Raw genomic sequence first — 243,793 nt, forward strand, 5'->3', positions numbered from 1 at the left:
ATGGGATAAAAATGAATGTGACTTTGAGAAAGGTATATGTATTTTACAGAATGTATGATTCAGTATGTGTTTATGGTCAAAATTTATAATATGCCTCACTTGCATAATTTGCAAATAATTGGAAAAGATTTCCTGACAACTTTTGAAGTTTTTGATATAAATACAAAATGTTAAGAAGTGTCCAGAACCTGCTAAATTTCACTCACTTGCATAACTTTAATCCAACCTAAGGCTTTTGTTTTTGGATATTTTGACGTGCGACACAGAAAAGCCAAATTGTTCAGTTCCCCTCTTCCTTTGGCAACTTTACAAATTGCATCTGTATTTTTGAACCAAAATCTAAAGAACTTGGAAATGAGTTTGAGAATATGCACATTTGGAAATGTTTCCTCCAGTATGTGTGTGCAAGAGATGACAGTAAAGCACCTCTTTTAGTCTCAAGAAGTGGCTGCATCATATCCAGGGAATACAAATATGAAAGTGGTCTTCAGCGAATAATGGTAAACAGAATAGCTTCTGAGAAGTTCTTTAAAGAGGAGCCACAAAACTTTCTAACTGCTAAGGTTAGAAATGAGAGAAACGGATTCAGACAAACCATTTAAACTCAACCTCAAACTGTAAATGACTCTTTTTTTGATGTTTCAAAAAAGTTGAGATTAATGTTTGTTGCTTAGTTCATTTGTTTTGTTTTTGTTTATATTTTTAAGTTTCTGAGTGGAAACAGAAATACCAAAACATCAGCTAGGAAAGCTCTGCCTACATCTTTTATCTTGTTCCTTCATTTGCACCCTGCACTTCCCATGCAACTCAAGCTGCTCGCATGTGCTTCTGTGCTCTTATCTCTGTGCCTGCTACAATGGAGTCTGCTATGCCTGGAATTCTCCACCTGACCTGATCTATTGTGCTTCCACTAATTTTTCTTTCAAGTCCCTTCTTGAAACACTCTTCTACCATGAAATCTATTAACCATACTCCTCCCATCAACTCTGTCAAAGAAGTGTTGAGAAAAATCAAACAATCCCCTACAGACCTAAGACATGGACAGGTGCCAGCCACGACTGCTCAGTCACTTTCCCTTTTCTAGCTTTCTTCAACCAACCTTTGACTGTGTTTATGTAATTAGAAGTAAGATCCCCAAAGTAAGGTACTTATTTCAATTCCTGATACTTGTGAAGTATTAGGCATCCTTTTGTCATAACAGTAATAAATATTAATATTCTCTAACCAATCATCCAATAGCAAGAAGTACTGAAAAATCTCACAAAGTTATATTTTTAGAGTAAAGATATTTAGACAAATATCTGGACTTATGGATGCTTCTTGACAGAAAGAATCGGATTCAGCAGTACTGAAAGCAACCATAAACCCAGTTTTATGGTTAGTTGAATAGATTCACAGCTGTTTTGCCTTTCCAGAATAATGCAAAGCAGCCAGCACATATGGGTGGATCTGTCCACAAATCTTCTGAGGTTTAGCAGTCATTAGACCTAACTTGGACATCTGCACTTAGACAAATGCAGATTTAAATCTATTTTGTAAGTCTGCAGAGACTCAGCCAGGGTTTATGTGAGATGTGGTGCACAGGCTCTATGCTGGCCGTCTGCATAGGGCAAATTTCACCCTATGTGAACTGAAGAGTTGGCTCTCACATGCATATCCATTTGGATTGAAAGCATGATGCTGTGCTCTTATTTGAAGCAGGATTTTAATTTATGGTTTGTGAGATGCTTTGTGTCTCCTGAATTTGAAGCCATTCAATTTGCTTATAGCTATATATCACAGTTTTAAAACTATGATTTGTTTATTGCTATGAGAATCATAGAAAAAGAGTCATGAGTTACAATGAAGAGAAAACCTAAAGGGTGAAAAAAAATAGCTGAAAATAAGCATTTTTTTTTTGTTTTGACTTCTGAAATCATACTGTCACTAATATGTTCTATTTCATAAAATGAGTTAAAAGTAGTTTCAAATTACACCTGCCCCTAATCCCTCTGACAATATTTGTGGGACTAAAAGCATGCTTTCCTATTTTAGAAGTATTTTGCTCTTTGTTGGTGTGTGAAAGACCCACACAAATGCAATAGGAAACTAAACAACTAAATATGCAGGAAAAACAATGAAATTGGTCATATACAAAATGTTGTTAAATTTACAACGGGAGCAAACTTTTTTTTTTTTTTTTTACTATTTTCGTTTATAGTACTCCAGGTACTAGTTGTAACAATAGTAGGTACAATATTTTCAGACAAAAGTGTGATTTTAAGTCCATGGTGTCCCTTTAATTCGATGCTAAATTATGTATTTCACTGCCTGTTAACAATTACAGTATTTTTTTTCTTCTTTTAAGGATTCAGAAGGAGCTAGTGTGCCAAGTTTTCAGTCTGATCCTATGGCAAACACCCTGTTGCAATATGAATCTGATTTTTCTTCAGGGTTTCCAGCTCTCCTGTGGTTGGAATTCAATTATCTGTACATGTGACTCTCAAAAGGATTGTGGTTTAAGTTCATCTTGAATAAACAGTTAAATGTTCTAGGGCCTGATCACGCTCTTAGTTGCATACGTGCAGCCATCATCAAATCAAATGACATAGTTAAAGCCACCTGACTAGGGAATAACAGGAACCCCCCTCCCCATCCTTTTACTAGCCTGGAAGTGTCAATGTGGCTGCAGTACTGACACTTTCTTATTCCTAGCCCCTCCATGCCTCTGTTTGGTTGCACCATTCTTCACAGGGTGATCATAAATGATGGGTGATCAGGTCCCAGATGCTTAATTAAATCTGATCCAGTCACTCAAGTCCTCTGGAATCTTGGGGTGGGGGGTTCCTAATGATTGCCTCACTTCCTGTTCCTGCTCATGAAAGAGAGCCCTTCCTTAGAGGTTTTGAACATTGCTAGCTGCACCCAGGAAATTAAGACATTAAATACAAATATTCAAAAATTGTTATTTTTCATCTCCAGAAAAGATTGATTTGGGGAGAAGATTCAGATCAGTCTCCATTTTCTCTGTGACCAGTTTGCTCAAACATACTCAGTCTTTATTCTTCATTAGGATTTGCTTCATTCAGTTTCAGTCTTTTCCTTGCAGACACATAGGTGATGCCCTAAACTGAATGTGCCCAAATTACTGAGAGGTCTCAGAGAACCATCACATAACTATACAAAACCTGAGGTAAGGTGAAATGAAAGTCAACAAGATCATACTCTCCTGCATAAGTGTCCTATTCATGCTCTACTGCTGATTGTTGGCCAAATATATGCCAGTAAAATTTTGACATTAGACAGAAGGCTGAGTTCCTTGTATAACTGAGTAATTGGTCTGCCCACCCTGATAATTGTCACTCTGTCACATCTATCTTTAGAAGCTGATGAATTTATATGGTAATTCAAGATACAAGTTTTAAGGGAGAGGTTGTTTACCATTATGGGCCAACTGTTTCATCCAGCTGACTAGTCAATCTGCAGAGTGTCACTGGCAAACTGAACTGACATTGTGTGCTCTTTGTAAAGATAGATTTCAAAGGAATTTACTCACTGAGAAGGTGCCAGCAGCAAAGAAATAGGTGTACTAAACATATTGTACAACTATCCTATTTGTCCACATACCATAAAGTTAAAGACTGACATTTTATTACAATACTGTGTGCAAAGAAAAACATAGGTTCTAGCTAATCTCTTTTACCTCTCACATTCTTTTTTTTAATTACATTTGCATGCTGAGCCTCTTTCTCTAATCTTCTTGGGTTCCATTTCCATATAAAAAAAGTGCTTTTTAAAGCACCTATTAAAAACATGGTTAAAATTTGTTTATACACAAATTCTGCTCTTCATTATAGGCACCTCCATTGTCCTCACTGAGTTTTCAGTTGCTTAACTGAAAGGAAAATTCAACACAAAAGATTGTCTCTGGCTGTTGTGTATGTCTGTTGGGGGTGGGCTGGAGTGTTCTATAGTGGGGATAATGGATTTCGATTTGTGCATGTGTGTACGAACACACACACACACACACACACACACACACACACACACACACACACACTGTAATCACAGATCTTGCATGCTGAGATAGAGCAGAAACAACCATTGGACTCATCTGGCTTTACAGCAGCCCATCACTGCACTATTGAGCCCGGAGTAATTATTTTTCAGTTCATCCTGCAAATTGGCCATGGAATGATACTGAAGCTTTCAGAATCCAGCTCAATGAAAATTCCTACCTTGCCATAGTAGAGGGCAACCTAGCGCTTTCTCTGTGTTTTGTATTTAGTGAATATTGTGCATTTTTCATGGAATTTTTTGTTCTTTTCAGCCAAGGGAGAGTGCTTTGCAGCTCTATCCCTGGGCAAGTTTGGTAGCATAAACCCCTTTTCATTGCCAGGCAGGTCTGTCTTCCTAGTACAGCAAAAGAGTAGCGATCCTGATTAGCTGAAAATCTAATAAAGATAGCTATAGACCAGCTGCTGCAGCTTTCTAAGCCTACAGCACCTGCTCAACTATGGAAAAATCCAAGTTTTTTTATTATTATTATTTTTTATATTCTACACCATTGCCTTCTGTGCGTCTCACAGGGTTGCCTCATTTAATTAGCCCTCCTGGTACCTCTTTCACAATTGTATTCAAGCATGTATTGAAATTGTGTCATATTGAAACATGTTTTTCTAATGAATAGGAGGAGCCAGAATAACAATAAAATAACAAATAATAGAAATGGGAATAACTTAACTCCTATGGTTATGAAGCTTCATTTATGTAACATTAAGTTTCCTTTAATTGTTTGACTTTCAGGAATCTGTTGAGGGAAAGGGCATATTTTTTACAACTTTTTTTCATCTCTCTGAAAACATACTGTGAACGTCCACTTTTATATCTGGATAGGAGTGTGCAGAATGCATTGAGACAATCAGCTATTTACTCTACCTTTCAATTACATTTTTCACCTATGTGTTTTCCAGTTTCCTTCTTTCTAGAGCATCCCTACAAACTGCAATTACGCCACCAACTGATAGGAAGTTATTCCAGATTTACACTGGTGTAACAGAAACCAGAATCTGCCTGTGTTGTTTTGCTTTACCTGTTCTTTTCTGTTCCTTGTTAGGCCCAATTTTTGCTAATTGCCACTCCCCTACAAAATGCAGTTTTACCGGAGCAGAGAGAGCTTTGGGAGATATAGCTCCTCTCAGTTCCCTTTTACACAATTTAGGAAGAAGAAGCTTGTGCTTCCCTTCACAACTATACACCTTTGATGGCCAGCAAAAGGGGAAGGGCCATGGAATAAACGTGAAATTAAAGTGTGCAACAGACTAGAGGTCTGCAGATGAGAGACCAATCTTTATTTTCCAGTCTCAGCCTTACATCATGGGTTAGGATTACAAAAGATTATGCCCAAATTCCATGGCAAGTTTCAGTAGCCACTGGATGCAGCAATTACTCTTAAATCCTACCGCCTCCTTGCATCTTTTGAGAAACACAGAGACTGCAACTGTGACAAGATCTTTTGCCAGGATTCTGTTCTAGAAGAGAAAACTTTGTGAACATTTCCTTCTCTTACATGCCCCTTCAGGGGCCAGCCATGATCCTATCTTTGATGTTTAGAAACACGTGTAATTTAAAACTATGGCTGAGGGCAGCATCATTAATCAGACTGAGTATAATATTGTGTGTTTATTGACCAAGATACCATGCCTGTCCATGGGGAAAAATATAGAACATACTTTTTTATTTATTTACATTTTATTGTGTTAGTACCTAGAATTCCTAGGGTACTAGGGACGGAATGTGCCTGGCAATAAGTACACATTTTTTTAAAAAACAGTCCTAGCTTCAAAGAGCTTACTGTCTATGAAGACAAACAGCAGCTGGAGATAAATGGGGAGGAGAGAGACAGGTAACAGTGATGTGATCATATTTGGTATAATAAACAGTAGTAATTTATCCCTCTGTGCTATGTATAAATTCAAAAGGGACAGGGACAGACTTTCTAAAGGGTGGCCTTCCTTTTTGCAGATGTAATTCATGTTTGCAGTTTGCAGCAGTGCTTGAATTCTTGAGGAAAATGACGGTTTGCACCTGTAATTGTCTGACCAGGGTCCTAGAGACATAATTCAGTCTTTGGAAACATGGGCATTCAACCGTTGCACCTGAAAACATGATGTTTCTGCCCCAGCATAATTGATTATGTTAGTCAACTTTGCATTTTGTATATAGATCATCTCAGCACAGAAACAACAGACACTTCAGCTTCTTCATATGGCTCTTTAGAAGATACGGTAATATGTTTTTAAAGACAATGCAAAACCCATTAGTAGATTAAATCTGCACTGTGGTCTTTTAAAGTAGCCTGGGCTACCACCAACTTGCTTTCCCTCTTGGAGTGGAGGAGATGCTTAGATTGCCTAAGAAAATGTTTAGTAATGTTAATTTACTATAAAGTGGGTTCTGTTTTATTCATCTTCTAATTAGGATGGATAAATTTAGTCATCTTTATTCTACATACTCATATTACAAATAATTAGGACCTGGTACTCCACTCAGTTTTACTCTGCTATCACACCACTGAATTTAAGAGTCCTCCTGATTTATATTGGTGAAAAGAAGAGGAGAAAAGGGCCCTTAATGTGTGTATAGAGAATCTGACACTGACACTGAATTAGATCCTTTGCTCTAGCTCAGGACCTGATGTGAATATAAGAACAACCATACTGGGTCACACTCAGGCCTGCCAACAGGAGGGCAAAGGGGGCAACTATCCTGAGGCCTGGCAATTCAAAAGGGCTTGGGACTCTTGGCTGCGACCACCTCTACTGTGGCAACAGTGGTGGCCAGAACCCCAGACTCTTAAATTGCCACTGGAACATTGTGCAGCTTGCTCTGGGTGGCTCTGAGGTCTGCAACACGGTGAGTTCCAAGGGGTGCTGAGGTCTGGCAAATTTGTGATTGCCTAATCCTTTCCGTTGTAAGACCTTGTTTTCAGTTGCTTATAGCTATGCCAAAGTTAAACCATAAACTATTTCAGCTTTCTACCTCAGGTTGAATGTTTTGGGAAAGTTTCAGCTAAAATGATCCAATCATTTCTGAGGGTATGTCTACACTACCCCACTAGTTCGAACTAGCGGGGTAATGTAGGCATACCGCACTTGCTAATGAAGCCCGGGATTTGAATTTCCCGGGCTTCATTAGCATAAGCAGGGAGCCGCCATTTTTAAATCCCCGCTGTTTCACGAGGAGTAATGGTAGTTCGGAATAGGACCCTAGTCCGAACTACCTAGTTCGAGCCCCGTGTAGCCGCGCTACACGGGGTTCGAAGCAGCGGGGATTTAAAAATGGCGGCTCCCCGCTTATGCTAATGAAGCCCGGGAAATTCAAATCCTGGGCTTCATTAGCAAGTGCGGTATGCCTACATTACCCCGCTAGTTCGAACTAGCGGGGTAGTGTAGACATACCCTGAGTGATTAAGGAAAAATATATTGTTTTGCCCATATTAAAAATATTAATTGAGAAACTCTAGTGCTTCCATGCTTTGGAGCAGAGATTTATATTTGGCAGGATTGTTGCTCTACTATCAGGGATATGCCATTCATGGTTACTATGGAAAACTTGAAAATGTATAAGCCTTTGAAAAATCTGTTTGCACATGCTCAGTCAGTTGAGGCTCGTTAAGAGACTGGAAGCTACATCTTCTAAAGATTTCAGCTGCATTGCGGATGCTCCATCTCCTTATGGCTGCTACTTGCTGACAACATTGCACATATATAGAGACCAACAACATTCACTGTCAATTCTCATAAATTTCATGTTCACAGCAATTAAAACATTTTTAATTTCATGGTTTCCTATATTAAATCTTGAATGTTATGGTGTTGCAACAAAACATGGACTTGTATTTAAAAGTGGCAAAATATAAACATGTAAATCCTTTAACTCTCAGTGTTTCTCAAACTGGGATCCTGGACCAAAAAGGAGTCACAAAGTTATTGAGGGGAGTCATAGCATTGCCACTCTTATTTTTATGCTACCTTCAGAGCTGGGTGGCTGGAGAGCTGTGGCTGCTGGCTGGGTGCTTAGCACTGAAGGTAATGCAGCCACCAGCAGTAGCACAGAAATATGACAATCATGTGACCCCCCTACATGAAATAGGAGCTATGGGCATATGGGAGGATAGAAGCAAGGAGGGAAATTGTAAATGTGGGGTATATTGATTTTTGTAGGAATTTTGATACTGTCTCATGTGACCTTCTCAAACAAACTAGGGAAACAAAATCTAGAGGGAGCAAAGATGAGATGAATGTAAAACAAGTTCTTGGTGCAACATTTCAGAAATGATGTGGACAAATCAGAAAAAGTCTAGAGAGGAGCAACACATCATTAAAGTTGTAGAAAACATGACCTATGAGGGAAGACTTAAAAAACTGGGTTTGTTTAATTTGGGGAAGAAAAAACAGAGGGACATTCTTTAAGAATTTCTTCATACATCAAAAAGAAGCAGAAAAGAGAAGAGCCCAATCCCATTTTTTGGAGGGGTCTCCTTTCTGTTATTTTTAACCCTACTCTTTTATAATGACTCATCTAGAATGTTAAAATCTGTGTTCTTATCTGCTCTTTTTACTCAAGACAAAACATGCATGCTGAGGGTTGCCCTTAGCTGTTATGTTTTTGAGGTGAAGGAGAGTTGGAAGTTAGGGGAAATACATCACTGAAACATTTGTTACAAATTAGATGGACCGAAAATGACCAAATAACTCAACATTTTGGCCTCCCAACCTTTCCTGTGATCTTGGTAAATGCTATTGTAAGACCTGAGATGTGTTCATGTGCGATTGCAAACTGCATTACATAGTAATCTACACACATTACAATTCACAACTAAACTATAGAGTTGTCCCTCTGTGTGTGGGGTACAATTCTAAATTGGAGGAGCCATAACCCTGCAGCTCCTATTCAGCTAACATGCTAAAGCGGCACAACCGTTGTGAAGGGATAGCAGCCCCATGTACATTACTAATATACTAGAGGGTAAGTACTTATATATTAGAGGGTAAGTAGCCGGTCCTTTCTGCTGCTCATACTGTGACGGGGTGACGCAACTCCGCCACTATCCCCAGCAAGCGGGTCAGGTTGGTGCCGGGGTGTGTGAGTGGCTGACCCGGGCGGCGGGGGAACCGGCGCCACCAGACGCTCGCAGAGAAGGGGCGAACCAGCATGGCGCGGAAACGCAGCAGCCGGGCATTATCAGGGGAGCAGGAGAGCACCCGCGGCCGGTGGCATTGCATGACGTCACTAGAGCGATGGACGGGGAGGGGAGGGTGACGTCACACGCTGAGCAGGAGAGCGGGGAAAGGATAAAAACGGGAGGGGGAACATAGGTGGGGAGAACAGTGGGGGAATGGAGGAAGGTATGGGGGCCAGAAATCGGGGAGGGACGAGAGGGGAGGATAACCCTGACAGGGGTTCTGGTGGTAGGGTCGATAGAGGCCCAGGGTAGGGTCGTAGAGCCAGAGAGTGGGTGCATTTAGGGTCAAACCCCCGCCTGCTACCACTGGGGGACGAGATTCCCAGTGTTAGGGCCCTGGGCCGGGGCCTGGGAGCGTGGGTGGGCCCAGACCCTCTTCCCTGCCAATGGAAATTGAACGGCACACCACACTCCGAGGCAGAAGTTTGGCCCTGCTACGGCCACATGACTGTGGGGGATGTGGGTAGTATGGGTAACCCGGGGTAATCGGGACATGATACGTGTAAAATAATGGGACCCAGGACCCAAATAAACATTGATTTGTGACACATACAACTCTCCTTTTAGCATGCTAACCTGATCAAAATTAGCCCCAGTATATTAAGAGCAGCTCCCACTGGAGGTCAGCACATCAGCATGTCATTTTTGTCAGTTGTTCCACTCTGAGACCTACCTTGATAGGCTTGTCATTTGACTTGAAGCTGACTTCTGTGCTCTTGAAGGTGCTCTTTGTTTTTGTGGTGATATCACTCTCTCTGCAGTGCTGGTGGGCTTCATCAGGATTCCCATCTTCCTTGTGGAAAAGGCCATACCTGCAGAATAAACAAGACCAAACTCACTTAGTAGCAGCTGCAGGCCTATGACTCAGCATTCACCCATGGGGTAGCAAGAGGAACACATTTTCACCTGGGATAAACTAACCCCAGTGAAGCCACATTGATTTACAGCATCTGAGAATTCCAGCCCAAAATCTTCCTGCTCCAGTTTAATCCCAAACTTTGTCACTTATGGGGGATTGTGTTGATGTGAAGATGGTACAAATTGTTTCTCTAATTACTTGAGTGTAATTTTGCACCCTGGAATTCCAGTACCCCATTCCAGATTGGAACAATTTCAGTGACATGTGTATTGTATGACAGTGGTTTCTTAGATCAGGATGGAGATTTAGTGAGCTCCTCTTGAGAGAGTAGCCATTTTACTTAGCAGACATCACAATCTGATTGTGGAGAGGTGGTAGCATTTTCTCACCATCCCTGTTAGATTCTTTTCCTCAGTGCATTTTCCCTAAAGGCTAAATCATGTTGGTCTTAGAAGGAGTCCACCCTGGAAGCCAGGCACCCCCTCTCATATGCTGTGCTGGTATAGAGATTGTTTTGTCTGCTCTAGATAACTGCCCTACAATTATATAAAGAAGGCACTCATCACTTCTCAGGAACATCCATTTGGACAACCTATTAGTGATTGCTATGAGTTTTCTGGGGATGTAATTATTTATAAAATTTTAGATGGATTCATTAGGACTGACTAGGATAGAAGAGTCTACTCTGTTTGCACACTGTGGTGTGTAGCAGAAGGGGAAAAGAATTTGGCCACATATTCTCTGCTTCTGATTTCCCAACAGAAATAGAGTCAACATATCAAACTCTTTCAGCACCTGCCTACAGCCCTGGTAACATAGGATGTCAGAGAAAGACAACTGGGAGGGTGGCTTGAACTTGCTGCATTTCATCTATTTCCAGGTGGTGGATTTGCCATAAGGGACTATTGCCAGCTGCTGAAATTTAGAGCTGCCTTCCCTGAGGATATAATCTAAACATTGTTTTAATAACTGTCCTTTTCATACCTATGATCTGCCTCTATTCCCAGTGGTTTTAGTCCTCTCCTCCTCCAATGCTAGCATGTTACTGATGGTTAACAAACATTTCCAACCCAAACCGAAGAAGGGGGACAGAATGGGGAGAAATAGGTATGCAGTAGTGCAGAGGATTTTCTTTAGCATTGGTAAAAGGAGCCAGTTCATGAGATAGATGTTCTATGTTCGTCTATAGTATATGTCAGTGTTTCTCAAACTTTTTTTATAAAGTACCCCCTTTTTCAAAAAAAAGTAGTAAGTACCCCTAGGCCCCCACTCTAACCCAATGAATCCACCCCTTCCCGCAGAGGCAGGCACCCCCAGCCCCCTGCTTTACCCAATGCCCCTCCCCTCCCCCAGAGCCAGGCACCAGACGTATGGTAACTCTACCACGGCGGCTTGTCTGCAGAGAGCAAGTGGCCCGCCAGCGCTGGGCTCGCTACATGGGGCTGTGTGCTCCCACTTCAGCCCGGCGACCCCCTAGCATGGTGCCCTGGGACAACAGGCCCCCCCTCACTTCACCACTGCTACAGGCACAGTCTTTAGGAGCAAAGCTTATTGTGCCACTTCACCACCTTTTAGCTCCTCTCCGCAAAGCTATGGGGAAGGGATGATGGGGATGTATTGTACTAAGCTGCTGGTGGGGGTGGAAGTAATGCGTGTCTTCAGATTTAGCCACCCTCCCTGCTGGAGCACCGCCAGGGAGGCTGCTGCAGAAGAAATGAACGAGGAGAGGTGGCTGTGGAAGTGATTTTTTTTCTCCTTGCCCAAACCTACAACCCAGCTTGGAACTGCCCTCACCGGAGCCACCGCAGCCACATGATTTTCCCACCAATGCTGGAGCACGTGCGCAGAGCGGCTGTTAATGTCTGGGCTGTTAACATCCAAACATTCAACTTGACAGGCATGTGCCATCACTCTATCCCCTAACCCCTTTGCAGGGCAAAATCCCAGACATTTTTTGCCAAATTTTACTTGTGTTGATGTACCTTTTAGACTTCTCTTGCGTACCCCTAAGGGTACACGTACCATAGATTAAGAAACAATGGTATATGTAATACACTGGCCAGAGCAATGCAGACTAAACTTTCCCCAACATGCTTCAGGTCTATATTATAATACCGAACCAGACTTGACCTGTTTTTAGCTCTAAATACCATAATCATTGCCACAAGCAGTAAAATTATGGCCCTTGATTATAATGTGATGTATCACTCATGTAATCCCGTCTCCTTTTCTTAAAGACAGTTTAGATGAAAGGGCTTAATAATTTTATGAACAATACCAGTATTTTAAATTATGAATGTTAATATAAAGGTAATCAAATCTCACATTTTAAGAGAATGGGATCTAACTAACCAGATGATGGCTTCAGGTTTCAAGAGAAAAAAATATTTCCCACCTCTGTACCATTGCACGATTCACTGGTGTCCTGAGGGGTTGTAGCAGCTTTTCTCTAAAGTATCGAGGGCCTTTACTTTGTGTGGTCATTTACCCCTGAGCAAAGTAGGTATGGAATGCTCTCAAGTCAGAATTCTCCACCCACTTTTTCCAGTACTGAGAGGGGTAGCCATGTTAGTCGATGACTTTAAAAATGAGTAGTCCTGTGGCACTTTAGAAATTAACAAAAATATAGATAGTATCACAAGCTTTCGTGGGCAAAACCCACTTCTTCAGATGAACGTGAGTGGAGAAAAAGGGGAAACTCTTAGAATTTATAACAGAAAAAGAAGGGAAAGTACCTGTCAACTGTAGTGCTGGTGCTAAAGCGGCTAATTGAGTGGGCTGGAAGTGTCCCATACTTAGTTTTTAATGCTTTAGAGGGGTAGCCAAGTTAGTCTGTAACAGGAAAAACTAAAAAAACAATGAATAGTCTGGCAGCACTTTCAAGACTAACAAGACATGTAGATGGTATCATGAGCTTTTGTGGGCACAACCCACTTTTTCAGATGTCTGCAGTGTCGGAAATCCAGATCCAACAATAAATAAGAAAAGTGTGTGGGGGGGAGGGGGAGCGGAGGGAAAAAGACAGCGAGTAGATAAGCCGAGTAAGTCTGTAACAGGAAAAACTTTAAAAACAAACAGTCTAGTAGCATCTCAAAGATTAAATAGTTAAAAGAGGCGGATAAGAACTATTAGTTAGCACTTGGAAATGAAGATGACCAACACCAGATTCTGCACAGACATCAAGAACCATTAGCACCCTCATTGTTTGTTTGGTTGATAATGTGCAAGCCATCCGATATCACGATTCAAACCATTAGTATAAGAATTAAACTTATGAATGAAGGTATGCTCCAATCCTTCTCTGTGTGTTTGGCTTGTGGAATTGGTCTGAAACAAAACTTGGAGATCCATTAATGAGTGTCCAGGAAGATTAAAGTGTTCTCCAACAGGTTTTTGTGTGTTGCCTTTTCAGATATCTGATTTGTGTCCATTAATTCTTTCCCATAGAAACTGTCCAATTTGGCCAATATACATGGCAGAGGGGCATTGCTGGCATTTGATGGCCTAGATCATATTAGTGGATGTGCAGTTAAATGATCCTCTAATTTGGTGATTGATGTGGTTGGGTCCAGTGATGAAAATGCTTGTGTAGATGTACGGGCAGAGTTATGGCTGATTGCAAGGGTGGGTTCCTGGATGCTTATGATGTAGCTGTGCTGCGTGGTTACCATAAAGAATTCATTTCAGGTCAGGGGGTTGTCTGTAAATGAGAATTGACCTTTCCCCGAAAGGCCTCTGAGAGTGAGGGGTCATTTTCCAGGATAGGTTGTAGATTTTTGATAATGCATTGGAGGGGTTTAAGTTGTGGACTGTAGGTGATGACAAGTGGAATTCTGCTGTTTTCTCTTTGGGGCCTGTCTTGAAGGAGTTCATGTCTGGGTACTTTTTTGGCTCTATCAATCTGGTTTTTCACTTTCCACCACCATATACCAGAAACCCACCAACTGCTACACTTTCCTTCATGCCTCTAGCTTCCATTCCAGACACATTTCTCAATCTATTGTTTACAGCCAAGCCCTAAGATACAACCGGATTTGCTTCAATCCCACAGAGACAAAAACCTACATGATCTATATAGAGCATTCTTAAAACTGAAATACCCACCTGAAGAAGTGAATAAACAGATTGACAGAGCCATCTGAGGAGAGTCAACATAACCAGATAATCCTGCTGTAAGTGTGCCAATGCCTGAGATGCTGGGCCGTCCGGGATTTTTCAGGTTTGTGGATCTTTGGTAGGAGATAAACTACTCTTGATCAGGGACTTGTGGATGAGTTTGTATAAATTTGGTCTTGACTTGTAGCAGAGAATTTCATGAGCAGATGGTATATTTTGGTATTCTTCAGTGAGATCAGATGAAAGAAGCCTGTAGAATGTGGTGTTGGTGAGTTGTCTGGCAGCCTCCTGCTTGGCCAGCTGGCATTTACATTGACTCAGACAGGTCTAAATAATCACACAAGGTGCAAAGCAGTAGAAACTCAGGCCACCTATATTTTCCATCTTTTGGGACAGTTCACTAGAGCGGATAGGTTTATTTGCCAGTCTGTCATCTTCCTTGTTATCTTCCCCAAATCAAAGTGTCAATTACTTGCTATCAAACTCTTTTAATGGAGTAGCATAGCAAGTCCTATTTTTTTCTTGCCACGGTTATTAAATGGCTGTCCTCAACTATGGCAAGCTGCTGCTTAGTGCACTTGAAGACAAATGGAGAAATGTCATTCTAAGCCATTCTGCTACTTCCCCAATTCTTCCTCTAAATTATGACAGATGCAACCAGCTGCTACACTAGCCAAGGTTATGACAGAACACTCTGCACTGTGCCCTACTCCATTCGCCGTTTTTCTTCCCCAATATGCTCTTCACAGGGAGAGCAGAGATGGGTGGATCAGAGTTGGCTGTGTTGGCTTTATGCCACCAAAGATTCCCCTGTATCAAAGGGAATCATTTGTTGCCCTAAAGAGCCTCCCCTTTCAGATGTTTTGCACTTACTCAGTAGCTTAAAATAGCTTGACCAGGACTGCCGGATAGAGACCCAAACTTTTACAGTTTTCAGGAAGACAATATAGGTAATATAAGATCACAGGAACACTACATATATGCATGTAAGTAAATACTTTAGAACTCTTATTTGCTTTTCATTCAGCAGCAGCGTATCTCTAAGGTCCCTGTCTTGCAAACATCTAAGGTGCAATCTAGAAACATATGTAGGTGCCTAAATCCTGTTTTTGATACTACTGCAGGCCATAAATCTTTCACATGTCTGCTGCCTAGCTGCACACAGCTCTTCTACACTGCAACCTCACTCTACCTCCTAAGCCTCACAGTAATGCACAAACCAAGAAAGATAGGAATTTGGTCACAAAAAGTCACATGGAGGGCCCAATCCAGTAGGAATGCTCAAAGGCTGCATACTGGATCAGACTCCTCGAGTGAGTTTATGCAAAGCAACTGGCCATGGTCTATGGGATGTGGGAGATCTTGGTTCAAGTTGCTATCTCTTAACCACTATGCTATAGAACATTCTGATGTGGGTCTCCCTCAGTCTCCTCTACTGAAGTTGTTCCACTTTAATTAAATAATTGAATTGGGCAAATGACAAGATTGGAATGCCTACTGGTAAGCACACTCACTTAACGGGTGGTAGTTGAACTGGTGTTCTCCCTCATCCTGGGTGAGTATCCTATTCTTTAGGCTAAAGTTTGAGAGAGCTGCTCCCCCCTCCCTAAGCTGTGCTTTGAGCCCTGTCCTAACCTCATGTCCTGTCTTTGTGGATCAGTCTATGGTGCTTCTCTCTCTCTCTGCAACACAGAATCATAAAGTGGAAGGGACCTCAAGAGGACTTCAAGTCCAGTCCCTTGCACTCATGGTAGGACCAAGCAACAACTAGACTATCCCTGACAAATGTTTGTCTAGCCTGCTCTTTAACATCTCTAACGACAGAGATTCCACAACTTCTGTAAGTAATTTATTCCAGTGTTTAACCACCAATATTTAGGAAGTTTTTCCAAATGTCTAACCTAAACTTCCCTTGCTGAAATATAAGACCATTTCTTCTTATACTATCATCAGGAGTTAAGAAGAATAATTGTACTTCCTCCTCCTTTTAGCAACTCTTTAGACACTTGAAAGCTGTTATATCTCCTCTTCTCTATTCCAGATTAAATAAACCCAATTATTTTAATATTCCCTTATAGAACATGTTTTCTAGACCTTTAATCATTTTTGTTGCTCTTCTCTGGATTTATCTCAGTTTGTCCACATCTTTCCTGAAATGTGGCATTCAGAACTGGATTCAGTACTTCAGTGGAGGCCTAATCAGCACAGGTTAGAGTGGAAGAATTACTTCTTGTGTCTTGCTAACAACACTCCTGTTTATAATGATTTTTTGTTGTTGTTTTTTGGCCACAGTGTCACACTGTTGACTCATATTTAGCTTGTGGTCCACTGCGATACTCCTTCCTAGGCAGTCATTTTTCCATTTTGTATAGTGCATCTGATTGTTTCTTCCTTAACAGTGTACTTTTCATTTGTCCTTCTTGAATTTCATCCTGTTTATCTCAGACCATTTCTCCAATTTGTCCAGATCATTTTGAATTTTCATCCCATCCTTCAAACACTTTCAACCTCTCCCAGCTTGCAAACTTTATAAGTGTTCTCTCTATGTCATTATCTAAATCATTGATGAAGATAATGAACAGAACTGATCCTAAAACTGATCCCTGAAGGACCCCCCTTGTTATGCCCTTTCAGCATGACTATAAATACCCTCTAGGGGCATGTCTACACTAGGAAATTATTTTGACATAACTAAATTCAAAATAACTCCTCAAATAACAAAATCAAAATAGCTTGTCCCACTATGGGAGAGCCTCAAAATTAGTGTAAGGAAGGCTCCATTATTGTGCCTGTGCTACCTCAACTTAGAGCCCAGGAAGCACTGGGGAAGTAATTACTTCACATTATTCTGTGGAGTAGTTATTTCAAAATAGCAGCTGCAGAGCCTCCACACTAAGGCTATTTTGAAATAATAATTTCAAAAAAAGCATTATTCCCCAAGAAAAGCTGCAGTACAGATTTTGAAATAACCAACCCATTATTTTGAAATAATGGGATTGGCAGTGTGGATGCTCCACTTATTTTTTTTTTAATTAGGGGGATTATTTCAAAATAACTCCCTTGTGCAGACCAGGGCCTAGAATGGTTGTCCAACCAGACATTCACCCACCTTATAGTAGCTTCATCTAGGTTGTATTTCTATAGTTTGTTAATAAGAAAGTTATGCAAGACTTTATCAAATGCCTTGCAAAAGTCTAGGTATACCACAGCTACCACTTCACCCTCATCCACAAGGCTTGTTATCAAAGAAAGCTATCAGGTTGATTTGACATGATTTGTTCTTGACAAATCTATGCTGACTGTTACTTATCACCTTATTATCTTCTAGATGATTGTAAATTGATTCCTTAATTATTTGGCCCATTATCTTTCCTGGTATAAAAGTTAAATCAATTGGTCCATAATTCCCTGGATTGTCTTTATTTCCCTTTTTATAGAAGAGCACTATGTGTTTATCTACACTGCAGTGTTTTTCCAGAAAAAATATACTTACGTCAACACTGCTATTGTGTTCTTTTGAGAGAAAGTCAGAAGAATGGAGGGGGTTTTCTGACAGAGGTAAACCTCTTTCTATGAGGAAGAAGTCTTTTTACAAAAAAGCTTTTTTGGAAAAAGGTGTGTGTGGACACAGAAGAGGGAGTTCTTTTGAAAGAAGAGGCCTCCAGGAAATAACATAGATGCTCTGGGGGCTACTCCATCTATACTAATCACAATTTAAATGTGAGATAGCATCCAATGAATGTGGATGCTATCTTTCGAAAAAACAGATCGCTTTTTCCTTGTGCTTTTGCTGCGTGAACACTCTCTTTCTGAATAAGCTTTTCCGGAAGATCTCTTCTGGAGAAGCGTCTTCCGAAAGAAGCTTGCAGTCCAGACATAGCCTATATTTGTCCTTTTCCAGTCTTCCAGAATCAATGGCTCAGATATGTCCTCTGTCAGCTCCTTGAATATTCTAGAGTGCATTTAATCAGACCCTAGTGACTTGAAGACACCTAACTCATCTAAGTAATTTTTAACTTGTTCTTCCCTATTTTAGCTTCTGAACTTACCCCATTTTCACTGGCATTCATTTCAGAGTCGAGGTGCTCAACTTAGGCTAAGTGTGGACTTAGGGACTACAGCAGTATGGTTACAGCACCGTAGTTATACCGGTATAAACCTCTAGGCTATGTCTAGACTGGCCCCAAATTCCGGAAAAGGGATGCAAAGCAGGTAAGTCAGCATAGGGAAATCCGCGGGGGATTTAAATATCCCCCGCGGATTTAAATAAACATGTCCGCCGCTTTTTTTCCGGCTTGGAGAAAAAAAGCGTCTAGACTGGCGCAATCCTCTGGAATAAAGCCCTTTTCCGGATGATCTCTAATTCCTACCTGAAGGAAATTCCTGAAGTTAGGAATAAGAGATCCTCCGGAAAAGGGCTTTATTCCGGAGGATCGCGCCAGTCTAGACGCTTTTTTCTGGCTTTTCCCCAAACCGGAAAAAAAGTGGTGGACATGTTTATTTAAATCCGTGGGGGATATTTAAATCCCCCGCGGATTTCCCTATGCTGACTTACCTGCTTTGCATCCCTTTTCCGGAATTTGGGGCCAGTGTAGACGTAGCCCTAGTGTATACACAGAGTTAAGAGTAAAAAGAGTAAAAAGTAAGCCAAGCTTTTTGTGTTACTATAAGAACACCACCTCTGAGTGATGGTAGAAGTTAACAGAAGCATTCTTCTGCTGACTGAGCTGCATCTAGCGTAGGGCTTAGAATGACATAACTATTATCAGTGGTGTGGATTTTTCACACTTTTGAGCACAGTTTCTAAGTTTTCAGTGTTGACTGGGTTGCAGGCTTTCTGGGTCAAATATTGTTTCTGTGGTTTTCTAGGTGCCTTCAATATTCCAGTACCAAGTCCCCTTTGTGGATTTGAAACATGCAGACCCATTGCAGTAAGAAGTTGCAGGATCAGGGTCCAAGATAGGTCAGAGTCTTTAATGTTTGATGAAGAGAAACAAAATATGACTAAGCAATTACTCTTGAGCATAGATAGCTCCTTGTGGACAGGAATTATGTTTCCTCCTTGACTTGAAACTGAATTATGAAAAAATAGTGCTCTCCAACATTGAGAGCAACACTATGTTTCCATACAGTTCCTTTGAGACAAGAAGCAATTTGTACATATTAAATACAAGTTTAGCTCATGTTAATGAATTCTCAACATTCCAAACCACTCTCTACATACTAGATCTGAAAAGGCAAAATACAAAACATTAATATATTTTTAGTAAAACTATAACAAGAATCTTGCAAATCATTATCTAATTGAACATAATAGTTTTAAGAGTTTCACAAAGATGCTTGTAACAATATTTTCTAGAAATTTAAATTTTAATTATTTTTGCATACTTTTTCAAGACAAAGCCTGATGCTTTGCAATCTTGTACCTTGTATACACCTTAGCAGTTGTGCAATATAGGGGCTAAGACAATGTAAAATGCTACACCTGTAAAATATACCACTAAATCAGAAAGTGATTCCATAAGGTGCAGTGCATTGGTGAATCAGGCCATGAAGAATTATTTCAGAAATAATTACTAACCCAAAACAGTAGTTAGTAAATTAAATAGTTGTTCTAACAGCCTAATTTCAGCTGATGCTCATCTGCTCATCTACAAGTAAATAATCAATTTTACTTGTAACTTCAAAACCTCGTCATTTGCAGTAAGTCCTCATCATCTCTCCATTAGAGCATCTGAAAATAAAAAGACACAGTTCAGCTGTGGGGTTATTTCAAGGTGCATTTATTCTGATTTGGAAAACATTTCAGATAAACACATTGCTTTTTCAAAAACAAAATAAAAACCCTGACTATAAAGATACATAGCTTGACCCTATTTGCTAGGGCCCAGAGTCAGTCAGGGTACATCTACACTGCATCCCTAGTTCGAACTAGGGATGCAAATGGAGACAACCGAAGTAGTTAATGAAGCGGGGATTTAAATATCCCGTGCTCCATTAACATGATGAGGAGTAACATTAGTTCGGACTAAGGGCTTTAGTCCGAACTAACGCGTCCCGGCGCGCACTTCCTGGTTCGAATCAGCTGTGATTCGAACTAGCGCGCCGGCGAGATCATGTTAATGGAGCGCGGGATATTTAAATCCCCGCTTCATTAACTACTTCAGTTGTCTCCATTTGCATCCCTAGTTCGAACTAGGGATGTAGTTTAGACGTACCCTCAGGGATTTAGGCATGGCAGTGCTGAGTGTCCTGGCTCTTACTTTTAGGTCCCTAGAAAAGAAATCACAGGAACAGCACAGAGAACTGTGAGACAATCAGGAGTGGTTGCAAAACTCTTGCATGCATAAGGCTACTTTCATGGAAGTTTGTGAATTGCTTCACTCCACCCTGAAGTGCAAGAATACTAGGATGAGACCTGCTCTGATGGTGGTAAAGCACGTGGCATTTACTCTATGGAAGCCTGCAACACCAGACAGTTACCAGTCAGTTGGGAATCAATTCAGAGTGGGGAAATCTACAGTGGGGTCAGTTGTGATCGAAGTAGTTAAGACAATCATTAACTTTCTGGTATGGAGGGTAGTTACTCTGGGAAACATGCAAGACATAGTGGAGGGCTTTTCTGCAAAGGGGTTCCCTGTGGTGGGGCAATAGACAAAACACACATCCTTATCTTGACAGCTAACCACCTTGCCAGAGAGTACATAAACTGCAAGGGGTACTTCTCCATGGCTGTGTCTAGACTGCAGGGTTTTTTCGAAAAAAGTAGTCTTTTTTCAAAAAAACTTCACTTGCGTCTAGACTACAGCCATGTTCTTTTGAAATTAAATCGAAAGAATGTGGCTTTTCTTTCGATGGCGGTACTCCTCATTTTATGAGGAATAACGCCTTTTTTCGAAAGTGCTCTTTCAAAAAAAGGCACTATGTAATGCAAACTGTGCTTTTTCGAAAGAGAGCATCCAAACTGCCTGGATGCTCTCTTTCGAAAAAGAGGCTTGCTTTTTCGAAAGTACTGGTTGCAGTCTAGACGCTCTTTTTCGAAAGAGGCTTGCAGTCTAGACATAGCCCATGGTGCTGCAGGTGCTGGTAGATCACTAGGGCTGTTTCACCAACATCCATGTGTAATGGCTGGCCTGTGACTGGGGTACCCAACTAAGGAGGCAGGAGATCCAAGGTCCAGTTTCCCTGCTCCAATCATGCTTTTATTTATCCAAGGTACAATAGCTTCAGTAAAGGATCCTAGAAAGCCCCCCACCTCAAAATGTCCTATAGCTCATGTAGGAGAAACTATTTAAATACTTTCTCTTTCTCTGGCAAAGAGGTAGTAATTGAACCTGAGTCTCCCACTTCCCAAATTAAAAGGCGGCACCAGCTTCTGAATGGTACCCTATCTAATTGGCAGCCTCTGAGCATACCTGCTGGAGTGGGACCTGCATACAGCTGGCAGCTGAACACCTATCTTCCTCCAGTTTGTGGATCACTTTGGGGCTTGGGTGTAAAAAGGACCATCTGGGCACTTAGGGCACGTCTACATAATGTTTTTATTTGAAAGAAGATATGTAAACTTGGTGCAAATTTGCATATCTTCTTCCAATCACATTTTCGAAAGTGATCACAAGAAGATATGCAAATTCACACTGAATTTGCATATCTTCTTTCAAAAGAAAGATCTTCTTTTAAAGAAAAACCCATAGTCTAGACATGCCCTCAGAGAGAATCATTAGTGTGCATGCTCAAAGATAGAAACAGGTACCTATAGAACTTTTATACTGAAAACATAGGTGCTGAATACATTTGGGCACCTATAGGTTTTTGCAGGGTTTTTGTAGTTTACTGTGGAATATAAAACTGATACTTAGAGGCTGAAGTTGTAAGTGTTAGTTTCCTAAGTGCCTTTATGGATTGGGACCTAAGAAACTTCATCACTATCGTGTATGAAAACTCTATATTAGCCCTGAAGCTAATCAAGCAAAAGAAGGTGATAAGGCTCACATTTTAAATGAATAGCTATTGTAGATCAAGAAGCCTACCCAATCCCCCACTTGCTGTTGTACATTCATATATAAGTAGACTTGCTGTTTAGTCCTTTCACTAACACAGCAGTCTTTCCTCTTTTCTCAAAGGCTTGCATTTATAGATCTTTTTACTGATTATGGCTTTCATTGGAAAAACAAATCTTCACTTTTTTTCCATGGACATATTTAGCAGATGTATGCCAAGAAATTGGGCAAATGGGAAATACTTTCCTAATGGTTAGCTATTTTACAGACAATTTGCATTTGTTTAAGTGCTCTAGTCTGAATTAAAATTTGATGGCTCTCTCTCTTTCAATTTAGACTGGTAAAAAGGTGTTTAAATATAAGTCTGCAATACCCTTTGCAATATTGCAATTTAATATACAATTTAATAAGGAATACAAGAATTACAGTAGAAGAATGAAAGAATGGCACTTTTCCACTTTAAATTACATCAATTTATGTATTTATCCTAGTTTATGCTGATTGCCAATCTCTAACTTACATCACTATCATGCTTTCTGGAGTGATTCACAACCAGGAGAATGTCAGCATTAGAGGAGACTATAAGAACATAAGAATGTCCATACTGAGTCAGACCAAAGGTCCCTTTAGACTAGTATCCTGTCTTCTGACAGTGGCCAGTGACAGATGCCCCAAGGGGAAGGAACAAAAGAGACAATTATCAAATGATCCAGACCTTGTTGAAACAGGATTGAGACCTCCAACTGGTTGCATATTCTATAATTAGATTTCATCAAACCAGTAAAAAATGTGAATCCTGAAGCACCATACCAGTCTTAACATGGAGTCAGACCATCACCTTAGGCATTCTAGTCTTTTTTTGCCACTCAGGCAAGTTGTATGTAGTGAGATCTCAAAAGATTCAGGTTGTTTCCAGTCCCAAGAGAACAGTTACTTCCCTCCCCTCACTCATCTATTTGTTTCTCCAGTCTCCAAAGACAATATTTGTAGCCAATCCCATAGGAAATCAAGAAAGGATTTATTAACTAAGAAATTATTTATAAGTTAAAACAGACAAACATGTGAGTTACAGTCTGGTTCCAAAAGGCAGCAGAATTGTAGCAATTTGTCAGGACTGAATGTCTTTTAGAGCTAACCTCAGTTGACCTTGGTGATCTCTTTTTCTGTTTAATTGCGCCAACCATGGGAGAGTCTAAACAATCAAAGAAATACAAACATTACTTATTCACTCTCTATATTTTCTTTTTCTAGAATTCCAGATGATGGAATCAACACTTTTGCACATTGTCTCTTCATGAATGTGAAAGGGCAATTAACGAAGTCTTTGTATTGTGATGTCCCACTATGGTCCACTTGATTCTGATAGGCCTTCTTAATGAACAGGAAATTATCTCTGCTGGAAGGTTTACAATTCCAGGGTAAACATTTTTTACAGTTATTTATAAATAAAATAAATAAATATCTTATAGCATACAGTAATGATATAACTGAAATTATTCTATGCAGCAATTTACATGCATTTAATAAACTGTAAACACATTGTAATAAATTCAATACCCAGCTTAACCATACTAACAAAGGTCTAATAGACAGATTTTCAGCAATGAATTGTCTGTGCATGTCTTAGGCCTAAAGCCTTGGCAAGAGCTGGCATCTCGTTTGCCAGCCTCATAACCACCATTTATATTCCCATAGTATTTGGCCCTTGAAGTCAGTAATTTGCACTCTATTACATGTCATTATTATGCCTGGTACAGATTTCATGTTATGTACTTATGGTTGGTTCATAACCGTCTTCTCCCCACCCCGCACCCCGCTCCAGTGTTTCTACTGTTCTTTTCTTTCTGCTGAGACAAAGACTTTTTTCCTAGTCATTTTGCCTGCCTGGGGTGAATTGTCTTCTTAGGAACCTTCTTCACTATCTACATAGGACCAAAGGTTGAAAAATTCCTTCTGAATCTTGCCTGTTCCTTTTGATTATAACTCAATACAGTATATAGAAGAAGTACTGTTTTCAGAGTAGATTGTTTTCATGTTCTTGAATTTCTTAAAGCATTTCATTATACGTTCCCTTCTTATGAATTAATGTCACCATAGTAGTGTTTCAGTAGCAGACCTAGTGTGACCTTCTTCTTGCTGTGTGGAGTATGGGATGGCACAGCTAGTAGAGGATAGAACAGTAACTTTTATAGCAAATGATGTGACATGAATGGGAGATGGTGAGGCAGTTCTGCCATCCATTTCCAGAAATGTATGCAGTCCCCATGCACTATGCAACAGTGGCAGCTCCAGCATAATGAGACATCGTTAGTGTTGGCATCTCAGAACCACAGCATAGGAATCCTTTCTTCTTTATTTACAGACCTAGAACCAGATATTCTACTGGCATAAATTAGCATAGTTCAATTTAAGTTACCATGGGTTTATCCCACAGACAAGAGCCTTGCAGTTTGTATTCAAATTTTTGTTTGAAAAGTGTCAAGAACTATTTTTAATCTTTTTTTTAAAAATATATCTATTAAAATGCACCCCCCTCCCAAAGCCCAGTCAGAGTCAGAATACAGCACCTGGAAATGATAGCAAAGCAGTAACTTGACTGCTATGATGTGGAATTTTTTTCAGATCTAAACCTATTCATTTATCTGATTAAAGCAAAGCTATTGTGAGATTTCATAATTAATCCTTCAAAATCATAATACATTCCATGACATCTGAAACTTCATTTTCTATTCCCAGTGCATTTTGTTTGTGCAATAGTTTTAGCATTTCATCTATAGCCACCAATGCAACGGGAGCAGGGAAGGATACATAAGTGTAAGTCCTAAGTTTGTAAAAGACTTGGCATCCATCAAACACTATGGGGGTGGACAGTCATTCTCTTTATGAATTAGGAACATGAAGTAATGACTAGGCTTCTGTTTTCTTCACTCAATTATGCTGGCTTGTTGGTACTGAACATGTGTTGAAGTACTGTGGTACCTTAAGCATAAGGAGTCAACTGTGTGTTTTGTTAATCTCAGTCATATGACAGATGGCATTTGACCTGAAATGACCGAGAGCAATGCAACACCAGTATCATACTATGGTAGAGATTTAGAGAAACAGGATGTTCTCTGATCTTCCCCTGTTGCTAGTAGAAGAAATATAGTAAGTGGCAGTAGTCTGCTGAAGGGCTTGTTGACACTGTAAACTGGTTACAGGATGTCTTAGTACACAAAAAAAGGCTGTCTTTTAATTTGTATTTACAGTAAACAAAGATCAGCACCTGGACTTTGACTCTAACCCCTTATGAATTTTGGACTGAGTCACACACATAGCAAATTGCCCTTAATTTGTAGAATCCAAAGTCAGACAGTGCCTATTTTCTAGTTCCAGTTTTATTCAAAGGTGAATGAACTGTCACAAGAGTTCCTCTTGAGCTTTTATTGTTGTTGAATCCAATGGTGATCCTAAACATAATGTATTCCAGAGCTAGATTTGAAAATTACTCCTTTGCATTTTTCTAGTCTTCAGATGACAAATTAGAATTGGAATTTTACCATATTAGTAACACTGAGCAAAAACAACAATCATTTGCCACAACAATGTTCTGGGTTCGAAACATGTTTACAACTGGAGATCTTTCCCATAGTTACATACCCACTGATCTGATATTTCTTCTTCCTACGTATTTCTCACTACCATTTATTCCAGCACGCCACAACATCCTAAGGTTTAAGTATATTGTTAACTTTTAATGCACTTAGTTCTTGATCTCAATAATTTTACTCATTTTATGCTAAGGAACTGTTGCAGTTAATGTGTTGCCATTCCAGGATACCAGCTAGGTTGGTTGTGTTTTGAAATAATTTCTCATACAGGTTTCTTTCTTTGTTCTTGCACTTACATTTTCTATGGATATGGCCTCGAATGTATGTGTGTGTGGCGGTACACCATCCATATACTTCTCCTTCTAGGTAAAATTTTGAATGGCTGCAATTCACTAACTCTCTAGATTGCCTGTTTTTCAAAATCTCTGTAAATGCAAATGCAAACTTGCATGGAAATTCCTAATTAAGGGAAAAATCCTGCCACGGCCTCCACAGACATGCAGGCTCCTTGTCTGTAGATCTGAGGTGGTTTTATTGCTCCTGGGGGTTCATACAGGAAGAGGTATGAACAGAGGATTCACTGATAAATGAATTCTCCTCCTCCATACATACCCTCAGTTCAATGAGGACTGAATGAAGCTATTTTTCTAGCTTAAGGGAGCTCTGAAGTTAGTTACTCTATTACATTGGGAGCAAGGGCACCTCTGAGCTTAGCACCCAAACTAACTACTCAGATTCCATTCTGGCCAGAGTACGTTCCCCATAGCATGCAAATTCTTTAAAGATGCAGTCCTACATCTGGAAAAATTTAATATAAAATACCTAAGGCTCTGCTCCTGCCTTTTGACACCACAGAAACTGGAGCAGAGTCTACAGGTTGTGTATCCACTATGCCATATTTTTGAAGTTCCATCCACCAACATTCTTACAGTCCTATATTGCAGTATCATTTACAAGATCCCGTGCATTTTAGGCCCACTCCTCACAGCCTGAGAGCAACAGATGTCTTCTGTCCCTGAGCCTTCTCTGAGACTGGGCTCAATTAACCCTATTCCCCCCCACCCCGGCACTTCCTTCCTGTGCCTCTTTATCATTCTTGATAATGATGAGCTAATTGCTCTTTAGCTTGCTCAGCCCACCCACCTGATTAACTAAGTACCCTGATCAGTTTTCTGTAGGGGGAATTAACTGGAGTCAGAATGCAGACTTACCTTTTAACTGCCTGCCCTGTATCACAGATATAATTGTCTATTTTTGAAAACGAAACCAAATAATTACTTGTCCATTTTAATCCAACTGCTCTGGAGAGGAGGGAGGCTCTCTAATGAATTTTTTGGGTGTGTTTTACAGTGTTTCCTGCAACTTACGTCTTTGTTCATTTTATATACATATATAACACCTCTCTCTTTCATTTTGTTTGTTTCATGGCGTTTACCCAGTGCAGTGCCATATGACTAACATCTGTGATTCTTTTTCCCACTGCTCTTTTCTTGAGAGTAAGATCTCTGGGGTGGCACATGGAAAAGGGAGAGTAAACTAACTCCAACAGTGATATTGTATATCTAAATTAGTGGCCTGATAGCTGAAAACAGAGACCCTTCGACAATTTAAATATTAATGAAGATTTCCAGCTGCAATTTGTATGTTACAAAAAAGAAAGAGGAAGCATTAAAATCAATGTGTATTCTATAATATATTATTTTGAAAAATCCCCTACAGAGCAGTACATAATACAGTGTGTGTATTTTTGAAGTATTGCATGAGATTTTATCCACTCATTTGAATGTGAGTCAGGAAAAAAGCTATGCATAAGAATGTAAAGGTTTCAAGCAGCCCAGCTTCATTGTGGCTCCAGGCTGAGAGGGTGGTGACCATTCCTCAATGAAGTTTATTGAGGTAACACTCAGGAGTGACTGCATGTCAGAGGGAACTACTGCACTTCTCCAACCTAGTCAGCAGATCAGCATTTCAAAAGACAGTTGAATTACAAAACTGAATTGGGAGCTATGAAATATTAGTGTAAGTAGCAGATACATTTTAAAGGACCACCGCTCTCTGCAGAGTGCAATACCTGGGCTGCAGGGGAAAAAGTAATGAACCAATTACAAAAGGTTCAGTACGAATAAAGAATTTGGCTATTTTATAGTACAAACATTAAAAGTTTTAGAGTCTCAGAGGGGTAGTGGTGTTAGTATGTAATTGAAAAATCTTAGACAACGAATGGTCCTGCAGAACCTTCGGGATTAACAAAAAATGTAGATAGTATCAGTAAACATCAACATGTGACATATAACCTCAGCCATGCAGAACACAATGCTATACACAAGCTCAAAAACAATTATAACATTATAATCTAAGGGTATGTCTACACTAGCTCGTTAATTCGAGCTAGGTAGGCAAATCAGGTAACTGGAGTTGCAAATGAAGCCTGGGATTTAAATATCCGGGGCTTTATTTACATGTTCCCGTCCGGCCGCCATTTTTAAATCCCCCTTAGTTTGAACGAACTGCCTGCGGCTACACACGACAGTTTAAAGTTAATCCGAACTAAGTCCTTATTTTGGATTAACTGTTACTCCTTTAAAAATGGCGGCCGGACAGGAACATGCAAATAAAGCCTGGGATATTTAAATCCTGGGCTTCATTTGCAACTCCGGTTGCCTGATTTGCCTACCTAGCTCGAATTAACAAGCTAGTGTAGACATACCCTAAGAGACTGACAAAGGGGGTGCTGTAGTCATCATGAACAGAACAGATTATGAACAGGGGTCAGCCAGACAACTCAGCAACACCAGATTCCACAGACCTCTCTCCTCTGATCCCACTAAAGAACACCAAAAAAACCCCTAAAACAACTGCTCATGAAACTCCCTGTTACAGCTCGGGAACAAATCTATGAAAACACACGTCCAAATCATTGACCAGCTATTTTCTATCCAAGATCCACAAACCTGGAAATCCTGCACATCCATCATCTCAGGCATTGGCACACTTACAACAGGATTATCTGGTTGTGTTGACTCTCTCCTCAGACTCTATGCTACCAGCACTCCTAGCTATCTTCAAGACACTACCGACTTCCTGAGGAAACTACAGAACATTCTGGGATGCATTAACAGGTGTGTTGTGAGCAAGAAACTAGAAGTCATTCTTCCACTCTACTCTGCGCTGGTTAGGCCTCAATTGGAGTATTGTGTTCAGTTCTGGGCACTGCATTTCAAGAAAGATGTGGAGAAATTGGAGAGGATCCAGAGAAGAGCAACGAGAATGATTAAAGGTCTAGAGAACATGACTTATGAGGGAAGGCTGAAGGAATTAGGTTTGTTTAGTTTAGAAAAGAGAAGATTGAGGGGGGACATGATAGCAGTTTTCAGATATCTAAAAGGGTGTCATAAGGAGAAGGGAGAAAACTTGTTCATCTTGGCCTCTGGGGATAGAACACAAAGCAATGGGCTTAAACTGCAGCAAGGGAGGTTTAGGTTGGACATTAGGAAAAAGTTCCTAACTGTCAAGATAGTCAAACACTGGAATAAATTGCCCAGGGAGGTTGTGGAATCTCCATCTCTGGAAATATTTAAGAGTAGGTTAGATAAATGTCTATCAGGGATGGTCTAGACAGTATTTGGTCCTGCCATGAGGGCAGGGGACTGGACTCGATGACCTCTCGAGGTCCCTTCCAGTCCTAGTATTCTATGATTCTATCAGCAGTCTTCCTGAAAACACCATCCTGGCCACCATGGATGTAGCTCTTTATACCAACATTCCACAGGAAGATGGATTACAGGCTATCAGGAACATCATCCCTGATGATGCCGCTGCAAACCTAATGACTGAACTCTGTGACCTTGTCCTCACCCACAACTATTTCCAATTTGGGGACAATCTTCAAGTCAGCGTTACAGCTATGAACACCTGCATGGTCCCACAATATGCCAACATCTTTATGCTTAACCTCAAAAAAGATTTCCTCAGTTCTAGCCCCCTAGCACTCGTCCTCTACTTACACTGTATTGACGACATCTTCATCATATGGACCTATGAGAAGGAGCTCCTTGAAGAATTCCACAGGGATTTCAACAACTTCCACCCCACCATCAACCTTAGCCTGGACCAGTCCACATAAGAGATCCTTTTCCTTAACACTACAGTACAATTAAACGATGGCCACATTTCCACCATCCTTATACCGGAAACCTACCGACCATTACACTTACCTACATGCCTCTAGCTTCCATCCAAGACACATTTCCCAATCAATTGTTTACAGCCAGGCCCTAAGATACAACCAGATTTGTTCCAATCCCACAGACTGAGACAAATACCTACAAGATCTCTATCAGGCATTCTTAAATCTTAAATACCTACCCGGGGAAATGAAAAAACAGATTGACAGAACCAGATGAGTACCCAGGCAGAAGGTGCTTCAAAATAGACCTAACAAACAAAATAACAGAAACCACTAGTCATCACCTATAGCTCCCAACTTAAACCCCTGCAGTGCATCATCAACAATCTACAACCGATCCTGGAAAATGATCCCTCACTCTCACAGGCCTTGGGGCCAGGCCAACCCTCACCTACAGACAGCCCCTGAACTTGAAACAAATTATTTCCAGCAGCCATGCAGCACACCTCCATCATATTCACCCAGGAACCCACCCCTTCAATAAACTCCACACATCTCTGTCCACACATCTATAGAAGAGTATGTCTACACTACAAAGTTAATTCGAACTAACAGCCATTAGTTCGAATTAACTTTAATAGCAGCTATATATGCAAACTGCTATTTCAAATTTAATTCAAAATAGCGGAGCGCTTAATTTGAATTTGGTAAACCTCATTCTACGAGGAGTAAAGCCAAGTTTGAATTAAGTAGTTCGAATTAAGGGCTGTGTAGCCACTTAATTCGAACTAGCTGGAGGCTAGCCCTTCCCAGGTTGCCTTGGTGGCCATTTTGGGCCAAACCAGGAAAACTCTTCTGCCCCTTTCCCAGCCCCGGAACCCTTAAAGGGGCATGGTCTGCCCATGGTAACTGTGCCAGTTGCAAGCCTGCAAGCATCCAGCCAGCAGACCCTGCACCTTGCATGAGATGAGCCAGCCACCCGCTGCCACCCAGCCCTCCACCTCTTCCCAGGACCAGACTGGCAGCTCCCAGGAGCCTGCCCAGGGCTGCAAAAGGCAGGCGCCCGCCTGATCTAGTGTGGAGATCGTGGACCTCATCGAGGTTTGGGGGGAGGCCTCCAATGTCCACAATCTCAGCACTAGGCACAGGAATGCGGCCGTCTACAGCCACTTGGCTGCCAGCCTGGCCACCAGAGGCCACATGCGGACCCAGGAGCAGGTCTGCTGCAAAATTAAGGACCTGCAGCAGGCCTACTCCAGGGCCTCCCAACCAGGGGCCAACCCAGAGTCCTGCCCTCACTTTGAGGCCCTGGACCGCATCCTGGGGGCTCACGCAGTCCATGCCCCTGGGGTGGTGGTCGACCCCGGGGTAGAAACGGAGGAAGAGGACGACGTCAAGAGCCAGGAGCTGCAGGTTCCTGCAGGGAGCCTGCCCAGGACCCAGGACCCCCTAGTCATCCCACAGAGCACATCTGCTGTGTCGTCTGAGGCCAGGGAGGGCTCCACATCATGCTCCCCTTATGTGTATGGGGGGCAGGGATGGAGAGGGAGCCCAGGGACCGTGCACCTGGGCCTGCCCACCATGGAGCAGCAGCTGGGTCTCATGCAGGAGCCCTGGCCCATTCCCCGCACGCCGACCTCGCCTTGCAGAGTGGGGCTGGGTTTCACCCACCGTGTCCCCAGGGAAAACTGACCAGTGCTCTTGTTTCACCACAGCTGCAGCACCTGGGACTGCAGGGCGTACCACCCTGCCTGGAACAGCCACCTGCATCCGGGCCAGGAGGTGCACCCGCAACCAGGAGGAATACCAGCGGCGGCACCTGCAGCTACTGGGGCAGCAGCTCCGCAACCAGGAGCACTGAGTCCGCGAGGTCCTGCGGCTGCGGCAGCAGAGCTTGCAGGCACTGGAGGAGCAGGGCCGTGCCCTCAGAGTTCACCTCCAGACCCTGGTGGACAGGTTCCTGCCTCCTCCTGCTCCAGCCCCTCCTCAGCTCTCACTCCTCCTCCACCCCCTGCACCCTCTCCCACTTCCACCGCTCCCCCATCCCTCCTGACTCGAAATGCTAATTCGAATTAGTTTTTGGGTCTAGATGCATTATTTCGAATTAGCTTATTTCGAATTAACTAATTCGAAATAAGTTAATTCAAAATAACACTGTAGTGTAGACATTCACAAGTGACATCATCACAGGACCTAACCACATAAGCCGTCATACCGGAGGACCATACAACTGTACATCCACCAATGTGATCTATGCCATCAAGTGCCAGCAATGCCCCTCTGCCAGGTATATTGGTCAAACTGGACAGTCCCTATGACAAAGGATTAATGGACACAAATCAGATATCCGAAATGGTAACACATAGAAACCTGTTGGGGAACATTTATCCCTGCCTGGGCATTCATTAATGGATCTAAAATTGACGATACTATTACAAAACAATTTAAAAACCATTTGGAAAGAGAAGATTCAGAAACTTGCCTTCATCTGCAAATCTTTCATTAAGGTTTGAACAAAGACATGAATTGGAGGGGCTGCTGCAGTCAACACTCTAATGACATTAAAAGTTAAGTATTGGGCACTTATAGCTCTCTTGAACCTCTTTAGCACGGACACTCTTAGGGTATGTCTACACTACCACCCTAGTTCGAACTAGGGTGGTAATGTAGTCAACCGGAGTTGCAAATGAAGCCCGGGATTTGAATTTCCCGGTCTTCATTTGCATGTAGCTGGGCGCCATAATTTTTAAATGGCCGCTAGTTTGGACTCCGTGCCCCGCGGCTACACGCGGCACGAACTAGGTAGTTCGGACTAGGCTTCCTATTCCGAACTACCGTTACTCCGGCTACATGCAAATGAAGCCTGGGAAATTCAAATCCCGGGCTTCATTTGCAACTCCGGTTGACTACATTACCACCCTAGTTTGAACTAGGGTGGTAGTGTAGACATACTCTAAGAGTGTCCGTGCTAAAGAGGTTACATACCCTAACCTACAAGGTTTTTTCCCTTCTCTTTCCCTCTTCACCCCTCTTTTTCTGCTATTTATTTGTACCCCTTCTCCATTCATCTGAAGAAGTGGGTTGTGCCTATGATAGCTTATCAGTTTGGGGATCAAATCCATGTGATTTTTAATTTAATTTAATTTAATTTATTCTCCTTTGCATATGGTCCTGGACCAATTTCTCTGTCGGTCAGTAGCACCTGATCCAAAAAAAGATTTCCCACCCCTGAGATGGACCATGACTATGGGCAAGAACTGCTAGACAGATACCTGGGAAAGAATTTTCTGAGCTAACTCAGAGGCCTCCCCATTTAGTTTCCACCCAGCAGAAGTTGGGGATTTTTGTTACTTTCCGTCACTGATGGTCATATGCTATTGTAGGCAGTCCCATCATACCATCCCCCCTACAAACATATCAAGCTCAGTATTAAAGCCAGTTAGGTTTGTTGTCCTGCACTGTTCCCCTTGGCAGGTTCTTCCAAAACTTCTCTCTCTCTCTCTCTCACACACACACACACAAATCAATGTTGTTAGATTTTGAAAGAAAACTATTTTATTGTATTTTTATATTTCCTGTTGTATAGAAAATATTCAAAATTACATAAAATTCTGTGGTATCCACATTGGGAACATTGTAGCCTTGTAATTCTGTAGGTAATAAGTTACAGTAAAACTCCAGTTGTCCGGCATCCAGTAGTTCAGCACTCCTGATAGTCTGGCACCAAGTGGAACCTGAAAGTGCTCCAGCCAGCTGGACAATTGAAGCTCCTGTGAGCCCCACACAGGCTCATGGGCTGGGAAAGTGAAGGGGAGGAGAGGGGAAAGGGATTATGCCCCTGTGACAGGTCTGCCGGGACCCACACTGTGACCGGCTGGGGGGCAGGGTCAGCAGGGAACAGCACGTTGAGGGGCGAACCCTCCACCATTTTACAGTGAGGCGGGGGAAAGCCCCAAGCAGCTGCCTGCTACAGGCAGGGCTGGCCCTAGCCCTTTGGCACTCTGGGCCTGGGCACACAGTGCTGCCCCCAGGTGCATGGCACATGTGCAGGCCCGCCCCCCTCGCCAGAGTGTGTGGGCCCACCCCCAGGGCTCACAGTACATGCGCTGCCCAGCCCGGCCTGGCCAGCGCTGCTGGGCCGTGCAGGGCCCCATGGCTATGGGGGGAAGGGTGCTGCTGGCCGGCGCTGCGGAGCTGGCGCTGTGGGAGCCAGGTGCGCGGCACCTGATGGCAGCTGTAAGGGATGCCACACGCCCCTTACAGCTGCCATTGGGCTCATCCCATCAGTTGGTGCCATGGGCAGTTCGCCTATGCCTCAGTCCAGCTCTGGCTACAGGCCAGCTGGGATGCAAGCGGTGGCGTAAGAGAGGGGGTGTGGTGAGGGGCAGCGCTGCAGGACCAACTTGGCAAGCACCCCAGCTTCTCTGCCCCACCACTTCCCCAAGTCTGCCACTGCTGCTTGCAGCCCCAGCTGGACAGTCACCAGTGGATGCGTGGGGCTTCCCCCGCTGACTCCCCTCCCCCCCGCAACCCCCTCTGGAGTACCTTCCGATACTCTGGCATATCCAATAATCCGGCAGCTCCTGGGTCCCGGAGGTGTTGGATTATCGGAAGTGTACTGTAGTTAGTTATAATGAATGTATTTTATAGCACAAGGTTTGGATTAAACTTAAACACAAGATGTAGGCCTCAGACAGACCAGAAAGCTTTGTTAACTTAGCTCCATTTCTTTTTGATGTTAGCATGTTCTGATGTTAAAGCAAAGGGATGGAATATTGTAATGCATAGTGATGTTAGTATTAGGTAAAGCCTTTTAATAGAACGAAGTTTAATATTGAAAGACTCCATAACTTTTTTAAAGTGACTAGAAGTATCCCTTTGTTGTGTGGTGCAATTGTGTAAATGTATTGTTTGTGTGAATGAGAGAAAGAATATTTTAGGAGAGATAAATGTGAAGGCCAATGCATGCCCAAATAGTCAGTGGAGGGGCCAGAGACTCAGAAGAACCAAATAATTATCAACTAAGGCAAAGCACACTGAAGATGCAAACTGGACCAAGGCAGATTGACAAACCCTGAAGTTAGTGACAAGCACCGCTTGATAGGGAACCGATAACAACTTTCGTTGGAAAGACAACACCACCAAGGTTGTCAGCACACTGATATTCGAGGACTGCGAGAACAACCTCCAGATAAATATATGTCACAGGAAGTTTGATTGTGATGCTGAGTGACTGATTAAGGCGTGACAAGGCAAAATGCAGAGACTTGCCTGGCAGGAAAATCCTAGAAAGGATTTTCTTGTATGGTTCTTTGGGTTCCATCCTGCTAAGACCATGGACAATCATCTGGACTGACAAGAACCCGTCTCCTTCCTCACACTCGATCTATCTGGCCAATAGATTGGGCTGAGTAACAGACTGATAATTATTCCATCAGCAGTGGGGTGGGTGAGTGTGTTACTTTGTTATATTATCAGTAAATGTGGCATGTTGCCTTATCCCCCTGAAAAAGGTCCCATGTGCTTCTTTTAAGCATAACAACATATCTCCTAAAGTCTAATAATTACACTGATAATTCTCTCAACCCTGCTTATTGAAAGTGAGTCTTTTTTACTTAAGGACAGTAGGGAAATGTGGGAGATGCAGCTGACCTATTAATTTATTTGTAAGTTTAGTGTCTAAATCAACCTTTAGGCATTTACCATTTTTAAAACATAACCTGCAAATTCAGACATTAAGAAAAGGTAAAAGAATCTGGCATAAGAGGCTTCAGAGTCCTAATTCAATCCCCATCTTCACGTCTACATTTTTCCTATGGATATAAAAACACCTACAAAACAAACAACAAAATAGCTCTAAAAAACCTCCCCGGATATCGAATAAATTTCCTCCAAGAGCCACCACAAATCAATAAAAATTTCATCAAAGCTTTTCCCTAAGAGAAACTTGGGAGGACCGGATATTCTTGCAGCATCTCCAAATCTGCACTGTGCTGAACTAAGTAGGGAAGCTAATTCCAGTCCCAAAGACTCCATCAGCCTTGCTTCTAAACCAGGAAATTATCTATTTAAATGCTTCACAGTATAACAACTGCTTCAGTTTCAAAGAGGGACCAAAATAGTTCCCCCCCCCCCGTAAAGCAGAACTGTAATACCAAGGTTATATCTACGTAATAGATAACAAGTATGTAACCAAGTGAATACAAGTGTAACATCTAGCGTGAGTCTATAATGTAACACCATGTACAGTGTATGTAAAATACAGGACTGATAGCTATATATCTGAATGCCTAACCACTGTAAAATCTATGTAGGACTAGTTTATATATATACAAATGCCATATTTCAAAATGGAGTCCAAAACTCCATTTTGAGTTAAGAATTCTATAGACATCCATTTTAAGTCACGATCTTGTCATGTGCCACAGATACCTGTATACATAGCTATTGGGATTTAAAAGTAAAAGCTAGTATACCTGTTGAAATTTGAATGATCTATGAATATGCATAAGCTAAAGTGTCAACCAATGATTTTAAACTATGTTAGAATAGCATCTTTTCTAAACCAATCAGATCATACCACGGAACTTATGAATATGTATGAGCCCAGACTATATAAGTCTCTGCCGCGCAGCAGTTGCTGTCGCGTCGGGTTCTTGGGTTCCGTCGGGATAGGTTTTAAGGCTTAGGTATAGAGAGAGAGAGAGAGTGTGTTCATTTTAATCTTGTCCTAGGTTAGAATGAAAGTGGTCTTGTAAAGATATTCTTCTGGAGAAGCTAACGGAAGGCTATGCTCCCTCCATTTCATAGAATATAATATTCTCTTTGAGTCAGGCTGGTGGAAGGTCAGACCTCCTCAAATAGGTTAGGTTAGTTAGTTTAGTATTTTAGATAGATTAGCTATCGTCATCGAGTCTGTACGGCAGGTTGCATCGGTCCTCGCTTGTCGGCCGTCATCTTGCTTGTCCGTCGGGCTCGTCGCGATTTAGATAAGGTTTTATTTTAGGATAGGATTAGAGTAGGTAGAACAGAGTCTTCCATTGCCTGATCCTGCCGCTCCGAAGTGCGGAGAAGAGGTATCGAGGGCCAGAGGCTTCACGGAAGGTGAACCGACCGCCATCGCTCCCTACCTGTACTTTGAGGGATCTCCTTGGCTGTTCCTCTCCTGCGGCTTTAAACTAGCCAAAGGATTGAAGGTCGCCAATCGTCGGGATCTTCCGTCGAGGGACGCCTGGCAGTTCCTCCCTGAAGGCTTTCAATTAGCCTAAAGGTAGTAGGTCGCCAGCACCGCCTCAATCGCCTTCGCGCTGTTAGACTCTGTAGTAAGTATAGTTACGGGGTCATTGAGGGACTGCCCCTCAAGCTCCTTTCAAGGTATTGTTTGTTAAATTTGCTGTTAAACAATATAGTCTTGTGGTTTCCACTTAAACTTGTATTATTTGGGATGTATGTATGCTTTAATACACTAGCAAAGCAGCAATTCACTAGCACTAGAGTGTGAATATTTTCACATAATTGACAAGCTGATAAATGTAAGTAGGAAGGCACAACCTGAATCTCATTAAATGAGACAGCTAACAAAGTAGGTTTGGGTTTTTTAATAGATGTTTAAACAAACAATGGAACTGTAGCTAAGTGAAGGTCAAGCAGGGGTTTATTTTCAGTAGCTATAATTTTCTTTTCACCCTGTCTCTCTTCCATTTAGAGTATGTGCATTTTTTCCTCTAGCAATTCTGGGAGGGTGTTCCATGCAAAAATCTGTGGTCTAAGTTAGGGTGGAGCCTAGGCGAATAAATTTTGTGTGCTCCAGCCTCAGAGGGAGGTGGCAGGGGGCTGGAGTGACAGTGTGGGCTCTCCAATGCTGGGGAGGCCAGATCCAGGCAAGCCAGGGGCTGCATCTAGCTCCCCCCCAACTTAGGTTCCCCAAGTGCTGCAAACACTATACAAACCCTACACTACACATCACAGGGTTAATGAGCTAATGTGGGCTCTGCCACTTCACACCTGTGAAAGGTGTCAGACAAGGAAAGAGGAGCTTAGAAAGGGCAAACCTAGCACAGTAGGTGGAAGATCAGAGAGGAAAGTATATGATCACGTAGAGAAAGGTAACTGAAGGCAAGAACTCCTGGGATGACTGCTGCCTGGTGGCCCCTCCTGGAAAGGCAGGCAAGCGGGTCAGCCAGCCAGCCCGCCCATCAGCCAAATGCTAATCACCTTCTGTGGAGACCATTAGCCTGTGAGAATAAAAGGGGCCACAGTTTAAAGGAACATTCTCAATAATGAGAACCACGTGTTGATGGACAACTCTATCAGGTTGGACTGTCTAGGACTCAGCTGGAAGACAGAGCCCCTTCTAATTGGATGATATGACTCATGTGCAAGGGTTTAGAGAATCAGATTCTGTTATTCCATTTCAGGATCAGAGAAGCAAGGCACACAATGATCAGAAAAAAGCAGAGAGAGGAAAAAAAATCAACATTCAGTGACTCCTGAATTGTTTCAGTCTCATGCATTGTACAGCAGAGGACTTCCGCATTTTTGAACGTGTATATGCTGATTTTATGTACACATCTTTTGGCTTGATTCTCCACTGTGTTACACTTGTTTTATTCTAGTTTAAATCCCTTTATTTCAGTGAAAGTACAGCAAAACAAAACCAGCAGAGAATCAGGCCGAGAAGATCAGCATAAACAAGATGACAGAAAGAGTGACCAAAAGCTAATTGAAATAGTTGCTGGTCAAAAGAGACATTGTGGACATAACCATTCCTCCTGAAGACCAGATAGTATTTTGACCAATATTCAAAATGAATGGTATACTAGTCTTTGTGTCTCAGAAAAAATACAGTATATTTATTAACGTTTTAAAACCAGTTAACAGAAAATCTGCTGCAAAGTGTGAGATAAACTTTGCAAAACTCCTCTATATAACACACACTAGAAATCTTCCCAATTTAATAAATACTATAACTGAGTAACATACATTAAGTGACTTATCTAGGGTGTCACTGCAAGTCTGTGGCAGAGTTAAAAAAAAAAGAACTCAGGGCACCTGTCTCCTGATAGGATGACTTAAATATTAGTTGTCAAGCACCAGGTGAGAGGTTCTTATAATCACTTTGATAGATATCACATTAATTTAACGGCCTCCAAGAACCTAATCCTTTAGAAGATTGTGTCTTTGAGAGAATATGTTCAATGAGAATCTTTTTGCAGTGGTTCAGGATTCCTTAAACATGACTTCTCACAGGTCAAGAGGTGCAAAACCAATGAGGTTATGAAATGGAAGAGCCATTCCTCAGTTCTTCCACTAAGAAGGCAAATGCTAATACAAAATTACCCACTGTTTACAGTTACTGGATGATAGGTGCTTTCTTACATATGACATTGTACAATTATGAATAATATGTTTGCTGCTGTGGTTGAAATTAAGCAAGCAACATTAGGCACCTGGTCCTAATACTGTCACATTACTAAATGTTAAATAATGTGGTTATATGTCTGAACTTTTAACTAACTTAGAGTCAGATTTGACCTCTCTTTGTAGACAGAAGTCCTCACAGTAGCATTCTGTTTTATTGATACCAATCAATCTCCATACAAAATGCTCACCAGAATTCCACCCGACCACCATTACCTGGTCCTGCCCTGCACCAAACTACTTACAGGTAAGCGTGAGTGAGACATGCAGAGTGAGCCAGCAAAGGCTATTGCAGACATGAAAAGGCAATGTGTTCCAAAGGTCTGGAGCCCTAAGTGATAACACAGTGCCAGCCTCCCTGATGGGGCTCAGCTCAGGCACCTGTTCTGACAGCAGTGGTATGTCAGGGAGAGTCAGAGTCCTTGAGATGGTCAGGTCCCAGATCATTTGGGGGTTTATATGTGAAAGTCATTCTGGAAACCAATGACTAGCCAGTACAGATCACAGAGCACACATTTAATATGCCTCCAGAAAAGGCACTGTTTAAAAAACAGGCAGTCAGTTGCTGCATACCTGTTAGGCAAAAAACTACTAAGATTCAACCTTGCATTTCATTTGTGGCTCTCATGGTTTGTGGGTGTAATTTGTGGCTATGCTTGAACTCAGCTGATGACTAGCCCCCATCTGCAAAATATGATTTCCACACCCATTTCCCATAGTTCTTTAAAGGATTCATATCATTACACTAAGAGAGCTCCACGAAACGACAGCTTCTAGAACACATTCCTTTCACAGCAAAATGGCAGTGATTAGTTCTAGCACATTAGATAATAAATTAATTTTTGTAAATATTAATCTAATGTGTTGGAACTAACCACTGCCATTTTGCTAGAATAAAGCTCAGACAGCAATCTTATTAAAAGACTAAATTTGTTAGGTGACCCCATTGTATGATGGTCATTGCAATAAGGTACAATACAGCCACCAAGTTTTGGAAACTGCAACCTAGACATACCATTAGGGCAAAGTTCTAAAAGAGTTATTAAAGCTGCTTAGAAAAGGGTATTTCAGCTAACTGGAAACTCTTACTGAGAACTTTAGCTTTAGTCAAAACCTGAATTATTTTTAGTTTTCAGTGACCAAATATAAAACTGGACTATACTGTTTTTCAATTGCAAAAACCCAAAATTTCAAAAATAAACTGACAAAAGCCAAAAGTGATGGTTTTGTTCACATTTTCCCCCTAATTTTTTTTCCAGTCTGCACTGGTTACCAGGTTAGTAAGAAACACTGAAGTTATTAGTAGATATTCCAGGGGTGGCTAACCAAGTAGAGACTAAGAGCCAAAATAGTTGTGGATAGTAATGCAAAGAGCCATGTATTATATATTTATTTTTATATACCTATATATCTATGAGGCACAGATTATATATTTATTTTTATATATCTATAACTCTGAGGCACCCCCAGCCTCCTTGCTCTAACCTAATGTCCTCCCCCTCTCCCAGAGCCAGGCACCCCCAGCCTCCCCGTTTCAACCCAATCTCTCTCCTCCTCCAGAGCCAGGCAGCTCCAGATTCTTTTAACACCACCCTGGGTCTCACCAGAGCTACCGCCATGCGCATTTCCCTATAGGAGCTGGGGCGCATGTGCAGAGAGGCCGTGAACTGTCCAGGCATGAGGCTCCAAAATGCAGTTGAATGTTCCCTTGAAGGCAGGTACCGCTGCCCCTCCCCAAATCCCAGACATTTTTTGTGTTTTAAAAAAGCCGGCCAGACGGCAATTTAACAGGGGAAATGAGGACATGTCCGGGAAAAACTGGAGGTATGGTAACCCTATAAGATCCACATTTCTATGAGCAAAGAGCCGCATGCAGTTCGAGAACCACGATTTGGCCACCACTGAACTATTCTGATACAAAACAATTTCAGAAATCAACTAGAGCAAGAATCTGCAGAACTAGTTTTCATATGTAAATGTGATATTATCTCGCATGGCTTGAACAAAGGCATGAACTTTATGGGCCATTATATTCAACACCCAGATGTCATCAAATGCTAAGTACAGTAAAACCTGCGCTATCCGGAACTTAAGCATCTGGAAAACTGTAAAAACTGGCAAATTTCTGATGCCAGGAAAAGAAAAAAAAAAAAAAAAAGAAAGAAACTGGCCCTTTAAGTGCTAGGCTGCTCCTCAGACGAGTGTGCAGCACATACCTAGGGGAGGGGTAAATGGCAGCCCCATCAGCAGGCTGCTCCCACCATCTCTGCCTCCCGCCTCCCGCCCCCCGAGCTTCCACCACCCCTCCCCAGGCTGCACCTCGCTCCTCTCTGTGGCTTGTGGCCCTCGCTAGCAGGCCAGATCCCGGCATCCACATGGCTCCCGTCCCTCCTCCCCCAGATAAACAGAATTTTTAGGTTACCAGCACGTCCTAATCCCCTGGCATGCCGGATTACACAGGTTTTACTGTATCAGGCACTTATAGCCTACTATTACCCTCATTTATCATGGACACTTCAATTGACAGTTTTTTCTTTTATTTGTTTCTTCTCCCATTCTCCCTTCAGTTTCTGATTTGTATTTCAAAATCTGTGCCCCTTGCTCCATAATATTGAGCATCTGAAGAAGTGGGTTGTGCCCACGAAAGCTCATGATACGATTTATATATTTTTGTTAGTCTCTTAGGTGCTACAAGACCATTGTTTTTTTACTGGAGTTATTGTAGTGCATACCACTTTGATAGACCTGATTTTTAAAATCTAAAACCTGACTATTGAGAGTGTTGGTCCACTGTAAAGTGCTGAGTACGAGTAATGTAGAAAGGTGGTATTTAGAAAGAAAATTTATGGTATTAATTTACCTCTGATTACAAAGTATTCTATTTGTACAGTTTATTTAATTTCCTGTCATGTTAGGAATTATTCACAGTGACAATTGGACATATCTGCTGTATGATTGGACATGATATTCTTTCTGCTCCATGACTGTTCTACTCCCATGCCCACAACGAGCTTCCAAAATAGCTATGCAAGAATACTACAGCAAATTCATATTCGCAAAAGTGACATCATCCTTTTGTGAACACTTTACCAACAAAAAAGTGCTAATATGTTTATAGAAAGTACATTTAAAGTGGCTGTGAATATTCACAAGGCACATTAAAAGCACTGGAATAAAGCTGTTATTTTTTTGTAGTTACTTTTTCACGTGGCTGTCACCATCATCATCATACTACCATAACTTCATTTGTCATTGAGCGCCATCATTGATGAGTAATCAATCAATTGTTTCCACCTCTGACAATTAGGCACAATTGCCCGAATCTCTGCAAAGTCTATTCCTGTTCACTCTTTTATGTTGTCAATCCATTTCTCTTCTGTCTACCTTTTCTTCTCTTCCCCCATACTATCCCTTGGAGGATGATTTTGAATAGACTAGATGATTTTGTTACATGGCCATACCACTTCAGTTTATGCTTCCTTCACAGTCTTTGGGAGGTCTTCATGTGACCCAGTGCAGTAGGTGATGATGCTGTAGACCTCTTCATTAGTGATGTGGTGGAAGTAGGAGATGCCCAGGATTTTATGAAGTATTTCATTTCTGCTACCATTATTATTCATTCAAGTGCTGCCATAAGGGTCATGTCTCTCATGCATTCAGAAAAATGGAGATGACCAGTGCATGCAGCAGTGTCAGTTTGGATTCCAGGGAGATGTTTTTCTTCCTCCAAATTGGCTTTAGCCTTGCTGCTGTTTGCACATTTTTTGCCAGAATTTCTGCCTTTGATCCTTAATCAGTGATGATTGCTCCCAAATACTTGAACTGTTTCACTGTCTCCAGCTCTTGTTCGTTGACAGTGATATGTGAGCTGATCCTGTCACATTTGTTTGACAACAGCTTGGCTTTCTCTGCACTGATTTACAGGCTGTAGTTGCAGGGGTTTCGTCCACTTGTTACACAAAGTTGAAAGTTCATCTTTGCTACTAGCCAGCACTCCTATCAATGAACCAACGATTTAAGATTATTCACTCCTCAATCTGACTGTAGGCATGTGATCTTCTATGGAATCAGTCATTATGCGCTCCAAGTAGATGTTGAAAAGTGTGGGTGAAAGAAGGCAGCTTCGTCAAAGCACTTCCTTATCGAGCCATTGACAAGAACTGCACTGTTGGCCTTGACATACAGTTGTTTAATGGTAAAACTAAGCTTACTGCAAACACTGTACTTCTTCATTGTTGCCCTGAGAGCTTTGTGTCATACTCTGTTAAATGTTAGATGGGTAGAAAGATGGCTGGATATTGGGTGGCATCCTAATGCTGAATTCTTGATATTTTTATGCACAAGAAATCCTATGCCCTTGACATGTTTGCCCTTTTCACTGTAATAGAATGCAAGGCCTTCTTCCATTAGTGCCTCTCCAAATTTTTTCCATCTGACCTCAATGATTCCTAGAAGGTGCCAGGTCTATTGTTCCATTTCATATGTGAGTACTTTTAACTTCCCTATTGTCTTTATGCCCTTACATTCCACATAGCTATGTATGATGATGTTTTCTCTTTTACAGATCCTCTTTGCTGGTGTTACACCTGGGCTGTGCCTAGACTGGCCAGTTTTTCTGGAAAATAAGCCACTTTTCCGGAAAAACTTGCCAGCTGTCTACACTGGCCACTTGAATTTCCGCAAAAGCACTGACTTCCTACTATAAGAAATCAGTGCTTTTGCAGAAATACTATGCTACTCCCATTCAGGCAAAAGTCCCTTTTACGCAAAACTTTTGCGCAAAAGAGCCAGTGTAGACAGCTGAGATTTGTTTTCCACAAAAAAGCCCCGATCGTGAAAGTGGCGATCGGGACTTTTTTGTGGAAAAGCATGTCTAGATTGGCCACGGACGCTTTTCCGCAAAAAGTGCTTTTGCGGAAAAGTGTCCATGCCAATTTAGATGCTCTGTTCCGAAAATGCTTTTAGCGGAAAACTTTTCTGTTAAAAGCATTTCCAGAAAATCATGCCAGTCTAGACATAGCCCTGTAGCATACTTGACATATCTTGCCTTGTGGGAGACGGATGTTGCAGACATTATTAACCTGGGCTGCAACTAATTCAAGATGGACATGGTTGACTTGCTCATCATATGGTGTATCTTGGGCAAAATTCTAACCTGGCAGAGCCCATCCATCTCCAGACAACTCTTACAATGTGCAGGAGGCACAATGAGCCCACACAGTCACTCAGTGTTGGTGCAGGAGAAATTGAACTCTAAATGTATTCTAATTTTAATTTCCAAACATGAAAACAATCCCAGCAAAATAAGCTTGAAAAATACATCCCCAAGGCCAGATATAAGAAAAGCTAGTCCATATCCTTAGTTACTGTAAATCAGGAAGCTCCATTAAAACTCCACAGAACTTCCCAATTTATTACAACAGAAGATCTTACCCAAAAGACTATTATTTATCTAGAGGATGGTATAATTGTTACAAGTGTTCCGAAAAGTACGGAATCATTACTAATAATTTCCATGTACTTAATCTCAGGTCATCACCATGTCACTCCTCAATAGCCATAGTCAATGGGTTCAGACTGTTTTAAGGTTAGCCATGTATACTAAAGTGTACTTTCTGAATATATTGCTATGGAACTTTGATATAAATTAAACATTTTGAAAAAGCATTCCTTCTAAGCTGAAAAGCCTCAAATATTTGATTTTTATAGATTTACTGTAAACCCATTAGGCTGATGTATCCAAGCATTTACAGGTGATGTGATGGAGCATGAAGGCAGGAGTTTGCACAAATGGCTTGCATTAAATACTCTCCACACAAACATTGAATCAGTCATCTCAAATGTGTTCTGGGAAGATCACACAAAATGGTAGGTTAATGACTTAAAACAAGGTTAACTGATTATCAGCCAGCCAATAGGCTAAATGAGGAATCATGTTTTTGAACAGAATATAAATTAGTAAAACAGATGTGGGACCTTTAGCATGTGCTGTTTTTAAATTAGCATGCTGAAAGTTTCACATAAGAAGCAATTACACTGAAGAGGAATGGACCAGTGACACCATTTACTTCATCAGTGATTACAAACAACGACAAAAAATAATGCCTGAGCTACGCAAAATAGGCAGCAATAAAATTGAAATAAAATGTGGTAAAAGTGCTCATAAGCAAACTCACAAACTGAGATATACAATATGAAGGAAATAGGAAATGAGAGAATTATGGAGGAACTGTTATCCCCAATCAGCAGAACAGATTAGCATATCCTACCTGTAAACGGTGGGTTTGATCACCCCTATTTTTTTTATGTATTTATGGTAGGGTGAGCTATATATTTGGGCTGCCTAAGGCTTCCATTCTAAAAGAATGTGGGATCTTCTTTGGAGCTGTAATGCCTTTGCTGTTTACAGCAGATCTTTAAATTATAGGAGAGAGAGAACACACAGACTCAATAAGTACTGTGACCCTAAAAGCTCCTCTGTGCCAACTGGCATAGGATTCATAGTTCTTTATCTCCTGAAAGGCCTTACAAACTCACTATACCTGACATACTGCTTTCGTATGGAATTTATCCATAAATAATGTTACGTGATGTCTTTAACAAGAACCAGTGTCATCGTTTATTAAAATCTTAGTGAAATGTATGTACAAATAACATGTAAAAATAACGATGTGTACATATATACTGAAAATATGTTCCTAAGAAGTCTGAATCAAGGCAAGAATGACAGGTAAATGAACCACTGTAATTCAACTAACAGAAGTTTCTAGATCACAGACCTTGGTTCTCATGAGGGACTTCAATCACCCTGACATCTGCTGGGAGAGGAATACAGCAGTGCACAGACATTCTAGGAAGTTTTTGGAGAGTACTGAGGTAAACTTGCTGGTGCAAGTGCAGAGGAGCCACTTAGGAGTCATGCTCCTCTTGACCTGCTGCTCACAAGCAGAGAAGTATTAGTAGGGGAAACAAAATTAGCTGGCAACCTGGGCTGCAGTGACCATGAAATGGTTGAGTTTAGGATCCTGGCTAAAGGAAGAATGGAGAGCAGCAGAATACAGACCCTGGACAGCAGAAAAGCAGATTTTGACTCCCTCAAGAAACTTATGGTCAGAATCCCCTGGGAAACTAATACGAAGGGGAAAGGAGTCCAGGAGCGCTGGCTGCATTTTAAAGAAACCTTATTGAGCATTCAGGAAAAAAGCATCTCAATGTGAAGAAAGAATAGTAAATATGTCAGGCAATTACCCTGGCTTAGCAGAGAAATCTTTGTGAGTTTAAACAAAAAAAGGAAGCTTACAAGAAGTGAAAACTTTGAGAGATGACTAGGAGGAGTATAAAAACATTGCTCGAGCATGAAGGGTGTAATCAGGAAAGCTAAAGCACAATTGGAGTTGCAGCTTCCAAGGATTTGAAGGATAGCAAGAAAGGTTTCTACAGGCATTTTAGCAATAAGAAGGTGGTCAGGGAAGGCATGGGAACCTTACTGAATGGAAAAGGCAACCTAGTCACAGGTGATGTAGAAAAATGCTCAAAGCTTTTTTTTTACTTGATCTTCACTGACAAAATTCTCTTCCAGAGTGCATCTACACTGCAGGGCTTATCTTGAAATAAGCTACACAAATTGAGCTACATCAATTGAGCATCTTATTTCAAAATAGCTTATTTCAAAATAAGGAGCTTCTACAGAGCAATTATTTTGAAATAGACACTCTTCCTCTGACTTCTCTTATTCCTTGTACAATGAGGGTTACAGGAGTCGGAGTAAGAAGTCCTCCAGCTTGACAGTATTTTGACACTATAGGCAGTCCCCGGGTTACGTACAAGATAGGGACTGTAGGTTTGTTCTTAAGTTGAATCTGTATGTAAGTCGGAACTGGCGTCCAGATTCAGCTGCTGCTGAAACTGACCAGCGGCTGACTACAGGAAGCCCGAGGCAGAGTTGCTCTGCCCCGGGCTTCCTGGAATCAGCCTCTAATCAGTTTCAAGAGGCTGAATCTGGACACCAGTTCTGACTTACATACAGATTCAACTTGAGAACCCAGGCATCCCCAAGTCAGCTGCTGCTGAAACTGATCAGCGGCTGATTCCAGGAAGCCCGGGGCAGAGCAACTCTGCCTCGGGCTTCCTGTAGTCAGTGCTGGTCAGTTTCAGCAGCGGCTGACTTGGGGACGCCTGGGGCAGAGCAGCTGGGCTGCTGCTGGGTTGCTCCAGTAGCGCCGCTCCTCAGCGCTACTGGACCAACCCAGCAGCACCTCAGCTGCTCTGCCCCAGGCATCCTGATTCAGCCACTGCTGAAACTGACCAGCAGCGGCTGAATCAGGACGCCTGGGGCAGAGCAGCTGGGATGTTGCCGGGTTGGTCCAGTAGCACCCAGAGCAGCGCTGCGTGACCAACCGGCAGCGCCCCAGCTGCTCTACCACAGGCGTCCGGAGAAAAGCCTGGACTGCTGGGGGGGGGGGCGTACTAGCTGCGCCCCTCCTCCCCCAGCAGACCAGGGAGACGCGGGCGGGGGACCAAGATGCACCACGGTCCCACCGCCCGGGTCCTCCGCGGCTTTGCTCCGCTTTGCTCCCTGTCTCCCTGGTCTGTTGGTCTCCAGCAGACCAGGGAGACGGGCAGCAAAGCCATGGAACATGCCAGCAGTGGGACAGCCGCGGCGCTTCTGGGCTGTCCGCTGCCCGCGTGCTCCCCGGCTTTGCTCCCCGTCTCCCTGGTCTGGGGAGACGGGGAGCAAAGCCGCGGAGCATGCAGCTGCGGCGCGTCTGGGCTGTCCGCTGCCTGTCCCGCTGCCAGCGTCCTCAGAGGCTTTGCTTCCCATCTCCCTGGTCTGCTGGTCTCCAGCAGACCAGGGAGACGGGGAGCAAACCCCGTTTGTAACTGTGGATCCGACATAAGTCGGATCCGCGTAACTCGGGGACTGCCTGTATTTCAAAATAACTGCCTGCTGTATAGACACGGACCAAGTTACTTTGGAATAGTGCTAGTTATTTCAAAATAGTGTTGCAGAGTAGATGTACCCCCAGACTGCTGCACTGGGCAGCAAAGTGTGGTTAGGAGGTGAGAAGCCCTCCATAGTGAAAGAACAGATTTAAGGAGTATTTTAAAAAATTGGACATGCATCAGTTCATGGGACTGGATCTAATGCATCAGAAAGTGCTGAGAAAGTTGACTGATGTGACTGCAGAGCCACTGGCTATTATCTTTGAAAATTCTTGGTGGTTGCTGGAGGTCCCAGATGACTAGAAAAAGGCAAATGTAGTGACGATCTTCAAAAAAGAGGAAGGAGGAGGATCCTGGGTATTAGAGACCTGTCAGCCTTACCTCAGTCCCTGGAAAAATCATGGAGCAGATCCTCAAGGAATCTATTCTGAAACACATGGTGGAGAAGACTTATCAGGAACAGTGAACGTGGATTCATCAAGGGCAAGTCATGCCTGACCAAACTAACTGCCTTCTATGATGATATAACTGGCTTTCTGGATATGGCAATGTGATATACCTTGACTTTAGCAAAGCTTTTGATATGGTCTCATAGGGTATGTCTGCACTGCAACACTATTTCAAAATAACTTAGTCCGTGTCTACACAGCAGGCAGTTATTTTGAAATAGTGTCAAAACACTGTCAAGTTGGAGGACTTCTTACTCCAACTCCTGTAACCCTCATTGTACGAGGAATAAGAGAAGTTGGAGGAAGAGTCTCTATTTCAAAATAATTGCTCTGTAGAAGCTCTCTATTTCGAAATAAGCTATTTTGAAATAATATATGCAACTGACGTAGTCCTTCCATCCCAAGTGCAGGACTCAGCACTTGTTACTGAACTTCATCACATTTTTTTGGCTGAAACCTCCAGTTTATCTAGGTCACTCTGGACCCCATCCTTACCTTACAGTGTATCTACCTCTCCCCCTAGCTTAGTGTTATCTGCAAACTTGATGAGGGTGAAATCCATCCCATAAACCGGATTACTAGTGAAGATGTTGAACAAAACTGGCCCCATAGGTCTGGCCCCTGAGGCACTCTACTTGATATTGCCTACCAGCTACACATCAAGCCAGTGATCACTACCCATTGATCCTGCTGTTCTATTCACCTTTCTGTCCACCTTACATTTCATTCATTGAACCCATGCTTTTTTAATTTGCTGGCAAGAATATTGTGGGAGACCATATAAAATTTTTTGCTAAAGTCAAGGTATATTATGCCCACGACTTTCCCATATCCAAGAGCCAATTATCTCATCATAAAAGGCAATTAGGTTTGCCAGGCCATATTTAGATCCACAACACTTGGTTTAGATGGGCATTCTGGGCTCAAGATTAAGCCTCCATTATAATTATAGCTGGTAGCATGTGCTATGGAACAATAAAGATAGCGGAAACCAGGCCTTTTCTTCTATAACTCTTTCAGAAGGGTGGAGTTGTTGTGGTGAGATCTCTACACCATAAATAAACTATAGCTATACTATACATAGGCCTATTTCATTCATTCCTCAATCACAGTCATCATTTAGGCAAATCCCAAGGGACAGAGCTTTCTCACAAACCATATGACACTCAAATCAATGTCTAGCTTGATCCTTAAAATAGTCTGGCTGGACCAATTCAGCCTATAGCTATTTTGTCACAATAGTGAAGATTTTGTGCCTGCATGAGCTCAGTATACACTGAGGATGAATTCAGCTGTGAGATATAGAACAAATTGCAATCAATGTAACTCAAATCCCTTTATTTCTGTTAGATGTTAAAAACAAGTATTTAACAAACCAACATTGCAGGCATGCTGTCAAATGCCAATCCATCCATAATAATAAAAATTACATACATTAATAACAATTGTAATGTTAACAAACTGTCCACATCTAAGGCCATGTCTACACTTTTATTCCCTGAGAGAGAGAAGTTTTGCCAGCATAAGCATCCTTGTGCACACTGCTACATCAGTGGATGATACTTTCTCAACATTTAGCTCTGAGGCTCTAGGCCTCTCATTAAGCTCTAACAAATCCTGCTAGCATGGCTTCAGCTGTGTTAGCCTGCACCTTCAGTCACATTAAATTCACTGTGGCTATGTCTAGACTGGCATGATTTTCCGCAAATGCTTTTAATGGAAAAGTTTTTCCATTAAAAGCATTTGTGTAAAAGAGCATCTAGCTTGGCACGGACGCTTTTGCTCAAAAGCACTTTTTGTGGAAAAGCATCCGTGCCAATCTAAATGCGGTTTTGCGCAAGAAAGCCTCGATCACCATTATTGCCATCGGGGCTATATTGCGCAAAACGGTTCTCAGCTGTCTACACTGGCCCTCTTGCACAAAAGCATTTGCTCAAGAGGGCTTTTTCCTGAATGGGAGAGTCATTGTATTTGCAGAAGAACACTGACAATCTTACATTAGATCGTCAGTGCTCTTGCGCAAATTCAAAGCAGCCAATGTTGACAGCTGGCTAGTTTTTCTGCTTTTGCGGAAAAACTTGCCAGTCTAGACGCAGCCACTCAGTAGAACTAACCTGACTGAAATACATCTCCATTTTGCTTGTCAGAATATACATTAAAAGTCAAGGGACTGGCCTGCATTGCATGGACTGGAGTGAAAGATAAATAATAAAACTTGAAATAACAAGAAATGGGCTTACTACACAGCAGCTCTGACGTCATATGTCTGTTCAACAGTGCCTCTTCCAATTCCAGACCCAGTTGGAACCCTCCTATATGGTTGCAATTCAAGTACTGTAAGCCATGAATTATTAATGAAGATTTGGTTTGTGCCCATCAATCAACAAAACTTGGCAGGCCACATTCACCTGCCAAACCCAAAGTCATTTGGCTCAACTGTGAAAGGATTTAGAAAGTAATATGCAGTACAATTTTTTTTAAAAGAGCAAGACTTACACTTTCTACATTTAATCATGTCTTCTGCCCTCCTGCCTCTTCCCTTTACATTTCATACCTCCTTTACCAATGCATTCTTTTTTTCAGTGAAGGATTTTCATGAGCACCCTTCTGACTATGGAAAGGCATTGATTAGAGTGAGGAAGCAGGGTCGCTGGGTTCCATAAGAGGCTGAGCATATTTTATGTCATCTGTTCACACATATTAATGATTTCAGTTTAATACTTGGTTTTTGGCCTTCCTCCTGACAAGAGATTAAGTGCCAAAAGGATGGCAGCTGAGGAGGCAGGTACACAGATTCGAATAGCAGGTCAGACTAATTGTACTTGTCACATAGCATGGCTGAGACCATGTCTGCTTAAAACCACAAATTAAAAATAGTGTTAAACCATTAGTGTTCACACCAAGAAACTAGAAGGCACAGAAGGAACAGAGGTGCCAATTCATTGCAGCACAAAGTGTTATCAGGACTAAGAGGGTTCCCTTGGGGCAAATGGAGTAAGAAGGGGGAGAGTCTGCTTTACCGTACAATTTAGTACCAATCATTATTTCATGTTCAAGCATTTTGCAAATAACAAACAGTACTGCAGCAAGAAGTAGAAAAAACTGTGTGTGTTTGCATGCCACATTCCTAGATAATGGAAACCAGCAGTCGGGAATTATATTGTCTATTTAATGGAATTGCTTGGTGATCATAACAGATATAGACATACTTGTATTTGAAAATTAGGGCACTGTAGCCACTGCCATTTTTCAAATTTGTCTCATCCCGAGTGATTTCTGGCAACTTGAAATGTGTGGAAATTAGAAGAAAAGAAAAATTCTTTTAAGTCTGACCTAATCATACCTCCCTGGATAGACTTTGGTATAAAACTGCAGAATAACTATTTCCTCAAATTAAAAAACTTGAGGTTTCCAATAGCAATTAGATTTGTTGTCTGTGGGTTTGTCAGACATACAAAAATTAATATCTCCCAAACTTCATTTGTTATTAAATGCAGTAGTTGATTAATTAAAAGTGCAGTAAATAGATTTCTTTTTCTCTTTTCATTGTGGTGCTTCATGTATTAGATACATAGATTTGTTTTAAATAACTGAGCATTTTTGCAACAGTATAGTAAATAAACTATGGTTTTCTAAAACACATAATTTGACATTTACATTTAATTGGCTGAACTGATGTGCCAAAGCTGCCATTGACTAAGTTGCATCAATGTTGGTGGAATCATTGGGGTAGACTGGAAACCCTGGTCCAGTCTAAAAGGTGGTTGTAAGCACCTTTGTGAATCTCCGCTCCTTGCCTTGCTGGACGGTGGTTTGGTCCCAAAATTCAATTCAGGGCAACCTTGAGATTTCGTTAAGTTACACAGGATTCAATGAAGCTATTCTAGCCGACAAGGATCACTGCAGCACCACACCAACGGGAATCCCAACGTAGACACTTAACGTTGGGTTTTTCTTTTCTTTTCTTTTCTTTTCTTTTCTTTTCTTTTTAAACCCCATGGCAGTGTTAGCTCTCTTGAAAATATTTTTTGTTCTTGTCTCAGAGGTATAGTTTCACTTGTGCCTGTCACTAAGCACTCACATTTGTCAATAATTTTATTTCTTTATAGTCTTTGATTTTCTATGAAAAGTATCCCAAAAGAAGTTTTACAATGAGTGATCCCTACATAAATATAGCTAGTGTGAAAGTGATATGCATCTGTCGAGCTGCAACACAACCTAAAGCCAACTTTGCCCTCCTCTCTGTACTGAGTGTAGCTTGCCAGACTCTAGAATCCAGGCCACAGAGTGAACGATGGATCCTGAGCTCATTCTTGGTGCTCAGCCCAGATTAATAAAGCTAACATGACAAAGTGGTTATTGTGCTTTCTCTAATCTAAAAATAAACTGGAGGACTCCTGCTTCTGCCAACCTCTGCTCTAACCTGGCACTGAACAGTGCATGAAATTTTTTGAAAAACATTCAGTAATGGTCTAAACAGAGCTGAATGATGCACATTTTTTTAAGCCAATAGGATTTTTCCTGCACAAGGTATGCAGAACTGAGCCCACTGAAGACAATTGAACCTCACTGTAAACGAGTCCACTGTGGGGGGTCCCCGGAAGTCCCTGGCTCCCCACTCGTGCATCTCTGTCTTTTTATAATTGACCTCAAATGGCCCCTTTTGCCTCGCCTGTACCGACACTCTGCGCTCAGGCTGCGTGACCATCATGCCCCGTGACGGGGAGTGGAGGGTCCAGGACCACCCCCTCTCACGGACCCCAGCCCACGGACCTAAGGACGCGGACTCAGCTGCGGTCTGGTCTGGTTGGCAGGGCTTCCCGCCGTAATGTACCAGCCCACAGGCTCCTTTCGCCCGCCCTGGGCTGCTTCCTCTCCCCGACACTGACCGTCCCGCCCTAAGGCGGCCTCAACCTGACAGGCCGCTCCGGCTTACCAGGGTCCGGTCCCCTGGCAGTCTCCTGTCCCGGGAGGGTTCTTCTGCCATCCTCCTCCCTTTCGCAGCTGAGGCCACGTTTAAATTTCCCCCTCCGGTGGCTGCTCGATGGGGGCTCCACCCTTTTCCTGCCCCCACCCTTCCAGAATGCCGGCATCCATCTCCCACGTGGAGGCGCCCCGCCCCTGAGACGCTCCGGAGCTCAGGGCCCCTCCCGTGGCTCAGCTGTGCGGCGGCTGCGGAGCAGCTGCTGCACCGCCGGTACTCTCTCTCCGATGCCGATAGACAGGCGGCGATCGAGGGAGTATGGGTGCGGGGCATTTCAGCCCTGTCACACTCACAAAGACTATGTCTTTTACATTAACATATATAAAAATGTTCCTAACCTTTGATCTACAAACACATGCAATATATTTACTGTAGTGTGAAATGCTTCCCAAGACATACCTACCATTCTTTTCAATGATCCGCATATAGTAGATTTACTTTATTGTATATCCTGCACACAAAAGCTGAAACGCTGCCCTTTGTATAGGGCCAGAATTATCACTCTGTCTTGAAATTCACAGTTCAGATAGACACGGGCATTTGGGTTTGAAAGAGAGGTTTAATGGCTTCTTAGACCAAGATACCAGGCACTTGTAAGAAAAAACAGCTCATTTTGTTCTACATGTCAAGTATGGGTGGGTGGTTCTAAGAACGCTCCAATTAATAGCTACCAATAACCCAATTTCAGACTCTGGGACCGAGTCACTCAGAGTCTACCAGCAGCTACAGGTCCTCATCCTTGAATAGTTTGTCCCTCCTCAGCTTACCATGGAGATAGGAACCAGTCAGCACTGCCTACCATCTAGGTGGTAATAAATGGAGAGGCAATAGGAGTAGGTTGGGCAGGAGATTTGCTAGTAAAGGGTATGTTTTCAGTGCAGAATTAAACTCAGGGTATTACTCTGATGTTGCCTCTCTTCTCTTCTGTCCTCATACAAAATTCTCTGACCTGAGTACTGTGGAATTTTCAGTCCAGGCTAGCTGGCCCATCTGGGGCTATGCTGAGCGAAGCTTTCACTAGAACTGTTAACCAGCCCACTTTGCAGTGAGTATGCAGGCTACATCTTTTAAGCACTAGTCCTCTAATCTAATGCTTTCCCACAATTCCTCCTGTGTACCAAGAACAACCAACAAGATCTCCCAGACTTCACTGAGAGAGAATCATTCTATTCAGCTTATTATAACACAGAGAACCCCTAGGATCAACCTCAAGGCTTAATGGCAACACACATGGGTGAGCACAACACCAGTGAGGACACGGTAACTCTGATACAGCTGCGCAGTGTGGCTTCTTAGACCCAGGCCAGGCTAATTTGATTGCTCAGACCCAACTGCCAAACACCTGAATTAAGTCTGCAGTGAAAACATACCCTCAGTGCATCTTTTGGGCAGCCCTACACTAGGCTTCTGATTGGCATACTATAAAGCTGCCTGCCATGGACAGAGCCCTCACAGAGGGCAGCACCAGTTCTCTGGGGTAGGCTAGCTGTACATGTCCATTTTACTACATTTACTACTGTGGGCATGATGGGGTGTAGTTTGTATCCCTGTACAACTTAGAGGTGATGCACACATTTACATGGAACTAGGAACTTAACGGTGACACTTCTGCTGAAAGACTACCAGAGTTTTCAGTAGCACTGGAGCCTCTGTTTGACTGAGCCAATGCTACTCTAATCCACACCTGACTCTAGTTTCAACTTTCTTAAGAAGAACGGCCATAGGTCCATCTAGCCCACTAGCCTGTCTTCCAACAGTGGCCAATACCAGATGCTCCAGAGGAAGTGAACAGGACAGGGAATAATCAAGTGATCCCTCTTCTGACAATCATTTCCAGCCCCTGACAAACAGAGGCTAGGGACACCATTCCTATCCATCCTGGTTAATAGCCATTGATGGACCTAACCTCCATAAATTTATCTAGTTCTGTTTAGAACCCTGTTAAAGTCCTGGTCTTCACAACCTCCTCTGGCAAGGAGTTAATCATCTTAATTTTTCAGCATTGTTCATCCTTAGTGCTACACACCCCATGGATAGCAGCATAGACACCAACGTATGGATGCTCTTAAGCTGGAGCACAAACAGGAAAAAATTAGTGGGTACAGACACCCACTGGCGTCAACCTCTTCCCCCCCCACACCCTTACCAACTCCTCCCCCACCTTCCCAGCACTTACTGAATGCCACGAACAGCTGATTCATGGTGTTGAAGCTCTGGAAGGGAGGGGGAAGAGCGGGGACAGGGTGCACTTGGGGGAGGAAGTGAGGTAAGGCAGGGTGGAGCTTGGTGGAAAGGGTGGAGAAGGAGGGTGGGGCCTGCAGCAGATGTTGGGGGGGGGGGAGGGTTGAGCATCCCCCAGCAAGATGAGAAGTTGGTGCCTATGATTAGCAGACATTTATAATTACACTCACAACTGGGTATTGATCTATAGCCTGTTGCCTAGGAGTGTTTGCACAGACCCCTCTTCTTCCTAATATCAGGGAAAAAGGAAAGCAAAGCAAGTAGCTGTTCACCCCAAGAGAATCTATTGCCATAATGTCAAGTGATTGAGCCTACAGTTCCTCTAAAAGCATCAAGAAATCAATTTTGATACATGTGTTCAAATCCAATTTGCTAACTGCCTAACATTACTAAATACTGCCGCAATATTTACTCCACAGTAAACATAGAGAAGTATAAGAAATACTGCCAATACTGAGGTAACTTTAGCTAAGGAAAATTGGCAAGTTTTTTAAGGGCAACCACTGTAGACAAGAATGAAGATAGAAGGAAACTTTGTTTAAAAAAAACAATATTTTAACACCTGTAGGCTTCCCACATGGAGCCTAATACTACAACTAGTAGGTTAGGTTATTTTCCAGGATCCTTAAAGGGTAGACTGCATATCACAGTTGGGAAATTCTTACTGCCAGAGCCATAAATATTCTAGCAACCCTGTTAACCTAATATGCTATAAATAATATACTGAAAAGGAAAACCAAACTCTTTTGTGGAAAACCCCAGTATAACTGTTCATTGCCAGCTATAACCTTCCGACCACTAGATCCAGCTTGGCAAGTAGCTTGAGAAGATTACTGGCCATGTGGTATCAGACGCCCTACCAATGTTGTTATTTCTACTACAGGTAATATATGTATTATTTCTGTTCCTGCTATTACTGTTGTTTCTGTCCATTTTCTGAAATGATTCCTTTCTAATGAGGGTGCAGCTGCTGGTATGTTTGAATGCTTGATGCATACTCAAGTTGTGTGGCTAAGCCACAAGATAGGACATGAATTTTTGTTTCCTTGTCTGCCGCTGGCACTCTTCTATTTTTTCTCCAACACACTGTAAGCTCTAGCATTTGTTCTCCTTCAATTCTCAGGGAGGGACGGTAATATCCAAGGAAAAAATGAGCAAATAAAGTATGGAGAACAATTCCCCCCCCCAAAAAAAAACCCAACAACAACAACGCTGTAACATTTCTTATTGCACAGTATCAGAACTCTGGTAAACAGTATTCAATGTGAAAGTAACTCAGATTAATTCAATTCACATCTGCCAGACCTTCATTCAATCAATGTGCCAAATCTCTGACAGAATAGTGATGAATGCACAATGAGAATGTTTAGAAAACATTCCAAAATAGTTTATTCTGAGATCAGCTCAGGATATAGAGAAAGCAGCTGTAACTTGAAAGAGCACCAGTCTTGAAAAACGGTGACTCATCATGCTTCTCAAGTGCTCCACAATGTGTGAAAGGCATTGGGTGCTAAGGAACCATTTGTCTCACAGGCTGCTTGAGGCATTAGGATGGGGAAAGAGACATGTTTTTGTAATGCACTTTTTCTTATAAATGTTAGGATCCAGGTTTACTTAATGTGTTGCTAAACACATTTTGCGGGGAAATTATGAAGCAATGCAGGGCTGAAGTCATCCCTAGTTTGTGCTATCTTCAGCGGCATAAACAAGGGTGCAAAGAGAGCAGTAGAAAAAAGGCTGTGGCAAAGGGCATTTTAATGGTGTAAAATGGCTGTCCACTGCTGTCAGGCTCCTAAGGGTACAACAGCCCAAAGATGGATAATGCTAGCTCTAGAGGGGACATGGGTAGGGCAGCAAAGGGCTGTGAAGATTCAACTGCTTGTGCAACTGCTGAGGTGAGGGCACTGTGGAAACTTATCTGAATCTAATACAGAAGTGAATCACTCCTCGGGTGTGTCTAGACTGGCAAGATTTTGCACAAAAACTTGCCAGCTGTCTACACTGGCCGCTTGAATTTGCACAAGAGCATTGACTTTGTAATGTACAAAATCAGTGCTTCTTGCACAAATACTTTCACGCTCCTGATCAGGAAAAAGCCCTCTTGCGCAAGAATACTTGCGCAAGAGGGCCTGTTTAGACAGGGAAGAACTGTTTTGCGCAAAAAAGCCCCGATGGCTAAAATGGCTATCGGGGCTTTCTTGCTCAAAATCGCGTCTAGACTGGCCACGGATGCTTTTGTGCAAAAGCACTTTTTGCGCAAAAGCATCCGTGCCAAACTAGATGCGCTTTTGCGGAAATACTTTTAACGGAAAAACTTTTCCATTAAAAGTATTTCCGCAAAATCATGCCACTCTAGACATAGCCCTAAAGTTTGGGAGGCCTTGCTGCTTCAGGGAGGTAACATTTCCAACATCTTGAACTATCTGAAAGTGGCCTATTGACCTGAATGGAGTTTAATCTGGAGTAACTATGACCAACAATATAAAAACAATGGGACAAATTCTGAGCAGATGAAACTCTACCAGGTCTGTATCAGACAATAGTGCTATATCCCGCATATAACAAATACCAAAGGCTTGGCTTGGCTCTTGCACCATGTATGATTAGTATCTGCTTGAAGTGAATGCAAAATACCACCATCTCAGATTGGTAGGATTTTATACCTACTCTGAGTAGGTGTAAATGGCTACACCATGTGTAAGAGAATGAAAGATCAAACCCTCTCCAGCTGTCACAGGTTTCTTCCTTGTTTTTTGTACCTAATGACAGTTTAATGTAAAATGATTTTTTTAAGTGCATCATTTCCGGCTCACACAGTCCAAATCCTTCCTTTTCTGACATCATAATGGGTGGCTCTGGAAGAAATTTGGCTGTTACAATGAAAATAATGCGCAGGTATTATAAAGAGCATGAATTTGTTACAGCAGAGATTTTTTTTTCCTCTAAAAGTTGAGTGATTGCAAGTGAAAACTACTGCCTGTGGAATACAAGTTGGACGCTTTGCTTGAACTGAGAAAATAGAAATGATAGGATAGAGAGTGAGAGAACAATGCTTCTTCCTTCCCACCACTCCAACTTCCTTCCCTCTTTTCAATTCTTTCCCCCACTGTTGTGGGTAGGCATCATAAATATGACATCCTACATTTGAATGCCCATAATTCTTCATAAACTCTTGAAATATATCAAAACTAAAACAAAACAATCCATACACACCTAACATTTCAGGCATTGGAAGGAAAAAAGGGGGTAGGGATTTCCAAATAGTAGAATTCTATAACACTGATTTTGGCCTCTTGAATGTACATTAGGGAATGCCTCTCCTTCATGTTTACTTTCCCATTATCATGTGAGTGGCCCTGCTAGGTTTTTAACATGTTTATTTAAGTACATTTTCCTTCAGACAAACACATGGTACATTATTATTATTATTATTAAGAATATTGCATAAACATTATGTACTTTCTATAATTATACACCTAAGCAGTTAGGGTGCCTGCTTGTGTGAGCAGATTGATAAAGGAATAACAGTAAACAATCTTTTTATTTCAATATTTTTAACAATAATGTGCTCTTATTCTAATACAGTACAAGATACATGCTTGGAAGAGCAGATTGTTGACTGCTCTGCTTTAATAAATATTTGTACTGAGAGTTTATATTAGTGCATGCTCTTCTACTAATTCAGAAGAATATTAATTTTAAAAATAACTGTCCAACTGTAAGAAAACATAAGCCACATCAAGTTTATGGCAGAATCTTCAGTTGCAATAATGTTTGTTTTCTACAGGCATGACTACTTATACATGAAACGGCAGCATTTTGTTGACATGGTGCTTACAGTGCCTGTCAGTGAAGTGAATGTAGCACATCTGTGCTGTGACATGCTATCCTAGGTATATCATATGAGTCATGAAAAAATGTACACTTGAATGTACCTGTATTTTAGTCATTGGATGATTTCAATTTATTCACTGATTTCAGGACCTGGGTTTTTTGATACCACGGATGTTTAAAATTTGAGTTTACAGCTCCAAGTTAACTAGTTCAATTTCATTCATTGCCCCCCCGTCCCTTCCCCTCCCCCCCCCCCCGCAAAAAAAAATAGATGGAAGGGAAAAGAAAAGAAAAGAAATAAAATTAATTAAATCCTTAGATTTTATTCCCCAAGGCTTCATGGGTTCTCTCCTTACTTGTCTTTTAAACTCTGGTCCTGTAAAGGATCAACATGCACAGATGCACACCCCTAGGCAAAGAATCACTGACTTCACTGGAACTTGAAATAGACTGAATATCCAGATACCCACGCAAGATCTGAGCTTTAGAATGCAGCTATTATGGGACAAGGTCTTTCTTCATTTCATTTCTTGTAGGATACAGAGTACATTGTCAGCACTTTACAATTAAATCAATAATAATGGTATATTGCCAAGGAAACATTTTGTTGTTGCCCTGGCTTTGAGTGCAATCCCAGGACAGGGTAGTTGCCTTCTTTCCCTCTCCCACCTGGGAGTAAGAGGTATAATTCTTCTGGTATAATTGTGGTATAATTCTGCTTTGTGATAGGTGGGTGCTATATGGTAAGTCAAAAAGCTAAGATATCTCACCCACCAACACAGCACTCCTACTGGCGTTAGGTATTCAAACTGGCTACCTCAGAGGCCAAGCAGTGAGTATTGTCTTTCCAACTTCCATGCATGTTGGAGTCACCATCCTAAGCTCATTTCTATTCACACTGCTACAACTCTGAAAATGAACATAGAGAATCCAGGAACATAACTACTCTGATCCATCTTACTTTGCAAATGGAGGACAGTTTTATCAAGTGCATGCTGGCCTTTTCCACACTACTTCTGTCTCCCCACCTTGGGTGGCCCTGTAAAGGTAAAGACTGGATGTTGCCCAGGGAGATTAAAAGATATCTGTTCTCACTTCCTCACTTTCTGTCATATTAGGGGGTGTTCCTTTAAAGACTGAGCTTCCCAAATAGACCATAGGCAGTGTACTGTAAGGATCTTATTGGAAATACACTCCACATAAAGCAAAGCCCTTACACACATCTTAAGCACTGAATACCATATCCTATCTTACCTCTTGATTGGCATATTATACAATCTGAAAAGCATCAGGCTAATATGGATAACAGAGGAATACATTAAAGTGCTCTCAGTTAATAGCTGAGATTCAAAAAGAAGAAAAGATTTGCTCTCAGAACAATGTTTCTTATAGCTCTCTGCTGAGAACATAAAAGAAAGTGATGTCAAGCTTTGGGACGAGGAAAGTGCAGCCCCAGCTTTCATCCCAGATGCTATGTGGCCATTAGAAATAACAATCAACAAATGTATGAATGAAGAAAAATAGACACATTGTTTAAAACAAAAATGGATTTTCAATAAAATGGAAATGTGATTAACAGTTTTGTTTTTTACTATATTTTTCTTTGATTAAAAATGTCAGTTTTTCAAAACTTTGCATTTTATTTTGCTGGAAAAACTCTTGCTTTCTCCCTTTGGAAAAAGAGAGGGAGGAGAAGTAAATGTGAGTGGTATTTTCCCCCCAATGAAAACAAAACCAGTTTTTGTTTTAATTTTTTACAAATAGTTTATTACAATTTTTAAGAACATTGCCTTTATTGAAGTTGCCTGCAACCTATATTTACCTTTTCCCAGTTGGCTCCACCTTACTTACAGCTACTGACATAACTAAATAAGCACTAAGGGAGTGTTTCCCCTTTTTTGGCCTGAGCAGTTCGCCAATATCCACAGTCTTGCTGGGTCATTTTTTTTGTTAGACGAAATTAATGATATACCTCAGATTACAGTATATCCTTTAGGACAATCCTACCTCACTACAAAGAACCACATGAGGTCTTGTTTCCCTAACTGCAGTGAGAACAAACAACAGGAGACAATGTCTTTCTTTAGAAATTCAAGTCCACCTTTCCAGTGAGCCACAAGAAGCTCTGTCTGTTTATTTCTTCCCAGGGCCACATTCCACAGCTTAGCTGCTTTCTGCTCGCTATCCTCAGGCTTTCTGCTCTCCCATAGCTGCAACTAATCAATCCTCAAGTCCCTGCATTTGCAATTAGACTCCAGGGAACCCTTTCATCTGCACTGATTGGCCTTGCCATGGGATGCCTTGCTTCAGGTGGTGCCTTCCGTTTGTTTCAGCTATCACTAGAAAGGGACATTTAAGTTATCCTTTAACCTGCCTGAAAGGGGGTTAGTGCACCTATTAACATCAACCAGATCTATGACTGGTCTGTATTTCATAGACATGCTTAATGGCAGCCTTCAACACCTTGCAGAATAACAGGCAGGAAAAAATATCCAGCCAAATCACAGTTGATTTTCACATGCCACGTTTACAAATGAAGGACTCAGTCAGAGCTGTGCCAGCACTCTTGTGCAATGCACGTTGTACAGCTATAGGAACAGAATGAGTAGTAGATTGTGACTCGGAGAATTACTAACTGCCTCCCGGTTTCTCCCTTGCTCTGGGTCAGTACACTGCACCCAAGTCTATACAGGTTCCTTGTCCAAAGCCCCACACGTCTACCCACTCCTATCCTCGTGCAGGGAGAAGGATAATGAAACATCTCCATCAAGATTGCATTTCTCTCTGCATTGCTACCCATAGTAGCAGTAGTTCACGCAGAGGTGCAATGGGGCACCTTTCAGTCCCTTGCTCCCTTGCACAGTCATACATGATTTAGCCCCAAACATGCACAAGGGCTTGTGAATATTTGGAAAAGAAACTGGCAGTGCACAAGGAAGAATGTGGTAAAAGACTTAATTCGTCTGGGATATCAGAAACCACTGGAAGTGCCTCAGTTTTAAATTTTGAACAGATGTCAACTATACTTGTTCCTACTGTCTTTAATTTAATGTCTGGAATACTACAGTAATGAAATTCAGATTCCATATGATTGGGAAACAGCCAGCCCAACAGATTTTTGAAATTTTCTTTTTAAGTTAGGTTTTAATAAAAGAATGATCTCTCATGTGAGTTTTTGTTCCTGGCTCTACAAGGCAATGCAGTGGAAAGCCATGAAAGATGTCTGAGTAATGTACTTTAAATGTCTGTGGACTGAGAGAACAGCTAAGAAGTATTGTACCAACTGTAGCAGTTGCCATGTGATTTTTATTAATCATCAGGGTATGCAAACTCTTTGGTTTTTTTTTAATCCCACTCAAACCTTACAGGTGCAAAATTAGGCAAATACATCAAGGCTTGTTCATATTTTTTTAGGAACTTGTGCTAAGCTAGTACCTAACTGATGATATCAGCATGCCCAAAGTAAGAGTATGTGTTGTGCATAGGCACAGCATTATTCCCACCCCCAACCTTTTTCCACTATGCAAGGAAGGAGCAGAACACATGCAGGCTGTGTTATATGCTTCCCCTGGATTTAGCCTTCATCTCAAGGACTAGGGTTCAACCCAGTGGCCACACTTTCAACAAGCCCTGGCTAAAACATTTTCCACATACTCTGATGGAGCCTAGTAGCCAAACAACCTGCCCATTCTATCATTTCGGTAGGTGTCTGCTCCCTCCCCCATTTTCTGATTCCTTGGGAGTGGAAGGGTCAGCGAGGTAATCCATTCTTCCCTAATCTACGGAATAATCTTCACATGCTGGTTTCATGTTCCCTGGGCTAAGAGAAACCCTGCGCAGGTTAGGAAAACTCTGTCTCAGCTTAGGAGAGCTTAGGGAAACTCTTCCTTGATGTGTGACCTAGATTTTCCTTCACCAGGATTTTTTCCCTTTTCTAGGCTAGGAATTCCTTTCCATGGTCCAGTGCACACTGGAGCATTCCTGCCTTTCTGACGATCTTGTTGTCTGAATTCTTAAACTTTAAAAATAGTTGAAGAGGCTCACAAAGCTTCTAATGCCTTATGAATATGTAGTTAAATGTGTTGAGGCTGCTTTGGATGTGTGTGATATAGAAATCATGAATCTCTCATACATTTAAGTCTGTATTTGACTTTTGGTCAAGCGCCATCTAGGTCAGGACAGGGTAAACTGCATTTGTCCAACTCTCAGATGATCCCTGGCTATTATTCAGCTGTCACAAGTAGAACTCACACTCATGATTTGGAATGGGCTCACTGGTTTAGCTGAACTTTTCAAGCAGCTCACCTGCTAATATAGAGAACAATTTCAGAGGTTGAATCTAACAAATTAAGAAATAGGATTAAATGCTAGGATTCTCTATCCCAGTCAATATTTTTTTTAAGTGGGGTTGGTTTTCAGAAAGCTGATTGAAGACCATACTTTTTCTTGCCCTTTCTTTTTAGGCCATGTCAACTCTTCCAGAATTTAATCTGCTATGAAGTATTTTGGAGTGGATCACTGTGTTTGGAGTAAATATAAGAGCTGGAAGTAAATTGGAAAAAGAACAGAAAAATACTATTATAAGCCAGATCTCTCAAATTCTGTAAGCAGCTCCACTGAGACTTCTCTATGTGTATGGTACTACTCAGCATGAATAAAGGTATCAGAATATGGCCCTGAGAGACTAAGGGCCTCATGGCACACTTCAATATACAAGTTTGTGGTCCAGACCCTCCTGAGAGCCTGAAGCACATCCACCTCAGTATTAACATTCCACCTTTCAAAAGCATAATGCCTCAAGGTGCAGATGCCTGGAAAATACCTTTCCCCCCTCCCTAGTGAGCCATTACAGTGTAGCAGTTTAGGAAATTTACACTTACTTTATATACTGTATTCTAAAATTAAAATATTCAGCCTAAAACTACTCTTATGGTGTATGAAAAGTAAATTGAGTAATTGCTGGAATTTATTTGCATTATGTATCTGTAATAACCCAAATTTCTTCTCAGAATACATATTTGAGCTCTGTCCATCTGCAGCAAAGGGGAACTGAGAAAACTGTAAGTGCTTTCTTGATAAGCACTGCTTGACTGCTTTTTTGACTTAGTTCTGCTTCACATTATTTTAAAAAGGAAGTGTATCAATGATGGTTATGTGTTCATTTGCTGTTTCTGATTTTCTTGCTACACTTTCAAAAACTGTCATGCTTCAAAAAGCAGCTGTGTAGTGAAAACAATAGAAAAGTCAGGCAGCTCTTTCTGGATGTCTTACAACAAAATGTAATAGATACAGCGGTCAGGGCAGCATTAAGGCTGATGATGTTACTTCAAGTAATTCTCTTTTTTTGCCACATTACAGTAAGTCTACACACACAAATATTTTCATAAGGAATGTTGACGTGGCCTTATTCATAAACATCAGGATGTCATTTTCTTTTAGCTCAAAGGCACTGATACAACTGAGCAACAACATTAAGTTTTTGGAGACAGTCCAATGTGAATGGAAGGACTGTCATATGTGGCTTTTGCATACACAGTAACTCAGTGACATCAAATCTGGAAACTGATCAGATATGAATGGAAGAGCCATAGTGAATCAAGTTTTCATGTAGACCTCCATTACGTCTGGACAAAATCCAGGAGCTAATGTGATACTAGTGAAAGGACTGCACTCTATTTACTTTCAGATAATTTTGCTGTAAAATGAGATTGGCTGGATTGTAATCTGCAAACTAAAACAAACTGGATGGATTTTAATTTTTTTAATGTGTCTATCAAGATTTCATTAAAAGATTGTATAGACAGTCACAGAAAACCATCAAAGCTCAGAAATCCAGGGTTAAAAGGCCCTATTTTAGATTTCACACCTTCAGTAATATCAGTTTTGTCCTTTTCCATTCAGCAAATGTGTTTATTTCCAGCACAGCTTTGCATTATTCTATTTTTGCTTCTTGCGGTCAATATCAGTTTTGCTTTATTCTTTGGTTACAAGTCGGTGAATTAATAGGTATCTGGAATCCAAAGGACATTCCCCTTGGGATTAGGCCACATTAAAGATGAACTGTAGAAAGATTCCTTTGACAGCAACTTTTAGTGTATTAAGTACTGTACACCTATATATGGGTCGTGAGGTTATAGTAAGCTTTCATTTAGCTCTGCAATATACATTTCTGACAAACATTTGACTCAGTTCCTATGCTCTGTGTAAAAAGAAATTAAATTAATGCATTATATTTGTTATTCAGACTCCACTGGGAGTTTTACCTAAATACATTTTGTGGATTTACTCAGTCCCTTTATGCCGTGTAGACTAAATTATGCCTTCCTTTATGTGGACACACTTCAACAGGGAGCCCATGTTGCAGTTCCCTTTCCTCGGTGTGCTAGAGTAGGGGCAGCCCTAATATGACTTCTAAGTCTTGGGATCATAGAGGAACACCAGTTAATGCTGCCTGATATGCTAATGGTTGTACTCCTCCAACTTCTCCCTTTGCACTAGAGGGTATGTCTACACTACCACCCTAGTTCGAACTAGGGTGGTAATGTAGGCAACCGGAGTTGCAAATGAAGCCCGGGATTTGAATTTCCCGGGCTTCATTTGCATCTCACCGGGCGCCGCCATTTTTAAATGTCCGCTAGTGACACGAGGAGTAATGGTAGTTCGGAATAGGAACCCTAGTCCGAACTACCTAGTCTGTGCCGCGTGTAGCTACGCGGCACGGAGTCCGCACTAGTGGACATTTAAAAATGGCGGCGCCCAGCGAGATGCAAATGAAGCCCGGGAAATTCAAATCCTGGGCTTCATTTGCAACTCCGGTTGCCTACATTACCACCCTAGTTCGAACTAGGGTGGTAGTGTAGACATACCCAGAATGGCTATGCTGATGGAATACAAACAGAGCAGCACAAGGCATCCCTATCCATATTTTTCCCCATGTTTGTGTAGGCATGATGTACAACAAAGGAACAATATCTTCAGCCATCTCTGTTTATGCTCTGCACCAATTCTTCCTTCTCCCTGTGCCTCAAGCTCATAAGAAACACAACTGAGCCCTGAATTTGTGCAAGGTTGATTCCCATGTAGGAATATACAGGTTGCTTGCAGATCAGGGTAGATATATTCATGGAAACTAATGATTTCAGTGAGACTATTTATGTGAATAAGGACTGTCGCATCCAGTCCTCATTCTACGTGTCTGTGTATCTCATGGATCTCATTGTCTGTAAGATGCAAAATAACTGTCACCTGAAAAAATAGCTGGGATAAGATTCTGTTCTCCCCTAGATCTGTGTATACCTTGAAGATTGCACTGTATCCCATACATCATTCTGGATTAACACCAATGTGAATAAGAGGAAAACTGACCTTTGGAGTCAACTGTAGTAAATGGCATTTACCTGGTGCACCTGAAAGGAAAATTTTGTTTAGCAGGACTTTGGTTTTTTTTAATTTGATTTTTAAAGTCATTTTGATAATATACACAATGAAAAGTGTGATAAAAACATTAACAAAATACAACTTGCAACCTCTCAATGTTCCAAATGTCACATTGTATTTATCGTGTTATCTAATATACAGAACTAATGATAATTTAAGATGCCATCAGGCAAGGAGAAAATGAGTGAAAGCAATTCTTCATATTCAACATTAGGCCCTGATCCTGCAAACAATTACTCACATGCTTAATTGCATGAATTTCAGTGGAACTACTTAGCTGATAAGAGTTAAGCACCTGCAGGATCACAAACACTTAAAAGTAAAAGAAGAGCAGACAAATGCTGACCATAGTTTCTTTTCAAATAATGCAGTTCAGCTAAGACATGGGACTTTAACATATAAAGTCAAATTCTTTGGTAAAAATTGGTTAGGATCCAGACTTCAAGGGAGGTGTGCCAATTTACTTCAACAGATAATCTAATCCACAAAACACAAACAATTCTCTGTATAAAAAAACCACAAATGGTCTGGTAGCACTTTATAGACTAACATAACATGTAGATGGTATCATGAGCTTTTGTGGGACCAGTCATCTGAAGAAGTGGGTTCTGCCCACGAAAGCTCATGATACCATCTACATGCTTTGTTAGTCTATAAAGCGCTACCAGACCATTTGATGTTTTTTAAGTTTATCCTGTACAGACTAACTCGGCTACCCCCAGAAGTTTCTGAATTCTCCATATGGTAGTTAAATATGATATAAATCCTCAGTAGCTCAACTTTGGGAAATAATATATCGAATATAACTAAGGCATTTGGGTTTAATAAGTCACAGAGGATTCATAAAAATTCTAACATTAATTATGTCATGATATTGCCATTAACCTCTAAAATATACCATGTCCCTCCACTTATCCCTACATGAATGGATTTTCCTTAAGTGAAGCAATGTCAACTAGCTCACTGATAATATTTCTAATATAATTTGAACCTTCAGACATTAGCACAATAAGAGATAACAAGTTGGTTATTTCAAAATGAGGTGTTTGTGAACAGTTACTAAAATGGTTGGATTGTAATATGTTATTGATGTGAGGGATTTCTGGAGGCCTGAGTGGAAAAGAGGATGAAAGGAGATGGATCCAGGCATCAATCCTTATAAACACACTTTAAACAATGTGCTTTCACAGTTGCTTAAAAGTCATGGAGCAGATGCACTGAAAATGTAAAATCTGCAGTTTTATTATGCCAATGACTTTCTATTGGCCTCAGTCATAAAATAACATGCGCCTCACTGAAGTTCTCTGCTAAATAAAAAAACACAACCAGACTGACTAAAATCCAACTCAGACAAGTATAAAACAATTTTGTCTTCATCTAATAAGACTAGATTGGTTCAATAATAATATAAAAAAACCCTACTCACTATAATTAAGTTCTTCCCAAGGGAAAAAAAGTGCTTTGAAAAGTGATATGACTTAATTGTTGCTTAAAAGAATTTTGTAATTGTATTCTGCTCCTCCCTCCACTTCCTCTTGCTCCCCTCCACCCGCCTCCAAAGGCATTAACTACATGTTTGAAATTTTCATGTTTTCATTTTTTTAAGTTATGGAATTTGCTCATTGAAACAAAATGTCTGCTGAGTTAACTTTGTCCCCATGGAGAAAGTGAGCTGCCTAAAATACAGTGTGGCTTTGAAAATAAGGGAATATATTTTTTTAATGAATTACTATATTTCTGAGATCCAAGGCATATTTATTTCAAATTTTTTGTTTCTATTCTCTGTACGTGAAGAGTATTTTAAGGTCTCATGTATTATATTTGTTAGGCAGAATAAAAATTAGTTCTAAATATAGCACCCCTTCTTGAACACAAGGTAGATTTCCCAGATTATACTTCATCCAGCAAACTATAACAACAAACGTAATGCAATGCCAAGGAATCAATGGCAAACCTCTTCACATAACTGCATTGATAACAGATAATCTTTCAGTTATGTTTTTAAGCCAGGAAATACATACAAATTAATACAATCTTTGTAAAATTATACTGATATTTTCTAAGTCTGTTTTTGCCAAATGTTTTAAAATCAGTTTTCTAATACTGAATGTGTTTCTCATGCTTTATGCTCTCTCTCTCTCTTTCTCATAATAGTGACTTTGTTGGTCACATTAAATATTCAATAGACTTGCATATAGAGATCATAAAATCATAGAAAACTAGAACTGGAAGGGATCTCAAGAGGTCATCAAGTCCAGTCCCCTGCCCTCACAGCAGGACCAAGCACTATCCAACCCGCTCTTAAATGTCTCCAGTGATGGAGATTCCACAACCTCTCTAGCCAATTTATTCCAGTGTTTAACTACCCTGACAGTTAGGAAGTTTTTCCCAATGTCCAGTCTAAACCTCCCTTACTGAAATTTAAACCCATTGCTGCTTCTCCTATCCTCAGAGGCCAAGAAAAACAATTTTCTCCCTCCTCATTATAAATACCCTTATAGATACAAAACTGCTATCTTGTCCACTTTCAGTCTTCTTTTTTCTAAACTAAACAAGCCAAGTTCTTTCACTCTTCCCTTATACGCAGGGCTCGACAAACTATGTAATCTACTCACACGTGGCGAGTAGATTACAACCGGGAAAAGCCGGGTTTGGGCAATCTGCGCACACGCAGAACGATCTGCGCATGCTCAGATCGCTGGACAGTGCGGATGGTGAGCGGGGCTCGCCGTGGCTCGGCAAGTCCTGCTTATATGTCATGTTTTCTAGAACTTTAAACATTTTGTTGCTCTTTTCTGGACTGTCTCCAATTTCTTCACAGCTTTTCTTGAAATCTGATGCCCATAACTAGACACAATACTCCAATTGAGGCCTAATCAGCGCAGAGTAGAGCAGAAGAATGACTTCTCGTGTCTTACTCACAACACTCCTGTTAACGCATCCCAGAATCATGTTCACTTTTTTGCAAGTGTCACACTGTTGGCTCATATTTAGCTTGTGGTCCACTATGTCCTCTAGATACCTGTCTGCTCTACTCCTTCCTAGACAGTTGCTTCCCATTCTGTATGTATGAAACTGATTGTTCCATCCTAAGTGGAATACTTTGCATTTGTTCTTATAAAACTTCATCCTATTTTTCTCAGACCATTTCTCCAGTTTGTCCGGATCATCTTGAATTATGACCGTATCCTCCAAAGCACTTGTAACCCCTTCCAGCTTGGTATCATATGCAAACTTAATAAACATACTCTCTATGACATCATCTAAAGTATTGATGAAAATATTGAACAGAACCGGTCCCAAAACAGACCCCTGCAGAACCCTCCTTGTTATGCCCTTCCAGTATGACTGTGAACTGTTAATAACTACTCTACACTGCATTCATCTTTCGAGAGAGGAATACAAATGCAGAGGAATGAAGTTGCAAATGAAGCACGGACTGGAATTTCCCACCCTTCATTTGCATAATCGCATCCGGACGTTATTTCAAAATACCCTATTTCGAAAAAAGAAACGCTGTCTAAACACAGTTATTTTGAAAGAAAACCCTTCTTTCGAAATTACCCTTAAACCTCATTTTATAAGGAGTAAGGGTAATTTCCAAAGAAGGGTTTTCTTTCAAAATAACTGTGTCTAGACAGCGTTTCTTTTTTCAAAATCGGGTATTTCGAAATGGCACCCAGACGCAATTATGAAAATGAAGCGCGGGAAATTCCAATCCGCACTTCATTTGCAATTTCATTCCTCTGCATTTGCATTCCTCTCTTGAAAGAGGAATGCAGGATAGACATACCCTGAGAATGGTTATCCAGCCAGTTATGCACCCACCTTATAGTAGTCCCATCTAGGTGGTATTTCCATAGTTTATTGATAACAAGATCATGCAAGACCATATCAAATGCTTTATTAAAGTCTAAGTATGCCACCATAGGCGTGCGCAGCACATTTCATTAGGGTGTGCACCCAAAGAATTTTTTAAAAATGTACTTTGACCCCCATTAGCCACACCCCTGACCCTGTTAGCCATGCTCCTGACCCCCATTGGCCACACCTGTGGAGATAACACTCTCTGGGCAAGATGGATACATGACCAAAAAGTGTCATGTGACCCCCCCCCAGAACTTTTCCCACTATCCTCCTACCAATAGAGATTAGTTAGCCCTCCCCCAAACTCCCCACATGCAACCATCCTGCAGTTGCATTACCACAATGTGTGTGACATTAACTCGGGGTAGAGAGGCTGGGGGAAGTGTTCCCTCTAAGAGTTTCCTCCCATGAGCAGAATGAATTTTGTGTTGTGCAACAGTACTGAGTTCATGTGGCTTGTTTGGATGTGTCACTGTGGCACCCAAGTTATTAATAAATATCTCATAAACCTCTACCTTTTCCCTCTGCTGCCATGTCTCCTCCCCTTGCTCCATCAGCTCCCCTGGTGTCTGCTGCCCCCCAACCCATCACCCTCCTCCGCTGTCCTGACTCCTGCCCTTCTCACTGCCCTCTGCCTTCCTGAGACCTGCTCCCCTCCACCAGCCTTTCTCTCCCCCTGGTGCCTACTCCGATCATGTGAGCTACCCCTCCTCATCCCCTCTCCTAACACCTCCCTCTACACACCTGCCCTGCCTCTCTCCTCTGGTGCTGGTCTCTCCCCTGCAGGTGTCTGCCCTTCTGCTTCACCCCCAGAGTCCCCTGGCACCTACACCTTCCCCTATCCCTGCACCCTCCTGGTGCCTCCCCCTTCCCTCACTGCCCCCACCCCCTCACCAACTCCTGCCCTCATTCCCCTTATGCCCCATGTGCCCTCACAAATGCCTTGCTCCATCCCTGCCTTCCTCATGCCCACCCCTTCTTTCAAGCCTTCTCCCAGCACCTCCCCTTCTCCCCTCTAGCCCCCAAATCCCTTTCCCTCTCCTCTCCCAGCATCACCCTGTCCCCCCTCCCACTGACATCTCCCCTCCTGCCCTTTCCCTCATTGTCTGCCCTTGGCCCCCCTGGCATTTGCCTCTCCTCTACCCTGTCCCTTAGCGCTTTCCCCTTTCTTCTCCTGACCTGCCCCCCTCCCCTCAGCACAATCCCCTTCCTCTCCCACTCCTTCTTCTTATTTTTCCCCCTGCCCTCCTCTTCCCTTTCTTACCTTTGGCTACTGCCTTCCAATTCGAGGGGCTGGAGTCAGAGCTGGCCCAGGCTACAGGCTGGCCAGGCCCTAGCTGGGGTGCCACCGGGGTGCCGCGTGGTGCTGCCAGGCCAGGCAGGGGCATCCCCAGGGCGCCACGTGGTGCTGCCGGGCTGGGGGGGGGGCATCTCCAAGACACCTCAGGGGAAGCCACACAGTGCTGCCGGGCGGGGGCATCCCCAGGGTGCCTTAGGGGGGCCACGCGGTGCTGTTGGGCCGGGCAGGGGCGCCCCCGGGTGCATAAGGAGCGGTGCTGCGGGGCCCAGAGTGCAAAAATGGCTTGGGTTGGCTGGCATTTGTAGTCAGGCCTCAGCTGCTTGTAGAGCTGGGCCGCATGGTTTGAAAGTCCCGGGCTGTGACGTCACGCCACAGTCGGGCATCTCACCTGTTGCGCGGCATTTCAGCACGCTGCACAGGCGCTCTCTCTGCCCCACAGTGCCCCATAGATGGCCGTGGGGAATTTAAAGTGAGGGTTTGCAGTGCCCCATCACAAATTCCTCTCCTCCAGCAGCTGCTAGCTGGCCTGAGATATTAGGGTGTGCCTAGGCATACCCAGCACACCCTGTGCGCATGCCTATGTATGCCACGTTCACCACTTCTGCCTTAGCCATAAGACTAGTTATGCTATTAAAGAAAGCTATGAGATTGGTTTAACATAATTTGTTACCTATCACCTTTTTATATTCCACATGTTTTGCAGATGAATTCCTTAATCACTTGCCTCATTATCTTCCCTGGCACAGAAGTTAAACTGACTGGTCTGTAGTTTCCTGGGTTGTTCTTATTTCCCTTGTTATAGATGGGCACTATATTTTCCCTTTTTCAGCCTTCTAGAATCTCTCTTGACTTCCATGATTTTTCAAAGATCATAGCTAAAGGCTCAGGTACCTCCTCTATCAGCTCCTTGAGTATTTTGTGATGCATTTCATCAAGCCCTGGTGACTTGGAGATATCTAACTTTTCTAAATATTTTTTTAACTTGTGCTTTTATTTTAACTTATAAACCTATCCCATTTCCATTACCATTCACTATGTTAGGCATCCTGACACCATCCATCTTCTCAATGAAAACTGAAACAAAGAAGTTGTTAAGCATCTCTGCCATTTCCAAGTTTCCTATTATTGTTTCTCTCTCCTCACTAAGCAATGGGCCTACTGTGTCGTTGGTCTTCCACTTGCTCCTAATATACCTGTAGAACATCTTCTTGTTGCCCTTTATAGCTCTAGCTAGATTTAGCTCTTTTTGTGCCTTTGCCTGTCTAATCTTGCCCTTGCATACCTGTGTTGTTTGCTTATATTCATCCTTTGTAATTTGATCTAGTTTGCACTTTTTATATGGCTCCTTTTTTATTTTTAGATTATGTAAGATCTGCCGGTTGCTCCTTTAAAAAACTGCCAACTCTCTTCAGGTTCTTCCCCCCCCCCCCCCCTCCTCCCAGTCTTGCTTCCCATGGGACCTTACCTACCAGATCTCTCAGTTTACTAAAATCTGCCTTCCTGAAATTCATTGTCTCTGCTTTTTCTGTTCTCCCTTCTACCATTCCTTAGAATAATTAATTCTATGCTTTCATGATCAGTTTCACCCAAGCTGCCTTCTACTTTCAAAATTTCAATCAGTTCCTCTCTGTTTGTTAAAATCAAATCTAGAAAAGTTTCTGGATGGAAGATGGGAACTCCTTGATGACATTGTAAATAATCTACAATTATTTGCACTAGAAAGTAGTTTCACCTGGGTTGTATATGTTTAGTTTGTTCTCATATTGATTACATGGCATGATAAAAGATAACATGAAAAAACATTACTGTGATTATGACTATGGTATTTTATAAAGTTGACAGGATGGAAATGCACACAAAATAGGATTGCCACTTCACATTCCATAAGGTTTAATATACTGTTATCAAGCATGTGTGTATGGCATATCTTTAACAATAATATATATTAATCGTCTGAAAATTATATAGTAAGTGGATCTGTCCTATTTCAGAGGACTATTTACATTGATGACTATCATGCATAGCACAGAACACGAATTGGATTTCTATTCAATAAAACTTATTTTTTGTGGAGCCACATCAAATGTCATAGTAATGCTAACAATATAAGTTATTTGACCAGAGGCTATATTTTTATATTATAGTGGAATAAAAACACACTCCAAGAACAGCTAATAGACTACTTGAGTTCACAAGTATCAAATTCAATCTATATTTCTATGCATTCTATAGGATTAGAAAGCATATATTTTTGCACCACTGGCAACTATATAATCATGTTTCTAATTGTCTCTGCAGTATATGTTAAAAAATAAGGAAAATCTGTCAACATGGTTAGGCTTTGAATTATAATTCTCATGCAGTCCTGCGCAAAAATAGTTGAATAGTTATATTTTGAAATAATTTCTTTCATTCTCAGCATCTGAAACAAAACTGTGCTGGGAACCCAAACAATGAGTGGGTGAGGAATATCTTCTGAGCTGATATCTTCAAAAGAAGTAGAATTACATCTGCACAGGAGAATAAATTGTTCAGGGATATATGAAAATAAAGATGCCATCTGCATAGAAAAGTATAAATAACTCAAGGGAAATCTTAAAATAACTAGAATAAAATTCTGCAATAGGGAGTTTGAAAGAAAAAGGCCAATGACCAATATGGAAATTATGTTTAAAACATTAATAGAAATGATAAAATGTCTCTACCGACAGAGGAGGAATAAAAGAAGACCTTGCTTCATGGATATGTTCCACTTTCAAACACTGGCTACTTTAAATGCAGCTTCCCCAAAGGAAAACAAATCTCTGAGCAAGAGAACTGGCGCAATCCCACTTTGGGAACAGGCTCTGAAGCACAGACACACCAAATGGCAATTCTTCCCTAGAGGCTGAAATGAAGTAATTGTGACTTGCAAATATATGTAGGGTGGACCTTGTTTCACCCATGTGCAGTTATAAACTGAAATATTCTCCATGTTCATAAAGGAAGCTGCTATATCATGGATGGTATGAGAAGTAACATTATCTTTAGTCGCAGATTTGCCAGGTCCACAAAGTGAAAAATTAATCAGACAACCATAGAGACATGATCCTTTTCATAATAGTAGTTTTTCTTGAACTGGCATCAAAAGAAGCAAAAAGCCAGGTGAACTTGTAAAGATCTTTAACTCACTTCAAACAAAACCCCAAGGATCTTTTCACACTCAGTTTGTGGTGAATACCCTCACCAGAATAAATATGAGCACCTAAGAATGACTTTGGCATTATGATAACTTCATTAAAATATAATTCCTTCACCATCTTTCAAAGGCAATCAGGATGAGTACAAAACACCTGTTAAAAATCTGTTATAAGGTGGATCAGCCACTTTTGAGTTGAAGTCATTACTAACAGCAATATTACTAAGAGATAGGAAATCTGAATTTATAGCCATTCAAGAGGGGCTTTCATCAGGACTGTGATGGGGTGAATCTACCCCACACTAAGAGGCAGGGAGTTGCCCTGGCCCAGCTGGCCGAAAAGGCCCCATCCCTACAGCCTTGCTGGACATGCTCCCAGGGAAGTCAGGGTATAAGAGACCAGGGAGACACTCAGTCGGGGCTCGTCGCCAGAGGGGAAGGAGCTCAGGCCAGAGATCCTAAACAGCAAGCCTCCACCGCAGCAGCCCTGCAACAGCAGCCTCCACCGCAGTAGCCACAGCCCCAACGACCGCCCCGGCCAGTGAGGTCATCCAGGAGGCTCCGAATCATTGAGCAATGCCTCGAGAGCTGAGCAGTGCTCCAGGAACGGTAGGAAGTGGCCCAGGACGGGGGAGGATCGTCCTCCGGGAGCTCAGTGCACTTCGGCAGGGATCCCCGCTGAACAGGCAGTGGAATCCTCCATTGCCAACAGGACTCTGGGGTGGACCCAGTGGAGCAGGAGGGCCCGGGTCCCCCTACCTCCCCACGCCACGGTAGCCCTGCTCCCTGGCACTTTGGGAAGCTTACCTATGGACTAGGCCTCTAGGTCATAGAGGGAACTATATTTTGGGACTAGGCCTGCAGGACTGTAAATACCCTAATAAAGAGGACTGCACTTTGAACTGGGCCAGAAGGCTGTATATACCCTGACAGAGCAACATTTAGCTATAAATTGAGTCTACGAGACAGGTTGGCCCTGCGGAAAGGGAGCCCTAACCTAGACTTTGGGGACTTCTAGACTATCAAGGGGGCTTGCCCCTCAACAAGGACCATGACTGCATTAATAATCCATGATGTAGATTGGTTTTGTACTGCCTTTTTATTAAAGATTTTTTTATAATTTTTGTTGGTATTTTTAGTGTAGTCTTCAAATGCACCAACCTCATTAAAGAACCTGATAACAAAGGGCTGTAGAGATTCACATCAGCTATCTCACCTACTTCATAATAGGTCTACATTTGAATGTATTTGAAAGTGCAGAAGTGCATGGTAGAATGTAGTAGTAGCAATCTGGAGGTTTTGGCAGCTGAAAGGGACATTTAAGCCTGTGGCATGTATGAAAGCATGGAGGAAGTTTGAGTTTTGGAAGTTGGGAGATAGCTGAGATTTTTGTGCAAACAAAGCTTCTCTTCTTTCATTCTATGGATGGAGAAGACATGAAATGTGAAGGGTTTTAAATTCCAAGTTACCACTGACAGCCACAATTAATCTAATCTCCATTGCTAGTGCATCCTACAATAGTGAGTAATGGTGTGGCTGGGGAAAAAAAATCAAACTCTGAACAAAATAATCGTTCATAATCATTATCTCTGGTAAATTTTGAAATTACCGGGAAATAAACATTTGTTTTGAATTATCCTTTGCATTTTTTTGTTTTTGTTTTTTATTTAAATTGTCATTTTATTTTGATGTTCTATATTTGGGATCTGGGGGCAGTTTCTTCTATTTTGTACTCTTTAACCCCTATTTTTTCCACTGAAAAAGGTTAAAAAAAGGAGAGAAAAGCCTAAAAAACAAAACTGGAAAATACCTATCAATAACAACAATTTAATTTAAAAATATATTCAGAAGTCAATGTTTTGTTTCAAAACCATTTTTTTCCCATTCATAATTTTTCCATAGGAGAACCAACATTTTTCTATTGCATTTTTCCAATTTTTCCATGATTTACAGTTAAATCTCATTTTTTTGGAAGGATATTGCTCCAAGTGAACATTTTATTTGCTGTAATGGATAAGCACATTAACTAGATGTTTCCACTTCAGCATTCAACAGTGAAATAATAATCATCAAACTGTCATTATTAGATTTCAGAATTAACATTCTACTTAGATGAAGAGGGAAATTCACATCTCTCAAAAACATACTTTCCAGTTATCTGCAGAGTTAAGTAGGCGCCCTTTAAATCAATTCAGAAATGTATTCCAATGATACTGGAAGACCCATTATATCACTCTGAGAGCAGAACTCAGTCTTCTATTTCGATCACATTGACCTGCCACTTTAAAACTTAAGTTATAAAATGTTATTCCTGTGGGAGCAGACAGGATCCTGCTCAAAGACCAGCTGTCAGGGTCAGTATTCTCCCAAGAACAACCAACTGGAGCTACTACAATGAATTATGACCCATAATTAACAGTATTGATATGAAAAGCATCATTGATAATTTAAGGTCACATTTAGATTAATGGGACAGTTCGTACCTCTCAGAGTTATTGTTTAAAGCTACTGTAAACTCATAGATATCACTGCACTAGTTACATTTGGTTCATGCTTTCAAAAATGTATTCACATAACAGGCAGGGAGTGATTTACAATTTTTTTGTTTTTAATGAAATCCAAAATTCTGATGCATGGCAGCTTGGGACAAGTGCTGGTATGGTATCATACTGCCATGTATCTCAATTTGAGCCCTGTGTATAGGGAAGGGAGGGAGATCAATGGCTTGATTTTTGAGAGGACATCAAAGGCTTGGATCATACACACCATATCTAAAATGGGTGAAATTCTGACTGCATTAAGTCAATGCCCTCATTGGATTACATGAGGTCAGCATTTCATCCCTTGTCTTTCTCATGCTCCTCTAACATATGTGGCAACTTGTGGTGCACTATGAAAATTGTTAATAATAATAAATAAAATACAAAATACAATATAATAATAATCTTATAAAATATTTTTGAAAGTTTGTTTGTTTGTCCCAAAAGATCTCAGAAATGGTAAGCGCTAGAAACACCAAATTTTGCATGGATACTATTGATTTCCTAACTTAAATAACTGGATTGGTTAGATCTCAAAATCAGTTCCCCCGGTTCCCCCAGAACCCCAATTGGGCCCACTGATAATTAGCTTTTAGTAGCGCCTTATCATAGGCATTTGCTGGACTCTTCTGTTAAGTGTGTCACATAAACAGCAGCTACAAGATCTTAGAGGATAAAGCATGTGGGCACCTGCAGCACCATCAAGGGAAAGCTCATGGGGGAGAGGCTGCAGTGGGGCAGAGAATCAGCAACCTCCCCTATAGTAGGGCACCAGCAGATCTCCAGGACAGACCCAAATGTGGCTGATGCTGGCTGGGAAAGCCTTGCTTATTGTGGCTGGGAGAAGCCTTCAGCTATCACAGCCTCTCAACATCTTCACACAGCCGGGCTATGACTGAACCCCTTTTGGAAATTAAAGTTGCTTCCCTCCCCCTATACCCAAACGAGCCATCCCACCACTCGCCCTCCTTTGGGCTGTGTGCGTTCTCCTGACAGGGCTGTGTGCATTATCAGAAAGTGCCATGGGCATTATGCACTTTGCAGGATTCAGCTCACAGTACAAAGAGCAGGTGGGTAGGAGGACAAGGTTTTGAGCACCATGTAGCCTCAGGAGGACACGGTACACGCGTGTGATGGGGTGGCTGGGTTTGAGGGAGAAGACCCCACTCCCCACACTGAACGGGCGCTTTGCCCCAGCGCTGCGTGGGACAAGCAGCTATGCCAGGTTTGCTCGGAAGCCGCGGCCCGCGCATGCATGGAGATCCCCAGTGCTGCCAGACCAAGCGAGGGGAGAGCGCAGACGCCAGCATCTGGAAAAGCGGGCGCTGGCTTTGAAAAGGGAGGCCCCGACACAGGAGAAAGGGGAGCGAGGCGAACTGGGGAGAGGAGGTCACCACAGGAAGAGGAGCGCTGCCAAGGAGGAGGAGAAAGCGAGACCAATGGCAGGAGCAGCGGAGGAGGCAGAGAGTCGAGCGAGAGGGAAGGAAGCATCCCAGGACAGGGCAGAATATTGCTCACGGGCCAATGAGTTGCAGTACAGCCCCCACCGGCCGAACAGGTGGTTTTTGACCCTATTCTTAGGGTCCTGGTCTGAGACCTGGAGTGAGGGAGGGCCCAGGTCTCCCTTCCCTCTCAAGGCACAGGTATCTGTGGACTAGTGGAATGGACTACAACGAAAGCGAGGGGGAGTTAAGCATGGAGAGACCAAGGGTTCATGGGTGGAGAGTAACTCTCAGGGAGGGAAGTCCACCCCCCTGGAGAGGGGACAGTAACGAACTATAACAACTCAGAATAGCCTATTCTCATTAGAACAGGTACGTTCAGGTGCTGCATGTTCTGATCATCTAGATATCACTAATTGCACCTGGTCTGACGGTCTTTCGCTCTGTCTGATCAATACAATCGGTCCAGCTGCCACTAGGAAGTCCATTCAGGTTGCCCCATGGAGCATGCACTGAAGGCACTTGGGGAGTGGCTACTTGGGGAGCAATGGTTTGCTGCTGCTGCAGAGCCCAGGAGACATCCTCTCCATTTCTCAGGGCTTCTGGCAAGGAGGCTGCAGGCATTGGTTTGCATAGAGTCTTTATGGGAAGATGGGCCTTCCTGATTTGTGGGGATTGAGAAAGGAGACCCTATGGGATTTATCATTTTGTAAGCACATCACTAGCTATGTTAATGTAATTGACGTAGTTCATTCATCACACCTTTTACTGTATTTTCCCTGGGCGAAGCTGGGTATTTCTGCTAGTAAATAATAAAATCAGATAAGTATGGATATGTGGAAGGGCCAGTCTGATCATATCTATATCTGTTTATAGATATAGATATCTGTGTATATGTATAAATCCACTTAATTGAATTTGATGGAGATAATCTGGCATAAATCTGGATTGAGAACAGAATTTGGCCTATTAACTTTTTGATGTTTAGCTGAATCAAACCTTTGAAATTTGTTCATCTCTACCAAAAATATCGAATGATTTACCTTCCTTAAAATAACATACAGATCTCAGCCAAAGCAGGTTGTCAGTTCCATTTTCGATTATCAAGCAATCTTTCTATAAAACTGTCACCGTTCTTGTCTGTCTGTCTGTCATGGGAGAGGAGGAAAGCAGTATTTCTCGAAAGTTGTTTAAAATATGTATGGCAATGTTAAATCAATGCCACGTCTCTGCCTGTGAGCGTACTTTCCATCTGTGTGGCCTGCCTATGAAAAGGAGCATGAGAGGAGTCATTTCTGTTAACACAAGAAAGCTTGACCTTTGATACAAAGTTGTAAGAGTGCAAAATGAAGAGGTTCAAAACTCTGAGGAAGACCTGGAGGAAGACAAACAAGGAGCAGAAAATCCACCATAAGATTTTACAAATCTTCTAGAGGAAGAAGCTATGGGTAACAATTTCTGCAAACAAATGTGTTTGATCTTAATGAACTTTTTGGAGGCTTGAACATCTTGCTCTTCTGTGATCTCCTTCAACTTCCACCAGTATCAGGCAGTCCCATTTATAAGCAACCTGTTTCAATGAGACTCACTGTGCTGCTCTGGTGCCTCTTTAGCTTTTGTGAGTTGACTGAAAACATGTGACAGCAAGGGGATACAACATTTATCAACATTTTAAATAATTTTCAAAAGGAAAAACTCACACGAGGACAACTAAATATTTTACTGCGTAAATGTGAGGAAAGCAAACAACAAGGGAACTTTTCACCCAGAAAAGCTCTGAGAATCATGCCAATTTGTAAAATGGTAGATGACCACAATAATCAAGTTTGGTACACTTTAGACAATGCGAATCTCCAAATGTTCACAATCACAGTGAAAGATACCCTCACTGAGCACAAAAGACGAGTGCCTAACCTTTATCAAGCTACCCCAACAAAGATTGATCGAATGGCAGGCATTCCAAAGAGAATTGTAATACATCTGGGAGCTAAAGTTATGCTTCAGTACAATGATGACCAAGCAAAAGGCTTGGTCAAATGCAATATTGGCACCATCACCAATATAATATGACCCTATTTCCGCTGCAACCAAATTCACAAAACCGATATCCCTAATGTTGACATTGGATTCGAAGGCCATGTCGCAAAGCACATCATCGAGCCAATCACATGTCAATTTCAAGTGAATTTTGGATACGTCTTGATGGAGCGCCAAATGCTTCCAATCATCCGTGCTTATGCAGTCACCAACCACAAACTACAAGAGACTCAGGTGGATAAAGTAGTTGTGAACCTTGGCTCTCAATACTTTGTGCCAGCTTATTTGTTGTGCTCAGTCAAGTCTGTTCTATGGAAGGCGTAGAGATCAACAAAATCAATCCAAACAAATTAATGGGCAACAATATTTGTCATAAAGACATCTTCGGAGAATTACACCGCCTTCGAAGTCTTCCTCCTTGTAACCAACAAAACAAATGATCGCTCACCTCCATTACTTTATCCTTGTCATAAACACAACAACTGATTTTAATTAAAAATGTAAATACAGGAAGTCCCCGGGTTTGTTCTTAAGTTGAATCTGTATGTAAGTCGGAACTGGCGTCCAGATTCAGCCGCTGCTGAAACTGACCGCCAGTTCTGACTTACATAGGGTATGTCTACACTACCCCGCTAGTTCGAACTAGCAGGGTAATGTAGGCATACCGCACTTGCAAATGAAGCCCGGGATTTGAATTTCCCGGGCTTCATTTGCATACTCCTCGTGAAATGAGGAGTAACGGTAGTTTGAACTAGGAAGCCTAGTTCGAACTACCTAGTTCGTGCCCCGTGTAGCCGCGCGGCATGGGGTTCGAACCAGCGGGGTTTTAAAAATGGCGGCTCCCCGCTTATGCAAATGAAGCCCGGGAAATTCAAATCCCGGGATTCATTTGCAAGTGCGGTATGCCTACATTACCCTCCTAGTTCGAACTAGGAGGGTAGTGTAGACATACCCTCACTTTTTATTTTTTTAAATCACATTTAATGCTGAATTGCAAAGGGTGACAGAACATTTTCAGAAATAATGTGAAATTTTGGAAACTCTAAAAGATGTAATGTTGACCTTACACGTCTGTCTTTTTCTTTCTTTCTTCTGAATGCTTATGAACTTATTCTGAATGTAAGTGTTTCAAGGATCAGTTTCAAACAGTGGGGTTTTTTTTGTTTTTTTTACTCTGAGGGGTCATAGGAATTTTCTCAGCACTCTATTCTAATTTGCAGTTTTACTATAATAAAAGCCTCAAATATATTGCTACTGTCTAGACGTTTTATCTGAAACAAGTGTCCTTTGTAGTCTCAGAGGACTTTTCTGTTTTATTTCCAGTAAATCAAAGTCTGTGAAGAGCTTTGGTTCTTATTAAGACATACCCTTCACAGTCCAGTGATTGCCAACGTTTGCAAGCCATTGACAGTTCATTTACATATAAGTGATGACTTCCATCAAGGAGTTGGCTCAAAAACACAATGGACATTTAGAGCATATCCAATATTTCTTGTTCTTTGATTAGCATCAAGTACCAATTTATATATAGAAACTGACTATTGAAAAGTGAAAGATTCTTGTCACTAACCTTACACTGTCTTCTACAGATCTGGACTGATAAACTGTCACTGAACTAAAAGCACGTTCATTTCTCTGAAGAAACATGTAGAACAAGTTGAGATCAAGAAGCATCAATACAGTTATAAGTTTCATAGATGACAAACCTAGCTGGATTTATTGGTAGCAGGAATTACCCCTCCATAAGACAGGTACACAAGTGCAGTGTCTAAACCTGACAACAATGTTATCTCTAATTTATTACCAGTGCCCATTGGTCTCACTGGTAAAGTTATAACAATAAATGGTCTGGTAGCACTTTATAGACTAACAAAACATGTAGATGGTATCATGAGCTTTCATGGGCACAGCCCACTTCTTCAGATGACCAGAGTTTTCTGGTAAATTAAAGTTATGGCATGCTTTTACCATCATGTCATCAAACACCATTCTGAACAGGGTTAGCTAATGTACTGGCAGATATGTTGTTTCTCCATAGCAAATTATGGGTCCCATTTTTGCCTATGAATACAAGAGCTAGAAGAGTAACTGTCTGGATAGTGTAAACAGGATGCTTTTACAATTCATTAATAGCATATGTTTGTCTTAAATCCCTTTAGTAGTCAGGAGTGTGATGTGGCTGTGGAAAATGCAAATTTAAGTGCAATCTAAACTATTACCTGTAAACACATGCCCTGGTTGTCAAACTATGCCTAGGAGTTACTAACAGGGAACCTACCTTAAACTGCCTCCCTCTCCGTCCCCAAAACAAACAACCATTAAAATAAAATACTTCATTACAAACACAATTGTCCCCCTGCGGAGATGAGAATGAATGTCCCATGCACAACAGATGTTATTCACCTCACTTAATGCAGTATTGGGAGGAGCTTAGGTACAATGTTGCTGAAGGCACTATAGGAACACATATTGAACACAGACAAATGCACTTTAAAAGCCTCTAATTTTTCCAAAACAGCCATAGGGAAATGCCCATTCCTGAGCATTCCTTCCAGATGCTGGTGGCTGCTGGATTATATGATCTGCAGACACATCTATTGGCATAATTATTTTATTGGTTTTGTGAAAAGCTGGGGAAAGGAAATAGTTCCTCTCTCAGGCCATGAAGCAGTAGCTGAGATTCTCCAGGGAGGATACTTACGCCTAACAGCTGGAATAGTTTAGATGATTTTACTGTGTCTCCTGTGAGAGCAAGGCAAAGATGCTCAATGTAGCTTCCTGTTTCTAAGGGTGCCTGTGCAGCCATACTCCCATGGGCACTGCTGCTTAAGGTGTTCTTATGGAGAAGGGTTTCACATTATGCCGTGTGCAGCTCTGCACAACATACCTAAAATCCTACACTGAACAGTGGAATCACATTGGTTCCATAGACAGAGGATGCTCTGCACCCACAGAGAGGATGGGAAAACAAGATGTTTCCCTTTTAGGGGCAAATTCTGAAATGCTTACTCAATTACTAGACAAATTCTCATTGAAGTTAATGGGAGATTTGCCAGAGTAAACTCCAGTTTTAAGAAGGGGCAATTTTTAAATACTTTTAAAAGATCACTGGCTCATGTGTCTACATTTTCCCTCCAAATTCAAATAAATTTACATTTTAGTTTAAAAGAGTTTATTGTGCTGGTCCTTTCCTCTGAAACATTTGTACATGCTTCTTGTACTTCTACCATTTATCCTATACCATGCACATCAACATGCATGCTTCAGCCTGAGTAACAAAGCCGAGCAGATTTTCAATAAATAGCTGTAACAGCCTCTCTGGCTATGGTTCTCAAGTTGTAGGACATCTATGAGTTGTGTATACACAGATGTAGTGCATTATGTTACAATCAAACTCCTTGCTTGTGGACACTTGCAGAAGTATTTGATGTTGAAAGACTGTTGTCTACTTTCCAGCCATCATTGCAAGGAATCCCGAGCAGAAAGGTTCTTCATTTTCCATGCTTTCATTGATGAGGCTACTAACTCTCCTACCACTCGAATGTCAGCTGCCTTTAATGCTGGATGTCCACTCACTATAAAATACAACAGTTTTGTTTGTAAATTGCAAGTCCATAAATTAAGGTTACACAAACTGATAACAGCATGATCAAAATCATCCCTATTGAGAGAAGGTTTGACATGGAGTCCCCTCCCCTCCCACACACATTGCCTAGGGACCTGGCAATTCTGTTGGCTCCCCTGAAAGTAGGTTAAGTGTTTCAGTTTAGGACAGGTGTAGGAAGCCCCTGTTCAAGAGGCAGAGCATCGGTATTGGTATGTGTGTTGTGGGCACATTGGGGCATCACTCTAAGAGGCCAGACAATCTGACTAACCATGAAAAGTTTAGAGCATTTAGAAGAATCTACCTTTAAACAGAAAAGATTTATCAACCTTATTTGTAGGAAAGCTGATACTCTGCTATAGTTTTGATTACTAACCAGCAACTGCCATGCTCAATCCAGATCCCTAGCACAGGATAATCCTGAAAGCACAGGAGACCCTGAGAGGGAATGGGCCACCCATTTCTTAGCTCATATATGGGAGGGGGGCAGGGAGAAGGATTACACATCCCCAGTGGGCAAATTCCAGCAAGCACAAGAAAAGAGAATGTGGGGCTGACAAACACTTCCACCCTTGCGACTAATCTCCCCATATTCACCTGCCATCCATTTCCACGGGTGTGTCTAGACTACAGGGTTTTGTCGACAAAGGTGGACTTTTGTCGACAAAACTAAACCTGCGTCTATACTACCGCTGAGTACTGTCGACATAATGTCGACAGAACTCAGCAGTTTTGTCGACGCTGGTAAACCTCATTTTACGAGGAATAACGCCTTTTGTCGACAGAATTCTGTTGACAGACGGCGTTATTTCATCTAAACTGTCCTTTGCGTCTACACTGCCATGTCGACAAAACAGCTTGCTTTGTCGACAGAATTGAATGTAGTCTAGACGCTCTTTGTCGACAGTATCTTCTTTGTCTAGACGCTCTTTGTCGACAGTAGTCTAAACTTCTGTCGACAAAAGCCTGTAGTCTAGACGTACCCCACATTACATTTCCCAAGGTCACACCTCCACTCACTCCTGCAGTACCCAGTCCCAGCCCCGACCTAACTCACAATCCTTCTCCCCCCTCAATCACCTATCCCCATTTTTATTCCTCCCTAGAATTTCCCTCTCCCTGCTGCAGCAACCCATAACTCCTCTTCCCCATTCCACCAATCCCTAATTCCTCCACCCTTTCCAGCAAGCATTCAAGTGCATGATTTATTCTGGTTTTGAATGAAGTTTGACCACCTGAATTTTTTGCTGTACTCAGAGCACATTTCCCAGGAATCAAAACAAAACAAAGCAAACAAAAATCCAACCCTTTGACAAAGGCAGACTGCAGCAACATGGCTAAATTTATTCTCCTATCTCTTCCAAAGGCTGGATTCAAACAAAGTGCCCCCCATGCGGTTCAGATTCAATGGCACATAGCATCCCCTTGAGCCGTCCCACTCCAGTGAATACTGGCTGGCTGCAGCTTTCTTGAGTAATCTCTGTCTGCATATGAACAGCATCATGTCTGTGGTGGGTGCGTGTGTACGCACGCTAGTCCCGTGCCAAACTTTTTGCCACTAATGTTTCCCATATTGTTACCAAAGGGGATGTGGTTGCTTTGCACTAGCTGAGGTAAACACTGAGTGCCTAAGACCCTTTGGGGTCTGACCAGAGCTACAATTTGATCCTTAAGCCTGAGGGGTGGGAAGGGGAGGGGGAAGAGTTGAATGTGTTAACCTTCTGAATTTTTTTTCTGGAAGGGACATATCTTGGAAGCTGTGTGATCAAATGTCCCCAATTTTGGTTCATTAGCTCTATGTCATCCTCTGATGAGGCATACCAAGTTTGAAAGCAATCTAAGTACACATGCAGATTTCAAAGCATTGTGAATAGTCATCCTTTAAACAGAAAAGGCTTCCCCAATCTTAACTGTAGTATATCTGGCGCTCTCCTACAATAAAAGGATAATCCTAGATTTAAAAAAAAAACAAACAAAAATAAACACTACCACCAACAAAAGCAGCAAGATGGAGTTATTCTAACATATATTTTTTTCAGAGGTGTTTACAGAATTATACCCTGCACACAAACAAAGCTTGATGAATGTGTATAAATCACTGAGATACTTCACTGAGATTTTAGCCTTACAAGTTTGATCTTGCAACCATTGAATTCCCAGACCTCCAGTTGCAGGAAGAAATTTGGGAGTGCAAGCAATGTAGAACCCAGCCCCATGTGATACAAGAGAATAATTGCTACTTTTGCTTATTTTTAGTTCTTTAGAAAACAAAATCAGGAAAACAAACACCATACTGCCTCCTGAACTTGGCTAAGTTACAATGTGCAGTTTTAAAAACAGTTTGCAATATTTACTTGCACTAGCATTCAGTAAATATTTTTAGATTTAAAAACATGAAAAGATTAAAGCAAATGTAGAAATATAATCTTTATGAGAACAGAAAAAAACAACTTTAACATACTTATAAAGCAAAAGATGAAATTGAAAAGATATAAGGGTGAGGCAAAATTAAAGCTGCTGCATTGTGGGCAGTGAAAAGATGAAATGGTACCCCCAAAGGAGGAAGGAAAGAAGTGTGGTCATAGATCCACTCATACACCAGCTAGTTCATGAGCTCAGTAAGTGCACTGCAGAGAGGGGTGCAGTAGCGGTCATGTGTCTGTTGTAGACCCAGAAGCTATTTTGCCTCCCAAAGTCAAAATACCTCCTGTTCTTCCTCACTCATGCAGCAGGGGCACCTCTGTGAAGGAGATCGAAGCAGGTGCATAGGAAGCCATGTGATTCTTGATCTGGATCAGGTAAACGTGGGAGCAACCATGAGACATGGGAGTTGGGAGAAGCTCTGTTAACTTTAGTACATTTATAATATAGCACTTAGTATCCTGTAGTGTCAACTAGCCACACCTCATTGATAGAACATTTATTTTTAAAAAAGACAGCAACAATAACAGCTATGTTGCTGGTTTGAATTTTGGTTTACTTTTAAAACAAACAGTATAGACCATCTATTTGCAATAAATTGATGCATGCAGTTTTTCTAAGTAACCATAATTTTCAATAGATAAAAAAAATTTAAGTTTTTTAATTTATTCTAAAACAGGGAAAGAACAAGCAAAACAAAGGGCCTCTTCCTGCTAATATTTACATGCATATGCACAAATGACATGTCACTGATGTGAAATTAGTAGGACCACTTGTGAGAGTTAAGTTACAAGGGAAAGTGTTTGCAGCAGTGACCCTGCACATTAGTGCTGATCCAGCTAGAGTTAAATTCATTCCAGTGAGAGGTAATCAAAAGTCTCAAAAAAAACCCACTTCTTTTTTTTCGGAATCTATATATTAATATTTCCCCATGAGAAGTAATTCCTCCATATGGCTGAAGATGTTACTACCACAAGCAGAGTCATGCTACATTTTAGACCTGAACACACACCTTGTAAATCTTTCCAAACTCTTACTTTCAACTTTAATGAGAAACACGCTACTGAGCTTGAGGACTGCCTCAAACAGGAAAGTCAATTTAAAGATTAAAAATATAAAAGCAACCAATTGCCAGGACCATTTATATTATGATTTCTATGTATATAAAAAAGAAGAAACACTACAGTCAGTAGAAAAACAAGAACACGTGAGAAGAACAGCAGAAGGGATAGGAAAGAGAAGCAGCTGGAAGAAATAAGCAGGAAGCCCCAAAATGGAAACTCTTTTTGGCAGGAGCTGTGGAAAATAGGCATACATCCTTAGAACTGAACTGCATAAAACAGTCTATTACCAATTAAGATTTGAAACAGTACACTTGAACCTCTTTAATCTGGAAAATTTGGGAAATAATCTATGCCAGATTATGTACTCTTCCAGATCATGGGTGCTCAGGTATACTTTTTTTAAAGGTGAAAATAAAAAAACATTTTGTAACATACCACATTTTTATTAAGCATGTAGCATAGAGAGCAATACATATGGGGGCTTGGAGAAAGGTAGTTCTCTGAAAGTTACATCTCTTTTCACAAGAGATCACTATTCAATGCTACAGTATATTCTTCTCACTGTATAAGTCTACATCTTTTTTTCAGAAGATATTAAATTATGCCAGTTTATACATCCTATTAATTTAAAAAGTCTTAGGTGCTCCATAAACATGTAACAAATTAAAATGTGAGCAGAGGGATCTGGAAGTAAATAAGAAAGAGAAGAACCCTATTAGACAGTGTGTATGATCCATAATGAGGGGTGAAATTTGGCTAGATTAAGCACTGAAAGTTCAAATATTTGTCTGATATCTGGGGTACTGCTGCCAGAGAACCCTTGGAGTGCAACAGCAATGGGATGTTAGGAAAAGTTTTGGAGCTGGGGAGACAATAAGGAGAAAAGAAGGGAAAGGAATCAAAGGACATATCCAATCTAAAATACTTCTCAGTTTAGTTCCATTCAAGAAATAGACAACTATCTGGAGGAGCAGAGATGTGTTCTTGTTTAACCAACAAATTTGCCCACCTCAGAAGATAACCCTTATTGACCTACACCCAGACTGCCACCCCAAGGTAGGTCTGGAGGGAAGATCCAAACATGGAAAGGAAAATTAATTGCCTCTGTAATACCATCCCTGCTTTCTTAAGGCACTATCATGGGTGCTTAGTAGATCTGGCATTTTGCTTGGGGGAAGGGGCAAAGATGGAGCAGACTAGGGGAAGTGTTGGTAGGCAAGAAAGTAAGGCTGGGAAGGACATATCTGTTGGTTTCCTCCCCCCACTCCTCCATCTGTGTAGAAAACAGAAAAGATTATCTTCTCTCCAGATTACTCCCACACAGTTCCTCAGGGCAGTCACGAGCAGTAAGGAATCCAATGAGTACTGAGGGCTTCCCTATGGAATAGAACTGGTGGACTTCAGTATAGATGGCCCTGTATCTCACAGGACCTGCTGGTTTTTAGAGTGAGTCTGCAACCTATTTGAGCTGGGGTAATAATGCCTGTCCCAGTGTAACCACCACCAGGCAAATTTGAACTAGAGATCTCTGGGCTCAGTAGAGAAGGCTCTTCCCTTTGACCTAAATGCCAGCTGGCCCTCAGCCCATGCTGTAGAGGTCTCTTGTTCTTATCTGTTTCTGTGGTATAGGTACCACTGTATGGGGCAGTAAACACCAAGCTGGGTAACACCAGCAGAATGATACTGGAGGAACTCCATGAGGGGATTCTGCTTGTGAATTCAGACTCTCTTAGCTATTTCATTGAATTGGGAGCTTGTGTTTATTTGGTGACCTACTTTCCTCGTTGAATGATCTTGCATTTAAACTGCATTAAAACACATTGTTTAAGTGACCCTCTCTTACCGAGTGATTCAGGTTGCTCTATTGAACTGAGCTGTCCATATAATTATTTACAATGCTGCCAAATTTTTGTCATCTGAAAACTATACCAACAATCATTTATATTTTTTTAGAGAAAAAGATTTTGAATAGCACTCATCTAAGAACAGATCCCTAAGAGACTCCTCTAGAAATGCTCTGTTTGGATAATGATTCTGCATTTACCATTACTTTTGAAAACTACCATTTAGCCTGCTTTTAATCCATTGTGTGTATATGTGCTACACTGATTTGTATACTGCTTAAGTAGAATATTATGAAGTACTAACTCAAATACTTTACAGAAGACTAAAAATATTATGTTACTGTAGTTTCTTTTGTCAACTCAATTTGTAACCTCATTAAAAATAATGTCAAGTTTGTGTTATTAATTATTTTTCATTAATCATGTGGACAGGCATGCATTACATTTCTTTCTTTACTGAATGCATCCATTTTCAAATTTTTCATGATTTTGGCCATGATGAATGTCAAGCTAACTGGCCTAAAGTTACCCAGCTCATAAATTACATATAGAATTAAACTACTGAATGAAAGTTTAGGAGCAAATCTGCCAAAATAAAATGAATTCACCTATCTGTTAAAAATTTAACATTGCAGAGTTACAAAACAGCTTGTTTTATGTTGGCAGTGACAAAGAAAATTCTCAGTTATGTTTTCTACTGATAAAAAATTATGTTAGATACACTGTTTATTTAATGTTATAAATTTATTTTATGTTGGCAGAATTTGCTTCTAACATGAAAGCAAGACAAAATTGAAAAAACTGCACTGTTTATCATGTTCTACTACAATATTTACAATGTAAATCTAGACCTTTTAAAATATTATTTGAAATATTTGCATTTGAATATCATCTCTCTCCTTCACAGACCTGTTTCTTAGAATTGATCCTATAGTTGTCATAATCTTATGTTTACCACATTATAATCTAATGCCATTGAAAAGTATTAATGTCACATATTCAGCATTATGACTACGTTTAAAATAATACACATTTAAACAAAGAATGCACTCTTATAATCAGTAAAGATGGCAAGGACAACTAATAATTAAAGAAAGGTACAAAAGGGCTTTAAAGTTTCTCCAAATAGTAAGAATTTATTTAAATGAATGTGTTTGATCAATTCACAAAAAGTTTCCTCATATTGCAGCTATGGTATATTGATATTTGTATATGATCACGTTCTGTGCATTACGGTGGTTATATATTTTTTCAAAAGTTAATCCACTTGAAAATTTATTAAGCAGTAAAACTAAAATTCTATTAACCTTAATGGGATTTACACAAGAGTATTCACATTTAATATAGATGTAACCCTGCTGCTTAAAATTATTGCCAGAAGAAAAAAGCAGGCTTACTATAGTTAAAGTACAGCCATCACATTTTCTATTTATGTAGTCCTTCACAAGGGTAATCCTCTGTGTATTAGAGAGAGAAAAAAGCCAGAGACTGGTTAGTCTTTAAACTTCTCAGATGTAAGATAAGATAACTGCATTTGCCAATGAAGGATGATCTTGTCTGTGACAGAATAACAAATCACCACTGGAATTAGAGCTGTGTAAGTAATCAATTTTCAGTTCAGTGGCTGAATCAGAAAAAATGTTTTAGTTAGACCCTAAGGGTGCATCTACACAATACTCTTACTCGAACAAGCTATGCAAATTGCATAGCTTATTCCGAGTGTATTTCAAAATAGCTTATTTTGTAATTTGGCGCTGTCTACACAGCGCTAAATTTCAAAATAATTCGCTATTCCAAAATGCCCCAGGACGTTGGAATAAGCTGCTTGTTATTTTGAAATCTATTTCGAAATATTGGGCGCACTGTCAAGATGCATTACAGTATCTTGAAATAACTCCACAGTGTAGACGTACCCTAAAATACTTTTTAAAAAATGTGATGACAACCCCCAGCCCAAAAATAAATTCATTGAAACATTTTGTTCAACTAGAAACATAGTTTGGTTTGTTTTTGATGGACTTGCCCCTCTATTTTATTGTTTTACCTTTTAACTAAAATAAATACATAAATAAACCAAGGTAAAAATTCAAAACAGAAAGCCAATATCAAAATTAAATTTTCTACTTTTTAAATTATTTGTGCATGCTTTATCAGCAGAAACAATTCAGCAAATTTGACAAATTTATGAAATGTTTCAATCTATTCAAATATGCATTTTTCAGCAAAAGAAAAAAAATCCATCCAATTTTAACTGGAATAAGGAAAGGGACATATTACGTATGGCAAAACAGCGCTCTTGGTCTTCCCAGGTCCTGAAACTGCTATTGCTCATATGTATACCATAAATTGATGCTGCTGCTACACGGCTCCTTAATGTACTATGATTAACAAAAATCCAGACTCTTTGTACTTCCACACCTCACAACCAAAATAAGTTTAAAAAACCCACCTTTTTGTTTTGGCAATTAATTTTCCTGATGTTCTACAGAGTATGTCAAATGAGCTTGATCCTACTAACATTTACTGGTGCATTTGAATTACTTGTTTTATTGGAGTAGTCCTTCTGAATATTGAATTGTATAAAGTTGAATTCAGTGGCACTGCTCACAGGTGAATTTCATCATTATGCAGATGACCAGAATGAGACCTATGAACCATGGAAGTCCATTTGGAGATCGCAAAATAGGTGGGATTTAAATGGTGCACGGAACTTGAATGATTCATAGTTTTTGTGCTGGTTCTTTGCACAGGGGTAAATTTCATCTTAAGTGAGTAAAATTATTCATATAAGTTATGCAGAAATAGGTACTTTTTTAGCAGAATGTTTCATGTGGGCCACAATGAATATATTGTCTGTGGAAATGAGTTTTCCCACATTCCTTAACATTTTAAACCTAGTATCTCTCAGCAACCGACTTCAGCTTCATCTATTTGGGTATGTCTACACAGCAAAGTTATTTTGAAATAACAGCCGTTGTTTCAAAATAACTTTCCTAGCATCTACACAGCCAAACTGCTATTTTGAAATTAATTCCAAACCGTGGAGTGCTTATTTCAAATTTGGTAAACCTCATTCCACGAGGAATAACGCCAAATTCAAAATAGCTATTTCGAAATAAGTGCTGTGTAGACACTTATTTTGAAATAGGGGGCCTCCAGCCTTCCAGGGTGCCCTGGTGGCCACTCCAGCCTCAACGAAGAACTCCTTTCCCTCCTCTCCTTCCTGGAGCCCTTAAAGGGGTTGACTCTGGCCACAGTGACTGTGCCAGCTCCAAGCATGCCAGCCCAGAGCCAGCAGTCACTGCCCCTGACCCAGTGACCCCAAAACATGTGCCAGCAAGCCACTGGAAGCCAGCCCCCCACCGCTCCCCAGGAGCAGTCTGCCAGCTCCTAGGAGCCTGCCAGGGCCCGGAGAAGGTGGGCGTCTTCCTGGTCCAGGGTGGAGATCATGGACCTTATTCAGGTTTTGGGGGGGATGCCCCCAACATCCATGATCTCCACACTAGATGGAGGAAAGCAGCTGTCTATGGCAGGATAGCTGCCAGCCTGGCCACCAAAGGCCACATGCGAACCCAGGAGCAGATTTGCATGAAAATCAAGTTGGTCCAGTGAGACCCCCAACCCTGAGCTTCTCCTCCCCCTTCTTCCCCTTGCTTCCCCCTTCCAGTTACCTTCTCCCAGGTTTCCCCCTCCCCTCTCCCACCCTCTCTTCTCTCCTCTCCCGCCTCCTTTCCCCAGTCTCACCAGAGTTTAATCCCCCCCCCCCCAAGTTCTGTTAAATAGAGAGTTTGTGTTCATGAAAATACATGCATTTTATTTGACATCAGGAAGGGAGGGTAGGGAAGTGTAGGTGGAAGGACATGAGGGAGGAATGAGGCCAGGGAGGCTCTTAGAGCTCCTCAGGGTGGAAGCTCTCCCACAGGGCTTTCTGGATACTGACAGTCCCCGATGGACCACCTGGATGGCAGCCTGCAGAAAGTGCAACCAGGCTCATAGCAACGTGTCCAAGAGAAGCACCAGAGTGCCCAGAGGCAGCTCTGGCTCCATGTTGCAGAATGTTGTGGTATCCTGAGTGAGGGCAACCAGAGCTCGCAGAGCCAATACCCTTTGAGAATAAACAATATCTACTATCATTGTGAACAGCCTACAGCATGAAGCAGGTTTGAAAGCTCTTTCCATAGACTTATGTCAAAATATTAGGGCATGATTTTCATAAGTAATGAACATCGATTTGTATCGCCAACAGATGGAACGGAACCTGGGACCTCTGGAGCTTAGTACATGAGCCTCTACAGCCTGAGCTAAAAGCCAGCCTTAGAGCACACTCATTTTTTCTCTCTGTCTGTGGTCTAAATACCACTACATGGGAAAGTACACCCCACCTGGAAGATGATCCCATTTATTTATTCTCATTTATTTCATTAGTGGTTTGAAATTCAGCATCTTTGAAAATCTGCCCAACAAGGTTACTGTCTCCTCTTTTATTTTGTTTCTGAACATGGAGAAAATACTTCCAAGGAGAAGGTTCTTTCTTCACCTCAAAAAATATATTTTGGCCTTGGAAAGGGTTCAGAAAAGGGCAACTAAAATGATTAGGAGTTTGGAACGAGTCCCAGCAACTGGGACTTTTCAGTTTAGAAAAGAGGAGACTGAGGGGGGATATGATAGAGGTATATAAAATCATGAGTGGTGTGGAGAGGGCAGATAAAGGGAAGTTATTTATTAGTTCCCATAATAGAAGAACTAGAGGACACCAAATGAAATTGCTGGGTAGCAGGTCTAGAACTAATAAAAGAAAGTTCTTCCTCACACAGCGTGTAGTCATCCTGTGGAACTTCTTGCCAGAGGAGGCTGTGAAGGCTAAGACTATAACAGAGTTTAAAGAGAAGTTAGATAATTTCATGGAGATTAGGTCCATAAAAGGCTATTAGCCAGGGGATAGAAATGGTGTCCCTGGCCTCTGTTTGTCAGAGGCTGGAGAAGGATGGCAGGAGACAAATCGCTGATTATTGTCTTCAGTCCACCCTCTTTAGGATACCTGGTGCTGGCCATTGTTGGCAGACAGGCTACTGGGCTAGATGGACCTTTGGTCTGACCCAGTACAGCTGTTCTTATGTACAAAGTAGGGTAGTCAACACAAAAGGGTTGTTACAGACTCTATCATCCACTTCTCTATCTTCTACATTTCTCTTATCCATCAAGAAATCAAAGTTCAATTAAAACATAAATTTGTAAAGTCACAGACTATATCTTTATAAGCAGTATAATGCCCCCATGTTTCCACTCCAATATAAAAATAAGCGAAAACAAAATTTATTGAAATTTTACTGAAGCCGGAAAAAAGCGGCGGACATCTTTATTTAAATCCCGCGGGGGATATTTAAATCCCCCACGGATTTCCCTATTCTGAAGTTTAAAATTAGAATGCCCCTTTCGGAAAAGGGGCCAGTGTAGACATAGCCTAAGAGTTAAAGTCACAAAAGAATGCCCATGTGCTAGGCACGCTTGCTAGCACCTGAAAATGCAATCCTTATGTATGAAAATGAATGCACAACTTTTCTAACACAACTGCTACCTCGAACTCTAATTAATGTTTTTCTGCTGAATTGCCTCTATTTTCCCTCTATTCCACTGAACAGTGCTGAGGGAAAAACCTGTGGAAACAACGCAGGGGTCTCATGAAACAAAATGATAATTTTGCTCAGTGTTCCTTTACCACCATCATCTTCTTTTAGTCTTTCTGCAAAATATCCATATTGCTATTGGGCCACTTGCAAGAGAGAATAGTGGTCAAGGCAAGAAAAGCCAGGAAAGAAGACAAAGGAAGAGCAATTCTAAAATTTACATGTGCCTTAAATCTTGTGTAGGAGAGAGTCAAATCTCAACCATAATATATAAATCTTCTCTCTGCTACTGGATTCCTTTCACAAACCATCATGCGGCCAAGAGAGCTAACAGCAGCCCCATACAGACCCCTTGTCTCCTGACCATTCTGTGCTCTGGCTGAGCCCAGTCTACCCCCACCAAAACGGATTTTCAAGATCAATATAGAGAAAGAGGTCTGTGCATATCATAGCCTGCCATATCAAAAGAGTATGCAAATTCTTTACAATTCCATATTCTGCACAGCCTCCCACCCCAATTATTAAATTACAGGGTATTAAGCGCAACTACATAAAGCACTCTAAAAAGACAAATTTCAGAGACAAATGCTATTGCCAAAAAAAGAGAGCATGCAATTAAGTTTTTAAATAATTCTTACCACATTTTATACTAAAATTAGCACTTTCAAAAGACAATAGCAAACTGCAATACTATCAAAGATGCTCATCTGAAACAGTGTAGCAATGCACAGTGACAGAATCCTGATCATTCCTTAAATTTTGATGCTATGCACAAATAACACTCATCTACCCCTTAATTATTAAAATAATTCTGTAACTCTAAAGTGAATCTAGATTAATATTTATATGAAGAGATTGAGAAGAATTTCATGTTTCCTTTTTGCATAGCACAATAACAGAAACGTATGCTATTCTACTTGATTTTCAGTGAGAATACATTAGCACAAACTTTTCGTTAATTGGACTCTCAGTAAGTACACAGCAATGAACATTAGTCTCTCTTCATTGCTTTTTAAAACCTTTATGTCTACCCAGGTCTCATAGCCTTACAGATTTTAATGGCCTTAATGAAGAAAAAGAGCATTGTTATTCAATTTGATTCAAGCTGATCTCCATTCAGAATGACAATGTCGCCATTCACAATGCTATTGTTAGGGTTGTTTCATCATTTCTATTTTAAGTCCTGTTTATCAGGAGTTCTTAACTTGGCAATAAATTTCTCTCTCAGGTCTGAAACTTGGCACACAAAGTCTATGATCTGCCCCCTCAAATCCTTTCTGTACACAAACCAATTGTCAAACACATCAATTTGACCAGTTATTCAAAAATCATAGTTCATATCACTCAAAACCAGCATCGATCTAAAAACTGAACACAGTACTCCATAATATAATCTAATGCTCTGATTTCCTGTCTTTAAGAACCAAAATTAAAAAGGTTCACAAGACTGAGCTTGAAATATGCGCTTCACATATGCATGCTTGCTTTGTACAGAGTTGGTCTCCAAGATTTTTAGCACACAAAATTATTAATAACTGGAATGAGATCTCAAGTTGGGCACCCAACTTATTAGCCACCTTTGAAAACGGAGGTCCTAAGGTATACTGAGTCCTTTTAACACATTTAGCGGCATATTCAATATCACGAATTTCAGAGAATTGAAAATTAGAACAAATTAACAAAAAATGTATAATACCTTTCACACAGGTACACTTTGCACTTCAAGGCCAAAATCCTCAGGTCTGCATTCACCCCAAGGGAGCTGATAAGTACTAGACACCTGTGAATGGGCAAAAGGGGAGAGCAATCCCTCCCACATGCCTTGGAAGGATTGAAGAGCTACTTCCATGCAATCTGCATCCTTTATATAAGACGAATGACCATGGCACCTGCTTAGCCATGCATCTCAGCATGCCCTCTGCCACAGTTCCATGAGTCTAAGCTACCACTTGAATGCCCCTTCTGTACAGTCATCCAACGAGCCCCAGCAGAATCTGGCTTGATATCACAAAATATCAGTAATGCATTTAAGCATATGTGCAGTACAAACCAGTCCCACTACAAAACACCTTCTGCATCAAATTTGTAAATGCCCTCTACAAGATTCTCCTCAGCTGCCCAAATAGTCTATTTTCTCCACTCATCCTGCCTCACATGAAAATATTAAGTATGTTTCCTGATTTTCTATTTCACAAATACAATCACCCTACTCTCACTTGTGCTTTTAAGTATGGCTAGAGTGACTACTTGAATATCTAACTTCAGTATTAAGTCTCTTTTGTTGATATGCAAAGCATAAGTGGCAATGAATGAATGGGGCATTTTTGTGCTGTGATCCAAAACTGAACATTAAAAGGACTTGCATTTAAAACAGACTTTTCCTTTTCCTCTTTCTCATGCTACCCTGCTATAAAATGCCTATGTTAAGTTATGGAAGATGAGGTAACCAGTAGTGATGGGGAGCAAGAACAGGGTTGGCTGAAGCAAAACCACAAGTGGACCCTGAGATTATTACATCTTAAATGAAAATTATTGTTTTCAAAACCCTGGTTCTTCTATTGGGGGGTAAAAACAATAAGAGGAACAAAGGGGTATCTCCCAGTTAGCAGCTGTAACAGAAAGCTGAAGGATGATAGTGGGTCAAAAGGAAGACAAAAGAAACAAGCGCTGCAAAACTTCTACAGAGAAACTTAGTAACAAAGAGTAGGCGGGAAAGTGACCTGTCCATAAAAATCACAGCTGGACTACAGGAACCTTGATAAAAAGCATGCATCCCTTGAGAAGCTGCATCTAGGAGTCAGACTGGATCAACCCCAAGATGCCAGTAAACACAAATGGGTTTCTGGAAGAAGAGAATTACATATTGATTTAGGCTAGTTCCCAAGTCTGGAAAAAACATTAGAGGTCAGACTAGTTCTAAAGATTTCTGTACATAGTCTCATGCATTTAAGAGCTCTGTATAATTTTAATTTTTAATTGTTAACAATGGATAAATCAGTTGGAGTTAGAACATGTTAAACATAGGCATGACTTCCTAAAAAGAAAAGGAAACTTGAAACACAGTTTCTTTGCTCTAAAATGAGTTCAGAAATTATTTTGGACCACCATTATAGAAATGACTGTTTCCCACTGGCCACTTAGAAGAGGACGGTGTGGTCAGAACATTTTTTTCCCCCACTGACTGGCTGGACTGTCTCCTGGAAGCTATTTATGGCTCCTATTCAATTAGAAGACTGACCCTCACTGAGTCTGGAGAATAACATCTACTTCCAGACATCATATTCAAGTTTTCTGGAAGGAAAAAAACCCCACCTGGTACAGAATTGCAGTGTTGTGGAGCTGCCAATAGGACATTATAGGGTAACCAATGGAAAATTATGTTTTTTTACGCAAACAGAATTACTAGTGAAGATTAGCAAGTGATGAAATTTTACCATTCTGTGAGTAACTGCAGCATGTTATTCAAGACTAGATGTACTTTTGCAGATATGGTAACTACGTGTAGGGTTATCAGATGATTTCAAAAAAATACCAGACACGCTTGATCTCAGATGGGGGTGGGGGCAGCTGGCAGGAAGCAGGGCTGGTCAGGAGAGGATTGGGGGGAAGAGGGGCTGGCTGGGGGGGGGGGGTAAACCAGCCAGCGGGAAGCAGGGCTGGCCGGGAGGGTGTTGGGAGGAGTGGGGTTGGCTGGGGGAGGGGAGAAAGGAGCTGGGCGGGGGCAGAGCAAGGGGGGGGAACCGGCTGGCGGGGAGTGGGGCTGGCCCAGGTGCACGCAGATCCCGGAGTGCTGCCCATCCCACGAACGGTCTCAGTAGGGCGCACTAGTGAGTCCGGCCCCCGGGATTCCATCCCACCCTGTGTAGTTACGTACTCTCTGGCTGGCAGACACGCTAACGCAGTGTCAGCACGTCTACCAGCCAGGCAGTACGCAACTACGTACTGATACTCATGATAATAATAAAACTTAATTAGAAAATACCAGACATTTATATGTCTGGTATTTTCTCAATTTGTTTCCCAGACAGAAAGCTCAAATACTGGACTGTCTGGTTCAAAACTGGACTTCTGGCAACCATAACTACGTGAGACCACTCAAGGAAACATATTATACTCAGTAATAAGGCTCAACAACGAGTGGAATAGCTGTTCCCTTAATCCTCGATCAAAAACTTCTCAGAAGTCTAATACTTATTTCATAACGTATTTAGTACTTTATTTATTGGTCTATGATTCAGATAGACCCAGAGCCTGCATGTAGCAATAAAAATAACTGCAAATGAATAGCTTTTTACATTTCTGCTAATAACGCATCAACTCCACCAGTCCAAATGGAGGCACCATCAAGGCCTGGACAACTCAGAACTTGTGATGGTGCAATAGACCTCCACACTGGAAAAGAAGGGGTTCAGGAGCAGTTCTGGTTCCATGTGGCAGAGCCTAATTGAGAAGGAACTTGAAAGAGTCAGTCAGCTCCGAAGGAAGGTGTCACGTTACTGGATCTTGAGGGGAGCAGCCAGATCACTGATGTACCCATAGGTGGGGGTGTTAGCCCCAAAAATGGTATAGAAGGGGGCCATATGAGGTATTGAATAGAAGCTTACTGTCTGATAATCCTATGTACGCTGTTCATGTGTTTGTATAATGTCTGTGTGTGTAATTATTAGCATGTACTTGTGTGGATACTGAATATTTCCTTGCATGTGGTTGAGCATTGGGCAGGGCCAAGCCTGTGGACATGCTAATTAGCGAGGCCCTGTGGGACAACGGCTCTCAATGGTCCAAGGACACACCTAAAGAATGGAGGCTGTCACCTGAGAGCTGTCAGCAGGGAACACAGAGATTGGCCTCTGGCCAGGTGACCTGCTACAGCCAAGAAGGGACCAGGAAGGAGGGATAAATAGGCCATGTGGTCGACGCCATCTTGTTCTCAGCTCAGCACTTCATCCCAGAGGATACAGGGATCGAAGAGCCGGAAAGACCTGTGAACCCATCCTGGTTCTAGGATGAAACAAAATACAGGACTATGTAGCACTTTAAAGACTAACAAGATGGTTTATTAGATGATGAGCTTTCGTGGGCCAGACCCACTTCCTCAGATCAAATAATGGAAGAAAATAGTCACAACCATATATACCAAAGGATACAATTTTAAAAAAATGAACACACATGAAAAGGACAAATCACATTACAGAACAGAAGGGGTATGTGGGGGGTGGGGAAGGAAGGTGAATGCCAGTGAGTTAATGATATTAGAGGTGGGGAAGGGGAAATGTCTGTGAGTTAATAGTATTAGAGGTGATAATTGGGGAAGCTATCTTTGTAATGGGTAAGATAGTTGGAGTCTTTGTTAATTCCCCTGCGGAGAGTGTCAAATTTTAGCATGAATGCCAGTTCAGAGGATTCCCTTTCAAGTGCAGATTTGAATGTCTTCTGAAGTAGGATCCAGGTTAGCAGGTCATTCAGAGAGTGTTCTTTCTGGTTGAAATGGTTCTAGGATGTGCATCAAGGACTTTTAAGCCAGCAGCTGTAACATCTCTGCTAGAGCCTGCATCGAGACCTGGGAGATTCGGTGCATGTAATGTACTATTCCTTAACAACCTTACTCTCATGCTTTTCTTTATTGTAATAATAAACCTTTAGATGTTAGATGCTAAAAGATTGGCCCAGCGTGATTTGTGGGTAAATTGACCAGGGATCTGTGGCTGGTTTCTTGGAACCGGACAGAACTTGTTCGGGGTAGGTGGGATTGGGTGCTAGGACCCCCCCACCTGTGTATGAGGCCCGGGGCCATCTGAGGCAGAGATATTGCTGGGGTATCGGAGGGGTTTTGCTCGTGAGGCTTGAGGCAGGCAGCTGAAGTGCTCTGTGGGACTGGTTTGTGGCCTGTTCAGAGAGGTCACCAGTCTGGGGGCTGTAAGGAGCCCCGGATGGGGGCTGTAAGGAGTCCCGGATTTGAGCAATTCGCCCTGAGCGGACGCCCTCAGCTGTGCCCAGACATGGCCCGATCTGTCACAGAAGGCAATAACCAGAGGAGGGTCTCTATAAAAGAAGGTCTTATGTCAAAATAGAGAATAACAACATCTTTATATGAATTTATAATGTTTCTAACACAGGTAAAAAAACGAGACAATCTAGAATTGGAAGGTTAGTGAAGGGTAGCAAAGGCCTGCACATTATTTGTGGAGACCTTAATAGCCATAATAAATTATGGTGAAGCAGAAAGTTGATAATGGCAAACACCTGGAACCATTCATTGACATGCACAGTATGAAATTTGTAAGCACTACTTTAATTTGGTGGATGGAATCTTTTTATGTTTAGATCTGTAATTGCAACAAGAAATATAGCAAGTAAATGCAGATGGGAAATTACAAAAATGATGGAATGAGAGCTGCATTTTCTATACTAATTATATATCAAAGCCAAGGTAATGTTGAAAGAAAACCCCGAAAGAATCCCAATTTTCAAACATCTAAAAAACAAGTAGGTGGTAAGTAATCAAGTCCTGGTTTAGAGAGTTTCAACCTGTACTTTGTTGAATATTTATAAATTACTAATGATGCCCAACAGGGACTATTATCAGTACTACATTGTTTAATATCATAATTAATTATCCAAAGAGTGTATGGGCAGGAATGGGTATTACCCTATTTGCAGATGACTGTGTTATAGGGGGTCAAACATAGATTAGAAAAACCAATGAGGTACTCAGGGGGAGTTGAAATAGGAAGATTCTTGGAGATTTAAGTTCTCAGTTCATAAAACAAAATAGAACAATTTTCACAAAATGAAAGATGGGGTTGGAATAGAACATATGGGACTGCAGAGACAATTCAGGTAGTACATAATTTTATATTTTCTGGAGTTATGTTTACTAACAAACTACTGTAACTTGGAAAGGTCACATCAAGACTAAATATAAAGATACTAAGAATCTTCTTAAAATAATTTCTGGGAACAACTGAGGTAAAAGATGAGAACATACTGATGACACTGTATATAACACTTAAGACCAGATATAGATCATGGATACCACGGCTTCAGTTTGGCCTCTAAATCAACATTTAAACAATTAGAACCAATTCAAACCCAGCCTTTTCAAATCACATGTGCTGCAAACATTATAACACCATGGTGTGTGATGCACGCAGCTCTCAGAGAAATGCCTATAAATTTAAGGATGAAAATACTAGTTTTAGTCTTTTAGGCTAAGACTAATGGGCTAAGGTTAACAGTAAAAATAAGAGTACTGCACAAATATATGAGTACTGTTGAGAATTAAATAGACAAGATGTAACTCAATGCCACCAAATCCCACATGCTAACAAGGTGGGGGCAAGAGGGGGAAGGAGGAAGAGTTTAATTAAATGGAAGAATTAAAATTGTAAGTAATGGGAAATAGAACTATAGCTGAATGGTTGTCTCACCAGTTGTGGACTGGAATTATACAATAAAATAAAGAGAACAGCAGCATTATCAAATATGATGAATAAAAATGTGTGTTCATATATGGCAATGCTGACCCCATTTACTGTATCTATACAGACAGATCAAATAACGACAGCATGGGTAGATTGGTAATGGTCTTTTGTAACCCTGAATTTGGAACTAAAAGATAATTGAAACTATCCAATTTTGTGACTATTATGATGGCTCAGTTGGTGGGCACATTGTTGGCACAGACCTGGGTAATGGAGTACACCCGGCTACAGCTGCTATCCTCTCTGACTCTTTATCAGTTATAATAAGATCAGAAAGGGAAAACCAGAAAGTAGGAATAGCCATTAAATATTGTTGATAACTACAAAGACAGTACAATTAGGTATGAGTCTAGTAATAGTGTGGTTTTTCGCACACTAGAATATTTGGCTATGAAATGGCAGATAATGCAGCAAAAATGCCTTAAAATTAGGTTGACATAAACATTCCTTTGAATACCCATAACTGGAAAATTTTGATTGAGAGAGAACTTAAGAAAAAATGGCAAGATATATGGACCAGAGAGAATAAAGGATGAAGGTTCTGTGTTATGTGTTGGCAATATTATACTACACCATTATGACAGAAGAAGTGAAATAGCTATAGAGTGCTAAGAAGTCACTGTGGGATGAATGGTTATTTGTATCTAATACATACAAAGCTGGGTTATGCAAAATGTGCAAAATTAAGGGAACAGTTCAGCATCTGCTATGGCAATGCAGGGCTTAAATAGACACATGTAGTCATTCTCCCATTACAATAGGTAAGGTACTTTCCCTTTGCCATCACTGTTAATGAGCCACGTCCACTCTGATTTAATTAGCACTGCTGCCACTCTCCCAACTCTGTATTCCTTCCTTTTTTTCCTTTCCTTTTCTCTTCTCTTTTGCATTTCAGGAAGTGAGTTGCTGCTCACAAAAGCTTATACAATAATAATTTTTTTAGTCTTTAAAGTGCCACCAGACTCATTGTTTTTATAGACAGAAAGATTATTTGTGTCAAATTGAGATGTCTCAAGAAGAAAGAACATAGTCTGAAAGGACTAGTGAAATGCCAGGAAAGTGGGGTGGGATTAAAAATAAAGCATGACTGTGTTTTTGTAAGGTTCCAAGACAAGGTGAGAGGATACAGATTTTGATTATGCAAAAACTGTGGTAGGTAGTGAAATAGGTCATAGCTTCACATGCTGATACTGATATGCCTAAAATGGCAAGAAAAGAAAAAGAAAGAAGGGGGTCAAATAGGAAAGTAGGTACAATGGGTCTTGGACTCTCTTGAATAAGGGTTCAGTTAGAGTCCTGCCTGTGGAGAAAGAGTGCAAGTGGTAGCAATTACAGGCTTAGGGGAGGGACAAGATAAGGAGACATGTAGCACTTTAAACCTCAAGGAAAGAGCATTCAGCCCACAGAGATGTGGGCTGCAGACTCTCTTATATTGGATTTTTATACAGTAGATTCTGTTAATCCTTGAGAATTAACAAGTGCAGGGGTCAGACTAGATGATCATAATGGTCCCTTGTGACCTTAAAGTCTATGAGTCTATGAGAAGGGGGGCAGCAGACTCAGCTGGTGACCTCACCAGCAGGCTGAGTCTTTTTCTATTGGAAAGGAGACAGCCACTGTGCAGTAATCATCACCACAGGGGATGCATGAGATAGGCAAAAGTAGTATATAACTAGGTATATAACCACTATATGGTACCACAGTAAGCACTAGCTGTCACAAGTACAACTTTATGTATCCCTTGAATGAAATATTCTGAAAGGTCCTCACTGAGAAAAATCTCCTTAGTATTGATGCTTTTGCTTAGCAACAACTACATCATTTATTTCTGCAACTGCCACTTTGGCTATGGCTATACTCTGAACTAGCGGTGTGATTCCCAGTTCGCACACATGTACTCATACTACCTCTCATCTGAACTAGCATGCTAAAAACAGCAGCATAGCTATAGTAGCACAAGCATCAGCAGCACAATCTAGCTGAATGTACTCCAAAGCTCAGGTGGCTAGCCCGTGTTGCCACTGACCTTTCTATGACAGCTGTACTATTTTTAGCACACTAGCTCTGATATGAACTAGCGCAAGTATTTATACACAAACTGGAAATCACATGCCCAGCTTGTAGTGTAGATGTAATCTTTAATGTCCCTATAACATTCTTTGATGTCCTTACAACAAAGCGAATTGGTCTTCAAATATATATTACTTCAGAGCATACATTTAGATGTGAAGAGCAGTCATTCCTATTTTACACTTCTCAATTTCAATTTATAGTATAATTCTACCTCTTCCATGGATGACTTTGATATTGTCACTATTGAAACTACCAGGCAACATTGCTGCTCGTATGGTTAGGTACATCTGCACTCTGGGCATTTGACGGAGGTTACTGTAGTCACACATCAGTTATTGACTGCCAGCTTTAAAAGCCAATCACTTAAGCTGAATTATTATGTTCAAGATAAGGGATATTCTACCATTCACTCCACAAACAGTGTCTGCTATTGGGTGTACATGTTTACAGTAGTATTCCAAATCAAGAACAGATTCAAACCTGTGTCTCCTTTATTCCAAGTGAGAGCCTTAACCACAGGGATAAAGGGAGAGTGACACCAACTACCACTTCCTTGTCCTCCTCCAGCCATATAAATGGCTGAAACTGTGTGAAATTTGTGAATAGTTTTGGTCACAAAGATGAAAAATTGGTAAAGTATGGGTATTGAGAGTCATCAAGCCAAACTATAAGCACTGCATTTAATGGAAACCACTTCAAGTCAGCAGGTGTGGCAGAATCCATAACTCCATCAACTATGGTTTTGATTTGAATGAAACTCCATTTTTTGGTGAGTAGCTTTACTGCCATAAAACTTGCCCTAGTCCTGGTCAGACAACCTTTCTATTATTTCAGTATGCCTTATTACACGATCAAATATTTTTTTCTTTCATTGTTATTTTGTTAAAATATGTGAGTAGTTTCTGCCACAAGAAATCTTCTGCCCATAATGGGTTCTTAGCCAACTTCTGTGTATAGAAGACACATGAAGTGTAATGGGTAGTCTTATGTTCAGTATGGATACTTGATTGGATATGATGGTTCCTAAGGAAACAATCCAACTCCACTTACGTTCAAAACTCCCATTGACATCAAGTGTGGTATAAATAAGGAATGTGTTACATTTTGCCCCTAAATGCTTTATAGCTGTATCAATCTTCTTTGATCTACTGAGATTGAAGGACAACAACTGGGGTACTCCTGGAGTCAGCTAGAAGTTTTGTCTCAAGACAGAGTGAAGTGGAGGAGACTTGTAGATGACCTATGCTCCACTTGGAGTACCAGGGTTTAAGAAGAATCTTCTTTGATGCAAACACAATGCCAGCTAGTAATATTTAAATATAAACTTTTTTGGTTCCCATTGAAATACTGATTATTAAAAAAACTCAGTAGGAGAAATAGCTACTAAGAAAATTACAGAAGTTATGTCCCCTTGTTGGTAGCAGCAGCAAAAGGCTACAGTAATTTTTTTTTTTTTTTTTTTTTTGGTTAAGGCAAACAGCTATTTGAAGAAGTTCCCAGAACATCATCAAGGAAAATCTGCTGTCTCTGAAGTAGAACTCTCATCACCTAAACCATATAGTAGATGGAATATTGGAAATAAAAGAAGAAGATAATTTGAAATATTCTTATCCATTCTACTTTTAATGTGATTGCAGAAATGTAGAGCACGGTTGGATTTTTAATGCTCAGGATCATGATGGATATACATCCTACTGCAGAAGCGAAGTCTCCTTAAACTGTGTTCTGTTGTACACTGGTGTGCCGCAGAGAACAACATAATTCAAAATGGCTTCCCTTAAAGGGGCAGGCAATTTTTTGCTCAATAACTTCCTCCCTGACCCTTTTCCCCCCCACCTTTCCCCCCCCCCCCAACAAAAAATCCATGGGGTTCCTCATAAAAAAAAATATTGTTTGGTGTTCCTTGGTCTTAAAAAGTTTAAGAAACACTGAGATCCATGTATGGAAAGGATGTGTGTTCACTAAAGCAGAATGACTGTTCAACTCTGTCCCATGGAGACCTCTATATGGGAGACTCAGGTTTTACTGATCTGCAGCAAGCTAGAATCCTCCAGATTCATCCATCCTAAATCTGCAGAGAGTGTAGTAATTGCACTCTCCTTGCTTTTAAAAACACTTTCAGGTACTCAAAGAGGAGGAAGAGAGCTTACAACAGTGGTGCACAATAAGCCACCACTGCCTGAAGTCCACATTGGATGGGAACAGTAATCCATGGCCAATGGAAGCTGCAAGTGCCCATACCTGTGGACATATAGGAAAATAAAACATCCAGCAGCTCACCAGAAACTGACAAACCATGTCCAGCCCACAAGATGCTTATTGCCCACCCCTGGCCTAGACAAAGTAGAATAATTGGGAACTTTAAATGGCAGAAGCATTGAAGAAGACCTGGAATAGCATAGAGGGTTCAAAACCAACTCCAATTCTACTTCAGACCTTTTATCTTCAGATTTCACAATTTAAATCAGATAGGGCATATTTGGTACATAAGATGATCAATAAAAATAAACGTAGTGCAGGAAGTAGTAGTCATGATTCACTCTTTGATTTTATTCCAATAAAGAGTCCCAAAGTTGCAGCATGGTAAAATTAGAGATGTAGGGTAAAATTTTCAAAAGTGCTTGGGAGCAATTTTCAAAGTCTGTAGGCACCTAAAGATGCTGGCAGTAGGATTTTTAATTGCTTAGACATTTAACTCCTATTGATTTTAAAGGAAAGACAAATTGTTATTATGATGCTGTTAAACCAAGAGCCACCTATGGCCAGGCAATTAGCATAAGATAACTGACAAACTCACAGCTGGGAACCAAACCAGCTCACCAGTATTAGTTTTGTTAAAAAAAAAAGTATTAGACTTATAATAATGTATTTAGTGTTTAGACTTTATGAAATGCTTCTAAGTTGTTGTATGCATTAAACTTACTGGTAATGTATATATCCTATGTTATTAGGAAATATATAATTTTTGCTTTATTACTTTTGAATATGTTTGCACTAAAGTTCTGAATCCATGTATGGAAATCTCCTACACCTACTCCTTTAGCATTTCTGTGTTATTGGTGGGTGAAATCTAATTATAGAACATACCACAAATTTAGGGTCTCTAAGATCCCTGAGGTAGGCACTCACACTGGCTGGCTTGGCTCATGTCTGTGACAATCATGTTATCAAAATATATTTTTAGCATTTTTGTTTTTGTTGTTTTTCTTAAATGTTAGAGAAATGCCAGTATAAACAAAATTGGGAAAACAACCATGATATCTAGTCAAATTTGACAAGCTGAATGTAAGCAATATATAGTAAAATAAAATTAATAAAATAATTAAAATAAAATAAAATAATACATAATGAATAATTAATCATAGAAAGTGTGTTTCAAAGAACAATAAAATAAAGTTTAAGGCATGTAGAGTTTCCTAAAACTTGATGCACTGGCATGTTTTTAGAAATGTATTTTGTCAGTTGCTTTCATATTCAAAGGACTACAAGGATGAATCACAGATTTGACATTATTGAGTTTCTTGACTGCTAGCATAAAGCTGTTCTTCTCATTTATTAGTCAAGAAAGAATTGTCCTAGAAAAAAAATCTTAATCCTGCATCTGTTAAAATTATAAAGAAGTACAATCACTAGGGCACCAAGACAGTGTGTCCAAGGATGTATGTATTAAAATGCATAAACTTTTGTGTTAAATCTCTAGCTGAATTGCTTGGATCTGCCATTCTGAATATCTTTATGACCCCAATATTGCAATCTCATCTGGGTGGATGGACCTTTGTACTTACCTGTATCAGACTTATGTAATTTCCAAGATAATTTTGTTGGTTTGTCAAGCATGAAATTACTTGTAGGGGTACAGGAAGTCTGAGGCAATATCAATACAGTAATTTGGAGTGAGTATCCTATCCCCATCCCCAGGCTTCAGTGTCCAAACTCCAGACTGAGCAAAAATTTCAAAGTCATAATCTTATAGATATTTTTAGATAGTACAAGTCCCACTATCCCTGTCAACCCAATCTAGGAGGCTTGTTCTAAAACACTGTGTGAACACCTCTTGGGCTCCCCCGGGGAGTTTGAGGGTTTCTGGGATCCCTGCTGAAGAACCAGAAGCCTGGCAGCTTGGAATATCTGAAACCCCCCAAGCAAGCTGTGGTTCATAAAGTTTAGGCTGTCAACTCTGCCATTTTGGTGTGTTGAAGTTTCCTAAATAAAACTTGTCAGAATCTCCAGTCCATAAGAAATGTCTACAAAAATTGGATTCAGTCTGAATTGGATCAGAACGATATTTGGAAATGTCTAAATTTCCCATGTACAGGATATTTGTAATTTCAGCCAACTCTGGTCCCAACAGAATCTTCAAAAGGTATCTCTCTGTTGTGGGAATCCCATAGTTTAAGTATTCAATTTGTACGTAATTGCACTGAGACAATTATGGTCTGTTGTGCTAATTGAACTCAAGACTAATTGTGCCCACTAAAGCTAGGGCTAAATATATTTTTAGTCCACACATTTTTATAGATTTCTTTAATTAGATATGAAAAAACATATTTAAATAAAATAATTTAACTTGACTAATCCCAAAGACTTTGTTTTTTTCTTTTAAATTTACAGTTCTGAATATAGGAAAAAAGGAAATACAAGAACATAAAATGGACTGAGAACATGAGGGCTGAAAAACTCATCCAAAAAGTGTTTAAGTGACTTAGGAGATAAAGTTCCATTTTCAAAAGGGAATGAGGCACTTAGGGTCAGAATTTAAAGGTACTTAAAGATTCAGATGGGATTTTCAAAAGTGTATAGCCACCTAATTCCCATTGATTTAAATGTGAGTTAGGCATGTAGACCTAATTATGCATAGATGGTGCAATTGAACCCAGTCTAGAACAGAGTGAAATTTTTTCAGTGAATTTCAAATTCACCAGTTAATGCATTTTTGGACAACTGAAGTCATTTGTGAATTCCAGTTACATTGGCTAATAGTTATGGCAAAAAAAGGGGGGGGGGAATTGGAAATGTCAATTTAAAATGAGAATCAAAACCTTTTGTTCAATCCAGACTACATTTTTTGGTTTTTCATTTTAGCAAATCAAATAATTGCTCAGCTCTAGTCAGGTCTCCCATATCCTAGAATCACTCTTGGGAGTCAGATCCACATTAATTTTTGGTGAGATATAGACTAGAGGTTTGGTACCCTCAAGACCTGACCTGTCCCAGATGTGGGATTTTGCCAAATCATGGGAGGTCATTTCTGGTTCCCCCTACCACCAGTCCCCATGTGCTGGCCTCCCAGCCATCCTCCCATCCCTGTCACTGGCCTGCTGCCATGCAGGCCTGCCTGGGTAGACCTGCTGCTGAAAGCCAGGCTCCTACCTCTGCTGGCAGCTTTCTGACCTGCCAGCCCACAGGGCTCCCTGATGCCAGCCCTCCACCAGGACTTTGGTCCTGGAACATCTGTGGTCCTGCTGGACCAGAGAGTCTTGCTTTAGAGAGGTTCAACCATTATTACAAACTGAAGAAAATGGGATTTAGGCACTTTTGAAAAGTTTACCCTCAGTCCTTAACCTGCTCCTTTGTGCATAAGAAATACAACGCTAAGTTGCCCATAGTTTTGAGACTGATCATGTAAATCCAGTGTGCACTCAATGGTTTTTGCTAGCACATAACTGCTTTAATTTTAACTTTTTTTATGAATTACTTATTCAGCATAAATTTCAAATGGCATGTATTGTTCAAGGTCTGTGACAAAAGCATGTCATTTGCAAGCATTTTTAACAAGTAGGACACATCGTAAATATAATTAATGGGACATTTTGATTTATTCTATGTATTACAGTGTTCAGAGTATAAATTTTAGTCTGTAGACAATTTATTGAAGATAGATATTTAAACTACCTTTCCAGACATCTGGTTGTTTTCCAAATAATATTTTCTTAAAGGCACAGTTCTCTGCATGTAACTGCAGGAATACAAATCATGGTCAAAGCATTGAAAGCCTTGGCAAAAGTATTTTCTTCTTTCAAACATTTTTTATTGCAAACCAAACACTAAATCCCTAAAAATAAGGGCTGAATTCATTATAGTAGTGCCAGTTGTACTGCTTTAAGTTGTCTTGGATTGTCATTAACAACTCTTTAAGTAATTCAAATTTACACATTTGATCAGGCTGAATTTTGGCATTCAAGTTCCCAATCCACGTTATTGGGGAGTAGGAAGAGGGGAAATGATAATTTGTTTCATTTTTTCAAAAACTTCCTTCTTCTTCCTCCATACCATTTATGATTTTATAGATCTCCTTATTTCTTATTCATCTCTTTTTAAAGATGAACAGGCCCTACCTTTTAAACTCTCCTTATATGGAAGTTGTTCCTTACCACTAATCATTTTGTTGCCTTTCTCTGTACCTTTTCTATATTTAATATAACTTTTTTTGAGATGGAGTGACCAGAACAATGTATATTATTCCATGAATTTATACAGTGGCATTTTAATATTTTCTGTTTTATTATCTCTCTCTTTCCTAAATAGTTCCTAATCACTTGGCTAATTGTACAGCTGTTGCACACTGAGTGGATGTTTTCAGAGACTATCCACAAAGATCTCTTTCTTGAGTGGTAACAACTAATTTAGAGCCCAACATATTAATAATTGGAATTATTTTTTCAGTAGTATGTTATTTTGCACTTGTCAACACTGAATTTCATTTGCCATTTTGTTACCTTGTCACCCAGTATAGTGAGACTCCTTTGTAGCTCTTTGCAATCAGCTTTGGATTTATTGTTTTTCCTCATTTTATAACATCAGCTACCTTTGTCATCCGACTCCCTTTTCCAGATCATTTATGATTAGGTTGAACAGCATTTGTCCCTGACATCATTTGAAGGTCCCCTATTTATCTCTGTCCACACTGAACTGATAATTTATTTCTATCTTTTGTTACTTATCTTGTAACCAATCACTGATCCATGAAAGGACCTCCCTCTTATCCCATGCCTGCTTACTTTGCTTAAGAGCTGTTGGTGTGGGACCCTGCTAAAAGCTTGCTGAAAGTCCAAGTAAGCTATTGACTAGTTCACTCTTGTCCACATGCTTGTTGATTCCTTCAAAGATTTCTAATAGATTAGTAAGATAATTATCCCTTATGCAAGCTGTGTTGACTCTTCCTTAACATATTGTGTTAATCTGTGTCTGATAATTTTGTTATGTGTCCTTTATGTGGTCTTTTACATAATTAGGATTTACTACAGTTTGAACTTGGCTGGCCTGGCACCTCTGGGATCTAACCTGTCCCAAATCAGGAAATATGACAGACCAGGGGAGGTCAATGCTGGTCCTTCTGCTGCTGTTGGCTGCAGGGTTCCTCTCCATAGGCAACAGAGGACATGGCATTGACAGAGAGGGGATGAAGGGTGCTTGGGGAAAGAGGTGGGATGGTTCTGGAGCGCCACAGCTGGGACACACTCCGTGGCCACCTGGGATGAATTCCCAGACTCCATTTCTGGCCCCTGGCTGCAGGGCTCTGCAGCCACCCTACCTCTTCCGAGTGCTCCCTACTCCTCTCCCTCCATCCCTGAGATTCAATCTCACAAATCAGATATTTGATATACTTTGAAGCTCTTGGGGTATGTCTACACTACCACCCTAGTTCAAACTAGGGTGGTAATGTAGGCAACCAGAGTTGCAAATGAAGCCCGGGATTTGAATTTCCCGGGCTTCATTTGCATAAAGCCGGGCGCCGCCATTTTTAAATGTCCGCTAGTGCGGACTCTGTGCCTCGTGGCTACACGCGGCACGGACTAGGTAGTTCGGACTAGGCTTCCTAGTCCGTGAAATGAGGAGTAACGGTAGTTCGGACTAGGAAGCCTAGTCCGAACTACCTAGTCCGTGCCGCGTGTAGCCACGAGGCACAGAGTCCGCACTAGCGGACATTTAAAAATGGCGGTGCCCAGCTTTATGCAAATGAAGCCCGGGAAATTAAAATCCCGGGCTTCATTTGCAACTCCGCTTGCCTACATTACCACCCTAGTTCGAACTAGGGTGATAGTGTAGACATACCCTTGGAGTGTGGGGGGAGAAGTTGTTGAGCATGGGAAGAAGTTTAGTCCAAATAGTCAGAACTATGAAACATAGCTCAAATTTCAAATTTTGGATTTCAGATATTAAGATATTCAAGAACCGTTGACAACTCATTATATTAGCCAAAGGTTGTGGGTCTCTTACAGAAATGACTGGGTGAAGTTCTGGGGCCTGCAGGGTGCAGACGGTCAGGCTAGAAGATCAAAATTGTCCTTTCTGGCATTAAAGTTTATATGTTAAAATTCAAGACAAGTATACCTTTTTCTAGAACAGTCTGCAAACAGAAGTAGAGATGAAATCTGTCAAAAATTACTTAATCCCTATGTATACATAATAGTGACCACAAGTACATATTTTTTCTGATCTGAAGTAAAAGAAAACAATTAATTTGACCACAAATGAAAATCACAATTATTGTGGAACCAAATTGAGAAGGAGGAAATGTCTCAAGCAGCCATGACCTGAAATATTTAGGACTTTTTAGATTAAAGCCAAATCTTCAAACTTTTCTAGAGTTCAGCTGATAATCAGTTCAGGTCATAGTGCAAAGATGTAAAGTGCTCTCTCTAGTGGCATGAAACACAATTTCATAAATGAGCTATGATCTGCAACATTAATGAGAGCACTGCAATATAGACAGCAAGTGACTTCCAAGTAATAATAAGGATAAGGGAAAAGAAGCTCTCTCTTCACTAAGTGTTTCTTTTCCATGCTGCAGATTGAACTTAAATCAGTGCTTTCTCAGATTTGCTAGACATCTGCCTACATTTGCCTGCTTTTCGCCTTGTGTTCTTTCGTGTAAGAGTGGATACATAAGAGGTTTTGACTTCCTTGCTATGTCTGACGCTACAGCAGTGTGTGTCCACAGCTGGTTTGGGATTTTTCAGCAAAACGTTTATTAATTAGAAAATTCACCTTAGTCAACATGGGTAGTGGATGTGTTTCTCAGGAACATATCAGGTTAAGCATCCTTTTCTCCAAAAGCCCTATAGAACAATAGCATTCTGACAATCACTGAATAAGGGGGCTCCTATTACAATTTTCCTTTCCATGTGACACAATCCTTGTAGCAGTGGTATGTGTGCTTGCAGAGAAGGAAGGTGCCAGACTGGCAGCTATGTAATTATTTTTCCAGTGGATCAAAGCCATTTCCTCAATATAATGAACAATCAAGCAGGCTATGCCTCCTAGCAAACAATCTTATGCCTTGTCTATACTTACCTGCACCATCAATCTACTTCAGCTACACAAATAGAATAGCTACAGTTGACACACTCACTGTATCATCTTGTGTGCGGTAAGGATAATGGGGACTGCTCTCACTTTGATACCAACTACTCTTCTCTTCTTGGTGGAGTACCAGCATCAACAGGAGAACTCTTGGAGATCGATTTATCAAGTCTACAGCGTTGATCCCCAGTGTAGTGTAGATAAGGCCTTAGTCAATGTACTTGCTGGAACTATGTATATTTTTCCATGGAAAAAGTTAAAGTGCATAACAGAGCACAGTGTTTTAACATGTATAACATGAAAGTGGAAGGAAAGCTTGAAGAAGATCTTGCAGAGTAAAGCCTTTCATGGAATATTAATTAACAAAGCACACATCTGTGTTCTGATCCAAAGTCTTTCCATTGACTTCAGTGAGAAATTAAATCAGGCTCTTGGTCTCAAAGATAAACACTTTGCACTTCTGTAATTATTTCATGGGAATAGGGGGAAATAATCCCTGAAAAGTAGTAGAATTCAGTGAGGTGTGGAGGAGGAGGATGCCATCAGAAGGTGGGAAATCATCCCAGTCTCCCCTTTAATATTGTAAGGATATTCTATCAACCAATTCCATGTGTACCTTCTGTCACTGACTTGGGGAACTTTGCTACTGTGTAGTATATACTAGAAACATAATGGAATTTAGTAAAAATGTATTGATGAAATTCCAAAAGAAAAGAATAAATGGTGGGTTCAGCAACAGAGGAGAGAAAATGATGTGGTTAAAATAAGGGAATAACTCTAACCATTCTCTTTAAGAGAATGAACCCACTCCTCCTTCCCCATCCAAGATCAAGAAAAAAGAAAAGAAAATGAAGATGAAGATGAGTAATACTGCTTGTTAGTTAGCCATCCCCTCACTCCCAAGTTGCCTTTATTCACATAAAAGAATCATTCTGGCTCTGTGAAAAGTAAATGCAATTTTCTTAGAAAAAGATCGCTTTCAAATCTTGATCATATAGAAAATTATGTGTGCATTGTTTATTCATCTAGAGAGAAATGTAATTACTTTTGGGGGAAAAAATAATCAGTTTTTCTAATGTTTAAAAGTGTTTTTAATTAAGTTATTGTATTGCTTTGTCCCAGCAAGATAATTGATTATTTCCCCCCTACCAAAATGGCCTTCCTCAGATCCTTGACAGAAAACTAAGCATTCAAAGAATTCTAACCCTAAGTGCCTCTCTACACTGAAAAACTGATTGTAAAAATGGAATTGCTTAATTCCAAATGTATGGCATCCAAGTGATTGCTTTATCAAATCTGCCTGGTTCACAACTAAAAAGTAAAGATTTTATTAATTAAAATTAATACAAATTATTGCTAGTTCTGCAAACAATGTAGAAGATAAGCCTTAAGCTTCATTTTCTGGCTCACACAATGCCAGTGATAAAATTCTAAAATCAAAACATAGCTAGATAAGGGGAGAATACAGGGGATTTATCAGACTCCTTAATCAGAAAAGTGATCAGATATAACTCTGAATATGCAAGATAGCAAATGCGTTGAGCTGAAAAAGTCACTTTATGAAAATAACACATTTTAGGTAGAACTGTGTATTTTCTGTCGCTTTCCAATTCAAAAATTCAGTGAAGGTCACTTGTTCTTAATAAAAAGAGATGTTAACACATTACCCAGTAGGAAATGTGGGAGCAATATCAGTTAATATAAATGAAAAAAGCATTATGCAATAGTCTCCCAAAACATGCCATATTGATTAAAGAGATGAGTAAAGCTATTGTACTCTGAAAATAATTTTACAGGTTCATTTCTATTTATTTAAATCACATGAAACTTTACTTCCTGCAAATCAGCAGATAACTGTGTATTCATTGCTACTCAATTATCAGATGAAAGTTCAACACATCTCAGAAGCCTCAGAAACAAAATCAATAGTAATGAAAAAAGCTGTTGTTATGTCTGGATTCTGTACCAGTTTTTATGAGTATACACAATAAATTTCCAGGGCTATTTTTCCTAAAATGTTTATAGGAAGAGGAATCACTGAGCTATAGAAAGTCCTCCTTTAATAGACTAATCTCTTTTCAAGGCAACTGCTGCATCTCTCTTGTCAGCCAGTTTAATAACCACTGTAAGTCAAAAAGATACAATATGATGGTCACTTAGAAAAAACTATAAAAGCTTCCAAAAGTAGCCCTTACCATATACAACATAATCTCATTGGAAGGTCCACTTTTGTCTTCTGTATCATTCTTATCTATATTATAATCTCAATTTAACACACTAATGTTCTATCGAAGATCTAAATAAACATATTAAACATGAAGCTATTGCCTAGACAAATCTACCAATCTACTTCAATACAAACAGTGAAATACTATAGATGCCTGCCCGTTTTATTATCCTAACCACACATACATGCAAAAGCCCCAATCCCCAGTTGGTGTAAATTGACCTAGCAATTTACATAACAGTGCTATTTTATGTGTTTAGCGAAAGAAACAGCTATGCATCTCCTGATTCAAAAGGATCATCTCACAATTGGTTTTCAACAACAAGCTTGTGACTGTTAGGCTTTGCCTACATTGCTGGCTTTTGCCGGCAGAGTATGCAAATGAAGCACTGATTAGCATTTTATCCTGCTTCATTTGCATAATCTAGTCAAGCCATTTTTGCGCAAGGGGTTTTTGTGCAAAAACAAGCAGTGTGGTCATTTCCTTTTTGCGCAAGAACCCCTTTTTGCACAAGATCCTTATTCCTTATTGTAAGAGGCTCAGCCATACAGCTGCATGTGTTCATCTTCCTGTGCTCTAGATTTCAACTCTTCTGTACAGCATCCTTGCTACTTTGGATCAAATCTTGGAAATTGGCTCATAGTCTAATTAATAAGCTTAGGAAATTTTTCAGAAAGGGTGGGGGAGAGAATGACAAGACATTCAGTCCTAATATGCCATTTTCAACAGACAGTTGTGTTGCTGCTGCATGATGTAGTATGAGCAGATGTGAGCCATGTGGAATTTTAGCCTTGTGGATTCTCACACACAGAGCCAAAACTACAAATGCTTTCTATAGGGAAACTCACAGGGGATGAGTACAGAAAGAGTCCTCCTTCTGAAGATCCAGAGCACCAGCAAAATTACTCTGAAACTACTATTGCATTCTGTAATGAGTAAAAAAGTTGCTCTTTTTGTTTTTGCACTTCCTTCTCCCCCTGCGAAGGTTTGCAGCCAATGCATTCACATAACAAAGCCACCAGCTGCGGGTCACATCGCGCCTCAAGCATACTCCTCTGCTGTCATGGAAAGTGACCACTCTACTCTGAGGCATTCAGAGCCTATTTCGATTGACTTTGCAATGATATCATCACAGCAATAAGGTGCTTTTGTCCCCCCAATCATTAAGCACAATGCTATCAGAAATCTAAGATGCCCATTCTACTTCTTTTCCCTTCCCAGCATTCCACTTCAGAGAGCAGCAGCTACATAGCTCTATACCAAGGTGCCCAGAGATCCTCCATAAGGGGTCTCTCACTCTCACCACCACAACATAGCTTTTAAATTTGTACCTAGATATCCATATCCATCAATTCCATCTACTATGGGCTGCACCCAGGTTGACTTTGAAACAGCTACAGTGTTCTGCTTTGAACCAGCAGGAGGAAATATTGTGAAAGCCAATTCGAGCGCGTGATACTTCTTGATGGTTTTGACTTCAGAAGCGAAACCTGGGAACAAATAGAGAACATTTATATACAGAGCCCTACAACTACACTTGAAATACTGATACATACATGCATTCACATTGAAATTAATGGTGGATATTTGGTTTCATCACATACTTTGGGGTGATTTCATACCCTAAATTGCACTACTGAGCCTCTTCAGGCTGAATCATTGAAGTACCATAAGCGAAGGGATTAATGCATGTGATTTCACCATCATGGTAAAAAGGTATATAATTTGGATAGATTCAGATTAAAATTATCTCTGTTCTATATAATGCTTAATGGCAACATTAGGATTCTTCATAGAAATATTTTATTAGGAGTATTCTAATAATTAAATTGGTATTATGTCCAGAAACTTATTCACTAATGATATTCATTAGTAGATAGTAGGTTTCCTAACTGCAATATTAATATGCAGGACTGAGATTTCAAAGGGGATGAAAATCATTGAGGGCCGGGTGCATAACTCATTTTGGCCCCTTTCGAAGTCCCAAGGTATCTGCTTTCTCTGAATTTATAATGAAAAGCACTACCTCAAGTTTCAGTTTGTACATTATTTTAGAGCATGAAAGATTAACTACAACTTCATGCAGTTACTCTCTTCAATAATGATTTAAAATGAGTGGTTGTTGATATGAAATAAGAACAAAATGAAATAACACTGACATCTAAAAGTCCAACAGGGTTTGATCCTGTAACTGTGTAATGTATGTACTTCTGTTGAAATCAACAGGAATAGGTACTTGTAAAGGGAGGCACCCACCTCTTACAATCTCCCCCTGGTTGTGTGTGTGTATATTTGTGCCTGCAATTTTTTCTCAGCTTCTTGGCTCATGGTACCCCCTGTTGGCAGCTGCTCTTGTCAAGCAGGTCTTTGGTGACTCAGCTCTCTGACTGATTCACAAACAGTCCATATGCAAACCAACCAACCCATGCTGATGTACAAGTCTAAAATGTCCTACAGTCTTCTGTGAACTCGGTCCTTTAATAGTCCAAGTGGGACCATCATGGTACCTTTCCATTGGCAATGTCTCTTTAGCTGTCCTTGGGCTCCAGTCCTCAGTCTGATCAACAGGGCTTCTCTCAGGCTATGTCTACACTGTGGGGGAAGAGGGGGAAGTTCAGAAAAAAATACGCCAATTGTGAACCACAATTTGCGTACCTTTTTCCCTTTGTTTTTTCAAAAGGGGCTTTTCTGACATTTGGCCCATTGTGACGAGGTGGCAGGTACTGAAGGGGAGAACCCCGTACCCCACACTATCCCAGTGCTCTACGCCGGTGCCGAGACATGCATGCAGCTGAGCCGGGGGTGCTCAGCAGCCGCCGCTTGCGCCTGCACTGGGGTGCCTAGTAACCCCAAGCCAGCGGGTGGCAGAGCGCATGTGCCGGCGTCCTTTGAGATGGGCTCTGGCTTTGAAAAGAGAAGCCCCAGAGGTAAGGAGGAGCGTCGAGCAAGGGCAAGGGAGTTCGCCCCGAGGGAGGACCATGGATGAGCTGACGTGGAAGGGAAACGTCACCCCGAGCCAGGGGGTATGGTGAGCATTGGGTGGCTCCGTGAGCCAGCGTGGGAGGGGAGGAAGCAGCTCAGGACAAGGCAGTGAAGGAGCCTGGGGGCCGGTGAGTTGAAGCTCAGTCCGCAGGCCGAGCAGGACGCTGGTGCTCCTCTTCTTAGGGTCCTGGGCTTCTTAGGGTCCTACCCTCCCTGCATGCAAGGGTCTATGGACTGCTGAGACTGTTCTGGGCAGTTACTGGTGGGGGAACTACCCAAGACTGGTGCTTGGTCAGGGGAGGGGCCAGCACAAGGGTCCTCTCAACCCACCCTGGCACGAACTTGTCACAGCCATCTACACGGGGCCACATGTGGGAAAACCCTCCTCTTTTGGAACATCCCTTATTCCTCATAAAAATGAGTAATACAGGGATGCTGAAAGAACGCACCCACTTTTTCAGAAACTATTTTGAAAAAGCAGACGGGTTCCCTGGATGTGGCAGAGTTTTTCTAGGATACCAGAGGATGAAGGTATCCCAGAAAAACTCTGCTATCTAGACGTAGCCTTAGTACCCTGGCTGGACAGTTTATGCACAAAGATTACAGCTCTGGGATGAAGTGGCACCTCCAGAGCTTCCTCCTGGGAGGATCCTTGCCGGCTCTTTAGTCATCTGACCCCAGCTCTCCAGCTCAGTCAGCCTCAGTTCAGCCCCCATCTGGGGTGGGAGGTAACAGGTCCAAAGAGAGTCTTTCCTGGGCCTGTAATCTCCTTTCTCTCAGAGCACAGTCAAGGGATGGAGAGGAGAGTCAGACCCTCTCACTACTCCAAGTCCCTGCCCAGTAGCAGCCACCTGTCTTCAACTGTATGTCCCATCTTAACTGAGTCCTGGTAGTCATCCAGAAGCTATACTCTTGCTTCCCTGGTCCATGTCAGCAAATACCTGCTTTAGCTGCTGCAGACTCTGCAGCCAGCCAAGGGCACCTCTTATTCTCTCTCCGCCCCCTCTTCCACCCTAGTTTAGTCACAGCACTCTCAAGAGAAAGAATGGCTTTAGTATTCACATTAGGAAGGGCTACAGTGATCCTTAGCCAGGGGCACATGTACCTTTGGGGGGCACAGAGGCCTTCCAGGAGGTACATCAACTCATCTAAATATTTGCCTGGTTTTACAACATGCTACATGAACAGCACGGGTAGTACAAACTATAATTTCATACAATGACTGGTTTATGCTACTAGATATACATGCTGAGAAGTCCTGTGGCACCTTATAGATTAACAGATTTATTGGAGAATAAGCTTTCATGGACAAAGACCCACTTTGTCAGATGCATCCTCATGGGTCTTTGCTCACAAAAGCTTATGCTCCAATAAATCTGTTAGTCTATAAGGTGCCACAGGACATCTAGTTGTTTTTTCAGATTCAGACTAATACGGCTACCCTTCTGATAGATATACACCCTGTGCACTGAAGCGTAAGTACAATATTTATATTCCAAAAAATGTATGTTATAATTATATGATAAAAATGAGAAAATATCTGGTAAAAAGGAGAAAAAAGCTGTTTTTCAGTAACAGTGTGCTGTGCTCCATATACTGCAAGGGATATTTTATTCTCCTTGCCAGTTTAGGGTGTGTCTAAACTACATCCCTCTTTCGACAAAGGGATGTAAATTAGACACTTCGAAATTGCAAATGAAGCCGGGATTTGAATTTCCTGCACTTCATTTGCATAAAAAAGCACTATTTTGAAAGTGAAACCACAGTCTAGATGTGGTTCTTTTGAAAATAGAAGCCTTTTTCGAAAGATCCTGTAAACCTGACCTAGACTGCAGTTTCACTTTCAAAATAGCGCTTTCTCAAAAGAGCGCCTTGACACGGTTATGCAAATGAAGCACAGGAAATTCAAATCCCAGCTTCATTTGCAATTTCAAAGTGTCTAATTTACATCCCTCTGTCGAAAGAAGAATGTATAGAATCATAAAACCATAGAGCTGGAAGAGACCTCAGAAGGTCATCAAGTCCAGCCCCCTGCTCTAGGCAGGTCCAATCCCAACTAAATCAACCCAGCCAGGGCTTTGTCAAGCCAAGACTTAAACACCTCTAGGGATGGAGACTCCACTACTTCCCTAGGTAACCCATTCCAGTGCTTCACTACCCTCCTAGTGAAATAGTTTTTCCTAATATCCAACCTGGACCTCTCCCACCACAACTTGAGACCATTGCTTCTTGTTCTGCCATCTGTCACTACTGAGAACAGCCTCTCTCCATCCTCTTTGGAACCTCCCTTCAGGAAGTTGAAGGCTGCTATCAAATCCTCCCTCACTCTTCGCTTCTTCAGACTAACAGACCCAACTCCCTCAGCCTCTCCTCATAAGTCATATGCTCCATCCCCCTAATCATTTTGGTTGCCCTCCACTGGACCCTCTCCAATGCGTCCACATCCCTTTTGTAGTGGGGGGCCCAGAACTGGACACAATACTTCAGATATGGCCTCACCAGAGCCGAATAAAGGGGAATAATGACATTTCTGGATCTGCTGGCAATGCTCCTCTTAATGCAACCTAATATGCCATTAGCCTTCTTGGCTGCAAGGGCACACTGTTGACTCATATCCAACTTCTCATCCACTGTAACCCCCAGGTCCTTTTCTGGTGAACTACTACTTAAGTGGTTGGTCCCCAGCTTGTCAAAATGTAGTCTAGATGTACCCTTAGTCTCCACTCACAGCCCACCTCCAAGACTATCAATTGTGGCAATATTGGACTTTTAAGTGTGAATGTCTTTGGCATTTCATTTCACTGCATAGCTATCCACCATGAACAACTTTTGTTTGGTAGCAATCTGAGTTATTTTGAAACCAGGATTAGAGGCAAAAGGATCTGTATCTGGTTAACGAACTCCAAGGTATCACAGCTCTCAAATCTGAATTTTTAAAATTTGTTGTCACAGTTCAGTAAAATCACTTCATGTTGCATTCATTTGCTTCAATATGAAATAAGTGAATGTCACACTTTTTTGTCATGCCATTTTTATTTAACAAATTATTTTCTATTCGTTAGTAAAAAAAATTATAAACAAGGCAGTTCATTTATCAAAATGAAAAATGTTCTACTCCTTGAACAAGGAAAGGGGAGTCTAAATAGACTGTCCCTGTTCCTAAATTAATGGAACTATCTTACATGTAATATTTTTCCTTAAGCATTAATGTAAGCACTTCATGATCATTAATGAAGAAATAGAGGAACAGGAGTTACAGTTGAAGGGCAAAACTGCTAAGAAAGCATCTCAGAGGGATGTCACTGACTGATAGGATCTAGGAAAATAAATGTAAGGATCATTGATCTCTGATATCATAATTAAATGCCTATAGTACATGACAAGGAAAAAGGACAAAAGCGTTTATTAAAACTTGACTAAGAACATGACCTGCTGGACTAACCAAAAACATATACTGAGAACCCATGCAAAGGGTTGCAGTCAACAAACACAATTTTAAAATATATTAATAACTTAAGAAACAACCTTTCATAAAAATTCCTGGTTATTGTTTACAAACTCCTTGGTATACAACAATCCAAAATTTGATCTGTGGCCAGATAATCTGCTGGTGTAAACTGTCACAGCTCCAAGGACTTCACTAAACCTACCACAATTTATGCCCGCAGAGGATCTGCCCACAAGAGTCATTTGTAACAGCACTGGCAGATTGTATTTTTTCACTCCAGTGAACATCAACATATTAAACATATAGATAACCTGAATTCTGGGATGTTTACTCATTTTTAATACAGGCTAGAACTCCCTGATCCGGAACTCTCAGGACCTGACTGGTTCCAGGAGGGATTTTGCCGGACAAGGGGAGATCATTTCTGGCCCCCCTGCTGCTGGCCCCACTCCCTATCCTGTCACCCCACCCAGCTTCCCAGCTTCCCAGTGCAACCCAGCGAGGTCACATGCCAAGCATCCTGACTCCCCCTACCCCCACAGCTCAGCTGAGCTGTGTGCTGGGCTCCCTAGCTCCCACACTCCCCACCCCAGCAGTACTGCACCTTTCTGGATCCCTCTGTAGCCCAACTAAGCTGCACACTGGGCCCTGCCCTCTGCAGCGCACCAGGCTCCCCCCCACCCCAGTGCTCCAAGCTCTCTCACTTCCTGCAGCATGCCAGGATAGTGCGCCAGGACTCTCTGATCCTGGAACATCCATAGTCCTGCAGGATCACAGATGTTGCCAGACCAGAAAATCCCAGTTTATAGAAGTGTGACCTGTATAGTGAAAACAAAATGCTAAAATTTCAGGCTATTTTGGCAGTCCTCATCATGTCCCAGTATAAACATTTAAAAATATTGTAGCATATAAAGTGATCCATGAAGACTATCAGTTCCCATCCAGACCTGTTAATACCTACTTCTCCCACACAGCTACAACTTTCTAAAAAATATGGGAGAACAGGACTATCCAGGGAAAGCTGAATAAGGAATGCAAAAAACTGATCTGGTAATATAGACCACATTTATTGTAACAGAAAAAAAATAATTTGCTAAAATTAAACTAGTAACAGTAGTATGAATGTTACTGTGTATTATTACTGAAAACTAACAAAGCCCAGCCAGGATCCCAGATCTGGAAAAATGACAAAACATTACTAATTTTAAAGGAAAGGAAAAAACAAATAGCAGGGGAATTGCAGAACAGGACATTCAAATTCCAATTGCTAGCTAGCAGAATAGTCAATCTGTAAGCAACTCCCAGAGCTTGAGGAAAGGTGATAAACAGTAGGCATTTGGATTGGCAGAGACAAAACATGTCTGTTATATATACCAGCTTGCATGAGTCACCTGCTCAGTTCCATCACTAGCATTCACCACTTTCACACAATGCAACTTCCCCAAAGGCACTCCCAATTTGTGTTGGGAAATACAATACCCAGCACTTCTCAGACTGTAAGATGAATGATCCACTCTTCCATTGCCTTATTGCCTACAGGTTCTGGGGATGGCAAACTTAATTCTTGTAATGTCCCTTCACACCATTAATACTGTAAACAACATCAGATCCATCGTTCTGCATCTGTTAACTGAAGGCATAGCACACTAAAAGTTGACACCATATAGCAGAAGACTAAAATGGATTTATGCATGCACGTAAGAATATTTTTAGCTTATAATTGCAGCAGTTATACAAATAATTTATTACAAATTGCCTGTTTATTACACCAAAGATTCTGATTTCTATTGGTTCAGGCAGCTAAAATGATTCTTTCGCTGTCAGGAAGTTATCCAGGGAAGCCACACTGGTAACTATTTATGCGCTCAGGCTTTTCAAGTTGTAAAAAAAACACAACAAAAAAACATTCCCTTTGTTCTCTCCAGGATGTGGAGACCAGGAAACCATATTCTTCTCTAATCAAACATCTAAATGCTTGGCACAAATGAGTTCATTAGGAAATCTATAATTGGATTCCCTGACCATTCTGTTCCTAAAGCTCTTTGATAAATAATAGGTTAATTAAATTATTCCCACTATACTGGTAATAAATTTCCATTTTTTTCATGTTCAATGAAACAACACACTTTCTACATCTTTATAAGTAAAGATTGCTCTTTCAGGCAGCCCAGCAGTTAAACTGTTTTTTGTTTTGAAAGCCATTTTTTAATTTGAAGCCAGAAAGGTAATACCAGTCTTTCATTTCTTTCTTTGAAAAGAACAAATTAAATTACTCTTCTTGTTAATTGCCCATGTTTTGTTTTCTGTCATGGCAGGAAAATAATTGTATATGGCATAAGGAAAAACTGCATATAGCATATCAATATAGAACAAAGAAAACTTATAGGCAAATTCACATACACCTGAACTTTAATAGGAGTACACTTTGGTTAAGAATCTGCCTGCCTCTTTGCTGATATACGTAAGAGGTAGGGTAGAAGGCACAGGAAGCTCCTCCTGATCTCTTGCATATTCATAGAGAAAGCAGTCCGAATGTTGATGCTTGTGATTATTAGCGAAGGCAACACAGACTAGTTCAGTCACAAGCACCCCATGTTCCGGAGGGAACGTGACTAAGACCAGAGGTTAGTGGCTATTGCCTATACTCACCAGCATCAGCTGGTGTTTGGAGGCTGGTGCTAGGAGAAAAGCTACACCTCTAAAAAGGTACAGGATCAGCTTCTGAGTTCTCTCCTACTTTGTCTGCTCTAGCACTTTGCAGGTAGAATCACACCACTGCTGCTGCTGCTGCCGCCGCCGCAGTAAGACCTGTATACCCACCACTTTCGTCCTGACTGTAGAATCCACAATAGAATATTTTATTTAGTTTGATGACAACAAAACATGTTTAGTGGACAAAGGGAAAACGTGACATTTTGGACAGTGGAGGCAGTGTCACGTAGTGGATGGGCCACTGTACAATGGCTCAGAAGGACCTGGATTCTATTAATAACACTGCCACTAGCCTAGTTCAGCCTCCATGGTCTGGACTCCTATAGTCTGGTATGATATATGATCCGGCATCCTTGTGCATGCTCCTGAGCTGGAGCACTCATGGGGAAAAGCCAGCCTTCCACTGAACGACTCCTCCTCCGCCCTCCCAGAGCTTATAGTGAGCTACAATCTCAGGGCAGGAGGAAAGGGGAGAAGTGGTAACAGGGGATGTTCAGGGGGAAGAGGCAGGGTTGCTATAGAACCCTGTGGCCGGGGACCAAGAGTGGACTCCTGCAGCTGGTGGCGGAGACTAGGATTAGTGGCGGGGGCTGGTGGTGGAGATGTGCTCCTGGAGTTCCGTATCCATCCTGCCTCTTCTCCCAAGTGTCCCCTCTGCTCAGGCAATGGCAGCCCCTCTGCAGCTGCCAGAGTGGAGCCCCACAGCCAGTGGCAGCAGAGGGGTTGGCACTGACTGAGTGGAGACTTCAGGGGGTGCTCAGGGGAAGAGGCAGGGTGGCTTCAAAGCCCTGTGATTGGGGTCTGGGAGCACAGCCTGGTTGACATGGGGGCTTGGTGCACTCCACTGGACTGTGCTCCTAGCCCCTAACCATGGGGCTCTATAGCCATTCGGCTTCTTCCTCAAAGCACACCCCTTCCCCAGCCTCCACTTACTCAATGCTGACCTGGAATGTCTGGCAAATTCCTTAGTTCGGAGCTAGTCGGGTCCCAAGGTTGCTGCACCAGCAAGTTACAACTGTACTGGGTGACTTCAGGTGGATCACTTCCCCTCTCTGTGCCTGATTCCCCATATGTAAATGAGGGTAATAATAGCTGCATCATTTATAAAGTGCTTTGAGATCTACTGATGAAAAGTGGCATTGATGAGCCAGATATTATAGGGCTTAAATTCTGCTTCAGTGACAGCCTCTAGTTCAACCTTATAAACCCCTTTTGAACTCAGTAGGACAGCATTATAAACCATCTTGAATCTTCGACAGAAATAATAAACGAAGATTCACTAAAGACAAATGTAACATGATTCACATAAGCAGAGAGAATCAAATTCACAAGTATAGAATGGAGGAGTACTAACTAGTCTGTACCAACACAAAAAGGGATATGGGGGTTGCACTGGAAGACAAAGCCAACTCCAAGCCCCAAAATGTTGAGTTAGGTTCTGTTAATATATTACATGTAAATTAAGAGAAGTAATTATGGTAAAATGGGCTGTAATTGCTTTAAAAACACTTTCATTATATGCATGCTTTGTACGATCAGAGGGAAAATATTTTGATAGTAATTACCTAAATTTAATTCAACTTAATGGTGTGCTATTAGCTGGGGTGGGTAAGAAAAAAAAATTAATTTGAGCTACTTTTTCTGAAACGCAGAAATTGCAAAATATACTATAACTGGACACAGGAATTACCCATTTTACAGGATTATTAGCTACTCCAGCTGGATTGACCACAAATTAAGTACTATTCGGCACAACACTTCAGCACATACATAACTTTGAACTACACACTGAAGGTCAATTGACTTTAGTGGTACTTTAGCACGTACTTAGGTGTTTTGCTGAATAGCATGTGCTACCTTGGATTACTGAATTGGGGCTTACAAGTAGGTCTATTAAAGTCAATGGAACAATTTACAATGTATATCATGAGGCACCTGTGTAAATTTCTGCAAGATTGAACCTGATAGGACAACAGACCACACCCAAAAGAATTTTAGGAGGAGACTTTAAAAAGCACCCAAGGATTTAGAAGTACAAGCCCCACTGAAAACATGCTCCTAACCTGCAGAGAGGCTTTTTTTTTTTTAAATCTCTTCCTTAATTTTCTAAGACAGGTAGCCATGTTAGTCTGTAACTTTAAAAAAAAACCTACAAGTAGTCCTGTAGTACCTTAGAGACTAATAATTTAACAATTTTTTTATATTATATATATAGATATATAAGAGAGAGAATCATGAGGTTTCATGAACAAAACCCACTTCCTCATATGAGACTTTATATTATATTATATTATATTATTTTATATTATATTATATTATTATTGATTTCTGATCAAACAAAAATCACATTTAATTTGTGACCTATCCTTTTCTACTAAGACCTAATCTGAACATAGCAGGCACCTGAAGAAGATTGGTCAATATACAGAGGTAATCATTTTGTTTTTTATTAATATTATCTATATTTGTGTATATTGTCTTTCAAAACAGCATTGGACCAAAATATATTTGTATTCATTACCTCCTGGTAAATCAGATATAGATTTTTTTTTCTTACAAAAGACTCAAATTTATGCTACCGTGAAATTAACTAGTTTCTGTAATTTAGTTTAAAGAGTTTACCTACTCCTGCTGTTCTGTAGTCAATAAAATTATCTAAGCATTATTCACAAAGCATTCATGGTTAGCTTCTATTTGAAAGACAACCGCAATGGGAAAAAAAATCAAGCCAACTTATTTCTAAAAATTTATGATTACTAATAATACAATTATGATAATATAAGATTTTTTCAAAGGAAACAAAAGTTATGTTCATATACTTGATCTTATGTTCACTATTAAATAAAATACTGTTTTTTTCTTCTCCAATAACTAAATTACTATTATGTCAGTTCATATTTTTGTTTTGTAAGCAGCTCAGAAACTTGTCTTAATATGTTTATTAATATGTTTCTGCAGCAATATGCCAAATATTATTGTGGACTTCCTACTGTGTAGACATATTTATCCACATATATTTTAATTTGTTAACAGAGCCAACATGATATGGAATCAGTGAGAAGTATTAGGAATGAGTGAGTAGTTTGCACTCGTGGGGAGTGATGTGATATATGAAAGAAAGCATAGAGTCAAATGAGTCGACCTGACCATAGAGTGAGTATTGACAGAAATTCCATCCTTGAACAATAAGGCTATGTCTACATGGCAGAGTAATTTCAGAATAACTGACATTATTCCAAAATAACATAGTCTGCATCTACATAGCAAGCAGTTATTTCAACATAATGTTGAAATAATGTCAAGCTGGAGGACTTTTTACTCTGACTTCTGTAACCCCCATTTTACGAGGAGTAAGGGAAGGTGGAGGAAGAGTGCTCTAACTCGGATTTCCTGCTGTCTCTGTTCTGTGCATAAACCACTTACTACTCCCTCTCTTCACTTCCTCCCCCCCCCCTTATATCCCATCAGCCTCTCTCCTAGTAAGAGATTCTCTGATTAATGGCTTTTCTGGTGCATCTCTTGTTAGTTCTTTATGCTGCCACAGTACCAAGTCTGTGTCCTGGCAGCACTTTGCTAAGAACATTTAGCTCAGTGAACATCAGTCTACTCACTAAGCCTACATGTCCAAACAGGACTGAAGGGTGCCATGGCAGTCCCACATGCATTTCCTGCTCAACCAAGAAAGAGTTAAAGAGAAAATCCCTCAAGAACCACCACCAAGCAGCCTGTAAGGAATATGGGACTATCCCTTTGGAAAACAGGAAGATCCCTGGGTATAGTGGTTCCCCAGTCCTCAGAGTGTATCAAGCAATCAAGCCTGTGCTCAGCATGGCATGGGGAGGATAAAACTTTGCACTAGAGGTCTTTTGCATCTGGTTTGTGCAGACCTAGGATCCCAGCAAGAGGGAACGTCTGGAAAGGAAGAGGCTGCGTGTATACAGGGTAGGATATAGTTGGTCTTGCTTCTTGCCCAGCTTTGCAGTGTCACCCCCACACCAGACACAAAGGTGCTCCACAAACACCCCACCCAGCGTGACTTGCTCTCCGGGGAGCCTCTGTGCGGGCAGAGGTAGAGCGGTGGGAGGACGGGTATCAGCACCAGATGTGCGGCGGTTCTTATGAATTGGGACAACTAGGTCAGAGGACCACTTCATAGCCAGATGTGGGGATTTGAGCCTGTTGCTGCTCAGAGCTCTGTGGGCCAGTACTCCCTGTGCACAAAGCCCACTGGCAGCTGCGCCCCTTTCCCCACACTGGCGATCTGTCTGACCAGGACCCTCTTCCCTCCCACCATGCAAGGCTCACCCTCTCCCAGGGCAGTGCAGCCCGGCACTGGTGGGGACCCGCACCTAAAGGCCTCCCCCACCCTCCAGGAGCACATGGCGCTTTTAAGCAAAACACCCCGATCTCAATGTAGGGGCAGAGCTGAAGAGGCTTGGCGCGTTCCCACCCCCCAGGCCAATTAGAGTCTGGGGGCAGGGGAGTGGCAGGGCCTCCACGGGTCAAATCCACCCGGTTGGTGGGCCAGATCCAGCTTGCGGAGGCCCTTTTGCCCACCCCTGATATATGGCAATTATTCAATAAAATGAATAATATTTGAAGTTGAAATCCTACACGTTTAAAACTGTTTTTTTACTTCCCTTTTGCAAGTACATTAATAAAAAACTCTATTACATATATTTAATTTCTTGAACTTTCCTATAAGTGTAATCTACGCAAAATGACTTTGCCTGGTAAACAACAGGCATCACCTGCAAGTATAATATGTTTGAGAATTTGAGTGTCTGTCTGTCTGCCCATGACTCTCTTTGTTCAAGATCTCCTCCATGGTTGGTATGCAGCTTTTTCATATCCTAACTTAAAGCAAGGGGTGGGGTGGTTTTGCCAGAACAATGGGATATGCATGGAATGAGATAGATATACTCCAGAATGACCACAGAGGGGCAGCAAGCATATCCACCCCCATGTCCCTGATTGCCCCGGAGAGCCAAGGAGCATCTGCTGGCCTAGCAGCACAGCCCCTGCAACCCTGTCTGGATCCAGGAGAAGTCCCCACTGCCTCGACAGTCCTGGAGAGCTGTGGAGCAGGTGGTGGCCAGACAGCATAGCTCCAGCCACTCTAGGCAAGCCTTGAGGAGCAGCGGCCATCTGCCCCCAGCCCTTGCCCTGATCCCCCCTCTCCTTACTCTGACTCCTGCACCCCCACACACTCTCCTGTGTCTCCCACACCTCTCAACCCTCTGCCCTGACTCCTGCATCCCCTCCCCCTGCCCTAAGTCCTCTATTAAGCATAAACCACCACAATTACTATTTTTCAGGATATTACTCAATAGAAGAGGCATGTACTCAGCACATCTTTTAAACACTGTATTCCAAAAGAAGGGCAAACTGAGGAAGTGAAGATAATAACAAGCAGAGATATGATAAAGGGAGACAACTGGATATAGTTATTGGGAACTCCTGGCAAACTGCATGCATCCAACAATATGAGTTTTAATACAGCCAAATGTAAAGTTATCCATCTAGGAATAAAGAACACAGGCCATATTTCCAATATGGGCATTCTATCCTGGAAATAGTGATCCTGTAAAGGACAAGGGGATGATGGTAGATAGTGACCTGAACAATGCAAGGCTCTGGTCAAAAGGGGCTAATGCTACTCTTGGATGTATAAACAGGAATTTGGAGGATGAGTAAAGAGTTTACATTATCTACTTGGAAGTCATGCAATAGATACAGAATACAACAGTCAGTTCACAGTTCAAAATTCAAGAAGGGTTTTGATAAACTGAAGAGGGCTTAGAGAAGAGCCACAAGAATGATTAAAGGATTAGAAACCTTGCCTTACTGCGAGAGAGACAATCTATTTAATTTAACAAAGAGAAGGTTAAGAGGACGCAGTTTGTAAGTACCTACATGGCAACAAAAATCTTTACTCTCTTTATCTAGCACACAATTACAACAAAATCCAGGGGCTGAAAATCCAAGCTAGAACAAGTCAGACTGGAAATACGGTTAAAATTTTTCATAGTGAGGCTAATTAACCACTGGAACAACATACCAAGAATTATGGTGGATTCTCTATTGCTGGAAATTTTAAAATCAAGATTGGATTTTATGTGAGTATTTTGTGAAATATGGTCTAATTGAAGCAGGAATTAATTCAGATAAGTTGTATGGCATCAGTTATACAGGAGGTCAGACTAGATTATCATAGTGGTCCTTTTTCACCTCATAATCAATGAATCTATAAAAATATATGTACTTTATGAAATTTGCACTTTAATCTATTCACATGGCTAAAATCTAAACTTAATGTACTTTTTAAATGTGCTTAACTCAAATACAAACTTTCACATTGCAGGCTATGAGATGGTTGGCAAAGATATGCTATAAAATATGCTATAAACAAGCTTTTAAATTAAATATAAAATCTCTGTTAAAAATAAATATAAAATTATTTGTATCAAAATAGATGACTTGTCTTGTTACCCAGATTAATACTTGGAATCCAGATTAATACTTGGAATCCAGTGAATTTTAACAACAAGTGTTTGGTATACGGTAATTAAATAAATGTGTGAGAGAAGAAGAAAAATGCATCATGCCCCTGATGTAGATTTATGGTGGCTGAAAGTGCTGTAAAGCTTTCATTACTACAAGTCTGGGATGACTATATTAACAACAAGGAGCACAGTCACAAGTGAGATAAATGTATCCTCCTAAACTAGTGACCATCAAACTTATTAAATACTATACATTGGAAAAAAAACTGGGTTAAATTAACATTATTAAAGTTAAAAAAGAACAAGTAGTCTAGTAGCACCTTAAAGACTAAAAAAACATGTAGATGGTATTGTGAGCTTTCGTGGGCACAACCCACTTTTTCAGATGACTGAAGCGTTGGAAGTTTATATTAAATTTGAACACCCAAAGGTTAAGATTTCCAGAATTCAGGTTGCCTGTGAATCTTTAATTTGGCCCTTTCGTTCTTATGCATTTTGGTGCTATCTTTAAATATTTGATCATACATAAAGTTACGTGAATGTCACAGATGTTGTGAAAGTCATGGATTCTGTGACTTTCTATGTCCTACATGATATTGGAGTTGCACAACTGTCCAGCCCCATATTGGCAGTTAAGAGAAACTCACACACACAGCTTCCCATCCCTCATGGGAGCACAGGAACCTTCCTCAGTGGCCAGGGCAACCGTAGATTCCTAGAGTTTCCCAACAGCTGGTGGGGGACCCTGCATTTCTCAGTCACTACAGGAGGTGGGGGACCCCTCTATCAACCCCCAGCCCTACAGGGCACAGGGTTATGCCCCCAGTTCCTACCTCCGTGGTCAGGTTCCCTCCCAGCTACCAGCCACCTAGCTGGAGCAGGGTGCTGGATCTCTTCCCTCCCCATTTTGTCAAGGCAGTTTTTAATACTGTAGAAGGCAGGGACCAGTCACAAGCTTCCATGAACTTTTGTTCATTGCCTGCCCTTGCTGCTTATCTTAGTTTCTGCCCAGCATTGCCACATTCAAGACAAGATACCTTAAATAAGAGCAGAGAGCTCTCTGTCCTCTCAGCAACCCTGTGTAGGGCCCAGTCATCATGACAGAGGAAACTGATTCAAATGCAGAGGGAAAAAAGCCAGACTTATTGGGGAAGGGGAGTAAATTGGACAGAACTGTCTAGGATAACTTCCTATGTCACTTACTCCTCATGTTTGTCAGATTTTGAGGGGGGGGGGTTTCTGCTTTTACTTTGGTATGTATTAGCTACTATGAAAATGCTGGCATCAATGGCATGGATAGAGCACAGTGATTTCTACAAGGGCAATATCAAGTCAACAGCTTTTGATCCAGAAAATGAACCCAACACATGGGGCATTCATTAATTTTTATGGGCCCATCTCATTGTTATAAGTGATTGAAAGATATTACTATACCATAAATTCATGTACCTTTCAAGTTATAGGATGGCTTTTTGCAATCACATTGGTAGTAAGAGTCACTTCTAAAAGGATATGTCCAGTACCTATTATAGTTGTTACATTAAATTGTCAATGTATGGCCTGTCAAATGGTTTACTAGTAGCACAACAGAACCTGAAAGACATAAAGGACATTCTTATTCATTTAAAGCCCTTGCATAGGGCACCTGTTACAGGCACAGATGTACAGACTGACCAGCCGACAAAATAGAATGGGAACAATGTGAGTATCTCTTAGCCTCATGCAAAGATAACTGTGGTTGTTGGCTAATATGGAAATGAAGTTTGTCAGAAAAGTTTTGTAGAGAGAGAGACACAATAAAACTATATATAGTTTTTATTTAACATATTTTGGTGTAGAGCTATTATTTAGAAATAATAATTATGTATAATGTATAACATATAATTACATAAATAATTAGTATAATCCTGAGATGAGATGAGGGCTATTAGTGGCAGTGGATACTTTGAACCTTGCATATTTAGTCAAGAAGACCAATGACACCCAATCAAACTACTTTAAAATGAATTACAACAAACAATGGCAGCACAGCTGCCATTAGCACTATAATTAAGTTTAGGAGGGAAACAGCAGCTGAATGCAATCAGATAATTAAGGAGCAAGCTTTTGTTAACACTGACTATCAGTAGGGTCATGATTCTGCAGATTTTGAATTTATTAGGACTCAACAGACTAATCTATTTTTATACCACTGGTGTATTTCTGTTTCTTTTACCAATCAAGTATATTTCTGACTAGCAGCCAGTTGGTCATTTATTTATTTACACTATTTATCATTAATTTAGAGAAAAAAATACATTTACAAAATCTAAGATTACCATGGAAACCTTACTCTTAATCCCCAAAGACTGTGGGAACAATTGGTGATACAATTGTAATGGCTGAATAACAAGGCCATGAGTATAATAAAGATTGCAGTTATAAAATTACTATTAAGTAATCTCTCTATTCGAAGTCCAACTATACTTTTGGTAGTAGTTCCAGCTGTGTAACCCAGTCCCAGAAGGGAAATTTCCCTATTGAATAGAATTTTTGAAAATATTTTAAAATAACATTTGAAAAAAATACAGAATAAACCTCATCATAGTAAAGGAACTCATAAAAGTAATCTATAGTTAGAATTTCCTAGTACATGTCCATCTTTAAGTAAGAATATTGTAGTTTTAACTGTCAGATTTGGTGACAAAAGGGTTTGGATATATTTTATATAGATTACAAATATACTGGTTCAGATCTTTGGGATATGAATTAAATTCAAGGATCCCATAACCTGGGATTGACCTCTCAAGGTGTAATCCTTCAGATGAGTGGTCAGCTCAATTTCTCATCATCCATAGTGACTGCACTGGTACTGGCCCACGAAAGCTCATCATCTAATAAACCATCTTGTTAGTCTTTAAAGTGCTACATTGTCCTGCATTTTGCTGCACTGGTACATAAGAACATAAGAATGGCCATACTGGGTCAGATCAAAGGTCAATCTAGCCCAGTATCCTGTCTTCCAACAGTGGCCAATGCGACTGAGGGAGGGAGTGAAAAGAACAGGGAATCAAGTGATCGTTCTCATGTCATCCATTTCCAGCCTTTGACAAACAGAGGCAAGGAACACCATTCCCATTCATCCTGGCCAATAGCCATTGATGGACCTAACATCTATGAATTTCTCTAGTTCTTTTTTGAATCCTGTTGAAGTTCTGGTCTTCACAACATCCCATTGGTAGGATTTACCTATTTGATTGCATGCACACAGAAGTCAAAGGGAAAGGGTGCATCTTCAAGATCCTCATTAACTTTCTTTCAGAAAAAAAAATTCTTGAGTTGAAAGCAGGTACCGATTGAAAGGAATAGTAATCTTGCCATGGACTTCCAAAAGCCAGAATTTCACTCCTACTGTTTAATAACAACAACAGTTGTCCTGTGGTGGCACCTGAGAGACTAACATATATGATATATGTACACGTACACACACACACACACACACACACACACACACACACACACACACACACACACACAGAGGCTACATCTAGACTGAAGACTTCTTTCAGAAGAAGCTTTTCTGGAAGAGATCTTCTGAAAAAACTTCTTCTGAAAGAGAGTGTCCACACTGCCAAAGCACATTGAAAAAGCAATCTGCTTTTTTGAAAGACAGTGTCCACTTTGAATGGATGCTATCTCGCATTTAAGCTGTGATTACTATGGATGGAGTGGCCACCAGGGTACCTGTGCTTTTTCCTCTTTCCTCTTCTTTCGAAAGAAAACCCTCTTTCCCATCCACACACACCTTTTCCCAAAAGAGCTCTTTCAGAAAAAGGCTTCTTCCTCATAGAAAGGGGTTTACCAATTTTGGAAAAACCTCTCTCTTCTTTCAATTTTCTTTTAAAAGAATGAGATTGTTTGTGGACATAATTTTTTTTTTTTTTTCAGAAAAATGACTATTTTTCTGAAAAAAACTCTGTAGTCTAGATATACCCAGAGAGAGAGAGAGAGAGAGAGAGAGAGAGAGAGAGAGAGAAAACTTGCATCCCCACAGCAAGGAAAAAAAAGGTGGGAGGAGAAGAGAGGAAGCTTCTTAGGCAACTGTGACTCTTGACGCTACATCATGGTTCCACAAATGAGGTGGTTTCAGGCCTTGCACCATTTCTAATTTTGTTCAGCCGAGATATTCAAAAGATAGAAAAGCAACCATTAAAATGACAATTGATATTAATGCATCTTTCTGTATAAGGTAAAAAAGTTCATATTTTGAGTTTCTGGTTAAACTATTTGATTTTTAACCAAATCCTAAATATTTTTTCAATCAAAATGTTTATGGCCAGTTCTATTGACACAAACTATTCTAAAGTAATTTGTGTTTGTTTGTGGGAAGTCACTTTCTTCCATCTCTGGTTCTGTATGGTCCAAAGGTTTCATTTCATCTGTAGATCAATCAAGTAGATGTCTAATCTTACTTTGAGGGTAATTCCCCACCCTCCTTTTCTTGTTCAGGAAATCCATTTTTAGACATATAGAAGGCAAACAGAATTTGGTTTTTAGGGTATGTCTATAGTTCAGCTGGGAGCATGCTTTCCAGTGCAGGTTGACAGACACATACTAGTTAACGTTCTAAAAATAGTAGTTTAGATAAGGCAGGGATAGTGGTAGTTCAGGCTTGCTGCCTGAGTATGATTGTGACAGGGTGAGGTCACAGACAACAACTTGGGGGTGATTCCTGGAGTGCTGACAAGGCCACTACCACCCTCCCTTTTTGTTCTCTGGGGCTTCTCATCATCCTGTCCTGCTGGGCCAGCCCCCTAGTCTTCCCCAGCCAAGGCACAAAGCTGAGAATCATGCTCCCCCCGAGAAGTGATGCAGACACTGAATCTCTTTAGGTTTAAGGAAAGTGCAGTTTAGGGCCCAGCTTCCTGGGATACTACTCCCCAAATGGGATCAAACCCCCCAGAATTAATTGTTTAGGTAAGCCCCCTTTCACAATGAAAGGGAGCATGTACACACTGATTGCTCCCCTAGGTAATAATTATTTACACTGGTTTTGATAGAAAATAAAAGTGATTTTATTAAGTACAAGCAATGGAACTTAAGTGGTCATAAGCGAGAACAGGCAGAGCAAAGTAGATTACAAATTCAAAATAATGGAAAACACTTAGCTACTCTTACGCTGTTCTACACTAAAACTTCAGAACAAACTTATTACAAACTCACCCTAAAACTGTTTCTTTCCTGGTCAAGCCTTCCAAAACCAGAGAAGTCTCCTCTTCCCTGGGGCCTTTGGTTCATTCCCTTGGGTGTTCCAGCCAAAGACCAAAAACTCCTACTTTCCTATCTACATATTTTGTTAGTCTATAAAGTGCTACCAGACCATTTGTTGTTTTTTAAGTTTATCCTGTGCAGACTAACTCGGCTACCCCCTGAAGCTACTTTCCTATTGTTCTTATAGATTCTCTTTTTGCATGGGAAGCCACCTAGCCAGTGGGGTGGACATGTGACTTTCCCAGACCAACTACTGCTAAGACTTAAAGGAAAAAAAGAGATTGTTTAACAGTCAGTCATCAAGACCTTGAAGGTAACATCAAGACCTGTGATGGCTTTCATTCACACATGTAAAAACCATAAAGCATTCTACACTCCATATGCCTAATTTTACACACAAGATTGATACATACGCCAAAATAGGATAAACAGATCCAATGGATTATGACATGAAGATTGATAGGTTACATGAAGCAATTTGTCCAAAGCACTTTTGAGTTTTATGTGCATTCATGTCCATAAATCCATTTCATAAAGTATGGGAGGTGGGACAACACAATGATATCCAGAGTGTTTAGGCAGGTATGTACTCAGGTGTCTAGTGCAAGCTGCTGCTCATAGTGTCATAGCTCCACCGCCATTTTTAGCATGCTACCTCAAACTGAGCTAGCATATGTTGGTCTGTGCACTCTGAGGGTACATCTACACTGCACACTTATTTCAAAATAAACTGAAGTTATTCCAAAGCAGCTTATTTTAAAATAGCATATCTACACTGCAGGGAAGCCTCAAAATTAGTCTGAGGCAGGCTTTCCTAATGTAGATATGGTAGCTCGATATAGAGCCCCAGGAAACAGTGAGGAGGAATAACTTAGAATGGCCCTGGTGGGGGACTATTTCAAAGTAGCAAAAGTGGAGGGTTTATACACACCTTATTTAAAAATAGCTATTTGGGAATAGGCATTATTCCTCAAAATGGGGCTTACAGATTTTGGAATCAGCCATCTGTTATTTTGAAGTTATTTCGAAATAATGGAATGGCTGCGTAGATGCTCACATTGTTATTTAGAAATAACTCTAGTTATCTCAATATAATGGTGTAGTGTAGATGCACCCTGAGAAGCATGCTTTCAGCTACAGTGTAGACAGACCCAGAGTGATTAAATATCAATCAACAATATTCATGAATGGGATAATATCCTGCAACTACAATTCCTTCTAGAGTAATCGAGGGAAAAAATAGAAAGCATTCAAAAACACCTATTCCTTGCAGATATCCCGAGAATATCTTCAGCTTTATTTAAAGTAAGGTGCCAAGCATTTATTTTTGAAAGTCCATCCAAGATCTAAAAGGAGTAGCCATGTTAGTATACATCTGCAATAACCACCCATTTCGTCAGATACATTGGAGTTTTATCCATAATAAATCTGTGAGGATATGTCTACACAGCAAAGTTATTTTGGAATACCACAGCACCCGCTATTTCTCCATCCCTGTTAATCGCATTGTCAACAGTGGCAAATGATGAAATAAGCTGTTTCGAAAGAGACTCTATATAAGATGCACAAATTCAAAACTACCATTGTCACCCTTCAGGCCTGACATGCTGCTTCTCCAATGGTCAAAAGTGGTCATCATAAATGCACCACCTTTCCCTCTTCTAGGAATGAGCACATACTCTTTCCATACTTGCTACCTTAGTAGAGTGAGAGTTTGGAACAGAATCCAAGTAGTCAGCATTACTACTACACTAGTCCAATTATGTGACTACTTTATACTTTAACAGAGACCCAGAGGTATGTACAGGTTGAACCTCCCTGGTCTGACACCTTCGGGACTTGAGCCATCCCAGACCAGGATGTTTGCCGGACTAGGGGAGGTCAATGCTCCCCTGCTGCCAGCTCCTCTCCCTGGTGCTCTCAATATTGGGGCTCTTTGCCAAGCCACTACCTCACTAATGCTGGCCCAGCCAAGGCTTCCTGCTCTGCTGCCTGCCCACTTCACCTGGAGTTCCATGGGGCACCTCTGCTAGCCACCCTGCCACCACCTGCCCTAGCTGCTGCCAGCCTTGCTGACACCGTGCAAGCTCTGGGGGTTCCTCCCAGTTCCCCAGGCTGCCTGGCCACTGCTGGCTCCACTGCTGCGGCCTGGCCTCACTGCCACCAGGGGTTTCCTGGGGTTCCCTGGCCAGAGCTGCTAGGCTGGCCCCACTGTCACTGAGTCGTCCCCGCTGGGGCCAGGGCTCTGGGACCACTGCCTGGCCCCGCTGCTGCTGGGGGGTTCCTAGACAGGGCCGCTTGGGCATCCCAGTCCTACTGTTGCCTGGGGTTTCCCAGGGTTCCCCGGCCACCACCAGACCCCACTAATGCTGATGATTTCTCTGCCTAGCTGCTGCGAGGCCAGCTAGGACTCTACAGACCCTGTGTTCTTTTGGCTGGCTCCCACCCCCGGGGCTCTCTGGGTAAGCAACATCCATGGCCTTGACAAACCATGGATGTTGCCAGACCAGAGACTCCTGGATTTGGGAGGTTCAGCCTGTATTAATTTACAAAACATTGTATAAATCTTACTACACAAACCAAATCATTATAATGAGAATCTATAGCACAGTACTTTTCAAAACACTTTATGAATATTGACTAAGCAATCCTCTTTACCTCAAAAGGGTTGTCTAGTTCCTGCAGAACGTCCTGTTTTATTTTAGTGGCCTATAATTCTTCATAAATATATAATTTATTCTAGGATTTATTGATGGCATTGAATTCTATACTTAATATTCAGCTTCTTAAGCCTCTTTTGCCAAAGAATTATCCAGGTGCCTTCAGCAGTTCATTAAATAGTGTGGCTAGCATTTGTCACTTGAGCCTCTTTCTCCTGTTTCCCTCTTTTTCTCTCCAATAGGAAAGAGAAATTTTAAAATTATTTTTTAATTTATTTGGTGTCAGAAATGCTTCTGTGTGTTGGTTATTGAAGGTAAAGAAAAAAAATGCAACTTGCATTTGGACTAGAAAGTTGTGCTGTTTTAGATGGTTCTAAGATCCTGTAGATATATTGTAGATATTGCCAGAATATTAAATTATTCATGTCAAACATTCATTTAAATCCCATTCAAATTGATTGGATTATAACATAAAGGAGGCTATGCCTGTATTTTGCATAAAGTAGTTATTCAAGGTCAAGATGTGAAGTCTTTCTTGAGAGAAAATTCTCATGGAGCCAGTTACAATTTTCTCTGTGGTAGTACTTCAGATTTTGACCTTCTGCAATTATTATAGACTATGGGAGAAGGATAGGTAGACAGAATGCTTGGTTGATTTAAGAAATCTTTAACATATTTGGTCTTGGAAATGTTATAAAGCCTATTGTTACAATTACAGACATGTTGATTATTGCCCTTACATGTGGAAATAAATCTCAAGGGAAGGGAGAAAAGGGAAGGAGAATGAAATCTAAGTTTAAATTGAATAAGAACTTCATGATTTAACTCATGTTTTGGAATATAACTGTTTTTTTAACATAAGAATGATGCCAAATAAGAACATTACTCTCTCAGTGTTTAAGATCCTAGATTGGAACTTAGAAGAACTGAGTTTAATTCCAGCCTCTGTTGCAGTTTTCCTGTGTGACCTTTGATAAATAAGCTAGTTTCTCTGTGTGTCAGTTTCCCTTTCATAAAACAGTCATAATTTCACGTCTTACCTCTGGCCATGTCTTCACTACCAGGAAGATGGACACTCTAACAGTTGATCTTCTGAAATTTGACTTAGTGGATCCAGTAGCGCTGAGGGCGCCCCCATCAATACCAGTCCTCCTCAATTTGTGAGGAGGAAGGGAAGTTGATTAAAGTACATCAACTCCCACTACGTAATTTACATAGCTGGAGTTGTATATCTTAATTCAACCTTCCAGGTAAGTATAGACAAGGCCTCGGAGGGGTGTTGTAAAGTTAAATGCAATAATGCCTGTGAGGTCTTCAGAAACTACTATGATGGAGGATGGGTATGTAAATAGCTAGCTAGTTTTTCAATAGAATGAACGTGAGTTGAGTCATCTTCCAAGAAATGTTTGTATGCCTACGAGCTCTCACTGGACAAATATGACCTTGCATACTGCATAACTCAATTAAGAAGCATACTAACCTATGTGACAGTTTCAGGGCAAAGAGAACTAGCGTTCCCCCTAAGTGGTTCCTGGTTAGGGTTTCCTGCCCAAGATGTCAACCTCTCTTGGTTAGAGAAAGGCATTTCCCTCCCTTCCCTCTAGGAATTTAAGACTGCCGTGTAATGCTGGTTGCATATCCCCAGCAGGTCAGTTTGCTTAAAGCCTATGTGCTTTGCTTTCTTGCTCCCAGGGTTATGAACAGAGCACTGCCAACCATTAAAAATTACTACATAGCTATTTCTGAACACGCACATTGGTCCTTAAGATAAAAGCATTAGAGAGAAAATATATTAAAACAATAAAGGTTCTCACGTGCATGATAAAAAGTTTGCCAGAGGTCACCCATCAGTGTATGGGACCCTAATAGTCAAATACCTTTCAACTCTTCTGCAAGAAGGTCCCTTTGGATGGGTTCTGTCCTTTTGCTGGATCAGAGAAAGGCCTAGAGTAGGTTTAATCATAGCCCTTTTATGCCAAAAGCCCTTTCTTTATCTGTTGTTTTTTGAAAATCCACTTTGAGCCATTGTATACAAGACTCCCCAGGGGTGGGACCTCTCCAGAATCAGCACCATACCCAAATACATACATGGTTTTTGGTCCCTGGAGGAGCTGTGACGACCTTTCCCCTGGACTAGAACTAATGATACATGTAATCTCTGGCCGATAAACTTAATACAATATATTCTCCTCCCTTCAAGATATCATTTCATAATCTGCCACCACACAGCAAAGAGATCAGCTGAATAAATTTTTTAAAAAATTAACTGCTCTGTTGGAAGGCTTCATAATCCCTTTTTTTGTCATTGCTGTTTGAGTCCCAAATGTCCAGCATAATCTCCTCTCTTTTATTGCTTGTTTGTTGAAAACAAGAATGCTTTTTCTTGGTTTCATGAGTCCTTATTTTGTTACATAATGTGCTTAAAAAGCAAGACAGTAGAAGCTGTCAGGCATTTATTTGCCGTGGTGGGTTAATCTCATTCAGGGAAGTATAGAAACTCAGTAATGAGAGCTACAGTATATAAGCTAATCGCCAGGATAAAACCAAATGAATAATTACTTAACTCCAGAATGAGACCTGGGGGATTTCTTTCCTTTAATAAAGGCTTAATTCACCAGTGATAATGAATGCAATCTCACGTACTACTGAATAAATCCATTAGCATAATGGCTGAGATACAAAAACTATAATTAGAACGTAAAATGTTAATTGCAACCACTAACATGTACTGAATGAAAATTTAACTTCCCCCCATCTGTAAAATGGGTTTCTGTGAGGGTAGCTACAGAAATCTTTTCTAATGGACCCTCTTTTTGCCCAGGTGATTGACAGGCACAAGTTAGAATCAAAAGAAACCTTGCCTTCATTTTTCATCCAGAGAATGTTGTGATCTCTATCGGACATTTTGATAACCAGGGAGGTTAATTCAAATTGTACCTGTGATCACAAACATTACAAAAGGAGCCCCAACCAAGCCCACTGTTGGGGGGGTGAAACAAAAGGGGCAACTGCCCTGGGGCTCAGCAGCATCTGTCACCAGAGCCCTGGGCCCATTAAATCACCACTGCAGCCTGGTGTGACATGCTCTGGGTAGTACTAAGGGTGCCTGGGAGAATCTCTACCCCTTACACCAGATATCCTTCCCATTCTGTGCGTACGAAGCCACCTCCCACACTGTTTGGCCCAGGGACCCAGTGAGCCCGTTGTCCCCACTGGCCCCAAATATCTGATTCACATAGTTTAATTTCTCTTCAAAGTGAATAATCACTTCCTAATGTGAGCAGACCAATCAGCATTTGGTATCTTCTAATTTTGCCATGTACAAAAAGGTGTGACATTATGTCATTTGACACATGCAATTGTATGTAACTTTTCATACAAATATGGGCATGCATGTAACTAGGCAGGAAGTAATCTGATGCCACTGATCACACTCAATTTTCTCTACCGACAACAGTAGTAAAGCCTCGAAAAATTGCATATGCAGATGTCTTGTCTTAAAAACTGAGAGATTTCTAATACATGAGTGATCTTTTACTATATTTCTAAATGTTTTTTAAAACTGTGTTAAAAGAACATTAAGTTTACAAATTCAAGCACTCAAAAGTGCCAGAATTAAGATGCACATACTATTTATTCCACAAGACTCATTCATAATGAACCATGCTCACTGAATACTAGCTATTCAATATTTCTTTTTACTGTAATCATTGACAGTGTAGTCTCCACCCTTATTTACCACACAGCACCAAAACCCTGAACTAAATACCAAATTATTAATTACCACATGGGATTTTCTGTAGTGATCCCACCACAATATCTGAGTGCTTTGCAAAAATTAATGAATTTATCCTCACAACATCCCTAAAAGGTTATATTGCTGAGACACAGAGAAAGTGAAGCCAAAACTAAGGGTACGTCTAGACTACAGGCTTTTGTCAACAGATACTGTCAACAAAGCTTCTGTCGACAAAGAGTGTCTAGACTACATCCAGTTCTGTCGACAAAGAGTGTCTAGACTACATCCAGTTCTGTCGACAAAGCAAGCCGCTTTGTTGACACGAAAGTGTAAACACAAAGGACAGTGTAGATGCAATAATGCCTTCTGTCGACAGAACTCTGTTGACAAAAGGTGTTATTCCTCGTAGAATGAGGTTTACCGCCATCGACAAAACTGCCAAGTTCTGTCAACGTTATGTCAACAGAACTCGGTGGTAGTGTAGATGCAAGTATAGTTTTGTCGACAAAAGGCCACTTTTGTTAACAAAACCCTGTAGTCTAGACACACCCAAAATGTCCCCTACTTTTCAGTATCTTACTTGAAACACCTGATTGTTCAGAATCAGTAGTATTTTCATAGCATTATATTCAAAAAACAGCACCAATTTTCTTCAGTTGCAGTTGTGACTACAAATGGGCACCCAGAAAATGAGAAATACAGTTACCAACCACCTGTTTATATTTTGTTTAAAATTATTTGCCTTTAATTTCAGCCAGATACACAAGGGGGCTTACATGCTTAACTGCCCCTTAAGGTATCTAAATTCAACACATAGACACCACTTAAGTTAATAAAATCCCTGCTTGTCAGCCACCTAATCCATCAGGTGGCCTTAATTTCCTCTGGTAAATTCTTCATGATGCCTACATTTCTGCTGATGGGCATGAACAAAGCAGTATCAATCTTGACACTGCCAAGAAACTTGACCACTGCCTTGCACCTGAGACCTGGTGGGATTAATAAAATAGGATTTTCCCCACATGTCTCAAGTACAGGGCCTGATCCAGTAGATACACTTCACATGCTACCTACATGAGGATGACCACAAAACACAATAGGAGATGGTAATGTTGACACCAACCTTTTCTCAATAGTGCAGTTGTTAGCACACTCACCCGAGAGGCAGAAAACCTGGGTTCAAGTCCCTATTTTGTAGTAGGACACAAAGGGTGGCTCCTCTGTTCTTCTTGAGAAAGGACTGACCAGACTTAGGCACCTAACACCAGGAGCAGCTTCATGACTGTGAATCCTTAGTGGAAGGAGATATCTCCCTCCAACATGGATTTAGGGTGTAACTCCTTTTGAGGGGTAATGCTGAAGCCTTTCCCCTTGCTTTGGCATTCTTACTGGCAAGCTTAAGTGAGCCCCACTCAACTACCTGGGTTTAATTAATTTCTTTTTAGCTGTTTATCTGTCCCTAGGGAGCCTGGGTGGTTGACGAAGGACTGAGGATTCCACTTTGAGGCAGGGCCCCTAAAAGTTAAGCATTCCAATAATCAGCCCTAATCCCACTTTGGGAATCTATCCCTCTGTGCCAAATGGTTGTCTAGAATTCAGTTATCTGTGGTTGAATTCTACTCTCAGCCATTAAATCAACTTATTTCCATCCAAAATTAAAAACATCTATAAAAATTAGTTTTTGCAAAATATGCAAAATCACTTGAAGCAGGAACACCCACTGTAACCAAAATAGCAACCTTAATGCCAGGACTGTGGAGGCAAAAGGAATAACTTAGAAAATTTTGACATGAGCTACAAACCAAAATTGTCTTCAAACAGTCTCCCCAGACACTGGATGAGAATAAAACAAAGAGCTATGAGAAGTCAAGAAGGCAGGGAACAATGGGAAGAGTCTTTATTAGTTAGCCTGTCCACTGCATACCAACTCTGTGTGACTTCAATAGGATTTGAATTCACTTGCTTAAATCATATCAACGAGAGCTAAATATGATTTATCAAAAAGGCTTTGATTTTATGTGTCATCAAAGGAAGGTTTTCTGGAAACAAAATATGCTATTAAGCTAACGAAGAAAGAATAAAAGAAGAGCTATAAGCCAAGAGTTCTTATGCCAACATACTATTCAGCTGTGTTCCTCATTACTTTTCAATCCCCCACATGTGATTATAAACATAAAAACAGTGCTAATGTTTATATTTAATTCATTTTTCCATATTTTAAATGCATAATATTTAGTGAATATTCAGTCTGAAACACAAAACCAGGCCTGCAGGTGTGAAGAATTATCATGTATACACAATTGCTGTCCTGCAAACCAAGTCCCCCAGTGCCATATTAAATGAGTAAAGGAAACAAATATCCATATTACTCAAAATAATTGTGAGATAACAGAGTGGTTGTAAGTGAGAACAGGCAGAGCAAAATAGATTACAAATTTAAAACAACAGAAAATGCTTAGATAATTCTAACACTAAAACCTCAGTGCAACTTCCCATTAAAACTTTTCTTATTAGAAAACCAGGGTAGTCTCCTTTTTGATGGGGTCTTCAGTTATCTTCTTGGGTATGTCACACCAGCCAAAGAGAAAACTGCGAGCTTCCTATGGTTTTATAGATTCCACTTTGGGCGGGAATTCTGCTTCTACATTCCATCCTTACATGGCTAACTACTTTGTCAGCCCTTACCAGTTGGGGGAGGAGGGAGGTCACGACTTCCTGGGACCACCTACTACTAAGACTAAAAGGACAAAGAAGGCTGTTTACAGGTCACCAGACCTTGAGGGAAACATCCCAAATGGTCTGCATTTGCACTTTTAAAACCATAAACCATTCCATACTCCATATATCTACCTTTACACACAAGAATGATACATATACCAAAATAAGACATGCAGACCCAGTGGATGATCATGTTAAGATTGATAGGTTACATGAGGCAATTTGTCCAAAGCATCTTTGAGATATGCATATTTGTGTCCATAAGTCCATTTCATAAAGCATAAGAGGATTGGATGAGAAACAGAGATATTAAGTGACCTACACATGCTATACTGCAGGGCAATGACAGAGCTGGAAATAAAACTCAAGCATCCCTATCCACTGGATCACACACAGTCACTCAACTGAATATTTCCCAACTCATGTCTTTCAGGTAGCAGTGGCCATCTGCTAACCACTCGGAGCCTATAACTATTTTTGCTACTTTCTGAGTACTTGAATTCTCCATCAGCCTTATAGTTATGTTAATGTATTCACCATCTTAATTTAAAAGGGTTTTCTGTCATCAATATTAATTTTCCACTGAAAATTTAGTATATCCTCAAGAAAGTGGTATAGAGCAACAATTGTCTTATATGAAGCCTTTAGCAATATACAGTATAAGGCTATGCACCAGTGAAGATATGTTTCTGAAAAATTAGCTAACAGTCACACACATCATATCAACATAGATTATACATATAATTTATTGCAGTCCCAAAGTGAAATGTGTTAATTCAGGTATTCTGCATGCAGCTATCCACAGAGAATCAAGTGATCTCAAGAGACATCTATCATTAACCCACTGTGGAATCTGATAATTCTGTACAATAGCAACTTTAGGCTAAATAGAAATATGTTTGTAATGCTAGTCCTTATCTGATAGGTGGCCCAGCTGGAACTCTAGATCCTAGCAGTTCCCATTTAGTTTCTTTTTCAAACCAGAAGCGGACATAAAGCTCATTTCTAAGTGCACGTGCCTAAGTCCTGTTTGTACACATTACAAAAAAAATAGGAAATTTACAGAGAAATTACGCTGGTGATATCCATTGCTGTGTTCTCCACTTAATTAGAAAGTATTTCCTGAGATGCATCTGTGGCATTGCCTTTTTACCAATGACCATCCTACCTAAGACACATCCTACTTAAGACAGAGCTCTTAGGATTTCTGGCTGAATCCATGATTGTGAGCCAGGACATACCTTCACAATTTTCTACTCAAACAAGCCAAATTTGGTCCATCCAAACCACTTCTGTTTATACTGCTTAGTGTTTTCTTTCACTCATCACATTTAGTTATGATTTTCTTCTAGATCTTTTTGTTGTTGTTTGGGGAGATTTTTCTGGGTGCTTTTTGCTCTGAAATATTTCATTATTTGAATAAACGCCTTGATCAGGTACTGAGGATTTTGGAGAATTAGGTAGGTCCTTAAGTATGAAATTTAGGATTCTGAATCTTGTCCATGTTTGCTTGTATGGTTTTGAAGCCAGAATTTGACACAAATCTATCCTTAGCATTCGTGAATGCAGCTCTACTGCCTTCAATTTCACCAGCAATGAATACATCCCTAAGAATAAAGAGACTTGGAAATTATGTGTACCTACATGTCACTAATGTTTTGATAATATTTCTGGTAATGAAACTTGGTCTTCTGTCAGTTTTCCATAACATCTTTAATATTTTCATTAAAAAACCTTTTAGAGTAACTCTGTTTACATTAGTTTCTTCTTAGTAATGCCAATATTGCTTGGCTTGGAAAATACACTGAACACATATGTATTAACTAATCAAACATACAGTAAAACTAGAAACACACAGTAATATTTAAAATCTACCTGATTACATATTGATGGCAGATGAGTAACAGCTCACCTCTGCAAAGCAAAAAATACCGCCAAAGGTTTCTTCATAGAAATGATCCTTATTTATTATCTAAATTCACAGCTGTACACTCTGCAGGCAGTAACTTAAAAGAAAACTAACTAAAAAGCATGATGCTAAAAAAAATTATCAAACCCAAGGCTTATATGATTCTGATCCTCATTAAAGCTAATATGAAAGTTTTTTCCTCCCAGTTATTTCAGTGGGAGCAGAATTGGGTGCTGCATGCAATAGTCAGATTAATATTATGGTTACATTATGCACTTTAGCACTGTTGTGATTCTCTCGGAGAATAAACTGGGAAAGTACTAGAAGGTTACTTGGTACTCTCCTTTTTGATATAACAGAATCAGAGAAGATGCTGCTAAAGGGCATGTCCTAATAAGAGCCATATTCTGCTTTGAGTATATAACAGAGCTCTACCTGATAGCCTTCCAGTCGTTCTCTGAGGAAAAACAGGGTGATGCATGATTTCAACTGCCTTTAGGCCCAGTTCTCCAACCCTTACATGATGCAGTAATTTACTTACATGAAAAGCTTCATTAACTCAGTAAGGCCTCTTGTGAATGCTATTCAGTGTTGGTAAATGACTGCAGAATCAGGCCTTGTGAAAGCAGGAATATTTAATTGTCTAACATGGCTGCTTAATTTGTTCATTTGGAGAGAAGAATAGAGGGAAATCCCCCAAAATTATCTCTTAATATTCATCCCATTCTCTCAGCACAAGCCCTTTTCTTCTTCATTTCAGAAAAATCAAAACCAAAACTTTCCAGTTGAGAGAGAGCCTCTATGAGAAACACTTATTAGGCCCAGACTGGCAGGTACAGGCAGCCTTGGTACAAGTTCCTCTATTTTTAAGCATCATAGCTTTGTGCTCACCCCAAGAATCCAGACATTTGGAATTGTATACAGATATAATTAGATATTTTATTCATGTGCACATACAAACATTTATAATAATATAAAATATAGCATGTGGGTATAACACAGCAGAATTTGGTATTCTTTGGTAACATTTCAGTATATTAGCTCTCTGGGTCAGTTCCTCAGTTAATTAAAATTGCCATAGCTCCAACTCAGTTATTAAGCTTATAGTAATTTACATTAGTTGGAGGCCTGACCTTCACTGAATTATTTTTTAAAAATAGCCTATTTTGTTTCCCTTGCTTTTGTTCTTGTACTGATTTTTTTCCATTACTTCACCACATTGTTTCTGCCCTCCACTGCCAAATAATACATCTGAGGGTTTTTCTTTCACCTTTTCCAATTTCTGTTACATCTTAGTGTAATCATCATAGAATAGCAAACCATAGAAATGTAGGGATGGCAGGTACCCTGAGAATATTCTAGTCCAGCTTTCTATACTGAGGCAGGACTAAGTATACCTGCATCATTACTGAGTGGTATTTGTATAACCGGTTCTTTAAAAACCTCCAAATATGGGGACTCTACAGCCTTCCTTGGTGACCCATTACACTGCTTATCCTATCCTATTCTAATAGATAGGAAGTTTCCCCCCATTTCTAATCTAAATCCCCCTTGCTGCAGATTAAACCCATTACTTTTCATCCTCCCTTCACTGGACACAGAGAATAATGGATTGCTGTCTTTATAATAATCCTTAACACACCAGGTTCTCTTTAGTCTTTTTTTCCTTGAGACTAAATATATCTGCTTCTTTCAACTTTTCTTCATAGGTCAGGTTTTCTAAATCTTTTATCACTTTTTCTCTTTTCTAAACGCTCTCCAATTTATCAAAGAGTGGTGCTCAGAACTGGACACAGTACTCCAGCTAAATGCTAAGTGTAACAAGACAGTTACCTCCAGTTTCTTGCATATAAACACTCATATTATTCTGGGTGTATTAACAGCTTTTTTATAGCTGCATCACATTGTTGACTCATTCAGTTTATGATCCCCTGTAGCCCCAGAACCTTTCCAGCAGTGCTATTGCCATGTCAATTATACTCCATTATTTAGCTCCATTGAATTCTTCCTACGTAAGTGTAGTACTTGGCACTTGTCTTTATCAATTGTTCTTTATTAATTTCAGACCAATTCTCCAATATGTCACAGTGATTTTAAGTTCTAATCCTGCCCTCCAAAGTGATAGCAACTCTTCCTAGCTTGGTTTCATATCAGTTTTTACAAGCATACTCTCGGGTTCATTATCCAAGTCATTAATTGAAATAATGACTAGTACTGGAATCACAAAAGACCAATGCAGGACCCTACTAAATATGTCTTCCTAGCTGGATAGCAAAACATGGATAACTATTCTTTAAATATGATATTTCAGACACATCATGTGTCCACATTATATTAATTTTAACAAGACAGTACTGCAGTAGTTTGCTTATGAGAATCTCATGAGGAATGGTCAAAATCCTTACTAAAAATCAAGGAATATAATGTCTCTGCTATCATTTCATTTCCCTCTCATCCATCAGGTCAGTTACACTGTCAGAAAAATTTTTTTGGCAAGATTTGTTCATGATAAATCATTGTTGGCTAACATATATATTCCTATTACATCTAGAGGCTTACAAATTCAACAATTAATTATTTCCAGTTAAAGTGAGGCTGCTGAATGTTCTATAATCCTTACAGCCCTCTTTCGTCCCATTCAGAGATAGGTTTTATGTATGCTCTTTTCCTATCCTTCACCATACACCAAGATATCTCAAAGATAAACTCTAGGGGTATGTCTACTCTTGCACCCTACTTCGAACTAGGGATGCAAATGCAGGTATTTGAAATTGCTAATGAAGCAGGGATTTAAATATCCCGCACTTCATTAGCATGATCTCGCTGGCATGCTAGTTCGAATCACAGCTGATTCGAACCAGGAAGTGCACACCAGGACGCGGTAGTTTGAACCAAAGCCCTCCTCAAAAATGAGGAGTAACGTTAGTTCAAACCAAGGACATTGGTTTGAACTACTGCGTCCTGGCAGGCACTTCCTGGTTCGAATCAGCTGTGATTTGAACTAGCACGCTGGCGAGATCATGCTAATGAAGCGCGGGACATTTAAATACCCGCTTCATTAGCAATTTTGAATGCCTGCATTTGCATCCCTAATTCGAACGAGGGTGCAAGCGTAGACATACCCTAATGGTTCAGCTACTTCCTTTGGTGCTCTAAGATGAATTTTAGCAGAACTTGTCAACTTGAATACTTCTACCCTATCTAAATAGTCTTTAACTTGTGTTCCTGCCTCTTTGTTGTTAATATTAATTGTGTTGAGTATTTGGTCACAATTAATCTTTGTAGTGAAGACTAAGCACAATAGGCATTAAAATCCTCTGCCTTTTTTATTGCCTTTTAGGTCTTTTACTAGGTGGAACTCATTTAGTGTCTCAGCTTTTTTTTTTTAAACCACTGCACAGTTTAACAGTTTTTCAACCTATGTTACAATGTCAAAATGTCACTCAGTTCTGCAACTCAGTCTACTATAGTAGCAGCTGCAAAGTGTTGTGCAGTGGATTATGGCTGGTGAATCAGAAACCTTAGTGCTCTAGCAGAGGCACTCGTTAATGAACCTTTGTTGGACTGTGGAGTCTCCTGAACAGCAACACTTCAGCAGAATTGATGTATTTTGGGACTTCCACATCTCCAGAAATGCCAGGAGATATTACCCTTTCAGTTCATCATTCAGTGACTCTGCACTCTCTCATTTCTGCCTAGGAATTGTGATTTTTGAACAGTAGACAGCCCTGAAAACGGAATATGTACTTCATCTGTTACCTACATGAATAAATATTTTTACCTTGGCTAATAATCTCTCAAGTGCATTAGTTAAGAAGTTATTTGTTTGTTATTAATTCATAGATGAGGGGGTTGGGAGAACAGAGTATATCAATAGGTACTTGCAAGTAAATGATACAGCAATTGGTTATTAAACTAATTCTGAACAGAAAAATTAATCCTATATTTTTATCATTAGAATCTTGCATTAAACAATACCTAAATGGTGTCTGTGATGTTCAACCAAGACATACATTTGAAAATATTAGTACATATCTCTTATCAAATGATAAATATCAACCGAGTGATGTGGCGGGGGGTGCAAGTCACATTTATTCATTCGGTTATTATAAATGATGTGATCTTTCCAAATACAAGTATTGGAATAATTAAACTAATTTTCCAAAATTATCCTAGTGTATTCAATTACGGATTTTAATTATTTTAGAGAAATAATCCACAGTGTTAATGAAAGAGACTATAGTAAGAATCATGGCAGGGTATGGGTTTCATGTGCCTGCATTCCATAAGGCTTATTAGAAAATGTAAATCAAATATTTGATGAATACTAAGAGCCTATTGGGACACTAAAATGAATATTAGCATTGTGACTGTGAGAACCAGGTTGAAGTATAACAGAAGTCAGTTAAGGTAAGTGGATTTCAGTGCCAAAGGGAACATTAGCTGTTTTGAAGAGTCCTCTAGAGAATTATCCAATATTAAATAATAAAAAAAAAATGTTTAAATCACATTCAGGATAGGACACAAACCAACACAAATTACCAGAAATCCAAAAGTTACAGCTGATATACAGCCTAATCTCTCATATCTATAAAAATAATCTAAGCTCACCCAAGAGGTGTGGATGGCATATGAACATTAACTTTGAATTTCCTGTTTCAGCATTTGATCCTGCACCATTAAAGTCAATGGAGCCTTGCCATTGACATCATTGAGAGCAAGATCAAGCCATTATGCTAGTTTATACTACAACTTTATTTAAATACATTTTTGTATTCAAATTCATTTTAAAAATAAACATAACCCATGGCATTCAGCAACATTTATATTGTTAACGTATAAGGCTAACTATCTTTCAGGTGTTATATAGGATAATCTCAATAATTTCGTATTTATATAATATCTTGTTTTGAATGTGCTTTAGAAATAGTACAGGTTGAAACTCTCTTAACTGGGATTCTTTTGTCTGGCAACATCCATGGTCCATCATGGAGGTTGCAGGACCAGAAAGTCCCAGCGGAAGGCCAATGGCAAGGATCCCTATGGAGCCAGCAGTGGAGCTGCCGAGAAGAGTTGGGAGACCCAGCATGTGACTGCCCAGAGGGGCTGGGAGCACTGGTGTGCAGCACATGCGCGATTGCCCAGGGAGCCCTGGTGCACGACATGCTGGGCTGTTCACGGAACCCCAGAATGGTGATCGCTGCTGCTCAGGTAGCCCCAGCTCACGCGGCTGCCCAGAGCCCCAGGGAGCCTGAGCTCAACAACAGGCTGCCCACAGAGATGGCTACCCAGTAGGGTCAGCAGGAGATGGGAAGCTGGCTGGGAGGCCAGTGGCTGGGTCAGAAGGGTCAGTGGCAGGGGTCCCTGGTCTAGCAAAATCGCTTATCAGGAACCAGTCAGGTCCCGAGGGTTCTGGACCAGGGAGGTCCAATCTGTAGCTAATTTTTTTTAGCAAATATCTTCTTTTAGCGGCAAGGCTAGCAAAAGAATAAGAGGTTAAGTGAATTTCCAAAGACGACAGAGAAATATATTACTCTAAAAATACTATCACAACTTTTTTGTTAAATTCACTACAACACACTTTGCCTAGCGAAGGTTTATGTAAACATCTATAGTTTGTTTAGGTTAAGTTAATAGTATACAGGAATTACAGCCAACCAGAAGCACTATAACAATTCATTATATTTAATTACATTGCAGATTAGTTGAATGCGTAGCCGGCATATATACAGCCGGTGTGAGAAGCAGCCAGCATTTGGCCTAAAGTTTGGCTTAAAGTTGAATGAGCACCAAAATCTTGCAAGTAGTTCCTATAAACTTTTTCCCAAAATGGAAAAAAAATCTGCGACATCAATGGCTCTCCCAAGATTTCTATCTTCATGAAAAAAGGAGATTTCATGAGATCAGCTATTATGAAAAGTTTGCTACCACATGGGGCTATATTTTCAAGAGGAAACTTCTTGTTAAATTTCAGATATGCTGGAATCAGTGAAGACGAGGGAAAACCATGTTCTCATCTGGAATTAGATCTAGAATTACAACTACAAGGGTGTTTGGAGGGATTGGATGACAAGCATTTACAAAAACAGTTGAAGAGGAGATTCAGGTTATGGTTAGGTTAGTTCAGGTAATATATGCCAATTATTTCATCTGCATTTTCTGGTTCCCCCCTCTTCCTCTGTTATGTATATAATTCCAGTAAATACATATTTGTGGAAAGTACATTTCAGTGATAGGAGAGTACCAGGATATCAAGGTCAAAGTATATGGTAATGACAGATGTGCATGTGCCACATAAGTATTACAAAATCAAAGGGGGGAAACAGTGCAATAGGTATTCCAGTGTCTCAGCCTCTTGACCAGAACTGTGATCCTGTTCTCACCGATGACATTGGTAAGTTCAACTGACTTCAATAAGAGCAGGACTGATCCTATGTTAACATCACTATCATGTTCTTTCACTCTACTTCTTGAAGTTCTCTCAATAAATATTTCTGATTTTCCAGCTTCAACACAGTACATGAATGATCTGTCTACAATCACTCAACTTGAAGATTCACAAGACAAAACAAGAAAAATTGAATCCCTTTTTAAGAAAATATATTTCTGATACAGAATCTCTCTCACCACTCATATAATCCTTTCTGAGAAAAATTAGGTGTATTTTATGAAACCCATCCGTTTTTCTGTTCTCTGTACTTGCACATGTATGTGAGGAAAATGTCCAGGAAACCCAAATGACTGGATTCCAGATCCAAAAATTGGAATTTTTTTGTCACTCTCTAGAAGAATGAATATTAGATCTGGTTTTCAAAACCCAATCTACTTAATACAATATGTTCTGTAAATTTAAGAGGCTATCCAAGCCTCAAAAATCTATAGAAAATGGGTTGGCTCAAACTACTGATTTAAGAGAAAATAATAATAAATTCAGTTTTGTATTTATATATCTTTATTTTGATCAATTATTTCTATTTATATCTGGATTTATTTACCTCTCCACCAAGACACACAGAGGCCAGAGATTTGCCAGATATTCTTTTGAGCTACAGGGAAGAGGTAACATTTTGGACTTTATCCTTCACCTATTGTCAAAGACTATCACCACACTTCCTGCAAACAAACAACCACAGCATGATAGAAAGGCATCCATCACAAGGAGTGCAGGGTCACACATGCAGTAAAAGGAAAACATTTTGCACAAGTATGTCACTCTCAGCACAAATTGCAAAGTAATAATAAAAAAAACTTGCACATCTATTCCGCAGGAGGACACAAGTTCCAATAAGCATGATATTTGTTATAAAAGTTTTTGATGCAGAAATTGTGTTTGTTATTGCCAATGTCACAAGCCAGTTTGTCTGAGATGCAATAGTAACCAAAAAGTGAATTTCAAAATAGATAGTGAACTGACTGCATTTGAATCATAGGAATTGACCAAGTATAGATTTTGTATTTTTTCCAATTGTGTCAGGGGAATCTCTATTATTTTTTTTCTAGGATTATGAGACATGTCAATCGAAATGATCTATTCCTTTGGAGTTGGCAGCAATTCTTTGTGTCTATGACACATAATACATAGTCTTGCAATGGAGAATGCTGCACTGATAAATCTTTTCTTGTACTTCTGTAGAGGAAGCTAAGATAAATCATGTAAAGGACGCCTTTGTGGCTGTAATAAATTGTGCACATTTAATATATTTCCCCTATATCTCCTTGATATTTGACTCCAGAATTCTTGAACCTTTTAATATTGCCATAATCTCCAAGTTTGGATTTTCAATTGCTACATTTATTCTTTTTATTTATTATTATTATTATTCTTACTGCAAATCACTCTCCTAAGTCCCCATTATACTAGGCTCTAGCAAGAACATAAAAAGATACAGCCCCTGCCTTAAAGAGCTTACAATTTAGTTGAAGACAAGCTATAACAAGTGAGCATAACAAATAAGATGGAGGAGGCAGAAGGACTACGTAATCTGTGTGCAGTGAGAATGTTCAAAAACCATGAGTGTCATTTGATCCTGCAAACATTTCCACAGGTACATTTATATAAGTGAGCAGTTCCATATGTATCAAATGTCTCATGTGAGAGTTAGCTGGAGGGTGTCACATTATTGGATTTTAAAGTGAGCAGACAGATCACTGGTACACCCGTGGAGGTGGTATACTCTTGGAGGGGTGTTTGCCCCAAATTCTGTACAAAGCGGGCCATTTGAGGTGTCAAATGAAGTATTATGCTGCACTGATTCTATGTATGATACTCGTGTACTTCTATACATTTTGTATGTGGAGTTATGAATATGGGCTCTATTCTTGTATTTTAAATGTTCTGGGAGGGAGCAATGTGCCTGGATCACCTATTGTGAGGAAGGATTGTTCAGTAAATGGCTGTGCTAAGTAGCACTGCTACATGGACAATAGCTCTCAGAATGGCCAATACACACCTGAGGAATGCATCTGGAAGTCTGCAAACCAGCCAGTGCCTCATGGCTACTTGCATGTGAAACACAGGTCACTTGATCATGTGACCAGCTCCAGTTTGGGAGGTACCAGGAATATAAAAATCCCATGAGGGCACCTCCATCTTGTCTTCAATCTTGCTCCTGATTCCAGATGCATCCTTGCTAGGGACAGAGAGCCGGGAAGGATTGCTGACCCGTCCTAGTGTAGGATGTACACCAGAGACTTTTAAACTAGCAGTTTGGAACATCTCTGCTCAGAGCCTGCATCAAGAACTTGGTGATTGATGTATGTAATGTATTCCCCTTAATCTGACTCTCAACCTTTTCTTTCGTTTATTAATAAACCTTTAGATTTTAGATTCTAAAGGATTGGCCTAGCTGTGCTCTTGTGGGTAAGATCCAAAGTGTAATTTGGCCTGGGACTGTCGCTGGTTCTTTGGGACAGGGAGGATCTGTTCAGAGTTGGTGAGATCGGGTTTTATAACCTTTCACCTGTGTGTAAGGTCCGGGTCTGATTGTGGCACAGGGAAAGCTGCAGCGTCTAAGGGGTTTTGCTCGTGAAGCTTCCTACTGGCCAGATTGGCAGCTGAAGCGCTCTGTGTGACTGGTTTGTGGCCTATTTGGGAAAGGTCTCCAGTAGAGGGCTGTAAGTAGCCTTGGTTTTGAGCAATTCACCATAAGCTGACACCCTCAGCAGTGCCTAGACACAGCCTGGTCTGTCAGAGAGACAGAGTCCCATGTTTTTATATTATACATAAGGATATATTCAGCACTTTTTAAAATATCTTCTTATTAGCGTTATAAAAGTTGCTTATTAATTTCTAAACTTTTGCTCAACTCTTTCCCCTCCTTTTTATATTTTGACCTATTTCTAGTCTATTTAACATTGTTCTATTGCTTATTACATGTATTACTGTAGCATATAAGGGCCTCAATCAGGAATAATGAGCATTATATGCTTATTAAACACTTTATTTATTTCCCCTTTTTAGTTCTACATCATATTTTTAACACTTACTTTTATTTTCCTCTTTATATTAGCCACAATGGTATGGGGTGGTATCTCTAGACTCCACATAAGAAGCTGTTTCCAGAAGCTGGGAATGGTTGACAGAGGGGTAGGCCACTTGATTGCCTGTTCAATTCATTCCTTCAGAATCATAGAATACTAGAACTGAAAGGGACCTTGGGAGATCATCAAGTCCAGTCTCCTGCCCTCATGGCAGGACCAAACTACCTCCCTAGCCAATTTATTCCAGCGTTTAAATACACTGGCAGTTAGGCAGTTTTTCCTAATGTCCAACCTCAACGTCCCGTGCTGAAATTTAAACCAATTGCTTCTTGTCCTATCCTCAGAGGTCAAGAAGAACAATTTTTCTCCTCCCCCTTGTAACAAACAGTCTTTTAGATACTTGAAAACTATAATCATGTACCCTTTCGGTCTTCTCTTTTCTAAACTAAACAAGCCCAGTTCTTTCAGTATTCCCTCACAGGTCATGTTTTCTAGACCACAAATAATTTTTTTTGCTATTCTCTGGACCTTCTCCAGTTTCTACACATCTTTCCTGAAATGTGGTGCCCAGAACTGGACACAGTACTCCAACTGAGGCCTAATCAGTGCAGAAGAGAGTGGGAGAAACACTTCTTGTGCCTTGCTCACAACACTCCTGTTAATGCCCCCTAGATCTCATTCTGCAGTATTTCTTTCTAGACAGTCACTTCCCATTCTGTATGAGTGAAACTGTTTGTTCCTTCATAAGTGGAGTACTGTGCATTTTTCCTAATTAAACTTTATCCTATTTACTTCAGATCATTTCCCTAGTTTGTCCAAATTATTTTCAATTATGACCCTAGCCTCCAAAGCACTTGCAACCCCTCCCAGCTTGGTATCATCTGCAAACTTAATAAGCAGACTCTCTGTGCCAATATTTAAATCATTGATAAAGATATTGTGCAGAACTGGTTCCAAAATGGACCCCTGAGGAACCTCACTTGTTACGCCTTTCTAGCATGATTGTGAACCATTAAAAGCCACACTCTGAGAATGGTTATCCAGCTAGTTATGCACCGAACTTATAGTAGACCCCATCTAGGTTGAATTTCCCTAGTTAGTTGATAAGAAGGTCATTCAAGACCATATCAAATGCTTTACTAAAGTTTACATGTACCACATGCATTGCTTCCCCGTTATCCACAAGACTTGTTTTCATATCAAAGAAGGCGATCAGATTGGTTTGACATGATTTGTTCTTTATAAATCCATGCTGGCTGTTACTGAGCACCTTATTTTCTTCCAAATATTTGCAGATGAATTCCTTAATTATTTGCTCCATTATCTTTCCTGGAACAGAGATTGAGCTGACTGATCTGTAGTCTCCTGGGTTGTTCTTATTTCCTTTTTTTTTTTTTTTTAAATAGATGGGCACTATATTTCCCCTTTTCCAGTCTTCTGGAATCTCTCCCAACCTCCATGATTTCTCAAAGGTGATCACTAATGGCTCAGATAACTCCTCTATCAGCTCCTTGACTATTCTACAAAAGTTGCGAGGAGTCCTGTGGCACCTTATAGACTAACCGAAGTGTTGGAGCATAAGCTTTCGTGGGCAAAGACCCACTTTGTCAGATGCATGATTATGCTCCAACACTTCAGTTAGTCTATAAAGTGCCACAGGACTCCTCACCACTTTTGCAAATTCAGACTAACACAGCTACCCCTCTGATACTTGACTATTCTAGGATGCATTTCATCAGGCCCTGGGGACTTGCAGACATCTAACTTTTCTAAGTCATTTTAACTTGTTCTTTTTTTATTTTAACTTTTAAATCTACACTCTTTCCACTAGCATTCACTAAGTTAGGCATCCCGTCACCATCAATCTTTTTGGTAAAAACCCAAACAAAGTAGTCATTAAGCACCTCTGCCATTTCCAAGTTTCCGGTTATTGTTTTTTTCCTCTTCACTGAGCAATGATCTTCCTCTTGCTTTTAACATATTTGTAGAATGTTTTCTTTTTACCCTTCATGTCTCTAGCTAGATTGAGCTCATTTTGTGCCTTTGCCTTTCTAATTTTGTCCCTGCATACCTGTGTTGTTTGCTTAAATTCATCTTTTATAATTTGACCTAGTTTCCACTTTTTATACAGCTTTTTTATTTTTAGATCATTTAAGATCTGCTGGTTAAGCCAAGGTGATCTCTTGCCATACTGTCTGTCTTTTCTGTGCAGTGGAATAGTTTACTTTTGGACCCTTAATAATGTCCCTTTAAAAAGTGTACAACTATCTACAGTTGTTATTCCTCTTAGTCTTGCTCCTCAGGTGACCTTACATACCAGTTCTCCGAGTTTACTAAAATCTGCCTTCCTGAAATCCATTTGTCTTCATTTTGCTATTCTCTTTTTTACCATTCCTTAGAATCACAAACTCTATAATTTCATGATCATTTTCACCCAAGCTGCCTTCCACTTTCAAATTTTCAACCAGGTTCTCCCTATTTGTTAAAATCAAATCTAGAATAGCTTTTTCAGCTTTTGGAAATAAAAAATTGCCTCTAATGCAGTCCAAGAACTTGTTGGATAATCTGTGCCCTGCTGTATTAGTTTCCCAACATATTTGGATAGTTGAAGTCCCCCATCACCACCAAATCCTGCTCTTTGGATGATTTTGTTAATTGTTTTTAAAATGCCTCATCCACCTCTTTTGCCTTGGTAGGTGGTCTGTAGTAGACCCCTAGCATGATATCACCCTTTTTTTTTACCCAACCTAGAGACTCAACGAGTCTCTCTCATGTCTATCTCAACCTCAGTCCAAGTTTTAATATTCAAGGCAATGCATCCTCCCTTTTTTCCCAGCCTATTCTTACTGAACAAGCTATATACCCTTCTATTCCAATATTCCAACTGTGTGTATTAGCCCACCAAGTCTCTGTGATACTATGTCATAGTTGTATTTATTTACTAGCTCTTCAAGTTCTTCCTGCTTATTTCCCATATTTATTGCATTTGTATATAGGCATGTAAGATACTGATTTGATTTTGCCCTCCAGTTCTGCCTGGTCCCTCCTTTGTCTCTGTTGTTATAGTGCGTTCTCCCTCCCATTTCTGTCTTATCTCCCAGGTCTTCATGTTTTTCACTAACCTGTGGGCTTTGGTCACCTGTCCCCATCAAACCTGGTTTAAAGCCCTCCTCACTAGCTAGTCTGTATCCAAATACTCCCTTCCCCTTCCTCAAAAGGTGAACCCATAACAGTCCTCCTTTTTTGGAACAGCATCCTGGGGTCAAGGACACCAAAGCCCTCATGATGACACTATCTTCGCAGCCAGGCATTCACTTCCAGCATGCACCTGTCTCCGCCTGGGCCTCTACCTTTAACCAGAAGGACTGAAGATAACTCCATCTGTGCTCCAAACTCTTTCACCCGTACTCAAATGCCCTGTAGTCGCTATTGATCTGCTCAAGGTCACTCCTTGCAGTATTCATTGTCACGTTACTGACCTTTAAGGGGAGCAGCCAGATCACTGCTGCACCCATGAGGGGGGTGTTTGCCCCCAAACTCTGTACAAAGGGAGCCACGTGAGGTGTCAAATGAAAGCTTATGGTCTACTGATTCTATGTGTGCTATTCATGTACGTGTATGATATCTGTGTATGGAGTTATGAATATGGACTCTGTGCTTATTCTTGGAATGTTCTCTGCCTGAGACAGAGCAATGGGCTCTGGACTGCCTGTTGTAAAGAGCAATTCTTCAGTCAATGACTATGCTAATTAGCAAGGCTCCAGGAACAATGGCTCTCAAGGTACCCAATACACACCTGAGGAATGCATCTGTAAACCTGCAAACCAGCCAATACCAGGGCTGCTGACATGGGACACATGGATAGGTCACTTGACCATGTGACCTGCTCCACTTGGGAGACACCAGGAATGGATATAAAAGACCATGTGGTGGCCTCCATCTTGTCTTCAATTTAGCTCCTGATCCCAGATGCAGCCTTGTGAGGGACAGAGAGCCGGGAAGAATCGTGAACCCATCCTGACATAGGATGTACACCAGATACTTTTAAGTTAGCAGTTTATAACATCTCTGCTCAGAGCCTGCATCAAGAACTTGGTGATTAGTGCATGGAACGTATTTTCTTTAACAACCTTATTCTCCACTTTTTATTTCTTTTATTAATAAACCTTTAGATTCTAAAGGATTGACCCAACATGATCTTGTGGGTAAGATCCAAAGTGTAAATTGACTGAGAACTGTGGCTGTTTTTTGGGGACTGGGAGAATCCATTCGGGGTAGGTAAGATTGGGTTCTATAACCCCTCACCTGTGTGTTAGGCCCGTAGCTGATTGTGGCACAGAGAGAGCTGGGGTATATGAGGGGTTTTGCTCATGAGGCTTCCTGCTGGCCAGATTGGCAGCTGAAGTGCTCGGTGTGACTGGTTTGTGGCCTATTTGGGAAAGGCCTTTAGTCAAGGGCTGTAAGGAGCCCTGATTTTGAGAAATTTGTCCTGAGCAGATGCCCTCAGCGGTGTCCGGACTTGGTCTGGTCCGTCTCACTGCTCAAGGTCACTCCTTACAGTATTCATTTGTACCCACATGGAAAAGTAGCACAGGGTAGTTGTCAGAGGGTTCAGCTAATCCTCGACAATCCCTCCATTACATCTTGGATATGGGCTACTGGCAGGCAGCATACCTCCCAAGATCTGTTGTCAGGGCAACAGATGGGTGTGTCCATTCCCCTCAGAAAAGAGTATCCTACCAGTACTACTCTACATTTCCACTTCACATTAACGGCTGCAGACCTCCCAGCCTTGGGGGTACATGACTTCTTTTCTGCCTTAGGGGGTGATTCCTGATCTCCCATATCCAGAGCAGCATAACAGTTCTCCAGAACCACAGTGGGAGGTTTGGGAACAGGGGTGGAGCACTCACTGCTGCCAGAAGTAACCAGTTGCCAGTGTCCCTCCTCCTCCCCCCTCCCTGAGCCATTTCCTCCTCCAACACTGGTGCACCAGCAGTCTTTTGTAGGTGGATAACTTCCTCATCCTTAGCTGTCACCACATGAATACTCTCAAGGAGTTCCTCCTGGGCACAGATGCTCCTCAGCCTAGCCACCTCCTCCTGTAGCTCTCCTATCTGGTTCCTGAGAGATTCCAACAGCAGGCACATTTCACATTGGATGGTCCCCTCAGCCTGGATTTCTGTAAGTGGGACTGGCAAGCCACAGTCTCTGCAAAACCACAACAGGATCTGGGTAGAAGCATCCATGGTAAGATGGTCTGTCTGGCTACAGGTGCAGGTGGAGGAGACAGAAACAGTGCTGGCACAGGTTATGCAGGTCTTTCTAACCATAGTAGCACTTCCTCTTTTCTCCCTCTGAAACTCTCCTGTCTGCAGCCCTCTGTCTACTACGCTCCACCTGGTCACTCTGCCTCTGGCTTTTAAAGCCTGTTCTCCTGTCTGTCATTGACCACTATTACAATACTGAATACAGGATACTGGACTTCGGGTCTGATTCAGTATGGCCATTCTTATGTTCTTATTAAACATCTATTTTAAGCACAGAGCTATCTATTTTTATGTTTTCTGCTACTGGATACTGTTGAAAATTAAGAGAATAAACACGGGAAAGGAAGGAATCCAAGAGAGCAGAAGTGTTGGTGTAAATTATGAGTGGGGACAAAGAAGAGGCAAGTCAACAGAAGCAGCAGCAACCACAGAATGCTGTGGCAATGTCCACACAGGCCTAAGTTAGCACAACACCTAATCATGTGTTTAACTTTGTACTTAAATTCCAAAAACTTCAACTGGGAATAAAAGTAAGTACAAACACAAAAGTTAGGTGTTCACTGCATAAGCATTGGGACCACAAATGGGAATACAGTGCCTGCTCCACTATCATCCATCCCAACACTATAAGCATGTGGGTGAGTAACTTTACATATCTGAGTAGTCCTAGTGAAGCTAGTAGAATTACTCATGCAGATTTGTAAAGTTACATGTATATGTGTAGGGACATGAGCCAACATAATTTTCATATTTATCTAAAAATGTGTACAAGTGCATATCAGCTATAGCAAACCACTTCTTAGCCTCGCCATTCTTATTTGGCCAGTTTTCTGTAGATGCCACTAGAGAAGCAAGTCTTAAGGAGGGATTTATCATTATACAGTATTTGGCATTCACTCTTTTGTGCCTTGTAGCCATCACATGAACAGTACATTCTATATGAATAGAGTTTAAGAAATAATTCTGCCTCTCATAATACATATCATTGCAAGAAAACACTTGCTGTTTTCAAATTTCTTTTATGAATAAAAAGGAATTAATTTGTTTACTTAACTTGGGTACTGACATGCAAGAGATTTCAGCAGATGAAGAGGTGCTAGCCATAGCAAGGAGAGAAAATGAGACTAAAGACAGATGATAACAAACTAGAGACAAATCACCAAGTGCACATTGTTAAAGCATTTTCATGTTTGTCCATCGCAATAAAAGAGAGACAGCCTACGTGTACAGTTGGTGATTTGGAAAATCTCCTAGATCAAGTCTGCAAATACAAAATATACCAAGCACAATTACAGCTATTTCAAATTAAATCAGTACTGCACACACAGTCGTGCCATAACTTTTAAATAAGTTTGTTCTGTATTTTATAAAATTAAAGAAATGCACTTTATGAAATTACATTAGTTATTGAATTGATCCACTAATCAAACAAATTAAAAATTGAGGTCCCCAAAATGATGCTACAGTATTGATAATACAGACAGTCAGATGAAACTGGCTGTGACACAGTGAGCTTAATCTCTCTGGAATGGGATGGGACATAGCAGAATATAATGAGACAGCCTGATTAAACAGTTTCTTCTCTTTTCTGATCCTAAATGTGGGGTTCATTACGGTGAGCTAAAAATCTTCCATAGCTAAAGAATCATACCCCTAGTTCATAATACAGATGTAGCTTTGTCTGTGTTTTCTATATAAATTTAACTTAAGAGACAAACTTAGAGACGAACCTGGAGACAAAGTCATAGGTACCTCTTCATAAATATTTACAGAAGGAAAATATTTCAAAACTGGTATGATATAGGGTCTTCATCAGCATATATTTCAGTGGTGATATAGTTCGCATCACTTTTGTTGCTAAGTCTTTAGAATCTCATTTAACATTCTTTATGCACACACCACACAAACAAGCAACATTAGCTGTCTTGTATTTGAAAAGATAAAACTCTCTTTCAGGAATTACACCATGACTAAAATAACTCAAGGCCCAGGCCCTCCAGATGCTTATACATGAAAGGGACTTAGACACATGTATAGTTCCACTACACTTAAGATAAATGCACACCTGCATATGTGCTTGCAGGATCAAATACTGATGATGTACATTGTATCAAATTATAGAAAAGCAAGTGAAATAATTTTTTTATAACAATATACTCTATAGCATCCTTGGAACAGTATTTAAAATGTAATTTTAAAACCAATTACCGGTACTAGCTATAATTCCTATAAATAAATCCAATGTACAGCCAATAAACAAAAATAAACTGATTTAAATAGCAAATATACTGGATTAACTGCAACAGTGTTATATTTTCTTTGCTACTCTTTTTCTGACTACATAAACTCTACAGTATATTGCAAAATGAAATGACAGCTGGGGCTGGTCTGTAAAGTCATGACATATTATAATTATTGCTTTATGCAATCTAGAAATGGGTCCCAGAGAGCTTTAAATTTAATTTGCTTTTTTCTTGAAGCTACCAGGTTGACCACGGTATAGATATGCCATTCAGCTCTTTTAACCATCCCTTAAACTCTTCAATAACTGAGAATGAAGTAGTTTGCTACTACTAAACCATTGTCACCTATTTTTCTTTAGGATATAGGAAACAAGGTGTTTCTGAACATCATTTAAGGCAGGGGTGGGGAATCTCAGGACTGAGGGCCAGATGAGGCACCCAACTTACCTAGATCAGTACTCTCCGTTCCCTCCCCCCCTCCCCCCACACCAGCATTGGGGAATTTACGCTGGTGCTACCACTTCCCCCCTTTGCTACCCCACCACAGGGCTGGAGTACACAAAATCTACTAGCCTAGGCCCCCCTAGGTTTAGGTGTGTGAGTGGAATGGATTTTTTTGTTTGTTTTTGTTTTTTTGCTTTTGTGTGTGGCCCCAGCTGATTTTTCTGTGGGTCAGTAGCCCCTGATCCAAGGTTCCCTGATTTAAGGTGACTGCAGTGGGAGCACTTGAACCTAAAAAAAGCAGATTTCAGAAGGAAACCTTGCACATCAACACACTTCATTTTGGTTCAGAGTTCAAGCCAATGGTTTAGTACAGGAGTGGGCAAAAGGGCCTCCACAAGCCAGATCCAGCCCACCGAGTGGGTCAATCTGGCCCGCGGAGGCCCTGCTGCACCCTCGCCTCCAGGCCAATTAAGGCCAGGAGTTGGGGAAGTGCACGAAACCTTCTCTGCTCTTCCTTCTCCACTCTGCCTCTGCCCTGCGAACAGTGCGCGGTGCTTCAAAGCACCGTGGTCTCCTGGCAGGCGGGAGAAGGCTTTGCGTGCTCCCCAGCTCCCAGTCCCTAATTGGCCTAGGGGTAGGGGAGTGTGGGAAGTCCCCTTCCACACCAAGGGCATTGGCATCTAGGGGGAATGTGGGGTGGGGGCAAAGGCACTCCCTCACCCCCAGATCAATTATGATCTGGGGGTGGGAAACCCAGAAATATCTTAGCCCTCCCCCCCCCCTTTCGCTTGATGCTCTGTCCCTTCCTGTGCTTCCCAGGGCCACTTCAAAAATTTCCGAAGTGGCCCCCGGCAAAAAATTATTACCCACCCCTGGTTTAGTAGGTACTGTTGAATGTGCCTTCATCTATTTTTAACAATGCCAACACTCTTTCAGTGGAGTCTTGTTTTTTATTTGTATTCATTATTTAAGGAGTAGTGATTCTGAAGCATCATCTAGTAGCCCTATATCCTTGTATTAACAGAGCTAGCCATGCAGTGTTCTATTATATTTCTTATTCATATGCTGTTCATTTCACACAATCTATAATTTTCTGTGAAGACCACTTTAGCATACTTTTAGGTAGTTAACATTTTGTTGCATATATCCCAGTTCTAGGCTTGTATTTATGTACATACTTTTATTACAAGGAAAAAAAACTAATTTTAATGAAAAAATAGATCCGTTCCAAGTACAAGTGAGATTTGAAATTATGTAAAACTGCTGTAATTAAATGAGGATACCAGACACCTACAGGGAATATAGTGGGACATGGAAGCTTTCACTCCTAGGTTATGATTAGTTTAAAGACATCCAAAGACGGCACTGACAGGAAGTTGCTACTGGAGAGGAGTGAACAGGCCTTTTGAAGTTAGGCGATACATTTTCAAAAGCCCCATTGCTGTGGTGATAGTTGGATTTGGAAGAAAAATCAAAATAGATACTAGAGGTAAAATTAGATGGTAAACTGCTCAGGAAAGGTATAATGTCTTCTTCATATTTGCTCTCAGAAGCACCTGCCATGCTTTTGGCTGCTATATACATTAGATAAAAATAATTATAAATGAAGTATGAGCAGAGAGGTGAAAGGAGCAGTGTCATTTAAGACCAGCCAGCCTAGGTCAGTATTCTGTCTTCTGATAGTGGCCAATGCAAGGTGCCCCAGAGAGTGAGCTGAACAGGGAATCAAGTGATCCCTCTCCTTGTCACTCATTACCAGATTCTGGCAAACAGAGATTAGGACAAAATGCAGGACAATGTAGCACTTTAAAGACTAACAAGATGGTTTATTAGATGATGAGCTTTCGTGGGCCAGACCCACTTCCTCAGATCAAATAGTGGAAGAAAGTAGTCACAACCATATATACCAAAGGATACAATTAAAAAAAATGAACAAATATGAAAAGGACAAATCACATTGCAGAACAGAAGGGGGATGCGGGGGGGTGGGAAGGGGGAGGAAGGAAGGTAAGTGTCTGTGAATTGCTGATATTAAAGGTAGGGAGAGTGGGATGTTTGTGAGTTAATGGTATTACAGGTGATAATTGGGGAAACTGTCTTGGTAATGGGTGAGAAAGTTCAAAGACTTGTTAAGTCCTTGTTGGCAAGTGTCTAATTTTAACATGAATGTCAGTTCAGAGGATTCCCTTTCAAGTGCAGATGTAAAAGGTCTTTGTAGCAGAATGCAGGTGGCTAAGTCATTTAGAGAGTGTCCTTTCTGGTTAAAGTGGCAAGAAACTGTTTTCTCTTTGTGATCTTGTCTGATATCTGTTTTGTGGGCATTAATCCTTTGGCGAAGTGTCTGAGATGTTTGTCCAATGTACATAGCAGACGGACACTTTCGGCACATGATAGCATAGATTATATTTCTGGATGCGCAGGAATGTGTGTTCTTGATCTTATAACTCACTTGGTTAGGTCCAATAATGGTATCAGCAGAATGAATATGTGGACAAAGCTGGCAACGGGGTTTGTTGCAAGGGAAGGTACCAGGGTTGGTATTAGTGTGGTATGTCCTGTGGTGGTTGGTAAGAATCATCTTGAGGTTAGGTGGTTGTCTATAGGAGACTATGGGTCTGTCTCCCAGAGCCTCTTTGAGTTTGGTATCCTGTTCCAATATAGGCTGTAGTTTATTGATAATGTGTTGGACAGGTTTAAGTTGGGGGTTGTAGGTGATGACAAGTGGTGTTCTATTGTTGGTTTTCTTGGGTCTGTCTTGAAGTAGATGGTTTCTAGGTATTCATCTGGCTCTTTCAATTTGCTTTTTTATTTCTCTGGGTGGGTAGTTGAGATTTATAAATGTTTGGTAGAGATCCTGAAGCTTCTGGTCTCTGTCAGTGGGGTTAGAGCAGATGCGGTTGTATCGAAGGGCTTGGCTATAGACGATGGATCGTGTGGTGTGTTCTGGATGGGAGCTGGATGCATGTAGGTAACTGTATGAGTCGGTGGGTTTTCTGTAGAGAGTGGTGTCTAATTTTCCATTGTTGATTTGTACGGTGGTGTCCAGGAAGTGGATCTCTCGTGTAGAATGGTCCAGGCTGAGGTTGATGGTGGGGTGTAGGTTGTTGAAATCTCTGTGGAATATCTCCAGTGTTTGATTAACCTATCTTCCATGAACTTATCTTTTTAAAACTCTGTTATAGTCTTAGCCTTTACAACATCCTCTGGCAAAGAGTTCCACGGGATGACAGAGTTGTGTGAAGGAATACTTCCTTTTGTTTGTTTTAAATCTGCTGCCTATTCATTTCATTTGGTGACTCATAGTTCTTATGTTATGAGAAGGAGTAAATAACACTTCCTTATCTGCTTTGTCTATGCCCGACATGATTTTGTAGACCTCAATCATTCCCTCTCCCCTTAGTCATTTCTTTTCTAAGGTGAAAAGTACCAGTCTTATTAATCTGTCTTCATAAAATAGCCACTCCATCCCCCTAATAATTTTTGTTGTCTTTTTGGAACCTTTTCCAATTCCAATATATCTTTTTTTAGATAAGGCAACCACATCTGCATGCAATATTCTATATATGGGCACACCATGCATTTGTATATAAGCAATATTTGATATTTTCTCTCTGGCCACAGGACCAGACAGAGAGAAGTGAGATGTTTTTTAAAAAGTTATTGTTTTTCTCCCCATATAATCCATGAATTTCTGGCAGCAGTCAGAGATGAGTAATAAATGGAGGGCACAGAAGCAGCAAATGGCAATGGCCGAGAGGCTGGATAGCAGAATATTGACTGGCAGGAAGACAGCACTGTACAACATCTACAATTTCAGGAAATGGAAATCAGAATGGGCACAGAAGTAGTGTGTAGCGGGAAGGCATCTAGAGTACAACTCTGATTGCAATACCAGCAAACAAACGTAGCTAGAAGATAGGCAGCAGAAGCAGCAAAGAGAGATTTTTCTTCTTTACTGCATTCATTGAGGGTTGCAGGCATGATGACCAACCATTCCACCATTTGGTCACACAGTCCATCATACAGGATGCAATGCCTAGCCCATAGATTTACAGAAATATTAAAAGCAGGATGACACAAGAGTCTATCCTGCCATCCCACAACTGCCATATCACTCCTCTTCTGCGTGTGCAATCAGGTGGTATGGCTGTCTTTCCACGGACAGAGGAAAGCCGTTACTTAGCAATTCACAATATTCAGTCACAGTGTCTCTCCCTGGCCATTTGGTGAAATTATATTCTGTTTACAACTACTCTTTAAAAATAAATATTTGTATTATAAATAAAAAGGACACTTTACAGGTAAGTGCCATTTATTTAAAACACATGCATGATGGAAATAATGTTGTGGTTGTCCTGTTGTTAGACACATCTCTCTATATCTCAGAAAGTATTTCATGATCTACTCATTTATACTTTGAACTTGTCGTTACAAAAAAGTCTGTTCTATACCCATTTCATCCCCTGGCAGCAAACTGGTGAAGCCAAACTTGAAACTATGCTATGACTGAGAATTGCTAAATAAGTGAAATTATGAGTGGAGAAACATTAACCTTTGCTGGCATGTCTGTGAACATAGTGAATAGTAGCAATACTTTCCAAATGCTAGAATATTAGACTAAAAATGTCTCACCGCTATAAAATCTCTTGTTACCATAGCAATGAAGACTGAGCAAATGATTAAAAATACCTGATCTTATTCAGACTGTCTTATGAATGTGACCTAAATGGCAGATAATGCATGATTTTCCATGAGAAATTAATTATATTTACTAAAAGTGAATATTGTTGACAATATTAGGTCAGATACTTATATGAAAACCTACTATCCAAGGATACAAATTCAGCAGGCTGAAAAAATCTCTTTAAAAAAAAGTCACCATGATAGTAGTAAGCCATTAACAAACCAATGGAGATGCAACTGAACATGAGTTTATCACACTGTGGCAGACTGTCCCTAAATATTTGATTACTCTACTGACCCCAAAATTAGGGAGCCACAAAGGGTCTTTTGAGTGCAATACCTAGTACAGTTTATCTGCACCCAAAACTTGTGGCCAATATCTCTTCCATCTCAGTGATGCTTTGGTGCTATAGTCTAATAATTTAATTACAAACACTGACAGATCTTTCACTGCCATTTTATCAGAAATGTCCAAGAACCTACCCACTGTTACTGAATGTGCTGGAAAACCTGGGATGGCCACAAACAATATGAATTTAAAATTGAAGTGTACTGCTGTGCAGAGGAATCTGGAAATGCCAACTGTCCTTTCCCTGTCTCTTAGTGTCTAAGGGTGCATCCAGAGTTCCCTTAGAATTCATAAGCTGTGCTAACATTGCCTCATTCTCTTCCCCAGAAGAGCAAGATGCAAAAGAGAGAGGGGAGTTTTGATTTCTTTGAAGTATTTTTATTCTTTTTTTATCACCTATTTATACTGCAACATAACATTATTTTCCTCTTATGACATTTAATGTCATTGACTTGCTCTCTTAAATAATATAAATGCACAAAAAATGTCACTGTGAAGCTGTAGGGTTGTTATATGCACAGTATCTGACAAACCCAAAATGCAAAGCAATGAAAAGTTGAACCCTCTGGTCCTCTGTCCACAATCACACACTTTACCATTTCCTCAACTACCATACACCCATAGATCAGGCACTTCAAACTTAAGTCTGCCACCTTTTGCCATCTATATCTACTCCTGTGTCAGCTTATATTTATACCCACACATACTAGTAGTTGTGGGTGTTTGGCATAACATATTGTTGCACAGGGTTGTAAAGAGTTGTGTGCAAAAGGGAGCTTAACGGGGATGGTGGAAGTCTGGTACCCCTGGTGTGCAGAGTAGGGATGAGTAGCAAACAGGGGCACACTAAACTTCTCTATAGTCTCATGAATGCCATACAAGGTGGTGAAGAATCAGAATCTTACGTTATTGAAACAAAAACTATACAAAGTGTATTTTCATTTGAAGTTGTAAAATCTACGTGAGGAAAAATTACAGCAGGCTTTGTCTGATCTATTTTTAAGAACAGGTCCTCTTCTGCCTCTCCCATGGAGTCCAACCAGTTCTGAAACAATATAGCAAACTAGCCAAATAACCACACTGTTCAAGCCAACTAGCCACACTCATCCAGCCAAATACTGTAGTCACATGTGGCTAGCAGCTAGCGTGTTGGACCCCACGGCTACACAAAAACCATTACAAAATTGCAGAGGATGTTTCCTGACCCTTGTGAAAACATTTTTTAAAAGACACATACCTGGATAGACCACATGCAGCATCCTATCTATTTCCTTCCTGGATAGCACTTTTCCACAGTCTTTGAAAAATGCCTGAAGATCATTTTTATCCATATCTTTCCCAAACTCCCTCTTGGCAAACATTGTTTCATAAACTAAAAGAAAAAGTTTAATAAAGTTTCCTTTAGCATTTTTTAAAAGATTACTAGGTCTAATATGTATAAGTTGAAACGTTTAGTATTGTTTAAGAAGTGTCAAATAATTTTATGTAGAATAAAAATGTCTGCATAGTCTTCTACATTTGCAAATTTAAAATCATGTTAGGTAATCTACCACAGCTCAAAGATTTGAGAGTATCTGTGCCAATCTTCCTCCTCAGTAAGCAAACAATTTCAGTCTAGCTAACAGAATGAATGGTTTACTTGTTATTTCTGAAATTATTAATCTGAACTTTATCTCAAAGTTAATAGAAATTGACTGGATTAAGTACTGACATTAAAAGCATGAATGAATGTAAAAGGACTATTTCCTTCCCTTCTTTAAACACAGCATGCGTTGCTCACTTTAATGCATAAAAAAGCAACATCTGACTTCTAAGATAGACTTTTTCCTCTAAACATTTAAGGGCTATCATGATAAAAGGATTACAAGAGATAAAATGTCAGTCTGTAGCATCTTATGTCTACAAACAAAGAAACTATCAAGGGATGCATTTTTATGTCTTCACATTCATACTTCAGTGACTCCAAAATCCATGGAATGCTATACGGCATGAGACATTACAGTAGGAATCTTCTTTTTCAAAGGGCCTTTAAAATAGGTGGAATCCAATTCATATCTTTATCTGGTAGCCTAATTAACTTCTTCAGAATTAAAAGTTTCCTTTGAAAACATGTTTCTAGCTCTAGTCTGTGACGATATTTTGCTGACTATGGAATCAGTGTATACTCTTAGGCAAAGTCTACACTACGAGTTTTCTTGGCAAAAATATGCTAATGAGGGACTAATTTGCATGAGTTGCAATCTCATTTGCATATTTTCTGCCGATCTGTTTTTGCGCTAGGAGGTTTTGCACAAAAACAAGCAGTGTGAACATTTTCTTTTTGTGCAAAACCTCTTTTTTTCCGCTAGATCTTTATACCCCAAAAAGAAGGATAAAGGGATATTTGCACAAAAAGAAAACTGCTTTTTTTTGCGCAAAACCCCCTAGTGCAAAAACAGATCAGAAGAAAATATGCAAATGAGATTGCAACTCATGCAAATTAGTCCCTCATTAGCATATTATTTGCTGAGAAAAGTCGTAGTGTAGACGTAGCCTTGGTTTCTTGAGACTTCAGAAAGGCAGAGTGAAACAGTAATTTAAAGGCGCACTTCACACCCATTCACTCCAATGGCGCATAAACTCTAAAACCTACCAAGGACCATTAATCATCAACATTAACAATGCTACCCATCTTGAAGAAGCATCCAGTCAATGTGTTCTTCCAACATGGCTGGATATCACAGGATAGATACTGAAAAGTTTGGTTAGGATAGTACTGCTTCTACTCACCACAGCAGTCCTACAGTACGCCACTATGCCTTGCATGATTTTATGAGTCAAAATTTACATACATTTATGACAGGGCTGTGATCACTTCCTTCAGAAGGGAATATTCTGCAGCATAATAGATCTCATTGCGAGGAAATTTGTATTATTATTTTCCAGGCTAATTTTTTTTTGTCTTAAACTCATCCTATTACTTTTTGTTATGTCCCAAGGATTGATCCAGTAGTGATATCCAAAACCGTGCTGAAGAGATTGATCAGAACAGCAGCTTAGATGCACTGCCACTACCCTTCAAATATATCCCACCCTGTTGGTGTTTCTCTTCAATTACTGATGCCATAGACCAAGAGTAGTAAAACGCATCTCCCCCAAAAGACCACTTGTTTGGCTGTAGTCTCATCCTATCATCATTCCCATTTTCTCCTCAGCACACCACCATGCTGTGCAAACTGTGCTACACAAGAGTGCTACTGAGAGTCTCTCAAGTACAACCATACAGCCATTCCACAGCCTATGCTACTCCACTGAGTAGCTACTCGACTGTAACGGAAGTGAGCTAATACGAAAGACAATATGCAGTATAACAATAGTTCTGTGAATAAAATTTCTTAAAAATGAAACATTCTAAAACACAGAGCTCCTTCCACAAAAAGCTCTTAATATACACACATAATTTTTCCATTTTGGAAAATACTGCTAATTTGAGAGAGATTCACAATATTTGAAATGGGGCATACTGGTAATAATTTTCAACCTAGTTGGAATTTTTAAATGCCATCATTATTACTGAAGAGACTTTAGCAAGTACTCAGATTGGCAAATGTGTTTTCCATCCCCTGTGGGCTCATTAAGAATCTATTCTCCCTGGCAGTGCTCAGCACTGTCCATCACTGGACACTTACAAAGCAAAAAAAAAAAATCGAATGTCAGAAGTGCAATGATGATATCACGAAACAGTCGTATGATTTAGGTCAGTGAGGGTGCTAACAACTGAAAGCCACAATGACATCTTACAAATGCACTTGTGCACATGGTAACATGCCATGTCCTTTGCATCATGAAGCAATTTGAAATGCTGAAGTTATAGATGAGCAGAATCAGTTAAGAACAGATACAACCCACGGAAATTATAATAAAAGATTACTCTGTAGAGAAATGTTAACAGCACTTGCATTTTTTCTTGTCCATCCATTCCTCTAGTTCTGAATACTTCAGTGGTGTGGATGGATTCAAAACACCAGCTCGACGCTGAATGCGATTCATCATTTTACGGTATTCCTTTACAACCGCTAAAAGGGATGGTCCATGACGTGCCGCCTGTAATTACAGATGTATTTCATTTTCATTACTTTTAGAAACAGTGAAAGATGACTAAAGAAAGCACATGAGGAGGTGAAACTAATAGATGTGCAGAGTAAATTAAGATCTTAAAAGTGAAGAGAGATAATTCTATTGCCAAAAATAAGTGTAGATACGAAAACAGTTGCACATCATGTAATGTATAAAAGATTAGTGTACTAGATCTGATTTCAGTCTGCAGTCCTTTCAAAAGGATGTTCAGGTGGAAATATTTGGGCATGTTTGGGGCACGCCAAGACTAAGAAAATAGTTGGAATAAAGAAAGAGCAGCAGATGTTTCTAATGTTCAGAAATCATGATCTGACTAGAAAGACAAGATTCAATCTCCAAGTGCTACGAGAATGATGGGGAAAGAGAAACAGTGGGAGGGAAGTCATCACCAAGGAACCGGGGAAACTTGTCAGAAGCATCAGTATGGTAGGGTTCTGAGACTGAGCACATACTACATCAACAGTGTGGTAATAAAAAAGCAATGCTAAGATTTCAAGAAACAATAGATATGGGGTTAAAGTCAATGCAAGCCTTTCCAGTGACTTCAGAAGGCACTGAATTGTGGCCAAAGTTAATAAACATTAATGCTGAAAAGAAACTTAAAGCGGATGGCATAATTTATACCGTTAAATATACTTCCAGAAATATGAAGGAATAATACATGCAAATAAGACCTTAATCATTGTCTGAAACAGCATAACATACCTGTTGACTTATTAATGGTGAGGAGGATAACAGCAGCTATGCACTGCATCAAATGCCGTAGTTATCATCAGATACAATTACAGAAAAATAATGTGGCATCTCAGATTCCATAGTACAGTAATAGCTGACTTTTACATGCCAACAACTGAACCTAACAATCAGTGTTCAGTTCAAAGCACAGCTATGTAAGGAAAAGTATGGTCCATTCTCTTTGGTCCAACAACAAATTTCAAAACTATGCAAGTTAATTTCACCTTCAGTTATATAAACAATGCAGCCACTTTCTTCAGTATATAACGCAGTATACCCACTGTGGAATTTTAGGACAATTTGATGATTATGGAATACTTTTATCTGGTTTGTATTAGCCCTATTTAAAGATTTTTGGTAATCCTTTAACCATGCTTTTCAGATGCATATAATAAACAGGTTAGTGAACACCCCAGTTTATAGTAGATCATCTGAGTCAAGTGCTAGCTAGGCTATGGAATACTTATTAGATAAGAGGGCTGTATATTACCTAGAAATTGACAGTCTGCTGAGGTGGAGCGGTGTTATATCTACAGCCAGCAATAAGTATGAGCTCTTTTTACTCACTATACACATTGAAATGAAAGGCCAAAATAAACATTCTAGTTCCCTCTGACCCAACATGCAAGAGCTCATATTTGATTCACAGGCTGAAAAAGAAGCAAACTTCAAAAAGGAGAAATTTATGACAAGATTCTATACATGCTTAGCTCAAATATCTTATATTTAAAATGGGGGCAAATAAAGAAAAAAGGTAACAGCTTGTTAAACCTATGCTGTTTTTATACAGGAGAAAGAAACACTGGAATTATCTGATTAGCAAACAAGTGTGCCACTGTTCTCTTCAGGACAGAGTTAAAAGGGATCAAATATCAATCAAGAGCCCTTTATACCAACAAATTAATGGAGGTTTCTTTAAGCTCAAGTGATGGAGGTCTTTCCATTTAGAGTAAGAACATTCAGATACTATTTTCATTGTCACTGAATTTCCAAATGGCCACAGTTGTGCAACATAATGGGTATGGTAGAGAGCTAACTGGGCACAGGTGTAATAATATTTCATATCAAAATCATAAAGTAGTAGTGCTTAGGCTACTTTTCTAGAATTTTAACACCACCTAGGCACAAGGCATTATTGTATGTTACGTTAACATCGGACACATTACCTTGGTCTTTATTCTTTTGAATCTGGCACGTTCAAGCCATCCTCTGGCATATTTCTGAATATAAATGGCTGCTTTAATTACTTTTTTGCAGCTAGGATCCTTTTTGGTATGAAAAGCCTCAAAGATTTCTACGTGTGGTCCAATTCTTTTGACCTTTTCTTGAGTTCTAAAGACAACATGTTTTCCACTAGAAATTAAAATGTAAACAATTAGTTTATTTTTGGATACAATAGAACATGCAACACAAACTATCAAAATAAAATTCTAGCAAGGGGATCGATACATTTTGAATCTAAAACAATTGTACAATGAATTCAAGGCTTTAAAAGAAGCATTTAATCAATCATTTACCACTTACTAGTACTAAATTAGTGTCCAAAATTTGCTACATTTTACAGACATGTGGATCAGTACATTCCCTAGTAGTCTGCTAGTATTAAAGGATTTTAAGAAAAAATTACTCACATATTTAGTTACTGTTCAAGAGATTTTTTTCAGCTTTTCAAGGGTTTTTTATTATTATTTTACAGAACATAGTTAAGTAAAAAATAATACTCAACTAGAATCAATGCAAGAACCTCATTGAAGGTAAAATCATGAATAAAAATAATCATTGCATAGTTGATGTCATAACTAGCTTTGTTTTATAATGCCAATTATAATTCTTTTTCCCACTCCCAAACTGTGCCATGACTGAAGTAATCCCCCCAGAAATATCTAGTGCCTCTGTTACAGGAGAAGGGTTGTTTGTTTTTTTAATTATATAAATGAAAAAGGTGCTAGTACAATATAGAAGTTTGAAAAATTGAGCTTCTCCCATTTTAATGTTGCCCAAATATATGTTCGGTTTGCGGTGTTTGTTTTTGGCTCCCATGCTCCTGCTTTGAGGTATGTTTGTTTTGGAGAGGGGTTTGGTGCTAGCTCCTAACTTCAAAACAATTTGACCTATGAAGTTGAAATAAGTTTTATTGTCTTGTCCTCCCCATCTTAGCTACTCCCTATAGTCAAGTCATTACAGCATTTTCACATTATATTCTCTATAAATGATCCACAATTACTGCTTGCCCTTATTCATCATTCCTCTCTATGCTCTACAGCCCAACTAGCCATCCTCTAAATTAGAAAAACTTCTTATAATTTTATACTTTTTCTCAGTGTATCTGTGACTCCACTTCTCCCATACAATCAGATATGCACTCTGACCCCTTTCGTTCTACAAACAACAACACCATCTAGCTTTTATACAACATTTTTCATAAGTAGATACTGATCAGTACTGGTTTAGATTCACTCATGCACCAACAGTGGCAACTGTAACATAAAAGACTGCTTAAGAAATATATTAATCTCATGACACGTTGGCACCCTTTCCTACACAGTGTTGTCCATTTTGCAAATAGCTCTGGTCTGCTCGTGGACTTCAGATGGAACAGAGGCTAAGAGTAGCCTTTGGGCCTATTTTTCACCACCAGGTGCCCATAGCCTTAAGATGTTTTGAGTCACTGACCACAAAGCTCAGTTTGTGTCATTCTCTCAAATAGGTAAGACAGAAACAGCCTCACCTATGCTACAGGCAGAGATGAAGTAAAAGTAGCTTGAGTTCTCACCTCTACTTTCAGACTTACAAATACTAAGTTTACACAAGAGTGATGAGTATCGAGGGCAGAAGAAGGCATTGCCCTCCCAAACTGCCTCACGTGGTCCTGCCCATGCTCCACCAGAGTCCAGGATCCTTCTTGCCTGATGTTCCCATGCAAGAGGCTGTGCTGCATATCCTCTGACCACCTAGTGCTGGGGCTCGTGGCTTGGCTGCTGGGGGTAGGGCTTTATGGTCAGGACTAAGGCCTACAGGAGTGGCTCTGGGGAAGCTGAAGCCATGTTGCTCATTTCACCAGTACTCTGGGGGAGACTGAGACCATGTTATCTGGGGCTGGTTGTGCTACCCTGGGGCAAGGCCACCAGCCACATTGCTGTCCAGGGAACAGCTGCAACCCACAGTGGGGAGAGAGACTGGGCTCAGCTCTGCTGAGCACTAAAGGGGCAGGGCCTCAAGTGGAAGGGGCCAGAGCTGGGGAGTAGTCTCCCCAAGCCCTAGATTCACCCACTACCTATGAGTTTCCATTTTAGATTTTCTACCTTTATGGGTTTCTTCTGCCCAAAGTATGAATTTTCCTCAGAAAACTTACAACCTACACTCCAACTTAATACTATTGTCTGGAAAAATGGCTTATCGTTGTGTTGATTCCACTCACACTTGGTCAATATTCGCACTGGGTCAACTTCTATCCTTTTGGGGGGCTCTAACAACACAAATGTTGAAGACCTGGAGATAAGTCCTATTTGAAAGATAGAAATATACAAGCAAATCCTTACCTATGGTGCAGTGTCAGCTGTCAGCTCTTTAACCATCTATGAAAAAGCCAATTCTGAGTGAACTTCAATGCCAGTCTGAGGGCACTATATTGTATGACCTTCACTATCTTGATGTTTACATGGGCTTTGATGTCTTGATGTGTACAAGGGCTCATAATGGGCATAAGAAAATTGAGTTGCAGGATTTCTTAATTTTTAAATAATCTTTTAATTTAAAGTTATGCCATTTACATGTGCTGATTTATTGTACAAAAGTACAATATTGTAAATTGTCACTCAAATAGAAACAACCTACTATGATTACAGCGGTATATTGTATTCGCCTTAATTAAGAAAGTAAAACAACAACAAAAGCTGTTTTCATATTACTCTGTTCTTTCTTATATATTCTTAACAGGAAAGTTTGATATTTGTTAATTTCTGGATAATTTGATTTTTATTTATTATACCACCACTAATATTTTTCTTTTATATAAGAAAATGTGTCCCCTGTGCTTAATAGAAAAGATAGATCAATCAAGAGTAGCTTTTACTATTTCAAGTTCAGAACACACCAAATCAAAACCAAAATTAGGTATGAGGTTTGAGAGGAAACTTCTATTAAATTGTAATCTCACCAGCATTAATACATATTATGCCAGTTATAAATTTTGGTTCAGATATTGCTACTAATTAGTTTTGGCTGATATTGAAGTATTTTGTATGCCCCATGTATAAAAGCTGTTGGCCCATCTGTTAATAGGTTGGAAATGATTAGGGACGCTTCTTTTGGCTGCTGTAAAGGCCAAATAGTTTTCAAGCTGCAAACATGTGACAAAAACTAGCTACAGGGTTGCCAAGTTCAGGACCTCATTTTGCAGAAAAGTTTTGATATCTGCTACTGCTATTTGGGCCACCAAATCATCTATAAACTTACATTATAAAGGAAAATATTCACCCCTTCATTGACAGGACTACCTATCTACTTAGTTCAAATGTAATTTATAATATAGTTGCAATATACTTTGATTTGCTTGATCTGCTATCAAGCTAGGTCAAGAGGTTTTGGCTTCATATACATAGACCAGAGGTTCACTGATACTCAAATATGGGTAACCAAGTTTGTGGTTTCAGTTCAGTCCCTAAGGAGATGTTTTACTCATGTTATAAATTCACCAAGTAATTTTAAGGACTAGCCTTCTGCATCAACACCACTGCAAAAGAGTTTTGTCAAGGTTCTGTGGTTTCCACTGGAGCTAAGAGCTTCTGTCCTTGTCAATGTGCATTGTTCCACATCTACACACCTGAAAACAGGACTCAGTGCAGATGAAGAAATGAGAACATTAATTATTATTTAATGCCAGTATTATTATGGCATCCAGACTTCTCCACCAGATTCCAACTGTTTTAGGCACTATGGAAACATCTAAGATTAGATGGTCACATCCCTCACTTGGCCATGAAGAGAAGAAAGAGGGACTAAGACCCTCTTACATCTCTGTTTGGTTTGGACTGCAAATCTGCCTCTAGTGGGGAAAGTAAGTGGACAATAGATACAATGTATTCAAGGGTAAGTGACAGTCCCTATCCTTCATTATGGCATGTAGGGGCTGTGATAATACAAATAATAAATAGTCATGGACCATCACCTCACTATACTAGGTGCTAAAGAAACCAAACAAAAAGATGGTCATGGCCTCAAATTGCTTACGGTATAAAAATGAGACAATAGACTGATGGATACAAGCAGATAGAAAGGGAAGTACATGGAAACAATGAGACAGTATTGGTCAGCAGGGCACGTTAATGGACTTGATACATCAGTGATCTGTGTGCTAAATTTTATTATCAGCATCACAGCAAATGAGAATTTTAAATAAGATTTTGAAGGAGAATAATGGGATGTCTTTGCAGACATTTATGTGGAACTTCTCCCAAATGTGAATAGCAGCATAGTAAAAAATACAAAGCTTAAAAATGCATCAAGTTCCTGACCAGGAATGGCATAAAGAGCCAATCAAAAGGGAAAAGACATTTCAATAGTGAATGAGAGATGACAGGTAAAGGGGGAAATGTTGTAAAAATCCTTGGAAGTAAAGACAAGCAGTTTATGCTTGATAAGATAAAGAAGGGGGAACCAGTGGAGGGATGCAAAAGAGGGATGACATGATCAAACAGGCTAGGATAAGGGTCTTAGAAGTGGTATTCTGAATGGATGTGAAAGGGACCCAAACTGCATCTGTCAAGCCCAGAGAAAAGAATATTGCAGAAGTCGAGATGATTAGGATGAGAATTTTAGCTGTGTATAGGAAAGGCCATATCTTTAACCACTCAAGAGAGAGATCTTGGAGTCATTGTGAATAGTTCTCTGAAAAACATCCACCCAATGTGCAGCAGCAACCAAAAAAGCATATAGAATGTAAGGAATCATTAAAAAAGGGATAAAGAATAAGAGAGTATATCTTATTTGCCTGTATATAAATCCATGGTACAGATGTTTTTATGTCATAGAATCATAGAATACTAGGACTGGAAAGGACATTGAGAGGTCATTGAGTCCAATCCCCTACCCTCATGGCAGGACCCAGTATTGTCTAGACCATCCCAGATAGACATTTATCTAACCTATTCTTAAACATCTCCAGAGATGGAGATTCCACAACCCCCTAGGCAATTTATTCCAGTGTTTAACTACCCTGACAGGAACTTTTTTCTAATGTCCAACCTAAACTTCCCTTGCTGCAATTTGAGCCCATTGCTTCTTGTTCTATCCTCAGAGGACAGGAAGAACAATTTTTCTTCCTCCTCCTTGTGACACCCTTTTAGATACCTGAAAACTGCTATCATGTTCCCTAACAATCTTCTCTTTTCCAAACTAAACAAGCCCAATTCTTTCTGTCTTCCTTCATAGGTCATGTTCTCTAGACCTTTAATCGTTCTTGTAGCTCTTCTCTGGACCTTCTCCAGAAAGAAGAAAGAATCAGCACGATTTAAATATAGCTATGAGGTAAGCACCAAGAGATACCCTAAACAGTTTGCATTTTGCAAATATATCTCCATTAACCTAAATCCCTAGCCACAAGGAACTTCCATGCATTGTCTAACATCTGATAACCTCAGTCCTCAGTTTCATGTGAAGTAGGAATATTTCAGCTTGAGCTTTTCTCCAATGAACTAGACAATATATCCCTATGCAGAGGCCCAGAACAAGGTCTATATCCCATTTAAATATCAGTCATACGTGAGGCCTTTTGTGGGATGTCTTGATTTGGTGAATCACCTATTGCATTATACCCTGCCATTTTCCCACACACACAATTCCATTTATAGCAGCCAACCTGAAGGAATGAAAAGTTTTTAATTGTCTTTGGAAACCTGTAAAGAGCATTTGATAAAATATTGCCAATTTATCACAGTTAATGAATGCAATTAAATCACAACAAATTAACACTTTTTTAAAATGAGCAATAAATAACACTTTTTAAAATTGCCTTGGGAGTGGAGATGGAACTTGGTGACAGCCAGGTGGGAAGGGAAACATGGTTGGCCTTAAAGTTAAGGGGCCACTGGCCAGGGTACCATATTCAACGGGATGCTGCTGCATGCCTCTGGGGCAGGGGTGCCCCTTCTATTGCCACCTTGCTCCAGTGCTGCTCCTGCTGCCTCTCCCTGGGAGCTGTGCTGACCAACCTGCTTTGGACTGCACAAAAAGGGGATGTGCGGGGCTGATATCAGTTGTCCCCCTTCCTCTGCCTATGTACCCGGTCGTCATTTAGCTGGAGTTGGGGTACAAGAAGAGAGTATCTGCTATTGCTGTCAACTCTGGAATGAGTGCTACCACCTGCAGCTCAATCAAAATGCATTTCAGGCTCTCGAGTGCTCTGTTTAAAGGGACAGTGTTCTCCCAACACACACTCTTTCCCCCAACACGCCATCTCTTACATCAAACCAAAATCTAAAATGATGTCCCCGAAGAGCCAAAAGTGGCCAGAAATCTGCGAGATGGCCATGGGCTCTCACAAGACATGATCGCAGTTCATAAAAGAATTTCTTGGTTGGATTTAGATTTAAACTGTGACACCAAAGGGGAAAGATGAGTGACTAACCCTGGATCTATTTACTTCATCTAAAAATTTAATTTTTAAATGAATAACAGAGTGCTACCAATATGAACTTTACTGGAAAATCTGTCAAGCACTTTCTCTAATTATTATATATCTTAGCAGTACAACAAATGAAAGGATTATCAATGAAATCATATTAATCTACGAAGGATTAACAGCATACTGTTGAAAGACTTCAATAGAGAATAGATGGTTTATTCATGGACTGCAAAAGGACAGTATCAGAGATTTAAAACATGCAATGATCTTTTATTATATATTATGCTGAAGGAAAGTATAGAACTCGGAGCAGCAAAAATTCAAATGGACTGCAAGAAAGAACGTGTATATAAAGAAAACACTCCACACTGTAAAGACCAAAATAGTGATATAGTATCCATGAAGCAGAATACATTATATATGCTTACTCTCTATTGTTTATTCATTTTCTGTGAGTTTGTTACCATTTGTGTTCTCATTTTAATTTAGAATTTTAAACTTCTACATACTTTATACAAAAGGTCTCAAGTTACAAAAAGAAATGGAATTTTATTGAGCTTTCTGAATATTGGAATTGAGAATGAGGTGTTGATTTCCTACTCTAATGGGTGTTTCTAACAAATACAAAGGACCCCTACTACACACACATCTTTCAAAAGCAACTGATCATGTAAACTCTCAGTACAAAATATGGAAATTATGTTGTAGTAGAAGTGATTAAATGATTAGACATTTCCTCTTTGTTGATGACAAGATGAGTTTACCTCCTCAAGACAATCATCAGGGCTCTAGATTCCATAGTCACTCCTATTCATCTAGTCACTTAAGCACATGCTTAACTTTAACAGGACTTAAGAACATTCTTAAATGCTTTGATGTTAGAAATGAACATGTGCATAAGTGCTTTGCTGAATGTGGATGCAGTAATGAATCAGGACCTCTTGATGACTTCTAAGTTACTGCATAAATAAAAGTACATATATATATGCACACACGTATCAATGTATGGATGAGAGGATTGATTACGAGGTTATTATATTCAAACTCACACAAAACATGAATATGAAGAAACAATATTTAAACACAAAAATCTCTCTCAAATTGTGCACTGTTATAATCAGTGAACATTAGAAGTTACACTTAGGCCCCTACCAAATTTATGGCCCATTTTGGTCAATTTCATGGTAGTAAGATTTTTTTTTTTACTGGAATTTTCATGATTTCAGCTAATTAAATCTGACTGCAAAAGGACAGTATCAGAGATACTGATGCTTTTACACTATACTATACATTCTAGGGGTTCCAACCCCTCAAAAAACCTGGGGTGAGGGTTTCAAGGTTATTGCTGGCTGAAATTGGTTGAAATCCTGCTATCTTTATTTTTGCACTGCTGCTGGTGGCAGCACTGCCTTCAGAGCTGGACATCTGGAGAGCAGCAGCTACTGCCTAGGAGCCCAGATCTGAAGTAAGAGCTACTGTCAGAAGCAGCACAGAAGTAAGGACGGCATGGCATGGTATTACCCCCTATCCATCTGTGCTGCTACCTGGAGAGCTGAGCCCTCAGTCAGCAGATGCCAGTTTCTGGCCACCCAGTTCTGAAGGCAAAAGTGTAGAAGTAAGAGTGGCAATACCATACTATGCCATCTTTATTTCTGTGACGCTACTGGTGGGGCACAGACTTCACAGCTGGGCACTCAGTCAACTGCCACTCTCTAGCCACCCAGCTTTGAAGGCAGCGCAGGAGCAAGGTTGGCAATCCTGCAACCCTCGTACCATAATCTTACAACCTCTCTACAACTCCCTTTTGAATCAGGACCTTCCAGTTTGAGAAACACTGGTCTATCCTGTACAATCTATATAGCATAACATAAAAGCACAGAAAACACTAGATTTCACAGAGGGAGACCAGTTTTCCAAGTCTGAGACACATTTTTCATGGCCATAAATTTGGCAAGGCCCTACTTATAATACTCTAGAAAAACAATGTGCTATCATTAAGACCGGATGTTAAAGTTGACTCAAAAGCAGTTCCAGCTTCAAGCTAGAGGACAAACGTAGTAGTAATTCAATGGGCTGAGCCTATGGGCCTGATCCTACAATTAGCTTCATGTTCTCAGTGCCCACTGATGCTAATGGGAGCTGAGGGTGCTGAATAACTCAAAGGATTGTGCTGTTGGAGCACAACAATGAAGTATTACATCGTAATTATATTCAAAATCTAGGATGTCTGCTTCTCCTCTGGAAATCATTTAATCTCTGATTAAGGCAAAAAAAAAAACCTCTCCCATCTCACTTTACAAAATTCCCAGAAAACCAATATATATATAATTCAGTTGGCTAGGACTTTCCAGAAAGACTAAAACAAAGAAGCACCTGCTAATCTTCCTTTCTGGCTTAATAGTAGTAGTTGTTACAGCTTCCTTTAATTTTTCATCTTGTGAATTTGTTCTCTTCTAGAAAAATAGAGAGAGAGCTAGTGAATGCTACAGAAGAAATCCATGAAAATTCATACGACTAAATATTACAAAAACTATAAATATTCAAAAAGGTTTGAAATATACAAAACACTTAGTGGAAAGAACCTATGCTGCTAAAATAGATAACCCCAATCTAGTCATAGCAGTGAATGGTAGAAATGAGCCCAGACATAGTCTTGCCTTGTTTCTAGATTGCAGATTCAGAAAGAAAAAGTCTTTTCCTTCTTGGCCCCACAGAAACAAAGTATAAAGTTCTATAAATATTTAATAAATTAAGGCAAAACAAAAAAGTATAGGGATTGATTACCACATTTTTTTTTAAAAGTCAGTTAGTTATATACCACAGACGGATGACTCCATGGTCTTAGTTATGATCTCTCTCTAATAGTGCACCATGGCTATTTCCATCTTTTTAATAGGTTAAGTTATATTAAAGCCTTTCACAAATAATATGATCACCCGAAGATAGTTCATGCAGTTTCAATATCTATCACACTTGGCTTTCCACATATAGGTGAGCATACTCTGAGTCTTTCGGACTGGAGATTTTGGGGGAAGGGAGAGATGGATGCACCCACATGCTCACTCAAGAGAAAGATTGATTTTCCTTTGTCAGGACCATACCATTAGGCTGTGTCTAGACTGGCAAGTTTTGCGGAAAAACTTGCCAGCTGTCTACACTGGCTGCTTGATTTTGTGCAAAAGCACTGACGCTCTACTGTCCAAAATCAGTGCTTCTTGCGCAAATACTTTGACGTTCCCATTCGGGCAAAAGCCCTTTTCTGGAAATGTTTTTGCGCAAGACGGCCAGTGTAGACAGCTAAAAACTGTTTTGCTCAAAAAAGCCTCGATGGTGAAAATGGCGATCGGGGCTTTCTTGCGCAAAACCGCGTCTAGATTGGCATGGACGCTTTTCCGCAAAAAGTGCTTTTGCAGAAAAGCATCCGTGCAAATCTAGACACTCTTTTCTGCAAATGCTTTTAAGGGAAAAACTTTTCCGCTAAAAGCATTTGCGGAAAATCATGCCAGTCTAGACGTAGCCTTACTGACCCAGTTAACCTTTGCTCCCCTGTCACTTTTGCAGGAGAGAGAGAGATATTTTTGCTTTTTTCCTCTGAAAAATACTTTTCTAAACATAAATAACTGCAATGTTTCTATTCATTTCAAAACTGAACATTAATACACTATAAAATTTTGATGATGAGAACTGCTTGTAAAACAGTAAAACCCTTGGGACTTAGTATACAATAGTATCTCAAGTACTTTGTACTTTTAGAATGAACTGCTTCCTTAAGTCCTTTTTTTCACTGAATATCCCGAAGTATGGTACTTTCCTTCAATTGGTATGTCATAGTCAACCCTCAGAACATAAAGTGGGTAATGAGGAGCACCTCATAAAGTTTTGTTGTTAAAAGTTTGCACTAATGGTGCTCTTTGCGACACTCTCACAGCAAGAGATTTAAAAGCCAGCTTTATCTTTAGTGCAGCAAAGCATGTGTTTGACTCAGAATGAACTGTTCCCACTTCACACTATGATGATCCACTTGCCAGTTCAGTTCGCTCTGTCTCCCACTTATCAGAGGAATTGGCTGTTATAGCAATAGGCACTGGTTTAGAGAAGAAATTGCCTCACCTAAATATCTTATATGGAATTTCCCTTCCACAACCCTCCAATGGTACTTCTCCCATCCCCATTTGCCACAACTCTTCAAGGCCAGTTCCTCTCTATGCCCTTCCTTAAAGGTCCTGCCTCCCTTCAAGCTTATGATTATCACAGCACCTTTCCTCCACATCTCAATTTACCTTTAAGATCTAATCATGGGGTTCAGCAAGTTTTGCAAACTCTCTTCAGGGTCAGATTCAAAGCCTGCTTTCTGAAACAGGAGTGCCCTGCAATAAAGACCTTCCTTCCACTTTGTAAGCCACCTTTATCTTCCTCACCAGCACAATCAACTCCTCTGCTGCTTCCCAGTCCTGTTGCTCCCCAGCCTACTTTGCCATCTGCACAGCAGGATTTCTGAGAAAAGCTAAGTGCCATAAGTCTCAGCTTTCTCTCACCATCAGTGAGCAGAGTAGTTATTCAAGAATAAAGTCACATTTATTCTAAAATAATATAGCTAGTCTATAATAATTTAGTCCACTATGCCTAGGCCAGTCAATTTTTCCTTGAAGATAGAGTGTAAGGGGTTATTTGGGAAGAGTTTAAAGTTCCTGATCTACAGCAGGATTTTTAGCCCTTTTATTGCAACTAAATAAAAACAATAGCTTTAGCTTTAAATGAATCTAAAATGGAATGAAAAGGTTTCAAAACAGTTCTAAGTTTTGTGACTTAAGGAGACTTTGGGGGCATGGGGAAAGGGTAGACCAACAACATTTCAACCTATCAGGAATTAGACAGAGAAAAATAAAATGTGAGAGTTAGAAAAAAAAATCTGAAACTCAACACTAAATATTGTATTTCTGACACTGTGTTCTCACCTGCTACATTTTTTATGTGAGATGTCTCATGCTTTGCTCAGTTCAGAAGCTTAAACAAGCCCATTTGTATAGGGGAAATTCAAAAATACCAAGGTACTGTGTTTAGATAGTACTCTTGTTTGCCAGCCTTGAACCATAGTGCAAGAGTCAAATAGCTCATAACTAAAATAACAGCATTAGTTTTAGAGAACTCTCTTCCTCCTGATGAAGGTCATGGAAACAACACTATTGAAATAAGAATTGTGAGCAAACCACAACTACATCCTGTATTTTCTGAATGAAAACAAATCAATAACCTAAAATAATGGCATCCTAGTAATGCTACAGCTCACCTATACAATCTGTTATCCATTATCCAGCTTTCCCATATGCCTTTTAGTGAAAATGTTGTCAAATCTATTTTAAAGTTTAATGAACCCATTTAACTTTGTTGTTTCTTTTAATTTTCCAAAGAGCACATTAAAGCTATTCTAAACAAACAACAATACCCTTAGTGTGTTGATGTAAGTGAGGCTACAGGCACTTTGTGGGTCTGCTCTTTGTTTTCTCAAAATTCACATTCTATGTCTGGTGCATTTTCTGTCATAAAATGAAATCAATTAGAACTGCAAAAATATTCTAAAGGCTGGTTTTATTTCTATGTGAAACATGTTCACTACCAAAAGCTTCTCTTTTCAGATGGCTTTATTTCTGATTTTGGTTTAGTTTGGGGTTTATTTTGGTTTTTCCCCTGTTAATGCAAACTGTTTTCTTTTAACTGGATTACCTATTGTAACTTAGTGCCATGCAAATGAAAATGCCAAAAAGTAAACACACCTTGCTTACACACTAATTTATTCACCTGAGACTTCTCTCTTTAAATCCTATGTAGAACATTGACCCAGTGTTCATAGCAATCGTTAGCAATAGTTCCCCAACCCAATTGTGAAAACTGCTTCACTGAAGTGGAGCAAGGTCAAAATTTTCAGAACCATTATAGAAAGTATCTCAATCATGCTGTATCACACAGAAAATGGGTTTGTCGCATCCAAAATAGTTAATAAACTGTCTCTACTATAGGCTCAGAAGGACCTGTTGTTCACAACCATTGTCCACAATGGGTCAACTGTATAACCTTGGCTAAGGTTAGAGTCAATGCCATCTTCTATGCATCTCCCAAGGAAGCATTTTTAACCACTGCTTCTAATATGATAAAGAACGATACTGGCAATTATATTCCCTGTGAGAGACCATTTATAAAAGACAATATTAAAGATTAGTGGCATGAGCAAAAGGTATTAAAATACTTTCATATGTGCATGTATAGATTGCTACATTATGCCTACATCTATATTACAAGCGAGGGCTGTAATTTCCTAGCTCACATACACATACTCATGTCATCTCTCTTCAAACTAGCAACAGTATAAATGATGCAGCTGTGGCAGCATGGATACCTGCAATGGAGTGTGCTGCGTACAAACCTGCCTGAACTAGTAGGTATGTAGTATGCATGGCTAAGCCTTGCATCTGCAGCTGCTGCCAAAGCTACTGTGACTACATTATTTATAGTCACTCTAGCTCAATGAGACCTTGCATAAATACATGTACACAAGCAGGGGAATCACACCCCTGGTGAGTGGTGTAGACATAACCTAAGACACATATCTCCATGGATATCCTATCTTGTACTTCTGTTTTATGTTCCATGTCTTATTTGAACTATTGTGACAATTTAATTTAGCAATAATCCTACATTCAATATTATCTAACTCCAGATGAAACACACTTCCCAGCTGCAGTTCTCACTGTTGTCTTTGAGAATTAACTGACTGTTGGGGTAATTCACAATTCTGACTGTTAAAAGAAGACAAGAGGGAGAGTGCTTATTGTACAAAGACTAGATTTAAAGCATTTTCCAAAGGGTACACAAAACAACTGACTATATATACATAAAAGTTTCATTTAGTTGAGTCACCATCATTAAGAGACATTTAGTGACGTCATGCAGTTGCAGAGTTGCTCAGGTTCCTGCTGTGACTATCCACAATTCTGTCCAAATCAATTTAAACTATCAAACCTCTATCCTCCTTTTATACTCAGTTTTATTCAGAAATAGAGCCTCCCTCCCTTTTAAGAACTAAAGGGATATTTAAAGAAAAGAAATCCTTCCACTTTTCTTTCTGCAAGCCTTTCAACCTTCATGGGAATTCCCATATAAGCTGCAATATGTAATAAAAATTAAGATTTTATGAAGTAGAATACTATGTTCAGCTCTGAAAGTTGAAGAAAAAGTTGAAAATGTGGATGAGTTACCCCCAACTGATACTTGCTATAATAAATAACCTGTAACATGAACCCCAAAACTATTTAGCTAAGAAATAAAATATGTTTAACTTTTGTTAAATTATTTCATTTCTTTTAGACTTTGTATCAGTTGTAACTATATAGACTGGACTAAACATCACCCTTTGGAGTGCTGCATATTTTTCAGTATTTAGTAAATGTTCTTTTAAAATCACTGATTGTAATTATTATGGTCCTGTTGCTACACTGCATTTCAGAGGACTCAATTTTGCATTTTTTAGCCCAATAGAAGAAGCCTCATATTGATGAAGAGTAAGATTTTGTTTTGCCAAAATTATGATTACGGTAATGAAGGATGTGAATGACAAATTAAAAATAAATCTAATTCCTTTTCACAATGAAAGTTTGGACTATCTAGAAAAAGGGATTTAAAGATGTGATAATAATTAGCACGCTTTAAATGTTTAGTGAAGAAAGTCCTTTAACGCACACTAAACTTGTCAAGTTTAAGTGTAGGCTTCTTGAGTACATGGAAGCATATGAAAAAACCTGGTGAAATTACAAACATAACTAGTTTAGCCCTATAATGAAAACTAGGGTTGCCAGGTATCTGGTTTTTACCCAGACTGTCCATTATTTGGGTCCCCTGTGGTAAAAAAAACACAGAAAATACCGGTGAAATGTCCAGTATTTCCTGTTTGCCTTGGATGGAAGCCCGGTGGGGACAATTTTCCCTGGTTGCGTTTGGGGGCAGGGAAGAATGAGGAGCACGGGGCCATTTAAAGGTGCAGTGCCCTTTTTTCCCCTCAATAACTGTAGTCTCCCCATCCCTCTTTTTTTTTTTTTTTTGGTCAACAACTTTGGTTCCCTCCTCCCCCCTCCCCGTTTTTCTTTTTTTTTGCTCAACAGAATTTTTTCCCTGTGTTTTTTTGGGAGGGGAAGTTGAACCATCTGGCAACTCTAAAGCCTCAAAGGAAAAACACTATTTGATAATACTTTGGCATATATAACATGAACTCCCAGTTAAGAAACTAGATTTCAACATTCAAGTATATACAATATTGCATGAGAAATGTATTAGAAGTGATTATTCATTTATCAGTTTAGTGTGGTATCACATACCTTTTTCTCTGATACTTTTATTATTGGACTCTTTTGCTCCACTTGTTTTTGCACTTTTGAAGGTTTCTTTGTTACCACCCCTCTCCAGTCCTGGTATTCTTTGCCTAGGTAGAAAGATCAATCCAGAATAATACATTATTTACCCATATTAACTATCCACTAATCCTACTGAGACAAATTCAGCCCTCATATTAGTAGGTGAAACTCTCAAAGATATCTGTGGGAATGGCACCCACTCACTACACAAGCAGTCTTGTAAATGGGAACTACTTCCACAGCACACTTTTCAAATAATTTTCACCCTGCCTGAGATCTGGTTCAATGACAACAAAACTAGTAACATTCAAACATTGCTCCTCATGGGATCTGGTTTAATCCAGTCTTCCAGATTGCTGCAGACAATATTAAAGGAAACTCCAGCTGACCAAATCTTCTCCTCAGATTTAAATGGTTTAGCTCAACATCCTGTTACAGCTTTCCAATGGAGACCATATTCTTCTCCCATCCCCCATCCACTAGCTTCTTTCTTGCCACATATTCTACATGGAGAAGCCCACAAGGATCTCACCAAGTATCCCACCAGACCAAGGAAAGGATATTCCTATACATTCCTGCTTTGTTTTCCAAGCATGCATGCTAGACTTCTGATTCTTATGTTTCTTGAAATTACCAGAATGCCTCTTTACAGGGGAAAAAGCCAGAAAGAGGGCTGAGCTGGGCCTGGAATCCATTTCAGAATGTCAGACTGCGCTGTAATACTTCTTTGTGTCTATCTGGATCAGCACAATATGTCTATACAGCATCCAGAAGTAGACAGACTCACACAATCTCCATTAAGGTTAGAATGCTAAAAATAGCACTGCACATGTTGCTACCTGGGTAGGGGGATGGGGCATGGGCTAGCTACCCAATTACAAGTCTGTCTGACCACCCGAGGGGCTTGCCCTTGCCACCATTCATACCATAATATCCATTGTGCTACTTTTAGTATGCTGCCTTGAACAGCATCTGTCTATCTGGTATCTAATTGACCACTCATTATCAGTGGGAAATAGGTCAATGGAGGGATGATAGGAGTTACTATAGAGAACTTTCTGGGTGTCTGGCTGATGAGTCTTGCCCACATGCTCAGGGTTTAGCTGATCGCCATATTTGGGGTCGGGAAGGAATTTTCCTCCAGGGTAGATTGGCAGAGGCCCTGGAGGTTTTTCGCCTTCTTCTGTAGCATGAGGTACAGATCACAGCTAGAGGATCTCTGCATCTTGGGGTCTTCAAAGTATTTGAAGGCTTCAATATCTGAGATATAGCTGAGAGGATTATTCTAGGAGGGATGGGTGAGATTTTGTGGCCTGCACTGTGCAGGGGGTCAGACTAGATGATCATAATGGTCCCTTCTGACCTTGGAGTCTATGAGTCTATCCAGGCTCAGAGGCTCACTGTCAGCTCCAGCACCAGACCTCAATTTAGTTAATAATCTAACTAAATAATAATCTAGACCTATACAATACTTAAAAAGTCTGAAAAAGTAATATCAAAAGAAAGGCTACACATAACCTTGTTTTGAGATAAATATGACCACCCCCACCCACTACTTTGTCAGCTCTGAATAAAACTTTACCTGTCAGTTTTACCTGCCTTTTTTTCAGGTATAACCAGCATTCACAGTTTTGAAAGTAGCGGAGTTTTAGTTGCATTACAGGGGTAACATTTGCTATGGAGCAGTGGTCTCCGCTCCACAGACCTTGGTTTGTATTCCTGGATTTTTATAGCTTCTTAACAGCTGACACTGCAGTGTTTTCTCCAGGCCTATGGGGGCTGTTTTGGGGCAGGCTAGGGCTCCTAATCACATTTCCACAGCTTCCCTTCCTAAGCTTGCTGGCAGGAAGTAGCAGATGAAGCTTGGGCCAGAGCACAAACTGGAACGAGCTAGACCCCAATCCCAGCTTGAGACTGTCCTTTGGTGAGGCACAGCCCTCTGCCCCAGCCTCTGCCAGCCCCGTGCCCATCGCTACCCAGGACAGAGTTGGAACCCCACTTCTCTGCCCCTCTTTGGGATTATATCAGTCTGCTTAAATGCCACAAGAGGCCAGAGCCTTAGTGGGAAGATGACGCAAGAATACTGGCACAACTTTGCCCATGCGAATTTTTTTTCCCTCAAAATTTCCCGTTATTTAAAACTTAATTCCAGTGAAAATTACTGCACATTTACTCTACACCATTAACACGGAGTCCTGTGTCACCTTAAAAACTAAGGGTATGTCTACACTAACCCCCTAGTTTGAACTAGGGAGGCTAATGTAGGCATTCGAAGTTGCAAATGAAGCCCGGGATTTATTTGCATGTTCCCTTCTGGTCGCCATTTTGAAATTCTACTAGCCCGAAGTAACTGCCCGCGGCTACACGCGGCAGTGAAACGGCAATTCGAACTAAATCCTTAGTTTGAATTAACTGTTGCACCTTTTTCCAGGGCTTCATTTGCAACTTTAAATGCCTACATTAGCCTCCCTAGTTTGAACTTGGGGGCTAGTGTAGACATACCCTAACTGATTTATTTGGGCATAAGGTTTTGTGCGAAAAACCCCACTTTGTCAGATGCATGGAGTGGAAATTACTAAAGCAGGCATAAATGTACTCCAGCCTAACTCCTCATTGTTCCCCATTACCCTGGTGTCCCATCAATAATAGTCCATCTAGAGAACACTGGCCTTCTGATTCCAGTTCCACTGATCATGATACATCTTTCTATTTGATAAACATTTTAATATGAACATTAAAACAAATAATTGAAATGCAGCCCCTCATTCCTGTCCCACCTGCCAGAGGACGCTAGCAGATAGCGAAGTTGGAGTCTCATGTTTACCACAGACTCAGCTGGTTACATCATCTTTGGGATAGTGCAATCAGGCCAGAAACCACAAACTATTACTGGGTGACCACAGATGTAGTGATGGAATCACTCCACTCCAAAAGCCACAACCAGAAACTGTCTCTCTCTAGTGGAATTTAACACTGTTCAGTTTCTGACATAGCTCTACTGGCAGAAGTGACGAACTGCTCCTGCAAAAGATTCACACTGGAGTGACTGTGGCAATCCTGGCTGAAAGAACTTCAGGACAAGAACATCTGTTATCATTTGTTTAAGCCTATCAAATACCTGAAGTCGGGGACCTGCCTAGTGGCACTCAGCACCTTGCCTTGTGAGCTGATGTGTAGGTTCTGCTCCTGCAGGTAGACGCAGACAGAACTCAGAAAAATTTATCATTCCTAGGAAGCATTATGCCCCTTTCACATCCATGGGAGCTGTTACCTACCAGCTCTGTACTCTTGGGAAGCCAGGGAGTGACACTCATGGAAAACTATCCCCCTCTCTCAGGCCTCTGCTAGAATCAAAGACAAAGCAATGAAAAGGCAGGGGAAGACAAACCTACACTGCTTCAAACAAGGGTGATACAATTAAGGAAACACTCCAGCCTCATCTGCATGGAAAATAGCACAGAGCGACATCTCCATTAGCATACAGAATGGAGACCAGTTTTTCCAAAGCAGGAACTGCACTGAACTATGGGATACCGAAAGCAGAGAAGCACTGCCTGATGGGAAATCTCTGTTCCAGATGCTGATGAACCCAGGCCTGCTCACATCCAAATTAGTCATCAGACCAATTCTAGTCAGAGATCCTATTGACATCCAAAATACTGAAACTGCCTAGTTGCATTGTGAGCTCGTTCAAGGAACATCACCCATAACCAGGTGTGATTAGTCTCTATTGTCTCACCTTTGTTTACAAAAAAAAAAAAAAATCCAGTGTTCTCTTCGAACTTTTGTCCTATCCCTATAAAAACTCCTACCTTTGCCCAAGAAAAACTGTTCTGATACCTGGATTTAAACAGCATCAGTTCCATTGAGACTTCTTCATCTCCTGTCTAATTGTGCTGGGGGCTCTGCTCTGCTTGTCTCCTGCCCTCTGGTCCCCCGGCTACCATCACCATCTGGGAATCCCAATCAGTGCAAGCTTCACGGGATGGTGAGGTCTCTCTCTCTCTCCCTCGCAAGCATAGCCTCCTTACTCTGCCCTATGTAAACTGTTATATGGTTAGCTAGCTCTAACATTTGTAATCAGTTTCCATTTAGATTTAATATTGTAACTGTTTTGTGTGTTTGGCTATATATTCACTACCCAGAAATAAATAACTTTCATTGTTAAGCTGGTTGCTTCTCTCTTCCTTTTTCTTTCACTCACTCTTCCTCAAGGGGTGTTGTTTTGGCTTCCCCATTCGCTCTGCAATAACGCTTCTTGTACTCAAGCTAAAGATCCCTGTAGTGCCCAAAATCCTGTGGGCTTTGCTCATCGTGTGGTTTACTAGAGAATGACTACAGTGTGAAAGTGGGCATAGGGGGTGCTGAACCTGGGGGCTTATAAGGATGGCAGCTTAAAGTGCTGTTTAATCCAGACCACTGAGTCCAAAGGCTCATGAGGATGCAGTGTGGCACTGTTGTTAAACCCAGCCTGCTGAATCCAGAGATATAGGAGGGGTTAGCTTCTGAGTGCTGATTACCCAGTCTTTTCAGATGTGCTCTGTTAGTGGGTGTGAGTGTCTGTGTGTGTTGCTAAGGTGGGAAGAACCCCATCCTGAGGAACATAGTTCCTGCAGGAGAGCCCCAGTGGGAGGGGGAATTGGCAGCAGGGAGAATTCAGCTCCATAAAAGCACAAGTAAGCACAAGCAGCACGCTGACAGAATTGTTAACCTCCCACAGTTCCATAAGAGTAACCCTAATAAGTGAGCATACCCCAGAGTATTGGGCAAATCTGGTAACAGAGCAGCAAGTTGCTGACTTCCTTGAACTTGTTTGGATCTGCTTTGTCTCTCTACTATGAGCTAATGGCCAAACACATCAGGTGTTTGAATTACATTTTTTCTGCATTAAGTTCTATGCTCTTGTCTTTGCATTGCTATAGAAAAACTTGTTGTCTTTCATGGTCCCATTCAGCTTTTGCATCACTGCTCCTTTCACCTGCAGCAAGCACAACATCTACATCTCAGGCACTCCTTCCAAAGCTGAGGAGAGTCTTCTCTGGAACACCTCGGGTACTGAGCTTATGCTCCCTGGAATGCTCTTTCATCTGTAGTGAATAAATGGTGTTGCAAAGGTTGTCAGCATACTGGACTCTTGATCCAGGATTATATGCCAAAATACACATTCCTCAGGTCAGAACAAAGAATCTGGCTTTGGACAGTACTGGCAAGATTTCATCAATTTTCAAAACAATTTCAATGGCTTTGGATCTACACAGACGGGTAATTTACCCATTCGCTTCTTTATCACCACCATGCTGCATACTATACAAGCACTGGCCTAAACAAGTGCTAAAATACCTCAACTTTCACACTCCTTGAGTGCTGGATTACACGGTGCCACTGAAATTTCTGACATAACACACAGGTTCCTTTGTAGGGCCTACTTACCATCACAGTTTTATTTTGAGATACCTATCATCCTTGAAAACATCCCCAATACGCTTTAAAATGGTCTCTCTTGTCCATGGAACTTCCCTTTTTGCACTGTAACTATAAAAATGCTGATGATAACCCTTGATGAGATCCAGAGCTTGTATGGCTGCATTCGCTTAGAGGGGTCTGTGGCATAGGTTCCTACCACTACAAATTGCACTTGGTGTCATATATGGTTTTTCAGGAAACATTGTTAGGAGGTCACAGTTTCCTATGGTGTTTGTTTATTATTCTCTCATTGTTCATTATTAGACGGTTCCTGCTCAATCTGTGTTCAAGTTAAATTCAACCTGAGCAATCACACTTAAGATGGTTCTACTATCCAGCTGAAATTACAAAGAGCATTCCCCATTTAAATTTGTTGTATGGATGTAAGTTGGCGTTGCCCTATGCTGCTTTCCTGTCCCAACAGCCTGAACTTGATGTGCTGACTCTGAGAGCCACAACCTCATTGCCATTTTGATGTCCTCCACTTGTACAAGTCTGACCACGATTTTCCTAAGCCCTTTTTCTGTTCTTGCACAAACGGCTATAATTCTTGCATTGTCCTACCACCACCTCTCTTTTATCCAATCAGGCTGTCTTCCTTACACACACACACACACACACACACACACACACACACACACACACACACACACACACACACACACACAATGTATCTCATGATGATTTGGAACGAACACACACACACACACACACACACACACACAATGTATCTCATGATGATTTGGAACCCTAGCCACCTGCTCTCCTTCACTGTTATCTCACTGCATCTACATCTGGAAGTGATGTGCTTCCTAGGGCTTTCATTTTATCTCAAGACTTCCACTGCATATCCCAGCCCAAACATCTGTATAATGTGAGTTCACCTTCCTGGAGCAGGCTGGTCCCAAGGTGGTGATCCCAAGTGCTGCAGACCATTCTCCCCTGAATCAGGGATCAAGATATACAAAATTGTATACAGCAGCCAGCATACGTTAGGCAGTAACATAAGCGTTATCCCCTCCCCTTTGGATATGTCTCTTATGAAAAACCTGTGTCACTCCACAGTTGCTTTCTGCTTTGGACAGAAGGGCTCCAATGGCTATTGTGAAGATTGAGGCAGTGGTGAACCGCAGCCCTCTCTGCTTTGTTCCTCAATAAGGAAAAATAATAGTTTCCTGCTGTTGAATACATTCCTGATGTTGAACCCTCCTGCCTGGCCAGGCCTGTTTACAGCTCAAACATCTCCTTCCACTGGGTCCACCACTGGGCTAGGTTTAGATCCCCAAAAACCAGGGTTCCAGGGGGCTTCACGTGGATTTAATTGCTCATGCTGTCAGCTGCTGCACTTCAGACAACTAACAGCTCGGATGCTGTCATTATGTTTCATTGACAAAGAATGAAACTGAATGAAGTTAAGTTGAACAATTGGAACTTTATGTCCTCTAGACTGCTCTGTCCATGTAGCTGGGTTGCTTCCAGGCTAACTCTTCAGTGTCCCACCAATAACTGATTACTCCAGGGAATACGGGCCTCTGACTCCACTGCCACTGATCACGATACACCTCTGTGCATGCTGACTTCTGTAAATCCCATTCTTCAGTGCTTAACTCTCCCCATGCATAGAGCCTGGTCACCTAACTCAAGGCTGTGAATTCCACTGGCATCAGGACACCTAATAGGCCCTGCCACACTGATGTCACAATGATTAAGTCCCCCTTGTGAATTCTTCCCTATCGTTTTCCAGCTCGCTATGACACGTCTTACAAGCAAACACCTGGCTCTCTTATTTCCCATTATTCTGTGCTCCATCTTGGCATAAAGATATCTTATCTTGCCCTTTGCTTTAAATAACCTTTCTGTGAAGCCTGTCAGGAGCTGCTTCAGTGACTTCTACTTAAAAAACAAATGAAGAAGAAACTAAGAGACTAGAAGGCTGGTGCTGAAATCCTGTAAAAGCTATGTCTATACAATAAAAAGAGAGGAAAAGTAATTTTTATCATGGCTCTTAGCAGCAATCTCATCCCTAGTGACCATTTAATTCCAAACCTGTGTTATCTTTTTATAAACTCTCGACTGTTTAATGCCTTTTTTAATTGGACATTCAGTTTTAATCTTCAGATACTTACAAACAATTAATAGCTGAAAGATGGAATTAGCATCCTAATTGTCTGAATAATTAACTGCTGGAGGGTTGATTTGAACTGTTAAATTTCATCGGTTTAAAACTGCAGAATCCAACTGAACAGGTAAAACCATTGGATCAGATTCTCATTTCCACTGAATCCACTTTATACCACGCTGCCAGGGAAGAGGGCCTAGAATGAGTCTCAGTGTAACTATACCCACTGTAAGATCTTTCACACTGCCAGCATGGGGTAAATAGGCTTCTGTGTCAATAAGAATCTGGTTTATTTAAACCCTGTGTATGCATTTGAACTCACTGTCTACATTTTTTATTTTTATACTTTTTTAAAAATAAAAACACAGCAGCACTTAAAATACCAATTTTATACCAACATTTTTATATCTGACATGTGACCAAGGGATTCAGTATAATCAAATATGTTTCATAGGACAGGGGACTGTGTAGTGAAGATTACATGGCACGTTGCTCTGATTTAAGATAATATCCTAAATGCTCTCGCACCTTATCATAAAACAGTATGTTAATATGATATGGCTTGCTTCCTTTCTTTTTTTAAAATTTGTTTAATCTCAAGGAGGAACAGCACTCCTGTATGTCTCAAGCACTGCGCCCTGTCTTAGGAGATGTGGATTAAATTGCTGGCTCTGCACAGACCTCCTACGTGACCTTGAGCAAAACAGTGATGACCAGATTTTTAAAAGTTTTTTCAGGTGTTGCAGTATTCATCCTCACAACGTCTACCTGATTTAGGTCTCTAATTTTTCAAATGGATTCATTACTCTGGCTCCATTTTCCCTGCCTGTTTTTGCTGTCCACATACATATACACATATGGTAGAAATGAAGGTGCAAGCTGACCCCCTAACTCAACATCCCCCTTGTAAGAAAAGCAGACCAGGTACTGTTTCTAAGATTGCTGTTATTAAAAAGGATATGCTTCCAGTGCTTAATGGCCAACATACTGTGAAACGGTTCATATTACAGACATAGCCACTGAATTGGCACTAAGTGTACCTTTGTTTTCAGTCTCAGTAGAGAGAGGCCAAGTACTCAATGGGTATACAGAATATATTCCCTCAACTCAGGATGGTCCTTGAAGAGCAAAGTTGAGCAATACTGACAAATGAATGAGTGTATCCACTTCACAGCTATTCTAAAATATTTCCACTTAATTTAGAATTAGAATAGATTATGCATTTCTTTTAATTAAAGAACTTATTAAACATCCTCAAACAAACCAAACAGACACATTTTTAGATACTGGTTTAGTTGTCAAACTGAAATCCTTATTTTATTTACTTAGTAGAAATGTACCAGACAGACTACAAACAGAGAAGAACAAAGCTTCAGAAAGTGCATTTACAAAGGTTTGCTTTTCAGGGTTGATATTATAAGCAATTACTGTGACATTTAATAAATGACATTTCTAAGAACTGCTAAAGCTAACTTAACAGGAAAATGAAACAGTCTTGTTTTGTTTTTAAAAAGCCATTTGCATTGTAGCACATTTTATGCAAAGTGTTTTGCCAACTCATATTTAAAACATTTACATGCATGAAATAGGCATCCTTTGTATACATCATGCTTACTATTACAGTGTTCTCTAGTTAACACAAACTCTGATTAAATGAGTTGCAATAAAAAGGGAAATTTATTTCCATATCCCAATTCAGTCAGTATATACTGTAACTGAATGGACTCATTCTATAGTATTAATAGATTAAGTAAGGATTAATATAATGCAGTTTTTCTAGTAGTAAACCATTAGTCTACACCTTTGTTTTTCTTGTAATGAAGAAGAGCAAGATATGGTGTAAACACATTTTGTACAACTTTCTCTTGATAAGTAACTTAGTTCTTTTCACACATACACACACCCTCTGTAATTTCCAATTCAATTAATCTGATAAAACAGATTTTACCTATGAAACCTTATGCCACAATAAATCTGTTAGTTTCTAAGGTGTGACAACGCTTCTTGGGTTGTGGGCTTTTGTTTGTTTTTAGTTTCTTTGGGTTTGGTTTTGTTTTTTTCAAGAACCCAGGTATCCCTCTGAAACTCAATATCCAGTTAGGATAGCAGGCAATAATTATTGCTACTTCGAGCAATTTGGATTTATCTTTCAGTCCTGCTACCAGTGCTGAAGATGTGTTTATATACAAACCATATTTTAGTGCACTAAAAAAAAAAAATGTGTTCCAGAATATTAATTAGAAATTTGGCGGCCTTTGCTGATCTAAAAGTTTAACTATATTAAGGACAAAGTTATGTGTCCTTCCTACAGCATGGATTCATCAGCTTTGCTTTAGTACTTAAACCATCTTCACCAGCATAGCAAATTTTACTATCACTTGCCTTACTCTGTTCTTCAGCTACCTTGGAGCCATCAATATGGACTGCAACATATACAAGCAAAGCTCTCAAAAATGGCCTATTAAGCCATTTTAAGACAATGTGCTTCTATAATGTTGGCCACATTGTAATAGGTGGCAAAACTCCAATTGACTTGAAGGTGGTCAGGATTTCACCAAGAATCTCTACTATGTATTTGTGGCTAAGTAGCACTGATGTATACTGTCAAATATACTAACTTATGGAGGTTGGGACCCTATAGCCTAGCCCATGGCTAGACTTGAAACGGCCTGCAAGACTCGGGATTCAACCTCCACCAGAGGCACAAACCAGCACTGGCACTCCAGCCACGTGGATGCTGCCATGGCTGACGGTACCAGTGCTGACCAGCTCAAGTGCTGCTGCTGGGGTAGGGGTGAGCCTTGAGCCTCATGGGCCACATTCAGCCCTGGCAGGGAGAGGAAGCAGCTCCATACAGTTCAGCGCACTGAAGGGAAGTACTCCCTGCAGGCACCATCCCAACACTCCCATTGGCTGGGAATCTTGGCTAATGGGAGCAGTGGGGGTAAGTGCCCACAGGGAACACTTCCCTGCAGAACTGCACCTGTGCTCCATGGCAGATGTGCCAGGTAGGCATCCCCATTTCCTGCCCTTACAGCCCAGACCCCATGGCTCTAGCCCACTCCTGCACAGATCCTGCACCCCACCCCCACTCTGTTCCTGCGTCCTCTCTCCTGCCCAGTCTCTACACCCCCACCCCAGACTGCTCCTGCCCCCTGCTTCCCACCCAAATCCCACACCCTCGCTCCAGTCCCCTTCCCAGCAGATCCCTCTTTCACAATGAACCTCTAATTTTTGGCCCACCCACAGACCTAGGAGGGGTCCTCACAAAATCCACTAGCCGTGGTCCCCAAGAAGAGTTATTAGAGCTCTGTGGGTAAGCCATGAGTCTTGGTGTCTCCTCCCCATGGGGCTGGAACTTGAGGGGACTATAGCAGCTAAAGTCTATTTTACCATATATATTCAGAAGGAGCTCATTTGCTCAAGTACTTCAGAAATTAAGACAGCTCCAAGTGCTCTAAACTCCCCTTGATTTAATTGTCAAAAGAATATTTAAATGCCACAAGCAATGTAGAGTGAATATTTTTATTAAAGGTCAGTTTATTTTCCTGTCTAATGAGAGGAGATCTCTCCGCCTCTTTCCTTTTTGTGCTTTTAGTTTTTGTAAGTGCTCTGCTTATTTGCACCACTGCGTTTTTTTTCTTTTTCCTGCTGCATGGCACAATTTCAGTTTGTACCCTCCTTTACAAAAAAGTGGTGACACTTTTCATCCTTTCCTGATAAACCAGCCCCATTAGATGAGCATTTTCATATCAAACAATTGTGTTTGTATGATAGATCTATTTACATGAACTGTGGGGAATCCTGCAAGAAAAATAATCTTTTCTATCTGCTTCTTGCTATAACGTAGAAATGAAATATAACACCCACAAATTGCATAAGATAATTATCACCAGTTCCACACATTTCAAGTTACCAGAAACCCACCATTTTCTAAAACAAAGAAACTACATTGGAGACTAAGGTTGACAGCAGATCTTCAGCTAATATTAATCCCTGCCCTTTAGCAGAAAAAATGCTCATATCCTTAATATACAAAATAAGAAGCTCAGAGGTCTTAAGTCTGCAGCCACAATTCCAAAAAGGAAGTCACTTACTCCCCCATGCCACAATCTTGACATATATAGAAGAGACTGATTATGCCTACCTACCTCATTAGTCTATATAAAATGTTTCAAGATCTTCAAATGTTAAGTACTAGACAAGTACAAATATTTGCTGTGATTAGTAGTTAAAATTTATCTCCTAATGCAGATCAGAATGCATAAAAATAATACATAAAAACAATGAGTTCTAAATTAACTGTTACCATTCAAGAGTCACAGTTCTCTCCCTGATCTTCAAGGATTATACACAAATACAATCTATATCCGATTGTTATGTTGCAAGCTAGTTCTAAAGCTTTCAATGCTTCATTGTCAGCACACTGTAGATGTGCTCAAAATATGCCTGCTGTATATTTATGGTAGAAATGATGTTTTGTATGGAAAAATTAAGATTGTACATGTGTAGCTACCTTGACTACAATTAGCAGAAAGAATAGATTTCTGCTAATTTTAAATGTCTGATGCTTTCAGAACTGTTACCTTTAAAAAAAAGACCTTGCCTTTCTCAGGCTAAGACTGGTGCACAGAAAAAAAAAGGTACAATCAAAACAGACCCATCATTTTGCTGTTAGTAACAGTCAGCCCTTGGATATTTATGTACAGTGGAGTAAAAAAAGTTTTGTTATTACCATGCTTTGGAGTATGATAATGTCTATTAGAGCTCTGAGGCTATGTCTACACTACAGAGGTTTTTTTCAGAAAAAACTTGGAGCGTCCACACCTCAAGTGCATTTTTGTGACCCCCCCCAAAAAATGAATGAACAGAGGGTTTTTTCTGATGTAGGTATTCCTCATTCTACGAGGAAGAACGCCTTTTTGCGAAAGAGCTCTTTCGCAAAAAGTTGTGTGTGGACATGGAAGAGGGAGGTTTTGCGCAAAAAGAGAAAAGAGGAAAACGTACAGGTGCCCTGGTAGCCATTCTGTGCATAGCAATCAGAGCTTACTTTCGAGAGAGCATCCATGCAGTCTTGATGCTCTCTTGCGTAAAAGCGCATAGCTTTTTCGATGCACTTTTGCAGTGTGGATGCTTTCTTGTGCAATAAGTTTTTGCGGAAGATCTTTTCTGATAAAGCTTCTTGCACAAGAAGCCTGCAATCTAGACATAGCCTAAGTGTATGTCAACCCTACAATTAGACACCCCTGGCTGGCAAGTGCAAGCTGACTGCCCAAGCTCTGGAACTTTCCCATCTCTCAGGATTCTGGAGCTTAGACTCTATCCTCACAATTAGACAGCCCCTTAGTTGAAGCCCTGTGGGCTCAACTCAGTGGGCATAAGCCGGTCACAGGTGTTTAATTTCAGTGTAAACAGATCCAAAAGGGAATTATACCAAACATATTTTATTATTATTTCTGCTAGTCAAGAAAAACTCAGGTCCGACACACATCACTTGCAGAAAGCTCCAGTTTATTTTGCCCCATTTCAGTGCACATTGATCTTTGTTCTCAGTCAAAGAGTCAGTGATTAAATCTCCAGTCTCACATCAGGATCTACTAGCAAAGACACTGCAGCCACGCAGAGTCCCTGCTACCAGATTCAAAAGGAGAACTAGGAGTCTGAAATGGTACAAGAATGCACTTCATCCTGGTTCACCCCATTACTCTGCTATAGTCACTGACTAACAGGAGTGTTAACTGCAGTGGTATTGCTAATCAGTCAAGAAGAGTTCTTACCCATGTGTGGACACCAAAGCCATCTTGCCAGCGGTGATAGAATCTTTTATATATATATATATATATATATATATATATATATATATATATATATATATATATATAGCGCATATGCGTACAATATGTTGCAAGAGAAAGACAGGGAGCAGAGCACTGGTGCAGGTAAACCAACCACACTTTTTGATTCAGGACCAGGCTATACAGTAACCTTCTTCAGGCTCTAACAACATGTGCAATACTCAAGCAATTTGCAAAGCTTGATCACTGGTATTTCAGAGGATAGCAACTCGATGATATACTTGGAATACATAAACTATTAGGTTTACAGTGAATTAATTAGCCAAGATTAATTTTTAAAATTCCTTATTTCTGGTGAAAGGTAAAAGGAACTTCTAAACTCCAAGTAAAATATTGCTTCAAAATATTTTTTCATAGCATTCAAAATATAAACAAAAGAAAGAACTTTTTTATAATAAACACAAAATAATGAGAGAAAAATATAATGCCATTAAAAAGAACAATGTTTACCTTTGTATTGCATCTGAAGACTAGGAATGTCATCATGTACACATGTGGAAACACTGGGTAAATTGAAGGCCCAACTTGAAAATGCAAGATAAATTCACATTATTTACCTTTTATATATTCCCTATATTACATATCATAATTTTAAGTATCAACTACTATACAGTATAAATGATAATTTTTCAGTGTTTATTATTTAAGAAGAATTTTTTTTAAGTAATCCTCTTTCAAGGGAACTGGGTGGCTTTGGGACTTACTAATGTGATAGAGTTTTTAATTTCTAGATTAGCTGTTCTGTTCCCAATCTGTTGTGCCCTAAAGTTATTACTACCCAACAGCTGCTTGGTGTCAATGTGAAATAAGTAGATGGATTCAGTCCAAGCTCTCTAGCTCCTTGTGGACTGGCTTTCCACATCATGAAAAATCAAACACAACTGACACCCTTTTGATAGTGCCAATAGAGAAGCCAAGGAGTGAATGAGCATAAGAGACACAGTTACTGTGTCAAACCAGGATATCACAGAGTTTATGCATATTGGCAGAGAAGAGGAGGATCTTGTAGTGTCCATATGAGACTGTAAGACTGGCTTTTCTGCAAGACTATCATAATCACTAAAAGAGAAAGTACTTAAAATAGAAAATGCCCCATATCATTCAATACTGATTGTTGAGTCATTCTCCTCTTTATGAGCCAAACTATGGCCTGGCTTGTGTGACTGCCCAAAGCTATAAAATGTACCCTTATTTCCTTGTGCTGGCTAGCTAAGCCTCAGGTAACACTGTGAGGAGAAGAACAACCTCCTACAACATCCCCTCCTAAACAAATGAGTGGGAATATCCTGACCTTGGGCTTCTCCATCCCTCTGTTCTCCTCCCCAACACTGCCAAACTACCTTCTGCTCTATTCCAGGTTGTTTTTTTTCCAGAAGAATCCCATTAATTTTAGATGTTATATGCAGTGTAGTTTATTACTAAGCCTTTTGTTGCATGGGACATGTTTCAGACATTAAAAAATGTACATTCTAGTCTGATTCAGTTTGGGGAGATATTCACTGCTCAGCTATTCACATGTTCTCTGAATTAATTAAAGCATGAACTTGATCACAGTAATCTATGATTTCAGTCTCAGTCCAGTAAGCAAACATTGCACCCATTTTATTTGTCTCATTTTAATCAACATTGCTATGCTACCATTTAGTTTTACAGATTGAGAACTATGTAAAAGCTACATGACCACACAGTGCATGTTTGTCACAGAATTCAGTTCCCAGCATTAATATAAAATGATTATGTGTGGCAAGAGCACCAGTACAAGAGTATCCTTGATTCAATCATGGATGTTGGCATGCAAATGCATGTACCAGGAATCCCCATAGCTAGTAACAGAAGAGGCTTTTTAAGCCCAGAGCAGCATTTTCATGCCTAATGTGTAACCAGAGACATGACCATCCAGCTATCAGCAACAAGCCAATAGAAAGTGCAAAAGGAGGGTACCAATACTACTGTATGTGTATATTTTGGCCTTAGGATATTTACACAAAAATTTAGATGGAACTATAGGATTCAGGACACAAATGGAGCCTGGCTCTTTGTTAATGCTGTTACACCCATATCAGTACTATTGAGAGCATTCGTAGATCTATTTGGTTAATTTTACAAATTTGTTTTCATATTAGTATCAAGATTCTCTTGTAAGTGCAGTTCTATATGTCTGATACATTTCATTGGTGTTAAAAGTACTCAGCCTCAGCCACATGCCTTATAACACCATGTATTGAAAACTATTATCACCCAGAAACAAACTGCCTGTGCATGTCTTATTGCCTAGATTTTAGATATAATTTGATTTCTTGAAAATGGTAAAGTCTTTCATTTTCCTTACAGCTCACTCAAAATGTTTTTGAACAGGGCCCATTTCTTTTTACATCCCTAAAGTAACTTTGCCTTGCACTTTAATGAGAGCATGATGTTTTGCATTCAACAGTGTTGTTTATGAATTTTTAAATAACTCTTTTGGGTAAAAGTTATACAAGATCATTTGGATGTTCAGACATTCTGTGAAGAGGTTAGAGAAAGTAACACAATATAAGATCAAACTTTATAATCAAGTTTTGACCAAAAGTGTCTTACAATAACTTAAAAAAATTCGCCAGGATTTTGGATTTGTTGAGGAGCCGTCAAGGAATGCCAGACGTATTTGAAAATCATGGAGTATCTATATTTAGGAAGCTAGAGAAACGGTGGCAAACTTTTCCCAAGGATTTTCTAGTTTAGGATGCTCATCCATGGTGCAAACCATAAGTATCACAATCAATCCCAAAATCTTTGTGTAGCTAATAGGAGTAATTTTCAGCCAGGCCTCTACTTGGCCTTTAATTGTGCACACATACATGGGCAGCAGGTATCCTAGGAAGGGGAAGGTACTGCCTTCCCAAACTGCCTCACCGGTCCCTGCCCATGCTCTGCTGGTGTCCCCCAGACCCACTGCCCAGTGCTGGGCCTAGTGGCTCTGATGCAGGGAGGGCCTTCCTGATCCAGGGTGAGAGTGGCGTAGCCTCAGCCTTGTGCTATTCCTACGGACCAGTGCTCCCATGCTTCAGCGTCAGGGCTGGCTGGGCTGTGACACCCATCAGCTCTCCAGGGCCAGGGGAGGATGGGTCCATGCTGCCCATTGGCTCTCCGGAGCTCAATGGCCAGGGCTGTGCCTCCTGCTGGCTCTCCTGAGCTCTGGACAGGAGGGAAGCATGTTCTCCGGTGGACAGGGCAGGGGGTGGCTTGTTTCTCCAACCCATGGGGTTACCCACTGCCCATGCACACACAGTTTGATGAATATGCATACTTCACAAGTTCTTGCACATGTCCTTTGAATAACCGAATAATCACACAGGTGCAAGTTAGCTTTTGCACATTTAAAAAAATAAAAGCTTTGAAGAGTTGGTAACAATCAATTTCTCTTCTATATTTACCTTCATTTTATAGTGTTCTCTTTGGGCGCATCTACACTGCACTGCTACTTTGAGATAGCAAGATATATTTCGAAATGATAATGCAAATGTCTACGCAGCCATTCCATTATTTCAAAATTATTTCAGCTTATTTTGAAATCTGTAAACCTCATTCTACAAGGAATAATGCTATTTAAAAATAGCTATTTCAAAATAAGGCCTGTGTAGATGCTCTACTGTGGCCATTTCAAAATAGCCCCTCACCAGGGCCATTCTAAGTTATTTCTCCCCAGTGCCTCTCGGGGCTCTAAACTGAGATAGCATGTCTACATTAGGGAAGCCTGCCTCAACGCATTCAGGAAAGTAGGAATAAGAGATCCTCCGGAAAAGGGCTTTATTCTGGAGGATCGCGCCAGTCTAGACGCTTTTTTCCGGCTTTTCCCCAAGCCGGAAAAAAAGCGTCGGACATGTTTATTTAAATCCTGCGGGGGATATTTAAATCACCCGCGGATTTCCCTATTCCAAAGTTGGAAATTAGCATGGCTATTTAGGAATAGGGGCCAGTCTAGATGTAGCCTTAGGGTAAATTAGAGCCAAATAACACAGAACACTGAGAGCCAGAACTGGTGGCTATAAAACTTTATGGGACCATGGGAAACTTGGTCACATCGATGATAAGAAATATCCAGCTAACTAAAATCATGCTGGATCATGGATGTTGCCATACCAGAGAGTGCCAAATTAGAGGGGTTCAACCTATAGATGCTTTCCAGATTTATACCATACTTAATGACTGTGCTGGTTAACCCAAGATTCTTAATGTTATATCCTGGAGCCCCTTCAGCAGTTCATCGGTACAGCCTTGAGCAGAAATGTTAAAATGGGAATAAATTTCTCCTTTTGCCTATTTTCTTAGGAGGAAGAGGGAAAGATCTCCTTTTTCTGATAATCTGTATCCCCCCTAGTCCCTGCCACCCTCATATTTGTACTTCATTCCTCTAACTGGTCCCAGCTGATGGATTGGATTGCTTGCTCTCACTAGCTCATGAGCCCCCATGCCCATAAGCCATTCAGCACCCATCTCTCAATTAAGTCCATTTTAAAGGAAACAGCAGGTTGTACCTCCCTTAACTGGGTCTCACTGGTCCGGCAATGTCCGTGGTCTGGATGTTCCTGGACCACAGAGCCCAGAACAAGGGAGGTTTGGCAGTGGGGCAGGAGTGCCGCAAGGGGCACTGGCGACTCAGCTGGGAGCCCAGACTGTGGGGGGCGGGGAGGGGGAAGGATGGACAGAGTTCTGGCCCAAGCAGAGCTCCCTGTCCACAGCAGCCAGGGAGCTCTAGCCTGGACCTCTAGCCCCAGCCAGAGAGTTTTGGCCCAGGCCACGGAGTTCCAGCTGCATTCTGGCTCCAATGGTCAGGGAACTCCAGCCCCAGTGGCAACCAAGGAGCCCTGGCCCAGGCTACAGAGGTCTGGCCCCATCCCTATGTCTCGGTCGCCGAGCTCTGGCCCCAGCTGTGGAATTGGGCACCTGTGGAGTTCCACCCCAGCTACAGAGCAGGCAGCTGCACAGCTCTGGCCATGATGCTCCAGCCCCGGCAGCAGCAGGACCGAGGAGACCACCAGGGGGCTGAGGCAGTAGCTTGGACAGGCTGGAGCCCTAGCCCAGTGACAGCACGGCCACGAGGAGAGGGGCCTTCCCTGCTCCGGCAAATCCCCTCGTTCAGAACCAGTGAGGTCCAACCTGTAGTACTTTACTGACCAGAGTCCTGGGTCAGCTCTAAGATCCTAGCATTCAATGAGACAAACAAAAATGAAGCTATGGAAAGCCTGCAGAATCATTAAAATCTATCTCTGACATTTTAAAGAGTCCACTGAGATATATGCTGTGAAGTTAATAAAAATGTTTCCTTACAGTTCTTGTTTCTGTGTATCAATGTAATGTTTTACTGTGTAAGTTCTGACCACTACTGAAGTTAAATCGAGTTTTGCCATTAATTTCAATGGGAGATAAAACAGGACCATAAAGTAGGCATTTTGTATAAACAGTCAGGCTCAAACCCCTCTTAAATGGAAGTCTGTAGCATATATCACTGAAGAGAGTTTATCCTACATGTGCAGTAAGATCTTAGTCTTGAATATAAACTAATGTCCTTGTGAGGTATCGATGATTCCATATATGTAGTCTACTATATATTTGAGAGTTTGTCTCTGTGTATCTCTATTTGTTCAAGAACTTCTCTTAAATGGTAAGAGCTAGGACCACCAAATTCAGTATACTGCTTTCTCATAGCATAACTTAAATCACAGCAAGGATTTCATCATTGTAGGAAAATGGGAAGTGCCTGGAATGGGGTTGCTTCTCATAAAGCCAGAAAAAAAAACTATAATCAGGCAAGTGAAAGGGGCTGGCTGGGGGCACCTCCCTACCACCACCACCATAGATTTTCATTTTATTTTCCAAAAGAACCCCCAAAATTAATTTAATTAAGGACCGGAGCTACTCCAGATAAATCTAGTGCTGTTTACAGGCAAAAAAGACTTGTTTTCCTAGATTTGTTAGAATTCCATTAATTCAGAAGCACTAATAAGACCCATTAGTTACTGAAGTTTAAGTAATTTACAATGAACATTCATTTTAAAAAAGTTATCCATAGGCAAGATCACTTTCATATATATCATTGCGAAGGGAAGGAGAATAAATGATGAAGTGTAGAAGTAGATATTCATAGTCTTTTAGCCAGTTACTATAAGTTTTACCTGGCAGATGCATAGTTTTCACTTGTCTTATGCTTCAAAGCTCTACTCATTGATTCGATCCCGGTCAATAGTTCACGTAGGCTAATTGTCTCTATTAAAACCAAAAAAGATAAATACTTAAAAAGAAACTAGCTATATATTTGTATATACACTTAACAAATGGGACACCTGATGCTTTCCCACTACAAAGGGTTTGTGAAACTACTATTAAATGCACACAATGCCAACACAAGCATTTTCTGATATCTTGCTCTAAATTCATTGTCACTCAAACATTAAACAAGTGAACCACACACAATGCATAGCTCTGTTTTATGTTTGTGAGCACACAGAAAACCAGAATAATTTTAACAGAATAAATTGTTACAGAAAAGGATCTTGCTATGCAATGAATGTTTTCAATGGTACAAAAGGTAGCAAAAACGCTTGGCAGATTTCAACAAGACGGGTAAATGGCAAAGACTCCTATTGTTTACCCCGCTTCTTTACCTCACCCACCCAAAAATAAAAAAATTCTGGGAGAGAAATACCTAACTCTGTGTCTATTTCTCAAAATTAATATAGACTCTGAGACTAAGGCAAGAAGAAATCAGCTAGTTTGTCCCTCTACACATCACAGAACCTCACTCCTGTAAAAGGCCCAAAATCTCTGGTTGAATTACTGAAATCTTCAAATGATGGTTTAAAGACATGGTTCTAAACACATGGTTTAAGTTGCAGAGAATCCACCATGTACTCAAGTTATACATTCCCCATATGCTGCAGAGGAAGATGAGAATCCTCATTGTATTTGCCAATCTGATCTGGGTGGAAGGATTCCTTCCTGACTCCAAATACATTGATCAGTTAGATCAGGAATGGGCAATAAGCAGTCTAGGTATGCACAGCTTCCCATGGCTCCCATTGTCTGGGAATGGCAAACCACAACTAAATAGGAGCTATGAGCAGCCATACCTGTGAACATTAAGGTAAACAAAGTGCTGGACACCCTACCTGGGGCTAATGCTGATGAACCACATCTGGGCCACCAGCCAAACACCTAGGAAAGAATTCTCCATAGCTGGGACTCTTCTATGTCTAGTGTCAAATCTCTAGCTATTGAAGATAGTTGCTACTAGTAGTCTCAGATAGGTCACATACCATTATAACCAGTCTCATCATATCATCTTCTGCATAAACTTTATGTTTTTAGTTATCCAGCATGTTCATTTGGAAACACATGATCTGTATGTACTTGAACATGCACACAATCATATTATAAAACATTAGGGGCCAAGGCAAAAAACTGTTAAGATAGCCTGGTTTTCATATCTTCAGCTGTCATTGATACTAATTCAGCATTGTGAGGGGGTTCACTCACCACCGCAGCACCCCCTGCCGTCTGTCCTAGAAATTAGCTTCTTTGGCTGGCGGGGTACCTTCCCTCAGGTGGTGTTTCCCCTCTTTCCTCCAGGCCGCGGCATCCTCTTCCATACACTGCCCAAGTCAGTCTCTGAGCCCCCCTTCCAGGGGTAGCTGTTTCTCCAGGGGGCCGTTCTTCAGGCCCTGCAGTCTGGGGGTTTGCTTGGCCAGAGCTCCCCTCGCCTCGCCCTGCCCTGCCCTAGCTCCAGGGAGCCTCCTATTCCCCCAGCAGCCAGGCTTTTACTGCTCTCCCTGGGAGCAACTGCCCATGCTCTTATATAGCTCCCAGCTGGGCCCTAATCCACTAATGGAGCCTCAGCTGGGGCTAAACTCCCAGGCCCTGCTCCAGGCTGGGGTTTGCCCTTTAAGGGCCAGTGCAGGGTGAACGCCCTGTCACAAGCACCCCTGAAAAATATTGTAAGTGCCTGGAAAGAGAGAGACACCCTTAGAAATAGGTTCCATAATTAAAAAAATACATAAAATGGAATCTTAAAAATGCAGTAGCTCTAACCCGCTAGCAGTAAAACACAGAAAAATGTAGCACACTTCATTGATCTTATCAACAACTTAAAAAACAACAAATAATCTGTACAGGATAAACTTAAAAAACAACAAACAGTCTGGTAGCACTTTAACGACTAACAAAACATGTAGACGGTATCATGAGCTTTCGTGGGCACAGCCCACTTCTTCAGATGACATATGCAGCAGCAGATGACACTGAAGAAGTGGGCTGTGCCCACGAAAGCTCATGATACCATCTACATGTTTTGTTAGTCGTTAAAGTGCTACCAGACTGTTTGTTGTTTTTTAAGTTTATCCTGTACAGACTAATACTCGGCTACCCCCTGAAGCTATTGATTTTCTGAGCTATGCTCCGCTGATTCTCATGAATGCAACCTGCACAGCATTTCAGATCAAGGCCCAAAAATATTCTGGCAGTACAACCAGGGAAATCAGTCTCCAAATGTGGCCAAAAAAAATATTTTTTTAATCCTAGCCAGATAAGCAATGCTCATGACAGTTGTGCAATAAGCAACAAATCGTTTGCCCGGCAAATAGTTTGAATAAGGCGATGGTGCAGCTTCCATAGTCCCTTCACACCGCCAGCCTTCTACTCCCCCTCACCACACATGCACAAAGTCAAAGAAAAGCTATGGACATATATAGCGACAGATATTTTGGGCTGCCGCTGCATATGCATTTCTTTTCTGAATGAATGAGTACAGGTCCCTCGTACAGTTTACCTTTCCTTCACGTGCCCATCAGAACCTCAACAATAGGAACCCTGGCGCACACAGACTATGTCTACACTCCAGAGTTTTTTTGGAAAAATGGACATTTTTCCGAGAAAACTTTAATTACATCCACACTGAGGTGTGTTTCCAACAGTGGTAATCCTCTTTCTAGGAAGAAGAAGCCTTTTTCCGAAAGAGCTCTTTTGGAAAAAGGCATGTGTGGATGGAGAAGAAGATTTTCTTTTGAAAGAAGAGGCCTCCAAGAAATAACACAGGTGGCCTGGTGGCCACACCAAGTGATACCTATGCCCCCTTCCCCTGGCCTCCCTGCCTTCCCTGGCCGCATTCCAGCCTCCCATCCTGCCCACACTCCTGTGGTTCCAGGACCCACCCAAGCCCAAGTCCGACAAGGTCCCCACATCCAAGGTGGCACATTCAGCCACCCCCCATGCCACTCCAAGCTCTCCTCCCGCTCCAGGTTATGAGCGCCCCTCCCCTGCTTTTTTAAATGAAAGATCAATACAGAGTTCATTTTGTTCAAAACCAAACAGGTGTCTTTACTGGGAGGTCAGGGAAGGGATGAAGGGAGGGGCTGTGGTGGGAAATGGAAAGTGCAGCAAGCCAGAGGCCAATAGCGGGGAGGCCCTGGGGAGAGTTACTGGGGTCCTTGTGAGAAAAACTCTCCCTCAGGGCCTCCCAGATGCACTCCCTGCCCTGATGGGCCTGGTGGATAGCAGCTGTCCATGGCTGCTCAGAGGGTCTCCCCTCGTGGCTGGCGTCTGCCCGCCACCCCAGGAGGAAGGCCTCCCCCTTCCTCTCCACAATGGTGTGGAGGACACAATATGCCGACACCACCTCTGGGATGTTGTGCTCCCCCACGTCCAGGTGGGTCAGGAGGCACCTGATCCACACCTTGAAGTGGCCAACGGCACATTCGACCTAAATCCTGGTCTGGTTGAGGTGGGCATTAAATTGCTGGGGTCCAGGTGGCTGTTATAAGGCTTCATAAACCACGGAATCAGGGGGTAGGCCACGCCCCCCATCATGCACAGTGGCATCTGCACATTGCCAGCCACAAGTCACAGCAGAGCAAGAATGTACTCGTAGAGGCTGGAGTTCCAAAAAATGTGGGCATCGTGTGCCCTGCTCGACCACCTGACAAAAACGTCAATGAACTATCCACGGTGATTGACCAGGGCCTGCAGCACCACTGAGAAGTAGCCCTTGTGGTTGATACACTAAGCTGCTCAATGTTCAGGTGCACAGATCGGGATATGGATCCCATCAATCGCTCCACCTCAATTTGGGAACCCCAAAGTAGCAATATTAGATCTCCTCTCCACAACTGTAGTGTGCAGCCAGACATTATTCGGCCCCATTTGTACCACAGAGTAGGCCTAAGCCAGACTGTTACATTTAATCTATTTTACTACAAGGTATCTTTGTAGCTATGTAATTCTGCTGTCTGCTTCTTCACCTAACTTATAGGCAAGGATGAAATAAAGCAATCCCTTGTTATAGGCACCAGCCACAGGGTACCTCAAGCACAGCCCTCATTGCCGTGACCCTGCACCTCCACAGTGTGGTAATGGATTTCAGTTAATATGAATAAGGCAATTCACACCTATTGAAGCTATTGTTTCCTGTTTTCAAACTGAGACAGGAAGCAGTTACAGTCAGGTGACATTTTCAAGCTTTTCTTTGCATCTGTGAGAACTAGAAACATTTAATTTTAAAAGAAGCAAATAGAGATCAGGGGATGTCAGTGCAGGCCTATCTGCTGTTACCAGAAGCTCCAGCATCAGCAAAACAGCCAACATTGACAGCAGGGACATGTGGAGGGACACTTGGGGGAAGACGTAGTGTGGATGCAGAGCCCAGGAGCAAAACTCTGGGAGAGCACACTGAGTCCCCTGGTCTGGCAGATTCCCTGATTTGGGACTGGTCAGGTCCCAAGGGTGCTGGACTAGGGAGGTACAACCTCTGTTAGCTTCTTTCAAAATTAAATGTTTCTAGTTCTCACAGATGCAAAGAAAAGCTTGAAAATATCACCCGACTGTAACAGCTTCTGTCTCAGTTTGCAACCAGGAAACAATAGCTACAATAGGTATGAATTGCCTCATTTATCTTAACTGAAATCCAAGCCAGGCTGTGCTCCCAGATCCCAGGGTTGGCTATGGGGCTGCGCTCCTGGACTCTGGCTATGGGGCTCCACAGCCACTCTGCTGCTTCCTGTGAGTGTCCCCCATTCCTGGTCCTCCCTCTCCCTCCCTGATCTTGAGCACCAGAAGTGATCTATTTGTGGTGCTTTGGAAGCTCTGGGAGGACAGGGGAAAAGTTGCTGAGCACACCTTCTACCTTTTCCTTCCCCTCTCTCCCTCCAGCTTTTCCCTGTGAGTGCTCCAGCCCAGGAACACCCATGGGAATGCCAGACCACAGATGTTGCTGGACTATAGAGGTCCAGACCATAAAGGTTAAACCTGAATTCTTATCACATCATGTGACTCCAGAAAGTAGGGCCAAGGAATGGGACCATCATGCCTATGCATTATTCCATTCCCTTTTTATAGGTTTAATATGCCTCAGACATTTTTAATCCATGTTTCACTTTACATTTTTAGAAATTAAAGAGTATCAGTTGTTTCAGAGACCACACCTTTACTAGGTTTAAAATAAATCAATTTCACAGGACACAACAGTACTTTCAGTTTTGCTGTGATCAGCAAGTTTCTGCAATCCACAGGCAGAGCCTTACACCCATTGCATTGGTAGCTTAAAGATCTTTAGTGTTCTCTTCTCCATACATCAATGTGAATTTTAGGTTGTTCAACTTTGCATTCAGTAAGTTCAAGTATTTTGCCAACTCTATTTTAAGCCTTCCAACCACAAACCCCTTCTCCTTCTAGCCATTCATTTTCAGTCTCTTGGTTCTTACATTATTTCACCATCTCCCAATCACTATAGAGATTTCCAGGGTAGGTATTATTTGAATTTCTAAAGTAAAAACAGGTAGCAAAAGCTTCTCTGGCATAAACTTTTCAAGTCTTCTTTGTATATGGTTTTAAAAAAAAAGGCTTTGCGGGTTACCTTTCATCTTTCCCAGGGAGAGACAGTACTGTTCCAGATCCTAGTTGGGCATATTCCTTACAGGAATTGTTTTATTAGTACTGCTAATTGCTGTGGCTTCTCCTGACAATATTGCCATTTATCTTGCATGAAATACTGTGCAATCTCTCTTTCATTCTGGCACTTTCATTCATACTTCACCATTTTATTGGCACATTGAGCTATGAAAGATAGCACGGTTATTTGCTGTGTTCACATCCACCCAACTTTGAACACATTATATCAAGATGTACTATGACAGTGACAGAGTAGGTTCAGGCATAGCCAATTATCCTGCTATCATTCTGGGATTGATCAAACGTAATTGCCCTTTGATTAAACTTTCAAAACCATGAATCCTTTCTGATAGCTATCTTTTGGAAAGGCATTGACAACTTGTGCACCATATTGTTGATTCAGATGTCAGCTGTTCTAAAGCTCATGCAAAAAAAGATTACACTAACCTATACAAATTTCCACTGGTCTTCATTTGCTTTTTCCCTAATAAGTGATGTCTTCAAATAGCATATTTATACATTTCTTTCAATCAAATAAGCACGACAGCCCAATTGCTAAAACAACTCCAGACCAGAGGACTGGGCTGTTGCTGCTCCCCCCAACTGGAGGCCGTCTCAGGTCCCTTTATTCAGGTTGTTTCTCTCTGACCTCACTGGGAAGCTTCTTCTGAGATTTCTTTCCTCTTCTAGCTGTTGCCCCCTCACAAGGGGCTACATCCCGGTTTTCTTTTTCCAGCCATTTCATGTTTTCACAAATGAGAAGTTGTTTAGTGGTTCATCCCACTTGCTGATGTTTCCTTCTCTTCCTTTCCTTCTATTCCTGGTGCTAATCAGCATACCCCCATTTCTTTTTTTCTATCCTCCCCCAGCTAGTCTGCAAGGTATCTCCTCTTTAACCTGTTTACAGTTAATAAAATAACATAACAGCGTGTAATTTTAATTCAATATTTCAGGGGGAGCGGAGTGATAACTACAAAGAGGCCCAAACAAGTGGGTCTACAAGAAGATCCACAAGTGTCTGAGAACTTGGTTTCTAGCTAAAGGATGAAAATGAAAACAGGTGTTTTGAAAGTTTCAGAAACAAAGGGGTATTTCAGGTGCTTTTGAATGAGATGGAAGATTAAACACCAGAGCCTCGGGCCCTTTAAATCTTTTCCATGGGAATCACATGGCACACTCTGGGCAGCACTGAGAGTTGCCTGGGGAAGGCACGTTGCTCTCCAGGTGGTACTGAGGGCTGCCTAGCACCAAACCCACACCTTCCACCCAAGACTTTACCCCTTCCAGGGGCATGGAGCAGTGCCCACCCCCCACCTTTCCTTGGTCCCCAATGAGATTGTTGGCTCTGTTGGTCAGAGAACTTGCTTTCTGTGATGTACAACCTACAAAAGATGCTTTCTGTGACATACAACATACATTCAACAGCTATTATAGCTGTGTGTTCAGAACAGCAATGTGTTTAGCAAAGCTCAACTGGAAGAGTGTAAAGTTACTAAGGGCTTAAAAAAAAAATCACTCACACATCCTGAACCCAGTCCTGAAGCCCTTACTTATGTGAACAGTACTATTAAAGTGTAGCGAATGCTCACTAAGGCACGGTATTCTGGTAAATTGGCTCATTTGCTTTAGCTGAATGTCAACCCAGCCCAAGTCTGCTTCAGGATCTGGAAATGTCTGCTTCCTACTCCGCATGCTCAGAATCTTAATACAGTTTCTGTTACACTCACTTAATACCTGCTATATTCATTCACTCTTGAATCGGACACTTGTTTTGCTATAAAGATGATCTAATCTGATAATCCAGATCACTAAACAAATAAAACAACAAAGATTCACATAGCTTTCACCCAGGATGAAATCCTGGCTATTCTGAAGTAGAATTGCCAATTTGGTTGTATCTATTCCTGGAGCTTTCAGCATATGACAATCTTTAAATAAAGATTCATCTTTAATTCCTGCAGACTTCAGGCCAGTTCTGGAAGTTTGGCAGCCCTGTTCTGAGGTCAATTAGAATTTTTCAAATCTTCAGCAAGCCCAGGGTTTCACCCCAGAAAAGGGAGGATGAAGATTGTCCTTTGCTGTACTTCTACCAACTCATACAATATACAGAGGGGAAAAAATGGACAATGCCACTCCAGCTCTCTCATATACCTCTCTAGTACTATGGGACTTGTGCCAGCTGTTCAGAGAAAAAAATATAAGTTTTATGAGGTAAAAATTACAAAAAGTTGGACTTGATTTATAGCATGTAGCTATGTTCCATGGTGGCTTTGTTCCTTTTATATGTCTCAACAAATGCTTGACAAACTACACTAGAAAGGAGGCTGCTGTAGGTCTCTCATATAGAGATATCATCTGAATGGAAAGGGTAAGTGACAGATAGGGCCATCCTTACACAGAATATGCAGCTGCATAGAGCATATCAAAATTTGGGGCACCAGTGGGTCTTAATGTCCACCTGCCCTCTCTTTCTATCCCTAGCCTCTGGTTATGCTTCCTCCAGGAGAGGATCTAGTAAACTTTAAAGAGAAAAAACATGACAGACTATTAGCAGAAAATTGAACTGTGAAAGAGCCATTCAAGTGGTAATGAAGCCATTTAAAATGTATTTGCCAACCCCAAATACATAGTGTCCATTTCTGAATTTACTGTGCTAGTCTACAGGACCTTAGTTTAAATTCTTCTTTAAAATATTTCATTAGTGTGTTGCTGAAAATTATAAAAATCACATCTCTAAAAAAATCATAACCTCCCCCCTATTGTCTGGGATAAGGGCACCAGTTTAATAGTACTGCATAGGGCCCCAGAAACCCTAAGAGCATCCCCATGACAGACAGAAAATAAGGTCAAATACTTGCACCAAAGAGGGCAAAGGATGGAGTTCCCATCATAGAATCACTCAAATGTAGGAGAGGAGAAGAGAACTTGATATATTTTCTAGCCCAGCTCCCTGGACTATGGCAACAACAAATAAACCTAAACCAACCATAACAGCTGTTTGTCCTGCCTGTTCTTAAAAACATCCAATGACGGGGATTCCTTGCTAGAGAGAGCATAATGCCCCTTGTCTTACCTTCAGTAGACATTGAATAGCTCTCTTTATAACAGCTTAACACTTTTGAAGATTATCAGGTTCTCCCTCGGTTTTCTTTTCTCAGGTCTAAACATGCCCAATTTTGCCAGTCTTTCCCAACAGGTCAGGCTTTCTAAACCTTTCATCACTTCCATTGCTGTAGACAAACTGGAGAGAGTCCAGATCTTTCTTATGTGTGATGCCCAGAATGGGACACAGCATTCCAACGGAGACCTCAGCAGTGTCAAGTAGAGTGGGACAATACCCTCGGATCTCCTGCATATAGCACACCTATTAGTATATCCCAGAATATTAGTCTTTTTCACAATTGCGCCACATTTTATTGACTCATTCAATACCCCTCATCCTTCTCTGCAGTACTACTACAGACTAACCAGTTAAACTGCACGTTGTAGATGTGCCTTTCATTTATCTTCTTAGGTATACTACTTTGTCCTTCTTCATGAATTTCATTTTGAATTCATGCCAATTGTCAGATTTGTCAAGGCCATGTAAAATTCTAATCCTCTCTTCCAAAGTGCTTGTGATGCCTCCCATCTTGGTATAATCCACAAAGTCATATAAACATGCTCTCTAAACCATTATCCATGTTATGAATGAAAATATCGGAATTTACTGGACCCAGGATTGACTCTTGCAGTACCGCACCAGACAAGCTCTCCAAATTTGAACACAAACCATTGATAACTACTCTTTGATTATAGTCTTTCAAACACTTGTGTCCCCACTTTATTATAATTTCATCTAGGCCATGTTTCCCTCATTTGCTTACAATACTGTATCAAAAGCCTTACTAAAGATCTAGATATCTCATGTCTACCCCATCTACTAGGACAGTAACCCTGACAAAAGAGGAAAGTAGGTTGGTTTGATATGTTCTTGACAAATCCAAGTTAGTCATTACTTATAAGCCCATTATTCGCTAGATGCTTACAATTTGGGGGGACATGAGTGGCCAACTGCCCCCTCCCCAATGCTGTGGGCAGAAAAGGGTGGCCAGCAGTCAGTAGGAAGAACAAGTGGAGGGGACTGGTGCCATCAGAAGAGGTCCACTCACCGGAAGTGGCAGACGGAGGCAGAGCAAGGCAACCCCAGCTGCTTTGCTCTCCCAGTGAGCCACCACAGGAGAAGGAATGGGACTACCCTGCACTTCCCAGCGGGAACAGAGCAATGCAGCCAGGGAAGTAAAGCAAGCTGAGGCCACATTGCTCCACTTCCTCTGCTGCTGCTAGTGAGTGCAGAGGACATGGACCCCTGCTGCCAGTGCTGCCCCCCCCAACCCACTGTTCCCCCCCAGGCTGCTTTGATTGGGGTGGGGGAGGTGGAACAGGGGGAGAGCAGGGGTGAGGAAGAAGCAGGGAGTAGACAGGAAAGAGGTAAATAGGGATGGAGCAAGAGAAAGAAGGAGTGGAGGCAGGTATTTCCATCCCTTTCCCAGCCTGGGAGGGACACATAGATTGTAGCCCCCTGGGTCCTCCTTCACCAGTTGCCTCAGGTCTGACTGGTGTAGAAGTGCCTGGGTTTTATGTTTGTGCTTCTTCAATCCTCTGTGTCCCCCCATCAATCTATGCCAGGGGTGCCCACATTCTTCCAGTTGCACTCCATGTTACCATTAATGGAATCCATCCACACCTCTCCTCATCTCTTCATAAATGAACAGCCAAGGCTTCTTCAGCAGCAAAGCTTAAGCTGAAGGCAAAGCTGAGGGAAGAACTGGGTCTAGAGGCAAAGCTTGTCTGGGAATGGAGCAGGAGGTGGAGTGCAGCTGAGGGCTAAGCAGAGCTAGGGGGTGAGGGTGCATCTGAGCCTGGAGATGAAGCAAGACTGGGGGCTGAATGGGGTTAGGAGCAGAGCACAGCTGGAAGTGTGGTGCTCCATCCCTGCCCCCTGATAAGGGCTGGCCCAAGCTCCACCACCTGCTCCTCCAATTTTTTCCATGCCCTCCCCTCCTCCTGTGAGGTGTACCCTACTATATGAACTAATGGACCACTAGTGTACACACTGTAGTTACAATAAATCATTATCCCCCCCATTCTTAGGTTATGGATGTATGGGTAACAAAGGATAACAGCAAAAACAAACTTTGCCATAAGATTTCTACTTAATTTTGGTTGATCCTACCATTTCCCTGAAAAGACCACTTCATCCTAGACCCTAATTACGAAGAGCCATTCCCAATATCCTTATTTCCAGGGTGGAGTTAGTGAGGTATATGTGCCCGACTGAGCCAGCAGGAATCAGTCAACACTTCTTTGCAGGATTCCAACTTCTGCTAATGCAATGAATGTATGCAAGTACTCTGCTGCCCTGTTATAAGGAAATATAGTCGCTTATCTACTACATATTAGAGTGTCAATGTACTGAAACGATTCCTGTTAATTGTGATTTGAGTGTTGGGATTGCTAGATAGATGTTTATGCAGAAGCTGTTTGAAATGAGGTGCCATCTGGCAAGTCTAGGTAAATTCTTTCATGGCTGAGAAACAAATAAATTCCCTCTCAGTAAACAATTTTGTATGTAAAAATGGGTATTTGTAGCCTCAGAATTGTCAGTTAACCCTTTTCTACAGAGAATACTATCAAAATTCATAAGAGATAACCACTCCGTCTCTCTCAGATACCTTTCTAGCATTATGGGACTTGTGCCACCTCTTTAGAGAAAAAAATAAAAGTTTTATGAGGTAAAAATTATAGGATTTAGACTTGGTTTATAGCATGTAGCCTGTGGTGGTTTTGTTCCTCTTGTGTCTCAACAAATTCTTGACACAACCAGAAGAGCAATGCCTCATGACATCTTTCCAGATATACAAACAACAAAATTCTATCAACACAAAACAGCACTGATTCCACTTCTCTAATAAAGGAAAATTTAGGCTTTTAGATTCCTTCCTTGTAGAGGTCCTCCCTGTAAGGCTTTTGCTGTATTTTAAGTAGTGCTACTACTAACAGTTGTAAATTATCAGACAAGGATGTGCATAGTAGTTAGGTTTGATACTGCTGGTGCTCATCATTATTGTGTATAAAAATAATGAGCAATCCTGTAGCACCTTAAAGATATATACAATCATACACTTTCGTAGGTACAAAATTTTCAAGTACCGTATCTAGCAAGATGCCAAGCTCCAAGTCAGATGATAAAGTGAAATCAGGCATAAGTAAAGAATATGATTTCTTGTCTGAGATATGAGTTCTAAGGTCTTTCAAAGGAAGAAATGTGGTTCCAAGGCCACAGTGAGAACATAAGTAGATGAAATACAATAAGCTTCAGGACAAGGCTATGCAAGCAACTTCAATTCTACCTGGCTTCAACCTCTTAGTTATACAAGAGTGCAGAGAAAGTAAGCATGAAGTCATGCATGAGATTCTGTTTAGAGCTGGTCAAAAAAATTCCACAGAAATGTTTTTGATGGAAAATTGGGGTTTTCACGAAAAAGTTTCTGACAGTGTCTCCCATCTCTGGAAAATTTTAACTTTTCGTCAAAAAAAAATCAAAACCCCACAAAACCAGAAGAGTTTGTCAGCTAAAACTGAAGACACGTTTGAAATGAACAATATTTCTCACCATTTGATAACCTTTTCTATTTTTAGTTGTGCCACCCTGGCTCATGCTGAGTCATACTTTGACTCTAAAGCTGCCCCTTGCAATTAATAAACCACATTTGCCATGAGCACTCCATGAAGTTATGCCAATTTATATAATCTGGGATTAAGGTCACTGTGAGAAAGTAAGGAAGAACTAAGTCTCCAGCAAGGAACTTTTTTTCCCCCTTTTAAAAATTACATATACATGAATGTGACTTTGGGGGAAAATTGCATAGCGGGGCCTACCAAAGACTGCCCCTGCTGGATTGAGAAGCTGAGCGGATAAAATGGGGCTCATACATGGCCACTCCCACTCCTAGCACTGTCTGGACCCCAAAACTGTGCAAGGAAGACACCATACATACTCCAGAGGCAACACACACACACACACACACACACACACACACCAGAGGTATTGTGATCCAGGAATTGATCCCCCACCACGTGGAAATTGTCTAAAATTAGAGATAGGAGCTAGCCAGAGACTCCAGCAGCCAAAACACAGATGTCTTCACCCTCAGAAATCCAGTCGAAACTATAGAAAATTCTGACACCGTGTCCTATACGGATTGACTGTTTGCTCCATCCCTTCCCATCAGTCTCTTTACCGCAGCTAAACTGAGCACCTCACCTGTTCCGTCCCCCTCACACTTCTTTCCTATGTTTTCTAAATGTTCCCCTTCTATTCAAATGCCTACAAACATAAACTAAAAAAATTGTGGAAGATACATGTTTGCTGACATCACATTGTTCATTCTACTTGTGCTTTACCACATCCTTAAACTGGTTTTATCTATTTAGACAATTTTGCTCATGGTTTCTTGGGACTTCCCTGCATCAGTATCCATTTGTCTTATTTTCTATTAGGATGTAAACTCTGGGGGGAAGGGACTATCTTTTTCTTCTGTTTGTATGGTGCCTAGCAAAGTCAAGTCCTGGTCCATGCTGGGGTGTTAGGCACCATAGTAATAAAGTAAGTTAGAAACATCTGTCTCACCTTTTTCTTTCATGATACATTGTGGCGGTGATTGGACTGATATCTTAGATCTCTCAGGATATGTTTTGAAGCACTTGGATGTGGAATCATTTGCAGAGTATGGTCTTTCATATGGCTGTTCTAATCCTTTTTCTAAAAAGGAGACTGAGAAAATTTTTGTTGGGATTTGTTGTCTGAATAGGAATACAGTTATAAATAGTGGCACTTTTAGTTAAAAAAAAAGGAGGGGCACTAGCAGAAGTCCTTATTGGTTCCCAGGTAAAAGAAGGTACAGCCCGATCATATTCCTGTTGACAAAATAAATAAGTTATTAAACTGGCCATAATTAAAATCTGTCAACAGTTTTCTCTGCTGTGCTGACCTAACTGCAGGGCATGCATCTGCTATATTTTTCTTTTTTAAAAAAGAATCAAAGGCTATTCTGAGATAACTGTTACACTAACAGCTGTGCACTCATTCAGAAGTTTGAGAAACCGCAAAGGATGTTCTTTTTATAAGAAGAAACTTTTGACATTTGCTGACTTTTGAATACCTGACTATACAATGCTAATTCCCTTTTAAGATAGCCAAACCCCATTCATTAAACACATTTTTTAAAGTGGGATAGAGCAAAGTCCTCAGGACTTCAAAACTCTGCTGGCTTACAAAAACTTGCAAACAGGTTGTATAAATTCCATAAAACTCAGCTATTTGGCCAGATATCAGCAGAACCTTGCCAGTCTTGATCAAAGTTTAATATTTCATATTTAACAACTAGTCACTTACTATAAGTAAACCATTCTTACACTATTCAACTTTCTGCTAATAATCTCCCAGTTAGGCAGAAGCCATTTCCATTTACTATCATTAGACTCATTCATTTTCCTCAGAAAAACCTAATACAGCTCTCTCAATATACTAGAACCAAATGTAGCATATTTTATTCAAAATATTTTAAAGATGTATCTTATTACTATGAACTATTTTATTAACATCCAAAGTCTGTTAGATGACCCACATCCAGACTGAAAATAGCTCTATTACCCAAAGAAGTGTAAGAACACATTCTTGCAGTTGGAATAGCTAGTGATGCCCATGCAGATCAAACAACAGGAGCCACAATTAAGAAAAGTTACAGAGACTGACTCCTCACTAAGCAATACATATTTTAAATGGATTTGACCCCATATTTAATTTCCATGTTACTGAACCTTAACCCTATACTAAGCTTCCATCATTTGCTTCACACATTGAGCCAAATTCATCCCCTGGGTTGCTCAAAGCAGAGTCAGCTTTGCACAGCTGTCTATTGGCTGTTCTACTACTCAGAACAGCTGGGGAACAATGCACTCCACCCACAACTTGACTCATTTCTGCCCTCCTCACCCAGCATACCACTACCTCAAGAGCAGTGTAGCATTTCACCTACACTGCAACACTGGGGGTGTTCCCCAAAAGTCTGATACAGAACTTTAGTTTAACAAGAGCAGCATAAAGGGATTGCAGAAATGACAGGAATCTGGCCCATGGGATACATACAGCATGGTGGAACTCCAGCAGCCTTTGAAGAAGAAGACAGCCTCCAACCAGCACATACAAAAGCGTATAACAGAGGGAGGAAACATTTTGTAACATGATACTAAGGCAAGTGCATCATGTGCTCCAACTTTCCCACAACCAGAAGAGTTTGATTCTGGACTGAAAAAAATATCCACAGAGCAAACTTCATGGTGCTCACACCAGATCCACCCTGAGAAGGAAAACTTGAGCCAAGCCTGACTTCAGTTGAATCAGTGGCTAATAACTTTAAACTCATCTACATGGTACTAATCCATCCCTGGTAGCAAAGCTGTCTAACTCCAGTGATACTACCTTCACTCGTTTTCTTTAAAATCAGGTTCTCTCCACAAAAAAAACACACCTGGCAAACAATGTCTGACTCCAATGCCCTCTCTACACTGTGTCCTGAGAATCCCCAATGGGCTTTCTATAAAAGAGGGTACCTACATATAGGAGAGTTTATAAAGCCCCATACAGAGCTGCAGGAAGCAGATTATTAGCTGCATCTCATCAAATAACTGTACAAAAATGCTAAATGAATGTACACAGGGTTCCCCTCCATTCTACACCTTGGTGAAACAGATAAATATTAATATTCATCAAAAGTTGGGGGATAGACTTTAATGTGGTATAAACAAACTGAGTGAAAGTCAATGGGACTACAACAACTGACACCAACTAAAGAGCTCCCTCAAATGCTTATCTAAGTTCTCTGTATTTAGGTCAGGCTTAATGGAGCACATGGCTCACAAAATCCTTCTGCCTCAATAGCAGGCATCAACTCTTTGGGTGTGCTGGGGCTGGAGTCCCTATGCGGGAGGAGGGGGGAAACTATGGGTGTTTGGCAGCCACCAGCAGTCCAGAAGATCAGCATTTCCCTCCCACCCAGCTCTGTCCCTCCTGCCTGCCAATGGACCCAGCCAATCAGCAGCTCCCACCTATCATGATCAGCTGTTCAGTGGCATGCAGGAGAAATTAGGGGGAGGGATAAGGAAGAGGCAGAGCAGCAGACGGCAGCGTGGGGTTAGGCCTGGGCAGAGCTGGAGTCAGACATTCCTCGAGAATGCGGGAAGTCAGCTCCTATGACCTTAATAAATCCCAAAACTGACTGACTTTCCTCTCTCCTACCTGCTCACATTTATGGGATCTTTCAGAGGTGCATCCCCTTCTTTACCCCATCTATTAATTCCCAAATGAAATCATCCACAATTGTTTTATGTTACAGACAATTGATTATACACTTACCCCTCCTCTACCTCCCTTCCTGGTTTTTCACAGCTCCCCGAAGCTGTAAGCACAGCCTTTCATCTCCTATGTGGAGAGAAGGCCAAAGGGCTCCTCCACATGTTGTCCCCACCACGAGCTCCGACTTTTCAGCTCCTATTAGCCGGGAACCCCCCAGCCTCCTAGCCCATAGAAGCTGCAGGGGCATGCCACCACTTCAGGGATTCCCCTCAAGGTAAGTGCCACCCCCTACTCCAACCCAATGTTAAAATTCGACACTTTCCAACAAGGACTTAACAAGCATTTGAACTATCTCACCCATTACCAAGACAGTTTCCCCAATTATCACCTCTAATACCATTAACTCACAAACATCCCACTCTCCCTACCTTTAATATCATCAATTCACAGACACTTCCCCCCCCCCCGCATCCCCCTCCTGTTCTGCAATGTGATTTGTCCTTTTCATATTTGTTCATTTTTTTTAATTGTATCCTTTCGTATATATGGTTGTGACTACTTTCTTCCACTATTTGATCTGAGGAAGTGGGTCTGGCCCACGAAAGCTCATCATCTAATAAACCATCTTGTTAGTCTTTAAAGTGCTACATTGTCCTGCATTTTAGTTCTGAGATTACTTCAACTAGATCCCTTATGTACCCTAAGTTTAATTTAATCAGGGCCTGCCAACTTAAGCATATACAACTTATTCAAATATTTCTTGACCTGTTCTTTCCCTATTATGGCTTGTGTTCCTTACCTCTTGTTAATATGAATCCTGTTGAGTATCTGGTCATAGTTCACTTTTTTTTCAAATTAAAAAAAAAAATCTCTTGAAGATTGAAATAAAATAGGCATTAAGCAACTCCAGAGTTCTGGGTGTCATCTGTTCTTAGCTGCCTTACCTATCCTAGCCTGATAGGTAGACACTTTCTTTTTTCTTGTTCCTAATATATTTAAATTGTCTTTTATTATCTTTAATGTCCTTTGCTAGCTGCAACTAACTTTCTGCTAAAGTCATTCTGATTTTATCCCTACATGCTCAGGCTTTTCTTTTGTATTCATCTTTAGAAATTTATCCATGTTTCCACTTTTTGTAAGATTCCTTTTTAATGTTCAGTCATTAAAGAATGCTTACTGCAGCCACAGTGGCCTTTTGCTATACTCTCTTTCCTTTTTATTGGGATAGTTTGCTTTTTGCCTTTTAATATTGTCTCCTGAGAAACTGCTAGCTTTCTTCAACTCCTTTCTTCTTTGATTTTCTTCCAACGAGTCTCTTCTGACAAGTTCTGAGCTTGCTAAAAATCTATTCTTGAAGTCCATTATCCTTATTCTATTGCTCTCACTCCTTTCTTTCCTTAGAATCATGAAGCTGATCATTTCATGATCACTATCATCCAAATTATCTTCTACCTTCATAGTCACAACCAATTCTTCCCTATTAGCCAGAACCAAAACCAAACTGGCTGTCCCCAGGTTACAGCCTCACCTTTTGAAACAAGAAGTTATCCCCAACACATCCTAAGAATTTATTGGATCTGCTACTTTTCCAACAGATATCCCGGGACTCACTAAAAAGTAAATAGTTGAAGTAATATTAATGGATAAAATCACCCAGAGAAATGGTTAAAAGGAAAAAAAGAAGGGGGCACAAAAACCTCAGGGAAAGATGTGATGATGACATAATCAGAAAAATTGGCAGAGAATAAAAGAGACACCAAAGTCAATGGAAAACAAGATTTTCGGAATCACAGAATCATAAAGTACTAGAACTGGAAAAGGTTTTATCAGCTCAGGAAAGGTATGAATTAGATCTTTGAATGGTACACAATAAAATGCCTTCCAGAAACTAGAACCATAGAATACTAGAACTGAAAGGGACCTCGAGAGGTCATCAAGTCCAGTTCCCTGCCCTCATGACAGGACCAAGCACCATCTAGATCATCCCTGATTGATGTCTATCTAACCTGATCTTAAATATTTCCAATTATGGACACTCCTAAGCAATCTATTCCAGTGCTGAAACACCCTGACAGTGAGGAAGTTTTTCCTCACGTCCAATTTAAGCCTCCATTGCTGAAATGTAAACCCATTGCTGCTTCTCCTATCATCAGAGGTTAAGGAGAATAATTTTTCTCACTCTTCGTTGTGATACCCTTCTAAATACTTGAAAGCTGATATCATGTCCCCTCTCAGTCTTCTCTTTTTCAGACTGTTTACAGATTGATTCCTTAATGATTTGCTTCATTATTTTTCCTGGCACAGAAAGGCGGTTTGATTGTGGGTGTCTCTAGCAGCATGGAGAACAGGAATTAAGAGAGGTCCTAAGATTTGGCCAGGTGAGAGCAATTTCTGTGTAGTGCAGAGGATGGCACTTTGACCAGAGATTATATAGGCTGGAGTTCTAGAAGAAGAACTGAAGGCAACATTTACAAATTTTGCATTCCATGAGTTTGGAGGTAAAAAGATAGAGCAGCAGAAAGAAAAGGGAGACTTAAGGTATGTCTACACATCTCGCAGAAGCAAGCCTCCCATTCCAGGCCGCTAGACTCAGGTTAGCAGGACTCAAGCTAGTGCTCTAAAAATAGCTGCATAGACAGCACTTTGAAGTGCTCTGAAGCCTAGGCTTCAAAGTTAGCATGCAAACCTTGTTCCACCGAGTCTAACAATCCAGGCTGGGAGGCGCACTTCCCCAGTGTGACTATGTAGCCCAACTGAACATGATACAGTATAAAGTACCGTATGTTGATTACAAGGCCCACATCATCATAGTGATCATAGTTTGATCTGGTCTGAGTATCCTTTTCACAGTCTATTCATATGGGAAACAAATGCACATAAGTAAGTTTCAGTCATTTATCTTTATTAAGAATTCTCTCTAAACACCTGTCTCTTTGCTCCATAAATACCTGAATGATATATTACTCTACTCTGCATGATTATTTTATATCTTTATTCATGTAACAGAGTTGTGTAATTATACATAAAAAATGAACCACCGCCTAATCATGTATTACATGGTAAAAATGAACATATTGTAATGAAAGAGCCATTCATTTATCTTTCCTCCCTTTGACTAAACAATCTGAATTATTTTTCTAAACAGGAGCCCTAAGAAAGCCATTATAATTCAGTAGAATGGATGCTTTCTTTAAATTTTTCTGGGAGAATGCACACTAGGTCAAATCGAGCATTGGCAAGAGAACACCACACATTGACCTCAACAACTTAACTCTGAAGTGTTTTTTAGGAGGTGGCTTAGGTTGAGTCATTCTTCTTGTTTTCTTTATAGTCTGCTTTTAAACCAAACCACACATTCACAGAGTAAACATCCCAATAATTAGCTCATGTAGATTATCTTACTATCTATTTTAAAAACAGATTTGGGCCAAGGATGAGCATTTTTGAAGATCCCAGCCTTAAGAGTCAACAAAATTCAGCTAAGTCATGCATACCCCAAATTCCACTTCCAGAAAGACTGGGTGAATCCCCTGACACATTACAACTGCCCTTAGATCTTGCAGGTATTAAGACAAAGGGAACACAAAGAAGGCACCAGCATGTACCTCTTGTGATAGTCATGGGGCTGCTCTGAAGTTATTTATGAGCTAGGTACTAGAATATTTACCCACCATTCCTTGGGTTCTTAATTCTAATTAGTTTCATTTTTACAAGGGGCCAATTCTCAGAGCCAGCAGAGTAAAAGATCCTTAAACTGTGTCATGGGGTATACCAACCCCACACTGGACCTGAAGTGGTAAATTGGGCTAACTGGTTTAGAGCACCCCACCACCACAGCCCTGCTGTGATTCAGCTGGAAGACGAGTATAAAGACCCCTGGACCAGCTCAGTCAGGGCTGACCACTGTGGAGGAAGGAGCTGCTTTGGGAGCTCTGGAAGAAGAGTGGCAGATGGACGGAGCCATGGAAACCAGCCAGTGGAGAACAGCCGGAGAAGCCCTCAGCCCGGATGAAATTGGAGAGGAAGCAGACCACCAAGGGAGGCTGGTAGGAAGCGGTGCAGGGCGAGGTGGTCATAACTCTGAGAGCTCAGTGTGTAGTGGGGGATTCCCCTCTGAGTTAATGGTGGGACCCACCCACCACTTATAGAGCCCTGGGCTGGGATCTGTTGGAGAGTGAGGGCTTGGGTCCCCCTACCCATGTTCCGCCTATGCTGTGCGCTCAAAAGCTCAGGGCTCCATGTTTGGGTGGGGCTGATTGACTTGGTGGGGCTGATTCATCTCTTGTGAAGCTATGCTGCTGTGACTTACAGCTTAGCCGGAACACTGCCCCCTATCTCATCCCACTAACCCCCAAAAGGGGTGCTACTGCTGTAACTGTGGACTCTGGCTGCTAGGTCTTACTTCAGGGAGCTGTTGGTGCTGATTTTGGCCAGTGGGCCTTATTGTCCTATACACTGGGGGCTGCTATTGACTCAGACAGCTGGACTCTATTGCCCTGAGAACAGGGATTTGTACTGACTTGGGCCACCAGATCTTATTGCCTTATTGCAACAGTGGGGTTGCTATGGACCTTGATAGCTGGACTCTTGTATGGGAGAAGGGATAGTGAGAGATCTGGGGACACTTGGGACTGTGACACTCATGGGGTAGAACATGCACTGAGGTGTCTGACAGGCTTAAAGCCCTGCCTCAAAGTGGAAATGGGCATAACCACCCCATGACAAACTGTTTCAAAGATTTTATATCCAGAGGCAAAGCAATTTCCATCGGGGAGCTGTTCATTGTCAACCCCAAACCCACTAGGATATCTAAAGAAGATAAACCTGATTAAGCCATCTATCATAGGGTGATAGGGTTTTAGTTAAAATGGACATGTACAGAGATTGCTTATTGTTCTAAAATCCTTTTCTCTAAAGGCTTTATTCCTAATGTTGAGGTTAAACACATTGATTTAAGAAGGCTGTCTGGTCACTCGATTCTGGTCACTCTATTCAACATTCATTCTAGAGTCCTAAAGAGAAGAAATAGAGGTGCTGGGCCTAATTGTACCTATTGGGTGAGTATAATTGTTAGACTGTGTACTATAAGCCAGGGCCTGTCTTAAGAATGGGAAAAATGTATGATTTCACCCCAGCAAAGATAAAGCCAGAAGGCAGCTAAGCTAATGGCTTTGGAAAGATCAGAGAAGGGACAGTGGAGTAACTAGCCCTGCAACAGCAACTCTTGTTCCCATCGAGTCTCAGCATCAAGTCCCAGTCTTCCCACTGAGAACAGCAGGACTCTTCCCACCCACCCAAGCTGTTCTGATATTTTTAAATTTGAAAAGCACTTTAGAATACAAAATGGAATTGCAAAATACCACTTCCTTACCGTCTCCAAAAGATGAGCTGATTTTATGGAAATGGAGGGTTGGATTTTGAGCCCCGACTGTAAGATTCAGAGCTTTGTTTTGTTTTATAAGAAAAAAATTGGTTAAAATAACCATGTTATGATATGCTTATACTTCCTTCCATAAAGCATTTGACTCATTGCCACATGATATTTTGATTTTTTTAAATGTAGTACAGTACCTAACACATTTATTAAAAAGCCACCTAACTGATAGACCTCAAACTTATTATAGGAAGACCATCCAACAGAATTGTTTTTAAATAGGGTCTTGTAAGGCTCTGTTGGGGCCCAATACTCTAATACTTGTCAATGATTTGTAAGCAAGCATAGAATTATTGTTGGCAAGGTTTTCAGATAGAAAAGAAAATTGGTAGAGGTGGAGTAATGGGGTGACCAGGCCCCAAAACTCCGTAGTGGAGTCTTGTGGCCTTGCCACACTTTGTCCCAGAAGGCCATGGCTAGATGGCTGTGGAGGAACCAGCCAATCAGGGGCCAAGAAGTCCCTTAAAAGGAGCTGCAGGAACAGAGTCAGTTCAGTGCCACTGGCAATCTGAAGCAGTGAAGACTAGGTGACTGGCTGGCTGAGGGAACAGCAGCACCATGGAGAGCTCTGTGTGGAGAGGTATTGTGGACTATATTGAGACTGAGGCAGAGCCCTGAGGCAAAGGCAAGGACTATCTCCAGGAAGGGAAGCCCTGGAGGCACCACTCTCTACCCTAATGGGGAGCAGACTAAGAAGGAAACTAACAGAGGGCACCAAGATGGGCCCCTGTTAAGAATGTACCCCAGAAGGGGTTTGTGATGGTCCACACACAGGTTATGTGACTTGGCTGGAGGGCTGAGTTGCCTAAGAGGCTTTTGGCTGACAGATTAAGGGAGCGCAGACTTGCACTCTACCAGAAGGGGGCACTCACAGGAGCCGAGTGCCACCCCATTTCAGGTGGCAAATAAGGGCTTGTTGGTTCTACAGAACAATCTCTAAGGCAGCTTCTGTTGAATTTTAAAACAGCTATTTATCATTTAAAATATAAGGTGAAATCTAGAAACAAAGAAAGTAGGTCACATAAGATGAGAGACTGTATTCTATGAAGTGATCTCAAAAGAACTGAGGAATTGTGATGGACAACAAACTGTATATGAGTACCCATTGTGAAACTGTGGCTAAGAGGACTAATGTAGTCCTTGGATGTACCATCTGGAGGAAAGAAGTATAAGTTGTATTACCTACATATATAGCACTAGTGAGACCATTATTGTAATGCTATAAATGGAACTGAAGAAAGGGTTCAGAAGAGCAAACAGAGTGATTCAAGGTCTGGAAAAATAGTATCTTACTGCTAGGTAGTTTTCAAAGAAGGTCAATCTATTTGATTTATTCAAGAGAAGGTTAAAGTTGCTTTGATCACACTCTATAAGTACCTACATGGGGAGAAAATTTCAAATAGTAAAAGGCTTTTTAGTGTAGCAATGAAAGGTAAAATAGAATCCATTGGGTGGAAGCAGAAGTTAGACTAATTCAAAGTAGAACTAATGCTCCATTTATTTTTTTAACAGTGAGAACTGTTATCATTGGAGCAGGGAAGTGGTGAAGTCTTTAAGATTGGATGTCTTTCTAAAAGAAATCCTAACATTATGGGCTTGATTAAAAAGTGACCAGCTAAAATTCTTTAGCCTATGCTCCCTTACTGACCCAACTGCTGTCTTCCCTCCCTCTCCCCCTTGCACCTGTGCTCACCCTGGCCACGTCACCAGCCCTGCTGCCATTGGCAGGCTGCCAGGTCATGGGCTCCAGTCCCTGCTGGACTTCCATGGGCTCTGGCTCTAGTGCTGCTGCTGTGGGCTCCACTGCCCTCAGGTGGTCTGCTGGCCCTCCCGCTGTGAGGCTTCCAGGGCTCTCTGATCCAGGAACATTTGTGGTCCTACTGGAGCACGGATGTTGCTAGACCAAAGAGTGCTGGTTTTGGGAGGTACAGCCTGTACTGCTAAGCTTATATAAGAAGTATCCCGATATAGCTATTCCATGTCTTTAAACATGCCCATTATTTTGAAATATATTTCAAAATAATGTGTGTGCTATTCCAGCATCCCTGTAGCGCTAAGGGACTTGTTGGAATAATGTTTTATTTCAAAATCTAGCACAGTGTTAGACAGTGCCAAATTTCAAAATAAGCTATTTTGAAATTACCTTAAAATAAGCTACACAATTTGTTTAACACAAATTCCATAGCTTATTTCGAGGTAAGGGTGCAGTGTATATGCAACCTAGAGGAACTGAGCAAATACTTCCCTATAAAATGAACTGCCATTTGTTTTTCAAATATACAATTTGCTTACAATTTTCCCTGACTCTTAAGGTTTCCAAGCATCAATGTTTATCCTTAGAAGTCATCTTAGAATTATAACCCAAATGAAAATGGCTTCTCAAAATATGAACAAGTAATACAGAGTATTCAACTCATCACTCTATGCAAAACTGGCCAAAACCAATATCGCATTATCTCAAAGTAGATGCTGCAGAGCCTTTATTTCTCCTCTCTCAAAAAGTTGTCCAAAAATATAACTTATTCCTTTATCCTTCTATCTGAACAAAAAAGTAATCCTGTTTTCTTAAGGCATCAATTTTTACCTCTTTCATGATGATTTATAAGGTCGCAGGCTTCCTTTTATTCTATCACAGAGGCTTCTGTATTCTCAGTGCAGCTGACCTCTGAATGCACCATAGGAAGTAGAAAAGTTTGATACATCACTGCAGGGTTATTTCTTGTGATTGAAACAATGACTAGCGGAGCAGCAGGACACTCAGCAAGAAGCCTCTTAATTCTAATCATTGAAAACATTTCTTCCTCATCAAAATGACACTGGAGCTCCTAATACAATTCTTGAAAATGACTATGTTCAAGTAGCTACAGTCAGTCAGGAGAGCATTCAGTTTTTATACTTCACAAAGTAGAGTCATTTTTCAGAAAGAGTGCATGAAATGTATTTCTATAATTCTTAAAATCTAGACTATTTCTCTGAACTGTTGTTTCTACCAAGAATGACCTTTGGTTAACTGCTTCTTACCATGCCACTACCTTTTACTTTAAAAAAAAAAAAGAAAAAGAAAAAGAAATAACCTTGCAGTGTTGACATTAAAGATATTACTTCATAGATTATGTTCAGAAGTCAGCTATTATGAGGATAAACAACATTGCATGAAGAAATATGAAGCAGATCTTTGAGCAGTGAGTCCTTTCCTGCTGAACAACAGTTCACAAAAGGTAGCTTTCATTTGGAAAAGTCTCATTTAACTTTGAAATTTCAAGAAAGTACACAGTGGCTAGAGTATAATCTATTTAAAAAAGTCTGGAATGTAGCTGGCATATTTTCCTCTTCCACTTTTGGCTAATAAATTGCTATAGTGGTGCGAAAGTAATGTTGCCTAATAGTAAGTCTGAGCACAAGACCACCAACCATTAATTTCTAGGTTTCTCATTCCAGCTCTGACACTGCTTCCCTTTGACAAATTGCTAAACCTCTCTGCCTCAGTTTTCTTATCTGTGAACAACAACAATCCATTATTCAGAATTGTTGTAAAAATTAGTATATTTAAAGCACTCTGTAGATGTTACGATGAAATAGTACTATATTTCCCCCTTTTGCAGATTCAGACTTACACAGCTACCCCTCTGATACTATTTCCCCCTTTGTTACCTTGTTATATTTAACTATATAAATATGCGACTATTGCTTATATGTGCTCACTTACATTTTGTTCGAGTAGTGTCCATAAAATTCAGTTGAAGTCAACGGCTCAGCTATAGTTAACGAGTTCCAGTCCCAGGCAAATATTTGTTTCTCCTAAATAAAAATAGTTTAATTAAACTATCTTGTCTTATAAGTGAATATGCAAATGTGTCCCATTAATGTGACCTGAGCAGCCTGAGCCCACTCTCTGGACTACCGTATTTTCCGGCGTATAAGGCTACTGGGCGTATAAGACGACCCCCTAATTTTGTAGTTAAAAGATAGGTTCTCATCTTATACCCCAGCGCCCCTCCGCCTCCCCGGCTTTGCTCCCAGTGTCCCTGGTCTGCTGGAGACAGTCCCCAGCAGACCAGAGGCACCGGGAGCAAAGCCACAGCAGCTCTGGCAAAGCCTCAGAAGCGCGGCACCCCACCGCCGCTTCGGCTTTGCTCCCGGTGCCTCTGGTCTGCTGGGGACCGTCTCCAGCAGACCAGGGACACTGGGAGCAAAGCCTCTGAGGATGCCCCAGCAGCGGGGCTGCCCCGCCGCCGGAGCTCCTCCGCGGCTTTGCAAAGCCACGGGGGAAGCCAGCGGCGGGGCAGCCCAGGCGCACCTGGGATGCCCCGCCACCGGCTTCCCCCGAGGCTTTGCAAAGCTGCGGAGGGGCTCGGGCTGCCTCGCCGCCTGTATACCCGGCGTATAAGACGACCCCCGATTTTTGGGGGATGCTTTTTAGCATCAAAAGTCGTCTTATATGCCGGAAAATACAGTATGTCATTTTGTCATGACTTCACTAACACACACACATTCAGTTTGCTATATTCCAAGAAGCTACAGTTAGTCTGGTACTTTTACATGTGTTATTTTGTTCACAGATATAAGCTTCATGCGTAAATTTGTTTTAACTTCTAATTCATGTACTTGGAAGAGACCCATTCTCCAAGAGTTATTTTCTGGGGGGAGAGGAGAATGCCCCTCGGCTGCTGTAGAAAACAAGTAGCTGTGAGAGAAGATGACATCTGGAAAGGTCACCCCTTGGAAAGCTCCAGAACAAGCAATTCCAAAGCTATCTGAGCTCTAACAGGCACTTGAGAATTAAAATGTATCAGATTACTTTGTTACCACGACCATTAAGAGTTCAGAAATATTATAAGAAAATATACAGCCAACAGCAAATATTTAACGTCCTAGAAGGAGAAAAGCAGCATGAAAATTGAAAAATATGAAAACTGCCCATGAATAGTAAATATTGCCCATCTCAGATTGGACCAGGATTCCTTTCCAAGAATAGAAATTAGATAAGATAGTTCGTTAGCAAAGAGAAATGATCTTCTGGCCGTCATGTATTGGATACAGCTAGCTAGCAGTAAGAAAAAGGAAAAAAAATTCAGCTGGAGAGTATCAAAAAGACACTCAGATGTATCCTTCTTCCTATCCAGGGCTGGCCTTACCATGAGGCAACCTGAGGTGGCCGCCTCAGGTGCCAGACTGGGGCAGGGTAGGAGGGGGCGCCACTAGGACCCAGAGAATTGAGACCTTTCAAAGTTTTGGCTCAAGCGAGGAGGCAGGGGGACATCATTTGAGCTCCCCACCTCAGGTGCCAAAATGTTGTGGGCCAGCCCTGTCCCTACCCCAGTAGCATTTGACAGCAGCTGGAGTCATAAAATGGACTGAAGTTTTAAAAAATCCAATTGCTTTGTTCTAGTTCCTCCTAAAGCCACTATCTAAACCTATTGTTCCTAAATATTAATTTTAGTGAGACAAGTGCACACCTCCCATATGAAACACCATCAAGTTGATCAAAACTCCAGATACTTTGGGATCATATAGTAATGTGAATATCCAGCACATCATGGGATGGCCACTTTAAACTGAAACCAAAATACGAAAAAGCAAAGAAGTTCAAAGAGTGAACTTCAAGAACTGGGGACACACTGAGCAATCAGTCTTGCCTCGTTTTACTTAACTGCCATGTACTCTGCCACAGTACTATCACACTTGAGCCAAGCACACAGAATTAAAACTGAACTCAATCAATTCTGTAGGATTATCACAGGGACCTTGAAACCAACCAAGTGTCATCATTATCAGGGAGGTGGGATGTTACCCCTAGAAAATAGAGACAAAAATTGGTGTATGATCCAAGACATCCATTGTATGGATACAGAGCAAGCCCCCTTCCTCCCCAAAAAAGCAGAAGTCCAGAAAGATCTTTACCTCTGAGTTCAACACTACAGACTTTTCTGAGATATCCTTCATATCTAGAGAAATGTCAGCAATCAGAGATTACTGGTTATTTGAGAAAAGGTAAAAAGTGAAAAAACAGGGAGGAAATTATAGCAAATATAATCAAAATAGATGAGAAGAGCAATGAAGCAAAGAAAAGCTGCTACCGGCATCCTCATATAAAATCAATCAAAGCAATGAAACACATTGGCAAGGATTTTGTGCAGCTACCTCTGTTCTGCCATAGAGAGAACTTCTGGAACTTTCCAGATGGTGAACTTGAAATGGCATCAGTCTCACGTACAGATCAACTGTGACCATTTTGCAACAAGTAGAGAGTATATTCATACATATTCAAGGATAGCTAAATAGGTCCTTAATAAAGAAATATTCAAGTGAACATATTAAAAAGTTATCACTGATATTTAGATGCCCAACATATGACTTCCTATTCCTGTTCTCTAAAACGTTGAGTATCTCATGACAATCTGAAGAGGATGGGAGTTAGGATGCTAAGCAACCCTGAGAAAGAAATCTTAGATCTCAATTTGGGTACACAAAAACAAAGACACATCAAGTTTAGTGAGACCACTTTTGAAAAGTTTGACCCTGTTATGCCTCCTTTGTTGTATGCCTGTTTATCTGCTTAACCTGACTGACCATCAAACAATGAATACAGTAAAAGATTTAAGAACTGTGAAAAAATATGGAGATCGTTCCAAAAGGCAGTCAGACATTTACAGTTCTCTCTGTGTGTGTCTCTATCAAGATCTTAGCAAGATCTCAGCAGTAACACACTTTTAGATATTAGTCTTACTACAATACGTTTTTGTTTCTAGTTATAGGAATTGTCTTTATGCTTACTGGGCAACAGGCAACTAAGCCTACAAAAGCCCAATTTTCCCCTGAGGCCATTTCCTAATCATTATGTTACTGGGAGGACACTGGCCATTACCCTCAACTGCTTCAGCAGAACTGAAGCCCCATAAATGTTGCAAAATCTGCTTGAATCACTGCGAAGACCGTCCCTGGGTTCCTCACTCCTATGTTAGTAAGATGCCCTCTGGAGCTGCACTGCACAGCCTCATCACTTTCTCCTTCCAGGACACTATGGAAGGGTAGTTCGAACTGGGGTGCAGGAGGAATAATGGTAGTTCGAATTAGGAACTTTAATTCGAACTACCTAGTCCGTGCCGCATGTAGCCGCGAGCAGAGTGTTTGAACTACAGGGCATTTAAAAATGGTGGTATCAGGGAACATGCAAATAAAGCCCGGAATATTTAAATCCTGGGCTTCATTTGCAAGTTCGAATGCCTACATTAGCCACCCTACTTCGAACTACGGTGGCAGTGTAGACAGACCCGAAATGAAGTAGACAATTACTACTACATCAAATAGAAATAACGTCTAAGCAGATTTCAACTGCTTCCTCAGCTTCGTCTCCAGGCCTGTGCCATTCAGAAGGATTGATCCCTTAGGGTATGTCTACACTACCACCCTAGTTCGAACTAGGGTGGTTAATGTAGTCACTCGAAGTTGCAAATGAAGCCCGGGATTTAAATATCCCGGACTTCATTTGCATCTTGCCGGGCGCCGCCATTTTTAAATCCCCGTTAGTGCGGACTCCGTGCCCTTGGCTGCATGCGGCACCGAGTAGGTAGTTCAAATTAGGCTTTCTAATTCGAAGTACCGTTACTCCTCGTGGAATGAGGTGTACCGGTAGTTTGAATTAGAGAGCCTAATTCGAACTACCTACTCTGTGCCGCGTGTAGCCGCGGGCACGGAGTCCGCACTAACAGGGATTTTAAAATGGCGGCGCCCGGCAAGATGCAAATGAAGCCCGGGATATTTAAATCCCAGGCTTCATTTGCAACTTCGAATGACTACATTAACCACCCTAGTTCAAACTAGGGTGGTAGTGTAGACATACCCTTACTGCATGGAGGTGCTTACCGTCAAGTATGGAAGCCGGGGCTGAATGCACTGAAACCTATATTTTTCCCTCGCATTGAGGATTAGGTTTCCATTTTGTTGCCCAGCACAGCTGGATACAGCCAAATAGTTTAAAAATCGAACCTCTTCACAACAATGAAAATATTACCTCTTTGGAGAGCATTATACTGCAGGTGGCATATAGCAGCAGAGCAAATTCCTTCATCTAGTTCTGGAAATGAAAGAGAGATTAAAATAATTCCTTTCCCAACTGTTAGAAATCTTCTTTTTAAGTTTCAATCATTGTTTTCCCTCCAATTCATATTTGTTATACTAAAATAAGATTAATACTAACTGTACATGATAACCTATCAGTCCATCTTCATGTTGTGACTTCAGTGAACCATTCCAAGCTTGCTCTTGTGGTTTATGATGTCATCAGAACTCTGTGAAATCAATTAATCTTCACTTATGTAAAGCTAGAAGTTTCAGCTGGGAAGGAGATTAATTTTACCACAATTTAAATGAAGATTAAACTTAGATAAATAAAACTAAGATCACCTGATGATGAATTTCTGATCTAGAATGTAAAGTAGTATATAGTTCAAAACTCAGAAAGACATACAATGCAGATATATTATTCAGCATAGCTTTTCATATATGAAAAGTTAAGACATGCAGACAGTATATTGTTTAGTCAAATACTATCTTTCAAACATATAATATTTAAATGTTTCACCTGTTACAATATATTAATTCTCCACTTAATAATAGGCCATTTATCAGAACCAATACATTGCTTTTGGAAAGTGACATACATCATTGTAAATCAGATTAATTCAAAGTAAGATGACTTCTAATCAACACCTATCAAATCTAATACATCTTTTGAACCAAGTGTATTACCTGGTAAATCATATCAGTAATATGTACAGTACATGCTAAATTGATGACTCATTAGATAAATTATATAGCAAATGCATGATAAAATAGCATTTATTAAAATAGATCAGTGAATCGTTTAATCTCGGCTCCTAGAACATGACACATTGACTTCTGTGGAATTCTCCAGAAGTCAAAGATTTAAGAGAATGGTGGCACCACACTTAAAATGGAGGTGAAGGATGTTGTCTAGGCTTGGTAGAGGGAAGGTAGCAGTGCTTTACAAGTGGGGGAGGAGGAGGATTAGAAACTCGGACAAAAGGTGGGTGGGCTTCAGCTTGGCTATGTTGACTTATTTTCCAAAACATAAGGGTGGAAGATTTTAAAAGGTGCAAGCCCAGATATTAGAAACCCTTTTTCCAGGCAGCAAGCAAGGCAGCACCCACCCTGATGTGGTAATATCAGATTTGGTAAGGACCTCCTGTGAGCATTGTGCTAGTCCCTCCTTTTATGGGGGCTGGGAAGGAATTTTTTCCCTCACTGCCATATTTGCCAAGGTACAGTGGGTTTATTTTTGCCTTTCATACAGTGAGTGTCAGGGAGGACTTACTGTGGTGATTAAGGTAGTGGGTTATTCCATACATGTCAACACATTTTGTAAGTGTGGGGCAGATGTCCAGTGCAGGTACTGGACCATCTAGTGATCAGATAAATGGTCTAGTAAGGGACTTTAAAAGGAGGTGCTGATTAAAGGAATGGAACGATGGAGAGTGGGACTCGGGGCTTCTATGACTGGTATGGCAGGGAGCCAACTCCCTTTTCTTATAGCCCACCTTAATCCTTCTGGGGTGGGGAGGTGGTAAAGTCCGAGCCTTTGGTTGGCTGGGGAGACCTGAATGGAAAATGAGAAGGGGTTGGTAGAACCCAGATAATTAGTTCAACAAACATGGAGTCCCAGACATCTGATAATATAATTGTGGTCTGATTAAATTATTACAATTGCCTCCTGTTCTCCTTTCAGTATAGCCAGACAAAGGTGGAAGAGCCAGGTAAAATGTACTGGAAAAGAGCAAAATGTGTTCACAATATAACTGTCACCAGAAGAAGAAATCTTACATTGCATTGTGTGTTTGGGATGGAGGAGGTAGTGGATTAGGAATGTTAATTTAGATTAAAAGGCTAATTGAATAGTCGATGCAATAGTCTATAAGGGCTGTTGCTACACTTCAAAGGCAAAAGCACTGCGGGGTGTATGGGATCAGCAGGGGATTCAGGCAGTCCCCCACTGGTCCCATGCTCCCCGCAGCATTTCAAAGCGACAGCGGCACATGGAGCCCAGGGTCAGTGAGGGAATCCCCAGCTGGCCCTGCTCTGCACACTGTGTTTCACTG

The 243,793-nt window shown here is 40.8% G+C and overlaps 1 protein-coding gene across 10 annotated transcripts; it reads right to left on the reverse strand.

Moving 5' to 3' along the window:
• Positions 1 to 84,726: 84,726 nt before the first annotated feature.
• Positions 84,727 to 241,953, reverse strand: IQCM (IQ motif containing M). 10 transcript variants are annotated; one of them, XM_025185501.2, is made up of 15 exons: positions 241,876 to 241,953; positions 241,690 to 241,752; positions 237,385 to 237,476; positions 236,263 to 236,343; positions 225,521 to 225,664; positions 220,922 to 221,197; positions 212,088 to 212,178; positions 206,386 to 206,459; positions 192,463 to 192,566; positions 186,473 to 186,552; positions 177,645 to 177,831; positions 175,566 to 175,710; positions 172,865 to 172,999; positions 118,566 to 118,724; positions 84,728 to 85,164 (listed from the first exon to the last, which is right to left on the reverse strand). In XM_025185501.2, exons 6-15 carry the CDS (start codon positions 220,932 to 220,934, stop codon positions 85,049 to 85,051), a joined length of 1,104 nt encoding a protein of 367 aa, XP_025041286.1. In that variant the 5' UTR covers positions 220,935 to 221,197; positions 225,521 to 225,664; positions 236,263 to 236,343; positions 237,385 to 237,476; positions 241,690 to 241,752; positions 241,876 to 241,953; the 3' UTR covers positions 84,728 to 85,048. The 10 variants fall into 10 exon arrangements, with proteins under 10 accessions (XP_025041294.1, XP_025041286.1, XP_025041284.1 ...); XM_025185499.2 differs by lacking the exon at positions 220,922 to 221,197; XM_075930016.1 differs by lacking the exons at positions 220,922 to 221,197; positions 241,876 to 241,953 and adding an exon at positions 239,392 to 239,471.
• Positions 241,954 to 243,793: the final 1,840 nt, after the last annotated feature.

The sequence above is a fragment of the Pelodiscus sinensis genome, chromosome 5 (genome assembly GCF_049634645.1).
Source record: "Pelodiscus sinensis isolate JC-2024 chromosome 5, ASM4963464v1, whole genome shotgun sequence".
NCBI classification, from domain to species: Eukaryota; Metazoa; Chordata; order Testudines; family Trionychidae; genus Pelodiscus; species Pelodiscus sinensis.

Excerpts from the sequence above, each read along its gene's own strand:
- IQCM (XM_075930014.1), bottom strand. The coding sequence starts at position 237,406 with ATGGACACTACTCGAACAAAAT. Across the intron at positions 192,567-206,385 it reads TCTTCAGATGCAATACAAAG|GCAAAGAATACCAGGACTGG; the intron begins GTAAACATTGTT and ends CTTTCTACCTAG. Across the intron at positions 85,165-118,565 it reads TGATGGATATGGATATCTAG|TGAGTGGACATCCAGCATTA; the intron begins GTACAAATTTAA and ends TGTATTTTATAG.